Genomic DNA, 223,054 nt, shown 5'->3' on the forward strand with positions numbered 1-223,054 from the left:
AACGAGTTCCACCCGGAAGCCCCTGTCCTTCCGGGTAACTCCCAGTTACCCCCCACCCTGGGCATGACGTGCTGTGGTATGGAATACCTCCCCGGCTAGCCCGGGTCAGGCGCCCCATCTCTGCTTCCTCACAGCCTCCCCTCCTCCCTGGCAGAGCATGAGCCTCACAGAGTCCTTGGTCAGGGTAAACATCACTTAGCAACAACCGACAACATCGGCTTCACCAACACTGTTCTCAAACTAGAAGTCAAAACACAGCACTGCACCAGCTAACACAAAGGAAAAACATGACTGCTACTGCTGAACCCAGGACAAGGGGTAAGCATATGAAGACATCCTCCACCTTCAAAATTCAAAGGCAACCTTAAAAGACAAAGCCTGAATGTAATTACAAGCAATGTAAAGAAACATTACCACAAGCTTTATGGTATAAAGTGATTAAGTCTGGATCTGGATTATCAAATCATTCGGGTTTGATTTTGTAAGTGGTTAATTGCAATTGTTTAGAAAAGATATATAAAACCTAAAGGAAATACAGAATGTTTCATCCTCTGATATACTTCTACCCTTTGGTCATCAGAGTTTTAGAGTCTTCCTGAAAAACTGTTTGCACCTAGGCCATCTTGATCAATATACATCTTCAGAAAATTATTTCCAGCAATCCAAAGGGGTCTTTTTCCTAAGTGGTAATAAATAATATATACATTACTGCCTACAATAGCTCACATTATTTTTCCCAAAGGTATTACTTCTTGACTAGCAGATTGAATTTGTTTTCGTTTTCCTCAGCCAGTCATTTGCTACTGTAATATCCTCATGGGTTTACAGATTAAAATCTCCCTTTTGCTTATTCTTCTGCAAATACTGGTGACCAAGACTGTAAAAGAACAAAGCTCTTTCAAGCAAAAAGAGCTTTTGAAATAAGAGGTTTCTATAAACTATGTTAGCTATGCAGGTAAAACAGATGTTAGAACCAGCACAAATGGCAAGTTGCAGTTCCTAAGCAGCAGTACACAAAACTTGAATTTTTCATCACTTGCCTGCAGGCTAAAAAAAATGAGACTGATAAATTGTACAATTTGAAAGAATTATTGTGCTTTGGCTGTTTTTCAGGAGCACAGATATTATTTTGAGATTTTTAAGCTCACTGTGTGACAGAGATCATGTGCTGTTGGCTGAGTTAATATTTTGGAGCTACTTTGAAAATGTGGTGTCAGGTAGGAGAAAAATACTTAAGAAGTAGAATTAGCATCAGAACTTCTAAGACTATTACAAGCTTTTAGAAAAATCAAACTAAAAATGTTTTTCAGACTTTTGTGAAAAGTTGTTCTAAGATGATATCTTTATTTTTTCTAATGAAAGGTTTTGAGAGCTAATTCTAAATTGTGTTGCGTAAGGTATCAAAAAAGATAAACCTAAACCCAGGATATTAGTGACCATTAAACACTGGGAATAATGAACAAGTCAATTTTGATCCCTTTTGACACATAACTTTGATGAGAAGAAACCTCTGTATGTACTTTTATTCAGGAAGCAGTATGTGCTAGATTTCCTGTTCACTGCAAAAAAAACAAACATATCTGTATCATCATCTTTAAAGAGTCTCTTTCTTACTAATATTTTCATAGTGAACAACATTTGTATTAATCTTTTCCACATGATCTTCAGTAAGATAAACAAATATTTCCATAAAAACTGTATTTATATCACTACCATTGACAAAAAATAATGAAAACCATTTATATTAAACTAGGAACAAAAGCATTGCCATATAAAATGAAAGGTATGATCTGAATTTCCCAGAATCTTATTAAATACTAGGAGGTAATCGTGAACAGAAAAATAAAAAGAGAAAAAATATAAACAATATGTAGTACAAAGATACAACTCCAGGCAGCAAGGTCTTTTTTTTCTCTCAGGAAAATACAAACACCAAGGTGAACTGCAGTAAAGTACCTCTATACATTATCAGATGGATGGAGATGAAAACCAGATCACAGATAAATGCAAAACAGGTGAAGAAAACAGAAACAGCTTTGGCCAGACACAGGCACATCAATGCCCACACTGCCCTCCAAGAAAGGTCCAAGTCCTAGCCAAGTCCTTGGGAGCAGTTCTCATCACATTTCTAACACATTTGAGCAAACCTTTGTGCTGGACTGCAGTCTGTGAAAACCATCTCTTGATTCTGTACCAACCTAGCACATAGCTAAAGGATTTTTACTTACAGCTCAGGAAATCAGCAACCAGCTGCTCCTACATAGCCTTCTGCCATCCTCTACAGTCATCTGTATAGTGTGTGAATGTCTGACTGATGTCAAGCAGGCAAGCCAACACCTTAGTGTTGCCCAGAGAGACCTCAGCATCATTGTGCATGGACACCACCTGCACATGCCAGGGTGGACACACAGTTACCTCAGGGCATTAGCCTGCTCCCTGGCACTGAAATGTGGAGGTCAACTTGCTGCTTTTGCTGTGCATCTTGTTTCATGGATTGCAAGGATGATGTTGATGGTGAAGGAAAGTATCGGCATCTGGCCAATGCACTCCAGATGCTGCAAGAGTCATGTTTTTAATACCTGCTGAAAACATTGAAGAGTTACTTGACAGAGTCCTGCTCCTAAAACGAATGTTGTGGAAATAATTAACTGGTCGCCGAAGACAGTGAGTGAAAGGTTCACAAATGGTACAGAGGACTGACTCTATCTGACAGTCACTGCAGATAAAAGTGAAATAAACTATTTCTACTCATCTTGAGGACTTTTAACAACACAACTTCAGCACCCTAGAGAAATCCTTCTTGCAATTTATTGTGTTCCAGCTGTAGGATGGGAGCTTGTGTGTTTATGCATGCCCAGACACTAAGAAAGGTGGAGTCCTGAAATCAGCCAAAACCCACTTGTCCTCCATGGAGTAGCCAAGGTGCTATAGTTTTAAGCTGGTATGCCTGTATACCAGAATATTTTACTCTAGATATATTGCATCACCTCATTGCAAAAGTCTTAGCGTCCTTTAACGAGTAAAATCTTTTCAAACAGCATTTTGTTGGAAGGTTCACTTACACAGCCTTTTGAAATACCAGCTACAGGATGTACTAGTTGTTTCTGAACACTCATGGAAAAAGGAGGCTGAAAGAAAATCGAAACACACAGATTTGGTTAGCTTTATACAGGCCATGAATGGCATTGTGCTGTAAGTCAAAACAGCACACTGCAATCCTCAGAGGAATCTATAAAACAGGGCTGAAGAGGTTATCTAGGTTATCTCATCACCCTAAGGATCAACTGTCTTTCCTGACAAATATCCCTTCAGCCTGTTCTCAAAGGTAATCTGACGGATTCCAGCATTTCTCCTAGCAAGCAACTTCAGCACTTCACTGCTTTGTTAAAAGAATTTTCCTCATCCTAAAGTTAATTCCTCAATTTAGTATTCCCTGTCTTAAAAAAAAAAAAAAGAAAGAAAAAGAAAGAAAAGCAAATGTAGAAAAGAATTTCTTCTTTCTTGTAGTTACTTTCTTTTAAAACTTTCAGTTTTGAATTGGTGACCTGTGGGAAGAAGAAAAAAGTGGAGATTTTAGGAAAGGAGAAATATTCAGTAACTTTCATGTCTTTATCTGGTCAGTCTTAAATCTGTATGATTCTTCAGCTTATGAATATCCTTTTTAACTTGTTCATCATTCGTATTCTTATTATATTCAACACCCATACAAGCCATAGCTCTGCAGGAGAGGCTGTGCCAGAACACTACAGGGTGGTACTACTTCATATATCTTAAGGGTAGTGCATTAGTTCATATACATCATAATGTGCTGCTTGCTTTTTCACACCACCATGAGTCGTGTTCAGCTTGTGAGCCATTGTAACCGATAGCCTCCTCTGCAGTATTTCTCCATAGCCATCACTCTACATTCTGAATTTGTCCCTGATTATTTCTAGCTTTGTTTAGAACTCTCTTTCTTAAATTGCATTATATTTTTCTCTAAATCATTCCTCTAATCTGAAACAAAGCAAATCAAAACAAAACACTCTGAGCATATCCTTCAAAAGGTTTTAAATCCTTAGGAGCTCCAGACTTAGTAAGCTCCTACATTTATGGAGTACTCCTCCAAAGATAAACCTTTGCAGTCCTTTCAGATTTTACTCTCTTATTTTGAACACTCTTCCTTCAAAAGAGTCTGTGAAGGAGAAAAAATCCAAAACTGGTGATGTTCCATGTGCATATAATATGATATTTTAATAATATGAATAATATTATCACTATTATTGAAGTTCCCAACAACTGGAAAAAGGGAAATATAACTCCTATTTTCAAGAAAGGGAAAATGGATGACCCAGGGAAATACAGACCAGTCACTCTCACTTCTGTGACTGACAAAATCTTGGCGCGGATTATCCTGGAAGGCATGCTAAGGCACATGAAAAACAACAAGGTGCTTGGTGACAGCCAGCATGGCTTCACTAAGGGGAAATCCTGCCTGACCAATTTGGTGGCCTTCTATGATGGGGCTACAGAACTGATGGACAGGGGTAGAGCAGTTGATGTCATCTACCTGGACTTGTGCAAAGCGTTCGACACTGTCCCACACGACATCCTTGTCTCTAAATTGGAGAGACATCAATTTGATGGATGGACCACTCGGTGGATAAAGATCTGGCTGGATGGCCGCACAGAAAGAGTTGTGGTCAATGGCTCAGTGTCCAGCTGGAGTCCCATAACGAGTGGTGTCCGTCAGGGATCGGTGCTGGGACCGGTCTTGTTCAACATCTTTGTTGCTGACATGGACAGTGGGATTGAGTGCGCCCTCAGCAAGTTTGCCAATGACACCAAGCTGTGTGGTTTGGTTGATATGCTGGAGGGAAGGAATGTCATCCAGAGGGACCTGGACACGCCTGTGAGGTGGGATGATGCCAACCTCATGAAGTTTAACCATGTCAAGTGCAAGGTCCTACACCTGGGTCGGAGCAATCCCGGGCACAGCTACAGGTTGGGCAGAGAAGAGATTCAGAGCAGCCCTGCAGAGAAGGACTTGGGGGTGTTGGTTGATAAGAAAATGAACATGAGCCGGCTTCAGTGTGCGCTCACAGCCCAGAAATCCAACCATACCCTGGCTGCATCAAAAGGAGCGTGACCAGCAGGTCCAAGGAGGTGATCCTGCCCCTCTACTCTGCTCTTGTGAGACCTCACCTGGAGTATTGTGTGCAGTTCTGGTGTCCTCAACATAAAAAGGACATGGAACTGTTGGAACAAGTCCAGAGAAGGGCCACGAGGATGATCAGGGGACTGGAGCACCTCCTGTATGAAGACAGGCTGAGAAAGTTGGGGCTGTTCAGCCTGGAGAAGAGAAGGCTGCGTGGAGACCTCATAGCAGACTTCCAGTATCTGAAGTGGGGCTATAGGGATGCTGGGGAGGGACTCTTTGTTAGGGACTGTAGTGACAGAGCAAGGGATAACGGGTTCAAACTTAAACAGGGGAAGTTTAGATTGGAGATAAGGAGGAAATTCTTTCCTGTGAGGGTGGTGAGGCACTGGAATGGGTTGCCCAGGGAGGTTGTGAATGCTCCATCCCTGACAGTGTTCAATACCAGATTGGACGAGGCCTTGGGTGATATGGTTCAGCGTGAGGTGTCCTTGCCCACGGCAGGGGGGTTGGAACTAGATGATCTTAAGGTCCTTTCCAACCCTAACTATTCTATGATTCTACGTCTACCAAATTAAATATTCAGGCATGCTAGAACAGTACTTACTGATCCAGTTCCAAGAACTAATCTAAAACCAGAGCTATGTAGGCAAAAGCATATTTTGTTCCACCCCCAAATTATGTATAAAGAAAAACTTTTCCTTATATTTCTCAGTCAGACAGTCCCTTGAAGTCAATGAGAAAATAGTTATTTTTAAGTAGCATGTGCTGCCGCAGTAGCTGTTTGAAAGCTACGTTCAAAGAGTAGCTGTTTGAAAGGAAAAAAAAAAGCTCCCATAATAAAAACATGCCATTGTTTTTCTTTTCATTCACATGATAATTGGCCTTAGGTTGTAAAAGTTATCTTTTTCAGACACCTCTCATTCAATTTAAGAGTAATGCTTTCTCTTAGATGCCAAGAGGATTGTGAGTACTGAGGGTGACCTCACTTTCAAATGGAAAAGTCCAGTGCTAGACAAAGCACGATCTACTTATCATTAAATTCTGCATGAAAATGTCTTTTTTTTTTTTCATTGAAAGGCTTGCAAGGACAGATGGGCAAGGGCTTTTTTACCATTTAAAGTGGTCTCTTAGGTGTTTATAAGCAATGATACATGGATACTTGTCAGCAAATGGCCCAAGGCAGATCTCAGCAAGAGGGTAAAAAAGCTTGACAGTTATAGACACCCAAATATTATTTCAAACACTTTCAGGAATAAGCAGAATATTTTCTTAGACACACACGACGTGTAAAGAAAGCAAATGATGCACTGTATGGGTTTGGGTTTTTTTTTTTTATTTAAGTGTGTGGCTTCCTCCAGTGAAGGATAAATAAATTCTTCCTGGATCCTGTTTTTATTGCACAGTTGTACAGATAACTCACATTTGTTACTCTTCCACCCCCCCTTTTTCTGGTGTTAATAATATCAGTAGAAAGAAGAAGTACTGAGCTGAAATATTTGCTCCTCATGCTGCAAGTAAAGGAGCCTGCGTTCAGTGCAGAGAAAACACATGAGATCATGTGTGTGAACGGAGAACACTCCAGAATAGACAATAGTCTCAAAAAGTAACTACAGAAATAGCCTGGCCATGGTTAGTTTATTTGAAGTTACTACTCAAGATTTCTCTTTAGCACAGTCTAGCTCATCCAAACAAATAAAATTGTCCTGGTCACTAACAGTGGGATGACCTGTTCATGCAGGAGGCTTGTGTGTGTTGAGGGCAACTGGGCCGAAAAAAAGCCTAAAGACTGAAATATCTGGATATTCCTGCTTAATACAGGAGTAATGACAAATGTGAGATATGTGTGAATGTAATTCCTGTTCTCTCTCCATTGAAGAGGACAAAAGTCCTTCTCCTGGGAAAAAGTCTGGTTTTTCATTTGTACAGGATCATCAGGACTTCTGGTGAGGGCAGTGGTCATGATCAGAGCAGGTGCACATGCACCATATCCTGTCAGGCTGCAGTAAGGAATACACCAAAGATCAAATCTTTCCAGCAGGGATATCTAGAAGTCATAAGGATCACTGAATTCCATTGCTTTGTAAACTTCCCAGAAGCATCCCAAAAAACTGCTACCTTCAAGCTTAACTGAAAGTTACTGTATCAGCAATATCAATTTTGGGGAACACCTAGCAATCTTTCCAGCACTTTGCCTTCACTTAAAACTGTCACACTGCAAGTGAGAAACATATCTGTATAAAAGAATAGTAAAAAGTGATCACAGAAAGGATGGGAAAAAGAATATTCATGAGGCACACTGAAAGTTATCATTTGTTTAATGTATGCCCCTTCTTAAAGCTCCTTTTTTCTTTCATACTCAAAAAAAGAGCATACAGATGGTACCACATAGTCATGAATATATTTCAGTATTTTCAAGGGGTGTATGGAAGACAAAACAAAGCACCTGCAACTTTAAATCCTGATAATTTAAAAGATGTTGCTCTGTCATTATTATAACTCATAAAAAATGTATTGTTGCCATAACAACCACTTCATCACATGTGAGACTGCCTGAAAAACTCAAGCTTTCTTTAATCACTCAGATAGATGGGCCCAAACCTGAAAATAATATACCAATATATTCGTGACACTTCCCCTCTTTCTTGTAAAATAAAATTTAATGCACACAAAATCCTTTTTTACAATCATTATTTTTAAAAAATCCATAATTGAAAGACTCTAAGGGATTCTCTTTTTCCTCTTTGGCAATAGAATACTTGTATCTGGGAATGACAGCATTTCTTCAGATGGAATAGGGTCAAGGAATGCATTCAATGTACATTCTCTTCACTGCCGTTATTTTCCAAAGGCATTCCTGTGTATCATTTGAATAACACTCAACATAAATCTCAAATGGTGGCAGTATTTGCAAATGATCTAGTGTGGCAGCCCTTGCACGAATGCAAGGATTCATTGAAGAAAATTGCATTTTAATGGCAGTAGAAGGTATGCCACCTGGCTCCATGTGATAAAAAGCCTGCAGTAAGGCAACCATATTTCCCAGTCCTAAGGGCATGAGACAGATGGCTGAGCACAGGACCTGCCACTGAAGCTGTACAGTCCAAGCAGAAACACATAGTTCAGCTGATCCCATGGAAGGAAGGGCAGCATGTCCCCATACCCCATGGCAGGTCACCCCACATGCTGCACCAGGGCACAGTTGTCTGGTGAGACAGGGAGCAGTGCAACCACACTAGTTTGCTAGTTGGACTGTTATGCGAAAGGTCACTCAAAACATTCATTTGCTTTTGGTAATATTTTAGGTCATTCAAGAAGTACAAAGAATTTCTTCCTAATATCTATTCTAAACCTCCCCTCTTTCAGTTTACAGCCATTCCCCCTTGTCTTAGCAGCCCTATCACTACATGCCCTTATAAAAATAATGGTGCTCATCCCCCACCCTCAAATGAATCCCTCCTAGAAATTTTTTATGTTAAATGCCTAGATCCTTACAAAACTGTATTTCAAATTCACACACAGGCAAACTGTGCTTGCATATTTAACTATGCTTTCATATACAAAACATGCTTTATTTCTTACAGACTGAATCACTAGCTGAAATGTCCCTTCTGGCCACATTTAAAATCTTGATTATAATCCTTGATGAAACAGGGAAGTGAACGATCCTTGTATTTAATCAGAATAAATTAAACTAATGAGCTTTCCTGGAAGATTTATTACTTTTCTTATGGATGAAGTTTCACCAGCTGATGATATGCAAGCCAAAATAAAAAAAAAAAAAAAAATCTTATATAAGGGGTGGGGGCCATAATGTTTAAATTTCAACTAGTACCTTCCTCATATGTTCCTAAGAAAAACTGGGATTGTGCTTTTTCTTTACACTTACATAAAGACCAGATAGGAAGGGTCAAAAGCAAAGTTCAGATCTGAGACTCAGCAATGAGACATGCAGGAGAGTGCTAGGGGTGGTTTTAGCTAGTAGCAGTGCTGCTCAACACTAGGAGATAGGCTTTAGTTCTTTAGCATTGCATTCACATAGTGCCAGATGCTGACCCTTTTTGCATCACTGTAAAATACATACTCAGAGAAATGTCTAATTTTATGAATGCATTTAGGAGTATGCATGCAAAAAAGGTAATACTGTCCGCTTGAATCCAAGCAGCTGAAGAACCATCTTTCCTTTCTCACCCAGAGAAGCAGCTTAGGATGGAGCTCTGTCTTGCAAATGCAGAGCTGTTTTTCAGTGAGAGGGGGACAAAACCTGGTTTCTGAGCTGCAAGAGGAATCAGCTAAGAGAGCTATTCTCCCTGAGCTCCCTCTTTCAAGCTCTTTCTGAAAAAATGTGTCTGCTCTCTTCATGTTTGTCTCAGGGAAATATTAATGTTTGTAAAGTCTCTGACTGGAGCATCCTGTCCTGTTTCTCCTTTTTTCCTACCTCTACAACCCCAGCAACATCACCTACATATGTAAAACTAACTCCCAAGTAGATCCACAAGTGCCTACAGTTTGGGCAATGTTTTCAGTTTAATTTAATATTCTCTGTAACAATACCAGGAGGATTTTTGCTCTTGGGGAAAAGAATCTTTTCCATTGCACGCTGACACATTACTGGAGACACTTTTCAACAGCTGTCAATGTCCTTGATTCCTGGGTTGTAGATAAAAAGATGTGAAACTGCGGTTTTCTGTGCAATATGCACAGAAAACACCTATATTTGTCTTATGGACTCTGGAAGAAAACACAAATCTGCTGAAGAATGATCTTCAATAACAGTTCAGAATTGGCTGATAGTAGAACAGGAGAAGGCACTTCGCAGTGTGGGGTGATAGACAGTCCAAGATTGCTCTGACCAGGCATGTACTTTGATGGGCAGTAGTTAGCAACAGGATCACAGATGGTATAGCAATAAACAAAGTCCAAGACATGAAAGGACACAGAAATCTCAATATTTGAAAAATATTAATTTCCCCTTGCAATTGTCTCTCCTTTTTTCTTTTAATTCCACAACCAGATAAAGAGTGGGAGGCCACTTCTCTGCAGGGAGAAGGCAATCCCTGCTCTGCAGTCCCCTAAAGAGCTGACTCAGTCACTGCTTAAGGAGAATCACAGGTCTCAGCCAATTACTGCAGACTTTGTAGACATCACACACTTGCTCCTTTATCCTACTTAGATATGAAAGCATTTTGAAATGAAATTCTACAACTTTGTTTTCAGAACTCTTTCTGGTGTGCTTTTAACAAAACAGAAGGGAAATGCTTAATGTTTCTACTTCTGAAATTTTGGTCATTCATACTCTGTGACTTTAGACCAAATAATTCTGGTCCAAGGACATAGATAAACATAGATAAAGGTAGACATGCCTTTCACAGACCCTTTCTGTCGCAGGCACCTTGTTAAAAGGAGTGGTGTTGCCTTCTGTTGTAGACAGAAGGTGTTCCAGACTTTGTTATCCAGCAGCAAACTCAGGCATCAAAGAACATCTGATCCAGTGGAGCTCCCACAAGCCTGATCAATAAATCAACTAGATATTGCCTAGCAGGGCATTACTTCTGTTATCTTTTTCTTCTGTCTTTCTTCTCATCTCATGAAATAACAGGTGAGAAGAGTCTGCCATCCAAAAGCAAACCAAGGCACAGAGATACATAGCAAAAGTGAGAAAGCTGGGCAGCTGCTTCATTACAGAGTAAGGGGCTTTCAACATTTGACTGACATTGTCACAGAAAAAAGCCCAAACAAACTCTAGCTACAAACATTCACTTTAATTCCTCCTGTATGCCTCTTTTAGAAGCCATAATCCTTTGATAATTGTTGCTGGATTCTCCATAATAAAGAGGTAAAATGGGGTTCCGAGCATGTTGTGCAAAGGCAAGCCCAGTAGAAACAGAAGTGATATTAAATTCCACAGCATTCTTACTTTCCTTTGTTGCTCCTTTTGGGCGACTATGGTCTCAGTGTAGCATACATGCAGAATTTAATTAAGGAGGACCAATGGAAGCAAACCTTCCCCTGCTCAGCGCACATACCCTGATTTCAGTTTTAGAAGCTCTAGTGATTACTGCAGGAAGCAGTTATACAGAAAAGCAAATCTTGTTTGTTCTTCATTCTTAAACTCTGTTTGATTACATCTGGTAAATATTGTGCCCTTAAGTCTTTTAATAATTCAGCTTTTCCACTTTGAAATATTATTACTCCTATATGAAAAGTTACCTGGAGGACCAATTCCAATTGCTGAATACATACTGCATAAAAATATTCAAAATCATTTCCAAATGTTTACCAATCACAGCTTCAATAATATTCTTTTACAAGGCTAGCTTAATTGCAGTGTACTTACTTAACTTCATTCATTTTTTTCTAATTTAAAAGCTAGGTTACTTCAGTTGTGGATTTCTCATTTTTTTGGAAACAGGTGGCTGTTAAAGTAAGTTCTGGTTGAGAGGATAGTATTAATGAATATATTGCAATTTGCAAGACACTCAAGACTTGAATCCCCCATTAAATCCAAATCTATCCTCACAAGACACTAATTATGGAAATGCATTCATATATTTCAGTGATATTAGTTACACATCCACATCTGCCTCAGACAGACAAATGAAAAAATACTGCTGTAACTTAAACATGGAACTCTTAGGCACATGAGAAGGTAGATGCAGCACTGTAAGCTACCACCTATTACAACAGAATTTCATAACTATGCAGTTATAACTGTTCCATAGCCAGCGGATGATTTCCAAATACAGCCATGGAATAGATTTATGGAATTTATGGAATAGAAACCCATAAAAAACAGAAGCTAGTTGTAACTTTTCTGGATAAAAACCTCTGAGGTTTACATTCATTACACTCCCTGATTGAGCAAATATTCATTTAGAGTCACTAAAACATAGCCTCCATCATTTTACATGTTGTCAACTTGGTAATAAAATGTATAGCAAGCACAGCAATATCTGTTATTTGCAAAAATAAGGCACTCAATTTCAATAATTTTGTTAAATACATTATTAAAAAAAAATCCCATCACCATACCTATAACAAGTAATAATCTTTGCAAGGATTTGAAAAAAAAAGACATGACAATCATATGGGTTTATAATTCTTGGGGCATATCTAATTGGGGTAATAATATCTAAGACAAGCAAAGCCTTCTGAAGCCTTCCCTTACAAACTACAGTCATACATTAAAGACAGTACGAAGTTCAGCAAAGCCAGCTGGAAGGCTTCTGTGAGCTTCAGGGAGGATTGCTCAGGCCATGACAAACTCACTTCAGTCAAACACGAATAAAGCTCACATTCGTTCAATATTGGTACATCAATGGTTTAAAAGAAAAAGAGGTTTTCTGTATTGTAAAAAAGAATATCCATGGTCAAAGTGTGATGTTAAAACCCTCACAAGTAGACCAATCAATGGATTTTCACCAGGCTATTGGGTCATACACCTCTAACCCAAACCCTTTGGTTCCCACTAGATTTACAGTCTTTGTTCCAAATCACAGACCACTTTCCTTTTTAAATTGCTGTGGCTTTACTTTTCCACTGCAATAATATGGGTGGTTTAGGTGGAGGTAATTTTCTTCACAGAAAAGAAGATCTGCTAGAGCTCAAACCTCCTGACAAAAAAAAAATGTGACCTTGACTGACAATGGGCATGAAGTGTTTCAAAGCGAAAGGCAAATATTTGACAAGATTATAATAGACTCAAATAGACCTCTCCAAATGAATGCTGTGTGCAACCTTAACAGCAGGACTGCTATAATGGCTACATCTATCCATTTCTCCAGGCCTCACAAGCTTGGAAGACATGAGGAAGGTGTGATGGCCTCAAGCTGTGGTCTCACCTGTGATTAAGATCTGGTTTAAAACCAGGTCTGTGCATTTGCGCACCAAATAGGTGTCCCTGACAAAGACAAAGGGGGCTCTAACACAGACACAAGCACAGAATCTGACACTTCAACCTTACTTTTGTTACAATTTCTTAACAAAAGAGATTATACATGAGGACAGTGCACTGCTTTCTGCTGACCTTAACTGAACCAGTGCTATGAAAGGTTCAGTCCCTTTCTGTTAACATGCTGTTGGACTGCATAGCCCTTGGCCTATATGGTTGCTGGCCTTAAAATACCCTGTTAGAAAATACTTCATTTGTCTCCCATGGTTCACACTATGATGACCTCAGCAGCTGAGGCAGATTTAAGCTTTTATTTGAAAGAAATAAAGAGCAAAAAAACAACCAAAAAAAAACCAAACAAAACAACAAAAAAACCACAAACCCAACACACACAAAAACACCGCTACCATCAATAACAAGTAAAAACAACACACAAAAGGGAAATCTCTACATTTTCTGTCTCTGAAGTGAAATTCTCCAAAGTGTTTTGATGGTTTTGACCTTCCTGGTCAAAGAACAGACTTTCCCTGAGGTACCCCTAATGCTCATTCTCAGCACAAGAGATGCTATGGAGAAGAAAGTTCTTTAAATAAACATTTGCATAAAGCTCAAGTGACCAGAACACAACTTGAAATTATCATAGCCACTTCTTCCTCAGTACACCTTCTCATACGGTCCCTCTCCAAAGTAAGGGGTAGAGGAGGACAGTCCTTAGCCACCAGGAACTTCTTGGTGGAAAGCTCTCCTGTGGGTGACAGGGCAGAAATAGTTAACGAAATGGATCCAGCCGTTATCGTCCTGATCAGGCCTAAGCCTAGGGAACTGTAAAGAGAACAATGAAGCTTCAAGATCGGTTAGCAAAACAAAGCAGGTGGTTTGCAAGATAAAGCAGGATGCACAACTCAAAGACAGACCAAACGATGCAAATATTTGTAACTCTTAGTTGTTTTGCTGAATCAGGATGACAAGGATTAAGAGAGTGAAAAGTTACTGCTTTGCACTTAGTGGACTGTAAAAGAGATGGAGACACGCAGTAAAGGTCTTCAGATTTCACCAGAACTGGAGTTCGGTTTTGATACGCTACATACACTCTTCTGGTTTTGCAGGCATGAGAGAAACCAAAACTTGGGTCTTGTGAGGCCAATCATCATTTGACAAATGCACCCCAAAGTCTTCACTGCTGTACGACTCTGCCTAGGGAAATCAAAAGTAAATAGGAAAAGAGGGTGAATGGTGCACTTCACTGGCAGTTCCAAGCAGTCCTCCATAATTTTGAGGGTGCTGCTGGCACCAAAATATTATTTTATTCTGATGTTGCTTTGCACCTAGGGGTGTGAATGTTCAGCTTCAGGACAAATGTGATCTGACTTGCAAGGTTCTTTGTCTTCCAAACAAAGCTTTAGCTTTTTATTTTCTTGAAGAATTTCAGCCTGATGGATATTGGCAGTGGAAGGCATGCTAAATAATGCATGAGGAGAGCGATGGACACAAGAAATATCAGGTTTTCCTTTTTATACCCTTTTCCCCTGCAGCCTTTGAAACATATTTTACACAGTTGCTTTATAATTCATACAAATATATATGTAAAGGCTAACTCTGCACATTAGGCTCTGATGAATATACTGCGCAGATTCATATGCAAAGCAGATGTCACCCTCAGGCCATTGGCACATGCCCAGCTGCAAATAGGTACCACAATGTCATGCAGCATTTTGTTGTTTTTGGCAATCCCCCTGAATTTAAGTCAGGAATGAAAGTAAATGGAACAAATTACATAAATTTTACACTCCTTTACACCAAAACTACAAGCACAGATCAGCATCCTCTCTCAAAACTTGTGGGATTTTTAGCTGTCTCCAAAGTAAAGAAAGCTGTTGTTGCCATTGTTCCTTCTCTTCAAAAATATCCATAGTTCTGTCAAGGATATGAAAGTGATGGTGTAATAAGACATTATCTCAAAAATCTGAGATTCCATATATATGAAATTCCATATATGCAACAAACACCCTTTATTTAAAACACACACACATTGTATTGCTCGCTCAGAGCTATACAATGACTGAAGCAAATGGATAATCACATTCAGGAAATCACCTTTCTAGTCATACATGTTAGCATCATATACTTTGACAAAAAAAAATAGCTTATTAAGAACCTGCTGTAACACCAGTGTCAATATGGAACTGACGTATCTTAAAATATTTGCTCCTGCATGAACCAAAGCCAACTGAAATCTTTGGAAAGACTTTCACAGTGTTTCCTGGACTTAATCCTCTCCAGTGGTCACAGTCTACTATATATTAATACACCCACCTAAACAAATTTGAAATGTTTGTGCATCAGAGAACAACCAGTCTCAGAAAAGCAAGAACAAAAAAATACTTTCAAAGAACAGTTTCTACTAAAAGTTCAATATTAATATTTTACCACTAGGCTAAAACACCAGAGAAAACAACATATTATAACTCCGAATGGTGACATAAGAAATCCATTAAAGTCCTAAGTAAAGTGCATTCTGCAGAACAGCAAGTCTTGGCAGTGCAAGTCATCTACTAAACACTATGAAATGCATTTGAAATTTGGAAAGATCATGTGCAATTCTTTTTTAAAAAAGATATAATTTAGCTCAAGAGACAATGATGTTTAATAGCATTTGACTCTCCCAACATTTTAAGTTTGCCTGAAATTACATATTTATCATATAATCTGGTCCTTATAAATGTTATTATTTATCCTACCCAAAGCTATCAGGCTATCAAGCTTGGGGTCCCAGTAATCTGCTACTGTATAGGCAGAAAAGCCACAGCCTTGTTCAGGAAAACTTAACATTTTGTAGCTCTGATCCAGCAATTGCTCTCCACCATAATCTCTTTGGCATTAATAATTTATTATACTTAATGAGTTTTCTAACATGCAGAAAATTAGGCAAGTCATTACATTTTCAAAAGATCATTTCCTGACAGGTGAAAGTAAGAAAGCAGCAGACAACAAGGTAGAGGAACGATCAGTCTGGCTTAGACAAACAGTACACTAAGTCTCTTTTTAAGAGTATTAATTAATCTCCAGTTACCTCTTAGAAAACTATTGTTACATAGTTTTTATATATAACTGTGCATCTCAAATCTTTTTTTTTAAATGTTGCACATCTGCCAGTTACCATTACTGTACTAACAGGCTCTGTTAAGGTCTGTTTGTTTGATAAGCTTTTTAAAAGCTTAAAGTACTTAATTTCCTCTCAGGTAGCTTGCTCCTCAGCACCGAGCCTAATTTCAAGTCAGTAAAATCATTCTTCTCTCTCTTTAAACCCTTCATTTATCTCTTTGTCTGCAGCAGTTGTACTTCCTTTACACAAATATTGATATTTCTTGACACCGTGACAGCCAGTTCCCATGGCAGTAAAAACACGGTCCTTCCCCTCTCCAACTGCTTTTTCCCTTTCTTCTGATCTCACGTGCACCAGACTGGAGGTGGATTTAAAGGATCTTCACCAAAAGGGATTGCCCCAGGCATGACTGGTTCAGATTAAAACCTCAGATTCAGACATACTCAGAAAATTGCACTTGCTTGAGCCAGCTCATCTCAGTCACACCTACCCAGAAGAGGAAGTTGTTCTTGCCATGAAGGAGGGTTATTCCACCCTTGTGAAGAAATTTTAAGAACAAGGAGATTAAAATATCCTAACAGAGTCAACACCTGCTCCTAAACCTTGAGCCTCTGTGGATACAAGCACAAACATAAGTTTTCTTCTGGCTTCACAAACAGATGCTGCTAAAGGCTGGCAAAGCAATAAGCATGGGCACTGCAGAGCACTCAATCTTGACTTCAGATCTCTCTTCCTCTGAAAAACAGCAAACTGGAGACATTCAAAATCTCCTAGACACTGAGACACAAAAACTTCCGGAACATCTCTGAAAGCAGCAAATTACCCTTGTGGGAAAGATCTGAAAAAGACATCTGCAAAGGATGCTGCGGGTGCTAACTTTAATGGTTTTGTAAATATATTCCCATATTCATCTGCTCAGAGGCTAAACCGGCCTGTGCACTCATTGTGTTGTCTAGGTTTGGCTTCGGTTTTATTTTAGGGTGAAGCATACTCAATAAGCCAGATAAAAGGAATCCATGAGAAAAACAGGAAGATGCTAAACCAGGGTTGAGGTTAGCAAAGTACAGATGCCAACTTAACAAGGCAAGCCAGTTTTAGAAATAATAGGATATGGATTTACACTGAGAAAATTGGCTATGGTAGGATTAAACAATGCAGATGGATGCGAGATTCAAGTGCATGGAGCTTAGATTTTTAGCCCTTTCTTACCTCCAAAAGAAATTAATTTTCAGGTCTGATCTGCTTTTCATTTTTCCATTCAAATACCACAGATCCCGGTTACACTTCTTTAGGCTGTACTACAAATCTATGTGAAAGGACAAAAGTGGGAGATGAAAATGGTCTTCACTCATTGTAGAGACTAAATGCTGGCTCAGAACTGACCACTGTTTTCTCAAGGGATTTTGGAGGAAGAGACTGCAATCAAGATACAAGATTCATCTGATCTGTTTCAGCATCTTCCACTGCTCTAAGACAGCACAATTTATATCGTGTGCAGAATTAGGAAAGACCTATTGAGCCACCAATTCTTGCCATAATTCATGACCAGCACAAAATCAGTCTTCTTTTGGGGAGTTTTAGTTTGTTTGTTGGGTTTTTTTTTTCCTTTCAGGTGGGAAGGGGGATTTAGCATCTGGGATGTTTTTGTATTATGAACTTTTCATTACCACATTTCAAATGTATCAGAAAGAATGCAAGTCTCAATGCTTCTTGGTATTACTTCTGCATTTACCTTTTCTCATTAGAATTTATCCTAATAATCACATATTACTCCAGAGTAGCAAAAAAAGTGGCCTTGTCTCTGTCAGAAATATTGCATTTAGTATGCAAAGTTGTTTTTAATTTTCCAATTGGGCTGCATACATATAGATAACGCCTTACAGCATTGTTTTTGCAGCCTTAATTGGGAAAATACACGCACTGGAGCAAAGTAATTGGATTTCAGCTGAGAAGCAGTATTTGAATGATATCAATAAAGATTCTGTCATCTAATATTTTAAGTTTGGTACAACGTGTATACTGCAGGTCAGTGTAAATTCATTAAAAAGATCAATGTGATGGAATTTGTCTTGGGTGCCTTGAAATATCCTATGCTGACTTGAGAGGAAGTTGCCAAGGAAACAAGAGATGCAACTCAGAGAAACATTTAGGTGTTTTAAGTTGATGGCTGAATTCTACTCAGTTTGTAAGACAGTATAATATAGGAAGTTGTCATGGAAACAAAGTTCAACAAATGGCTAATGGATAGCCAAGCTGGGCAATTACAGCAGGTGGCTAGATTGGGCTACAACACCCTTAAAAATGTGAACACTCCACAGGTTCTTAGTTGTAGGTTTTTACACTATATAAAAAGAGCTAATGTTGCTTAGGCACTAAAATGGCAGATCCACTAGCAAAACTATTAACAGATAGATTTCTTCATAACTGGATTAATTTGGGCTGTTATAAATCACAACTCCTTAACTAGCATCTAGAAGCTTTGCTATAGGTAATAAAACTGCCTTGAATTTCAAATATACTTCTCTTGTGTTATTTTTCATATTAAATGAAACATTTTAATTAGAAATACTTTGGAAACTCAATTTGTGTCTTAATTGGTGTCTTTGCTGAAGGCATTTTGTTTGTGGTGATGTTTTGGCTTTTTTTTTTTCTGGGTTTTAGTCCCACATCTAATTTTCTTCAATAAAGCCTTGCTGAAGCTATTTTAATTTCTGTAACAGAACATAACAGTCATTTTCAAGGATCATTCGGGCATCAATGTTTTTCTTCTTTATTATTCCGTTTCAGCTTCTCAATTTCCTTTCTTATTAAATATGATGCATTTCTTAGCTTGTGTACAGAGCTTTAGGCTCTCAACACTAATGTGAAAACTTCTATAACTTTCTATCAAAATCAAAGAAGAAATCCAAGAGCATATAAAGTAACATTCAACAGATATTCTCTTTTTGTATTAGAGGAAACCATGACATTTGCACTCTCGGGAAGATTAGCTGATACAGACACTATAACTGAAGATGTAGAGGGCATGCTTTCACTCTCTTAGATACAGACAGACTACATCTAATGTATAGATAAAATACATAAGATAACACTTCTGCATGGAAATTCCTTTCCCAAAGCTACTCAGAATTTATAATAATTTCTACAATGAAACCTCATTTTTAGCCCTCAAATACTTTTTTCTGGGAAATTTTTTTATCTAATACTCATTCTAAGAGTATCATTCCATTTAATTTGCTAAAAAGCTCCTGGCCATTATGTTCTGGAATCAGCCTGTCACTTCTTAAAAATAACACTCTTTTGAGATTTTTCACAAACATTTTTGTCTGCCTTAAATAGCAAGGAGTTAAAATGCCAAATACTGTATAATAGCATTTGTATCTACCTCATCACTTTAAGTTATAGCTGCAGTTTTACATTTTAGATTATGTCATTTCCTCCATCTCCACAATCAAACACACACAAAATTGTACATTTTGAAATGTATCTGTGCTTACACATGAATGGAGGTAAAGAAAGCTTGTGCCATTCACGTGTCCAGTAGAAACGCAGTATGCCTTTAATGAGGTTTAGCTTCTTCCTGAACATACAAAAACCTTCACTTTGACCCTCTCACCCCCTCCTCACCATTGTACCCAAAAGGTGACATAGGTTGGTGAAGTATCCACATACTCTGGGTCCCATCTGCCCTCTGCCTGCTGTCCTGCTCCTCATCCAGTGCAGCACTGGCTGCAGCTACACTGACAGCCGACAGGATCGAAAAAGGAGATTCCATCCAAAAATGCAAAATTTTCTAGCACAGCAAGACCTCTCTGATTTCATGCATTTGGACGTAAAGAAAGGGAATGTAAGATGGAGTGTTACTTTCGCATTCATCTTTACATCAGCCTCACAGAGTCCAAATGGATTCTTGAGTAGAAGAAAAAGGAGACTCAACCTCTCACGATTTCATTAAAAGTCTTATTTCAGCACTTGTCCAGATCTTTAAATAATGACTTCCAGGAGAATCTCAATTTTTACGTATGTTTCTAGATTTCATGGTCATGCAAAAAGGGGTTTAAAAGGTTTAGAAAGAGAGGACAAAGAAACCAACCCTTATATAGGATTTTGGGATGGGCTTCTTTTATCATCTCCATATTTCTGAAAGGCTTAAATCATGAGTGGTTGGGACTGGTCAAGAATCAGGACTCTAAATGTAAACCATTTTTCACATGAATGCATGCCCTTGGAAACCACCCACGATTTCTTTCACCGTCATTCTTCCCAAAAGAAAAACTAAATAGAATGAGGATTTCACTGAGCAGTAGATGCTGTCTCTGAGCTATGAAGGGCACAGTAAGATACTAACAAGCAAAAAAGAATCCATTGTCATTTGCAACATTGTAGTTAAGCCTACCTTGCCCTTAAATGTATTTTGCAACCTGTATGATTTTGTAATTACACAGCTTTGTGTAAAGATAATAAAATAACCTTGAATTGTGCCTCATAGCAACACAATCAATTAACTACTTACATATGGACAAATACTTGAATATATTGTATTGCGCCTGGATGCTGTCACACTTCTCTCATAAACTGCATTCAATTAACTCAAGGCTGTTGCTAGTTCCTGAGCGTGCTGCAGAATAAAGGCCTTTAGAGAAATGGCATTTGCCTCTTGTGCCTGAAGACGTTCAAACTTTCAACTTGAATGAATCCTCTGAAAGTTTAATTTCAACACGATTAGTGCTAGAAAGTATCTTTTTAAGGCCTGTTGCAGTGTAAGGCAGCTGAGGAAGCAGATCAGACTCTGGCTCATTGCTCATAGCCCAAGGATGGTGCAGTCAGCTGGATAAAGGCAAAAATTGGCCTTTTTGTGCTCCAGGTTTGCTGTGAAGTTAAATGCCAGATGTTCTCTGCTTTATTATAGGACTTATTAGAAGTTATTAACTTTTTGAGACCTGAAGGGCATGGGAATAAGAAAACTTAAAATTATTTTTCCCTTTGTTTCTCAACTGTTTGCATTAACTAACAAGGAGAAAAAAAAAATATAGGAAAAGCTCAGTTGCCAGAGCAGTATTTGCCCAGCAACTGATTTTACTTGATGTTATACAAATACAAGCTGAAGCTCTGGGAATCCTGGGATACACATTTGTGCTACTTTAATAATTGTCTATCCGTCTTAAATGCTCATGGGGGTTAGCACTTACACAAAAATTACTGGCATCACTGGAGTTTCTTGCGTACTTTGTAATCATCAGTGCTACTAGATTCACTCAGGGATAACAAATTGTGCTTTACATAACTGATGTGACAAACATTTCAGACTGACTACTCACAAAAGGCTATCTGCATCCCTCAAAAATATTAATGCTGAAATATGCACAGAAATTGAATGTGAAATCTGTGAAATTGACCTGTGAAATCCGCAGCAGGCCTATAAAGGAAAATGCAAAACTTCTCAAATGATTCCTTATGAATGATTTTTCCAACTGTAAATGTGAAAATTGAACCTTATAAAAATCAACAGCCCTTTTTCCGTTAATGTAACTTTCAAAATTAAAAGGTTTGTGAGCTGTTTATTCTTGAAAAACGTTAAAAAAGCTCAACCAACTTGAAAGCCCAGAGCTGTCTTCCCAGGATAAAGTCTGTTGAATAATAAATATAAAACCCAATAACTTTCAGGCACTTCAAAGCAGGCACAAAATACAGAAAACTCACAGTAGTTTGTCAGTGTATCAGAACCAGGTATTCAAGTCGTTTTTATTCACTGGTGCAACTTGGAGCAGTTTGTTTCTCACTGAAGTGCTGTTCATACAAAGAATCCACAGCAGAGAAGCATTTTAAATATCTTATGTCTGGAACTTCCTATTAGGAAACACAGCTTGTGAAATGGCAATTAAACTAAACAGAAATGAAGTCTACACTTGACCTTCTGAAAGAATGAGCAAAGGAAGGATTGTGTCTTCCGGTGCTTTGGAGAAAATCCTCCCATTGCTTACATGCTTCTGCAGAAGATTTCACTTCTCTTCTAATCTGCATACCTCTGCATTTTCACAGTATAGACTCAGGCAAATTTAAGGTGTGGCTAAAAGACCTGGCAGGGATCAAGCAAGAAAAGGCTCATAAACAGTGGAGGTTGGGACAGAGAATCCAGTAAGTCCCTTGGTTAGCATCAAGACAATGCTCTTGTACTGCAGGAATGAGAGCATGCACAACTGTGAGCTAAGTCTGCAAAGTCAGTATGGTCTGTCCTCAATGAAGGGTGGTGGGGAAGGAGACAGAGGAGAGGCTGTTAAAGGCCAGTTGTCACTTGCTGGGGGGGCTGCAGCCCTCCAGGGTGGACACCTCCAGTGATGGCACCAGCTTCTCCTCCAGCTGAGAAACCGGACCACCTAGTCTCAAACTCATCTGGTGTGGGGCCTGCTGGCCCTGCCAGTGGCATCCTTCGACCCTGGGAGCAGAAACCCCAATGTCTTTCATTCTCTCCCAGTCATTGCAGCCATTCCCTGTACCAAACTGGGACTGCCAAATCAGGCATTCAGAGACTGCTTTTCAGGACATCTTGGCTTTTAGCCTGTGCTCCTTGCTGGGCCAGCAGACGTCTGTTCAGAGCTCAGAAAGCCCAGGTGAAAAGTTTAAGTGCCCTGCTGTCAGAGAGATTTGTACCAAAACATGGGTGGAAGCCTGAGTTAAGCCTGCAGTGAGGATATGCTCTCAGTCTAGATGATCAGTCACAAGAATGGCAGATCCAACCTGCACCAATGTGCATATACTGTCCTAAATCACACTGTTGCTAGTGTCAGGAAAGAAAAATGAGCAAAGCAGAGAGAAAATACCAGGTAAGGACAACACACAACTGAAAATATACGCATATGTCCACCCACCCATAAGTACATGCACACACCCCACATGTACACTGTGTAACGTAACTGCATTATCACCTAATAATGCCTTCAGGGAGATATCTCAGTTTCAGCCGTAAAATACAGCTTCAGTTTCTTGAGTATGTCATAGATTTCAAGTGCTGTAGTTTCTAACTAGTTTGAGGTTGAAATGATCACTTTCATTCATTTCACTGAGAGTAGTCATGGTGCACAAAGCCACTGGTTAAAATGATAACCTGAAAAAAAAAGGGCCAGAAGTGAGAGAGAACCTCTCCACTCCCTTCTGCCTCTACTCACTTCCCACTCCTCGGTGCTGGATTCCTTAACCTTTGCCACAACTTTCTGGTAAATAGTCTGGGCTAAAATTAGAGATATAGCAAAGGGTAGGTGTTGCCATCTGCTGCATGTTGTTAATTCTTGATGGCCTGATAACATCTATTTTTGATGTTCTTTATTAGCTTTCTGGGGAGGAGAACAGAGGGATAGGCCTCTAGTGCCACCATCAGTGGTTTTCAGTATTTGCTGCTTTCCTTCAGTTGACAACCAGTTTTAACACAACAGAGGGTTTTTAGAAGAACATGCCAAGTAAGACAGGAAACCATGGATACTTTTCTTGAGCACACAGTAAAAGAACTTGCAGTAATATCTGGATCTGCTTTCAGTTCATTTGATAACCAGCACATCTTCTTTCATGCAACTGTGGACTCTTTTCTCTCTTGGGATCTTTTTGTCATTGTTGTAAGCAATAGTCAGATTAGAACTGAGCATTAATAGTGTCCATCCATTTTGGCTGTCTGGCAAGACAAAACCTCTATCGGGTACTTAGCACACTTAGAAACCTTTGTACACTGCAAATACAAGCTTAGACTGGCAATGAGTGACTGATGAATATATTACCTGTTAAGCCAAATAAAGTTCTCAAGCAAAACTCTTATTATTTTGTTCTATTAATCAGCTGAGGAATTACCAACTGTACCTGATAAGCATTTGTATTGTTTAGAGCTAAAGAAATACAATACCCTTGTCTCAGCTGGATTTTCAAGAGTCAGATGACTATGTTCTGTGACATGAAAAGTCATGGGAAAGTATAAATGAATCCCAAGCAAATCTAGGTCTAGCACGACACAAGACCAACTGCGACGACCAGCACAACATACCACAACATTGCCTAATAGAACACCATTTAAATTACATTTTTTTAGACATTACATTTCACTGCATTGTTTTGAAACCATCACTTCTGCTTTTCTTGTCTCGTTCTGGACCTTCTGTTTTTATTCTTCACCTACAGTCATGCCCCCAAAGATGGAATAAACCAGAAAAGTGACTTTGCACGTATGCCTTTTACTTGGCAATGAACATGTGAAAGGTAGCTCTTGAAAAACAATTGAAGGCCTGAGTTGCCTTTCTGATCTTTTCTATTATAAATGGCTAAGCATTTTGCATCATGCATGGCTGAGCATACTGCCAACATAAACTGGGAGGAGAAAACAACCCATCAGTGAGTTCAGACCACACAAGATAACCAGAATCTTCATCATAGTTAAAATTTCCTAGAAATGAGTAAAAGTTTGCTAATTATGTTAAAGGTTAGTAGTGGAGACTTGCTTTTTTAACACCAGTTTGGCATTACAAGTTTTCATGAAAAATCCTAACCTTTATACTGACCCTTTATTTTGGAATTCAGTCTTTATATAGACTTCTTACTTTTCTCTTGGAGATCCTCATAAAAGCTCCCTCCCTGCATGCTACCTACAAGTCATCTCTTCCTAGAGGCTCTGTAGGTCCTACTCAACAATCCCTTTTCTTCTCCTACACAGAGATTCAGTTTAACACCACCTGTGATAGTTAAGTGCTTCCTCCTCTAATGAGCCAGCACCAGTCTAGCTCTCGCTGCCACTGAGCTGCCGTCCTGGCTGGGGTGCTTTGGCATCCTGACCCGTCTGCCCAAAGGCCTTCCTGAGAAGCCTTCCTTTTGTGCTTCCAACTGCATGAAACAGGCAACCAACCAAGCACTGCTACCAGGACTGGCAAGTATATTTGTTTTCAGCATCTCTGTGATGAGTCAGTGAGACAGATGTACTCCACAGAGCTACAAAGTCGCATTGCCTTTTTATGAATAGCTGAGGTATTTGAAACTGCAAAACAACTTCCCAGAGGAGGCAAGTGAACCTCAGCCTGAGACAGCTCAGGCCTTCCTGGAAGACACACTGCCTGGAAACGTTAGAAGGTAAAAAATGGCAACAGCAACTGTAAATGTCAAAGAAGAGACCTACTACTCACAAATGATACATTAAAGATCTCCATCCAGTGGGAGAACTGCATGATATTAAGCTCTCCCCAGACATAGAGGCCTCTTAGACAGAACTGGAATACTTGTAACCGAAGCAGATAAATGCTTTAGCTGCTTTTAGAAAGCCTCCTGAAATATTTGGTCTTTTTCAATCTAAGCAGTTTTGTATCAAAACATGAACAAGCTATACTAGGACAAGCAGATAAAAGGGAATGTCTGCAGGTGAAAGTGTTACCATGAATGAGAAAGCATAGCTCCAGCACACCATGTGACATAGAAGTGAGAATTGCTAGACACTTAGCTCAGTACTTCTAAAACTGTGGTCTGTGGTGTTTCTAATGATCAATAAAAGATATAAAAGAGGTTAAAAGTGTTAGGTAGCAAGAGCAGGCTGTAGCTCAGTTCTACAAGAGGTGGGATATGAATCCAGATCATAACACAAGGCTGCAACATTCACTAGTCAGGAAACTGCAAATACCCTTAACCGTTAGCAGCAGCTCAGCTCCTTCAAGGCAAAGGATTAAGCATAAACACATGCAGCCTGTAGTTATGGCTTGGTTTGATGCCCCTGCAAGACATGGAAGGATCTACTTCTGATGCAGAAAGTAAAATGGCTGTGGTCACATGGAAAAAAGATGAATCAAAAAATAGTCACAGATGGCTTAGAAAATACTATGCCCGCCTTATACCAAGATGTCTGTTGTTTTCTACAGGCCAAATAAGCTGAGAAATTCACAGAAGGGATCATCAATGATGGAGAAAGTGACACCAGGAGCTGTCAGGAAAAGGGCTATGGTTTTGCTCATGTAAACTAGCATTTCACCAACTTCAGTGAAACTGCCTATGTCCATACCAGCTAAGAACCATCACATGAACCTCCAAGTACTGTTATGCAGAGAGGTGAGAATGAATGTTTTGCGAAAATTAAGCCATCACCTACAGTACACCCTGAGAGAAAGAAAACTTAATACTTGCATCTGTAAACCTTACTCACACACTCGCTTCTCTCAAAACCACACAAATATATAGAGTATGAAAAAGGATAACAACTTTTTGCTAATCCCTTCCTATTACAAAGCAAGATAAGTAGTCCTCTATAATCAGATCTGTATGAAACTTCCATTTTTTCATAATAAAACATTCATGTTACAGATGCCCTGACAGATTTTACCATCTTGCCATTTTACTGATTCTTAAATAGGAAAGCTATCATACATCTGACTGCTTCTCATGAGGAGACTAATTAGATTATACCATCATCTGGTTCATCAAAGCAGGAAATACTTAAGTGTCACAGCTGGTCTCAGACTAAATATCTAGTATCAAGATTTTAAATGAAAACTATTACATCTTCACTGGATAAGCATTTCATAAATGGCTAGACAGTAAAAAATGACAACAGATATGATCTCACATCTCTGGGCTGCAAAGGGATTCTTAACTCTACGTTTGGATTTATTTTCACTTTCTTTTGCTACTACAGTCATCAAAGAGACTTTGCATTATAATCAGATCTGGAAAACTCAAGAGAGCTATTTAGATTTCTGGCAAAGATTTATGACTGAGAATTAAAAGCTCAGAGACAACACCTTCATTTTAAGTGAATCCCCTGGTATTGATGCAACCTTTCCAAGCAGAGTATTCACCACTATGGAGGGATTGACTACAAGGAAGCGCATCCCCCACAGAGAGGACCAATCCACTATCTGATCACTATTCACTGCCCATCATTCCTCTCCAAATTTATGGGATATCTTCTTTTGCACACACCACTTTATACAATAATCAAATCTTCCTGTAAAGAAACGTGTGATAGATATTCAGTTTATTGTTTTTCACCTTCTCATATGTGTATGCAGGGGACAATAACAGACAAGCTACACATTTAGAAGAAGTTTGTTGACCATAGTGATACAGAGTGAAACTGACAACTATCACCAGCAGGCAAAAGGCCTGGGCTTCAGAGGTATACCTAAGACCTCCAAAAGAGCAGTGTGATAATGGGCAAATCATTTCCTTTAAAGAGCATTCTCATAAAATCATATGTAAAAGCAGAGTCTTAGTATAATACCAAAACCTCAGTAACTTTGTTATGGAATAATATAATCCTGTTTCTCTTACAGACCTATAATGTCATTATGTAAATGGCTATCCAAAGCCATGATTATATCAAGAAAATGAAATTGTTGTGTAAGACAGTTCCCAGTCTCTGTAAATGAGGCTTTTCAGCACTACAAAACCAGAAAATTTCCTCCTGTAATGTTAGGAGGAACATTAACATTGTTGATTCCTGTTGCATTTTTTTACTTTGAGGGTTATGACAATTAACCTTGAAGTGCACAGGACTCAAAAAATTACGTATATGTGAGTTGCATCACACAGTGAAGATTGTAATAATGTTTGGATTCCTCTTATGTTCTGCACTTCCTTGACCTTATTAGAAATTTAGAAATCTTGTAACTTTGCCTGCCCTTTAGTTGGTCAGAAATAGCACTCTGTAATCTAAACTCTCTTGGGTTCTTTTAATGAGTTAGGCTGTAGGCCTCATAAAATTTTAGATGGAAGTTTTGACTGGGTCACTTTGATGCGGGAAAATGTGGTTTTTATGTCAGAACTGTCTCTTTGAAGTTATATGAACCAATAGATGAACCATGAACCTCAGAAAAGGACACATACTTTCTCTCTGAATTCAGCCTAACTTTTGGTGTGCGCATAGCAAGGAAAGATACAAAGGTCACATAGTTAAAACCACACACTGAACAGTTTGAGGGGAGTTAACAGAGTCATAAAAATATTTTCAACAAGCTGTCTCCTAAATTAATAGTATAAAAGACAATACTATTAAAAAAATAGTAAGATTTAGCTACAAACTTCAGTTAATGATCGTGCAAAATCATGACCCACATTGCTGACATTTTTAGCCTGTTACATTATTAGCAATTATTCCAATTTTAAGTTATAGATAATAATTTCTGCTTCCTTGGGCTGGCTTTGGCTGGGATAGAATTAATTTACTTCATAGCAGATAGTATGGGACTATGTTTTGGATTTGTGTTGAGAACAGTGTTGATACCACAGGGATGTTTTAGCTACTGCTGAGCAGTGTTTACGCAGAGCCAAGGCCTTTTCTGTGCCACCCCACCAGTGAGTGGGCTGGGGGCACACAAAGAAGTTGGTAGGGGCACAGCAGGGACAGGTGAGCCCAATTGACCACGGGGATATCCCATGCCATATGGCATCACGCTCAGCATATAGAGCTGGGAAAGAAGAAGGAAGGGGGAACATTTGGAGTGACAGCATTTGTCTTCCCAAGTACCCATCAGAATGATGGAGCCCTGCTCTCCTGGAGATGGCTGAACACCTGCCTGACCATTGGAAGTAGTAAACGAATTCCTTGTTTTGCTTTCCTTGGACATGCAGCTTTTACTTAAGTTATTAAACTGTCTTTAGCTTAACCTACCTGATTTCTTTTACTCTTCTGATTCTCTCCCCCACCCTACTTGGAGGGGAGTGAGCGAGCAGCCCAGTTGCCTGTTGGGGTTGAATCAGGACAGTCCTTTTTGGCATTCAGTATAAGGCTTGAAGGGTTCAAGATAACAACAGATTTGATTGGAAAGTGCTAGATTGCATTTATTGCTGTTAAAACTGTTTCTCTCTTAAGAAGCAGGCTCCTGTGCTTGCCTGCTCCTCTGTATATTAGAGTCTAGTGCTTGTTAGTGGATGCTTTTTGCTTTCGCTGCTTGCTGTAGTACTGTACTGCTGATCCTCTTACTCTCCTGTGCCTGGGAACACTTTTATAACAGCAATGGCCATGTGCCTGGGCTGGCTGATGGCCATGGCATCACTGTGTTTTGTGCCACTGTACTGGACAGGCTGGAGCTCCAATAGGGACTTGAGTCAAAGGGACAGTGACCTGTGGATGAATCCACATGGGGGCAAGACATGCAGAAGTATATGTGGCTGTAAATATGTCCATATCAAAGTAGGCACATCTCAAAGCATCTGTGCTGTTTCTGCCTGTTTCCCCATGCCACCAAGGGGGAGTGAGTGACCAGCTGTGTGGAACTTAGTTGCCAGCTGGGGTTACATCAGAATAATCCTTTGACAAGCAAACTACAATGTTTTTGTCTTTTTGACCCTCATCTTGCAATTTGCATGAATAACACAGTTGTTTAACTTGAATCCTTCTTTAAGCAAAATAGTTTTTAAAAATTAAAAATATGATAGGGGAAAAAAAGGTCAGAAATTAAATTCAGATTTTGTACTTTCTGCAATTGACCTGCAACCAGCTGTGTGCGATGTTCACTGTGCTAACAATGCCAACCAAGGGAAATGCACTCACTCTTTTGTGTTGAAAAATGCTACCATCTCCTAATAGGCTAAGAGATTTGGTGGATAAGGAATTGGCTGGATGGTCGAATTCAAAGAGTTGTGGCCAGCAGCTCAATGTCCAAGTAGAGAACAGCGGTCTTCTCCAGGGCCAGTATTGGGATCGGTGCTGCTTAATACCTTTATCAGCAGCATGGACAGTGGCACTGAGTGAACCCTCAGCAAGTTTGCTGAAAACACCAAACTGTGTGTTGTAGTCAACATGTTGGAGGGAAGAGATGGGATTCAGAGGGACGTGGACAGGCTTGAAAGGGGGACCAATGCCAACCTCATGAAGTTCAACAAGGCCAAGTGCAAGACCCCGCACCTGAGTTGGGGCAATCCCAAGCACAAATACAGATTGGGCGGAGAATATATTGACAGCAGCCCTGTGGAGGACTTGGGAGTGTTGGTTGATGAGAAACTGAATGTGAGCCAGCTTCAGTGTGTGCTCACAGCCCAGAAAGCCAACCGTACCCTGGGCTGCATCAAAAGGAGCATGACCAGCAAGTCGAAGGAGGTGATCCTGCCCCTCTACTCTCGTGAGACTCCACCTGCAGTTCCAACAAAAAGGGGGATGTGGACCTGCACAGGAGAGTCCAGAGGAGGCCATGAAGATGCTCCAAAGGATGGAGCACATCTGCTATGGAGACAGGCTGACAGTTGGGCTTGTTCAGCCTGGAGAAGGCTCCAGGGTGACCTTAGAGCAGCTTCCAGTACCTAAAGGACTAAAGGTGGAGGGGGACTTTTTGCAGGGGCATGTAGTGACAGGACAAGGGGAAATAGCTTTAAGCTGAAAGAGGAAGGTTTAGATCAGATAGAAGGAAGGAAGGAAGAGGTGAGGCACTGGAATAGGTTTCCCAGAGCAGCTGTGGCTGCCCCATCCCTGGCTGTGTTCAAGGCCAGGCTGGATGGGGCTTTGAGTAATCTGGTCTAGTGGAAGGTGTCCCTGCCCATGGAAGGGTGGTTGGACTAGAAGATCTTTAAGGTCCCTTCCAACCCAAACCATTCTGTGATTCTACTGAACTTTACAGATTGTAAAGTTTAAAATGTCTTTATGAGCTAGCCCACAGTAGAGGCTCAGAGAGCCATGAGCATTGCAGGGGCACCAGCTAGAGAATAGACTAGGAAAGCACACAATTCTCTTCTCATTATTCCATTGCATCTTGGGCATCAGTTTCCACTTTGTTATATCCTCTTTACAGTCCTTCATTTTCTCACACTGCTAAAAATGGCTGCTTAAGAAGGGAAACAGAATGGAAAAAAGAGGAGGTCTAAGACAGGCCAAGGTGTGTAATATCCCACAGGTTTGGGTTACTTACAGGACTGCCAGATCCACAAGGTTTAACCTGAGGCAAATAATGTTACAGCCAAAACAAGAATGTCTGACCTCCCCCTCCCTCAGCAGATGATGTTCATTTTTTACAAAATAAAAGGAGAACTGAGTGAGGATGCCCAATATTCCAACTAGCAATAAGCAATGCTTCTATTTTAAGATCATTTACTTACTGACAGGGGGAAAAAGAAGACATGGCACTGCATATTGAATGTCAGGGTGAAAAGATCTTACTAAAATATTTGCCTTCTTAGCATTTTATTAGCAGTACATGAATACTATCTCTCTAGCTGACCTGGAAAGTCACCTATATTCAGAAGCAGGACTATCATTTCCTTTATGGTCCTCAAATGAGGCTTCACTTCATTCTTTCATTATCAGACAGGAAGCATCAGAAAACTGGTAAATAAAATTGTGGAAAAAAATCCTGCTGCAATACTGTTTTCTGTTTATCTCATTTACTGCCGATTCTTTTTTATCTTCATTTCTACAAATTAAGCAACACAAGGATTAACGGAGAAATCACAACTTTCTCTCACATGGCTTGCACATTTTTATGTCCTTGTTACAGCAGCCAATTCATTATTGTTATGATTTCAAATTCTCAGCTCCCAGGGTGTGGTCTTGTACTTCAGATGCCTCAGGATGGTTGCAGTTGCACATCCTAGGATGCTGTCACTTGCAGGCCCTCTGTCCTTCTTCACCAGCAACTACTTGTTTCCAACCCCATGCTACACTCTGTTATGCACAGCTGTTTGTGAGAACAGGAGACAAATCAATTCAAATTGGGTTTTCCTAAACCACACTTCTATGGCCACTCTTTCCCAACAGTTACATGAAATCTAAGGCAATTCCAGTAACACCAATGAGACTCTTATGTAACAAAACAAAGTTACTGATGTATAAATGGATGCTTGATTGAAGCAAATCAATTGAGAAGCAGAAGATGGAAAAGGACAAATGAAGAACTAAACTGCAATAACCAGCGCTTATGGAAAGTCAGACTTATTTTGTCCTAAGTAAGTGGCAAAGTACTAACTGAAACAGGTAAATGTTCTGATATGGGTAATAGAAATTTCAAGTTTTCTCATCACAGGGAAAAGATTAAAAATGCCATATTTCTTAAGGAAAACAACACTGAGATTTCAGTGCCAAGACCCCAGTGTCAATGGCGCCTCCCAACCCCTCATCTCAGAGGACTGATAGGGAACTAAAAACTTAGAAAGCTGGAACAGAGAACCGCTGAGGAGGACCACCTGCAGTTTGGTGGTCTTTAATTCCAGGACAACCCACACAGCAGGCTCAGAGCCAAAGCTGAAAGCCAAGCTCTGCAGTATACCCCCCGAGTTCAACAAGTTTAATAAAAAATGCTTGCAGGTGAAAATGTCCAATCCACCAAAAAAACAACCCTGAGGAGGTATTAGCCTCACCTCCTTTATGTCAGCAATGAAAATCCTGAAAGCTAGGCTCAGCAAGGTGATCCAGCCTAGTTAGAGCTGGTCTGTCATTTGAGTGATGCTAAAGTAAACTGAAGCTGCCATAGGACCAGTGAAACCACCTCTCTGTCCAGCCCTCTGCATGCTTCCTGCGCTGTCAAGATGTGGCCAGAGCCACAGAAACCCACCTTGGCAGCTACTCTGCTGTTCATTTATCAGTGTCGATGTAGGCCTTTGAAAAAACACCAGCAAAAACATACTTATCATGCAGTCTCCAGGCAAGCTTTTAAACCATGCATGTTATCAGGGTATCTCTAACCAAATGAAAGTACCTTTTCCCATACATTAGTAGCATCAGGGCACTGACAAGTAAAAATACAAAGGTGATAAATTCCTAGTAATGCACAACTCTGATTGTTATTGAAAGGCCAGTATACCCCTGATTCACACTACTCCAACAGACCAGCTCTGCATGTACACACAAATACACACACACAACTCTACAGAATACTGGCAGAGCAGTCACCCCTCATTGCTGTCTGATCACAGCCTTACAAATGCTCTTCTCTCAAACCAGGCCATAGACTTAGCATCTGTAGTCATGCCCTCTCTTATCTGAGCACTGGGCCACAACGAGTATTATACCTGTTCTCTTCTCAGGTGACCACCATTTAGGCTGGAGTTACCAAGATGTCTTCTCCAGAAACAAAGACCATCTGTGATTGAGCCACAGAAAGCTTTCTGGGCAAGATTTCTAATGTACCACTCTGTATGAAGGTCTCTTCTTCCGTTGTGAACAACCTGTGAGCCCCATGTCTTGCAGAAGCATCCTCTGCCAAAGACCTCTAGTTAGACTGGTGCATGCAAGCTGCTTATGACAACCAAAATCTCCTCTCACCCCTCCCAGTACAATGATTTTTAACTGTTTAACAGCTGCAGACTCAAGCTTTGCCAATGCCACAAAGGCGAATTTGGCTGTAAGACAGACACAATCCTAACAAGACAAATGCCTGCCTTTGTTGCACGGGTAGCAGCTTACCGACACCTACCAGTTCCTCTTCCTGCTTTTCTCCAACTCCCCACTTTCCTGAAACAACATCAGCAATCAGTCACCATCACTAATGGAAAATACCTAGAAATTTTAAGCAACAGAATTTATCATGCTGCTTTCTGGAACAGCAGAGCCCTTGATTAATACTAGGTCACAGCACATATCTCTTCTGTAATGCCAGCCCTGACCAAAGTTCAGTGAGGCTCCTCCTGATCCTGAGAGTCATTTCTATGGAGCCAAGGGGTGTCCAGGGCACACAGCTAAACCAGAGAAGCATTTTTCAGGTCTTGCAGTTTAGACCTTGGCTCTGTGAGCAGCAGCTCCTTTCCATAGCCCTGTTCACTTGAAAAAGCAATCTCCACCCAGGTAAGGGCTGAAGATCACGGGACAGCAATGCGCTGCTGCACTAAGACACTCCTACTCATTACACCATAAGCATGTTACTATATCAAAAGTTAAGTCGAGCAAGATCTAGACTGTCAGACCATTCAGAAAATGTTTAGTAGTATTGTTTAATATCTTCATTAATGACATGGACAGCGGGATCAAGTGCACCCTCAGCAACTGTTGATGACACCAAGCTGTGTGGTACAACTGACATGCTGGAGGGAAGGGATGCCATCTCAAGGCACAGTAGCATTTTCCTCCTGTAATTTTATAGTTGTTTATGTGGTTTGGAAATTGATTTTCAAAGTCAACTCTTTACTGCTCTTTACAGACACCTACCTGAGCTGAGTCCTATAAAAAGGTAAGAGCTGCTCACTTCACTTTTTAGTAACGTTTAATCTTGCAAAAGAAACTTTGCTGTTTCCACAGGAGTTCATGCCTAGCAATCACTATTCCAAAAACATAACCTACTGGTATAATTCTTTTTACTTCATAGAAGTTTAAAAATACAAGTAAAGGTCATATGCTAATTCGACATTTCAAAAATCATACTCAAACCTGAAGCTTCATAAAAGTAAGTTTGATTATGACACTTGATGTACTCTACATATAGAAGCAGCTTAGAATTACTTCTTATTGCTTTATGAACTGAAGTCTTTTTGCAATCAGCCATAATTTTAAAAGGCCTAAAGTAGTAGAGAACACCCAGACACAGATTTTTAACATTGTCCTGCTAAAATAACAGCAGATGTACCAAATAAAGTATTTTCTGAAAATTACAGTTCTCAAATCATCAAAGTGCCACAAAAGGAATTTAGAACTGAAAAAAACTTCTTTTGTCAATGTTGTTAGTAAAATACTTTATTAACATATGCTTCACCTATTTTTTCCTTGGAATGTGTGTATTTTAACATACCAAAATAGAAAAGTAGAAAGAGATTTAAAAAATACCATTTCTTAGGAACACCTGAGATGTGCATAATACCTAGGACTGCTACTCATCATATTCACACCTCAACATCTCATTACTATCCTGTATTCCTCATCCTTATCTTCTCTCTTGTTCTTTAATTTTTTACCAAGTTTGTACTCTTCAGAGAAGGGTTTTTTTTTTTATACAAGGCTTGACACATGTTTCCACCACAAAATACAGAACAACTGATACAGATAATATTCTTTTTTAAAAGGAAACCAGATCTTAAACTGTCCTTTTACATTAGCTGGCTTCCCTTATCACTGGTTTTCTAATACACTTCAAATTCTGCTTTAGAGGAATCATCTGACTGACACTGAAAGATCTGATGGCTGGCTGGGGACAGCTGGGATTTTGGATAGCTAGAAAAGAGGCTATTTAGATTTTGAATTAAGCCTAAAAGACCAACAATTATGTTTAACAGATGACCCTGAAATTACCAACTGCTAATAGCACCATGAAACTTCTGAGTTGGCAATGAACAGAGATATACTGAACCTCCTCCTGAGAAAACCCAGCAGTTTCAGGTTGGTTAGCTGCATATGTACAACAGCACTTCCATAATATTCACAAGGTTTTCTTCATAGCCAGAGTGCTGGAAAAGCAGCTGAGCAAACAGCTGTCCAAAGCCCAATTTGTAACCATGTATGACAGGATCAAGTATTATTTATATGTCAATCTTCAACTTTTGATTTCCAGACTGAGAAGCTTATAACCTGCGTGTACATGCCCTCTACATATAAACCATACTCAGGGCCTGGAATTAGCTGCTGAAATTAGCTGCTCAGTTTCTCAGCACAGCAGGTCAGAAGGCGGAGGGAAGGCTAGAATGCCCTGACTTGCAAACAGGCCCCACAGAAAACACAGATTAAATAGTTCCTCAATCCTTAAACAGCTTGAAGAAGGTCATTCCCTTAGAAGGGTTCTGCTGCTTAGCTCAGAGGAGAAAGGTGGTTCCCTGAACTCCAAGACTGTTCATACCTTTCCATTTTTGCAACTAAAAGATAATCCAGAGCCACGCATATCGGCGAATGTGGAACAGGCATCATAATTTCTTGTGCAGTTTTTAAAGTACAAAGGGAAAACTAGATATGGGCAGCAGTTACAATTTATTCTATACTTGAGTCTCATACAGTCATTTAGTACTGAGACCACCTTGCGAGGATGATCTTGGCAGAAGAATTGTGGCTGGGAACACAGAAGCTCCAGGTAGTGAATATTTTGTAAAAATGAAAGCAAATAAAAAAACCCTCACAGAATCATGGAAAAGTTAGGGCTGGAAAGGATGTTTAAGATGATCTACTTCCAACCCCCTTGCCACAGGCAGGGATATCTTTCTTATCCCTTACAGTTCTAGGTAAGATTGCTTACGTCATGACAGTTTAAAATGTAGGCTGAATAAAATCATGCAGCAAGAAGTGTCCGGCTGGATAACAACTTTCAGTGTTATATTATTTACTGATTTTGAGTATACATTTAACTGTTAGTAAAAAAAGAAAAAAAAAAAGAGAAAAAAACAAAAGGGCATTTTTCTTGTTAACTCCCAAACAAAAAATTGGAACAGTGGGATAGAAACTGGTCTGCAAATAAAACACTGACAAGGTTTTATTATTTTTCTTTTTTTTTTTTTTTTTTACAAAATCATATAAATAAAAAGTCTTCTAACATTTAAAGATTAAAAACCTTCACATCTCAGGCTACCTAAAGGGAAAAATGAATGTAAAAAAGGTACGCAATGCATTTTGTTCCCCATTATAAGCAGTCAGAACTCAGGAGCTTCCATGAGGAAAATCAGCCTGTCCAGCAGCTCTGCCTCTACTGCTGCAAATGAGTAAGTGGCAAAGGCTTCATTAAGTCATCTAGGAAAGAGAATTTTTAAGATACTTACAATCATTTAAAGTTTCAGGTCAATCTAACAGCTTCACAGGCAGAATTTGTAAGATGTTGAGACTGATCATTTAGAAAGTGTTCAAAGAAATGGCACCATATACAGAAAGACAGAATTGCTGACTGTTTTAAAAGTGTAGTTTTACATAGAATACAGTCAATCAACAATTCATTTGCCAATTAACACCACCACTGCTCCTTTTATTTCCCTGAGATAGACGAACATGTAGGATACAGTGCCTTCATTTATTTCAGTTTCAAATCCATTGTTCTACAAAAACAATCTTCTTTAAGGAAGCATTATGTAATTCAGAACTTCTATTGCCAATGTTTAAAAATAATACATCATTCTTTAAAAATAATACAGGTGCAACACTGTAGTGCTTATGATGCTTAGATTTGATAGCTGCAGTAAGAACACCTCAAAATATCCTTCCTTTCTTAAGGTTCGAAAAAATCAGTGTTTAAATATCTCAAGATAATCAAAATAAAGGACCAGTTCATACAAATGGAGATAGCATTTAACAGATACCCTATCACTTCAAGAATTTTAACCAAAGTACAACTGGTTTTATTTCTGTTACCTTCTGAGGGCACCATCACTAACAGAGGCAAGTTTGGGAGCCTCCTGAGAAGGTGTGGAATTTCAGAACAAAGCTACAAGACCCAACTCAGTTTTCATTTCGCAGAACAGTGAAATAATCCATGTGCTGAAACTTCAAAACCTCGTTTCCCCAACTGGTCCAGCCAGGCTGTAGGTTGCGAGCAAACAACTCCAAGCATTCCACATCTGGCTTGAGAAACTCTGCCAGAACCCCTGTGCAAGATAAGAAACAGAAGAAGAAAACAACAGTGACAAAGGTACAAATAACAACAGCAAACAAAAACTTCTCTGTGCAGTCAGTGGATGAAAAACTGAGTGGTTTATTACAAAAGGAAGAGACAGCAAATTAATTTCAGGGGTTTCATCAAACAGCTAGACTATTTATAGTGAGAAAGTAATTTTAAGTAAGTGCCCTTGAGATTCTGAACAACACTGTCAAGGCCTTCAATAGCCTTGATTTATTTGCTTTCATTTAGGGAAAGGGAATGAGGATTTATTTCAGCCTCTACATTGATGAGTTCTGAATTTTTCACTAATATCAACCAAACACTTCCTAAAGACTCACTTTGCTCCTACAACACAGGGCAATGTTTATTAAAATAAATAAATAAAGCCTTTCCTTAATTAAGATCACTCTTTTCCTCCACATCTTGAAGGGGACAGAAGCATGTTTTTTTGTTTTTAATGACAACTGAAGAAACACCAGTTAAATAAGAATAGCAATAAAAGGACGATAAAAATGCAGGGACTTTGTTTTCCCCAACACCAGCCTGGCAATTGAAGAAATATTTATATAACTGTGTTCTTTTATTCAGTAACATAAATTTTAAATTTCTTCTACAGCTGGGCATTTTTACTGCTTAAATCCAAGTAATCCAGATGCCTGTCACCAATTGTGTCACTGATTATAACTACTATTCTTGGACTGACAGAAAAAGATCTTGCATTTTGCCAAAAAAATTATTACTGCAAACAGCTTACTGTTAAACATGTTATATGTCATAAAGAACCATTCAGGTTCGTGTCTGGGTCAAACAAATTTTCAACTAGGTTTCAGGAAACCTAGTATCTACAAAGATATTATGCATAAAAACATGCCTGGGAAAAGCAAAGGTTTAAGGAGTACCCAACACAGAGAGGGCAGAAAGGCCAAAAAACATAACTCTACTAAAAATTACATGTTAAGTTCTTATTTTTGTTCCTGAGGACAAAAGAAGAAAAACTAAATGAAAACATTTTCTATTCCAAAGGGTCTCTTGGTCATTTATCAGATCTCCCAGTGGTTTCTGAATTTCCACAGCTTAAAAATATGGTTCATAAATCCAACATTATGTTGCTTGACTCAGTCTCTTCAGATATGATCACTGCAGAAAGCAAAAACACTTCCAATCAGCATACATCAAAGCAGAAGATGGAATGCCTTTTTTTTTTTTTTTTTTTTTTTTTTTTGGTGCAATCCAAGCTGTGACTTTTTGTATCAAATCTGCCAGTCACAGATCCCCTGTGTGAAACCCAAGCTGATCTTGTCAAGGACTGCTCCTATTGCAGAAATACAAGCATCCACTTTATTTTATAGCCAACCCCAGATGTATTCCCTACCTACATGGTTACCTCTTCCAAGACTTCAATCCATTCAAAACTTTTTCTTTAAGTATTTTGTAATGGATGTTTCTGGACTTTCTTGTATTTTGGCATGGCACATACATGTAGTCTCCTTCCCCCCAGTCTTCAACAAATGTCAAACAAATGTGTCAGATGGGTTATCATTAAGGCAGCTTTTATTCTAAAAAATACTACTACCAACAGGAACCTTACTCTAAAAACCTGCTCCTTTTCAAGGCAAGCTAAAATATTTAAACAAATCTAACATTTGCAGAGAACAGTCTGGGAAATATAGAGGAAAATCTACATTTTGACAGAAAACTTGCTGCACTGAACATTGGTGTCACAGGAGTTCATCTAATTAGACACTACTTATGAGTAGCTGCTTTTATACCATTTTGGAAAACCACCACATATCTAAAAAAAAAAAAAAGGGGGGGGGTAAAATTTATTGTTCTTTTTCCATGCTCTGTTTAGTTAAGGATTTCTTGTGTACACTTTCCTGCCAACATGATCAGAGGGCTGGAGCACCTCTCCTATGAAGACAGGCTGAGAGAGTTGGGGTTGTTTAACCTGGAGAAGAGAAAGCTTCAGGAAGAACTTATTGAAGCCTTTCAATGTTTAAAGGGGGCTTATAAGAAAGATGGGGAGAGACTTCCTTGTAGGGCCTGTTGTGATAGGACAAGGGGTAATTGGTTTAAACTAAAAGAGGACAGAAGGACGTGGACCTCTTAGAGCAAGTCCAGAAGAAGGCCACAAAGATGATCAGAACCTCCACTATGAAGACAGGCTGAGAGAACTGTTCAGCCTAGAGAAGAGATGGCTCCGGGGACACAGCAAAGCAGCCTTCCAGTACCTGAAGGGGGCCTACAGGAAAGCTCAAGATGGACTTTTTACTAGGACATGTAGTGATAGGGGGATGGCTTTAAGCTGAAAGTCAGGAAATTTAGGTTACGTAGAAGGAATAAGAAATAGGTTGCCCAGAGAAGTTATGGCTGCCCCATCCCTGGAAGTGCTCAAGACCAGGTTGGATGGGGTTCTGAGCACCCTCATCTAGTTGAAGATGTCCCTGCTCACTGCAGGGGGGCTGGACTGAATGACCTGTAAAGGTTCCTTCCACCCCAAACCATTCTGTGATTCTGTGACTAACAAAGGTATTCCAAAAGTTTATTTTCTTGATTATTTAAGAAAGCCCATGTTGTAAGAGGTTGCACTTTTTCCACAAAAGATAAGGCAGAGACTGTGCAAAGCAAAGCTCCAAAGCTTTCAATAAGCTCTGTTTGCAGATCCTGACATCTGTAGAATATCTTCTTTTTATCCTAATGGGCATTAAGTCTTGCAGAGCTTACTGCAGTCCAGCTTTATGACCTTTTTCCCACTCCATACAAACCCAAAATAGAACCATTTTGCTTTTTACATAGGCTTCTAAGTAAAAGAAGCAATTAGGTGACATAATTTCATTAAGAGCACATTACTAATGTTGACACTTGTTCTTAAAACGTATAACTAAAAATATCATCACAGCACTAAGGCCAGTAATCAAAAGCAGTTTTACTAAGCACTAAAGACTAAGAGAACAAATTTTAAAAGCACACTTAAGAGATCCAACCAACCTCAAAGTTTGGTTTGCCATAAAGGAAAAAAGACGTAGCTAATAAATGGGTCAGTGCAGCAGAAGCAGGAAGGTTGTGCCAAACCATCAATTTGGTCGTAGAATTTAAAAAGGAAGTCCCAAGAATCTCCCCCTTTCTCTCTTGCTGTCAGAGGTTTTTTTTTAAGTCGGCGTTTTTTTTAAAAACAGACATTACATATAAAGCAAGATTACATTACAATATGATTTCTCATTGCTAGGTTGTAGGTATTTACATAATCACATCAGGCAGTAACTTGCACTGCAGTGGAAATTACCAGATCAAGAGGACAATAACATGGCTGTATTTGGTTGGAATAAAATCTCATTACGTTGGTTTCCTTAAGACAGGAAAAGTCAGCATTCAAGTTACAAATCACAGCTTCATTGTTAGGCTTGTCATGTATCTGACTTGCAGCCCTTAAGCAAACTGTGGAGTTTTTTTCCCCTGAAAACAGGTTAGAGGATCTACATCAGCAGAAAGATGAAATACTAAAATTTTTCTACCATAGGAATAGATCCACACAATTAATTCTATCCACTTACAGATATCACTGGCAATAAACAGCTTAAATAGACAATAAATAGATTATTTTATATCACTTGTAGGTGTCATAAACCCTATGACAGCGACTCAGGCAGCTATACTGGGCATCTAATGCCATCGGACACAAGAAGCTACCTCAAAGCTGACTGGCAGATGTAACACCGGTCTTTCAGAAAACCCACTTCCTTCTGAAGCACAATCTAGAGGTCAAGGCAGGATACCTGCCATACCTGCCTGCTCTTTATCCTAAATATGCATTGAAGATGCATGCTGCTTTTTTAAACATCTGAAATAAGAACAGTTTCCCCTTATCTTTGAATTACCTAAATAGCAAGTTCTTCATGGCAAATTGGATACATGAAGTGAAAACAACTGTCAGCTTTCCACTGTCTGATTTGTGAGTCATGCAAAGCACAAAGCACATGATTGAACTGATTTCACAGTAAGCCTTCAAAAGAGTTCGTAATGTATAGGTCTTTATTGCTCAGTTTGTCTAATCCGTGAACAGAGTAGGACAAGAAAAAGAGCTGAAACTCAGCACAAAAATGGTTATACATCTCAGCATCTTTCCTGAGCTTCAATTTAAAGCTAGATGTTGATGCACCTATCAACTGTAGTCTAACAGTAAGGCTTCACAAGGTACGTAAGCAAACAAAAAGCATTGACTTGGTTTTGCTTCCAAGAGCACTTTTATAATATGGCCTTACAAGCCAGGGTTTCTACAGCAGGAGGGAGTTCCCAAGATTTCCCATTGCACTCTTGTGCTGGAGATATGCAAAGTGACTAGAGCACAGCCAAGAATTAATTTGAATTTTAGGCATACATCTATATAACAGCATTAGTTTCTAACAATAAGCCTACATGCTTAAAAACTGGAGAAAAAAATAGCTATAATAAGAAGAATCTATAAAACAGGAAAAAGAAAAAAGGTGTTTGAAGCTTTACATTATTTCACATCATCTGGGTAACAGAATACCTTCTGTATCTTCAGTAACATTGTATTGAATTAGAAAGAAAACCTGCTGTTATTTGTATCAAAACCAGGAGTAATAAAATTTCATTTTAACACATTTGCATAAAGAAGCTTAAGTACATTTACAATGACATATTAAAGCCCTAAGCACTGAACTCAGCACATGTATCACCAAAAACCCCCACAGTCACAATTTCATGGTTAAATGCACTGTAGGAACCCAAGCATCTCTTTTTGATGGCTTACTTTAATTTACATCTTTCTCTTCCTCCAGAGAGATAGACTGTTATAATCAGTCATGAGTGGCTACATATGTACCAACATACAACCTTTAGAGTAGTAATAAGAAATAAAGTGCCAGACAGCATCAGTAAATACTAATTTTTTTGGCTTTGTTACTACTTAAACAAAGCATAAAGAATGTGTGTGACTCATCAAGTGTCCCTCTCCCCCACTGCCAAATCTCTGCTTCTGTTCAAATTGCTCCTGAACCACCCTAGGATGTAGCTCAGCTGCTCTCTACTGGCCACTTGAGAATACTGCCGGGTCCTGAAAATATTACCCCGTTGCAACGTTGAAGTCAAAGCATCAGCGATTAGTTTTTGCCTTACAGTCTACCTTTTCATTCCATAACCATGTTCTGAATGGCGCTGCCAAAACTGTAAAATACATGTGGGTTTTATAAAACATTTGTAAAAACCTTGATATTGCTCAATAGCAAATTCTTTTTTTCAAATAGAAACATAAATGCTGCATGATGGTATCGAATTTCAGCATTCAAGTAAAGACTGAAGACAAACATAAATTAGCACAATTTCTTTCAAAACCCATTAAGGATTATAATTTATAAAGGATACTCCCAATATGGTTTCTAGATTCTGCCCTATGAGAGAACTGCTCTGCTCTGGCACTAGAATTCTCTAAAATACATACAAGCTGCTGTTTTGCACCCCTGGATACCTTACAAGCTTCCTGTTTGTGTCCAAGAGGGCTGCTAAGCATTAGTTTTCTGAAGAAGCCCTAGATGGCTGCCTCACAAATCACTACCCAGCCATTCATTACCTTAAATCAACAAAGATACTTCCTGTTATAGCCCTAATGCTTAAAGATGTAACTTCAGAACTGCAAAAAGATCCTCCTAGAATTGCCTTTTATTATTTTATCTAATCAAAGTACGTCTTCTACTAGTTTGAACAGGTACATACGTATGTTAATTTAATAAATGTAAGTCCAAAATACAAATTCTAGAGCCTTCCCAAACATGTAACAACTGTCCAGATCAGCTTCCTAATTGAAGCTGCTCTGTTCCTTGAGAACAGAAAAAGGAAAGCATGTCAGTGAAACAAACTGTGATGCCTGCCCTATCAGTAGAATTATGCAGTTGTTCTACCTGCGTTTTCTGATGTGATTACATAGCACTATGTGCACCTGGAATATTTGCAGATTCGTCCCGAGTTCTCCTCTTACGGAAGGACAGAACCATTTTTGATGTATTTAATATCCTATGATGATGGAAGAAGTACTATTGCTATTGATGAAGTTAGTCAGAGTGTTCCAGAAAAATGTGCAAAACGTAATGTATCACACAAAAAACTTAAAATTCTTTGAACTAAACTCTGAAAAGTTGAATTCACACCCACACTAACTGGCTGGAATCACTGCATCAATTTCAGTAAATTAAATACAGCTCCTCAGAAATAAGCAGGGCATGCCTTATTTGCCATATATTGTTAACAGCTTTTAAATAATTAAGTTTTTGGATTTAAAGGCACAACTGTACTGCAGGGGTATAAGCAACTTGTGCAGGAATAAAAATATTTCTTTCAGTATGACATAATAAAGAAAGAGATTTCTGCTTTATTAACTAAGTAGAAGATATCCTATTTACATATACCCAAAGTCATTGTGTCTATCCCCCCACAATGTACTTTAGGTCATATGGCATAACTTCACACATAATCTATAAACTGTTCCTGCAGCATTTAAAGAAAAATATTTAAAAATGCTACTTTTTTTTGCATGTTTACCCAAAATATCCACACAACAATGTCTCAAGTTCTACTTTTCATATTAATCTTTAGAGACCAAGACTTAGGTGCCTGAACATTTCCAGAAATGTTGAGGAACCACAAGTCCTGTTGAGCAGAATTACTTGGCATATTAGAAATTAAGGCGCTTCGTATAAAAGGTACCTCATCCTAGGTACATCATTTCAGACATCCAATCCCAATGCTCTAGAAAAACATTACAAAACAAAACGTACCAGTAAGAGGGGGTTTATGTGAATGCAGACTGCAGGGTATGCTGACAATTAACTTATGTTCTGGAACTGGGAGTACATCTTCAGATTTCCTGTTGTATAAGTCAGAACAAGAAAAGAAGTGTGAGAATGAATATCACTGAATGTGATGCTCCAGCTTCAGATGGGAGCTAAGACACAGAATGTTCATTAGCAGTCAAACTTCAGATAAGTCTGAGGGAAATTAAATGTTGCTCTGCCACAATATACGTTTAGGACAGTTTATGAAATCACTGAGGCTTTATTCAAAACATGGTTAACAAAAAGCCAGCAAAGAGATTGAGAACAAACAATGCAGTTCTGTGTGCTTTCATGCGTAGAAAAACATCAGCATCTCCAAAATGGCATCAGCTTATGCCAAGGACTCACAGTCCAAGAGAACCTGTTAGCAAAGGAAGCCCTGTCCACAAGGCTTTTATCTCAGCCAACTCCCCAACACAGACTGATGAAAGGAACAAAAGGTTTCCAGCCTTCAGTATTACTAAAGCACTCTCTTACCCCAAAACTAATAATGCTATTTTTAGTTCCACAAAGATGATGCCAAAAGACTTTGGGACATTACACTGTATTATGAACAAGTGAGACAGAGATACATATATATATATTAGATATATATATATGTATTAAGAGAATCCTAGCAGCCTCAAAAATCACATTTACCATAAATATCCTGGCATACCTTGAGGTTTCTTTTGCGTCTCCTTGAACTCTCCCCAGTACAAGAACTTCATAGGGCTTTTTGTGTAAAGAATCCAAAGGAAATACAAATTCTCCAGCTCCAGTAATCTGTCACAAAGGAATTAAAAATAGACAGTGAAAGATTTTTGTATCAATTCCTTTGAGATATTTTTCTTTGATCATAAGGAAGATACTGATGATACCACACTTCTCAAATATGAAAGCACATGGAAGTAAACAGACAAATCATAATATAAAGTGTCACAGTGCAAGCCCTCTCAGTCTCCAAGAAAGCAACAAAACAAATTGAGAACTTACTTTTACCCAGTGCCACTCAGCAAGTGTTTTCACAGACCAATGAGGATAAAGTTCATCCTTAACAAAATGCAAGTGCTTCTGTCTATTAGTCACCCATGTGACTACAAGACAATTTGGAGCAGCTAATGCTGGTACAGGAATCTGCTTTATTTGACATGAAGACAAGTAGCTGTATCTGTGTGCCAATACAGTGAGAAAACAAGTTAGCATGTACCGAATACAAAAATTGCAAAGCAACACAAATGGATGAAGAAATTAGCCGAGGCATCTCAAGAACCATCTCCTGACAACGCATGATAAAATGGATCAAGGCTGACACCCAGTGGCCAAATTTGATACCGGGATTCTGATACAAAATAATTAGCACATATATTTACCTTTTACTGAGCAGAACCTTTAGCTACATTCTTCTACTATTCCCCAAAATAAAGTATTATGAGTTGTGACTCTGAAGATACCTAAAAACCCACGTTTAATAAATACCATATGTAATTCAATACTCTCATCTTCACACCAGTGAAAAGCAGCTCTTTAGTCAATGTAACATTACTCACTTTTCGTAGTAATTTCTCTTTTAACGAAAATGACAAGTGAGTCATTTACAAGTGCAAGGGCAACACTAATTTGACTGGCAAGTTAAAAGGTCAGAAAGAGTAATCACTTCTCCAATTATTTGCAGAAATTATTCATTATTTCTAAGTTACCATTAAAGATAAAAGTTGCCTAGGTTATTCAGAACAATTCTGCACATTTATGAGCTAACGATATGCTACATCAGTGTGCTATCCAGATCCTGTCTTGCTCTACCACTTTCATCATGATGCTATTCTACACTAATAGTGATGTTACAATTGTTGGAACCTACATGTTGAAGTATCAAAAACATGGGCACACTGCCTACTGAAATCAACACCCATCGTCTGGGTGCCCCAGATCCCCGTACAATGGAACAGTGAGAACAACAGCAAGAAACAGGTAACAAGGACAAAATCCAAAACAATTCAACTGCCCAGAAATCACAATATTCACAACAAATGCAAAATGCAAAACAAAGATTAGCTGTCAACAAGGTAGCTAACAGCAGTGATAGCTCTTTACAGCTTTTGCCAGAGTCTTGCTGACTAATTCATGCTTGTGAATAACCACAATTTTCCTCTGAGTAACTTACATAGTTAAGAAAAACACCTGGATGAGTTTAACTCCGAGTTACTGGAGGTTTCTATAGAGCTTTCCAAGTAAACCTACCAATCAGTCTCTGCATGTTCAAATTATGTCTTCATAACAAGCTTCAAAAGCTACAGTAGACATTCTTGTAAGGCTGTATTTCTTGCCTGCCCTTCCTTCACATAGATACAATTCTGCAGTAATCAAGAGAGCTCTACTGGCATAAGCCTGATGTTACTCAGTAGAAAAGGAAGGCTATAAAAATTTTAAGTTAATGACTTCATAAACTGCACTACTCAGAAAGTTCCTACTGCACTTGAGGATTTTACTGCTGCATTATCACTTTCTTCTACCCATCAGACTGAAGCTCAAACAACAACTCAAATTAACAAAAAAAAAAAAAAAAAGTAAGACTTCTAAATAGAACCTCAGTCCTGGAAATACACATTTATCTAGCTTTATGCCCGCTGAAGTAACCCTATTATTTTCACATGATCTGCATGATCAATCTGCATGATCTGGGCCTTAGAAAACAGTGGACCCAGACTTTCCTTGTAAATCTCAGGGGCTAACATTCTCCCACTAGTTAGGTAATTTAACATCTATACCCTTGCAAATACTTTGTATACAAAATATCCAAGCCATTTCAGTGAAGTCCCCAAGATGTTTCATAGACTTGAAGGTAGGCATACTCCAAAATATTTGCTAGTTTTAGCTATAGTCTCACAGTTATTAGTCTTGAATTGCATCAGCATATTAAAATGTTAATCACCCTTTGTAAGCTAAGATGACAAAGTTTTACTATAAAATTTACCTGCTGCTCCTTTTAACAGACTTGTTCTCCCATGGTGGATCAATCACGATTACATCATACTTCTTGTCTGGAAAGTAAAATAAAAATTAAAAGAAAAAAAAAGACAGTAAACTAGTTTTAAAACAGATCTACCAGTTAAAACTGATATGCAATAAAATTGCATGTTTCTTCTGATCCTTCCAAATAAGAAGTTTCTTATTTGGAACAAGCTTCTAGCATGCTTGTTTTAATTCTGATAATCATATACTTCAGAAATGTTTAGGCTGATTACCTAAGGAAAGGATGTTTATGTGATCTGTGTCAGATCCCTCCAAGAAATTTGGAGCATCTTGGGAACTCTTCTATCAGTTTTCATTCTGAGAGTGCAAGTCTCAAAGATTAAAATTTCTCAGTTTCCTCACAGAAGTTACGTAATAAGGCACCCAGCTGAGTGAAAGGCTGTATCCCTGAACGCAAGATTCCTGTCCTGTTTGATCTTTCAATAGGTCAACTAGGTCATGTAGAGCTTCAAACCAGCTCCAGAAAACTGTGTTTTGCACTGCTGGAGATCAAGAGAGACAGAGAGCTAGACCCAGTGTATGAAATGGAAATTAATGGACAAGAGGAAGAGAACTGAGGGAGTTTTCATGGGAGAAACTGTGTCTACTTTAGTTGGAGGACAGAAGATACAGGACACATCCATGAAAAAAAGGGACTCTCCAATTTTATTTTATCCACAGAACATATCAGTTCCTTCATTGAGTCTGATACTAATTATCTAAACAGCTAGTAAGAACAACAGTTTTATATTTCATGTCCAGTAAGTATGATTTCTACATCTTATCCCTTTATTAACATTGGAGATGCCATTTTGACAGTGCACTGACCAGAAATACTTTTGGTAGGTGAAAAGGAAGAAGAAAAATATTAATTAAAATGGACAGCAGATATCCTCAAAAAATAAAAAAATCTAAAGTCATGGCATTAGAGGGTAGAGCAGTAATCCCCTGGTCTTGCTCACAGGCAAGATCTTTCCTATGAGACAGTCTGATGAAGCTTAGCTACTGCTAATAATTATAAAGGCCAAACTGAAAGCTAGTGGAATGGTGATGTACAGCGAAGACTGCTGCACGTTGTTAGCTTAAGGCTTTCTGCACTGCCCATTAAGGCTGGGGATACTGGCTTGGATACCTCTGGATTTACTTTTACAAAGGAGTTTCTAATTCTAAAATCACACCATTTCCCCGTTACTGATTTGGCTTATGCCAAATTCATCTTTCAGTATTGTCAGCTGTGAAATGTAGCAGCTAAGAAGTCAACTCATGTTGGCTACTCACAGTCCAGCTGGATGCAGCAGCCTCTCAAACTGTTGTCTTCTCTGGGGGACACTGAGGCTGGTTTCAAAATCAGCTCATGCAAATCAATTTGGGTGACATGGTTTAGTGTGAGGTGTCCTTGACCATGGCAAGGGGGTTAGGACTAGATAGGGTTGGAAAGGACCTTAAGCCCAACTATTCTATGATTCTATGAGTCTAAATCTAAATAGCCCCTGCTGCTGAACAGGATGAATGTGTAAGGGAACCGTTGCTTTAAGGTGCACAGTCTCATCCCTCTCCCATGGTCTAATCTAGCTAAAATCAAAGACCCACCACAGCAGCAGCATCCATTTATCTATTAAATTTATCTGTTAAAGCCTCACCCTGGGGATACGGACCCAGTAGCACAGCTAGTCAATTTAATGCATCTACATGACTTCCGTATTGACAGTGGCTCAGAACATGCTCAAACTGTTGTAATTTGGCTGAGATTTTTTAAAGGAGGCTCCTGGAGATAGATAATCCTCCCATGTCATGAGCCCCTAACCACTTAAGATTCCTTTGAAAACCCTAACCTATTTGCACAAACCACTTTGAAAGTTTGCAGCGGCATTTCTTATCGGTATGATGCTGTATATTACAATTTGTTCATTGAGCCATTAGCCATCTTAACACTAACTGCCCTTCTCAGGCAGTTGGAAAGTTATAAATTCTAATGCCTAAAGATACTTACAGTTCAGCAGAGGCTGTAAACATGAAATGTCAGACAAAAGGAAACTGCTTTTTGGTGGCACCAAGTACTTCTGCCCCATTAGCTCAACTATCTTTGCACAGTTTGAGCTGTTTTCCGTAACACATGACAGCAGGTCCCACTCTGGAATGGAGGTTTCATCATCTAGCACATGTACAGCTTGATGGTCACTTTCATTCACAGCTGTAAGCTGCTTTGCCATTTCACATAATTCAGCCAACCCACAGCCAATGTGTCCAGGAACAGCATTCTTCCTGCAACTGGGTTCTGCAACAGTGCGGTGGAGAAAACCACTTTTGAGTCCTTCTTGGACTAAATGCAATGTGCCTTCCCAAATGAGCTTCCTGACCTGTGTGACCATAAAGAAAGAAGGGAAAATAAATTATCTTTCACGTATCTACTTGATCAGGGAATGTGATAGAAATCAAAACATTTCCAATCTGCAGAGTGGGAAAAGGATCTTTGCCAAATACTGAGATTACTAACTCAAAAGGTCCAATAGTAATGATAATAAGGCCATGCTAACTTTTGCTGTTGGTTTGAGGGTTGTTTTAACAAAGTTACAACAATTAAAAGTCTGGAGAAAGAAAGACTGAGATACTACAGAATAAAGTGTTTCACAGACAGAGGAGGAATATTATTGTTCAAAAAAAATATAACTTTCAATGCAATGATCTGAAGCAAGTTAAAATTCTCATTTAATTTGAAGTTACTGTGCTCATAAACACATTTTTGAGAGGTAAGTTGGGATCAAAAAGTCAGTATTTTTTCACATTTTAATTCACTTTGAAAAACAATAGTTTATGCATTTTAAAAGTAATACAGAAGTACAATCAGCAAATAAAATTATAATAACTTGGTTTTGCAAATTTTCTAAGTAACATACCTCTCAAATAATCCACCAGTGAGTCCAGCACAACAAAATTACTGGATCTATAAACAGTCTCATTCCCTTCATCACCTTCCCTTTCCAGAACCTTCCCTTAGAGACCTAGTTTATCCCCAACTCATTGAGCCTTTACGAGCTGTAATTATCAATGAGGCATTATTGTTCACTTAGAAAAGCAACAGTCCCAGGTACAAATACTTATGATTTCTAAAGCTCCTGATTATGGAATGCTCAGCTTCACAAGACACTTTTATAAAATACTCTTTATTACAATACCCAAATTAATGGTGAGGAAATTTTAATTATTTCTTTAATAGCACTACCATATAGGTATCTGATGGGACAAAGCAGTAGCTTTTTAGTACTTAGGTTTGTGACAGGAAAAGTTCATACTGCTTTAACAAAATAAATGTCTATTTATAAATGCTACAAGTTGTACAGCTGAATTAATGCAGATAGCTTTTCTTTTACACTCATGTTAATTCACAGGTGGACAAAGCCTCTTAACTATCAAGCAGTAGTTTTAACAAATGGCTGCTGAAGGAATTTAGCATCTTTTCTACTGTTTCCTATGTTGATTCTGACTAAAGTTCATAAATGGATTCAATGCGTACATACAGTGGCAGACACAAATTTGGGCTTTTTTTTTTTTTTTAATGATTCTGAAGATATGAGTCAGTGCCAAAATAATCTGAATGGACTTGCAGAGCTACAACCTTTAACACAAGTACAGTAAAAACCAATACATTCTAATCTGAGAATAGTATCAGAGGCTGACTGGGACCACAGATTTTTCAAAACAGTGTCTTCTTTGCATATTCACTCAAAATCATTTGAAGTTACACAGGCCTCCAAGACATCAAGCTTCTCTTCATTGTTCCCTTATTCCTACTGTTGAAGGACTTTATTTTAGCTTAAAGATTTTCATACTTATAAACCTGCTTTTGATGTTGAACTTCTGCTTGCTCCTTTAAGGCCATTCCTGCACATGCATGGCTATTCACAACAACTACAGGACCTCTACACTGTACTATAGCAAATTGTACATGTTTATTATAAAACTTTTGCCATGTAAAAGAAGAAAAATTTAGTCATTTAAATATACTCCAAGAGGAACAGAATTAAACAAGAGGCCCAATATGACTAACACCTTTGATGCATTCTTGCCGCTTTCTGAAATAGTGTGAACTTCCTTTCTGACAAACATCATCTACAGATTACACTTCCAGGATTTACTAACACAGCTCAGTTTAATTCAGTTGTAACTTCACCAGTACATCACAGACATAAGACTAAATAGAGACCTGAATTCTAATCCATTCATGATACTTTAGTATTACAATGTAAAATGCTGGGGGGGGGGGGGGAGGGGCAAGAGAGGGGGAAGGGAATAAAATTTTTTCTCATTAGCAGAATGAGACATCTAGGAGTACATTTGGTCAGAGAAGCTTTGAATAACTTCAGCACACTGTCCTGATACACTAAAGGTGCACCAATCTTCAAACACACTATGCTGTTTATTTCAAATTAGTCACTTTCCATTCAACTAATACACAACTTATCACTATCATATCATCGAATACTTATTCTATGGGTTGGAAAGCACCTTAAGATCACCTAGTTCCAATCCCCCTGCTATAACAGTAAAAGATACTTTGCGAATGCAGATTTCAGCTCTCTGAACTGTCTTAGCCGCAGCTAAGTCTAGTTCGTTTCACATACATCTACACAGAAGACAGTTTCTGTAAGCCCTTATTCATTTAAGGACTAGAGAGTTGACCTTACCATTAGTGGAATAAGCTACAAGAACAGAACTCGTTTGCAACCACATGTTGCACTCTGTACATGCCCAAAGTCAGATGTCATGTGTTTGCAAATTATACTTCAGTTCAGACTTACCTTTGAATGGTATTGTAAAGCATCCAGTTCACCTTGGTTGAATACACATTTCCTTTTACGTTTCTGCACAAAGAGCAAACAATGAAAAAAAAATATTACTCCACAATGAAAGGAAAAAAAATAATAAAATAGAAATGAATTACAGGCAGAAGAATTACATGTTTTTCTATCACAACTCCAATAAGCAAAAATACGATCTCAAAATACCTCATCCGCTGTAGGCGTTCTCAAGGTACATAAGCCTAAAGCTGTGCTATGTTACTCATGGCACTGGGATCTGAACATACCTAGCACATGCACAGCTCACGTTCATACCTTCTTTGGGTCCATACTTGAAGGTATGGGCTTCAAGTGCAGCTTACCAGTAACAGGAGAAAATTAGTTACATCTTCAGGATTACATTTGTTGGTTTAGACCTGCCACACTTTTTTGTCCATAAGGAACAGTACTGAGCAATCTACATACTTACAGTAAATTCATACTGTCCTTCCCTTCTTGTTAATCTGCACAATCTTGACACCTACCACAGTTTCAGCTCAAGTGCCTCACCACAGCCAACATCAGAAGATTTTGTGAGCAACACACTGCTTCTGCATCAAAGGATGCATATTACTGACATAAGGGACACAAGAATACCTTTGTGAGTGCTTGTGAGAGATGTTTTTCCATGCATATTGAAATCTATGGCGGAAAAGCTCCTTATCTCCTACATAATCTCAGGAAACTGAAGTGTGCAAGACAGTGTTAGTGGTATGTTATTTACCAAGGGGTTACTGTAGCTTACTGTATTATGGAGAACATACCTTCCTAGCACTGGCAACAGAATCTCTGACACCACTCTTGGTTTCTGCTTGGTGTTCCCCTCTGCTGGTGCTGGCCTTTAGTTCTGTGAGACTCGCCTCAGGGCACCCCTGCCACAGCTGCTCCTCAGGAGCTGCAGCTATATGGGGCTTAGAAACATCAAAGAATTCCTCCCGGAATGTGTATCTTGTTTTTGCTGGTTTACCTTCTGTTTCTATCACATCTCCAAGACCAGGAACAGGACCATCGCTTGAGGAAGTGGCAGCAAAGGCAGAAGTAGGATGACAATCTCTAGTAGATATGACAGAAGTATTGAGAGTGACACCATCAGGGTATGCAAAGGAGTCACAGATCTCATAGCCACACTGGTTGATAAAAGACAGATGATCCACAAGCCACCCAGCCGTCAGTCGATGTACCACGGACATCATGGCTCCCGTTTTCAAGAAGAAAACTCAACTCCTTGAAACTGTAGCTGGCAATCACACGTGCTTCCTGGCGCAAACTCCTCCTGTGGGAAGTTTTTACAGAGTTCACTTTTTAGAATTACCATTGTCTAATAATGCAGTACTTATCTCCTGACAGGCATTTCCATTTCAGCACATGGTGTAGGAACTTCTGCCTTCATCTAGTTTCCTAATTGTTGCTTCTGTTCTATCTTTATTCCACATTTTTATAGTTGACAAGTTTTTTAAGAAGTCCCTATGACTTTATACAGCACAATGAACTTGAAGATGACCCTCTTTTAACAAGTTAGAAAACAGCAATAAGGCACAGCAGCTGCACAGACCAGGAATTCACACGGCAGCGCTCAGAGCAATAACACAAGCCCGGGGACAGCCGCCGCCCCAGCGCGACAGAGGCCGGGCCACAGTGCCCGTACCCGCGCGTACACTAGAACCGGGAGCTCGGTTTTGCCGGAACCCCCTCCTCGCCGCCACATCCCACCGCAGTTCGGCAGGACGAGCAGCCTGACAGCGCAGTTACCCTCCTTACCGCCGCTGGGTTGATGAAGCCGCTAAAGGCTCATTACGGCGGTGAGTAGAAAAGGGACTACCCTCCATTCTTGCCCCTCGCTGTACAGGGAGAAAAACACCAGAACTTATCACCGCACAGCAGCACCTCAGCCGCTTACCTTCACTGCTCCGCCACACCTGAGCCCCTCCATCTTGTTGTACGGCCACGACCTTTCCCCTAGGAGCTTCCGAGGGAATCCGTCATTTGTGTGTGAGAGGCCAGTCAAACGGAAGTGACACACCACTCTCCATGTCTTTTCACCCGTCACCCTTCTTCGTCGCTCCTCTATGACATAGCGCTGCGGCGCTCTAAGTGACGTCGTCAGCGGGCACATTTGAAATCGAGGGGATGCCTTAGGCGCCGCTCGCCGTAACGGTCGGGTTGCTGTGACGGGATTCTCTGTGGCGCAGGCCTTCCTCACCGAGGAGAATAGGGCCGCGCCGCGCACTGGGAGAAAGCCGGGGCTTTGGGGAGGCTGGTCCCGGCTGCGGCGAGTGTCGGGGTGCTGGCGTGTAAACGCCGCTAGCTTCTCTGTTTGCCTTTGATCCGGATTTAACGCGCTGTTAATGCAAGTGGAAGCAGTTGGGTCCAGTTCTGCCGTGCTCCTTCCTTTTTGTCTGCTGACGTGTGGACTAGCAAACTGCTCTTAAACCAGCCATTTGGTATGTTTGTGAAGACAATTTACTGTCTGCTTTGCGTCCCTGGTAAAGGAATTGTAGATTCTTGTATGAGGTCGTGGGTAAGCCACCCTGTGAAGTGGGCCTAAGCTAAACTGTCATGGATTGAGAACTAGAAGTGGAACTAGAAATGTGATTGTGTAAACACAATTTATATTGATAATGTGTTCGGGTAATGTTTGTAATGAAGGCTTTTTTTTTTTATTACTTATAATTCAATCACTTGAGCCCATACCAAACTAGATACTCTGTAGAGGGCAAAAGTTGGCATTTTTTTTCAAAATTAACTCTACCTCAAAATTCCGCTTAATGCCACTCTGGGGACAGTTCAAGGCTTCCAGTTTGATTTCTATTTTGTGTGGGTAGTCTGAAGATAGCCATAATGCTCTATCCCTGGAAGTGTTCAAGGCCAGGTTGGACAGAGCCTTGAGCAACGTGGTCTAGTGGGAGGTGTCCCTGTTCATGGCAGGGGGGTTGGAACGGGATGATCTTAAGGTCCTTTCCAGCCCAACCCATTCTATGATTCTGTAATGTTATTTTAGAATAGGCTTTCTAGTCATTGTGCTATGATATCGTGAGATCATTTTGCAAAATCAGTAAGCAGGCTCAGAATTAGGGTCTAAGGAATAAATGACATGTTAGGAACAGTCGTCATTTTAACATGGCTTTCCTCCCAGCTGATTAGACTGAAAAACTTCTTAAGCCATTTTGCTTTTGGAACTTGTAGGCTAGAAGTTACTACAGATGAGTAAAGGCAAAAAAACAGTAGGTTTTCAACCAGCACTGGCACTTTTATCAATAAAATAGCTAATTTGAAAGGCTGTGGCTGCTGCTATGCAGTTCTGGAGAGAGATACACACTTTTTGTGTGTGCGTTAATTTATATTTTTTTTAGGAGAACCTAATATTTTTTTAAACTGTCAACACTAGTTGGTCCAAGGTACAGTTCTATTTGTTTGTTTTGCTCCTTTCTAAAGTCATTGTGATGATTAAAAAAGTAAATATTCTTGGATCCTGCATTTTCTATTACTGATAGGTTTTGATTTACAGTTTAATCACAATGAGACGAAGCTCAAGTATTGCTGGCAGTGCTGGTCGGCAGTCTATGATGGCACTGCGAGTGCAGGACAGCAACAAGATGGGTCTTCAAACACCTCAGATGTAAGTGTTGCTTATCTTGCTAAGAATAGGGATATAAAACTAAGTCTAAAGAGATTTACTGTAGTGTGTTTCGGTGTCGAAGTAGCAGCTGAAAAAAAACATGAACAGCAAAAAGAAAACTTTCTGCAGCTAAGGACATTTGCACAAGTGATCCAGTTCTGCAAAAAAAAAAAAAAACTTTAATCTATTTGTATACCCATGATACATCTCAAATTGTAACACTTTTCTATATATATTTCTTTAGAGGTACTGAGGGGGAGGGCATGTGTATGAAATGTGTACTTGCATATCTTGCAGAAGAAGTCATGATTTATTGACAAATAATGCATTACAATCAGTTGGCTTTTCTGAGATGCTGATATGCTGAAGATGCTTAGGCTTATATGCATGTGTTTATAGTTTTCTTACATGAGCAAAAGGTGAAATGGTAGAAATATTCACTTGACTCCTTCTCCCTATTCCTCAGGAAGGACAGAGGTATGTTTGGGAAGCTGAGCATGAGCAAACCTACACCTGGAACTTCGGAAAGGAAAGTCAGCTTTTTTGGCAAGAGGTATTAGGAGCTTTAGATCTCTGTAGTGTAAATTAAAACAATAACACTCCCACACCATTTTGTATTCTTTCTCTCTTGATTGCTTTTCATTACAGCGAGTAATGGACCTTAGGCCAGCAACTCTTCAGGTCTGCCATCCTCCATTCTTTGATCACTAAACAATGATGTTGTGGAGTAGGAATTGCTCTGAGAGCTGTTTTTCCTCTTGGGAATGATAAGCATTGGAGACCTTAAGAGATCATCCATACATTTGACTGTTTAAGGAAGAACAGTGTCTTCAGTACACTCTGCTTTAGGTTCTCCTAGTTTCTGAGATGCAAACCTTCCAAAGTCTATAATCTTTCAGCTTAGTTTATGGTTTTCTGTGTTCTGGTGTCTTGCAAGGATCTTCTTTCGTAGGACACTGCTGTTGCAGGGAACTACTCCTTTTAAATATTCCTTAAATGCTTTAGTCTTTATATTTTGTTCAATAAACTGAAGAAAATATTCACCTAGGATGCAGTAATACCTCTGTTGAATGTGTGCAGCATTGATTCCAGGTTCCTGTTGTTTTTCCAGTCATCACAGGGAGAAACTTTCAGGCATCCCTTTATATAACAGATGCAAAAGAAACATAAAAATAGCAATTGGAGTGACTTAAGTACTTAGGGAGTCCTTCTTTATTTGTATTGTCACAAGAACTGTATCTATTTTTTGTTCTTAGAACTAGTGGGGTTGGAGGCTCACGCAACAGTCAGTATGGTGTGTTTGGTACAGAAAAGATCAAGGATCCCAGGCCACTTCATGACAAGGCATTCATCCAACAATGTATCAAGCAGCTTTGTGAGGTAACTTTTAAACTTATTCTAAATGTATGTTGTTAGGCGTAAAAGATGCTAATCAGAATATTTATTTTTCATGGTTTCAACTTTAGTTTTTTAGTGACTAATATGCCATGTTTCTTTCAGTTTCTTGCTGAAAATGGTTATGCCCATAATGTTTCCATGAAATCATTACAGTCTCCATCCGTTAAGGACTTTTTAAAAATCTTCACTTTTGTCTATGGATTTCTTTGCCCTTCTTATGAATTGCCTGACTCCAAATTTGAAGAGGAGGTTCCCAAAGTTTTTAAAGAGCTTGGGTAAGATTATTATTATTAGTCTGTTATGCTGAATAGATATGACACAGCTAGAAAATTAAAAGCTAAGAATTCTGCATGATAGCTGGGGAGAATGCATAGGCCTCATTATTCTTCTGAAACTACAATGTTGTGATTACTTTGTTTAATTTTTGTTTAGCTCCAAATTTACTCTCTGGAGTAACTGATTCTCTGATTCTCACTTTACTATATGTTTTGTATTTGAACATGCAGAACTTCAGGTTGCTGGAAGCTTGCTTTGAAATGTAAAATCTAATTATTTGTCTTTATTTCTTTTAAACTTTGAAAGACAGACACAAATCTTCTACTCTCTTGAAGGGTTCAAGGCCAGGTTGTATGGGGCTTTGAGCAACCTGCTCTAGTGGAAAGTGTTCCTGCCTATTGCAAGGGGGTTGGAATTAGATGAGCCTCAAGGTCCTTTCCAACCCAAACCAGTCTATGATGCTATGAAAAGCTTTTTAACAGACTGTTCTGGTTAATTCTGTTAAAATCAAAGAACTAAAAAAAAAAAACAAAACAAACACTACCAGTTTCAGAATGTTTGATTAGTTAAAAATAACTTTTCCTGTAATTTCTCTGTACGCTTTTGAAGCAGAGAGTAGAAATAATAAAAATGACCACTGAGGTAAAAAAAACACTAAGTAGCTGGATGTTGTAATCTCATTCAATAAGTGTTTGGAATCAGTAATGCACCAACACTTTCCAAGAAAGAAAATCCTCTATTTGTTGATCATGGTGAATTTTTAGGTCTTATTAAAACAAGTGAAGTGTAATTTGCTAGTGTAAATTCAAGCCCATGATGGTGTCAAAGCACCAGGACTCCTTAGATATAGGTATAAATCTGTTCTGTTCACTTCTTGGTATTTTAATAAAATCTGGGTTTAACCTATAACATTTGAAACTGCTGACCTAGCTGAGATGTTGAAAAGGAGGTTCTCAAGAGGCTCCACTCTGCTGCGCCAAGAGTGTAATCCTCCATGAAAAGACTTGTTTTGAGACCTCACTTTAAGTTTTCTTTTGAAAGCTAGAAAACAGACTTAAGTAATTAATTTTTAAAGATTCTTAGCCTGAATGGCTTGTGAGCACTTATTTATAACTATCAGTTTATCGGTAGCTTCCTGTTCTATGTTCTTAAAACAATTTTGGGCAGCAGTCAGTCTAAAGACAGAATAAAGTCTGCACTTCTGTGCTCCTTAACAAACAGAAGATTGAGATCATCTCTGTAATTAGCATGTTGCATGTTTTTAGCATGTTAATACTTTGATATGCAACTGTTCTAAAATTTATTTCTGTAATTGCATGACATTAAGCTGATAAACAGCTGTTTTGTTTTCAAAGTGCCTTAGACCCCAGAAGCAAGAATCTTGCCCTCTAACAACAGGACTCCTGTGTATCAATTTGTTTTCATATGTTAATAAATCTTCCAGGCTTGCACACCTATTTTGGAAGTCTAAACATCATCTATTGACTATTACTTCCTCCCTCATGTTTGCCTTTCCTTTGAGGTCTTTGTCTCATCATGAATCACCTCATGCTTACAGGTTACCCACTCCTTCTTCCTTAGTACTGCAGTGTCCAGCCCTCCTCTGTAAGAGAGGCTAAGGAGTGTATGAAGGGACTAAGGACTGTGTGAAGGAATAGTTTACATTGCTTTTGTATGAGGCCTTAATTGTTCCTAATCTTTAAATATGCAAAAGTCCATTTTTTTTCAATCATTTCCTCGATAGTGAGCCAGTAGAGGGAGGTGATTGTCCCACACTGCCCTGCCTTTAATATTGTGTGCAGTTTTGGGTACCTCAATATAAGAAAGGCATCAAACTATTAAAGTGTGTCCAGAGGAGGGTGGCCAAGATGGTGAAAGACCTTGAGGGCAAGACTTATGAGGAGCAGCTGAGGTCACTTAGCCTGTTTAGCCTGGAGAAGAGAAGGCTGAGGGATGACCATTGCAGTCTACAGCTTCCCCAAGAAGGGCAGCAGAGGGTGAGGTGCTGATCTCCCTTCTGGTGACCAGCAGTAAAACACAAGGAAATGGAATGAAGCTGTGTCAGGGGAGGTTCAGATGGGAAATTAGAAATAGACTTTTCACCAAGGGGACTGTCACTTACTGGAACAGGCTCTCCAGGAAAGTGGTCACAACACCAACACTGTCAGATTTCAAGGAGCATCTGGAAAATGCTTAGTCATATGGTTTAGTTTTAGTAGTCCTGCAAGGAGCAGGGAGTTGGACTCAATTCTTATGGGTCACTTCCAACTTGAAATATTCTTTGAATTACAAAATAAACCCATGGTAATTGAATAAAATAGTGTTGTAAGAACTTGGCTTACCTCCTTTGATGTACAGTATAAAGTACAGTTGAGTTTGTTCTTCATCTGTGCATTGATCTACATGTAAGTTGTTGTTTTCATGTCTACTTGTTTATCACTGTTTGCCACAGCTATAAAAAATGTATTTTCTTTGGCCTTGTAGGTACCCCTTTGCTTTGTCAAAAAGCTCCATGTACACAGTGGGAGCACCGCACACGTGGCCTCAGATTGTGGCAGCTTTGGTGTGGTTAATTGATTGCGTCAAGGTAACATTTGTCCTTTTTAAGTCAAATGTTTCCACATTTGGGGCTGGAATGTTTGTTTCAATACAGATCTCTTAAATGCTTTCTAAATATTTCTTTGATATTTATATAAAGAAAAAAAAGTAGATGTTCTTACCTGCTGTCTGGGAGCTAGTCCTTAGCCTTACTTTTAGTATTGAGTTTTTAATGTTAAGTTACAGTGTTTTTTAACTGTGTGCAATGGATAAATTTGTGTATGAGAGAGGTGGAAGGAGTTGATAACTTACATATAAAAATGTGAAAACGTAGTGGGTGTATTCGTGCATCTTCAGTGCTTATCATCTTGTGAGATCTGCCATCTTCTCCTACATTTGAAATCTAAAGATGGAATTTTCAATAGCAATTATTCAAGTGTTGTGCGATCATTTTACAGAATGGGGTAGGTTTGTTTGGGAGCAGGTTTTTTGTTTTCTAAAGTGTTAACTCTGCTGCTGCCAGCTCAGGTCTGAGCAAAATTTGGAATCTGTGACAAGTTCACTGCTGAATTGGTCACACGTAAAAATACCATCTTTTATGCTGAAAAGATACATTTGGCTTAGTAAGGCAATTTGTCAGTGTTGAATTTGGAGTTAATGTCTCTTCGCCTTTTAAGTCAACTAAACACAGGTTTATACCCTGATGTGATTGGTCACATTCTGAAGCAGCATCTTTACACCCACTTGCTGAAATCCTAATCCAGTGTTACTCTGCTTCTTATCATGAACATGAAACTAATATGAAAACTAATGGAAATCTTCACACTTGCTCTTTGTATGCACCTGTGCCTTTCAGCTGTATGCTGCCGTGAGGGAAAATGCGCCATCATTTGATGACGGACAGAACAGGGGAGGGGAGACAGATGATGGAATTGTACATAGTAAGGTACCATGGTTATCAGAGCTGTTCAACTGAATTTTTCCATATGCTGTAACAACACAAATATGAGACAACAGTTTTATCTGAATTTATACATTCTGTTCTGATTTATATTCACAGAGTTCTCTAGGAAGTATACTATCGTCATATAAAAAGCCTGATCAAGTAGTTTAACAGTGTAAAGACAGTGACTTCATCATAAATTTGGTGGTTCTTGCAGATACCTACTCAGTTCACCATTTAAAAATCGGTTGTAATATTTAATTTTCGAGCCACAGAATAAGGTGGCAATGTAATTCAGGCACTTAAAAATCTATCAGCTTGCTTTCTGTCAGATTTATCATAGATTATTAGTACTACTCAGATTTAACTCTGGGTCAGCCCACAACAGATGTTTGGAAGGGATTATACGATGTGCCAAAAAATCAAATTGTAATTTTGGACTAAGGTTACAAATCTAAAAGTTGACAAGTAAAAATGATTTAAAACTAAATGTGTGCTTATACCCCGATACATATGCACATATGTTGAAACAAAATTTACAATACTGTTGTAATTGCTTCTGAAAGATCTGTAATTTAAAGTCTCAAGTAAATTCTCGCATAACCTTTCTTTAATTCTAGATCAGTACTCTTGACATCTGCATATCTCAAGTATAGTGGTCATATTTAGGTTTGTTAAACAGACCTACCATTTTCCTAAACGAGCATGAAAGCATCATGTGCTTCAAGATAATAAATTCTTAAATGTTGTATCTACTGTTATTGTTAGGTACTGCAGAAAAATGTATCGAGTATTTCCAGACCTTTCTTAATGTGAATTCTAGATGTTGCCTCCTGCCAGGATATAATCTGTTGACATTCTATGTTTTAAGGGAGGGAAAAATGTTGAGGTTTTGGGGGTTTTTTTGTTTTTTTGTTGGTTTTTTTTTTTTTTCCCTTAACGGAAGTGCAGTCAAACCAGTGAAAGGTATTTTTGATGTCAGTTCAGTCCCATTGGTTGAGTAGATTTAGACTACATAGATATTTTACAGCCCTCTGAATTGTTGAAATGAAAACTTTTTAAACTGTTTTCAGGTTTTTATGGATTATTGTGTGAAGTGCTACGAGCAATTCATGAAGGGGGGAGATACTTTTGAAGAATTGGATGCAGAAGTGCAGTCAAAATTAAGTAAGTTTTAATGAAGTGTTTGTGTTACTGGTTTCTTTCCTCCTTGTAAAGTGAGCAAAACTGCTGCAAGTGAAAATAATCTGAAGGAGGGGAAGCCAAAATTCCGAAGTACTCTGACTCAATTTTTTTTTAATGCGTTTTTACTATTTTGGACAGATGGGTCATGCTCTACTATCAGCTATACCTGTACAATCCTGTTGTTTTCATGGCTTTGTGACAGCAAAGCAGTATAGAGTTCTTCAGATACAAATACCATCTATGCAGATGTTCTTGTTTATCTGACAAAATTAACAGTTAAAAAAGAAAAATATTACCAGAAGGTGCACATTTGATGAGTAAGGAAGTTCAGCTTCTAAAAGCCTGAGAACAGCTTGTAAGTGTTCCAAACTCTGTTGTTAAGGTTCCCGTGTATGATCCACCATGCAGCCATGCTTATCTTCAGGGAGATGGAAAAGTATTAATTTTTTTTTACTTATTCATTTCATCACCTACAGAAATGAAAACAGAATATGAGAACAAGGAGGAAAAGTAGTTCTTGCTTTGTGGCCTACTATGAAAAGCCAGACTAAGGACACTTCTATTGCAAGCTGTAGTCATCAGTTGGAGAGATTACAAGCTACCAGATTGTTGCTAGATATTAGTAGGAAAAAGTAAACATGGCATTGTTTAGCAAACACTGAAAGAAGTAAGGGAAAAAGATGTCTCAAGAGGCAAGGAAGTATGTGAATGAGAAAGGAGTATACAAATCAGCCTACCTTCTAAACCTGGAATAGATGGAACTTGCCTAACAAACACTATCTTGTACTGTGGGCTATATGACAGTTTGGAAACTGATCTCACATGAGCGATTTTGACCTCTTAAGAAATAAGTTTTTCAGTCCTCACTTTGTATCTTGTTTTTTGGGGGTTTTTGCCTATTTGCTTTGTAATGGAAGCCTGTGTGGTTTTTCTGATGGCTTTGTTAGTTGCTTCGGTTGGGTTTGTTTGTTGGTGGTTTTGTTTCCTTAAAATAATTGTCCAGATAATAGGTATTTACTGAGCTGAAGCTAAAGCACAGATACTCAGGTGATGATTTTCAGTGACATTAACTTGTAACTTCCATCCTCTTTTCTAACTCCCCAGAGGATCTATTTAATATAGATGAATTCCAGATAGAAAGTTTAGCAGCTGACAACAAAAGGCTTCACGAAGAGATTGCAAGACTAGAAAAAGAAAAGGAAAATGAGCCGGTTAGTAAAATGTGTCTATACTTGTTTATATGGTGGAGTTGCATTTTCTGTTATTGACCACTGTTGATTGTTGTCAAGCAAAAATGCTGATGGTATATTAAAAAATGGAAAATTATTATCAGTGCTCTAAGAGATTTTAATTAGGCTGGGTTATTACAGACTCTATACCATTGTAGTACAAGGTATTTACTGTGGAATTTTCAGTCACTGATATTATGCAGGTATTTTCAGTTAACAAAATCTTACATTGATTGAAATGTTAATAAAATAGTTGAACCACCTTTTTTTTTTTTTTTTTCTGAACTTCAACATTGTTTCTTCAAAACATGTTGGTATGAGAGCTCCTTAGGGGTCAGAAGAACTTTTTATAAGAGCAAGTAGTAATACGACAAAAGGTAGTGGCCTCAGACTGAAAGAGGGTAGATTTAGATGAGATATTAGCAAGAAACTCTTCACTATGGGTTTGGAGAGGTACCGGAACAGGTACCCAGAGAAGCCATGGCTGCCCTGTCCCTGGCAGTGTTCAAGGCGAGGTTGGGCGGGGCTTTGAGCACCCTGTTCTAGTGGAAGGTGTTCCTGCTCATGGCAGGGGTTGGAACTGAGTGATCTTTAACAATTCCATTGACTCAACAGTAACAATATATTTTAGGGAAAATTTCTTGTTTGAAAAGTTGGATTCTGCTTTTTAATACATCAGGAGTTCAAAAATGCTGTAGTGGCTGTGCAGCTGGCTAATTGAGACTCCTGGCTACTGTGCAAAAAGTGCTGCTTGTGTTCCTAGCTTCCTGTGGATTTCTGCCCTTTGTGTATTATTATACTTAAGCTGTGAATTACCTGTAGTAAGAAATTTATTAATGCAATGCCTGATGCAAATCAAAGACTAAACATAGGAACTAAGGTACAAACCATATTTTCAAACCTTTTTATTGTTTAAAGATGCTTAACTTGACTCTGCTGTCACAGGTAAAATTTATTAAAGTTCTTTAATTTTATGTTTATACTATTGAAGTTGACCAATTAACTTATTGTCTTGTCTGGAAAGCAAGATCATTATTTTAGATTAAAATAATAATGGCTGTTCTTTCAATCCGTTTACTAGGATCGTAGAGTATCGCTACGAAATGTGAAAGCATCTCTTCAATCAGATGTCCAGAAATACCAGGCTTACTTAGCTAATCTGGAATCTCATATAGCCATCCTTGATCAAAAAAAGGAAGGTGTGAATGAGGAAGTTGAGACAGCAGGTAAGAAGGTTTTGGTCACAAATTCAATAGTGAAGCTAGAAATAGGTTTAAAATAATTCTAAATCTCAGTGTCAGAACAGAGAGATACTTAGTGTGTGAAGATGGCACAAATAACTTTGCAAAATGGATTGCTAGTAGAGACTGTTTTTTGGCTGATAGCTGCTTGTACATTGGAGTAATGACATACGGTTATTTACTAATAAAAATACACAGAGATGAAGTTTAACTATATAGGCTGGTATTTTACATACATTTAACAAATGTTTTGTAAACTTAGAAATGGAAGTAGAAGCAATGAAGCAGGAGAATGCCCGGCTCCAGCACATCTTTGATAACCAAAAGTACTCAGTTGCGGACATTGAGAGAATAAATCATGAGAGAAATGAGTTGCAGCAAACCATTAACAAGCTGACTAAGGAAGTAGAGGCAGAAGAACATCAGCTGTGGAATGAAGAGCTGAAATATGCTAGGAGTAAAGAGGCGGTATGTGAAAACCCTATTACACTGAGAGGTGGTTATCAGTTTTCATCATACAAGCTTAAACCTAGGACTTGGACTATTGCTAACATCTTTCCTAAGTAATCTTAACAGCAGCATAGATATGTCTTAATAGCCTAAAGTGACAAGAATGGCTTCTCTTTACAATCTTGCTGAAAAAACACGAAGTGTTTGTTTTGTTGTGTTCCCCCCGTTTCTGTTTTGAGCATAATGGAACTGTATTCTTTCCTTTTTTTTTTTTTTTTTTTGCCTGCATCGTAACGATGCTAGAATATGCACCACTGTCAGGTCTCACTGTTAAGGCATCAAGAACTTTTATAACATTAGCAGTTTCAGGCTAATATTAAAATTTCAGGCCAAGGAAGTAATGCAAAATTAGAGCTTTAAATCAGTATCCGCATGCATTTAGGACCAGATTGATCCCTTATATGGAAGGTCTAATAGATTTTAAGGGACAAATTCAGTTCCCTCAAACAGATGAAAAGATATGGGCCTGTAAGTGGTGGGATTTAAAAGCTTCTGCTTTGCTAGATGGAGAACTAAAGAACTTGCATTTGGCAGGGTTAACTTTTATCAAACACTTGCTCAGTATGAAGAATTTAACTTAGTGATACCAAGTATGAAGCACATAACTAAAAAATATTTGGGTTTTGGTGTTTTCATGTAAATGGTACTCATTAATCAGAACATAGAGCATTTAATAAGCTTTGGCTAGCGGTGTGCTCAAGTGTTATTAGGATATGTGGCCTTTCCTGTCAAAACTAACAAGGAAAGCATATCAACATGATGACTGATCAGTTTTAGTTATTTGTATTATTGTCAAGCATGGTTTTCCTTCCTTGTTAACTAATCCTCAAAGCTGAGGCAGGAAAAAAAACAGCAGATGAGTAGGGGAAAAAACACAGGTGAAACCATTCAGTCATACCCATATACACTGGAAACCTTCAAGAGCAAATTCTGAAACAATCATAAAACAGCACTTAATCCAAGCAGTGCAAACTGCTGGACTGTCAGTACATACAGCTTTTGCATACTGTGGCATGACATGGAGTCATGTTTCTACACAGCAGCTCAGACACCTGTTTAAAGCTCTATATGTATAATTTTTGCAAAGCTTTTCATTTATATTTTCTGTATTATTTTTGCCCTTTTCTCCTCTGAATAGATCGAAATGCAACTGGCAGAGTACCATAAACTGGCTCGAAAGCTGAAATTAATTCCAGTAAGTGCTGAGAATTCCAAAGGCCATGACTTTGAGATTCAGTTTAATCCTGATGCAGGACCAAGTTGCCTAGTCAAATACAGAACTCAGATCAAGGTGAGTAGACCCAACACTAAATGTTTCTGTTACAGCTCATAAAAAAAAAAATTTCTTTGGAAATGCTGGAAAGGTCTCTTAACCTCTCAATGAAACTTAATTGAAAAAGCTTGTGATGCATTGCCATTATTGCATTATAATATAGGAAGGAAAATTGCTGTTGAAGGGTGTAGCAGCCTAAATAAAAAAAGGAGAGGGAAGAGATATACTGAGGTACATCTTAGTTCAAACTAAAAAACTGCATTAACCATATCTTGTATGTGTATTACAGGGTCCCCTTATGGAGATCATAAACCAGACTGAGGAAGAAATTAGGAAAGCTACTCAGCAGAAAATGGCTTTGGAAGATACTTTGGAACAGGTCTGTTGGTTAATGAAGATTAGGACTAAGATACTGTAATGTCACCTGCTGTTCTCATTTGGCCTTTTGCATGGGTGAAGTGTGGTATGGTGGGCTGGTTTTTGTTTTGATTGGTTTTGTTGTTGTTGGGTAGGGGTGGATTTTTTGGGGGGATGGAAGGGGGGTGCTGTGAGAAGATTGCTTTAATTATAGTGGAACCTAAAAGTTTCTGTGAGACTTAGGGTCTCCTTCTGTTGCTTTAAATAATATATATTCCCTGCATTGAAGATTATGCAGTTTACATGTATTTGACCTTAAACATTGGAAAGATTTTGTTTTAATAAGTTGCCTGTTCCACTCTGTTGTGTGGCTTACCATCACTGACACGTTGTCATGAGGAAGATTTTTAGCAATAGTGGTTTCAGGATAGTTTAAATATTTCTTGGCTACCACGTGTTGCTTGTGATGGCATGGGTTTATATGCTGGAATTCTTTTTGAATTATATTTTATCAGTCATGTTTTCATTTTAGATGAACGTAATGGTAGCAGACAAGAAAAGCAGTGTGAAAATGCTAAAAGAAGAAGCTGAAAAGCTGGATGATCTTTACCGTCAGAAGCTTAAGGTAGAACTTTTTATCAGTTGATGACAATCTATCCTTGATGTCCTTAATCTTTATACATAACTTTTAGGTTTGCATTTTTGTTTGGACTTCTGGCCTTGCCTCGTTGCATTCCTCTTGCAGGGTTCTCTAATTCTTTTCAGAAATATTTCTGTGCTACCTTAAGTGAGTCAGTTTTCACTTTCTTGTAAGAGAATCTGGCATCATACTTCGGCAGATTCTGTAAGTCATGAGCTACTATGTCCAGTAATAAAACTAGTGGCAATCATCTCCTGACCTCAGGATTTCTCAAAGCATGTGCTTGAAGGAGATTTTAGAGTTAACAGAATCTGCCTTGTCTATTCAGAAGGAGATTTTAGAGTTAACAGAATCTGCCTTGTCTATTCAGCTCATATATAATAAATACAGGTTTTAGTAAACATGTTTAATCACATTAAAAAGTAAGGAAGAAATTATTTGACTAAAAGCACACTAAGTGTTGTAATAATATAAAACTGTTGCTTTCTTGATTTCTCCCCCCCCCCCCCCCCCCCCGGTGAGGGAGTGGGGGAGTGGACCCTGTCCTAAATGGCTGCTTCAGTAGCTCCCAACTATCAGTATGGCTTTGGTGAGGCTGTGGTGCCCAGGAGAAAAATGCTTTTTGAATTAATCTATTGTTTCACATAACTGCTCTTCTAAATCAAATTTGGGAGCGATAACCACAAAACAGGGTTATTTCATTGCTAATGTCTGCTTAGGTGGCTGAGGATGATCAATTTAGTTTATACCTGAAACTTTAGGTTTGGGGGATGTCCTTGTGTTCTTTTCTCAGTTCTGAGTTTGGAGTTACTTGTTTGAATTCTGAATTCAATTATCAGAATGTAATTGGGTAATAGAAATGAGGGAAAAAATCCTAATTATTCCTGATTTATGCAATTTATTTATTTTTTTCTCTTATGTTTACAGGAGGCAGAAGAGGAAGAGCAAAAATGTGCAAGTGAACTGGAATTGTTAGAGAAGCATAAGCAATTACTTGAGAGCGGTGTCAATGAAGGTCTCAGTGAAGCCACAGATGAATTGCATGATCTGCAACGAAAGTAAGGCCCATAACTTCTAGTTGTTTGTGTAGTTTATTTTGGGATTTATGTGTTCTAAGGATAAAGACATTTTCTTGAATCCTAGCATAAAATTCCTTGCTGAGCTGGTATCCATTTCAGTATATTAACTTCACAAATTCACAGTTGAAAGATTTTTCTCCTCCACATTTACTGTTTTGCTAGAATATTTCTCTGCTGTATCAGAACTCCTGATACCCATGTAATTTTTTTTTTTTCCATATATATGGTTGTAGTAAAGAAATCAGTTTGTTTCTAAACTTATGTGACAGCTACATCTTTACAGGCCTACAGTCTGGAAAAACTGTTCTGACTCTATTCTGACTCTAAGGCACTTTGTTTCTTACTGGTTAGCACAATATGGTCCTTTTTCTTCTAACTTGGGTATTAATAAATAAATCTATATCGGTTCAAGTTGAGACTAAAGAAAAAAGTTATGGCTAATGATGACAATATATCAGAGTTGAAGTGATTGTTTTAGATGTCAGGAATTTAATAATTATGGACGTGACTTCGAGTGTCTTTACTTTTCAGGTATCAAGTTGTTCTGCAGACAAAAACAGAAGAGAGAAGGAAAGCCGGTGATAACTTGCATCGTCTTTTGGAAATCATTGCTAGTCATGTACTATCTACAGAGGTAAGCTAAAACTTGGTATTCCTAATTAATTCTTTCTAGAAACATCTGCAACTGCAGCTAAATGCACAGAAATTGGAACTTACTCTTTCCAATAGAGTAACAGTTATTTTAGAGCTGCTCCACTGAGTCTGTGGATTCTAGTTAAATAAATTTGTTCACAAAACCTTTGGCACAAATAATCAAAACTGATCATTAAATTTCAGCAGTAACATCCTGTCATGTTTAATCTGCTTCTAGCAGACAACTTTCAGTTAAGTGTTTAACTGAAATCACTTAACCTGTGCAATGACTGCTTAAAATGCTTTAGCAGAACCAGTTCAATAGAGACCATGATCTAATAAACTTTCTATAACTCTTCTAGAAATATCTTGAGGAACAGAATGTGAAAATTGAGAAAGACCATAAGGAATTCATGTCTGAAGATCTGTTGTCAACCTTGACAGGAATTCTAGACAGTTATAAAAAGAAGGCTGAAAGTCTGTAATTGCCAAGAAGGTGAAGATGAAACTTTCTGAAGCTCTGGTATGGTGCCTTCTGAAAGAATGAGTCTTTCTTGTGTTCAGCAGCAGAACTTGTTTTAAGTGTAAAGAAATGTTTTTTATGAATTTCCTTTGTTATATGGGCACAAATACGTTAAAAAAATTAACCAATACATTTACATTTTCTTAGGAAAGGCTTTGCTTGCACTTCCTCCTTGCTATGTATTAAACATGATTACAAACATCTGTTACAAGACAACTGTGGAACAACTAAATTTTATTTTTCTTTATAATAAAATCATTTCTCTCCTGGGAACATTAGTAAGATGAGTACTGTTAACTTGTTACAGTAACAAATCAGAGTGGACTTAAAGATGGAACCGCAAGTAACAGCACAAATGCAGAGGGTAATGACAACTTGAAATACTGCTACTTAGAAATAACTACTGTTTTTTTGTAAATGTGTAATATTTCTAACTGATTAAAGTTATGCTTTCTCTTTTAGAGTATAGCTTGTGCATTTCCTAACACACATATATAGTTAGCATGCATGCATGACTGCATATCCATCCCTAAGCCTTCCTTTTAGTAGCAAGACCAAATGTGAGTGTATTTTAGCCTCTATCTTGTTCAGTTATCTATGAAACTGCCCCAAGACCCCTCTTATATATGATATTTTTTTTTAACCAAAACCTCTTTGAAAAGATCAGTAGTTACAGTCTTGTAAATAGTCTAGAGAAAGATAATCAGTTTGAAAACAAAGTTCTGTCTCTAACTGCTCGTAGTCCCAGATGAAACCTCACTGTACTACTTAAATCTATCTCTGGTTTACACATTCAAGTAGGGCAGCCTGTGAATTCTGGCAGTCCAGGTAGTCAGTTGTAGATTTTGCTAATGTTAGATACATCAAAATGGTCCAAAATGAGTCTGCAATCTTAGAACAGTAGGACAGGCTCTGTTGTTTGTTTGGTTTTGTTTGGGTTTTTTTTCCTTCCTCAGGAAAGTAGCAGTAAAATTAGTGCATGGGGAAATACATTGAAGAAAATGTAACCCATCTCTTGAACATGTACTTCTTGTCAGTGCTGTGTGGAAGTAGTATCTTATCTACTCGGTATATACTTTTGTGTTTAAAAAAAAATAATAAAAATTCAGCATTTATTAATAATAAATAAAATTATTATTAATGAAAAATAATAAAAATTCAGTCTTGGTTAGTTTAGTTTATGGTAGCATTTTCTAATAAAAATACTGAAGTATTCCAGTGTTTTTCGGAGTTCACTGATTTAAAAAGAAAAAGATAGAAACAACTTTGCAGTCTGAAAAAAAAGGGTTTAGCAGCCAATAGCTAAATGACGTTGTTCCTGAGATCTATAATGAGATACAATATTTGAATGAAACACAGATCCCTAGGATATACAGTAAAACTTAAGCTGGACCAAACCTTAATCTGAATGCAGGCTGCAAATTGAAACCAAATTGTCTTTAGTTCTAGGCTATTTTTGCAAAGGCTATACAAATCTCTAACATAGTGTGTGAATCTTCTGGCTCTGGTATAATTTGTTTCAGATATTATGATAATGATAGCATTATTTAAGCTTCTAACTTTCTGTTCTTTTGTTGTACTGCAGATTTAATTTGACAGCTATAAAAGTTTTCTGCCAGGTGGGTAGTGTTTCTGTTTCTTTCTATGATCCTCTTTCATTATACCTTTACAATTTTTTTTTCTGTAACACCCTAGTCCTTATCAAATCTCAATTCCTTCTCTTTAAAGGCTCTCTAAAGCAATATTCTTCTAATTGAGGAAAACTGTGAACAACACAAAAAAAATCATGTTCCTCTAAAATATGTGTTTACTTGGGGGCTATTGATAGCTGTTTGTCTGTGCTTCTGTAACTGACTGTGCTTCTGTTCATTAGTATCCACGGGTTCTTTGCCATGTGAGGTAGTCAGTAAACTGAGTAAATGAAAGCAAAATAAATGTCATTTACAAGGACCGATACCAACCCAATGGTAATAGATTAAAGAATCAAGGTCATGACAACTTTTTCATGTACTGGCAAATGTAATATTCTGAAATTGGCCTTCAGTAATAAAAAGTCCACATTTATAATGCTGGCAAAATGTTCTTGTTATTGGGCTGTACTGATCTGTGTGTCAGTTAAACTGAGTTGACTCTAGAACCAGCTCAGGCTTTGACCAAGGGTCTGTAAAATACTATGGGGATTTTTATGTCGTAGCACAGCACCAATTAATATTGGCCAGTGTGTACGAGTGTGTGTTCACATTTTGGAATGGAGGGAATTTTTCAATGCTTCTTGAACACAGAAATATAGACTAGTTAGGGTTGGAAAGGACCTTTAAGATCAGGTTCCAACCTCCCTGCCATGGGCAGGGACACTGCACACTACACCATGCCCCCCAAGGCTCTGTCCAACCTGGCCTTGAGCACTGTCAGGGATGGAGCATTCGCAGCTTCCTTGGGCAACCCATTCCAATGCCTCACCACCCTTAGAATAAAGAATTTCCTCCTTACATCCAATCTAAACTTCCCCTGTTTAATTTTTAACCCGTTACCCCTTGTCCTATCACTACAGTCCCTAACGATTAGTCCCTCCTTGGCATCCCTACTGCCCCCCCTCAGATACTGGAAGGCTACTATGAGGTCTCCATGCAGCCTTCTCCAGGCTGAACAGCCCCAACTTTCTCAGCCTATCTTCATACAGGAGGTGCTCCAGTCCCCTGATCATCCTTGTGGCCCTCCTCTGGACTTGTTCCAACAGCTCCATGTCCTTTTTTTATGTTGAGGACACCAGAACTGCACACAATACTCCAGGTGAAGTCTCACGAGAGCAGAGTAGAGGGGCAGGATCACCTCCTTCGACCTGCTGGTCACGCTCCTTTTGATGCAGCCCAGGATACGGTTGGCTTTCTGGGCTGCAAGCACACACTGAAGGTGGCTCATGTTCATTTTTCTCATCGACCAGCACCCCTAGGTTCTCTGCAGGGCTGCTCTGAATCTGTTCTCTGCCCAGCCTTTGCCTGGGATTGCTCTGACCCAGGTGTAGGACCTTGCACTTGGCATGGTTAAACTTCATGAGGTTGGCATCAGCCCACCTCACAAGCATGTCAAGGTCCCTCTGGATGGCATTCCTTCCCTCCAGCATGTCAACCGAACCACACAGCTTGGTGTCATCGGCAAACTTGCTGAGAGTACACTCAATCCCACTGTCCATGTCACTGACAAAGATGTTGAACAAGACCGGTCCCAACACCGATCCCTGAGGGACACCACTCATTACCAGTCTCCACCTGGACACGAACCATTGACCACAACTCTTTGCGTGCGGCCATCCAACCAGTTCTTTATCCACCGAGTGGTCCATCCATCAAATTGATGTCTCTCCAATTTAGAGAAAAGGGTGTCACACGGGACAGTGTTGATCGCATTGTACAAGTCCAGGTAGATGATGTCAGCTGCTCTGCCCCTGTCCATCAGTTCTGTAGCCCCATCATAGAAGGCCACCAAATTGGTCAGGCAGGATTTCCCCTTAGTGAAGCCATGCTGGCTGTCACCAAGCACCTTGTTGTTTTTTGTGTGCCTTAGCATGCCATCCAGGAGAATCTACCCCAAGATTTTGCCAGTCACAGAGGTGAGAGTGACTGGTCTGTAGTTCCCTGGGTCATCCATTTTCCCCTTCTTGAAAATGGGGTTATATTTCCCTTTTTCCAGTCTTCGGGAACTTCACCTGACTGCCATGATTTTTCAAATATGATGGACAGTGGCTTAGCAGCTTCATTCACCAGCTCCTTCAGGACCCGCGGATGGATTTCCTCTTGATCAGGCGGTCTGTAACAGATCCCCCCAGTAATTTCTCCCATCTCTGGTCTCCCTTTAACCTTGACCCACAAACTCTCTGTTGACTGATCACCTGTCCCCAGAATTCTATACTTTTCAGCCTATCCCTAACAGAAAGGGCAACTCCCCCTCCCTGTCTGCCAGGCCTGTCTTTTCTAAAGAGCCTGTAACCTTCCATTGCAACACTCCAGTCATAGGAGCCATTCCACCACGTTTCTGTGATGCCTGTTATATCACACCCTTGTAGACGTGCACGCATCTCTAATTCCTCTTGTTTATTCCCCATACTAAAGGCATTTATTTAGGGACATCTGAGATGAGCTCCAAATGAAGCCGGCTCATTTGCTGGAGCAGCTGAAATATATCTACATTGCTCTAAGCATTCATTATAGGTGCTGACAGCTGACTGGGTGTGTTGGGATGGAATGATGCCCCCCTCCCCAACACATCTAGTTTAAAGCATCCTTGACCAGCCTGGCAAGCCTCCTACCAAAACTGCTCTTCCCAGACCAGCTCCACCAGCTTCCAGTAGATCTGGCCTCCCAAGTTGCCTCCCATGTTCTAGATACCCAAAATCCTGACTATGGAACCACTGTTCTAGCCATTTATTAACCTGGCAAATCTGCCTAGCCTTTTTAAGGTCCTCCTTTTATTGGTATCCCAGGGAGGAGTTTGTTCAGTAATTAACAATAGCTGTTTTTCTTATGTAGATCAAAGAGGGAGAATTACTGCTGGTCTAAAAGAGATTTGGAAACAAGTTAAAGTGTTCTACAAGGTTGCTCAGGATGACACCTCATGGGGATTTGAAGAAATCTGGAAAAAAAATAACATCATGGCTACCCAATTTCTCCTGGTTAAAACAACTGCTCATAAGTGTGTTAATGATAATAGCTGTAGTCTTGATCACATGTATCTCTATTCAATGCTTCTTTTGGTGTTGTAAACAATCGATGAATTATGAAGAATGGAAGAGGAACAGATGAAACATCAAGTAGAAATGGGAAAATATGTTAGAAAGACTTTGAGTGGTAATGGAATTATATAAAATAGTTGCAAAAGAATTTGCAAAAGGAAGTAAAAACGGCAGGATTTAAGATGGACAAAGAACAGAATTAAGAGTAGCTCACTGTAAATAGAACAAACATTTTGCTTGTAACTAAGTGACCTGGACCCCAGGTAGACTCTATAACAATGATAAGGAAGAGAACTGTTCAGTTCATGTTTGGGGAAACCAGTTAGAACCAACTAAGGAGCTGGCAAATGGACAATAAGGCTGGCCAATTCCAAAGTTCAGCCAAAGGACGAACTGATGAAGAAGAAGATGGCGAAGAAACGACCACCAGGGGTCCCAAAGACCACTACCACATTATTATGTGCATGTGGGAGTGAGTATGTATGTTTGATGATTATATAATCATGGCTTGTTTGGTGCTCGAGTGAGACGCGCTAGGAGGAGCTATCCCTCATGTCTCCTGGCTCTGCAATGAAGAATACCTACTTGTCAACTTACACGTTGTTGGCGAGTTCTTAGAGTTTTTCTATGAATCAATCAGGAAGCAGTAAAGAATGCCAAGCAGAGAAAATGGTCTAGATTTATTGCTCACACTTGAGACTATCCATGGTAGTGGTCTGACCATGAGTACCACATAATGCGTGACAAATGCCAGGTCTGTTGTGCTCCACTTCCTGTTGGAGAGCAGACATTTTGTGAACCCCAGCTCATAAGAGTCTACCAGTCCCAGTATTTGCCTGAAATAGATGGGATCACTTGTCTGACTACAGGATAACTGTTGGTATTGTCTCTCCTGAAGTCCTTATCAACAGCTTTGTGACAACAAGACATCTTTGTGATGCATGGTCTCTGTGGTGTTTTCCCTAGTTCCTCATGCGTGAGATCACAGTTTTAATTGGCAGTGTCTTATCGGCATTTCAGTCTTAAGAACCCTTTGCACAGGGCTAAAAGGCATATGAAATCACCTGTTATTCCAGTTTCATCTCCAGAAATATTTACCAGTTTGGCAAGATTCCAAAGCAGAAGGAAAGACAAGTGGTGATGGGATGTGTATAAATATTTTGAAACAAGATGTATGGAAATGTTTTTCACTTTGCATAGCAAGGTTGAGAATAGTGAATGCCTTTGTATCAGTAGAAATCACGTGGCCCTTTTGAGAGCACTGAATACTAGAACAGTCTTGTGTGACTACTGGTGCACGCAGCTGAAAGGAAAAGCTTTCATTATTCTGCTTTGAAAAGAGCATCTGGAGTTACCAGTTCTAATTATCTGACAGGTTTTAATTAGCAAGGGGCAGTATGCTACATTTGAAGTGCAGAGAGGACACCAAAGCAGTGGGATCCACTTGACTACTATATATATATATATATATATGTACAGTCATATGTACAGGACATATATATATATATGTGTCCTCTCCTCCCAGCAGTTTGGCCATCAGTTGTAAGAGAGCCATAAGGAAAGCTGCAGAGTCAAGTCACACAGCATAAGAAAGGGAAAACTACAGCCAGAGGTTAAACTGTTCAGGCAAGCATAGTTTTTTTTAAGAGGAAAATCATCAATGTGGAAGATATAAAGTTGTAAAGGAATAAACAAGAAATCAGAGAAGGCAATTCAGCATCACAAAGGATCTCTTCCAGCAATGATGAACCCTTCCCACCTGCCTGTTTATTCAGAAAATATTTCTCAGGTATTTTATAATGGGTGCAGAGCACACAAATGCTTAGGCTAGAAGCTCCTTAAATCCAAACTCTTTTGTGTGTGCTGCAACAAAACCTCTGTGAGGCATGCTTACTGAATCTCTGCCTGGCAAGAAATGCCCTGCCTTGGGTTCAGCACGACTGCTACTGCTGAACCCAGGACATGCCCACAGTGAGAAAGGCAGGGTAATGGTTACTGTGTCACCATCCCAAAATCCAGAGCATGAGGCAGTGCCATACAGAGGCATTTAGATGACTAAGGCATCAACCAGTCTTGTCTGGCAGGTTGACTTAGACTCCATGGTGCCATGGCCTCTGGATCTGGTGCTGAAGGTATTCCTTGATGCTTCAAGAGAAAGCAGCCAGGGGAAGGGGAGGAGCGTGAAAAGAGTGGCAAAAGCCAAAGGTGAGAAGAAGAGTAAAAGGAGGAAGGAGACTTCCAGAGACAAAGCAAGTAGTGATGGTGTCCAGCTACAAAAAGGCTGGAAGATACTAAAATGAAGACCATGTAGCAGCAATATCAACTTGAAAAGCATGATGTCTCACACATGTAGTAGACTTTCATTCTGTGAAAATGTCATAATGAAGTTTTCCTATTTCTTGCTTTTACAGGAAAAAATTATGTATTGTCTAGGAAGCTAGGGACCAGGTTAGGAAAGCTAAGGCCCAGTTAGAATTAAACTTGACTAGGGATGTTAAAGAAAGATAACAGGAAGGGATTCTATAGGTGATCATCATGGCTTGGCTTCGTGAACAAAGATTTGGGAAGGGCTTTACCCATGCTTACTACAAGCATGCTGATGACTAAAAAGGCCAATGTAAAATAGGCAAATCCGGCTGTGAAAAGCACAGCGAAAGGTCTCCTTTGGTGGTATAGGCGGGGCTCGAGTCTTTCTACGTTGTCTTTTCTCCCCAAGACTAGTTCTGCGTGAGTTCTCAAAGGAGTCAACGGCATTATGTATGGTGTGTCTCCAAGTCTCCTGATTGGAGGCCAAGGTGGACCACTGATGGTAGTCAATATAGCCAAGGCTAAGGTATTGTTTCAGGGAGTCCATATATCTCTTCTTTCGGGCACTTCTCTTGCGGCAACCAGTGGCAAGTTCGCCGTAAAACACGATCTTAGGGAGGCGGTGATCCTTCATCCTAGAGACGTGCCCTGCCCAGCGTAGCTGCAATTTCAGCAATACGGCCTCGATACTGGTGACCCCTGCCTGCTCAAGGACAGTAACATTTGACACATAGTCAGTCCCATGGATGTTTAGAATTGTACAGAGGCAGCACTGATGAAAGTGTTTGAGGAGTAGCAGGTGATGGCAGTAGATGACCCATGACTCAGACCCATATAAAAGAGTAGACAGTACAATGGCTCTATAGACACTGATCTTTGTACTTTTCTTCAGGTGTTTATTGCACCAGACTCTTTTATGGAGTTTTCTGAAGGCTCTATATGCCTTGGCTATTCTGGTGTCTATCTCTTTGTCGATCGTGGCATCCAAGGAAATAATGCTTCCCAGATAGCTGAACTGCTGAACTGACTTAAGCTCTGACTCGCCAGTGGTAATGTGGGGATTGTCGTGGTTTAAACCCAGTCAGGCAATTCGTTCGCTCACTTCCCCCCCTCCTTTCTTGCCCTCCCCCTGCTCTCGGAGGGACGGAGAGGAGAATCAAAAGAATGCAACTCCCACGGGTTGAGAAAAGAACAGTTTAGTAACTAAGGTATAACACAAATCACTACTGCTACCACCAGTGATAATAATGATAAAGGAAATAACAAGGGAAGAGAATACAACATCTCAGCACCAGCCGACCGATCACTCGCCCCCCCAAGCCCGACCAAGCTCCGACCGATACCTCCTGCAACCCTGCAGTCTCCCCAGCCCTTCCGGCTAACTCCCCGTTACCTCCTGGGCATGACGTGCTGTGGTATGGAATACCTCTTTGGTCAGTTTGGGTCAGGTGTCCTGTCTCTGCTTCCTCCCGGCTTCCCCTCCTCCCTGGCAGAGCATGAGGCTCACAAAGTCCTTGGCCAAACCAAAACATCTCTATCAGTTCTGTTCCCAGGCCGAAAGTCAAAACACAGCACTGCATCAGCTACCAAGAAGAAGAAACATGACTGCTACTGCTGAACCCAGGACAGGGATGATGGTAATCTTCTTGTGGTGCAGGTTGGTAGAGAACTACTGTCTTCTTCAAGCTGACTTCCAGCCCAAAAAGTTCAGCTGCCTCCGCAAAGCAAGCTGTTAAACGCTGCAGAGCTGCTTCTGTGTGGGCAACAAGGGCAGCATCATCAGCAAAAAGCAGTTCATGGACAACATGATTTAGGGTCTTAGTGTGGGCCTTCAGTCGCCTTAGATTGAATAGGCTACCATCAGTACAATCTTGAATACAAATGCCGTTTTGTTTGTCGAGGTCTACCGTAGCCCTTTGGAGCATCATGCTGAAGAAGATTGTGAATAAAGCTGGTGCAAAAACACAACCTTGTTTCACACCATTGGTTATTGGGAAGGGCTCAGAGAGTGCATCACCATATCTGACTTGGCCTTGTTGATCCTCATGTAACAGAATAATCATTTTGAGGAACTTGGGGGGACAACCTAATTGTTCCAAGATCAGCCACAGGCCTTTTCTGCTCACAGTGTCAAAAGCTTTGGTGAGGTCAACAAAAGTTACATAGAGCCCCTTATTCTGTTCTCTACACTTTTCTTGCAGTCGTCTGAGAACAAATACCATGTCTGTGGTACTTCTATTATCTCTGAAATCACACTGACTTTCAGGTAGAAGTTCTTCTGCGATAGCGGTTACTAATCTGTTCAATAGTATTCTTGCATGAATTTTTCCAGCAATGGAGAGCAGAGTTATACCTTGGTAGCTTGAGCAGTCTGACTTTACACCTTTTTTCTTATACAGAGTGATGATGATTGCATCATGAAAATCTGATGGTAATTTACCTTGTTCCCAACAGCACACAACTAGCTCATGAAATTTAGCATGAAGTGCTTGGCCTCTGTGCTTCCAGATTTCAGGTGGGACTCTGTCAACCCCAGCTGCCTTGCCAGTTTTAACCTGCTGTATAGCCTTAAGAGTCTCTTCCATGGTAGGGGCTAAATCCAATTCATTTTTCACTGGATGTTGTAGAATGTGCTGGATTCCTTCACCTTGGACTACACGGTTAGCACTAAAGAATGTTTGAAAATATTCAGACCAACGATACAGGATGGAGGTTTTTATCTGTAAGAAGCGTTTGGCCATCTGCAGTAAGTAAGGGCTTTGAACCTGAAATGTGGGTCCATACACTGCCTTCAGAGCCTCATAGAATCCTCTGTGGTCACCCAGATCTGCACATAGTTGACTCTTTTCTGCTAGGTTGAGCCATCACTTGTTCTGGATGTCTCGAAGTTTCTGTTGGAGTTTGCTACATGCAAGATGAAAGGCTGCTTTTCTTACATGGCAAAGTGGCTGAGCGAGGTGTGCTTGATGAGCAGATCTCTTCTTTGTCAGCAATTCCTGGACCTCCTGGTTGCTATCGTCAAACCAGTCTTCGTTTTTCTTTAAGGAGAACCCAATGGATTCTACAGAGGACTGCAGGATGCTATTTTTAATATGTTGCCAAAGCGCTTCAGGAGAAGAATCTATAAGCTGGTCTTCAAGCCTAGTTTGAAGGTTAGCCTGAAAGCTGTCCCTCACTGCAGCTATCTATTTGGAGATCATTAACAGTGAGCCTCCTCCCCAGAATGCAGCACCTCTCAGGTTTGGACTTGAAGTGGAAATTAAGCTTGCAACGATCAAGGCAGTGGTCTGTTTGATATTCTGCGCTAGGCATCACTCGGGTGTGACAGACATCAAGAATATTTCTCTGGCACAGTAAGACATAATCAATAAGGTGCCAATGTTTAGATTGAGGATGCATCCAGGTTGTCTTCTGGCTGTTTTTCTGCTGGAAAATAGTGTTGGTGATGGTAAGCTGTTGCTCTGCACAGAACTCTAGTAAGAGGCGACTGTTATCATCGCAGCTGCCAACACCGTGCTTGCCTAGTACTCCTTTCCAGGCTTCAAATTTCTTACCTACTTGGGCATTGAAGTCACCAAGGATGATGATCTTATCTTCTATAGGAACCTTTTGAGTGAGCTGATGCAGGTCAGAGTAGAATTTTTCTTTTTCTGCAGGGTCAGCTTGCAGAGTTGGAACATATATGCTGAAAAGAACAACATGTTGCTTATTGTGTAGTGGAAGACGTAGGGAGATAATATGATCAGAATGACCTATCAGCAAATTTTCAAGTTTAGAGACTATGGAGTTTTTAATCATGAAGACAACTCCAGAAAGATGACTTTCAGTTTTGGATTTGCCTGACCAGTAGAGTGTATAGCCAGCACCATGTTCCTTAAGGCTACCTTCCTCATGAAGGCGAACTTCACTGAGAGCAGCAGTATCGATGTTAAGTCGTGACAATTCGTGGGCAATTAGCATAGAACGGCACTCAGGACGCCTGCTGTTTGCTGTATCAAGCATGGTTCTGATGTTCCAACATCCAAGTGTCAATCTGGACACACCTTTAGAGGCAGGTGTATGCCTTTGTCTCTTTGTCTTTAATCAACCGCAACAGAAGATGCCCATTGGCCTCGGCTAGCCAACCAGGTGGAGGGGGGAGATGAGCTTTGGTTAGGCCACCTTTTCTAGGCCTCTCTCCATATGGAGCAAGCGGTGCTCTCCTTGAAAAAAAGGCTGCTTGGTCATTCAGGATACTGCCGAACAAGACTGTCATCTCCTGGGTCAGTCTCAAGCGACCAATGTCCTGAACCGCCTCCATGCATGGTTGGGTCTGTGACTTCCAGTGCACCTTATCACCTGCCGTTTCATCCCTTGCCTGTCGCTACAGGGCTTTGCAAGTGTGGGTAAACCCTCTTGGCCTGCACAGTGGATTTTTTAGATGAGGCACAGCGTGCACAGAACTGGCCCCACCTTTTACACCTGAGGTTTATCTGCCAGGGCCTAGTGAGCTTGGACAGTGACAGCAAAGTCCTCAGGTCGTAGGTTTGATTAGAGTGTCTTTCTCTTAGATGGATGGCCTTACAGGGCTATACGAGCTCCATCTGCCTGGGTTTGAAGTTAGAGTTGTCCTTCTCCTAGGATGGTTGCCCGAAGGCTAGTGAACCCATCCTGCCCATGGGCACACTTTGTCTGACCCTTCAGTTGAGACCTGTCTGGCATGGGAGACCCTACCAGAGGCATGTGCCATCACCAGCATAGCTCCCAACCTCACAAGGGCATGCAAGCTCTTTCCCCACGACAAGGGGGTGTCCATGAAAGAGATCCTATAGGTATATTGCAAATAAAAGACAGACTAGGGACAACGTAAGCCTTCTCTGGAAGCTATCAGAACTGGCTACCCTTGATTTGGAAAAGGCTGAGGTTCTGAATGACTTCTTTGCCTCCGTCTTCACTGGCAAATGCTCTGACCACACCACCCAAGTCTTGGAAGGCAGATGCAGGGACTGTGAGAATGAAGACCTTGCGCCCACTGTAGAAGAGGATCTGGTTCGAGACCATCTTAAGAACCTGAACGTGCACAAGTCCATGGGACCTGATGAAATCCATCCACGGGTCCTGAAGGAGCTGGCTAATGAAGTTCCTAAGCTGCTGGCCATCATATTTGAAAATCATAGCAGTCAGGTGAAGTTCCTGAAGACTGGAAAAAGGGAAATATAACCCCATTTTCAAGAAGGGGAAAATGGATGACCCAGAGAACTACAGACCAGTCACTCTCACCTCTGTGCCTGGCAAAATCTTGGAGCAGATTCTCCTGGAAGGCATGCTAAGGCACATGAAAATCAACAAGGTGCTTGGTGACAGCCAGCATGGCTTCACTAAGGGGAAATCCTGCCTGACCAATTTGGTGGCCTTCTATGATGGGGCTACAGAACTGATGGACGCAGTAGAGCAGCTGATGTCATCTACCTGGACTTGTGCAAAGTTTTCGACACTGTTCCACATGACATCCTTGTCTCTAAATTGGAGAAACATCAATTTCATAGAGCAACCACTCGGTGATCAAAGAACTGGCTGGATGGCCGCACACAGAGAGTTGTGGTCAATGTCTCAGTGTCCAGCTGGAGTCCTATAATGAGTAGTGTCCTTCAGGGATTGGTGGTGGAACTGGTCTTGTTCAACATCTTTGTCAGTGAACATGGACAGTGGGATTGAGTGCGCCCCCAGCAAGTTTGCCGATGACACCAAGCTGTGTGGTTCGGTTGATACACTGGAGGGAAGGAATGCCATCCAGAGGGACCTTGACACACTTGTGAGGTGGGCTGATGCCAATCTCATGAAGTTTAACCCTGACAAGTGCAAGGCCCTACACCTGGGTCGGAGCAATCCCAGGTGCAGCTACAGGTTGGGCAGAGAAGAGATTCAGAGCAGCCCTGCAGAGAAGGACTTGGGGGTGTTGGTCGATGGGAAAATGAGCATGAGCCGGCTTCAGTGTGCGCTTGCAGCCCAGAAAGCCAACCATATCCTGGGCTGCATCAAAAGGAGCGTAACCAGCAGGTCAAAGGAGGTGATCCTGCCTCTCTGCTCTCGTGGGACCTCACCTGGAGTATTGTGTGCAGTTCTGGTGTCCTCAACATAAAAAGGACATGGAACTGTTGGAACAAGTCCAGAGGAGGCCCATGAGGATGATCAGGGTACTGGAGCACCTCCCATATGAAGACAGACTGAGAAAGTTGGGGCTGTTCAGCCTGGAGAAGAGAAGGCTGCGTGGAGACCTCTTAGCAGTCTTACAATATCTGAAGGGGTCTATAAGGATGCTGGGGAGGGACTATTCACTAGGGACTGTAATGATAGGACAAGGGGTAATGGGTTAAAACTTAAACAGGGGAAGTTTAGATTGGAGATAAGGAGGAAGTTCTTTACTCTATGGGTGGTGAGGCATTGCAATGGTTTGCCCAGGGAAGTTGTGAATGCTCCATCCCTGGCACTGTTCAAGACCAGGTTGGACAGAGCCTTGGGTGACATGGTTTAGTGTGAGGTGTCCCTGCCCATGGCAGGGGGGTTGGAACTGGGTGATCTTAAAGGTCCTTTCCAACCCTAAATATTGTATGATTCTATGATTCTATTTCATTGCAGCATCTGTAAATAAAGAGGCTAAACGCACATGCTGCTTTCACAACTAGTTCTACTTTATTCACTCAAGCATATATATAGCATAGATATGGGTCTGAGCCATGAAGCCAAACAGCAACTACATCATTCCTAGTGACGGTTTTCAGTCACTGTAAATTCCGTTCAATGAACAATCACTGCCCAGGCTGCTTCCCAGCCCGACCTTGCACTCAAACACTCCATGGCTTACTCAAGACCCAGATGCACTATCAGCAATTCTTCTTTTTCTTTAATTATCCACAGAGCAGGAAAAGGACAGCTCGCAGTTCCCACATTTCATCCCAGTCTTTATAACTTGTAAGAGTTGTGGTTGGAGTGGCTTCTTCAGACACGGTCTTAAAAAAATCTTTGCAAGCATAACACCAGGATCATTCTATTCAAATACTAATAATTGAAGACATTAATCTTATACTCCAACAGCCTTTATACAAATTAAGACCTGTCTTTCCTCCCAGTATGTATTTATCATATACGCATTTTCACATGCTTGTTCAAAAATAATTCACACTTCTTTGTCTCACAAAGGAAGAAAGGTTTTACGGTTTGATCCACCATGACTGTATTTATGGGTGCAGCCATTTATCCCTGGTGGCTAAATGGCAAGAGCTTTTTGCTAGTTTTCACAGAGGTTTCCTGGTATTACCACAGTTTCCCTCAGAGTTATGTGACAGTCCCAGGAGAGCTGCAAATATCCTTCTGTAGGCTTAAATTATAGGTTCAAACTAACAATAGTGTGTGTGGCTTTAAACTAACACAGTAAAATACAGCAAACTGTTCTAACTTGCTAACACATAGAGAGTAAGGAATGTCCAGCTGACGGGGGAAGGAACATCATGGGATTGATAACAACTAAGGAGACAGTAAATAAGACCAAGGATGCCAGCCTTCAAGATAGCAGAATGGTGCCCAGTGTGGAGCAAGACTGGAACAGAACAGAAGCAAGGATACACCACTGCTAACTCAGCACTAGGACCTTGAGAGCATGCACAAGCACTGAGGTCATTCAGTAAACACAGTGAGGAAGACTATCAGTAACCACCAGAAACCCTCTCTCAGCAAGAAAGCACATGAATAATTAGGATGCAACTATTATAATTAGTTTTGGAAAATCTCATGAATATGTAAAACATTTCCTGGGAAGACTTTGACTATCCATGAGTATGCTAAATATATAGCCACTGCCAGCAAGTAAGGGGTGCAATCACCTTTGCAAAACTATTCACACTGCAATAAAGTATGCCTGCTTTCTACAACTCCAAGTTGAGTTTTAGAGTTTCTCCAACCAACTTTTGTGGTAACACTTCTAGTCTGGTGTCCTTCCAAATACAGCTTTCAAAAATGGTGCAAAAAATTCTACAACGGTCAGATATGGGATGACTTGTTTTCAAACTTAAACTCTTCCTACTCAGTAATACTTGGATTTTATCCTAAGGGCAAAGTATATCATAGAATCTTAGAATCAGCTAGGTTGTAAAAAGCCTTTAAGGTCATCAAGAGCAACCATTACTCCAGGACTGCCAAGTCCACCACTAAACCATATCGCTGAGGACCTCACCTGCATGGTTTTTGAACACTTGCTTTACTGAAGTCCAGACAGACAATGTCCACAGCCTTTCCCTCATTAACCAGGCAGATCACCTTATCATAGAAGGAGATCAGGTTTGTCAAGCAGGACCTGCCCATGAACATATGCTGACTGGGCCTGATCCCCTAGTTTTCCTGCACGTGCTGTGTGATTTCAATGTCTCCTGGTAATAATTTCATTTTTTATTTTTCCTAGTTCTTCATCTCCTTTCTACTCATCTGAAGAAAAAAAAATGGTTTACATCTCACTAAATTATTAATTAGGTAAAAACATATTTCACAGTTGATTTTTTTTGATGAAAAGCATATCTTCCTATCAGTTCTGCATGTTTTTTAATATAACTCCATGTCCCTGCTTCTTGCTTTATAAGACTGGAAGCTCCTGATGATCTTTCATATTTTTATACTTTTAACTACAGTATCTCCTTAGTTCAGAAACCCCAGTTGTCTTAGACACACTTCCCACAACTAGTCATGCCTTATCTGTTCTCATCAGAGCCACTATTTCCACTGGATTTTAAATGAGCATGTCACGTTGTATTTTTGTTAATGAAGTACACAGTGACAGTGAGAATTTACATGAGTTTTGCTCACAAAGCCCAGCTGACAGAGTTAATTTGGACCACAGAAGACTGAATGAACAGTCCATTGTCCCTCTCCCACCGCCATCATCTTTCCCTGTGTTGCCTTCAATTTTTCAAAATATAATTTAATCTACTACATTGGTCAGATTTCTCAGAACCATGACTGTCAAGTCAGTCCTCTCAACTTGACTAGCTCGATTGTGTTTCACAAATTTTGTCACTTTAATTGCTCATTTGCTTTTTGCCAAGAGTAACTTTTGTCAAGATTGTCTTGACAAAAGCAAGTGAGCAACTGAAGTAGCAAAATTCGTGAAAAATTGGAAAAAAGCCCACAAACAAAACCAAAAATCAGGTAACACTTCAGTAACCCAGTTCTCACATCTATCTTAGCTTGCAGTGGATAACAATCCACTGTTTATTTCTATTCTTTGGTTTCTGTCTCTCAGATGGTTTTCTGAGTAATAAAGCTGTCCTTTAGCACTTCAGCAGTTCAAGTAATGATGCTGTTTTGTTTCACACCTCGGGGGTTCTCACTTAAGATACTTCTTGTGAGAGGCCACGTGGAGGGTTTATTGAGTTCTAAATGCATGATGCCACCAGTTCCTTTTGTTAGACATAAAACCTTTGTTACCTTGAGTAAGAGTAGTGCTTTTGCTAGAGAATTTGGTATTTGTAGTTTTGTACCTACAAAGCATATGTAGGCAGCAGCATCCCTCAGCAGACTGTGCCACTGCAACAAGCCCTACTAAAGGGGCTGTACACTTTATTCTAGTGAAGACACAGCAATTTTCATTACATGTATAGAAAATATTTACTATCTAAAACTGTCCAGTGCTGGAACTTATCTCATATTCTCCCTTAATACAAAGAAATAGATATTTAAGTTATTTTTTGAATGAAAAAAATTAGACACAGGTAGGACTTAATGATAAATACATTCTCATACACACCTAACGAACACATTCCTGAGCATCATCTGAAATACCAAATGGCAAGATGAACAAATTATTGCTTACTCTACTGCTACTAGTAATTCTGAAAAATATTATCACATCTGACTTTAAATCCAGTAGATCAGCATAGGCAATATTCCTTTTTCCAGCAAAAAAAGTTCTTGTCTATGAGGACTGAAAGTGATTACTCAGTTGTTAATAGAGCAAAATACTTCACACTGCAGAATCAAAACTTTGCAACTGCAGGCGTTCTTTCAACCATCTTGAAGATACGCTGAATAATGACGACCAGATTCTCATGCAAGTTAAGTGCCTGCATTTCAGGTGGAACTATCCTTCCCTCCTTGGCATATTAATTTTGAAACTAGATGAAGTAAATCACTTTTTCTTTTCCCCCAAATTAGTTAGCATTCTAAAATTGAAGTGCTCTCTCAGAAGTATAAATATGCTGAAAAACAAAGTTCTGTTTAACGAACTCATAAACTAATGAGGTTTGATGTGCCCTTCCAAATTTCATCAAGTCACTATTTAGAGGGGCTCTGAGTCAGAGACTATATACAAACTCTGAAAAGACTCTTTCTCTCTTAATCTCACGGCACAAACACTCTTTGTTCCCACAAAATGCCACAGTGCTCAGTTCCACCTTTTTTTGTGTGTTCTTAAAGAGTGTAACTGCATGAACCTCAGTTCTTTCATGGAGGCGTGTTTTTTTTCTGTTATTCATTTTCACTTTCACTATTTTACAGACCTCCTCTACATGCCAATACAATAATTTCCTTTTAAAGATAATTCCTTAAACCAGTCCCAGCTGCACTCTTCCCAGCATTCCCGTTTGTGGCTTTTCCAGACATACTGGACAGAGCACACAGAGCAAGGGCTGTCTTCTTTTGCACAGCTTTCTCTTTCATTTCACATTCATATCCTAAGAAGACAACATACACCTTATGTACAGCATACATCCCTTGAGCACTCCTAAAACAGAGATCAGTGAATATGCAATTTTGTGCCAACAAAGCTTGAAAGTAATTAATTACAACTGGGGATGTATACGTGTGTTTCATAAGCTTTTTAGAGGGCTAAAAGTCGGTGACTAGCTGTATATGTCTTCTAGATCTCAATCTGTACAAGCATTTGTACCAGACAATGAAAATGTCACCCTCAAAGGGTGACTACAGATAATGTTTCCACTTTCAGCATTGATGTATTCCTAGAGCAGAGACTTTTCCCAGAAGCAAGGAAATACTGAGGAAACTCTATAAGTGTTATGCTCAACTGACAGTACTAAAGGTTGTGCATAAGTTCAGCAGGTAAGAACACCCCGCAGCATGAAAGAACTGCAAGTACCACAAGAACACACAAAACTGAGAACACATTCAGTTTCTCTAAGTTAGCCCCATCAGAAGCTGCACTTTCTGGAAATCAAAATCCATAAATTGTAACTAGTGACTTTTTTTCTCCAAGTTAATTTATAAAGTGTATCCCAACTAGGTCCCTCTTGCTTATGATAGAAGGAAGAGCTACCAGTCTACCCTACAACAAATGAAACATAAAAAGATCTCGACAGCTTCCTGACAAGTACGTTTTGCTGAGTCCGTAAAGACCATGGAGACTATGTTTTTTAAAATACTTTAACTGCAGACTTGCAGCTACTCTGTTCCTACTGTTCTTCTATAATGGCACTAAGCAAAAGTCAGTAGGGGTTTGCATATACAAAATAGGAAAAGGGGGAATAGCTTTAAATGGAAAGAGGGTAGATTTAGATTAGACATTGGAAAGAAATTCTTTACTGTGAGGGTGGTGAGACACTGGCACTTCAAGCAACCTGCTCTAGTGGAAGGCTCCCTGGCCATGGCAAGGGGCTGGAACTAGATGACCTTTAAGGTCCCTTCCAACCCAAACCATTCTGTGACTCAATGACACACAAACCCCAAGAACTTTGTATAAAAGTCTGAATTAAGTTTTAATTGAAATTTGATTTTTAAGACTGAAGAGAACACACCAACTCATTCCCTCGGAGGAGGAAAGCGTTTCAAGCATTAAAACCAGCAAACAACAGCTTATGGACCACGACTGGCGGGGGACGAACTACCACTTCGCGCCTCAGACCGAAGCCTGACTCCACCTCAGGACCGGCCTCTCCGTTCCACCGCCACCGCTGGCGGCAGAGCGCGCTCACTGCCCGGGCCCGGCCGAGGCGCGAGGTGTCCGCCAGGGGGCCCTCGCCGCCCAGGTAGCACGCGGAACAGCCGCTAGGCGGCGGCCTCGGAACCGTTAAGCGCGGGCGCAGCGGCCAGGCGCAGTACGCTGCTCCACCGCCAGGGCGTCAGCACGCCGCCCGCTTCTGCCCCGCTATGGCGGAGAGCGTAGAGCGTGAACCCATTCCGGAGTAGCGGCGCTAAGTACCGCTTCCGGTTCCGTGTCGCTCCCCGGCCGCCTATCCGTATCGCTGCTCCTCCCCTTCCAGGCCTCTGCCCCGGCCTTTCGCCTGGCTTCTTCTGGTTCCCCAGCTGGGGCTTCCATGCGTGCGACGGTCGGCGCCAGGAGGGGGAGCTCGCGAGTCGATTGTTAGGTACCGCCGTTGCCGCCATCGCAGCCGGGCGGTTTCCGTCTCCTCGCCTTCCCCAACATGGCAGCGGCGGCGGGAGGCTGCCGCGGAACTCGCAGGCCGGTGCTGCTGACGCCCCGCGGCAACGGGGACCGCACCGTGTTTCTCTTCGACCGGCGCCAGGAGCAGGCGGACCCGGACGAGAAAGTGCTCAACTACGGCAAGGACAACTACCGGGGCTTTCGCAGCGCCGTCCGCCAGGTGCTGGGGACAGGCAGGGAGGGCGGGAGAGCGGCGGCGAGGGGCACAGCCGCCCCGTTAACGCTGCCCTGGCGGCGGGGTCAGGAGCGGACGAGCAGCGCGGGACGTGGGGAGTGAGGGCTGCCGGCATGTGCCGCAGCCCCACGTGTCGAGGGAAGACGCGAGGGGGGCCAGTCTCGGCGGCACGCTCCCATCCCGGGGTCGTTGCGCTGGCGGGGGGAGGAGGGAACGCGCCTCCGCCACCCGGCCTGGGGCGCTCGGGTCACCGCGCTGCTTTCTCCCATCAAACTTTCCTGCCGGGCCGGGCGGGCGGGCGGGCGTCGAGGGTGGACCGCGCCCGCGCTCCTGACGGCAGCGGGCACCGTCCCGGCCGGCTGTAGGGCGGCCGGCTGTGCGGTGCAGAGCTGCTCCGCGGGAGCAGCCCCTGGTGGCGGGCGGGAGGGGAGCGGCGGCGCAGGAGCTCCCCCACGCGGGGAAGCGGCGGCGGTGCGGGGCGGCGAGCCGGATGGCCGGGCTGTCGGAGCGCCGGAGCTTGTGCAGTTCAAGGTGCGGGCGGGAAGCGCCGGTCGTTTCCTGGTTTGAGCCCTGTAGCTGCCCCTCGGAAGCCCGAAGGGGTGGCTGTCGGTCGGACGGTTCACCTGGCTGGGTCTTGGCTGTCTCGATGTCCTTTCGGTTTCGTTTCATTATGCAAAGCGAGAACTTACGCTGTCTTCAGACCTCTGGGAGGTGGCGATTTCTGTCTGCCTACGAGCTGTTTACTTCAGTTTGCTAGTGATACCAGAAGGCGTCACCCACTTTCTGTCGTGGTTTCTTTTTCTGAAGGAGCAATAAATGCCATAAAACCTGTTAGCTGCCTGCACATGTTTTATGTTGAGGAAAATAAGCTGTAAATTGCACACTAATTTAGTCTGATAGCATATTCTGTTTTAGTTTCCTTATCCAGTTTTATTTGCACTTTGTTCTCCAGCATATAAACTCTTGGGGAATATTGCTTTGTTTGTCCTGTGTCTGGGTAATGTTTAATGTTTTCCTACTGAGATGGAAGCGCCGAGCTATCAAGGTTAGCAGGAGTAGCTGTTACGCATGACTATCTCCTCCTTGCACGGTCCTTCTGCCTCAGTGGTCTCTCACTTCAGTGTTCGAAATGGAATGTACTTTATTAGATGTACTGAATCTGTACTGCCGCTACTTCAGGTGCTGCAACTCAGCAGTAATTTGGCTGTGGAGTGTTAGCACATCCCTTGATCTCATCAGTGCCCCTAAAGTTCAGAAGGCTAGAAGAAACAAGCAAGTGAATGGACTACAGAAATGTGTAACATATCGTAACATTCAGAGAAGTTAGTGGGATGGGTTCATGGCCTTCTAATAGCCAACTTCCTCTTTAGCGAAGCATCATCATACCTCCTAGGAGTAATCTATGAACCAACTTCCTCTTTAATGGAGCATCATTATAGGGGTTCATACCTCATGTGAATAACAGTGAGTATTCTGTGATTTCCTTCAAGAGTTGTCTTAATGGATCCCATTTCAATTGTACCTACTGGATGGATCACAAGGATACTTCATATTTTCAGTATTCAGAGCAAATATGTTGATGATTAACCCATCTTTGTTTCTTAACTTTGGTAATTAATTGTTTGACAGAGGTTAACACTAATTTTCAATTTGTTACAGTCAAGGAAGTCTTAGTTTTCATGGCTTTTTATTATATATGTGCATGCTCCAGCGAATTCTGTTTCCATGTGTCCTCACAGTGCTCATTACTTCACAGAGCTTTTGGCATATTTGCAACGTAGTACAGAAATAAGCCATCATCACAAGATGTGATGTATGCTGAGTGCAAACAGCCTCAGGGGGTTCTTAAATGTATTGACATTATGAAGTTGCTACTTCAGCACCATTAGGCAGACTGCTCAGATATGCAACGTAGCATATGAAAAGTCTGGTGCTACACAGCAGAACTTGCTGTGTTTGGATTTGGTGCCTGTGAAAGTAAAATCATCAAGTATGGTTTCTTACCACATCTTACCACTTGCTGTGTTTGGATTTGGTGCCTGTGAAAGTAAAATCATCAAGTATGGTTTCTTACCACTTCAACACCATAATCCTTATCAGCAGTCTTGGTGGTTCTTTTGGGGTATTAAGGGTAATAGAGTTAGTGCTCTTAACAAACTTGTGTAGAAAGAACCTCAAATGATCCTTCTCTTACATAAAGGCCTTCTCCAATGCATTGACTGTCTGCAAGTTAGTCAGAGATGCCTCTGTCACAACTAATTTTAGTGTGATGACTCTTCACACCTTGGAGATTTCTTTATCTTACATATGGTATATCTAACTCTGAAAGCGGGCTAAAACAGATGGTTTGATGTGACCAGTAAATGCTGCTCCAGTGAAAGCTGCACAGGCTGGGGTCCAGGAAGTTTGATGTCACATGTCTTCTACACCAACAGTGTACAGATTCTCATTAGGCTTCTGGTAGAGATTTCTGGCATCTCAGTGCCTCTGGGAGCTTTGTGCATTGTTTGTGTTTCCATGAGTGTTGTACTCCAAAGTGCCAGATTTCTGGCATCTTGAAAGTTGTGACTACTTTCAGGAATAAGGTGAAGGACAGGCTTTCCCCAGTACATGGTGCTGAAAACATGTCAGGGAAGTAATGAAAGTTCTGAAAGATTTGTTTGATAAGCTAGTTTCGAATTGTTGAGACTAAGATGAGATGGAATTTTGCATTCAATTCTCTCCAGTTAAAGCTATTAGAGTGCGTGATTAGGTAAACATCACGTACCTAGCCGTGCTGTTTTCATGGGTATCCTGTACAGTGGCTCAATCTCAGCACAGGCTCAGCTTTAAAATGACTTCCATTGGCAGTTTGTTGTGTGAATGAATGATTCAAACTTAAACGAGTTCAAACTTAAAATGATTTGAACTTATATGGTTTAAAACTTAAACAGGGAAAATTTAGATTGGATATAAGGAAGAAGTTCTTTACTGAGTGTGGTGAGGCACTGGAATGGGTTGCCCAGGGAAGTTGTGAATGATCCATCCCTCATGGTATTCAAGGCCAGGTTGGACAGAGCCTTGGGTCACATGGTTTAGTATGAGATGTCCCTGCCCATGGCAAGGGGGCTAGAACTAGATGATCATAAGGTCCTTTACAACCCTAACTATTCTATGATTCTGTGATTCTGCTGTAGCAGCTAAGGCACACATACATTTCCCAGTCTGCCAGCTGGGCTGTGGGGGTGGTAATGTCTGACAAGGGTACCAGAAATATTAAGCCGTTGGAACTATTTCTGCTGTGCACATCTTCCTGTAGTAAAAGAGAATTCCTCTGGATATAACTGGGTACGTAGGAGTCAAAGGAGATTGTAAATTCTGAAACTGAAATTAAACCTGATTGTAGTATTTGCTGATTCAGAGTTGAAAATACTTGAATACCTGAAGGTCTGGTCTTGGGCTACTACTTCTGGGACTTATGTTTTTTTTTTCATAATGCAGAGTGAAGGTGAGCATCTTCCTCTTTGTGTAGCAAAACAACTGATTCTTGAGACAAGAGGTTTGGCTACTCAAGAGGTCAGTTTAGGAGAGGATCCATGTTTTCTCTATTAAAAAACAAAAAAAAAAATTGTCCATTATTATTAAAACTTTCTTAATTTTTGAAACTTTTGAGTTTTGAGTTTTTTGAAGCAAATATTTGATGACACTTTTTTTTTTTTTTACTGTCCCTTAGCAACAAGTTAACACCTGACAGTGTGGTTGGATGTGGCTTTATAAACTTACGAATCAGCTTCTAGTTCTGAATGTGTGTAAGGGAAAAGATTAAAAGATTTTAATTTTTATTTTAAAAGAAGCTGGAGCAGATATAGTCTTCATTTTCTTCCTTGCAGTGATCAATTATAAAGCAGAAGCATCTTAATTAAAAATTATCTGTCAGCTTGATTATTCCACTTGAGCGCTATGGAACATATGTGGAACAGTCATGTAATTTCAGTCCCCAGAACCATGAAATCATAAGGTGAATAAGTAAATTAAATACGGAATTTCATTTCTTCTTAGGTTAGGGATAGGCTTGACAGGTTTAACACCCATAAATCCATTGGCCTTGATGGGATGCACCCATGGGTGCTGAAGGAGTTGTCAGATGTTGTTGCTCTGCCACTCTCAATCTCCTTTGAAAAACTATGGAGAATGGGAGAGGTGCCCAGTGGTTGGAGGAAGACCAGTGTTACTTCCATCTTCAAAAAGGGCAAGGCAGAGGACTTGGGAAGCTACCAGTTAGTCTGCTTCACCTCCATCCCTGGAAAGGTGATGGAGCAGGTCATTCTGGAGGTCATCACCAAGCATGTAGAAGAGATGAAGGTCATCAGGATTAGTCAGCATGAGTTCACCAAAGGTAAATCTTATGTGATCAATCTGATAGCTTTCTATGATGACATGGCAGGATGGGTTGATGAGGAGAAAGCAGTGGATGTTATCTACCTTGACTTCAGCAAGGCTTTTAATACTATCTCCCTATATAACATCCTTGTGGGTAAGCTTAGGAAATGTGGGTTAGGTGAATGGACAGTGAGGTAGATCAAAAGCTGGATGAATGGCAGAGCTCAGAGGGTCATGATCTGCAGAGTAGTATCCAGTTTGAGGCCTTTAGTCAGTGATGTTCCCCAGAGATCAATACTGCATTCAGTCTTATTCAATTTCTTTATCAGTGACCTGGATGAAGGGCTTGAGTGTACCCTCAGCAAGTTTGCTGATGATGGGAAGCTGGGGGAGTGGCTGATACACCAGGAGGCTGCCCTGCCATTCAGTGGGACATTGATAGGCTGGGAAATCGGGCGGAGAGAATCCTAATGAGGTTCAACAAGGACAAGTGTAGGGTACTTCATCTGGGGAGGAAGCACCCCAAATACTAGTGCAGGTTGGAGTCTGAGCTACTGGAGAGCAGTTCAGCTGAGAAGGATCTGGGAGTCCCAGTGGATGAGAAGTTGACTATGAGCCAGGAGGGCCAATAGTATCCTGGGGTGCGTTGGGAGGAGTGTGGCCAGCACATCAAGTGAGGTGATCCTCCCTCTCTACTGACCCTGGTAAGTGAGGTTATCCTCCCTGGTACTGGCCTGACATCTGACTTCCTGACATCTGGAGTACTGTGTCCAGTTCCAGGCTCCTCAGTACAAGAAAGACAAGGAGCTACTGGAGAGGGTCCAGCAGAGGACCACAGGGATGATCAGGGGTCTGGAGCATCTCCTCTTATGAGGAGAGGTTGTGGGAGCTGGGCCTGTTAAGTCTAGAGAAGAGAAGACTGAGATTCTATTCATTAATGCATAGAAATATCTCAGAGGATGGTGCCAGACTCTTTTCAGTGGTGCCCAGCGACAGGGCAAGGAGCAATGGCTATAAACTAAAACACAGGAAGTTGCACCTCAACATAACGAAGAACTTCTCTATGTTGGCAGAGCACTGGAACAGGCTGCCCAGGGAGGTTGTGGAGCATCCCTCTCTGGAGACATCTAAAACCCACCTGGATGCATTCCTGTGTCACCTGCTCTAGGTGGCCCTGCCTTGGCAGGGAGGTTGAACTGGATGATCTCCAGAGGACTCTTCCAACCTGAACAATTCTGTGATTCTTGGGAGTACTATTGCATGTACACCTTCCTCTTGTCTTCTCTTAGCTATATGCCCCACTACTTGTCCTGATGTTTAGAGTATAATTGGAAAATACTTACCTGCAATGAGCATAATGGAGCTAAACTTTGTGGGCAGTAGTCATGGATACCTTGCTCATGTTGTCCCAGTACGCAGCGGAGCTGGAGCACTTCAGTTGGTGGCTAAGCTGGCAGGAATCCTTCCAGGCATTTACAGAGAGGTCATGCTGCTTTTAAAGCAGAAAAGTATCTGTGCTGAAAACTGCACAGAAGTTTTGTGATATGCATCAATAAGCTAAGGGACAAAAAGGGCATTCATTAAAAGGGAGTATGAAGAAGAAGCATAGACATGATGGAAACTAAAAAAAGTGTTTGTCTTTGGGAGGGTTTTTTGTGACTATTTACTTACCAAAGCCTAATAAATAACGTATAATGTAATTATTTGTGATTAGTGAACAAGTATTAGCAACTTCTGCTGTTTATATCATCAGAGGGTAACTCTTAAATGTATTTAAAACGTTTTAAGATGTTGTTCTAATAAATTTGCTCAATAAAAGTACTTCTTAATGATGACATCTATCCACCTTACAATAATTATATTTTTGTACTATAAAACCTATGTTCATTTTCTCATTTTTCAAGACCCTGTGTAATCAGAAACTAAAAATAGATGTATTTTAAAGGTAATAGGCACACACAAACCAGTTCTTCCTTCATTTTTAAAGAAACTGTTGATGCTGTTAAGATATATGAAAAATGCAACAGTGTTACGAGTTTTTTTTGAAAACTGTCATACTGTATTTCAGGCTTTCCTGAAATGCGTGTGCTTAGCAACTTTGCCACTGACATTTCAGTGGGAAGAAGGATGCAGTTTGCATACCTTTGTGCGCTTGGGTACTGCCTTACTGTGTGTTGACTTATTGGAAAGATGTGTGGCTTTTAAGTTTGTGCAGAAATTTGAGTGCTGTCACGTAGAGTGTATTTGCAGTACTTTACCTTTAGTTATCCAGGTGTAGCTTCTTAGATGTGACAAAGTATTTTTGCTTTTGAAGAGTGGCTTTTGAAGTCTTGTTACTTTAAAAAGTGGTGTCATACAAAGTATTTTCATCGTGGAAGCTGTATGAAGTCGATGTCCAAATTTTGGTTGATATCTGCACAAATATTTGCGATTTTGCTATTGGACACAAAGGCTTGTGAAGGTCTGATGAAAGTTACTATATTTGAGTAGACTCTGAGGGAGTCTAGTAATGACAGAATGCTCTTTGCATAAATTCTTTCCACTTGTTAAATCTTGTAAGTCTTGAAAATTTGTCTGAGTTAACTCATTGTTCTGGGCAAGATTTCATAAAATTGTATGTGTGGCTCCTGTAGAAAGCTTCTGTTGTGCAATTTTCCTCTCTTCTCTTTCTCTTTTTCTACCCAAACAATGATACAGCTTTAAGATACCGCATAAAATGTTCTATTACTGGATCTTGTGATAGGCAGTAATGTTCTTAGTGTTTCTGTTGAACCATTTGTTCACTTCTTAACACTTTTCACTGTAAATATTTAGAAGTGTATCGGCTGAACTTTTGAAAGTAGTGAAACTTCCAACTAGAACAGAGGACAAGGCACTTCAAGACAGCAAATGCTGTCTTCTGTAATTCACTCTTTAGATAAAGGTAACTTCATCAGTAAAGGATGGTTGGAAAATATTTCAGAACGCTATAGTTCACTGGTGATTCTGTCTGTAGGTTGCATCTAGTGATCATCTGCCCAGAAGACAGGGGCTACTGGGTGTTCTTGTATTTCCATAATATGCAACTCTGCTTTGAGCTCCAAGAACTGTTTAGAAATAATTTCTTTTTTTTTTTTTTGAATGCAACTGCTTTTCTAGAGACTTTTGGATGCCCTTTCTTTTGGTGTTAAAGGATAATACATGTTTGTGTTCTGATATTGCGAAAGCTCATTCAGATTATGATTAAAGATAATTTTTCTGCTACCATATGGGCTCAGTACCATATCCTCAGCAGCAGTCTGTTATCATGATGACAAGACTAGCTGACCCAATAGTGAACTGGAAAAGCTTATTTGATCGTGACTCTTCTAAGAGTTGCATACAGTTGTTCTCAGTTACTTCCAGCAAGGTCTTTGTCTCCACTTAATCTGTTTATATCTTAAATTTTGTATTTGCTAATTTGTACGAATGACCTTAATAATACCTAGTTGTGTGAATAATTGAAAGAGGTGATACAAATATCTCGGTATCCGTAAGTACTGCTGACACTTCTTGGTTTGAAAATATCTGATTTGAGAATAAAATAATTTTCTATAAATGTGTTTTATAGTTTTATGCATAAAATCATAGATCATAGAATCATAGATTAGTTTGGGTTGGAAAGGACCTTAAGGTCATTCAGTTCCAAGCACCTCCCATGGGTAGGGACACCTCACACTAGACTGTGTCACCCAAGGCTCTGTCTAACCTGGCCTTGAGCACCACCATGGATGGAGCATTCACAGCTTTCCAGGGCAAACCATTCCAGTGCCTTGCTGCCCTCGCAGTAAAGAACTTCTTCCTTACATCCAATCTAAACTTCCCCCATTTACATTTTAACCTCTTAACCTTTGTCCTACTACAGTCACTAGGACATTGCTACAGTCCCTAATGAATAGTCCCTCCCCAGTATCCTTGTAGGCCCCCTTCAGATACTGGAAGGCTGCTATGAGGTCTCCATGCAGCCTTCTCTTCTCCAGGCTGAACAGCCCCAACTTCCTCAGCCTATCTTCATACGGGAGGTGCTCCAATCCACTGATCATCCTCATGGCTCTCCTCTGGACTTGTTCCAACAGTTCCATGTCCTTTTTATGTTGAGGACACCAGAACTGCCCACAGTACTCCAAGTGAGGTCTCATGAGAGCAGAGTAGAGGGGCAGGATCACCTCCTTCGACCTGCTGGTCATGCTCCTTTTGATGAAGCCCAGGATACGGTTGGCTTTCTGGGCTGCAAGCGCACACTGGAGCCAGCTCATGTTCATTTTCTCATCAACCAGCACCCCGAAGTCCTTCTCTGCAGGGCTGCTCTGAATCTCTTCTCTGCCCAACCTGTAGCTGTGCCTGGGATTGCTCCGACCCAGGTGTAGGACCTCGCACTTGTTATGGTTAAACTTCATAAGGTTGGCATCATCCCACCTCACAAGCGTGTCAAGGTCCCTCTGGATGGCATTCCTTCCCTCCAGGGTATCAACCGAACCACACAGCTTGGTGTCATCAGCAAACTTGCTGAGGGCGCACTCAATCCCACTGTCCATGTCAGCGACAAAGATGTTGAACAAGATCAGTACCAATACCCATCCCTGAGGGACACCACTCGTTGCTGGTCTCCATGCGAGCATTGAGCTATCCAGCCAATTCTTTTTCCAGGTGGTGGTCCATCCATCAAGTATGTGTCTCTCCAATTTAGAGACAGTGATGTTGTGGGACATGACGTGAAAGTGGTATTTTCAAACTGAAACATTTTCTAAGTTTGCCAACATTTACAAAGGATGCAGCCTCTTAAATTCAGGCATAGACAAGAAAAAGAGTTTATCTGCAGTTAGGACTGCCATACTTGGTCCATGAACGTACTCAGGAACTTATCTCTAAATGACATGGAATGGACCTGCTGCCTGTAGATACCGTAATGATGAGCTCACAAGGGGAAAGGCAGGTGTAGTCTGTGAGGCTGTTGCAGTTGGCTTAGTTAAGGCTCACTCCTGGAATCCAGGATAGAGCTGGAAGGATGAGGCTGCCCCTGCTCAGTTAGCAGGCTGCAGTTGTGTGCAGGCATCCCAACCAAGTTCTTTCTGCCTTTAAAGTAAATGCTGCCCTGTACATAAGGTTTTGAGAGCAGAAGACCTTTCTTGGAGGTAGGGAAAACAGGGAAGCTGTAATTATAACTGGAGGGAAAAGATGCTTATCTGTGCTTTCAAAAGTAAAACTTGAATGGCACAGTAGAAGGTTAGGTTTATAGTATCCAGATTTTTTGCTGCTTATTTTCCTTGCGCTGAGTATTCATTATTTTTTTTTTCCTGCATGGGAATGCCATCCAGAGGGACCTTGACCCACTTGTGAGGTGGGCTGATGCCAACCTTATGAAGTTTAACCATAACAAGTGCAAGGTCCTACACTCTGGTCAGAACAATCCCAGGCACAGCTACAGGTTGGGCAAAGAAGAGATTCATCAAAAGGAGCGTGTCCAGCAGGTTGAAGGAGGTGATCCTGCCCCTCTACTCTGCTCTTGTGAGACCTCACCTGGAGTATTGTGTGCAGTTCTGGTGTCCTCAACATAAAAAGGACATGGAACCGTTGGAACAAGTCCAGAGGAGGGCCGTGAGGATGATCAGTGGATTGGAGCACCTCCCGTACAAAGACAGGCTGAGAAAGTTGGGGCTGTTCAGCCTGGAGAAGAGAAGGCTGCGTGGAGACCTCATAACAGCCTTCCAGTATCTGAAGGGGGCCTACAAGGATGCTGGGGAGGGACTCTTCCTCAGGGACTGTAGTGATAGGACAAGGGGTAACGTTTTAAAGCTTAAACAGGGGAAGTTTAGATTGGATATAAGGAAGAAATTCTTGCTGTTAGGGTAGTGAGGCACTGGAATGGGTTCCCCAGAGAAGTTGTGAATGCTCCATCCCTGGCATTGTTCATGACCAGGTTGGACGAGGCCTTGGGTGATATGGTTTAGTATGGGGTGTCCCTGCCCATGGCAGGGGGGTTGGAACTTGATGATCTTAAGGTCCTTTCCAACCCTAACTATTCTATGATTCTATATAGAAATGCGTGTAATGTGAAAGGCTAAGTTGAAGTGATATGACCGTAGAAGAGTTAAAAAGTAATAATTACTCCAGACCTCTAAGACTGGCCATCAATGTCTTAATGTCATCTTCATTTGTTTCACTTGTACCAGATGCTGTGAGAAACTTAATGATTTTGCTGATGGATACTAACTGTATCTTTAACATAGTTGCAACTAGGGAGAAGGGAACTGAAAGAACGAAAGGCTTCTAACAAAATCTTAAGCAGTGTTTTAAGAATAATTTTGTGAGTCTGAATGCAGGGGATGGAAAGAAAAGAGGTACAGGAAATGATGAGGGCAAGCTGCTCTGGGAATGCAAGAGCTTCAGGGAAGAATCTGACTGAATGTGCAGAAATCACCTGTAGGAGTCATGACTGCAGGACTGACGGGGTTGTTGGAGTCAAGCAGGATTTGAGTTGGCTTTTAATTAAGTTTCAAAGACCTGGAAGGGCAGGAGAAATACAGGTATTTAGGTTATCATTTTAAGAAAGAGATTAGTGAGGGTGGATGTAGAGGCATATGAGTCTATGTAGAAAACAGGATAGAAAGTCCAAAGCTACAAAAATATGTTCAAAAGTTGGAGGCAGCAATGCAGCCACGATCATTTAAGTTCAGAAGAGTACACTTCAGTGGTTTAATGGTAAAGAATTTTCTAAAAGAAATCTCAATTTTTTTTTTTTCATTTTTTTTTTGTTTGTTTGTTAATGTATGATATACTTGAAGAGCAGAAACATTAGTATGTATCCAACATTAAGAAATATTTGGTTGGTTTAATGTCTCAAAAGGGTGCAATTAAATATGGAACACCCTCTAGATCATAACTATTGCTGTTGTAGTTGCTGTTGTAGTTGCATAGTCTGTAATAGAGCTGTTCAGTCTTGTTTCTCAGCCTTCAAGGTGATTACCGGTAAGACAGTTCCTCCTGCTCAAAATTTTTGTTGCTCATTAGAACGTATTTTAGGGAGGTAAAAATCTGAACTACTTGAGCGCAAACAGTTTTGGCTAAGTTGAGAAAGCAAATGCAGTTAAGTTCTGGAATTAAACTATGTTGTGAATTAATATGGGAAAAATGTTTGGTCACTTCCCAGTAGCTTGTGGCAAAGACCACTAGTTTACTTTGTGGGTTCTATTTATTTGAGTATTTTACGGAGTCCTTAGTTATCATAACTGAATAACCTGCAAATTTTGTAGGCATTTGGCATAGCTGATGATGAAAACTTTGTTATCACCACAACGAGCAGGAAGGAAATTACAGAAGACAACTTCAGTAAGTATCTAAGATAGGAAGATAAATACAGCTATTCATTGCAAAGACTGCATGATGATTGTTTGTGACATGCAATAATTAATTGGAAGCGTAAATCCTATAGTAGTTTGCCAAGAATTGTTACAAAATTGAGTTTCACAAGCAAGATTTTAACAACTACTCATTAGTATGATGACAGTTATACAAGGTGATCTTCAATCTTCTGTCACAAGTTCTGTAAATGGTATGAAAAAATGTCATGTAAATAGCTATTGCCTGAGAAAAACTTGCATTAGTAAGCTTGGAAAAGTGAAAGGATTTTAAATTACATGCTGTTGCTAGGATGCTGAGCAGTCAATGCCTAAGAAAATACAGAGAACACCTGTGGCTAAGCCTGTACTGGCTTTGAGAGCAGAAGTTGCCTGGTGCAGTACTCTTCAATATACTTTGTATTTCATCTTCTCTGCAGGTGAACTTGTTGAAGATGGAATTACTTTATATTTGCTACAGTCAGTTGATCAAATGCTGCTTTTGGCAACCAAGGAGCGAATTGACTTCCTGCCCCACTACGATACCCTTGTCAAAAGTGGCATGTACGAGTACTATGCCAGTGAAGGGCAAAATCCTTTGCGTAAGTACTTGGCAAAATAATCTTGTGTAAATTATGTTTATATGTTGTATTACCCAGAGATTTTGTATCCAGGTCACATCAACCTTCCACAGATGAATATACTGCCTTTTACAATGTGGCTTGAATGTAAAATATAGTAGCATCTTTGATAGGTTTGTGTTCCAGAAGTATTGGAACAGGAGGAAAATAATTGAAACAGGAGAAGAAAAGATTTTGATTATGTCTGTCAATGTCTGTGAGCCTAGATAACAAAGTTTCTTGACAACTTGCTCTAGTTTTGAAGTATTTGAAACTTTTGCTTGGTTCCATCTGGCAGTATCATCAACATAGATTTTCTGTTTTCTCTCCCTGCAAACTCTTGCCCAAAAGCCGAAGCATATTTATTTATGAAACAGAAAAATGATTTAAATGTCAATGTATGTCAGTGTTGTTTTTTGAAGTCTGTTGATTTTTTTAGTATTAAAGCAAACTTTACTACTACTAAGGGAAAAGTAAACTTTCTTACATTTTCCTCTGTCATTACTGCTAAAGCAGCTTTGTTAGGGTGCTTTAAATGATCATTCTCTCTAAAAGAGAGTGAGCAAGTTTCAGGTGTTTGTGAGAAACTTTTTATATGCATTTAAGTCAGTTCTTGGTCTTACCTGTACTCTGAAATAGTTGACATAGGGAAAAGGGTGATTCCTGCTCCAAGTGTACTGCATGTGTTCATATTGCTACCCCAAAAACCTTTAAAATGTTCCAAAAGTTCTGGTACTACTTCTTGTCATAACTCTTCAATCCCAAAGACACACTACAGTGATCAAGATTATGAACAGAATAACCTTTAAATCTACTTCTGTAATGACATTACTGGCATATTTTTTCCTCATGTGCTACTAAATCTCACTCTGAGACCCTAGTAGAGTAATTGTGAAATTCTGCAACACATCCATAATTCACATTTGCAGAACAGCTATATTAGACTGCCTACTTTTGTTTATTATGTACTGGAATTGACTTATTAGAGCAAATAGCAATTTTTGAGCATGTGTAAGTGCACTGCGGCTGATGCTCCTTAGTTAGAACATCTCTTAAGGACATGCCTAACCGGTTTCAGGTGTTGATGAGGGGTCACTGTCCTTTGGTATGGAATAGTAAGGATAGATGACGGTAACTGGTGCTCAACTCTTGTTGTTAGCAGTGAAGAAATTTGCAAAGGATCTGAGAACTGTTTTTATACTTCAGAAACAGCTAAAGGGAAAATGCCAAATGCTTCAGTGTTGCTATATGATATTGGCAAGGGATGGCCAGCGTGATTTGCACTGTAGCATTCTGAGGAATGTTGCCAATGAAACTTTATCAGAGACTGAATGGAAATATCTGTTCACTAGGGCTGATCAGTTGGAGTAAATTACTCCAAAGAATGTATTTTTCTAGATTGATGCCATTGTCCTAAGTTAAATGCAATTTTTCATTAAAGTTAAGTAGTCCTAACTTAAATTAGATAAGGGCTCCAAGTATTTTTAATGTTTTAGAAACACAAACTTGTGTGAGTAGTCTGTCTGGCTATTTCTGGTGTGTATTGCCGTGTAACTGATAAAATTTGGGTTGTAGTTACGATTCACTAAATTGTTCAATCATTTTTACAGTTTTGTGTTCTTTTTGTAAACAAATAACTTTGTAATTTGGAAGTTGTACAACGTATCCATTTAGTTTTTTTCAATGAATACATTCTTCCTTAATATTTTTTACAAGTCAAAGTCAGGTTTTTATGTGCTTGATGCTTTCATATGAATCAAATTCACTCCTAATCATGGAAAAGAAGTTTGTCTTGTGGTAAGGAGCCTGTTAGTTCATCACTGTTCACACATACTTCCATAATTGTGTTCTTACATCAACAGGTTCAATGATGAAACAAATCATAATGGTATATGTGTGCATTGTTTTGGTTTGGTTGTTTCTTTTTTAAGTCAAGATGTGATATAATTTTGATAGTTCTGATAGTGCTTAGCTCTTGTCTGTATTTTGGGAATTGCTCAAAAGAAACTAAGAAACTGCTCTGTGTGTGCCTGTTTTCTGAGTGCTGTCTTTTGAGAACAAGATTTTCATAGGTTTATTTTTCTTCAATTTCTTTAGCATTTGCCCTTGCTGAGTTGATTGACAATTCTCTGTCAGCTACATCCCGAAATACTGGTATTCGGAGCATACAGATAAAATTGGTAAGATAGATATATGCTACTTTCTTCGGGTATAGTTTGCATTGTCTTTTCTTTCTGGTGCTCCTTGGTTTTTGTTTATTGTTTCTTTTCCCCTCAATACAGTTATTTGATGAATCCCAAGGAAAATCAGCTGTTGCTGTGATTGATAATGGAAGAGGAATGACTTCTAAACAGCTTAACAACTGGGCTGTGTATAGGTTGTCAAAGTTTACAAGGCAAGGTGACTTCGAAAGGTTAGAAAGTTTTGATCATTTTTACAGCAACTAGCAAACTGTGAAGGTTCACAGAATATAATTTTTAAGATGCATCTCTGTAACAACAGCTAAAATCTGTCATTCTGTGATTACAAATAAATAGACACTTTTTGTAGGTAGGAAATAGAGAAGCTTCATAACACAAAACCACTCTTATGATACTGCGAGAATGTTTGGGTTTTTTTTATTCTTGTCGCTTTTTCTACGCTGTCTTTGACTTGCCTACATACGCTTACGCATATTCTATGTTCTGCAGAGGTTTTTTATAGTGTATTCATTTATTACCTGAAAGCCTTTTAGTAGTTCATTAAGTAATGCATTCAATGTCTGTTATGCTACTAGACTAATGGATACAGAGATTTTGTTCAGGGTTTTTTTTGTTCATTTGGGGTTGTGGTTTTGGTGGTTTTTGTTTTGTTTTGTATCTTAGTTGTATATCGTTTAATGTAATATTATACCTGAAGATGACTAATTTTTGAAGGAGTTCTTTTGAAATGGTCTGCATTTAAAGAAGAAAGTGGAGGTTTATGGTGGGTTTTGCTACCTAGACGAATTAATTTTACAGTTTTGAATCTGTTCTCAAGAGATCTTCCATCTGCACAGCCAGGTTTAACCTTAGTGTACAAAATTCCAGAAAAGCAGTTCTGTACAGTTCTTGAGCTTTAGTCACTGTTTTAAATACTTTAAATCTAGGACAGTCAATGTCAAGATGAGGATCACAGCCTAGACACATATGCATGTAACTAATTTGTCTATGAGAAACTAGAGTAAAAAGTAATGGGGCAAAGGAACGTGGTAATATAGCTGAGGAGGGGCTTTTTGCGTTGGAAGCATCCTCAAATAGAATCACTAATAGCTATCAAACAACTGGAGATAATGGCATAAATAGTGATCCTGAGTCATCTAGTCATTTGTAAAAAAAAATCAGAGCTTTTTTAAATTGCTGTAGGTGAATTTAGTAACAGTAAAAATGTATAGTATTTTTAAGCTACAGGTTTAAACAGTGGGTTGATACCATTATTGGGAGCATAGCTGTAAGTTATACCAGGATACCATCTACACCTTGTTTTCATTTGGGACTGTTACAATTTAAAAACAGATGTTTTTCCTACTGTTTGCTTAAACTAGGTAAGACTGTTTGTCTGTCAAAGCTGACTTAAAAGACATGGGATTTAATTGCTGATGGCATATGTAGTCTTTCCAATAATGGTTGGCATTATTTCCCATTTTGGCTCAGAAGTATTTCTGTGAAAGGATGATGTTAGAAAGATGAGCTTTCTGTTTTGTAAACCATTTTCTTTTGCAGCAGCTTTGCATTATCTCATCATGGTCAAAGGGAGAGCATTGAGGGATTTGCCTTTTTACCTTCTACTATTAAAACTCTGCATAATTACTGTAGTTGTCACACAGACCTGTTGATTATGCCCCTGTTGCAGAGTTGTCACTGGAAAACAGTTTTCGTAGTAATAGTTTATTTTTCTGTCAAATTCTACCTGCCATATATTTTCCTCTCTTTCATCTGAACTTCAGTGTAAAAAGAGTGTACGTAGATAGTAATAAGCAAAAGAGTCAGATGAAAAAGTTGAACTTGTATGACTGAGTAAGATCTGGTTTGGTAGAAAGACAGAAGTGTCTCATAAGATAACTCGGGAAAAGAGTTTGTCAGTCACCATCCTTTTAAAAAGAACACATCAAGAATTTTAGGCACATATGTTTAAGTGTTGCAATTATAATAGGTCTAACATGAAGGTTTTTTTAACAAAGTGACTATAAGAAAAAAATTAATACAAGCTGTTTAAATCAGAAGTTTATTTTTTTTTTAATTACTTTTGTTTTGAGAAAATGTATTAAAGGCACTTTTACTCTCAGTGATCATTCAGGTTATGTGCGCCCTTTGCCAGTGCCTCGTAGTTTGAATAGTGACATCTCGTATTTTGGAGTTGGAGGAAAGCAAGCAGTGTTTTTCATTGGACAGTGTGCCAGAGTAAGTAAATGTCAATCTTCATTTTAAAACATTTTTACATGATCATACTATCCTAGCTTTTAATCACAGACTTAAACTATTTTATGTTAACTTTAAATCTTATTTTGATTTTAAATACTGTTTCTTTAATACAATCAGATGATAAGCAAACCTGCAGAGTCTCAGGATGTTCATGAACTTGTCCTTTCTAAAGAGGATTTTGAAAAGAAGGAGAAAAACAAAGAAGCTATATATAGCGGGTACATTCAAAACAGAAAGGTAAATAGCTTTCCTACTTTCTCTTTTTTAATTGAAAACATTTCCCAGGTTAACATGGTTTCATTTTGTAATATTCTTGTGCTACCTGTCTAGGGGTATCTTTGTCTTACTGAATCATTTTACATGCAAATGTAAAGTACAAAAGTAAGCAATAGGAAACTTGAGTAAACTATATCATAAGGCTTTATTTGTATGTGATTCTTTTTTCAGTTTGAAGGACAGAAATGCCGTATAATTTGATGTATCATTAAGGTTAAGAAAAATATTTTAAGATACATTCCTAACAACAGGAGCTGTTTTCTCATGTGTGAAACCTAAAGAAAAATGTCTGTTCTGTGAATTAGTAAAGAATAAATTAGAGAAACAAACTGTGCTTATGTAGAAGAACTAACTGGCATATTGGAGAAAGTCCAGCCAGATCAACAGAACCCAGTTGTTTCACAAAATTTCACTCACTTTATAAAAGAAATGAACTGTTTAGTTTAAACAAAAATGAACAGTCCTGGTTGTTTTCATGAAGAATAAAAGGTTAAGTGAAAAGCTGTAAGATCAGGAAGAAGACTGAAAAGAACTGTCCTTTGGACATTTTTGAGAAGGAGATAAAGGCAAAGGTACAGCAAAAAGTGCAGATGGGAACGTGAGTGGGTGTTGTGTATGATAAGGTAATCAGACCCTGATTATAGGGCATATCTTGTGGGTAATATCAGTGTTCGTGGCTTTTTGTATGGGTGAGAAAGGAACAGGTGGTAAAATAAGGTTTTTATCGTGCCAGTCTTAGGTCAGTGACTTGTGACAAAGAGTGAATCATCAGAAATATATGAGTTTTATTTTTAATAATTACAGAGATGGGAAGGTAGAGATGGTAAAGAAGGTAATAGAGATGGGCATAGAGATGGCAGAGAGGGTAACAGATGGGAATAGAGATGGTAGAGAAAGTAACAGAGATGGGAAGGTAGAGTCGCAGAAGTAGAAACTGAAAATAAAAGCAGACAAAATATTGGGTTTTATGTAGAGGGCACAAATGCTTTCCCTCCCCATTTGATATTATAAAAGGAGGATGGGAGATAGAAAAGTAGAAAATAAGCTAACACATTAGCCAGAGGAAACTAGCTGAATGAGGTGCGTAGCTATTACTAAAGAATTCAAGGAAGTGGTGCAATCAATTGTTTGAAAAGATGTGGTAATAATATAAAATGAAAGTTAAGATGACATAGTTTAAAAAGACCTAACCAATTGCATGCAAAGTTCTATTAGAGGTAAAAAATAACTTGTAAATATCCAGGAGGGAAGAGATGATGTGAAGTACTCAAGTAGTAAAATTGAAGTGGAGATAACAAATAGACAACTTGAGTCTAGGAAATTTTTACAAATCATGGAAATAGCCAGGCCATATCAATATGAAATTAAATGTGTGAATTTGTCTCTTTATTATATTGAAAAATGGCCTGCAGTGCACATGGGTATCACACGGTGGCACATTAAACATGATTAAACACATTTCTAGACTGAGCACTTCAAATGCAGTGATGAAAGTGACTTGAAAATGGACTTGATCAAGGGTGTCAGATTCTTAGTTTGTTGATTTTAATTTGTTAGCTTTTATTTCAAGCATTAATCCTTGTATACTTGGCATCATGTGTTCTATATTATTTTCGCTGGTGGGAATTCAGAAATTCAGTTTACATTCCTGCTCTTGTTATTTTACTTTTTGTAGCCATCTGACTCTACTCATATCACAAGTGATGATGAAAGATTTCTTCATAATCTAATATCAGAAGAAAGGGATAAAGAGAGTTTCACAGCGGTTGTCATTACAGGTGTACAGCCAGATCACATGCAGTACTTGAAAAACTACTTTCATCTTTGGACAAGGCAGCTGGCGTAAGTTGGTGATTTTAAAGATTTGATTTAAAAGTAGACTACTAACAAAGTCAGATAATGATGAATTATTTCCATTTCTTATTTGGCCATTGGATTTATTCCTGTTAAGGCTCTTGATATATATATATTTTGATGCCACAATTAGTCTTCCTAGCTAACTGGTTTTACAGAAACTGAATGGAGGCCCCCCCATCTAAACAGACGTCAGTTTCAATGTCACATTGTTGTTATAATCATATCCAATTTAATAATAATGTAAAAATTACATCTCTGATTATTAATAATGTGATGTTACTTTATTGATAGCTGCACTCCTACCCTTGATATCTAGTTTTGTTTGTATTTACTGGGCTTGAGTTGGGTTTAGTTTTGGTTTTAAACAACAAAAAAGCTGCTGCTTCATCTCAGTTTAAGACGGAGAACAATATATGATACTGTCCACTCAATACTAAAGTAGTATCATCCGCGGGCTTGCAGAGCCTGGAGATGTCTGTGGTATCTGTGAATTGTGTGGGATTATCTGTTAAGATCATCTGTCAATGTAAACTGAATTCTGAAGTCATAGCCTAATGTTAAAATCTGGCAAACCATAGACCTTTATTTTCAAGATCTAATTTTACTTTGCTGTTACCTGCAATCTAATAATAATAGATGAGAATTAATGTAAGAATTAGTAATACCTTATTACATGAAATTAATTCAGTGTTACATGTAAGAACTTGTGGCTGAAACCCTCTTTGACCTCATGAAAATACAGGGATACATCTACATTGATAGAGAACTTGGGTCCTTAGGTCTTAGTTATCTAAGATACCTTAGATAACACACACCTAAGAAGGTGGTGAACACCCTCTTAGGTGTGTGTTATTTCATTCCAGCGATCTCTTGAAGGGAAAGAAATGCCTCTATTTGAGATGAAACCCAGATGCAATTACACAAGTATATGCCTTGTAGCTATTACAGTAAAACCAATCAGGTTTAGCTTCCCAGTGATACACAGTCCTGCATCACTACTTCAGTGTAATGGCCTTTTTCTCCTCAAACACCTCCACATACCTTTCTGCCACACCTTGTGCCGTACTTGCATGCCAGTTTTATTCTGCTTTAATGGCCTACAGCACATCCCTCATATTGTTTCATATGCTTTGAAGTGGAGGGAAGGGAGATGAACCCCCAAAATAATTATGTTTTAAGGTCATGGGAGCACCATTTGAAGTCTAGAAGAAATGCAGACAAAGCGCTAAGCAGTTTGGACGTACCAGTCTGCTCTGCTCTGAAGTCCTGTGCCAACGAGACCACGAGGAGCTTTTGTCTGGGAACCAAGATTTCTCCTTGGGGTGCATTCTGTTCACTTCTGGATGTTAGAAGCAAAACAATTATAAACACTTGCTGATGCATGTAACGTCATTCATTTAGTCCTATTGACTTGTGTAATCTCCTTTATCTGAAAATCACCTGTGTTGGGTTTAAGGACTCGCTCTTTGACGTTGGAAGAACTAACTAGGCTGCTGAAAAGTTGAAGTGAATGGATTTAAACTCCTCAGTTTTCTCAAACTTCATATTTCTGTGAAAATAATTAATCTATCTGACCACATAGATTTGGGGAGTTTTTAAATAGGGTATCCTTATTTTTTATAAATTACTTGTTTGTTAAATGTTTCTGTTATGATTAAATGATCAATACAAAACTGATATTGGAAACAATATGTGGAAAGCTTTTTGGCTTTAGTTCCTTCTCATCTCCAGAGTGCAGAACAAATTGCAGTAGTTTTATTAGCTTGCCCTTTGAGGTAAAGGATCTGTAGCGGTGTAACAGTTATAATTTTTTTTCACTTACATACGTCTTTTTCCAATTTATAATGTTCATAAATTAAAAAAAAAATTATCCTAATATGATTCTGCATGAAAGAGATGAGAGTTGAAAGGAGCAAAAAGGGGTCATACCCTTTAGTAAATCTTCTGTACCAGATATACATGTTCTCATGGAGTTGATTTGTAACAATGCAGTGAAGCAGTTGTATTTTAATTAAAATATGGTTTATTTAGATTTTTGAAAGTAATAATGTGCAAATTTTTTAATTTTATTTCCTGAGATTTATTTTCCATTTTTATTTCAGACACATCTATCACTATTATATCCACGGACCAAAAGGAAACGAAACTTATGCTGCAACAAAAGACATAAGCCCTTTCAACAACATTGACATTCAGGTAAGAGCTTATAACGTTATTAGTCAAATTTTTTTTTGACGGCAACTTACTTTATATTGTGCCTGTTTGTCTTTAATCATGCATTTTGAACTACAGCATTTAAAGATATTTATGTAATATATTTTTTGAAAAGTAATACTATTTATCATTGCAGTATAGAAACTAAGTCATTTTGCTAACAATTAAGATAAATGTCACAAATGCTAATTACTGTAGGTTTTTTTGTCTAAGGAAGATCAACTTGTTTTGTATTTTTCCAGATTTCAATGTTTGAAAAAGGAAAAGTACCGAAGATTGTCAATCTTAGGGAGATCAAAGATGACATGCAGACATTGTATATAAATACTGCAGCAGACAGTTTTGAGTTTAAAGCACATTTTGAAGGAGAAGGTATAGTGGAAGGCATTATCCGATATCATCCCTTCCTGTATGATAAAGAAACATACCCTGATGATCCATGTTTTCCATCAAGTGAGTGATATATTTTGCTGCTCATCAATCCTATAATAGGCAATCCTACTGCTAACTGTTTTAATGAAATAAAAATAATAATATTCAATCCCTGTTTAAATTTCTTCCTTAACTTTCCTTAGTTTTTCTGCTTGACATTTCTTAAACAGGAAAAAAAATTAATCCTAATATTATATATATCTTAGCTTGATATCAAGTATACTGCTACTCTGCCTCTCTTAATAAGTGTAGATTATTGTTAACTTAGACTATGCTCAGTTTTGATGATAATATTAGGGGGATTAAGAGATTTATTCATGGGGACTGTCTTCTTTTTAATCAAGAATTAAATGATGATGATGATGATGATGAAGAAGATGACTGCATTATAGTAGAAAAGGGTGCCAGAGGAAAAAGGCCTATTTTTGAATGTTTTTGGAATGGAAGGTTAATACCATACACGACTGTGGAAGAGTAAGTGGTAATCTGTTTCTACAATGCAAACTGGTCTGTTTCTGTAATGTAAACCTCTTTATAAAGAAGGGTTTTAATGTCTGTTTTCTTGTGTTTTAAGTTTTGACTGGTGCGCTCCTCCAAAGAAGAGAGGATTGGCACCAATTGAATGCTATAACAGAATTTCTGGTGCATTATTTACGAATGATAAGTTCCAAGTCAGCACAAACAAACTCACTTTCATGGATCTGGAGCTGAAGCTAAAAGATAAGAATACTCTGTTCACAAGAATCTTCAATGGACAGGTAACCATTCTGTTAGGTATTTCTTATTGACAAATTTTAATGCGTATGATATAGCAACCTTTATACACTGGGCATTTGTTTGTGTCACTGATTACCTGGATTCTGAACAATTTTCACTTTGAGCACTTTTACAAGACTTTGTACCACATACTTCTGTTTTAGTGAGTTTTAGTGAAGACTGAAGTTTTAGTTTCAGTGAGTTTTAGTGAGTACTGAAGTTTAATTTTAGTGAGTACTAAAGCTGACTTACACCTGTAAGAAAAAATAGAATTCAGTCTGTTTCCTTTTGTTTCCTTAAACAGTGACTTCTGTTGTTACATAACAGTTTTTGTGGAAAGACTCTCTTCATATAAGAATCTGGGTGCTGGGGGAAACACTTTCTCTGAAATACAGCTTTCCTAGAATTTCGTAATGCTTCCAAGGAAAATCTGGTTTTGTTTGAGTGCAGTATCGCTGTATTTGTAATTGTTCACGCTTCTGGAGTTGACAGATTTAAATTTTGTAATACATTAACAATATATATTTATTTTGTAATCTATTTATAGGAGCAGCGAATGAAAATTGACAGAGAATTTGCTTTGTGGCTCAAAGACTGTCATGAAAAATATGACAAACAGATAAAATTCACAGTCTTTAAAGGAGTAACTACACGTACTGACTTACCGTCCAAAAGAATGCAGAGCCCTTGGACAACTTATGCTGCAATAGAGTGGGACGGAAAAACATACAAAACCGGACAGCTGGTAAGTTAGTTGTTTTGTAATAGAGCATTTGAACCCTATAAAAGGCAAATACTATGCATTTGATGCAGAAGCAATGTATTTATGTTAATTGTTGTCTTCTCAGGTGAAAACTGTTAAGACTCTTCCAATATTCTATGGAACTATTGAGAAATTTTTTTTGTATGGAGACCATGATGGGGACATATTTGCCACTGGAGGAGAGGTTCAAATTGCTTTGGTAAGACAAATATAAGAAGGATTCACACAGCTAGTGCGGATGGAATCTTTAAACATAATCCTGGGTCAGATGTATTTAAGTGATGGTGAAAATTACTGTGGGGGTTTCTTTTAAGAGTCAGCAGTCTAGAAATAATCAAACTACTCAATTCCATTAGTTTTAGTGTAAATATAGTAAGATTATTAGTCATTATCAATGACCTCTTTTACTTAAATTTGCATATGAAATAGAGTAGCACACTTGGTATCAGTCACAATGTGCTGAAATCACAATTCTTAACCCTTGTGATTTCAGCAAATTTTAGAAGTGTCTTGTGGTGTTACCAGGTAGTTATTTGTTATATTGCATTATGTCTATGCTGGCTTGTTTAGTCCTTTCATAGACAGGTATTTCTTATCTGACATACTATAATTTGGCTGTTTATAACTGTATACAATTTTTTGCTTCAGGAACCTCAGGCATTGTATGCTGAAATGAAGACTATTCCAATCTCAAAGCTTGACAGAACAGTGTCTGAAAAAGCTGTTAAAAAATACATAGAGGATGAAATGGCAAGGTAAGCTCTAAATTGTAATTACTTACTTGTAGTGATCCTAATAACAGTTTTAGTATTTCTTCAGGGAAATGGGAAAGCAGTCAGCTGTTTCAGTAGAAACAAAAAAAAAAAATGTGGAACTCAAAATCTGTAAGAAATAGTCTGGTGTCGTCCCCACAGGAAAATAGCTTCATGTGTATTCTACTAAAGATAAATTACCCTGTTTTTTTAACTCGTGGAAAAACTGTTCACTCTTTCACTAGACTTCCTGACAAATTATCAGTGACATGGCCTGAAGGAGATGAGTTATTACCAAATGAAACAAGATTTGCTGGTACACCAATAGGTATATTTTTTTCTTCCGCATACAAAAAAATAAAATATCCATTTAAAAATATATTATGCATTCTTGTTGAAAAAAAACAAGAATACAGAAATCTCTGATCACTTACAATACACAGCGTATTTTAACAGTGCAACATTTTTCCTTTTACATACAGGGGCATTAAGAATAGAAATTTTGAACAAAAAAGGCGAAGCGATGCAAAAACTTCCAGGTACAAGCCATGGAGGTTCAAAGAAACTTCTTGTTGAACTCAAGGTTATTTTACATTGTAAGTATTTCTGTATATTTAACTGATTCTTTACTATTTTAAAAATTGATAGTGGATAATGCATTTTTTTGTGTATATACGTATTATATGTTAGAATTTGATAGATGGATATAGCTGTTAATTTTAAGGACGATATCGCATCAGAGCATATAGGACTCCAGAGCCTCGTTTCGCTTCAATGGCAAGTGCTTGATGGTTTAATGCTGTATTATGATTACATCTTCTATCCCATGTAACAAGGGCCTGTCAGTTCCAAACTACTTAATATACACAAGAATATGGTTAAAATGAATACCATTTCTAACATCGAAATTCACACAAGTTGCATAAAAGTAGGGACTGCACTTGTTGAATGTCTAATGTAAAGTCACTTAGGAATTTTGCAAAATCGAGTTTGTGTGAGCTGCTGTTTCATGGTTTCTGTTGTATGGGCACTTCACTTAATATTTTTACACTGCGTTTGTTGAACTGTGTTCTTTCTGAGGCAGCTGAAATTGGTCAGTTGTGTGTTGAACACAGAATTAGAACGCTAAGTTCTCTGAAAACTCCAACTCTACATGTGTGAAATAAATCTAAAATTTACAGAAACTTAGTCTTGTTTGCCTTGTTGCTTCCTATATACAATAGGAAAATCCAATTCCTTTGTATGGTAAGAGTTGTAAAAATATCTTTCTGAAGCACTGAGGTTACTGTAGTGGTACATGTCAAAGGAAACTAAATGGAACTATCTTAGTTTCAGTTTAGTATTCTTGTCATAAGACAACACTTAGTGTTTCAGTGGCACTTGTTGTATGGGAATTGTCTGCTGTGCATGTCTGTTGTCCAAGCTTGTGTGCTGTGGCATTAAGAAATTGGAATTGAAAAAGAATGTTCACATAATACAGATTATCAGATTGTATTTGCCAACAGCCTCATTTAAATTGCAGGTACCTCTGTTAAAATACTCAAGTAGGTGCTGTGGCAATCTGTGGCAATACTAAGGCATCTTTTCGGGGGGGGTGAGCTAATAAGCAAACTTTTTATTGCTGAAGTATTTATTTTAGAACTTTGTTAACTGTTCTTTTGACCAAACAATTATCTTGCTAATTCCCTCTTGTAAGCCACAATCGGAAATGCAGTTGAGATGCATCTGTCTCACACATGCACCATTGAATTTTCCCAGATCATGAAGGCTATAGCTGTTGGCTATTAATATGTAATTTGAAACAAGATTACAGATGTTCTTCCTCTGTCTGTACTCCCCAAGGATTTATATTACACCATAGCAGGGATATTTAGTTATCCATTGTTTTCAGAATGTTCTACATGGAAACTTGTTTACATGAGAAGCAAACGTTGGCATTGTAATAATCCTGCAAGTATAAGATACCTTTTCCTCTTTAGAAAAACATTTGTTTCTGAAAGGTTTCAGACAATAAACAACTACATTACTGCATTTCTTTTTATCCTGTGTAATCTTACTGCATTTGCATTCTGTATTTATTACACTTAAAATATGAATAAATATTAAGATATATTGCAAATAAAATATATACATATTTTCTTTGTAAAATATTAATATCTTAAATATACTAAATTGTAATATATACTGAATATATTAATGCCTCTTGAATGTGTTCCTGTATTTATCTTAGGTTATAGAACCATTCACTAAAAATTGCTTTGAATTTTCAGTGTGTTCTTAATTTGGAGAAAAAAAGGAATGTTCTTCTTTCCTCGATTATACATTCAGTCAACTGCACATTTTTAACATGGCTCCCATTTAAGAAAGTTGATAGCTGACCAGTTGCCAGCATGGAGTGCACACCCTACAAGTGCTCGGACTTCACAGGGAGCATACAACCAAAGAACTAATAAAATTCAGCTTTACAAATTTGCTGCTTTCAGTTTAATATGTCTGAGCCTAGCAATTTTTAATTAAAATGGGGTTAGGTAGGGAGTTTATTTTTTTTTAATATGTAACCAACATGATTAAGTATGAAACTGAATTTATATTTATTAGATTTAGAGGTGATAGTGATACTTAACAATGAGTGATAAGTAATACATGAAGAAAATGAACAATTATGGTGTAGAATCTAATTACATGTAGCTAATTGTTTATTTTGCAGCACCTACTGGGAATAAAGAAATAATTTCCCATATCAGTCAGCATGGAGGCAAATGGCCATACTGGTTTAAAAAAATGGGTAAGTTCACATACGTAATATTTTCAGTTTGTTTATAATTTTTCTTGGTTTGCTTTCTAATTGTATTTGTATTTCTGTTTAGAAAATCTTCAGAAACTTGGGAGCTACACCTTGAAACTACAAGTAGTATTGAATGAAAGTAATGCAGACACTTATGCAGGAAGGCCTCTACCATCTAAAATCTTTAAATTTACTATTATAGGTAAGAAATCCAGTCATTCCAATTTTCTTTTAGTGTCTGTATTTCAGTCATTGTATATCAAAATTATTCGTGTTTTCATGGAGAGGTAATTTTCAGCACTTGAAAGCAGCATTTTCATGTCAAATAACGAAATTTGCAGGCAAATATGATTTTTGCCTAATAGATTTTGCTCTCACCTGTAACATGTTGGCTGTGCTATACAGTTAGTTTTTGCAAAAAAGTGTTAACAGAATCAGAAGCTTTTCCCTGATGTGAACTTTTCCAAATGTACTTAACAAAAATAAACTTTTACTTAATTAGAATTGCTCTTTTTCCGGATGCCACTGGCATAAATATTATTTCATAAAACTGCTATTTTTTAGGCCAACTTTCATGCATAAACCATGAAGAGAAACTCATTCAAAAACAGATTATACATTTAAAATGTGCATGTTGAGACTGAAGTTTTTTGTTGGCTTCTTTTTAATTGAAAGAAGAGTCCTATGCAAAAGTAAATTCTCATTCAGTTATAATGGGTGTATCTTTGGATTAACCACCATAAAATACTTACCGGAATACCAGAATAGAAATAATACTGTTAAATATGTCTGATGTTACTCTGTCTTGCCAGACACTCTTGTATGTATGTGGCCTAAAATAATATGTCTGATCATATCTTCCCAACAAAATTCACAGATTCTGATCTTAATGACACTACGGAAGCTTGTAAGCTATGTGGTTACCTTGTAATTCAGGTACAGCCTTGCTAGTAGGTTCTCTTAGGTTAACACTTGGAGACGACAATCTTAAAGATTCTTTCTCTAACCTAAATGATTCTGTGATTCCCTGAAGAAGTTTTATTTCTTTTGCTGGAAAGACTACATTTCCAGGGAAAATAGGCATCTATTTATGAAAAAGGGTAGAGCCTATAGGCTAGTTTGTAGTTGCTCTTTCTGTCCAGAAATATGGAATAGAATCCTAGAATCACAGAATAGTTAGAGTTGTAAAGGACCTTAAGATCATCTAGTTCCAGCCCCCCTGCCATGGGCAGGGACACCTCACACTACACCATGCCACCTAAGGCCCTGTCCAGCCTGGCCTTGAACACCACTGGGGATGGAGCATTCACAACCTCCCTGGGCAACCCATTCCAGTGCCTCACCACCCTTACAGTAAAGAGTGTCTTCCTTATATCCAATCTAAATTTCCCCTGTTTAAGTTTTAACCTGTTACCCCTTGTCCTATCCCTACAGTCCCTAATGAAGAGTCCATCCCCAGCATCCTTGGTAGGCCAGCTTCAGATACTGGAAGGCTGCTATGAGGTCTCCACGCAGCCTTCTCTTCTCCAGGCTGAACAGCCCCAACTTTCTCAGTCTGTCTTTGTACGGGAGGTGCTCCTGTCCCCCGACCATCCTCGTGGCCCTCCTCTGGACTTGTTCCAAAAGTTCCATGTCCTTTTTATGTTGAGGACAGTAGAACTGCACACAGTATTCCAAGTGGGGTCTCACGAGAGCAGAGTAGAGGGACAGGATCACCTCCTTTGACCTGCTGGTTACGCTCCTTTTGATGCAGCCCAGGATATGGTTGGCTTTCTGGGCTGCAAGCGCACACTGAAGCTGGCTCATGTTCATTTTCTCATCAGCCAACACCCCCAAGTCTTTCTCCACAGGGCTGCTCTGAATCTCTTCTCTGCCCAACCTGTAGCTGTGCCTGGGATTGCTCTGACCAGGGTGTAGGACCTTGCACTTGTTATGGTTAAACATAATAAGGTTGGCATCAGCCCACCTCACAAGCATGTCGAGGTCCCTCTGGATGGCATTCATTCCCTCCAGGGTATCAACCGAACCACACAGCTTGGTGTCATCGGCAAACTTGCTGAGGGCGCACTCAATCCCACTGTCCATGTCAGCGACAAAGATGTTGAACAAGACCAGTCCCAACACCAATCCCTGAAGGACACCACTTGTTACTGGTCTCCAGCTGGACACTGAGCCATTGACCACAACTCTTTGCGTGAGGCTATCCAGCCAGGTCTTTATCCACCGAGTGGTCCACCTATCAAATTGATGTCTCTCCAATTTAGAGGCAAGGATGTCGTGTGGGACAGTGTCGAATGTTTTACACAAGTCCAGGTAGATGACATCAACTGCTCTACCCCTGTCCATCAGTTCTGTAGCCCCATCATAGGCAGCCACCAAATTGGTCAGGCAGGATTTCCCCTTAGTGAAGCCATGCTGGCTGTCACCAAGCACCTTGTTGATTTTCATGTGCCTTAGCATGCCTTCCAGGGGAATCTGCTCCAAGATTTTGCCAGGCACGGAGGTGAGAGTGACTGGTCTGTAGTTCCCTGGGTCATCCATTTTCCCCTTCTTGAAAATGGGGGTTGTATTTCCCTTTTTCCAGTTGTTGGTTCTTTACCTGGCTGCCATGATTTTTCAAATATGATGAACAGTGGCTTAGTAACCCCGTTTGCCATCTCCTTCAGGACCTGTGGATGGATTTCGTCAAATACAATTAACTTCTTAAATTATAAAGGACTATTGTTAGCTGCAAATGAGATTTCATAGGATTAAAAACAAAACAGACTTTTGATTCCATATATCATAAGACAACTTAAAGAAAATCTATATCTATTTACTTAGAAAATGAATCTGCAAAAATACATGCTAACTACAGATTATATATCCCCTGCTCTATCTTATCACCAAGACTCACCCTTTTATGGAGATCTCTGAACTGCATGTGCACTAATGCATGTAGCGTGGGGAATAAACATGGTGGATTAGAGACAGCAGGACTACAACATTGCTAGTCATTGAGACGTGGTGGGATGGCTCACATAAGTGGAATGTTGCAATGGATACAAACTCGTTATGAAAGACAGACCAGGAAGACCATAAAGGTGCCTCTTATGTAAGTGAACAGCTGGAATGTATGGAGCTCTGCCTGGCAATGGATGATGAGCCAACTAAGATCTTCTGAGTGAGGATTAAAGAGCAAACCAGTATGGATGACACCATAATCAGTATTTGCTATATAGGCCACCTGACTAGGAAGCACAAGTGAATGAGGCCTTTTACAGACAGCTGTAAGCAACATCATGTTTGCAGACTCTGGCCTTTGTGGTGGACTTCAACTACCCTGATATCCGGTGGAGAGACAACACAGGAGGGTGTAAACAATTCAGGATGTTCCTGGAGTGCATCAATGACAACTTCCTAACTCAAGTGATAAAGGAACCAATAAGGAGGGGTGCTCTGGTGGACCTCATACTTATAAACAAGGAGGGGCTCGCTGGGGATGTGAAGGTTGAAGGCAACCTTGGCTGTTGTGACCATGAGATAGTAGCATTAAGAATCATGAAAGGAAAGGAGGGCAGAAAGGAAGCTCACAACTCTGGACTTTATGAAAGAAGACTGTAGCCTCCTTAAAGATCGGCCTGGTGGAGTTTCATGGAGTAAGGCCCTGGATGAAAAGGGGCCCAAGAAAGCTGGTTAATATTCACAGATCACCTCCTCCAAGCTTAAATCTAGTCTATTCCAATGAACAGGAATCAGGCAAAAATGCCAGGAGGACTGCATTGGATGAACCAGGAGCTCCTGGCAAAATTCAATGCAAAAAAGTAGTATGTAGAAGGTAAAAGTGTGGACAGGTAACCTGGGAGAAATACAGAGACACTATCCAGGCATGCAGGGACGGGGTTAAGGAAGCTGAAGTCCAATTGGAACTGAAACTGGAATCCCTGGCAAGGGATATTGAAGGTAACAAGATGAGCTTCTACAAATATGTATGCGTGACAAAAGAATGACTTGGGTGAACATGAGCCCACTGTTGAATGAGGCAGGGGACACAGGACATGGAAAAGGCTGAGGTACTGAGCACCTTCTTTGCCTCAGGATTTACTAGCAAGGTGGACCTTCAGGAATCCCAGGCTGCAGAGACCTGTGGAAGTTCTGGAGCAAGGAATATATACCCTTGGTGAAAGAGGATCAGGTCAGGGAATACCTAAGCAAACTGGTTGTACATAAGTCTGTGAGCCATGATGAGCTCCACTAGGAGGAGAGCTTGCCAGCAGGTTGAAGGAGGTGACCCTTCTTCTCTACTCAGTACTGGTGAAGCCACAGTTGTGGTACTGTGCCCAGTGCTGGGCACATTCCAACACAGAGACGTGGACATACTGCAGAGGGTCCGGAAAGGGCGATGAAGATGATGAAGGGACTGGCACAGATTGCCCAGAGAAGCTGTGGCTTTCCCATCCCTGGCAGTGTTGAAGGCCAGGTTGGATGGGCCTTTGAGCAACCTGGTCTAGTGGAAGATGTCCCTGCCTGTGGCAGGGGGGTTGGAACTGGATAATCTGTGATTCTATGATCTCTCATGTCAGGAAAGGCTGGGAGAGCTGGGGCTGCTCCACCTGGAGAAGATACACGGGTACCTTGTCAATATCTATAAAGGCATGAAGGAAGATTGAACACCAGGAAACACTTTTTCACTGTGAAGTTGACTGAGCACCTCACTCTAGAGGGTGACTAGGTGTAGGTTGCCCAAGACATTGTGGGTTCTCCATTCTTAGCAACATTCAGAAGCTGTCTGGACATGGCCTTGGCAGCTGACTTGACTTGAGTCAGAGGTGTTGGTTAAGATTATCTCCAGACAACCCTTCCAACCTCGTCTGGTCTGTGAGCTTTATCTACAAGGGGGGACAGGGAGAGAGGAAGACAGAAAATACCACTTCCTTTGCATGTAATATTAAATGAATATTTTTGCCACAGGTTCAAGAGGTAGAACGAGCATCTGTTTCCAAGAAGATCAAGAAAAAATAGATGCTTTCAATAGCCTTACATTTTTTCCACAAAACGAGAGGCTTTGAATGCAAACCGTTTAGGCAGAAAAGAGTTCTTTGTAGCATGTTCTTCTAAAAGCTTCTCAGAAGTATTATTGGCAGAATAGAGAGAAGTATTTTTGTATGATAATACAGAAAAAATTCTTGGTATTACTTTAAAAGACTAATTATTTAAGCATGTTTGAAAACCTGGCATTGAAGTATCAAGACACTTCTGTGAAGTTCTGGAGCTTCTGGGGGAAGCTCTTTCTCTGAATGAATGCATAAATGAGCCTTGTCTGCTCCTTCTTTATCTCTTTATCTAAGCAAAAAAGAGAACCTTAAAAGTTGCAAAGTTTCATTCTGTATTTTAAAAACATTTTCTCAATAGAACTGTGACTTTCCCCAGCATGGCAGCTTTCAATTAAAGGTTCCCTTGGCCATAACAATTGAAATGAACAAATCTCCTCTGAAAGGAATCGACACACTAAAAATCTAATGGGCTAACAGTTTGGAACTTCGGTAGTTACTCACTTCGACAGTGCTGAAGTTCTTTTACTGTTATTTTTGTCAGCTCATTTTACACTTTTATCACTCACTTGTAAACAAAATTGTGAACACTTCAAGGTTGAGGTATTTTTGTTATTGTAACCAAGAAATAATTTTGGCCAACAGAAGGTAACATTTTCCCTCCCTCCATGGTTTTCACATCTCTTGTGCAAAAGCAGCTCTCTGATAATCATACTAGTAGGTATTAAAAGTAGCTGTTGATTTGTGTCTGAAATAATTTGATAGGATATTTATCTACCATGTAGCTCAGCACTGCATTGCTTCTTTTTTCAAAGGCCAGTTGGTCAAGATAGTTTGATTACACAAAACATTATGCTGATTTACAAGCCCTCATTTGTACCACTCTGGTCTCATTTTTTTAGTACCTAATTGGAGGCAGCCTAACAGGGCCAGATTTCACAGGAAGGATTTTCTTACATTTCTTTTTTCAAATGCTCATCATTACTCATCTTTATCTCTCACATTTGGGATAGTTGTAGAACAAAAATATTTTGTTGCATGAATGAATTTATTTGAACAGAATTAAAGCAATTAAATGTAAGAAAAGCTATCCACAGGAACTTGTCTGCTCTCAGGTGCTGCATGGATGTTCTAAGTGTTTTGGAACTTTTAGCTGCCCTGTTTTGTTGTATATGTCCTGTTTTGTTGTATACTGCTGTTATGTTTTAACTATTGCTTTTATGTTACTGTAATTTCAAATAGAGGATCAATCAATAAGGCATGATTTTGGTTACAACAGTATTCTAAACAGCTTGTTTAATTTGAGGCTGAAAACTACTTGATTTAGTTGCCATCAGTAAGAGAAAGCCAGCAAATATGCATAATTCCTTCTAAAAATGTATTATTCTTTTCTCTTAGAGGGCAAACCAGAGAAATTTTCAGTGGGACTTTTGGAGCTTCCTTTCCGAATTGGAGTACCTTTTAATATTCCTTTGGAATTGCAGGATGAATTTGGTCATGCAACACAGTTGACAACTAACATTAAACCAATTCTTGAAGCTAGGTAATTCAGCCATCTTTTGGGGGTTCTTGGGGGAGAGAGTTTGTCCTTTTCTTCATGTGACATTGATACAGTAGTTCTTTGGGGATTGTCTGAGTAATATAGTGGATACTTTTCACATAAATTAACGGGCATTTTTTTCTTTTATTTCCATGAGAATATCTGAAAGTATCTTGTATATTAAAACACTGTGTTTATTTGTAAATTGATTCTGTTTTGTTTTCTATGTATTTTTCTAGTGGATTGACGTTGCAGTATGAAGGAATAACTACAGGCACGAAGTGCGTCATTAAGGGTGTCACTGCTAAAGGCTGTGTAAATAGTTGCCAGGGCAAGGTAGGCTAATGAAATTAAACTTGAAGTAATATATTTAAGGAAAAAACAAACCAAACAAATAAAGAAAAAACCACACACACACAGAGCAAATAATTTTTGTGTAAAACAGATTGTCACATAGTGTTAGCTAAGTTTGGCCTACACTAATGGCTGCTGGTATTTGTTAGGGTATTTTCAAATGATCTCTTATAGCTCTACCTGGAGCAATTTGTCTTTCCCATAGCTTCATGCTCTTAGCTCATGGGACTGGAGTGGGAGCAGCTGAGCAACACTTGGGTATGTGGTAGTGTACCCAGTATGCGAAATCACAGAAGACGGCATTAAGTAAAAAATTAGTATTGCAGAAAAGGGGTTGAAACTAAAAAAAAAAAAAAAAAAAGGGGGAGTGTTTAGTGCATAAATACAGTTTAATTGAATGGATTCCCGAAGAATTAAACTTAGTAACATTAAACGTCAGCTGTCAGTTATACTGGTTTCCTTGGTTTTTATTCCCTACCTTATTTTTCACTTCACTCATCCCCATCTCCAAGACTCCCTGCCTTCCCCAGTCCCTCAACATCTGACTTCAGTATATATTGCCTTCCCCTGTTCTGGTGATTCACCATTTGGTTTAACGGGGCCTTCAGCTGATATGTGCTGGTTGGCTTGCAGACAGACAAATGTAGTTAGTTGGCTGGCCAGTCAGAGCAGGAGAGTTTCAGGCACCTGTGTGACCAGCCATCATCTGATGAGATCGTGTGTTTGATGAGGCTGCAGATGTGATGCAGCAGCCCAGGCCTCATTGCACTATCTCCTTCTCTTACCCAGCAAACCAGAAGAATTGCCTGCTCATTTTCATCCAGTCTACAAGGCATTCATGTTGCACATACCCTGCCAGGCATGGGAAGGGCATAAGCTAGGAAACTAAACAGTCCCAGAGGCAGCATTTCTGAACATGTAAAAGTGACAGTTCATGAATTGCAACTAAATATTCTCAAATACATAAATGATGAAATTCATATATCTGCAGTGCAACTAGTTTTCTTAAAGCTGGAGCTTTTAAGATTATTGATTAGACTGCTTCATTCTCTGATTTTAATGTAATAATCGGTTTTAGTAATGCACTTCTTCAGCAGTTGTTTTTCTTATGGCCTTATTCAAACATGGGTTGGATAATAATTGTGATGCCTTACTTCAGGCAATTAGCTGAGGAATAATGAACACAGAACTTTAAGACCCTTTCTTTTTAGAACTATTTTTATAACTGATCTATTTTTTTTCACCACTGAAATAGCCTCTAAGCAGGAAACCGTAAGTTATGATAGCTGCTTTTAATGGTTTTAGAACCATATAGTTTAACATGCAGATCCTAGACTGAACATCTCTGGGAATAATAACATGAAAGGCAAGATTTTTAGTACAGGAAAAATACCTTGATTTATGTAGCAGCGTGAGACAATTTGGATAGTCTTCTGAAATTTACATATATATGAATTGACTATGTGAGTTAATTTGTGATCTGGTTTTGTTTAAAGTTAATATTTAAAATATTCTTTCCACTAGAACTTTAATTTGAAGGTTACTCTTCCTGGTTTGAAAGAAGACACACAAATCTTTAAAATAAGATTGCAGCCTGGTAAGTATTCTTAAAAAAATTAGTGAATTGCTGTTGAACTTTATTCTGACACTATTAATGAAATGCTGCTTCTCCCAAGAAGGTAGAATATTTAGCGAGACATAAAAAAGGATATTCTAGCTCATCCAAGTGATAACTGAAACTAAGTAAAGTGAAGGGCATGTCGTTGTTGGCAGGAGTAACATCAAAGTCACAGCTCAATCTTATCTATTATTTTAGCAGCTGGAGTTCTTCCGCTTGCTTGAGACTGATTTTTTAAATATTTTTCTAACATGAATGAATTTGTTTATCTTCTTGATTTTCTACAGCATTAAGCCCATTAACCTGTACTAATCTGCATTGACCTGTTCTCCCTGTGAAAAGCATGTTGTGAAAGCATTAGTGCTCATGCAGTTTCTTGCCCCAGCAAAGGGGGGATGCTTTGGCAGTTGGCATTGTGTCTGAAATTTTTAGTGTTACATGTTGACTATCATAATGAAAGAGAGACATATATACGTCTGTAAGTCCACAGCCATTTCTAGAATTTTATGTTTTGTGGATGTCTTCATGCTGAGGATTCCCTTGCATGATACCTATTATCCCTTGTTACCTGAGTTTTTCTGGATTTGGGAGATAAGGTATAGTTTGAAGGCTGACTTCTTGGCCTCCTAGATTAACAAACTTCAGGCTATAACATCTCATTTTGCAGAGAAATTGTGTACTTCAAGCTTTATTAGGCCAACAGTGTTTAATATATTCCATTATTATGTATCTTTTGAGGAGTTCGCCTTCATGTAGATGATGCAGTGGAACAATCTGACTTGAGACAGACTGTATTTTGTATTGCTTGCTTATTTACTTTGGACTAAAGGCAACTTCATCCTTCATTAGAATCTTTAGCTTTTGGCACTGCAGAGATGCTTCACTGCCTCTTTCTTCTCATTGGACTTATCTTTGGCTTTTAAAGCTGTTTTTTGAGGAAGGAATGAATAAAAGCTACTTTGGTCTGTCTTGTTCTTCAGCCAGTGAGTTTGAAATGCAAGTTTTAATGAATAATGCATAAAGGATGTTTCTGAAAAATGGCCTTCTTCATTCCTTCAGAACTTGTCTTTTAACAGTAATCTATTACATCCTTCTCTTTTTAAAGCTTACAAAATAATTATATGTTCCAGGAGGTAGCCTTACTTAAATAGTTCCACTTTAATATCCAAGTAATGTCAACACAACTCTTTGGCTTGTATTCACACACAAGTTGTAGCTGTGGTAGCTTTGGTAATTAACCTGCTGAACATGACCGTTGATCAGATATCTGAACATTGATATTTTTGGTTTTAACATATCAGGAGGAAGCTCCAAGTTTCTTGTTGATGAGCATGAATCCATATAGTATGTAAACACTAAATGGATTAAATAGCTATAAGTGATATATCATGCGTTTACACCTTGTATATGTTTGATGTTCATCATGTTTGCCTAACTAATATAATGGCTTGTTACCACAGATTTCTTGGTAGCCAGCTTTAAAAACTTTGTGAGATAGCCCAAACTGAAATCCAGTGTCTCACAAGTTATTTAAAATGCAACCTCTGTTCTTCAATTGTGCATTTTTACAGGCCCTCCTCATCAATTGAAAGTAAAACCAGATTCAGAAATTCTAAAGATTGAAAATGGTACAGCTTTCCCCTTCCAGGTTGAGGTACTGGATGAATCAGGAAATATAACAGCGCAGCCAAAGTTGGTAGTTCATTGTAAGGTAAACTGCATTTCATTCTGTCATAAGGATTTTGATATGTGCTTTTTAAAGGGCTGGGAAAAGAGCTTATTTTGGCATCTAGATAGACTATATTATCTTTAATAATGCTTTTGAAGTTTCTGTAATTCGGCTGCCATAATGGTGACTCTCTTGCCTCATCCTTTGTGAGTCATTCAGTAAATTTCAGAATCAGAGGAATCTAGCCTTAGAAATACAAGAGAAAAATATGTGAGAATATATAGCTAAAATTTTAAGGTTTTTTAGGTCATATACGTGTCATAAACAGTGCTAAAATTTGTTAAAGGGAAAAAAAGTCATACTGCATACTTTTGATTTTTTTATTTTTTTTTTTAACGTGAAAGTGCAAGTCTGCTGCCTAAAAATAGTATTAGATAAGACTTATCATAAGCACTTCACTAAGTTCAGAAGGGAATGCAGGTGTTATTGCGGCTTTTAATCCTATTTTGTAAAAGAAACCTGAAGTTTAATTTTACATTTTGAATAGTTTCTAGGTGCTTCAAACCTTCCTATGTATTCTGTGGACTGCAGTAATGCAGGAAAAAACATTCTGACTGGTCCAGTTATACATGTGCAGAATATCAAGAAAGATCAGGTCCTGAAAGCAAGGATAGAAATACTTGTAAGTGTTGATTTGGATGTTTTGAATGAATGAAATATTGAAAAACAGTTTGTTGTGCTGTCTTGCTAGTGTACTGAAGTCTTTTATGAATCAACCTCAAAAAGTTTCTGGTTTAGTTACCATAAGCCTGACAATCCAGTGGCTGATCCTTTTCATTTCCGGGAAATTATAAAGTGGCAAAAAGTTGGGGTATTTTTTGTTTGCTGGTTGTTTTTTGTGTTGTGGGGGGGTTTATTATTGTTGTTGTTTATGGAGGGGTTTGTTTGGTTTTTTTTGTTGTTGTTTTTTTTTTTCTTCTTCACTTCTTACTCTTTATTTCTGAAATCAGTGAAGTATTTCAGAAATATGCATTATTTTTGGATTTTTTTTCTTCCTGTTTTTACTCCCTAGATCCTTCTGACAAATTGCCTTTATTGCATAAATATTTAGAGCCACAATAAGTATAGTAACATGTTCCTCAAAACTTTAGTGAAGAAGGATAATTTCTCAGAGGTTTAAAATATTGTAGCTTTTTGTAGCATTTCTGCCTTAAATCTCTTGAGGTTTGATATTTTTAAATACTGTTGAACATCCAAGTTCCCAAGTACCCAGGAGAGCCATGCTGCTGGAGCAAATAAGACGTGGTATTTTAAACTGAAAAATGTATAAACAAATACTAATATGGCAAGATGACCAATATAAACCGGTACTTATGATTATTCTTAGGTATTTTGAAAATTGTATAGCATAGAACTTTTGGAATAGAAAACATTTTCTACATAGCTAGCTTAAATTCCGGTGTCTGATATAGAATCATAGCACAGTTAGAGTTGTAAAGGACCTTAACATCATCTAGGTCCAACCCCCCCTGCCATGGGCAGGGGAACCTCACTCTAAACCATTTCACCCAAGGCTTTGTTCAATCTGGCCTTGAACACCTCCAGGGATGGAGCATTCGGAGCTTCCGCAGGCAGCCCATTCCAGTGCCTCACCACCCTTACAGTGAAGAACTTCTTCCTTATATCCAGTTTAAGCTTCCCCTGTTTAAGTTTTAACCCGTTACCCCTTGTCCTGTCACTACAGTCCCTAATGAAGAGTCCCTCCCCAGCACCCTTGTAGGCCCCCTTCAGATACTGGAAGGCTGCTATGAGGTCTCCATGCAGCCTTCTCCGGGCTGAACAGCCCCAACTTTCTCAGCCTGTCTTCATACGGGAGGTGCTCCAGTGCCCTGATAATCCTCGTGGCCCTTCTCTGGACTTGTTCCAACAGTTCCATGTCCTTTTTGTGTTGAGGACACCAGAACTGCACACAATACTCCAGGTGAGGTCTCACGAGAGCAGAGGGGCAGGATCACCTCCTTTGACCTGCTGGTTACGCTCCTTTTGATGCAGCCCAGGATATGGTTGGCTTTCTGGGCTGCAAGCGCACACTGAAGCCGGCTTATGCTCATTTTCCCATTGACCAACACCCCCAAGTCCTTCTCTGCAGGGCTGCTCTGAATCTCTTCTCTGCCCAACCTGTAGCTGTGCCTGGGATTGCTCCGACCCAGGAGTAGGACCTTGCACTTGGCATGGTTAAACTTCATGAGGTTGGCATCAGCCCACCTCACAAGCATGTCGAGGTCCCTCTGGATGGCATTCCTTCCCTCCAGGGTATCAACCAAACCACACAGCTTGGTGTCATCGGCAAACTTGCTGAGGGCGCACTCAATCCCACTGTCCATGTCAGCGATGAAGATGTTGAACAAGACCAGTCCCAACACCAATCCCTGAAGGACACCACTCGTTACTGGTCTCCAGCTGGACATTGAGCCATTGACCACAACTCTTTGCATGCGGCCAGCCAGCCAGTTCTTTATCCACCAAGTGGTCCATCCATCAAATTGATGTCTCTTCAATTTAGAGACAAGGATGTCGTGTGGGACAGTGTCGAATGTTTTACACAAGTCCAGGTAGATGACATCAACTGCTCTACCCCGTCCATCAGTTCTGTAGCCCCATCACAGAAGTCCACCAAACTGGTCAGGCAGGATTTCCCCTTAGTGAAGCTATGATGGCCTTCACCAAGCACCTTGTTGATTTTCATGTGCCTTAGCATGCCTTCCAGGAGAATCTGCTCCAAGATTTTGCCAGTCACAGAGGTGAGACTGACTGGTCTGTAGTTCCCTGTGTCATCCATTTTCCCTTTCTTGAAAATGGGGGTTATATTTCCCTTTTTCCAGTCATTGGGAACTTCACCTGACTGCTGTGATTTTCAAATATAAGTTGTAGGTGTTCTGGCATATGTTTTTGATTTACTTTTTGGCAAGTCAGGCTGTTTTTATCTTTGAAAATGTGATCACACTTGGTAATCCAGAGTAGTGCCGTAGGCTATTATGGAGTGATATTTATGCATGCACATTTAATATATTAATCATGTATCTTTTTTTTTTTCTCCATGTATAGAATTGCAAAGATGTGCCACCAGTGGACAAGATTATTAAACTTCTTCCTAGCAGTCATGTTGCAAGACTACAGGTCCTAAGTATGGATGGACAAAAAGCTATTCAAATTAAACATCAGGATGAAATTAATTGGGTTGCTGGCGATGTCATGTGCAACCTTATATTTCAGATGTATGATGAAGGTGAAAGGGAGATACACGTGACCCCAGCTATAGCAGAAAAAATTAAGGCAAGTACTTTTGAGTAAACAGCGGCATAATATGGGAGAGAGGTACAGTGCCTGTTCTCTAAAATCCATTGACTTCAGACTGTGAAATAATATTACTCAGGACTGTATTATTAAACATGGGAACTTCAGTCTCTGCATAATAAATTTTTAAAAAGTATTTTATTAAAATTGTGTCCTTAATGAGATAAAGGCTTTTAATGTAATGTTAAATAATGCTTCAGGGTAGTATTATGAAATGCAAGTTATTTCAGGTTATATAGCCGTAATTCCCAGTGTTTCTCCTAAGTACAATAAAATAATTCCAGTATGGCTATGATTTTTCAGATCTGGGGTTTTCCCAACATATAGGAACCTTGAATAGGCAAGTTCCTTCATGAAGATTTGCTTACCTGTCTTATCCTTCTGTCTGTGTACATACATGGAGCCTAATACAAAGGTAGAGCTTCACCAATATGTGACAATTTTTTGGTGAGGTTTTTCAGAATCAGATCTTTCCTAACTGAAGATAAGTGAGAGAAACTGTAGTACATTTTGTTTTGTTTGGAGGGTTTTTTTTAGAGTAATTTCCTGTATTTGGGAAGATGGCATTGGGTACTGCTGGAAAATACACAGGTTTTCTACTGAAAGCTTCTATTGCCAGTATGTTACTTCAGCATAGTTAGAATGACCACAGATGTATTATGTAGCTAGTCATTAATAATTAACCTTTTGATTAAATTATTAAATCTTAATTTTAGGTTAACTGGACACCTAAAATTAACAAAGAACAGTTGATTCAGGGATTATTGCCTGATGTAAAGGTACCAACATCAGTAAAAGATGTACGTTACTGTCTCATTACTTACCTTGATGACCATGTGTCTTTGGAGAGTGCATTCACAGTCAGGTTTGTTCATTTGATATACTTTTTTATGATTTATTTTGTTGGCAAAGGGTTTTAGGTCTGTACTTTGCGGTAAAAAAGAAAATTTTACTGAAAAATGTGCTGAAATGATGCAGTTGGCAAATTAACAGGGGATGTAGGTTTGCTTGGGTGGGTGTGTTTATGCAGATTGCTTACAGATGATAACATTACGTATGTAAACAACTCCATCATGATCTGTTTGTACCCAGCCCTTTAATCACTTTTGTAAGTATACATGCACTGAATAAGATTGCTGCTATCTTTGAAAACTTGCAGTAAATATTAACTGAGTCAGGTCACTGGTTACCAAAGAGAAATGTTTATGAAGCTAATTGTTAGCCTTACAGAAGTTAGCACTTTGAAGCTAAAGATAGTATTTATCTAGCCAAATGCTGGGTGCCTGCATCTGGTGTCTCAGTCAAAGGTGATAGGATGTAAATTGAACTTGAAAATCGTCTATCACTTTCAGTGAGTCTAGGAAGTTAGCTGAACTTACTGTATCTATAAAGTTAAGATGAATATGATCCTAAATGACTTTAGTGTATTTCATGTGTTCGTAATAGGTTTAAATTAAGTAACTAGTTCAAGCAAACTGATGCCAGGGTAAATTTTCAGCAATATTAGACATTTCAGAGATCTGTAATAGGAAAAAAAAAAAAATGCATTAAGAGCATTATGAGCATAATGCTTGTAAAACACTGTTCATGATGCAGCACTGTCAGAAACAGAGAATTTTTCAGCTAAGTAGTATTTTCTGTTTTAAGAAGAACAGAAAAGCAGACTGAATTGATACCTCTCCTCTTGAAAGGAAGTAGAACAGTTGATTGATTTATTGAATATTTTTAATACATTTTACTTGTCATTGAAAAGCTGTCTCAGATTAGGGAATTTCTGTTTAGATGTTATTCTGTTGTAGTTGTCATAAAAATTAGCTGGAGGTTATTCTGGAGGTTCACTGGAGGTAATTCTAATGGGAGTTTTAAAGATTTTTTTTTTTTTTTAATTTGAGTAAGTTTTAGAACACACAAAAGGAGTAAAAAACATTATGTTGGATAACTGTTAAATAACTCAATGTCAGATAAGTCTTAAATGTTTGGGAAGCTAGCAATAATATATGTTAACCATCAGGTAAAGGGAAGGAAAGCCTGAGATTGTTTAAAAGCACCCCAGAAGATACGTTTAATAGACATAGTTTAGGCTGATGATTTCTGCTTTATCATAGTAAAAGAGGAAATGCAAATCTGTTTTTTCTTTTTTTTATGATTGTTCATCTTCTCTGTAATTTTTTGTAATGTGCTCTGGTTTTGTTTTGCTTTTAAGGAAAAACTGTATCACTAAGAATCTTGAGCTATGTTATTTGTAATCAGGTCCTTAAGAAGTCAGCAAATATTTTTTGTAGCATGGAAGACTGATACCTTTGAACATCAGGATTAATGTTGATATTTTAATCGCTTTTACAGTAATAGATTTAATAAAATTTTACTATTTAGACGATTGTATATTATGATTTCAATGATTATGTTTGTGGAATGGTTTTTAAGTCAATTTTCATGTGATGACTTAGACCACTTCCTGATGAACCCAAACACATTAAATGTAAATTAAAAGGACCGAATACTCTGCAGATGGGTGAGGAACTACAAAGTGAAATCGGTGAGTATTTACATATTCCTCAGTTTCTTGTAAGATCTGTTTCTTTGCAGTTTATTAGCCTTTTATGTATATAGATGTCATCAAGAGTGAATTATCTTCAACTACTTTTATATTAAAAACAGATTTACATTCTCATTCATTGAAGGATGATCAGACTTCTCTGATTGCCATCTTATATTTTTTATCATTCTGGAGTTCATAAATTTTTGTTTAGTTCATGTGTTATGAAATCCTACAGGCCATAACAGCATTCAGACTATTTTGAAGGCAAAAAATTCAAAGTGAAACATTTTAAGGTTAACTTTAATTTGAGAGGAAGGTATGTCAGGGATCACTCTTCTCATTTTTCAGTTTCTCTATGCAGTTCTACATGACATAATAGGAAATTTAAAATTCTTATAGTGTTCTGGGACATTAAAAGCTTGTGTGTGAGCAAAGAGAAGCTCATAATGGACAAACTAACAGGTTGAAACGGCTTTTTATTTTAAGACTTTTTTTTCTTTTTATAGCAAAAAATAGTCTTTTTAAGTAAAAAAGTGGGGAGCACAAATATGTGATATGACTCTTTATAAATCAAAAGCATATATATGTATCCTTTTGTTACCCACAAGAATGAGAAAGTCTTACCAATGTACATAAATCCTGAAGAGAGGTACTACGTAAAGACAATGGAGCCTCTTCCCAGTGGTGTTCTGTGACAGGAAAAGAGGCAGTGGGCACAACCTTCCTCCAAACATAAGTAAACACTTTTTCACTGAGAGGGTGACCGAGCATTGTTGCACTTGGCGATTGCAGAGCCTCCATTCTCAGAGTTACTCAAAAGCCATCTGGACATGATCCGGGGCAACCGGCCCTAGCTGAACCTGCTTGAGCAGAGAAGTTGAACAGGTGATCTCCAGAGGTCCTGTCAAGCTCAGCCACTCTCTCATTCAGTGATACTCATGTAAATTTTCTCTGAATTGTATGTTGTGTACATTATATTCCACATGTGTAACGTTTCATTTAAACAGCTGCTCAGGTAATCATCTTATTAATCATTTTAATCATCATCTTTTTTAACAGAGGTAATGCTTACAGATCAGTACGGAAATCAGGTTCAGTCAGCGACATCTGCGTGTGTGAATTCCCTAGGTGTTTCTGCACCTGAACTTGATAAATCGAATTTGAAAATAACTTGGCAGGTATTTATAAGATATCATAAAGTTTATTTCTCTGTGGTCTTTGTATGGTGATTGTCTTAATTCTTTCACACATAGTTAAACCAAAACTGTAGAAAGGTATTCAAATTAAACACTGGTTGATAGGCTGTGAGAAGGTAGAGAATTAAAGCATTAAAATCGTATAATCCTGTTCTATGGAATACAGCACCATCTGTTGAAAACCTTACCAATGCTGCAGCTATAGAATATGGGGAGCAATGCACTGCATGCTTGAGTTTCTAGTCCAGTGTTCTACATCTTTTCTTCTAACTTGTTTTTAGTCTTTTCGTCTGTGTTTATGGTGTTACAATTGATTTTATGATCTTTTGAAGAATCTTCTATAACAGACTAATGATACCATCTGTCATAGTTTAGTTTAAAATGCATTCTATACCTTTTCAAATATGTTGGATATAACTAAGTTGTGCAGAACTCTTGTACGTTGAAAAACTGGTTCCTGAGAAATGCTTGAGTTTGAAATTGATCTTTTCTTACACAAGGAGTCCATTTAAATCTAACAAAAGCCGTAGAACTAGTTTAATTTTTAGTCTACTGTCTCACAGTAAAGGTAGTAAGCATAAATATTAAAATACTATATTGCAAGAAATGAACAAATTATAGTTCCTTTTAATTGTTATTGATGAAATCTTCTTACTTCTCAATAGGAAAGTACTCTAACAATGAAAGTACAAGGTATTCGGTTTAAACCTTGTTTACCTGGAAGCAAAGAATTGTGCTTTGCTTGGCGTGAATTTTCTGACTTTCTCAGACTAAACTTAACTGCAGGATCCCCTGCCAAGTTGCAGTTTGTGGATTGGCCAGAGTTAGAAAAGGTAAGTTGAACAATTTTGGTTTGGAAAAAATAAGGTTACTATTCAGCAGGTCTTTTATTTCCAGAGATTTTTGGAGCACAAGATGCAAAGCTGAAAATCGTGATATCATAGTATTGATGTTTCTAAAAATTGTCTGAACATGACAGCTCTAGAGACAGTGTTTTCTTCTATACAGGACTACATAACACAAGCAAAATTAAGTATTTTGCCATGTAATTATATAAGTGTGTTTTAAATGGGACTGCAGATGTGAAACATTCTTCATAACAACAGCTGACTACATTATATCACATATTCTATTCATACAATAGCTTCCAACATTAATTTTGAAAAGTAACTTATTTTGCAGTAATCTAACTTACATGTGTTTACAACACTGTATTCCTTAATATCTCTTACTGTTTATTCTGTCTCACTTGCCCTTATACAGATGATGTAGTTTTCTTTAGTGCAGCTATTTTACTGTGGGCTGAATCCTAACACCCATCTCCCACTGTTGTTTGCCAAAGATACTGTCCTTAGTGGTAGTAATAGTTGGCAGCCCATCTCCTTTATCTGTTACTGGGTTTTTTTTATTTTTAGAGAAGGGAAGCACAGTACGTCTTGGTACAGAGCTTTTTGTTATCATTCATTTATTTGCTAGGGTTTTGTTTTATTTTTCAATGTTTACTTTGGGTATTCAAAAGATAGTTCTGGAGTTGCAGCAGAATGCAAAATAGGAGAGTGGAAGCAGGTAAAAGAAAACTGGATCTCTAAGTAGAGAATAGGAATAAAGGTTGGTGTGTTGGGAAAACAGAGAAGGAAGTTATTGAAGAAGAAGAGTGAAACAAAAGGTTCAAGGAGTATCATAACTACTTTTGCTCTCTAGAAAGCTGTGAAGGTATGTCAGAAGATAAAAGTTTGGGGCCATTTGCTCTTTCTACAACAGGGAAACTGCTAAGCCTCTTCTAGAAGTGTGTCCTTTGATGTGACTTTCAGTCACATCAACATGAGTAACACATGCAGTTCAGTTCAAGTAGTGCATTTTATAATGATAAGAGAATGTAAATGGGAGAACTCTAGAAATACATTCCTGGAGTTTTACAGTTCTGTCGTGGTCTGGCTGTTATAGAAGACAAATAGTATGGAAAAGGTGGGTATTATTGCTCTGGGGGTTCCTGACCTGCCATGAATGTCTGGTATATCTAGAACAGAATAGTATAATGTATTTGTATCTCCTTCAGCCTGTTGCAGTGATTAATGGTAGAGAATTGCAGAAGCCCCTTATTGTTCAGCTATGTGATCAGTGGGGAAATCCAACACCTGAACCCAGTGTCAAAATCAGCCTTATAAGAAGCAACAGCATAAAGGTAAGCATAGGCCTTATTTGCTGAGCTTTCTTTAACACATTTTGTTTTCATGTCTACATTATCTTCTTCATTTTCAAGAAATCTTTTTGAAAAGTGAATAAAATATTGTAAAGGCACAAAATAATTAATCTCATATAATGGTAGTGTCAGCGAGTAATGTAAACAGTTCCCAGGACAGATCTCTTTCATTATAACAATCACAAATATAACTAAATTCCTAAAGTATGATGTCCAAGTGTAATTAGTATTCATCCTGATGAACCTTTTTCCAAATTCTGCATGCACACAACCCCATCCTATCCCCCACTTTATCTGAGGTAATATACTGAATGACAATCACGGTGATGTGGCCTAAACTGGCCACCAAATTGTTTTTATCCGGTGGTTCTTGGATTGTGGTTCCTGAATATATGACTTGTGGTCTGTATGTAAAGCTAGTCAGGAGGTTTGATCCCTACTTGATTGTCTCCATGAAAAGCATTGGCAGTATGAACCAAATTAAAACAGTGAGGCTGCAAATCTAACCCAAATTTCAGTAGTTACTGTCCTTTCCATAAGTGAGATGTGTCAGATGGTCTGCACATTGGTCTGTACAAAGAAAGGAATTCAACAGAATACTCCATTCATTAAAATTCTTGTTCTTGAAGAAAAAAGGTCGAAGTATTAAATGTAACTGTTCATGCAGAGATTGTCATATTGAGTGGTACATTATCAAGGATATATTCATCCAGCTCTGGACATAACATTTTTTCATGTAGGGCTGGTCTTGTTCCCTTTTTGTTCCTGCTTGGCATGCATTTGTGTCTCTCGGTTACCTTGGAATGCATAGCAGCTAAGAACTTTCTTTTGTTCATCCTCTCAAGAGCTGCCACAATTTCACAATTAATTTCCCCAAATTTAAAATTATGCTACTATTACTTATTTTTATTGCCCTTTTTTTGTTTGCCCCAACTACTGCCTTTATGATGGCAACTGCAGCTTCTTGGGACTTTTAATTAGGTTGTTCTTGAGCAAGCATCCCACCTTGACAGTAATACTGAGTGGTCATTCTGCCTGATCAAAGACATGTTGTGGTGGCATGCTGTCTTTTGGGCTATTACGCCTTCTTCCATGGAAGACCAGCCGAATGTCTAAGAACTTAATGCCAGTATCATTTCTAAGAGTTACTTTTATACGTTAGCAGAGCAGCCAACTGCATATTTGCTGAATAGATATCAGATCAAAATTTATTATGATTTTGGAGAGCCTCTTTAGAGAGCTGTCTTGCCTTGTCAGTTGAAATAGCTTGTATGCACAGTCTTCCAAAGGAAATGGAAAGCTTTTGGGAACTGAAATTCTCAGATAAGCAGTCTGTCTATATTTCACATTCCCTTCTCTAAGTCTCCTAAGCCTGATATTCTGCAGTTGCAGCATGAATTTCATATACTCCATTCTTTAGCTTACAGGTCCAAAACTTAGATGAACATCAAGAAACCCTCAGAACGTTTATGTTCAATAAAAACAGCTCAGCAGTGGAAGTGCACAAAAGCACAGGTTCCTGTAAAAATTTAAACTTTCCATTCTGTAATGTGCAGTAATTTCAGTTATAAACATATTTTGTATATAATTTTCAATAGAATATACTCTTCAAGAGAGTGTGTGAAATGTCTGGAAACCTTCTTAATGTATGTTTACAAAGCTGCCTTCCGTTTGAACCATTAAGCACTTATTTTTTGCCATTGCTGTTGTCTGGTGACATGGTAAAATAAATTCATACTCCCATAGATGATCCATTATGAACCAACTTTCAAATTTTTTTTTTTTTTCCCTAAAATAGTTTTATTCTTGTAGCTTATTGACATGAGATTTGGGAAAGAAAATAATTTGGAAGAAGATTGCTCGCTTCAAATATTCCAAAAACATTGGTTTTGTGTAAGTGGACACTAGACACTTCAGTCTCCTGAAATCTGTCCTGAAATAGCACAGGGAAAGCAATTTAAAGCCAAACACTATTCAAATAATGACAGACATTTGCACCACATTGTTGAGTTATATCATCAATGAAAAAGTTGATTCCTCTCATTAGAGAGAAATTCATTACAGAGGAACTCAGAATGTGTCCGTGGCTTCCTTTGCTGTCTTCCAAACCTTAAAGCTACGTATTAATGAACAAAAATATCCTAGTTCAAAATGGACAGGGAGAGTTCTGAAACCTCTTAATATTGCATTCATAATTGTGTCTTTCCCTAATTTAGAGTGCAAAAATACAACGAAGCCATTGCTCACATGAAAGCAATATGCAGGCAAATGAGGTATGCATTTTATTCTAAGACTTGATACTACTTCTGTGTCATTGAAAGAATAAAATTTTTTTTTTTGACAGATTGTTTCTTCAAACCAGCAACATAAAACAGATGAAACTGGTAGGGCTAACCTGGGAGTTATTTGTATTCATGCACCTAGGTAAGTAGTGAAGACTTCATGGAAAAGAGATTGAATGCTGATATGTCGCTTGGCTAGATGTTTTTAAGGTGCATATTTCACAGAGGACTTACCAGAATTAGTCTAGAGCTAAGGTCAAACATTTTTTATTTATATGCTGGTGGAAGGCAAAATAATGAGATATAAGTAATTAAGTGCTTAACTAAATAAAGTTCAAATCCTGCTGCTTTTGGTTTTGTGAGAAGCTGCTGTTCTAATTTTCCAAATCCTATTTTTTCTGGTCATGGTACAACACAGCTTATAATTGTCAGACTGTACCTAATGTAGATGGTGTCATAAACTGCTTAAAATGCGTGAAATATACAGCCTTTGGGTGACCAGATCCAGACCTATACTTTCAAGATAGGAACCTATTTTAGGAGTGTTGAAACCACAGTCCTCTGGGTGCTAGCCATTGTTTTAGAGGTTTAGGTAAAGTGTCCAAAAGAGTTTTAAATATATATTATTTTTTTTTCTTATTTGCAGTAGAACTAATGAAGTCCCATTTCCTGCATATGTCTGTCCCATGACTCCTGTTTCATGTTAGCCACCTTGGCTTCCCTTTCATGTCCCATCTGACTTTTTGAATTCATTATTTCTATATTGTCTTCATGTTTATGGTTTTGCCATCCACTCCCTGTATCCCTGAGCTTTTCTTGCAAGACTAGGTTGGGTGTAGGTAGCTTAGGAGCTAGCAATAAGTGCCTGTTCTTAAACTTCTGAAGCAGTTAATGGTAGTTAATATCTTTGTGTGCTACTTCTATTTGGAAGAAAGTTTATTTGAAATGCTGTTGATGTTGCTTAGTGTATTTATAATGCCTGCATTTTCGTGGGAGAATGGTGAATATTAGCTGTCAGTGTATTACTGGAGAAACAGGCTTGCTCAGTGATAACATCATACTATTTATAGCATAGAATCATAGAAAGGTTTGGGTTGGAAGGGACCTTAAGATCATCCAGTTCCAACCCCCTGCCATGTGCAGGGACACCTTCCACTAGACAAAGTTGCTCAAAACCCTGTCCAGCCTGGCCTTAAAGACTGCCAGGGATGGGGCAGCCACAGCTTCTCTGGGCAGCCTGTGCAAGTGCCTCACCAGCCTCAAAGTAAAGAATTTTTTCCTAATATTTAATCTAAATATACCCTATGTCAGGTTAAAGCCATTCCTCCTTGTCCTGTCACTGCTTGCCATTGTCAAAAGCCCCTCTCCAGTTTTCTTGTCAGCTGCTTCAGGCCCTGGAAGCTGCTCTAAGGTCTCTCTGGAGCCTTCTCTCCTTCAGGCTGAACAAGCCCAGCTCTCTCAGCCTGTCTTCATAGGAGAGGTGCTCCAGCCCTCATGGCCTCTCTGGGCTCTTCAAGCAAGTAGACCTAATATAGACCTAGTAACTACCTGCTGATGTAGCCCTAATGACCCGTGTTCATTTTTAATCAGAGTATTAAGTGATAATTCAATCTGGGACAGTGATAAAAGTTTCCTCCTTAGATGGCTGGCAGAGTCATTGGTTTTAATCAAAAGCATAACCAAAACTGGGGAGTACAGCCCCTATGCAGTTAAGCACTATGTTCTCAGTTCTGTTTAAAACCTTAAATTTTACGTTTTTAATACAGTAAAGAAAATGAGTTTTTCTGTAGTGATGAAGTCACTGAACACTTGCAGTGCATTTTGCTAAATGTGAATTGTAAGTGCAGATTCACTGTCTGGAAACTTTCAAAGCAGAATGCTCATCAGGCAGCATTTTAATTAGCTATGCTTGCTTTCCACTTTACTGTCTTCTGCAACTTAAAGCTGTAGTTGCTAGATCAAGCTAATGAAATATTAAAGTAAAATTAAATTTAATAAGATAATATTTTAAACTTATGATTTTACTTGTGTAACTTACAGAATCATAGAATAGTAAGGGTTGCAAAGGACCTTAAGATCATCCACTTCTAACCTCCCCTGCCATGGGCAGGGACACCTCACACTAAACCATGCCACCCAAGGCTCTGTCCACCCTGGCCTTGAATACTGCCAGGGATGGAGCATTCACAACTTCCCTAGGCAACCCATTCCAGTGCCTCACCACCCTAACAGGAAAGAATTTCCTCTTTCTATCCAATCTAAACTTCCCCTGTTTAAGTTTTAAAACGTTACCCCTTGTCCTGTCACTACAGTCCCTAATGAAGAGTTCCTCCCCAGCACCCTTGTAGGCCCCCTTCAGATACTGGAAGGCTGCTATGAGGTCTCCACGCAGCCTTCTCTTCTCCAGGCTGAACAGCCCCAACTTCCTCAGCCTATCTTCATACGGGAGGTGCTCCAGCTCCCCTGATCATCCTCATAGCCCTCCTCTGGACTTGTTCCAACAGTTCCATGTCCTTTTTATGTTGAGGACACCAGAACTGCACACAATACTCCAAGTGAGGTCTCATGAGAGCAGAGTAGAGGGGCAGGATCACCTGCTTCAGCCTGCTGGTCACGCTCCTTTTGATGCAGCCCAGGATACGGTTGGCTTTCTGGGCTGCGAGCGCACACTGATGCTGACTCATGTTCATTTTCTCATCAACCAACACCCCCAAGTCCTTCTCCACAGGGCTGCTCTGAATCTCTTCTTCCCTTTACTACTGATAACTTTTAGTTATTTATCATGCTTTCATTTACATGATTCAGACCTAAAGTCTGTTGAAAATTGTCTTTTTGGAAAAGATTTTAAAACAGTTTTCACTATTTTTGGTATATTTCAGGGGAGAGCACACTTTACAGCTTAAAGCCACATACAACAAGACCATATTAGATTGTCCTATAATCACATTAAATGTCCTGCCTGATCCTGAGAAGCCTGTCTGTTTGAATGTTAAATATGACAGAAGTTCTTCTTTTCAAGCAGGAGGTACCTTTCCTGGTATGTATAAGGATACTTTGGTGGAAAGCAGTCACTCAAGAGCTTCCTAAACCTTTGAAAACCTATTTTGATGATTCTTCTCATGGTTTTGTTGGGTTTTTTTTTTTTAGTCTGTTTTGTCTCAGCTCTTTGTAACAGCTCTGTCTGAGGTGCCTCTGTAACACTTGGAGAAAAAAAGATATATACAACATATTTGGAAAGCATTTCAAATTGCCTCTTATTTATTTGGCCCAAATTATTGGCTTTATGTGTCCATAAATGGTAAAACTGCAGAATCTATTCTCTGTCCATAGTGAAATATCAAATTTCTGATTTTGTGATCTTCCAAGAAAATGATCTAGTTCATTCACGTTTTTCCTCACCTCATTTTCTGTGGAATAGTAACAGAAGAGGTAGCTAGGAAATTATAGGCAAACTGTGAGCCAAGAGGAACCAAAAAGTGATCAGAAGTAACCTGTGAACAGTAAAAAATATTCTCTCATTGTGTGTTCTCACAAAAGGTTGATCTTCACTTTCTAACTAACACTGCTGAGTCATAAAAGAAAAAACCCCTTATTATGTTTTCTATCACAGTAGTATTCACAATAAAGAAAACAAATAAAGAGCAGCAAGTTATGACCATGAGGAAACATCTTTTGTGAAAAGCAGAAGAGAATTTGAAATCTCTGCCTTTTTCCTATAGGGAAACTTTGGCGTGAATAAGAAACCTATGCTAACTAGTTACATTAATTCAGGAAATAAATAGCCCTTATGATATGGTTCTTGAATTTGCCAATGAAGTATATATTTTTCTTCCAGAAAATATATACAGTGAAGTATGCAGTTTTCTTCCAGAAAATTTTCCTTTTTAATTTGCAGTAACACAGTTTGCACTCTGAAACCATGATAAACAACATTCTTTAGAAAACTGAAGTCCTATCTAAACAAGTGAATTATAAAGCAAGTAGATTCTGTCACTTAAAAGACAATACTTCCTTAAGGAAGGCAAAAAAAAAAAATAAACGAACTTCAGTAACAATTTAGTGAAATGTAACTAAAAGGATTTCTAGACCTATTTGATGACACAAATACTAACAAATTTCCTATACTGGATCATATTCACTTAAGAATTATAAATTAGTTTACGCATGGAATTGTTAAGTTACTAACTGTTATGGTAATACTATTTAATTTGGGCTTTATTTGAAATAAATAAGATGGCAAATCTGATGCCATTTCAAAAAAGTTTCAGGAGGGCTTAGGGAAACTTCTCATCAGTATATACATTTTCAGTACTGGACGGTTATTGGACTGGAAGGAATATAAAGAATATAATTAAGTCAGGACATAGATAAATGTAGAAATTGGAGCAGGTTGGAAACTACATGATTTTTGTACAGGGAATTAGTGTCTTGCAAATGCCTTTGAAGGAGTTGACAGCTGTGTGAATGTGAGTGATCCTGCTGATGCAGAGTGCTTGGTTTCTTAGAGAGCTCTCGACAAGTTCTTAGAATCATCGAATGGTTTGGGTTGGAAGGGACGTTAAGGATCATCTAGTTCCAAGATGGCCAAGGACATCTTCCACTAGACCAGGTTGCCATTTCTCATTGTCCTGTCACTACAGGCTCTTGCAAGAAGTCCCTCTCCAGCTTTCTCACAGGCCCCTTTTAGGCACTGGAAGCTGCTCTAAGGTTCCCCCAGAGCCTTCTCTTCTCCAGGCTGAACAACCCCAACCTTCTCAGTCTGCCTTCACAGGTGAGGTGCTGCAGCCCTGTGATCATTCTCATAACTCTCCTCTAGACTTGTTCTAACAGGTCCACGTCTGAGCTGGACACAGTGGCTGACAGATGAGGAAAACAGTAGTTGTGGTGTTGTTGTTACAACTACTGCACCTTGCTAGCCAGCAGTTCAATGGCTAAAGCACTTGTGAAGGAAGACAGAGATCTGGATTTCCTGTCTTTGAAAAAAAGAGTAAGCTACTTAACTAGAAGCCTGGCTTGCTATTTTGTTAAGAATGATAATGTGGAAAAAGTAGACTTGAAATTTGAGAGGTTTTATTAAAGCACTCATTTGATAAAGTAGGTGGTTTCTCTTCTAAGGATGGTTACCTGGTCTAATTACAGGGCTGGAGAGAGAAGGTTTTCCATATCTGGTTTTAAACTTTTTGTTGCTTGAGTTGTGTTTGGAATGCGAGTTTTGTGTGGTTTTCCTTTAAGTATGAGGGAGACAACAGACATGCATGGAGTTTGATCTTTTTAATTCTGATTAAAAATAATCCTGAAAATCTTGGGTTTCATTCTACAGATTTTATGGTTAGTGTTCTTTCTGAAGATGACAACATTATCAGAAACATTAATCCAGCACGGATTTCAATGAAAATGTGGGAAGCACAGAGCATTGGAAATAGGATGCCAGTTGATGTAAGTCATCAAAGTGTGTTTTCAAAATGGGTATCAAAATGCCATCATAGGACAAACTAATAGTAGAAACTTCCCTTCATTTAATTTAGATCAATATCTTGTTCTAGATTTTAAATTACAAGTATTACGTATAAGTCGTATTTGTTTATCGGTATCTGTCCTGATAAAAGTTGGCAGATTTTTCAAATGTCAAGGCTATAATGAGGACACAAGTGTTAGCACTCTGCAGAAACTAATTAATAATAGGGAGACTGTTAAAATTCGACACCATGAATCTTGCAAAGAAAAGAGTCTGAGAATTAAGAACATGAAACTACTATCTAAATTATAAGTGATGTGATTTAATTACTGTGTGCTATCAGTGCTACAAATACAGTGATTGCAAGTAAGGTACTTGAACTTTCAGTATATGGCATTAATTTTTTTTTTCATCTTTTTAGGTTACAGTATTTAGCTGTAGTAAAGTGAAGAATGACAAGGAAGATGGTTTCTTCTACTTCAGGTATAGCAGTGTTCATTTTATAATTATTGACACAACTTACAAAACTCAGTTTGATATACAAACAAGGAGGTTTAGATTTTGATAATAAATTGTTACAGAATTAGTATGATACAGTGCTACAGAATGGTAGGAGATACTAGCAAGATGCATTGAACATGAGGATTGAGTTCTTCCCTAAATACATTTGACATCTGTTTAATCTGGGTGTAGAGAAGAGTCTAGTAGAGAAGAGTCTAATATATTATGATAAATGCTAGCAATGGAGAGACTACATAATCTACTTCTCACTTGTCTAGTAACATTCCTTTCAATGTTACATTCAACTGCTGTAGAATTGGAGGTTAGACAGAGTGGACTTAACCCTGATTTAACATCTTCTGTAGCTGGATGTTAATCCTGAACCAAGAACGCTGTCAGTTTAGTGGTCTTTTCTTGGAAGATGTTGGGCGACATAGTCTAGTGGGAGATGTCCCTGTCTATGGCAGGAGGGTCTAGATGGAGGGGGAACTACATGATCTTGAAGTCTTTTCAAGCCCAAACCATTCTGTGATTCTATGATATTAAGGTCCTTTCCAACCCTAAGCATTCCGTGATTATAGAGGAGTATTTAACAGGACTTTTTAACTAGTTCTGGCGGACTACCCAGAATTTAGATTGCTTGCATACTTATATACTTGTCACTTTAATATTGACTCACTTTTGCCTGGTTTTTGGTTTTGATTTATTTAGGGATAAAGTGGTTCCAGAGCGAGTTGGCATTTACAATATCCAGTTTGCCTTCGCAATGGATAAGACAAACATTCTCACCAGTGATCAGGTTTGAATTTATAATTAATTACATGTAGCCAACAGCATGTAATACAGAATCATTTGGGAAAAGTACGATACTTTGTCGGTTCAAAATACAAATACACTCACATGCAAGCTTTGCAAAAATGTGTTTTTATTTTTAATAGTTACTGATTTTAAGGTGCTGATTATGAAACTATATTTTCAGTAGCTTTTATAATTAAGCAGAAATTTTGTGGAATAAGAGAGCTGCATAATTTGCAACCTAATGTAACTGGTCATGCTAGTTTATTTCAAGATTCTCAGTAGATTTCACATGCATTTGTTTCCGTATTTTTTCAGCAACCTATGTGTGCAAGGTGAATTATATCAGTCTTTATTTTACTTTGTGTTATTTTATTCTTCCTCCTTTTTCTGCTAGATTACATTTGACGTTGTACCTAATGACCCTGTACGCTTGTTACCTGATTCTTTACCAGCTACTCCGGCAGTTTCAAATGTTCGAGCTCTTGCTAGCCGTACACTGGTTAAGGATTTATGCTTCCATGTAACGGTAACTATACTTAAATACAAAATCACAATTAGGGAAATGTGTAAGAGTGCTAAAAATATATTGAATTTTCCTGTAAGGCATTGCTGCTATCTTTCCGCAGATTAACTTCACAAAAATGATGTGCATCAAAAGATGGGCATCAAAGTTGGGGCTGTTCAGCCTGGAGAACAGAAGGCTGCGTGGAGACCTCATAGCAGCCTTCCAGTATCTGAAGGGGGCCTATAGGGATGCTGGGGAGGGACTCTTCGTTAGGGACTGTAGTGACAGGACAAGGGGTAATGGGTTAAAACTTAAACAAGGGAAGTTCAGATTAGATAGAAGGAGGAAGTTCTTTACTGTAAGGGTGTTGAGGCACTGGAGTGGGTTTCCCAAGGAAGCTGTGAATGCTCCATCCCTGGCAGTGTTCAAGGCCAGGTTGGACAGAGCCTTGGGTGGCATGGTTTAGTGTGAGGTGTCCCTGCCCATGGCAGGAGGTTGGAACTTGATGATCTTAAGGTCCTTTCCAACCCTAACTGTTCTATGATTCTATGATTTCCACTTTGACAGGTGTATCGTGTTTTGTTTACAAACAGATGACTGAAACCTGCAGTCCTTGCTGTCAGGCATCTTAGGCAATTGAAACCCATTTCTTGTTGCCACAGGAAAAAAAAAGATGTTTTAAGAATAAATTCTAGTGGGGAAAATGCATACGTATAGCAGATGATTCACTCCATGATTTTTCTTCCCAGAGGCAGTTTCTCTTAGGTATTTTCTATTACAAAAAAATAAGATTTCCTGAACCTTGAATGTTCACAGGGATACAGGGAGATCACTTGCCAGTTACCGCCATGGGCAAAGCAGACTTGACTTGTGGAAAATTAATTTAATTTATCACCAATTAAACTAGATTTGAGTAGCGAGAAACAAAGACAAAAAAAGTAAAGCAAAACCTTCCACCCTACCTTTTCCAGGCTCACTTTACTCCAGACTCCTGTACCTTTCCCCAAGTGGCACAGGGTGGGGAATGGGGGACATGGTCAGTCTGTAACAGCTCCTCTCTGCCGCTCCTTACAGTTTCCCAGCTCTAGTGTGGGTCCCTCCATGCAGTACTGCAGTAATGATCTGCTCAAATGTGAACTGTCCTCACAGGCTGCAGTCCTTTAGTAGATATTCACCTGCTCTAACATGGGGCTCTCCATTGGCTGCCGTATGAATATCTGCTCCACCATAGTCGTTCGTAGACTGCAGGGAAATACCTCCTCCACCGTGGTCTCCCCACAAGCTGAGGGGAATCTCTGCTCTGGCGCCTGGGGCACCTACTTCCCTATCCCCTGTTCCTCCTCTCACTTTGGTGTTCCCTCTTCTGTCTCTCATGGCTTTTTTCCACCTTCTCCTTGTCCAGTGCATTTTTGCCCTTTTTTAAAGCATATTTTCCCAGAGCAGCCACTATTTTGGCTGAAGAGCCGAGCTGTGCTTTGTGATGAGTGGGTTGGAGCCAGCACAGGCAGCCCTAGCCTCTCCTCACAGAGGCCACCCCTGCAGCACCCCCACACCCAGCACCTTGCCACATAAACCCAGTTGAGTACAAAAACTGATTACTTAATTCATGTTCCAGACTAACTTTTTTGGTTTTCTTACTTACAGGATGAATACAACAACCCCACTGGAACTGATCTAGTTGGCAGAATAATTACAAAAATTAAGAGCCCCAATGAAGATGATACGGAGATCCCACAGTTTCAGGGGAAAGTCAGTACAGTTGAGTTTCCATTTAACAGAGGAACAGCTGAAATTGTAAGTGTGAATAAAATACAGTTAGCTCCATGAACAATGGATCTAATGGGGCCTATTTTCCTACAGTTTCAAAGTTGATCTTGCACCTCGTCATGTTTTGTAGAGGGTTAGCATCCCCTCTTGTAGCCTTCCCCTGCAGATAAGTAGATAAATCATTTCTTTTTATGATTTGGTTTCTGATTTTCAGAAAATCTGAAGGAAGGACTTTCTTAAACTGTTTATCCTTGCCAAGCAAGGGAAGTTTACAAGTACATTCACTTAGGGAATGGAACATACAGGGGGATCCAGGATAAGTCTTTGAATTTCACATGTAAATAGCACTTCGCTAATTTGTAGTTAAACCATTAATATTAGTAGTATTTTACATTTTTATTTGTAATACTATCTGGCTGTTAAGATATGATCTTGAGATCATTTAGTCTGACATCCTCATATATATGTAATGAAATTTTTCCAGGTTCTGTTTACATTTTCTCAAGCTGACTAGGCTTATATATATGCATTGCAGAAAGGCATCCTATCCTCATTTGAAGAAGTAAAGATAAAGCTGCCCCTTCTCTACTTCTCCTTACGCTTTATTTCAGCTACTAGTACCCTTGACCATTAAAAATGCTTGACTTATTTCAGTTTAAATCTCTATCTGTAACATCATGCATACCTCTGAAAGTACTGTACGTTGGAGTTACGTCATCACAGTCACTTTTTCTTCAACAAATACAGATTGAATTTTTAAGACTTGTACCATTTGTAACTATTGTTACAAACCATAATATAAAAGTTACAAATTAAAACATGCCTATGCCCAAAACCAGAAGCTGTTCGAAACACACCAGAAAACCCAGCTGAGCATAGAGCTACACATCTGTTTGAGTGGAATGGTCACAACATCACTCTTAAAAGCCTACAGAGAACTTCAGTAAATAGCAGTATTTCGTGTGGTGAAATAGGTATATATCCTGAAGGCTATGGAAATCTTCAAGCATGTAGAAGGTGTACTGAAGAAGAATCCAACTTTTTAAAGAAATTTCCTCAGCCACGGTTTTTAACTTATTCATTGAAAGCAGCTTCCCAGCAGACCAGCATCAGTGTGTGCCAAGTGAAGGCAGACACTGCCTTAACAACAACTACAAAATCATGCAGTAAATCTTGGAAATCACAACAATAAAACCCCATTAGAATCACTAAAATCTTCATAATTTATTTTATTCAGTACATTAACTGCTTTTATGGAACTGCATAGATAAAACTTAATGACACAGCATAAATAATTCTCTGTTGATAACAACAAAGAACAGAAAAATCCAGTTAACACAGGCAAACATTTTTCGCTAAACAATCTGTCAAGCTCAGGTCTACTCTGATCCATAAGGAAAAGTGACAAAATATGTATGAAAAACAAGCTAGAAAAATAAAATGCATGGATGAAGGATCAGATAAAATTAATATACTAATTGATTTATTGCACGCTCTGAATTTCTCTTGTTCCCCAGCCATGTTTCAGGAGTACTTTACTAACTGGTTTCTGAGCACATTTTTCTTGGGCAGATGAGGTGGGAAAAAGTGCAAAAGCATAGCTAGGGGGTCATCTGTAATCAGTGGTTTGATGAACTAGCATTTTTCTCTGCAAATCTTGCATTTACACCTGTGGTAGAAATTTGAGCAGATGTTTATAACTTCATACTATTAAGGGATTAATAACCTCATAGCATGAAGTCTGACAGTTCAGACAAAGTTACTGGATAATTTCTCAGACTCCTCACTGATGAAGAAATAGCAATTTTTTTGTCTCCATGTGCTAATAACCCGCTGTTTAGCCATTGTGACCTAAATACTCCAGTCCTGCTACAGTGACTGACAACCCGGGGGGGGGGGGGGGGGGGGGGGGGGCAGTGCATATTTCAGATTTTTTTTTTTTTTTTTTTGGCTTTTTGGGGGCTTTACAAGATTTTTGTAATCAGATGCTTTTTATTTCTACTTAAATGTTGCTGGTTTAAGGTGGGAGGAGGTTGTCACATTCTTCTACTCTATTGTGATTTGATGAGTTTTTACTGCTTTTGACAGTAACTTGTGTTTCCTAGTCTTCCATTGGGAGTAATTCCATTTCAGTGAATCGTGTATTTCTTCTTCTCTTCAGGCAGTTTTCAGTTGTCTAATTTATACCAAGTTCTCTTACTTTAGACAACTCACAAAGCTCGTGGAAAGGATTTGTTGGTTGTGATGCAATGTACTTTTCATATGACTAATGGGGATGGGATGGGACACACCACTGTTTTTTTCACGTATCTTGAAATTGTTCCATCTTGTTTATAAATATAATTACGTACAATTACTATCATTGTAATGAAAATGATAATCTGACATGTTTACCCTTACACTGAGGTTCAGGAATACTAAACTGGTTTAATGAGGGAAAATGTTTAGATTTTCATTAGTATACATTTTCTTAAGGAAATTATATTTCCCATACCGACTTCTCCTAATTAAATATGTAGCTGCAATATTTTTGAAAGCCATAAAGACTTTCTTTGAAGGTTATATATCTATCTCTTCTTTTAGGCTGCAACTACCTCTCTCTTGATTTGGCCAGTTGAGTAGCAATTTCTACATGTTAAAGGTGGAAACAGTATGAGTTTTATTATAAGCATTATTCATTTTATGCATGATACCTTTCCCAAAGTAACAGCACATTTAGATATTACCTATACTAATTTTATTTCTATCTATCATTGTTTATAGTTTTATAATATTTCCTGTGTTTGTTAAGAAAGGCGAAGGATTTAGTTTGCCTTTTCAATAAGGAATTGATAAAAAATGGGATTGATGTTCATGGTAGTGTTTGGATATATATTCTTTATTCATTTGGGACCTGCTGTCTACTTCCATGGTAACAGCAGTAACTTCAACTGAGCACTGGGAATAGTTTGTTTTCCCTTCTCTGCGTTTATACATCAGGCCTTTCTTTTTAATGTTCTGTTTGCATTTGTTCACAAGCTGAATGAAGTACCTCTGAGGAGGTCTTGCGGGACATTGCAGGGAATATTTTTTTCTGAGCATGTCTCTTAAATATATAGCCAACAATAATAAGGCTCTTTAAACAGGTAAAATGACAATCTTAATTCTTAAATATTAAAACACTTACTGCTAAATATTTGTATTTAACTTCTCTTTAATAGTTGCAAAAGGCATTTCCAAGCCAATACTTAAAACTGTAGTAATATTGTGTAGGCATCATGCATTAGGTAACTTTAGCATTTGAAGAATGTTTTATTTTATTTTGTGTCACTGCAAGTGTGAATATAAAACTTATGTATGTTTGTTTGTTTGTTTTATTAGAGTCTAGTGCTGGCTGAAAATAGTCCTGGAAGAGATAGCACTGAATATATTCTTGTATTCGAGCCAGATCTTCCAGCTTTGAGAAGACCTTTGGAACCATACCGTCTGTCATTTATGTTTTACAATGGTATGTTTCAGTTACTTTAAAAAGCTTGCTTTTCCTTAGAAGCAATTATTTTTATGTCCATAATACTTCTTCAAAACTGTGTAATAGCAGAGGTTTTTGCTCATGTTTAAACCAACTATGTTACTGTTTTTTTCTTCTAAAAATACATATATTTCTGTAGATTTCAAGAAGCAGCAACAGATGGCAACACTTACAAAGGAGAGAGACCAATTATCTCAGTCCATTGGTGTTTACAGAAATTGGTTAGAAACTACTAATCAACTTGTAAATGCAATTAAATGTAAGTCAAATCAAATATATGAATAAATTTCCTGGGAATTACACTTTTTTCCTTTAACAATTTTAATATAAAGAGGGGGAGGTAAATAGGCATTGAAATCATGAGATACAGTAATTAGGGTTCATACCCTAATTAGAGCAGCAGGGGGGAGTATATCTTTGAATTAGCAGGGAAGCATCTAGTTATTTGGTTGACCTGCCTGTAAAGGGTCTTGATTTGCGGTAGAACGTCTTATGCCAAAACTGTCAAAAAGAGAAGTAAAACATTGAAGCATGTGGTCTGATTCTTCAGTTTTTCCATGACTGCCTTGCCTTCCCATCTTTGCAATGGATGTGTGAATGCTCATTGATCTGGAAATCTGACAGTTGCCTAAAAACAGGTTTAGGGAATGAAACATCAATAATCCTCTTTCAAAAAGTCTTACATTTTCAAAATCTTACTTTTTCCACCCACATTTTGACCCTGTGTACATTATTCAGAAGAATTGTGTAGCTATTAATTGTTTATCTCAATGTTCTTCAGCTAATTTAATCCTTTATATAGTCTGTTAAACAGCAGAGTGATGTAAGGGCAGTGGTTTATGGGAATGAGAGAGATGAAGAAAATGTTTTCTTTGCATTATTTTTTTGTTTGAATCATCCTGTCCATTGATCAGAAGCTTTGATTTAATAAATGCATTCTGAAATTTTATTTTAAGTAATCATTGAATGTAAGTAAAGCGTGCTAGAATTAAAAGATGCTGCTGTTTCTTGTAATTTTAGCACAGGGCTATGTTTCTGTTGCTTGCTTCATGTTTCCATTATGGATGCAAATTCCTGAATTCCAGTGTGAAAGGCAAAAGGTTTTGGTTTGTATTTGCAGATTTTTGCACATCTCTAGAGAGTAAGTTAGAGCACAACATTATACTTTATGCTTAAATAACATTTTCATATAGAAACCTATTTGAATAAATAGAGTGGAAAGCAACTCACCTATTTACTCATTTGTTTTCAAAATTACTTCAGTTGAGATATGAGACTTGAGGAAATAGTGTCCAGGAAGTGCTGTCCCACATAAGAGAGTAAAGAGGGTAGTGCCAGCCACCACTCTTCCCTTTCCTCTTGCCCTTTCACCTGTTGGAGAACCATTTGGAAAGATAATTAAGGATGAAAATTAAAAAAAGAGCTTAAATTCTCAGAATTATATAAGGACTGGGGTAACTGCTTGCTGAAGCTGAAGTAGATATCAGCTGCTGGAATAGATTAGAAGCTGGACAAATCACAAGATCTTTGTGGACAAATCTTGATATTCTGTGATGAAATTAAGAAGTAGATAGGATCAGCCGTGGGTGGCATAATTCTGTTGTAAGAAATTCTCTAAGAAGTGTTCCATTGCTTTCTAATATTTCCTTACTCTCTGTTGATTTTATCGGTTTCAGGTCAGGTTAAAGATGCTGAAACAAAAGAAAATCTCCTGAAGAGCCAGCTGAGGAAATACCAAATTGAATTACCAGAGAAAAACACAGTATGAGTTATTTCTTATTAACCTCCCTCGTATCTTAAGAATAAATCTAATCTTAGTATGAAATTGGTATCATATAACATTCTGGAATCATACTGGTATATACACAAGAACCTGTTTAGAAACCATGAAAATTTAAACCATGAGGAAAATTCGTGAACAATGCCAAACGTAATTTATTTCTTTTATTTACTTTTCTGCTAATGTGACTATCTCTTAAAGAAACTGCTGGAAAAATAAGAAAATCTTATTTCTGATCCACATTTGGATCATGTTTTTACCTTTCTGCTAAGGTTAACAATTATGTTACTGGTATTGATAGTTTTCATAATGGGGTTTTGCAGGCTGATCAATGTACCCTGGATGTATTCTGGAAAAAGTAGACCAAAGGAAAGCACTTCTTTTGCGAGAATTAGAGAATTTCATATGTTACTGACAAATTCAGTATAAAAGTACATTTGAAAGATTCAGGGCAATGGACCCCACTGATAATTTCCCATAAAGATCCAGTTATATAAAGATCCAGTTATATTATTAAAACTTTTTACAGAAAGCTACTAACATTTTAAGAAATATATAGGTAAACAATCATCTGTCTTCAGATCAAATAAAAACAAATGTGACAGTCATTATGCGCAGATCAGTAACATTAAATTATACACATTATGCAATCATGGTACCCATGTTCCCCTTGCTGGCTACACTTTTCAGGCCTGGATATAGTCCCCTTCTAAAACTGCTTCTTTTTGTACAGTCGTGCTTGTCTTTTCCTGCTGGTTTAAACTTTCTGCAGTTTTAGCTCTAATCAAGCTCCAGTAGCTCTTTGTGAAAAGCTCCCTGAAGTCTTTAAAACAAAAGATGTAGCAATAAAAAAGTTCACAGTCACAACTGCAGTGAGCCTCCTTTCTCTGTCCTCTGAGATTATATGCAGCAGTCCCTTACATATTAAGAGTCTGTTTCGGTTTATTGAAGGTTTTTTATTAAGAACTTGATTGAGAACAAGTAAATTAACTACTTCTGCAGCTCAGACCAATGATACATGCTTGCTAACTTTAAATTTTAATTCTCAGCTTCAGTATGTGGATTCTCTGATAAAACAAAAGATGTTGGATCAAGAAGCAGTAATGAAACAGCCAAGGCGAACTTGTACTCTCCCAAACTATCCAAAAGGCAACCAGGATATTTTAGGCAAGGTAAGTTTTCTCTCTGAAAGCCTTCAGATGACTTTGGTTATTAAATGGTAGTGATGAAATATTAGCCAACCAAATATGCAAGTAATTTTTGAGAAGTATTGAAAAGAAGACAGGATTCTCAACCCATCAGATGACTAGCTCTTCTAACAGACCCATCAACAGGGGAATTAGATGTCTGATTGAAGTTGCAGGATGGTTGTGATTAGTATGAAAAGGGGAAGTGGCCTTGGCTTCTGTGTTGATTGTTCTAACTTTTGTGGTACAGATTGCACATTTAGCACAAATTGAGGATGATGAAGCAGCAAAAGTTATCTCTTGGCATTTGGCAAGCGACATGGACTGTGTAGTCACATTGACTACTGAAGCCGCTCGTTCTATCTTTGATGAAACTCAAGGTCGACAGCAAGTGTTACCTCTTGACTCTATTTACAAGAAGACGCTCCCTGACTGGAACAAGTAGGGAAAAACAATGAAATTTCTGTATTTGTATTTCATATGAATTCAATTTCTTTTTTTTTATTTTGTCTAATTTGTTTTTTAAACTTCTATGAATGATTCAAAGAATAAGATTTCTAGCTTCATAATGATAACAACAGTAATGTCACTTGAAGTGTTAGCTGAAATCGTAGCTTTATCTCCTCTGCTGTGCATTGTTCTTTGTTCAGTAGGGTTTTTCTATTAAAGAGAAGACAGTCTACCTTTTCTCCACTTCTAAATAATTCTACTGCTTCAAATCAAATACTAACTTTTATAAAAATCCAGTTCCAGTGTACATTCGCTAAAATCATCTGTAGTTATAAAACTCAATTCTGCTGTTCTGGTTTCCTGGAAGGTAACGGAAAATACAATAATTCCATGCCTGAAAACAATTTGTGAATAATATCATGAAGAAATGCCTTTTAGAAAAGATTGAATGTGCAGATACATTTATAAGGTCCAAAATCTTAGCTTTTCATAAAATAGATTATTAAAACTTTCCCATAAAATTAGTCATATATACTTGTTGGATATACATCTCATTGCAAATTAGTGTTTTACCAAAGAATCTTTAATATCACTGGCATTTCGGATACTATTAGGATCATTTAGTACCTAATGTGGAAGTGTTAAGATGCATTCAATTCCATTTGAGATTTCTGCTGAGATTGTCAGAAACAATAATGAAATAAAGGCAAATTACTTTTTTTTTTCTTTTCCACCTCACTCTGCCCTTTCCTTAACCAGGCCTTTACCTCACTTAAGAAATGGAAAAACCTCCTTCAGACCTATTGGAAATCCTGTATTTGCCAGAGATCTGTTAACATTTCCGGATAATGTAGAGCATTGTCAAACAGGTAAATGATATCAAAGAAATTGTTCATAATTTCTTTCTTTGTAATAGATAAAATACAGAAACATCAAAAATCATCATTCATTTAGTAATCTTCATTGAGACATTTTCAAATACCACTGAGGACAGGAAAGCACTGGCACCCACAGGGAGGTGGCACTGGGGGACAGAGACCACATCCTTTTCCTACAGTTTTTTTCTTAGATTAAGGAGATCTAGTCCTTAATATGGAGCGTTGGAATTTGTAATTATTTCAGTAAGTTCTTCATTTAACTGCACAGCTTCTCAGTATTGAAATATTCATCTCTTCATAAAAACCAATTTTTAATCACTGTATTTTCAGAAAATTAGATACTGTCAGAGACTTTAACAATAAATTATTCTTCATGTCCCTCAGGGGAATTTAAAAACTGTTTTGCTTGACATATCTCATGCAAGGCTGCATCAAGCTAGGCTTTGTATAGAACAGCTTTTTCTGCAAAAGAAAAGTCTTAAACTCAGTTGATCATCAGCCTGTGAATGTTTGGGTTTTTTTCTTTGATAACCCACTGAATATTACATGTTAAGAAACTGAGAACACAATTCAGGAAGGAATTTAAAAAAATATCATGTATGTAATTTCCTAAGACTTGGGATTTTATTATGTGTGTCTTCATAAATGTAAAAGTAAGGTATCAAGTGAGTACTTTGGAAAATAATTGTCTTATGGCATAATTGATTGTAAACATAGTAAATTTTTTCTTTATGAATTCTTTGATGAAAACAAGAGATTGCTGTTTATCTCAATCTCAGAATAAAATTTCATTGAAAAACATGCAGATGCTGTTTTCCTGGTACTTATCTAAAAAGCTGTAGTAATGATGCCTCAGAACTGATTTTTTCAAAACTCAAGTTATTTTGTTTGCAAAAAAAATTAATGATTCAAAAAATTACATTTTTCAGTGTTTGGGATGCTCTTGGGTGACGCTATCATTATAGATAATTTGGATGCTGCCAACCATTACAGAAAAGAGGTATGTTTCAATTATTCTTTGTATTTTTTAAAACAAACATATTGGATAGTTATATATTTAATACATTACAAACTTAGATTAATTGCTGAGTTTAATGCTGCATTAGTTGTAAGTGTGCTTTCTGTCTGTGGGTCTCAATGCACTTAACGGTGAATGAAATCCTTCTTACTGGCAGTGGCAAAATTACCTCTATTCAGCAAATTCTATTCTGTGAATATTGCCATCAAGCAAGAGACCATGTTTTTAAATATAAACAGTTTTAGTTTTGCAGTTTAGTATTAAATGCAAGCGCATCAGTGCTTTCCAAGTACACAGGAACCTGAGGCAGATGATGAAATTTCAGATCCACAGAAATTGCATGTGAAACATACGAGACCTTTTTCTGACCCATTTTATTTAGGTTCAGTAGGACACATTTTAGCAGGCAAGAGGCTCTGAGGAAGTCCTCACGCTGGGCACTTTGTTTCACCTTACAAGTTGGCTAGAATTGAAATAATGATTCAGCAGAAGAATATGGAACTGTACAGATTAAACATTAAGCTCTTGGGGTTGGATTTTTTTTTTTCCTCTGCAGAAGTGTAAGAAATTGTGCTGTGGGGTTGTTCTTCAGAGAACAAGTTAATAAGGAATCTGGTGGCATCTAAAATTGGTTACCTGTTTTGCTCTTTCACAGTCAGTGCAGTTCTGTTCTCTGGGCCTGACCAGCTCGTTTATTGTGGGATTCTGTTCCCTGTTTATTGGCTACTACTAGCTGGTAACCTGGGAACAAGGAGTGTTTTAAATGCTTCCAAAGAGTGTCTCAGAAATGCAGATACAGTCATAGTAAAAAATCCAGATGATTGACACTAATATTTTAATTTTTATCATGTGTTATAACCATCTCTGTATCCATCAAGTGAACATTTTTCAACTGTGAAGACTGCATGCGCTTCTTTCATCAAAAAGTATATATTTTTACTGGAAAATCAAGCAGGAGAGTCTGTAGAATCAGATTTGGGTTGTTAATCAGTGTCAGGAGACTGACCATCTGTGTCTGTTCAGGAAAAGGAGTTAGTGCGTGTGGTCGTTTCTCAAAATTAGGTCTGGTTCATTTTACCATATTAGTCTGTCATGACATTTATTTCAGTCACCCACCACAGGTAAATTTCATCAACTATATGGAAGTTTTATTGAATATGTTATAAGAAGTAAATCCCTTGGAATTTAGATGCTTTAAATCTTGTGCATTTTGGGGAGGGGAAGAAAAAAAAAGCCATCTTCATCAAGTAGTTCAGTAAGTGCTCACATTTTTTATGACCACTGAAGTTTACTGACATTACTTCACAGTATATGTTGATAATTAGCATTACTTGAAAGCAAAAGTCATTAAATGTAATTTCATAAAATACATTCTCATTAGAGAACAAGGTGCATCATGACTGAAAGATACAAAGCTTCACAGCAGCACTGCTGAAAAGTTGGATTTTCCATGGGGTTACTAATTTAGTATCACTTTTTATACCTGTGTAGGTTGTAAAAATTGCACATTGCCCTACTTTGCTGACTAGGGCAGGCGACAGGATTCGTAGTAATGGAAAATTTGGAGGCCTTCAGAATAAAGCTCCTCCAATGGACAAACTCAGAGGAATGGTATTTGGAGCACCCATGCCAAAACTTTACTCTGCTTTCGCTGGACAGATAGGTGGGTTAATGAAGTCATGAAAATACAAAACTTCCAAAATTATATTGCTTGCCTATGTTTGTTATTCTCTTACGTAATGTAAAAAGGAAAACTTCAATTTAGCATACAGTTATTTTAAGAAATACGACGTGTATGTTGTCCTATTTATGAATTTCCCTTTCCTTTAAAGTTTACAGCTGTTAAATTTCCTGAAAGACAATATAATAGTCATGAGATATTCCCCCTTTATCTTAGTTTGTTAAAGCGTATAAGCAGTTGTAATCATTCAGACAGCAGGCATGAGAAGCTTGAGCTGATTGGATTCCAGCATCTTTGAAAAATAAGGTTTGGGTCTTTCTTCTTTAGAAATACCATACAGCAATTCAGAATTTCTTACTGTGCAAGTAAGTTCTATGAAGCAGTGCTAGGAAAATTCCTGTTCTTGTAAGAGTCGCGCACAACATCTTCTACATTATTTCCCTAACAGGAAAATACCTTCTATTTCCTGTGGGATCACTTACATTTCATTATGTCCGGAGTCTTCCTTTCAGAATAAAGGTTGTAAGTTAAAAGATGGTGGCTTCTGATACATAACAGCTGACCTGACTGATTTGTAAAACACCAAAAAGTCTTAATCACAAATAAAGTTGTTCTTAAATACTTAATTTTCAAAAGAAAGGAAATGAAGTTTCTTCATGACAGTCTTCCTAGAAACTTGCAATATAGAGGAGTGGGAGAGAACAAGAGAGAAAGAACACCTGTACTTATTGGAGTAACTTCGAATATGAGCAAACTACATAACATTAACCAGTTGAGGGAGAAAGAAGACTAAAAAGATCTTTCCTAAACATTTCAGTAAAAATACATTACATGTAGGGAAACCACAGTAAGCATTTCTGCTACAGACTGAAATATCCTGGGTTTAGCACACTGTATTTTTCTGTCAGCCCATTTTCAATTGTTGAACTCGGTTGCTACCCAATGTGAATTAAATTGGAATTGTCTATAATTCAGTACAGGGACAAACATAGCAGAAGAAAAGGAATGTTTTAATTTCACTTGGATAGTTACTAGTCACTTAAAGGAAAATAATAGTGAAATTCCATATAAAGGACAGCACCTCATTACAAAAGACTTGTTTTGCACTGGGTTTCAGCCTTAACATTAGTTTTGACTTGCTCTTCTTCTGTGTTTGTAGCATAAAAGTAAAATAGTTACTTACACTGTGATTACACTGACAAGGTACGTCTAAAATAAACATACTAAGAATTTACGATGCCTTTTGTCAGTTTTCAGTAACTATGTGAATGCTTTCACCCTGTGCCAAATGTAAGGTAATTTATTGTTCAGTTAAGCTTTGTGGTGCCTCATATTCACCACAAAGTAAAATGAATGAGTCTGGGCTAACATGCTCAAACCCTTTATTACCTGACATATTTATTCAATACCTAGACAAAGAAAAATTCTTTGTCTTATGTGTTAAAAGAGGAATAAAGTTTGTCAGCAAAATAGGCCCTTGTTTATCTGAGTCTGCTGCTATGTCCTTGTTTAAATATCTGTAGGTAAGACAAAGTGAAACTCAGTAAATATTCTCTTGTTCCACAAGGTGGACTAAAATTCAAGTCAGTAATATGAGCTTCAGCTTTGTAGCATTAAAAGCAAAGCATATTACGAGCACACTTAATGGCATCAAAGGTAGAGAATTCAGTTTGGAGCACACAAGCGACAAGATGCGTAAAGAAATGCCTGTTGGCCACGTCATGTTCAGAATTCACTGGTACTTCGTGATCTAAGGTACAGGCTCAAAAAGAAAGAGGAGTCAAAATACTCGTGGCTTTTACTCATTTTAACAATTGGTCCACTGTAAGTTTGGGTGGAGTTTTTTAAGCAGTGAGTTTGAAAGATGTTTTCTTGTGAATCTTCTACAGTGTGTGGATTGTGTTTGGTAGCCTTCCAAGTCAAAATGACCGCATAGTTACTGTTTTCTGTTTTATTATTTTACTCTTCAATTAGATCTTCTGCAGCAATACCGCACAGCAGTGTTGAAACTTGATAATGCGAATAAGGACCTTGATTTACATTTACAGTCACTTAACGCTCCAGAAATGCAAAAGAAAAGACAGGAACTTGCTGAACAAGAGAAAAGCCTCAAGCTAATAGAACAAAAATTGGGTAGGTTATTGTATTATATTTTTGGTGTCCTAGAGGAGGAGAACTGTTAATTCACGTATCCAGATGAATTCTCCTGTTGCAAACTAACATGTTCAAACTATGAAGGAAGATTGTTAAAATAAATCTAGAGTTTAGAGTTGTCTCATTTTAGGGAAAAAATAGAAAACCAGTATGTAGTATGATGCTGTGGATATTGCCTAGAACAGCACTGCCCTGTAGTGTCTTCAGATAATGAAAATGTGGTCAGTTAGTGTATTGTGAACATGAAACTATGATCTCCCTAATACAAGATTATATAACAGGCTGGCTGGCCCAGTGCTGGAGAACACTGACATTCTTTCTGAAATGTCTGCGTAATAAAGAGCTGAATTGCTTTTGCTAGGGAAACACAAACAAAACATTGTGCAAGAAAAAGAAATGCATCTAATTCTGCAAGGATAGGATTTCTGAGTTAGAAATTGGTTTTATGTTAATATTGAATCATTTGTGATATTTTAAAATATATCTAAGAAAACACACTCTGTGACAACTATAAAGCAGATGGTTCTACCTGTCATCTTTGAACTCAGTTTCAGACATGACGTAGCTATAAATTTTATGGCACGTCTAAAGCCTTACTTCAGAAGTTTAACACTACTGTTACAGGGACCATTTATTAGCAATAGGTTTCATAATTTTTTTTTAATTCATTCTTTCTTGCCATTTTTTCATAGGTATGACCCCATCAGATAAAGTCACTGAATCATTACTTCAGCCTGTAATGTTAGATATGCCTGACACCCCCATCCCTCCCAAAAGAATGCGAAGAGAAACAATGAAAAAATTGTATAGGTAAGTCTATTCTGAATCTAGTCATTATTTTCCCATCTCCTGAATTCAAAGCAAAAACTATTTTTATTTGGGGGGGGAAGGGTGTTTGTTTTTTGTGGGGTTTGCAGGGGGGGTTGATGAGTTTTTTTTGGTGTGGGTTTTTTTTTTTTGCATGGAATATATATATATTTTTTAAGGCATATTTGTATACAGCAGCCAATGAGTAGAGTTTTTGTAAGGCTGATTTTCAAGGTAATTTTTGATTCCTTTGAAGTGTCTGCTTTATTTAACGATACAAATACAAATCTTCAATACATATATTTGCTTGCTAACTCTGTTTCTCTGTATGAACTGATTGATTGGCATCTTTGTGCATTCACATTCCCCATGTATTCAACTCTGTTACACCCCAGAAATATTTGAGATGGTATGGTCTGTAAATTCTTTTAAGGTGTGATGTCAAATGTTCGGCAGATGAACAGAGAGAATCATTCTTGCATAACTTTTTCTAAGTAACTGTCTGAGGTCAGCTGATCTTAAAGTATTTAGGACAGTTATCTTTACCTGTGTATATATAGTTCTGTATTGCCTCTGTGGCTACTGAGCATTAGTACAGCCGAAAAAATATCAGGGAAGTCTATAAGTCTTTATCTTCTAGATGACATGGAACTGACTTTTCCATTTCTCATGTCTCTCCTCAGTAACAATATTGTTGCCAAGCTGTGGTCATATTTTTGAGATTATTTAAATCTTATTCACTTGTGTTCTGTAAATCTCAGAACTAGTTTTTACTATATTACTGTGTCTCTTTGTTGCTAATTTTTTTATCCACATGTGGAACTTAATTGGTTATATATTTAAAACACCTAGTATTAGCCTGATGCTATGCCTCATTTCAACAAAATAATTTCAAGAATAAGAAGCTGTGCACAAACATAGGGGTTTGTTATTTTTATACTAGTGGGAGCCCTGTGCTTTTGCATCAATTATATCAAATATATATAAAAAATATAGAAGGAAAACGCTTGCTTTATAAGGTACTGTGCTGTGTTTTTGTCTAGCTCAGAAGAATGGATTTCCTCTTCCGCAAAGAAGCAGCAGCAATTGCTGCAAATACCCACTTCAGAACTTAATGGAACTTCACGAAAGAGAAAGGTGTAGACTGATGGGACTTGCTGGAAATGGCTCTGTATTGAAAATGTGAATACCTTCAGTTAAAGAAAATATTCATGTTGTATTACCCATTACAATGAAGATTTTTATACTGATAGAAGATACAAATGTATTTCAGTTAGTAGTAAAAAAGATAAGCCTTTAGCATTGATAGCCTAATTTTTGTATAGTTAATTTTCATTTCTAAAGCTTTCAGAGTTTTTATGTTCATGTGTGAAAAAAGTTTAAAATATATCCTTTTTTATTTATGAAAAAAATCAATCTTTTCAATAAAACTGCTTCATACAAAGCACTGCCAATATAATCAATTGTAATACTTAAGTCAACGGATTGTGCCATTAAATGAAATTTTTAATTTAAAAAATATCGGGCTATCTCAGGTAAGAGAACTTTCTGGACTGCTCTTTTGTGATGGATGAGCTGTCAAGGTAGTATCAATTTAAAAGGGAGGGTTTGAGAAGAGATATAACTGAGATCTAACCACAGCTGTTTGTGGAGTCTTTCGATGGTTAACAACAAGCCAGTATCTAAGGCTAGACCCAAGGTGTTGACATGGGAATTCATATCTCCTGCAGACAGTGTCAGTGGGAAAAACAAAGTAGTAACTTCTCAGTATGAAGAGTCTTAACATGTTCACTAAGGGGCTATTCTAACAATTGGGAGAGTGGTGAGTAGGGATACTTCATGGGTGCAGATGAGACAGAATACTGAACCAATGCTAACCACTTTTCAAAATCTGTATTACCACAACCCCCATAAAAGAACCCTCTGCTTAAGCAGACCAAAAATTGGTCCTTGACATCAAAAGTTTAAATGACAGAAGGATTTGAGGAGGAAATGGTGATGTCACAAAGGAAAACCAAAAATCCTCACAGTTGAACTCTGTGTGTGCATATTAAAAATTGGAAGTGGGTACTTAAGCTGGAGGTAGAATAATTGTGTTGGGAAATTCTAGATACCTCGACAGAATTTATTAAGGAGAAATTAAGTAGTGGTGGAATGGTCTCCAAAACCTCATGTTTTAAAGGTAGTCTGAATTACTTCAGACATAATTTTGTCATGTCCTTAAAGAACATCAGTATATTCAAGTATGACATGTAATATCAGCCAAGTACTATGCTAGCCCTGCCTCAACCCTTTCTCCTGTTTTCCTGTTTTTTCAACTCAGAATTTAGACAGCAAGACTTAAAGCAGGCAGCCACAATGAAAGGTTTGCCATGTAAGAAATTGTCCCACCACGCCAAGTTACTTGGTTGTACTTCTTTTAAATTCATTTCTTTTAGTTCTGACATCTGCCCAGCCTCCAGTCTCTGGATGAGCTTGAATCTTATTTGATTAAATATATATTCTAGCACAAATGTTTCCTTTTGGAATTCACCTCTTTATGCTGGTAGTGCCGATGCTGACCACTGAAGGCATGTGGTGGATCTCCCTGCTAGAAGCAAGCAGGAAACTAAGGAGGTTTCCAGAGTTGTGCAATATTTACTAGAGATTTCAGGAAATTTCACCAGGGATTTTTCAGCGGATGACTTCAGGTTATTAGAGTGCAAGTTACTGCTTTGCATAGCTGTTTAGGGCAGCTGACCTGGTGAAGAGGTCACTGTCAGGGTTTTTATTTTACCCCTTCTTTACTGTGTAACAGAGCAAACCAGGGACCAGAAACTAGGGTGTGTATGTTGTCCTTGCTGATTCCGTGAGGGGGTGGTAGAGAGCGGTGCAGGGAAAGTGAGAAGTGGTTCTGGCTGGGGCTTGGGCCAGCTCAGGAGAACGAGGAGATGGTTTCTGATGGAGGCTGGGGAACGGCCGCTGCCTGACCCTCCAGCACAGGGAGATGGAGCAGCTGTGCAGCAGGGCTGGGTGGTGATGGGGAAACGGGCTGCAGGCACATCAGGTCAGGCCCTGGCTGTACTGCAGCTGCCAGTGGCACCAGCCACAGAGCGGACCTGGCTGGGAGTCCCCTTGATTCCCTTTGGGCTGCTGGCACCTCTCCCAGCCCAGGGAGAGAGGACCTCACCTTCTCCCGTTTTCTCCAACAGAGACCCCCAGACAGACTCGCACGGTGCTGTTGTCCCACTGTGAGGTGATGTCTGCAGTGGGCACTGGTGCGTAGGAGGGACTGATCACTGTTCCGTCAGGAAGCTGAGTAGGAGCCCCACTGTTGTGCCGGGTGACCCAGCTCTGCCCAGCGGGCCCTGTACTACCCACAGCAGTTTTCATGCTCAGCAGATAGAGAAGACTTACCCCACTGGAAGACCTGAGATCTTCTCTTCTAGCAAGCAGGGATGTAGACTGCCTGTGTCAGGCAAGTGGGATTACCCCGTGGTAGCCAGTGATGTGTGTCAGTGGCAAGTCGTTCCTTTCCAAACCACACTGTTGTGGTGTTACAGCCCCACCATCACCACCATGGCCCTGGTACCACCACTCTACCATCCCAGTATCACCGTCTTCTCCATTGCTTCTCTAGCTACATATATCCCATCCATTACTTCCTTCTGCCTCCTCCAAGGCCTTTCTGAGTCCCACTGTCAGTCAAGGGCTCCAGTTCAGGCAAAGCAGTGAGAGAGAAGGAGGAAAGGATGATGCCCAGGAGAACACAAGAAAGGCAGAGCAGTAGGCAAGGCAGAGAACCACTGAAGGGTGATGCTATGGTATCCCTACGTCAGATGGGCTGGGTGAAAAATGCACCCTTTCCGAATGTTCACTAAGACACCTTGTGAGACTCAAGCAGTTGCTCTGAGGACTCCGAAGTAGGTGCATATTTGATGAGGTCTATATTGTCACTCTGAACTCCATTTCGACTAAGCTGGTCAAGAGATTTGCCGTCACTGTTGATGAATGGTCCATACTGTCAGTGCTTACAATAAGAAGAGATGTAAGCTGTTGTATTTTTTCAGGGATGCAGTGTCTGCAGTTATTCCTTCATCCCTATTGCTTTGTGGTTCTGGGTAACTGGGTATCAGTAGTTGGGTTAGGAGGGAGAGGGAAGTAAAATAAAGTCCAATGTCCTTGGCAAATGAAGCACAGCTCAGGTTGTGAGCACCCAAAGCAGGTACAGCTTGCTAAGGCATGTCTGTTTGATGGTACAGGAACAGTAATCTGCCATGATATTTGAAAAGTCATGGCAGACAGGTGAAGTCCTGGTGACAGGAATGGGAAACATTGCACCCATTTTTAAGAAGGGTGTAAACGAGGACCCTGAGAACTACCAGTCTGTCAGCCTCACCTCTGTGCCTAGGAAGAACAGATCCTCCTAGGAGCTATGCTGAGGCACACAGAGGACAGGGAGGCAATTGGAGACAGCCAGCATGGCTTCACCGAGGGCAAGTCCTGCATGACCAACCTGACGGCCTTCTCTGATGGAGTGACTACATCACTGGACACGGGAAGAGCTATGGTTGTTTGTCTTGTCTTTTATAAGCCTTTGACAAGGCCCCCACAATATCCTTTTCTCTGAATTGGAGAGATGGATTTGGAGGATGGACTGTTTGGTGGATGAGGAATTGTTTGGATGATTATATCCAGAGGGAAGTGCTGAGTGGCTCCATGTCCAGACAGAGACTGGTGACAAGTGGTGCCCCTCAGGGGTACATACTGGGACTGGTACTGCTTCATATCTTCTTCAGTGACAAAGACAGTGGAATTGAGTACACACTCAGCAAGTTTGCAGATTAGTGATTCAGTTGATAATAATGGAGGGAAGTGATACCATCCAGAGGGACCTGGACAAGCTTGAGAGGTGGATATGTGTGAACATCATGAGGTGCAACAAGGCCAAGTGCAAGGTCCTGCACCTGGGTTAGAGCAACTGCTGCTGTCAGTAGAGCTGGGGGATGAGGGGTTGAGAGCAGCCCTGCAGAGGACTTGGGGGTAGTGGTCAATCAAAAATTGGATGTGAGGCAGCAAGAAAGCCAACCGTATCCTGGGCTGCATCAAAAGAAGCATGACCAGCAGGTTGAGGGAGGTGATCCTGCCCCTCTGCTCTGATGAGACTCCACCAGTACTGCATCCAGCTCTGGAGCCCCCAACATAAGGATGTGGACCTGTTAGAGTGAGTTCAGAGGAGAGCTATGAGAATGATCAGAGGGCTGGAGCACCTTCCCTATGAGGAATAGCTGACAGGACTAGGCTTGTTCAGCCTGGAGAAGAGAAGGCTCCAGGGAGACCTTAGAGTACTGAAAGGGGCCTACAAGAAAGAAGGGGACAAACTTTTAGTAAGGTGTGTTGCAACAGGACAAGGAGTGATAGTTTAAAAGTGTATAGATTTAGAACAGATATAAGGAAGAAAATGTTTACAATGAAGGTGGTGAGACACTGGCACAGAGAGGTGGTAGATGCCCCATCCTTGAAAACATTCAGTGTCAGGTTGGACGGGGCTCTGAGCAACCCGATCTAGTTGGTTGCATCCCTGCTTATTGCAGGGGTGTTAGACTAGATGACCTGCAAATGTTCCTTCCAACCCAAACTAATCCGTGATGCAATCAGGTAACTGTTTTCCTTAATGCTGCTCAGGTCTTTGAAGATTCATTAGAAAATAATATTAATTGTTCAGGCAACTATTACAGCATTCCATGAGTCAGGTTGCTTCAGACTTCATATTCTTTCTTTTTGTAGTTAATCCCAATAGCCATTTTCTACTGATACCTTTGTCTTCCTTTATTACAGTTTGTATTTTCTGACTCTTCAAGTGTACTTCTCTTTACTTTTTTCACCATGTGATAGCAGCAAAGGGGTCAGGATTGGTTTTAAAGGTCTTTATTTCATCTCTTTTCCTAGCCAGTGGAACAGAGGTTCTTAATCAAAGACTTTTATGATTATAGAATGTGGCTGGGGTTGTGGTGGTATCATTTTATGGACATTTAAAAAAGTGTTAGTAAGGAACTGTCATTAAAATGCCTTCATGCATCAACATTTTCACCTGATATATTCTGCTCCCAAGTGGGGTTTTGTTTTTGTATTTAGGAAACAAGGTCAGTTAAGATTGCATTTCATTAGCCCACAGCAAGTATGATTGTTTCCACTGAGGCAGTCATCACAAAGAGATGCGCAGTCGATTCCTTTTCACCTGCCAGGATGCAGCCCACCACAGAAGCCCAAATTAGTTCTAATATTTTCTTTTTTAAAAGTCTGTTTTCTTATTCTCTAGGAATTAAAAACATTTTACGAATAGTAGCAGTAACAATATCTTCCAGTATGCAGTAGCTGTTAGCCTCCCTCTCTGCCTATTGCTGGAAGGGTGTATCCAGTGATTTTGACATTCCTGCCACATCAGATCATCTCCCCAAGCTTCAGCAGCAGGGATCATTTCTGTTTCATAAAAAGTATAGACGTATATGTGCATACACACATAAAGATATCTATGTATACGCATACCTATAATTACTGTTCTGTATTTCCATAAACAGGTTCTTCCGCATCCACTGTGACTATGGAAATGCATAAAATTGTAACAGAGCTACTGTGTTGACCAGATGTACTTCAGCTGCGCAGATAATCTCTCTGTGCCTGTGTCGCTTGTCTTCTCTGGAACAACATGGTTCCAAGGAACAGCGTAGTCTCAGCTTTGGCAAAAAAACTTCCATTAAAACATGTGTGCACATAAAGTAAGCTCATTTAATTCTAAACCAAGCTGTTAATAAAAGTAAGGAAAATTTCCAGGTATTAGAGGCAAACAACAAGTACCTTTAATTTGCAAATATATTAATTCCACAGTTTTTACTGTATGTTTAATGTGCATTAATGGGTTCATGCAACTCTCACTAGTTTTAATAGGACTGAGCATGTATGAGTGCTCTAAAGAAATACCCACTCATTACTTCATGGGTAATTATAGTATGCAAGTAGTTAGCTGTTTATGACTACAATATTTAGGCTGTTTGTATGCACACAATCAGGCATACATGCCTATATTATAAAATATTCATTCTTTAGCAAAGGACTGTTATGTTCTAGTTGTTTGAAGGACATTTAGTGGGCTCTCATTTCCTATAATCCACTCCCTCTTTATCCCTCATCCTGTAACTTCGGCAAATCAACTAAGCTGCAGCATGCAAGAAATACACAAATTGTCTTTTTAACCATAAGGATCTCTTAGCACATAACGTGCATGTGTGTGCAGGTATAATATGAACTTAAATTAGCAACTGCTGTCTTGAAGGATACAGATCCCAGGTCCAGCTCTGCTCAAGCTGGAAGAGCTGGTTGTGCAAGAGGAAGATTCATGACAGCCTGAGGAATGCAGTGAAAAGAATTCTTCTGAAACAATAGAGAAGGCCATTCTGCAAGTTGCTCAAGAGCTTCTTAAGCAGAGTCCTGGGGCAACTCTAGGAGAGAGAATGTGCTGTGAAAAGTGAGAAGGGATGGTTAGAAGTACTTTCAATGTTAGAGACTTCTGGCAGAAGCAGTCATGAGAGTAGTTCTAGTAATGCATACCAGAGCTAACTCAGGGAGGGAAATCAAAGTGGAGCTGGTGTAGTGGGAGCACACTGAACACTGGTACACGTGAGAAGCCTCACATGTGAAATTGAGCCTGCTTCTGTTGCAAATGGTGATTTTGGCAGATAAACTGGCTTGAGAGAGCTGCCTTCAGTATAGCAACTCTTATCTTCCATTATCCATGCCTGAAGGTACACAACAAGGCTGGCTGAGTCAAAGAGCGCAACTGTGGTAAAAATGGGGATGGGTTAGGTCAATTACTAAGTTATGGTGCATTGCTGTTGCAGTGTGTTGTTAGACATGAGCAAGCTTGCAACTAATCATGTCCTTCATTGGCATTTTAACCACCATTTTGAAGTTTGGAATTACATTCTGAGTGGAGAGCCTTCAGATGCCAAAGGCAGTTCATTGTCATGCACAGCTTGAAAGGAAAAAAGTTCCTCTGAAAGTGGGTGGTCAGGCCAAGACTGACTTATTCCGCTGGACTCTGAATGGCGATTTTATCTACAGGCAGAACTGAGCCCATCAGGGAGTCAGCATCAGAGCATCCAACCTGTAAAAAATTTGACCATTCTTGTCTTCTTCCTTACTCTGCAAACACTGTGAAGCCAGCAGGAGAGCTGGCAGAAGGCTGCACATGTCTCACACAGCACAAAGCCAAAGGGTCTTTACTTTTGTTGTTGAGAGTAAGCTTGTGATGCTACTAGAATCTCTCTCTTCTACCAAACTTTGCCACCCACATGTGCTATGCTATTTCAAACGCAAATGAGTCCTCAGGGAAATCTGAATGGAGGAGTGTGTGGCAGGGAAGGGGAAAGCGTGGAAGCAATGGAGAAGGTGTAAGGAATTGGACAACACTGGCTTTGAAATTTAGGTCTGAAGTTTCACATTCAAAGAGACCTGACTGTTAGACCTCTGTTTTTGGATGCTTCCAAGTGTGTGAGGCAGCTTAGGGTTAGGTATGACCCAGCCATGGAAGCTACTGGCAGATGACTTCGAGAAGCCTACCTCTGTGGTAGGAGTTCTCTATAGTCAGATGCTGATGGCACAGAGAAGTCAAGCAGAAAACCAGAAACTGCTGTAGCTCCTGAAAATAAAATCCCAGGTAAGTATGCAAGAAGTAATGTAAAAGCTGAACCAGGAGATGGACACATCCATCAACGTGAAAAAGAGAGCTCTCCTGTGGTCAGCTAATGGATGACCTCACCAGCGAGACTCCAAAGCCTGCTCCTGTTCCCACAATGACAGGAGGGCATGGATTCAGGATTCTAGTGATTATACCTTGCACAATCTCTATGCAGCGGATTTTCAACTTAGGCCAAATACCCTGTCTCAAAAGACTTCTTATGGACCCCTTTTCTTCACCGCTGTGATCATGTAACTTCCCTGGTTTACAGAAAGGTTACGGATGCAGAATTAATTTTAAACAAGGTTTGGAGGTATAATAAGCTGGTTTTGTGATGGTGAAATGATGATGATTAAACAATATCTTTTTCAGATTTTGTATCTTCCTTGTGGGTTTTTGTATGGCTCCCAGAGCTGTCTAATCCCCAGTTACTCAACCGCCCACTGAATCACAGCATGGGAACATATGCTCTAGGCTATGCAAGTCCAGGTTATTTTCTATGTTAATATTTCAGAAATGAAGCAGTATTTTCTAGAAAATAAAGTGGACTTGGAGAAAGAGAAATAACTGCGGATATATGCCAGGTATGTGTTTTACATACCAAATGTCAGGTATTCTGAAGAAGAGTTGCTGGTTATATATTGATGCACCGATTCTTAAATCCCGTAATGATATGTTAAATGTTCGTGTTGAATATTTTCCTCCTGAAGCACTCTACTTCCTCTTATCTCAGAATAGCAATGTATATGACTTCTGCTGTAAAGAAAGACTGGATACATTTTAACCAAACATGTTGAAGTGCAAATAACAAATGAACTTCTGAACTCTTTTGCATTCTCTGAGGGTCTCAAGGGGTCTCTGCTGGGCTTGGGGAAAGAGCAGAACATGGAAGCTTTTGTTATAATTTTGGCAAATAGAAAAATAGAATTATCTGGAATTAACATGGTTTATTCATATTTGTTTATAGTCCAAGTTTTACACTTGGAATGCTACTAGGAAATTCAAACTGCATTCATGCTTCATGATGTTGAATCAAATGGAATATTTTCACACCTTTTTTTCTTTTTTTTTTTCATATGGATCTTGTCAATGGCAGAACTGTGTTTTCAAGTGATCTGTCAGAGTTGTTCCATACTTTGGATCCTCTTGTACTGCACAGATAAGAAAACTAGCATAGCCATAAAACAAAAGATCTTTGCAGTGTATTTGCTTTGGGGTCCAGCTTATCCCATCAAACTGGATCTCTCTTGAATAAGCGTTACCCATTTTCTCTTCTGAAAATTTCCTATATGTAAGAGAGTAACAGTGACCCTTTGTCAAATGCATGATAACGTTATCAAAATAGAGGAATTTGGGGTCAAAGTGTTTTCTGGATAGCTCTGTTGCCAAGACTGACTGTTCTAGGTCCTTATATAGACATGCTGACACATCTATGCAGTATGTCAAGGACCTGATGATATGGAACATTTTCCACAGCACCACTCAAACTGTGACCCTCTCCTTTGTTGAAAAACTCCCACATGTGCAGAGATTGCGTCTGAAAAATAACAGTGAACACTGTGCCATCTTCGGGGGGGGGGGGGGGGGGGGGGTAAGAACTGGGGAACTGGGAAGAAATCTGGGCTCTTTTTCTTGAGTCGGCAAAGCAGAAAAGAGTTCAGTGTTCTGCATTAAAATGCAATTTTGCAAAACATTTCCAATACAGTTAAAACTTTGGAAATTGTCAAGTTTATTCGTTGTTACCTCGTTCTTTTGTTCTCAGCTTTCAGAATGTTTCTGAATTTCTGAATCACAGCTATTGCTTTCACGACTGCTCTGTCTTCGCAACCTGTTTGTGATATTTTGCATGCACACTGACTGTATATATCTCCCTTCACTCCATCCAGCAGTGCTTCTGATTCCTAGGAAAGAAGGAAATTTGTGAGAACATTCCTTAGGTTTTAGGCAATGCCCATTATTGCTCTTGGAACAGTTTGACAAAGCAACTACACAAAGAGATACAAAAGTAGTCAAATCCTGCTGAAATTCACTTAGGTGAAAAATAAATAATGCCATCTCAGAATCCATAACATTTAGAGGTTTCATCTGCATAATTTTCCCTCTCAGCTTACTTTTTAAAAAAGAACTGTTTTCTAACTCCTTCATATATATATTTAGTAAAGACTGAGAAAGATTTGAGTGTTAAATGTAAATTTTCTCTCAAAAGAAAACAGGAAAACCAGAATATTTAGGATGGAAAAAAGAACACTCATATTATCTCTACCAAAGACTCCAAAAGACTTTGAAGATGAAGTGTTGGATGTCACTTCAGAAGATTAATTCTTTTCTGTCATAAATGTCAGGTTAAGTCTGCTGGTATAAATTCCTCCAGGATGGAAAATAAAGATGAATAAATAGGATTCATTCCGATAGGCAGTGATGCAGTCGACTTCAGTGGGACCTGCTGGCTATTCTGTACAACTGAAAATCAAGGCACTGGATTTCCACCTGCAGAACACGATACGATGGCTCTTTTGGTACCCATTTGTGTACATGATGGTGATACAAGTATACTTGATCTGCTCATCACTGACTGTTAGAACTGCAAAACGTGACTGTTTTGAATGATCTAACTGTCATTTAGTAACCTGCACTCAAGGTTTTAAAACCAAATGCTGTCTCTATTTTAATTTGTTTAAAATATCAGAAAAAGATCCAACATTCTAATACTGACAGGAGAGCAGCTGCATATGGGTCTTGTGTTTTTCAACAGTCCAGTCCTCTGCTACACTAGATAAATGCCTTGACCAGAGGTAGAAGTCATTACTCGCTTACACATGTACAGTTCTGAATGTTCCAAAAATCTGTATTTTCAGCATCAGCAGGTCCATGCAGCCACATCAGATTCTAATACCTTAAAGCACAGACACAGCGGGCCAGAATCTTCCCATCTGAAATAGCTCCCAGGGTGTACCAGCCAAGACACACTCCATACAAACTGATTCCCTGTATTGTATAATTGAATGCATTTTCCAGTAGGAAAAACAAATTCCATTTTTTTTTGTGGTATTTTGCCTGGTTTCACAGCAACTGCCCACTTTTCTCAATACTCCACAGACCAGTATGGTAGTGGTCTAAGAACCACAAACAGATATACTGTGCATTATCAACAATGTCAGCTACAGCACCAACTGCACATGCACTGGGCAACTTTGTACTAACTGCTTTTGCTCACTTTCACAGACGTGCATGCTTCACGCAGAGGCCCTTTGCCTTCAAAAGGCCCAAACCAACCTTGTCCTTAACAGCAGGGAGGTTGTGTTGTCAGTCCAGTATCTTTTATAACTATTTTTTGCCAATTGCAAAACAGGACCAGACCCTAGAGATAGTCTGTAGAAAAGGATTGTTTTGTTTCCACCCCTGGATGTGTGTCCAACCCATGTTGCAATGTTTGGCTGTGGACTTTTGTCTTTTTTATTTTTTTTGTTAACTTGCTAAAACTAAGAGTCTATCCATGCAAAGGATTTTGAATTTTAAGCTGAGATCCTCACACTTTGAAACACTAAAGCCTGGAAGCAATTACGAAGCCTGAACACTTAATCATTTCAGAAGAGTTTTGCAAGTCACCAAGAAGTGAGTCGGGCATTAAGAGCTGTCTGTAGATTTAAGGGGCAGCTGAAATATAAACACCCAGTTAGCACAGACTGAATTGAGGTAAAAGAAGGGAAAGTGTCTTTTACTCTAAGTTACAGTAAGTAGATAGAAGAGTGAATTACTCTGATTTCATAATTGGATAGAGAAGCTAATGAAAGTATTTGTTGCCTTTTAATATGCCACATAGCAAACAGTGCTTTAAAATAATCTGCATTGCCAACTCCAGAACAGCAGCCCAAGAGGACTGCTGAAAGTCAGAAGCAGTTGGATAAAGACAGCAAGTTACTGCAAAGTTCTAGCAATAAAAAATATCAGGAGGCTGGCTTAAAAGTCAGGAGATTTTAAAAGTATACAATTCTTTGTACTTGCCTTTCTGTTTCTGAGTCTGTAGGATGGTTTTGAGGCAGGTTTTCAAATTACTGTCCATGAAGGAATGCCAGAACTAACTTTTTCTTGCAATACAATCTGAAGTGCTCAAATCACACTGGAATTCCAGGAACTGGAGCTTGAATGGAAAAGCAAAGTGGATGAGATGCTGCAATACTATAAAAAGAAAAAACAAATATAAAGACAAATGAAGCACAATAGTTGCAGAGATTATTTTCGCTGTCTCATTTTTTAAAGACTGATGTAACAAAATACATCCCATTATCTGACAGTGATAAGACATTCCTGTGCCATCAGGATTTCACTGTTGCAACTCATAAAGTCCACTGAATTGATCAGACTTCTCTAGGAATAAGAGTCTTGGGAGCATTCCCACTTTTTCAGGGCAAAAAGAACAACTCATGCAAGAGGCAGTAAGTTTTGGCTGTCTCAGAATACAGTCAGTGAAGTGGCTCTTGTGAGTTATCTAAAACTAGTCTAAATCTCTTAAATTATACACATTTGATGTTTCTAGACATTTGGCTTACTGTATCTGCTCTGGATACAGATGTCGTTTTCTGTGAAAGACAACTGTCCCCAAAAGTTGTGCTAATCTTCCACAGTATGCTACTTGCAGTAAAATCACAGTGTAATTGTTTGCAGCGACTTCCTTAACTTCCAACTAGGAAACATCCTAATGTGCTTCAGACCATTTATTTTTCCTCTACTGCAGTTTAAAAATATATCTACAGCTACAGCTTCTGTGATGCTATTTCACTACTCATTACAAACTTCAGGGAAAGAATAGGAATGAGCTGGTGGGACTTACTAATTGAGTGTTTGCCTTCAAGTGGTAACCTATTGTCAGTAACGTTGGAAAACTGTTCAAACTGAATGTGGAGACTGACAGGAAGTAAGGCAGCACCTCATATCACAGATTGTCCTGTTTCTCTCCAATCAAATTTGGAAGCAGAGAAATGATAGCCAGTTTATTTTAAAGAACAAGGATGAATGTCAGCTTTTCATTTCTTTCAGAAAGAGCTACATAATGTAGAAAAGACCAAAACTCCCTACTCATCCTCCTCTGCTTTCTTCCCACTGCCTCCCCCTCCATCCCAGCCTCAGCTGGCCTACACCACTTAGTGTGAGTGCTGTTATTACCAGAATACAGGGACTTTCATCTGGCACAGTGTTTAACCACTTCCCAAACTAAAACAGGCTGTATTAGTTTATGTGTGATAACCACATCTGCATCTACAGATCTCTTCCTGGCTTTAACACTGTTAGTATAACAGAAGTGGCAAAACTCTCTGTAGAGACCAGGCCTTGGCACAAAACTTGCAGCTGTGTAACACTGAAGACAACAGAGCTTTGGTTTGTTCATATTCTCTAGCATCACTGATGGGTACCTATAAAACAGGATCCATTCCTTAATAATTGCTCATTCTGGAGCAGTAATGACCCCACCGTGTTGTTCTGCAAATGGGAATAAAAATAAAAGCCTAACACCAACAGGCACAGAGACTATTAACAGTCCCTGACAGAGTTCATCCTAACGTTTGGGTTCAATTTTGACTGTAAGAAAAATGTATTTTAAATAACACACTACAAGCCTGAAATTCTGTGCTCATAAAAGCAAAAGCGAATGCTATAAATAATGCCAGATGCCCTGAACTGAGTCCATGACTGAGTTCATTCTTGAGCACATGCTGCTGTACAGAAACTTTTCATATCTTATGTTCTCTTCAGTAAATTCTGAAACTATGAGTTCATTTCACCACTACTGCATATAGCTTTGTTGTTCAGTGAAAGTATTACAGTCATTTGAACCACTGTCTTTCAGTCCACCATACAGGAAACACACCAGCCACATTCACCATTTTTAACTACTTCTTCCTCAGACATCATCCCTGTAGCCATAGCTTTTCCAAAATGCCATAAAGACACACCCTCTTCTGGCAATGGATATTTCCTTTAAGCAATAAAAGACAAATTAAAAAGGATACAAGTCCGTGGCTGATCAAGAACACTCATCCGTACAGCCTGCAGCAGGAAGGATGCTGAAGTGTAGGACATGTCTGAAAGAATCGGAGGAAATGGTGTCACCAGGAGGTTTTGCTCTCAGGTGGGAAAAAGGAAATTCAAGACTGAGCTAGACTCATCTATTTCATAGATGCTGAAATCTCTGAGATGTTCTAGAATCTGAACATTTTTCAATATTTATAAATACTTAACTAAAGGATATAAAGGTGCAGAATGGAAATGGCAGTGGTGAGTTTAAAAATGTATTATATATATTCCTCACTGTCTACGAATTGCAATTAACTCCATGGCTATTGCTCATTAGGAGGCATTTATTAAAACCTACCTATTAATCTCTCCCAGTACTGAAAAGAAGCAATCAATAAGGAATATTGATTAGGAATAATGATAGGCTGAGAAAGATGGGGCTGTTCAGCCTGGAGAACAGAAGGCTGCGTGGAGACCTCATAGCAGCCTTCCAGTATCTGAAGGGGGCCTATAGGGATGCTGGGGAGGGACTCTTCATTAGGGACTGTAGTGATAGGACAAGGGGTAACAGGTTAAAACTTAACCAGGGGAAGTTTAGATTGGATATAAGGAAGAAGTTCTTTACTGTAAGGGTGGTGAGGCACTGGAATGGGTTGCCCAAGGAAGTGGTGAATGCTCCATCCCTGGTGGTGTTCAAGGCCAAGTTGGACAGAGCCTTGGGTGGCACGGTTTAGTGTGAGGTGTCCCTGCCCATGGCAGGGGGGTTGGAAGTGGATGATCTTAAGGTCCTTTCCAACCCTAACGATTCTATGATTCCATGATTCTATAAGGCCATTGTCTGTGGAAAACACTTCTGTACTTCCCCATTCTCCAAAGAATGTCTAAGACATGGAATGCCTTTAACCCAGGATGTCTCAAAAAATAGAATATTTGGTTTTATTTAATTAAACTATTGATTTTTGCCTGAGATTTTTGAGAAAAGGTGGCAGAATGAGGCACACAATGCACACAGGTGTTATCCAGCAGAGGTCTGATTGAAACAAACCTTGTGTGCTTAATGTGTAGTTGAGATGGACTGTTAAATCTATCAAACTCAGTGCTAGTGAAGTACTTACCTGCTTCAAGGATGTGGGCCTTGGCTCATTTAGATTGGCTAACTGATCAAATCAGAGCACTGTTATCACAGTTTATTTGATTGCAGCCCTGGGAAATTCAATACAAATGATAGTTCCCTCTACATTTCACATTATGACACAACAAGATATGATTTGTCACAATACAATAGTGGAGTTTACAGGTGTGATGAGAAACTGGCAGTATATCATTCGTTGCCTGAGTCTGAGTTGACTATGTACTCTTTTGAGTAGAAGCTATGTGTTCGTTTTTATGAATTAGATTGTGATAGCCTTACTATTTATATAGGAAATCTTGCTCCTCTGGTAGGTCTGTGCACATGAAAGTTCCTCATCCTGTATTTGTAGGAGGTTGCCAATGTCCTTCTACACAAAAGCACCTTTGGGACTCAGTAGGTGAGAAAAGTGCCTTGGAGCGGGGTGAAAACAGTGATCAGTTACAAAGGACTCTTCCCTCCCCCCCCTCCCCACAGTTTTGTATTTCTCATGAGCAATCTCGCTATCTGCAGGCCTAGAGCTGTCATTTCACTTTGTTCACCAGCATCTGCAGTCATACATTGTGAGTTGTAGTGTTTGAGATTAAGGACAGCCACATATCATCATCTTCTAGTGAAAATATAAGATTGGAAAAGGCAGATGAAAAAAGAGAATTTGGGTTTGTTCTTGTCTTTTATTTATGTTTGTGCACCTTCAAGCTGCTTAAGTAACCTTAATGAGAATTTAAGGGGCAAATAATGAGCAGTACATTCTACCAGGGAAAAAACAGGGAGAAACTAGAGAAATTTGCTCAGTGTCCAGATGGCTGAATTAGAAAAATAAATAAGTCTATATAAATCCTCTTCTAAAAACATGATGTGACTGCAGAGGGGCATGAAGTATTAGCAGCCATGCTCTTCACCTCATGAGGTCTTACTTAAAATTTCTTGGCCATTTTGTGTTTGATCAGCTCACTTTGAAGCACAAAACTTCTTCAAGAACCCTAAATCTTCTTCACAGTGTGCAAGGTGAGCAGAAGTTAAATTTAACCCGGCTTCTGAATGCAAAATAGGTAAGAATCAGAAGAAATGAACAGAAGGCTTCCTTAAAGCCAGCAATCTTTTTTTTTTTAATTTATTTTTTTAATTGGGAAATAATAAGGCCAGGAATTATTTTTTACAAGGGAGCAAGAACAATGTTACGAATACAGTTTTAGGTCTTACCAACACCGAGAATTTCCACCTCCTGTTTTCAGGAAGAGCTTCTTAAGTGGACTTGCTGCATTTTTAATCAATTTTTGAAATAACCCATCACCTCTTATGCCTAAACTGAAATGATAATGTCTGGACCTGTTGTGGTTAAACTCAGGTAACTCTTTTGCTCAGTTCAAACACCAGGAACTTCAGCAAGAGACTGGATAAAATGATGAAAAAAGAATTTAAGCTCCGGAACCATGTAATTTTCTATCAGGAACAATGTAACTGAAAATCTGTTGACAGCTTTGTCCCAGACACTGTAAAGTCATGTGCCACTCCCTTTCTCTCCTTTCCAGCTCATCCCTAAAAAATCTGGAAGCTGAAATCAGGCCCATTCAATCAGAAATAGGCACATTAAGAAGGGCAGCACACGCCATGGAACTCTGGAAGCTGCTGTGTACTGAAGGGAAAGACCATGCAATAATTAGTGCCCTCAGGTTTATTCTTTATCCTGAATTATTGCGTCAGAGGTGAGATATCAAAACCAATATGCCAATTCAATTTCATAACAGGCATGGAAGAAACTCTTTAGAGCAAGGGTAAACAATGTATACAGTTTCAGACTCAGTCTTTTAAGTATGTTTCAACAACTGCCTGCCGGTTTCTTGAAGGGTCGGTGCAGAGGTAGTAGATGCAGCTTTGTTTGAACCACCTTTGTGCTACTACTGTATGTGCAGGTTAGAGCAGCACTAGCTGTGGAAAGAACAAAAGAGCATTATGCATCTTCTCTGCTGAAGTCATTTGACAGTTCCACCAAATCAAAGACAAGCATACACAGACAAAACCTCTTCCCCGTACCTCCTCCACCCTTCTACCCTCAACCCATCTGCCAAGAAATGCAATGTTGTCTGATGTTATTGCCAGTATTCCAACTTCTTCCACCTTTGCTCATGTGTCAGCCAGCCTCAGACTCTTCACCGAAAGATTCTGCAGAGCACTAAAATGTTTTGTTCTGATTATCATCCTAAATTCCAATGTCTTCTTTCTGCACAGGCTCTACACTTGCTGTGCTAGGAAGTCCATGGTAACTCTGTGTAACAGTATGGCATCCAGTCCTGTCACATTATATAGTCAGTAACACAGCAGAGTGTTTATCTTTCCTATGGAAGCAGCATAGACCTTAATCACTATTTCTTTAGTTATCATGACCATTCAGTACAAAGTAGATAGGACATTCCACAAGTGTGGTACACTTAAGGTTTATGACGCTCCAACACTCAGGAGGATCATTCCTTCTGGTGGGGAATAATGTACATTTATCTCTGCTGTCTTGCCTTGAAGCCTTGAGCAGATTGTAATAGTGCACTCAGATAAGTGTTCCCAAGGACTAGCCTTTGCTTATTTTGTTCTCTAGCCAAAACCATAGCTATGACAATAAAGAGCATCAGTTTCAATACAAACGCTTCATGCATGCCACAACTGAGCAATGTTTGGGCTGTTTGTAATACACTGATTTGTTTTTCTGTTTAAGTAAGTAAGTAAACTTAGCACAAACATTTTCCTTCAAATGGGAAATAACACCAATAAAGAAAGGCTGGAGTTGCCAGGTTGCTCACCCATGCACTGAAACATCCCTGAGCCTGTTTCACAGAGCTCCTACGACACCACACCATAAGTGCCTAGATAGGCAAATATGGTACTTCAGCTAGGTGAATATGTGGCCTGAGCACTGGTCAGAAACACACGGACTCTGCATACTCCATAGCTGCTAGTGCGGATCTCATTTGTGGACTTAACAAAATCTTTAAAGTTATGGCCCTCCAAAGTGGCTTTCCAGTAAAAAGAAAGCCAAAATCTTCTGCTCTCCTTTCTCTCCTTTGCTTCTTTACTCACTCCTCACTAGGGCTTTTATTTTTTCTTTAACATGTTTATAAATAGTAATTTTATTAACATTTATTATTTACTTATAGTCTGGTCATTAATTATCATTAAACATTCACAGCTAGTATGTGTCTGGCTGCCTTCAGTGAGGTGATTACACATAAAATATCAAAATTGAAACCTGGCTTTTGCAGTGGGGAATTATTTTTGAAAAGATGTGGCAAAAAAAAAGCTCATGATCTGATGTGAGAGGGAGAAGTTGTCAGACTCCAGTCCTAGGCTTGAATTAGAAATTGTAGAATCATAGAATCATAGAATCGTTAGGGTTGGAAAGGACCTTAAGATCATCAAGTTCCAACCCTCCTGCCGTGGGCAGGGACACCTAACGCTAAATCATATCACCCAAGGCCTCGTCCAACCTGGCCTTGAACACTGCCAGGGATGGAGCATTCACAACCTCCCTGGGCAACCCATTCCAGTGCCTCACCACCCTAACAGGAAAGAATTTCCTTCTTATATCCAACCTAAACTTCCCCTGTTTAAGTTTTAACCCGTTACCCCTTGTCCTGTCACTACAGTCTCTAATGAAGAGTCCCTCTCCAAATGTTAACATTAATTCAAAGACTACTATGTAGTGACATATACATTAAGTGTGACAGAGCTGTATCATGTCCCTGAAAAATAGTTAACAGAGGAGCTTGAACTCCTCTTTCCCCACAGAGTGCTTTTCCTGGTATATCCAAACCAATATGCGTCATGCACCTCAGTTCAAGCCTTCCTCTGTTAGCATAGAGTTTTCTACAGCTTCCTTTCAAACTTTTCCTTGTTACCAGTTTCATCTTTCCAAAGGGACACTGTGACCTGCTTTGTCCTGCGGACAAGAGTTAATACAGTGCCAAATGTAAGCCAGACTATGCACTAGCTGTAGGCTGGCTTCTCACATCTGATGTTCGGGTTAGAAGCACCTGAAAGGCCCTCTGTGCAACAGACAATATTTCTAGACAAGAGAGCATTTTTATTAAAGAGAAGTGTCAAGAGAGTAGAAACACCTTTCTAAATCCACTCACCTCAGGTTATGTTGGCAATTTTTTGAGTCGGTGACCTTGAAGGAAAAGAACCCAGAATTCAAAAAGCAATTTACAGCTGAAATCTGAGCTTCTACATAAGAGGGGTAAACTGCAGGGAGAACATTTCCTCTCCAGGCACCACACCATTAAAGACACATTTCTCTTTTGCAGTTCTGCAGTAAATACTCTGATAATAGTATTTCTGTTTATCCTGCCTGCCTGTTCTGTGCACCTTTCTCTGGCTGACCCTTGCACATGGCCCTAGTTGTTTCCCCATCATTATCCTGCAGTGAAGTATGAAAGTGCAGTTGATCTTGGTGCTGAAAATACAGCCAGACTGCTTAGTAAAGAAACAAAACTTTAAAACAATTTAAAAGGATTTATGGACTCACATCTGTGATCTCTGTCTCCCAAGGATGTATGTACTGACCTCACCAGTCATTGAAGCCCTCCTCAGTGGAGGAGACTACATGCTCCATTTGGAGGGAGGGGTGGAGAGATGCTTTCCATGCACTGTAAGCATCATCTGTCCCGGGATTTCTGTGAATTTTAGAAATGAGAGAATATAGCACAGAAAAGGGAAGTGTGAGCATTGCTGTCTCCTTGAGAGCATGATTACCTTCAAACTTACACTCTGAAATAAAACCCGTTACACCCATAGAAAAAAATGCAGCCATGACCAGAGCTTGGACTGTATGTTGTGTGCACCTGAGCTGAAGATTCTCCCAGCACAGCCCTGTTTCTTTACTGGTTGTTGTTGAATCAGCTGATATCATAAGCCCAGTGTGAGTATCAGAGGAGCTGAGATCAGCCCTATGCATCTGCCCAAATTAATTTGTTTCTATTCAGCTCAATACTTCTCAGCACAAGTCATCCTCTGCTGTTACTCCTTACTGAGCCACCACACAACCACACATAAAAACTTCACTCCCTGCAGCAGTGCTTGCATTCCCACAGTTCCCACAGAGCTCTGGTTTCAGCAAGGAGAAGCGAATGGCCCTGGAGGATTTTGTTTTTCATTGTTATGGTTTATTCTAATTTAAACAAACTCAACAATACGCTGTGCTTTGCAGTGGAAGAAGTCTCACACACCCTTTTAAAGAAATGGCAGCAATTACTTCCAAAGTCCTTTTTCATAATATTTACAAAGTAGTCGATCCAGACAGTAAAGGCACAACTCCTGTATGTCAAAAATCAAGAGAGAGACTTTCTCACACAGCTCTTGAGTGAACAAACGTGCACAGAGTCCTTAAGTTCCAGGCAACTCCTGCTATATCCATGGGGCAAGCAAAGGCTGTAACCACTCTCCTTCCAACAGAGCTCCATGTTATGTTTGAGTCCGCGGCTCACAGGTGAGAAGGGTGCCCTCATGGCAAATCAGGTAACATCTGCTTTATCTTCCTTTACCACAATATAAGGTCAATGTTTTGCGTATGGAAACAGAATTGTTCATGCTCATTTTATTTACATCTGCCCATTAATTTTTGTACTATGCAGTCATTCTCAAGCCGGGCATGACCTCAGTCTTTCATTATTTAATGACTTTCCCTTTGTGGGACAACATACAGCTCTTCCATATAGCTCATCACTTTTGGAAAAGGACCAACTTCGTGAGTTCCTTAACTGTATGAGGAGGAGAAAAAGGAAGGGCGAGCCTTCTTTATTGCTTTTTAGGGACTGAACTGTAGACTTGCTTTCTTCAAGCTGGAGAAACTCCAAGTCATTTCTGCCGGCACTATTAACGATGCCTGACTGGCATGCTCTTGCAGATGTAAACAGTGGCACAGCAAATTGTTTAACCTTTCCCTGAAGCATAATTTCCTAGACAGCGAGGTGCTAACCTCTCCAAAGCAGCTGCAGAGGGTTAGGAGGGTACCATTTTTCCAGCTGAAACTGGACAGTTTGAAGTGACAATCTCGTATTTTCCCATTGCTACTTATCCCCACCAAAATGTTTCTACATATATGTAATGGGACACATGTCTCTTGGGGGCAGAAAGCTTTAGTGTGTGTTTCCAGTGAAACAGTTACTAAAAACCAGTCTGAAAGCATAATTTTGACACCAGCATTTAAACTTTAATTCCCTGTCAGACCTGGAGGTGAGCAAGGCCATTGGGCGAGACCAGCTGTAAACCCGGCAATGAAACCTGCCTGCTTCATCAGGTAGAGGCAGCTGATGAGGTCCAGGTTCAGCTCAGGCAGGCTGCTGCTGACAGCAGAGGAAAGGGCCCTGCAAGGCTGTCTGCTTTGCCCGCATGTGAGACATAGCCTGAGTGGCTCTGGGGCCATGGGAGGCCTGGGCAGGGTTGGGAGTGGTCAGACTCAGCAGCAGCAGCAGGCACTGCTCCCAGATCTCCCACCCCACCTCTTTGCCACCCAAGCACAGCTCTCTCCTTTCCCTTCCCTTCCTTCTGGTAGGAGCAGGCTGATATGGCCTGGCCTTGATGTTTTGTTCAGTTTTGAATCATAGAATCACAGAATCATTTGGGTTGAAAGGGACCTTAAGAATCATCCAGTTTCAACCCCCCTGCCACAGCCAGGGACATCTTCTGCTAGACTGGGCTGCTCAAAGCCCCATCCAACCTGGCCTTCAACACTGCCAGGGATGGGGCAGCCATGGCTTCTCTGGGTGCCCTGTGCCAGTGTCTCAAAGTCCTCACAGTGAAGATTTTTTTTCCTAATATCTAATCTAAATCTACTCTCTGTCAGTTTAAAGCCATTCCCCCTTTGCCTGACTCCAAAGCACCATCTTCAAAAGAGCTGGAGCTGAGGAGGACAGAGGGGCCTCCCCTGTGGTTCAGATCGTGGTAGGACTGACTGCAGACAGGCTCACGCAGGCAGGTCACTCAATCAAGGGGCTCAAGTTAGATTTGAACGCCCAAGTGAATCTGAATGCCCATTGCTCTCTCTGCCCAGTGAACGTTCTCTGTATGAATAATGGCCTACTGGACAAGGCTTGCAGAGATGGCCACCAGCAGTCCTTCCAGTCCAAAGGGCTGGGATGTGCCATGGGGCCCCACAAGGGAATGCTGACCATGTCAAGGTATGGTGACAAGCTCACCTAAACCTCCTCCATAGGAGTCCAACACCACTTGAAGGTGAACCCACTTGAAGGTGAACCCTGTGCCCCATTTGCCCAGGGTCTGTGGGCTGCCCTGCGCCCCAGGACCCTGGGGGGAGGGCACAGTACCCTGCATGCCCCGTTCTCAGCATGCCAGTGGGAAAACCAGGCTCGGGGGCAGTCGCCGGCCAGCTCGGTCAGCGGGCGGGGAGCGGGGTCTGCCCCTCGGGTACCACTCTCATGGCGGTTGGACGCCATGTGGGGCCGGCGGCTGTCCCTCCGCCGGCGCGCAGCGCCGCTCCTCCTCGGCCGGGGCACTACAGCGGGGCCGGGGCTGGGGTCGTGCGGTTGGGGGTGGAGGGGAGCGGCGCCTCGGCCGGAGGGGGTGCGGAGTCGCCGTGGAGGGCGGAAACGGGGTGGGGGGGATTTGCGTCAGTGAGGGAGCTGGGAGCGGGCGAGGGCGGGCGGGACGGACGGAGGGACGGAGCCAGCGGACAGGCACCCGCAGACCCCACTCGCCCGCTGCCGCTGCCTGTCGCCCCATGGAGCTGTGCCCGGGGCCCGCGGCGCCCTCGGGCTGGGCGCTGCCGCTCCTCCTCGCCCTGGGCGCCGGGCTCAGCCACGCCACGCCGCACCTGCGGTACACCCGGCCGGGCTCCCGCAGCAAGTGAGTACCGCCTGCCCCGGGAGGGCCTGCGGGAACCTCTGCCGGCGGCGGGGCGAGCCGAGGCGGGTTGGGGCAGCCGGAGTGCCGCGGCGGGCGGGCTGGGGCGGCGTGTGGTTGCCCTCACGCCGCCGCCCGACCGTGACGGCCGTTGTCTTTTCGCCCCAGGAACTGGTGCGCCTACATAGTGAACAAGAACGTGAGCTGCTCGGTGCTGGACGGGACGGAGAGCTACGTCCAGGCCCAATACAAGTGTGCCTGGAATCAGTTCCCCTGCCAGCCCACCCTGGTGTAAGTAGCCGAGAAGGCGACCTCGGGCGGGAAAGCGCTTGGCCATCCGCTGCCAAGCCCCGGAGGGGAGGTGATAGCTGCCGCTGCTTTTGGACTGTTCCCGGCACCCCAAAAAGCACCCGACCGAGGCGGGAGCGCATGTACCGCCTCCTGATCCCAGCACGCCCCAGACAAAGCGCTGGGTTTCATTGTGAACATAAGGCTGCCGGAGCTAATTAGAGCCAGGTTGAGCGCGTTGTTGGTCCGCGCAGGCAGTGCGCTGCGCGCAGCCGAAGGGGAGCAGCGCTGTCACAGCACCCTGCTGGGCGTCGTGGTGGGGTTGCAGGGTGGTAAACGCGCAGGCTGCCTTCCGTAGGCGGTGGGAGCGACAGCACCTGCTGGGGGCACACCTATGCACCCTGCTCCGGGTTTGGCAGGGTACGGCGGCGCTCAAACCCGGTTTTATAGTTGCTCTGCGTTGCTGGATCGGTGCGTAACAGCAAGGGAGAGCCAGGAATGCGAGCCAGCACATTTACAATCTGTGTACCCCTGTCAGTTGTCCAGCAAGGAGAGCGGCCACCGCAGAGATTTTTACAGGGGGTTATACAAAGTTACTGGTTTGATTTTAAGCTTCATGCTGTTCAGTGTGACCGTATGGCAGTCTGTAGAGTGACCACCTAGTGTGCTGTGTGAGCCCTGCAGGTACAGCAGGAGTCAGGGAATCGCTATATCTTGCTGTATCTTAAGATTAATCTCAGGTAAATCCCCTTTCCTCAGTTTCTCACTTGAAGAGCAGTAATATTTACATGCTTCTGTTTGAAAGCTGTAAGTGATAAGCACGCTCTGAAACCATTTCACTCAGAAGTTATTGGAAGGACACCCGTAGGTTTTTGTTGGTTAGGCTTGGAGTTGGGCTGAGGTGATGGTGAGGATTCTTTTACAACAAAGAATAACTAGCTTTTATTTTGACATGAAATGGTGAGGATGAGACTGATATTGCTAGGTCCTGGGTGCTACTGAAACAAGACTACAGGCATCAATGACACTGGGGCCTGTGACAATAGGTGTCAGGCATTTGGCATTCAAATGCGCTGCTCTCTGTTTGGGTTGTTATTTTTGTTAAAAACACAACTTTTTCTCTATTGAAATATATAAACACTGGAATTTGAGGGAAATAACAAAGGCAGCAGACAGCTGACTAACACGGTCTTGTGTAATTTCCCTTGTTTCTCTTTGGAGTGTTGAGCTGGCCATTTTGGACTTCTGACTGAGCTTATGGGCTGTGTAATGGGGTGTGCCCTCTGTCGTGCGGAGTCTCATGAAGGAGTGAGGAGTGGTTGAAACTGAGCTCTTTGAACACATAAATCACCAAGCATTAAGATAAGGAATCTCAGAGGCAATAAATTAGGATTTTCCTGGACTATCTGCTAGTAGATAATAAAGAAAGTGCAAAGGCATTGCTTCTAGCCCAGGAAATGCCTGATCAGAGAACTGCTTGAGCGGGTGAGACCTTTGGCATGAGCCAGATGGGGAAACCCAGCTTCAGCAGGGGCCTGGACTGGATGACCTCCAGAAGTCCCATCCCTTCCAGATGACTCTGTGGTTCTGTGAAATGGCATTGTCTGTCCTTGGTTTCTAAACATCTGGAGTTGGCTGCTGTCAGAGAGAGAATATGGGGCTGAACAGACATTTGGTCTCGCCTGCTGTGGCCAATCTCATGGGGGCTTTTTGTTCTTTTGAGAATGAAATTAGATATTTGTCATAAGTCTTTGTTTCCTCAGTTTGACTTTCTTTGGTGAACACTGCTGTTACTTCTTTCTTCATAGCTGTAATGGCAATTGTAAAATCATTCCTTGTTCTTCACATAAAATATTGTAAGTACCTACCACAGCACCAGCTGATTAATACTGAAAGCAGATGGAATATTAAAATCTTTACATTGTATTGTGTCCAAAACTCTATGTATAGGCTGTGACTTGCATTTTTCTGTCTGTTGCTGGTATATACCTTTTCTTAGTAGCAGAGCAGGAAAGGAACTAGTCCAAAGCATTTGAAATACACTGTTCAAATCCTGTAAACCCCCATCTTTAGTCCTGTGAAAAGTATTTAATTCAGTAGGAATAGTGGTCTGAGTAACAAAATGTGCTTATATATATTTATTAGCTAATGTTGACAAAAATAGGACAGGAAAGAGATACAAAAGCAACAAAGAAATAACTGTGAGGACTCTGAAATTATTCTCTTTTTCCTTTATACACTTACATAGACAAGTTAAAAATGAACTAAATAGTAGATATTCATCAGAATAAACTGCGGTCCCTGTGTAGTCTTCTTTTGATACCCGTGGTTCATCTAAGGGCTCATTCTGCTGCACACAGTGGAGACAGTGAGACCCAAATACAGAAAGAGCTTTTTAACTGTATCAGAGATGTATTGGTTTTATTAGTACTTAAGTACTACTAGGGCTTTTTTTATCAGTCACTGGATTTATTGTTGATCTGATATATTTGAAGACTCAGTTTAAAGAGCCCTTCTGATGTTTAGGTTCAGTCTAGGTTATGCATGACAAATTACTTAAATTAAAAAGCTCACTGCATTTTATAGGGCAGCATTTTGCTGCCTTAAACATAGAGTTGTACTCTTGACTTCCACATGTTCTTCATATACAAGGGAGTGTATATTGCAGATATGGATTATAGTCAGCACTGATTTTATTGTTTTTAGAAATAGAAACCTCTGGTGATCAAGCCTAAAAATCATATGCATGCATGAACCCTTTTTACCTACCCTTAGGGGCCATTAAAATATCATTTGTCTGAAGTAAAGCCCCACTGTTGGAATGACTGCACTTTTAGGAGTGTTAACTGTAATTTCAGTTTGGCTACAGGGTATATTTCCTGAAATGTTAAGTTGAAATTCAGGAAATTATTACACTTCATTGTTCAGTTGTTTTATAAGTATGTGGGCTTGATCGTGCATTTCCTTGCTGAGAAGTTCGTGAATGCTTTGGCTGATTAAGGTGTCAAGGATAAATGTGAGTTGAAGTGTGGCTGCTTAAGAGATAGTAAGAGAGGGAGTAGAAAGAAAAAGCAGAAAGGCCCTTTGAAGTATGTTCCCTTTGAAGTGGGGGGGGCTCCTGATTTATTTTTCTTAAAACTGTGACTAGCAAAGGAGGGAGGAACTTTTATTAGTGGGTCATTGGACAGAAGGTTACCTACACAAAAATACTGGTTTTTTTTTCCCACTAAAAAGGACCTATATGTTTTGAAATTTGAAAGATTGCTTCATAAATAAGTGATCCCTGCCCACTTCTTTTGTTGTGAATTTCCTTTCTTAGTCTTCTTATGGATGATTTACTAACAAAATTAGCATTATTAGCAATTTGTAACTAATAGTGCTGTCTGATGGTAAAAGTAAAATGTATTGCTCTTCTGGCTAGTTTATACACACTCTTTAGGGTTGTGGCTTCTCTTGAACATCCTCTGGTCAATGCTTCAGGGCAGGGTACTGTTACACCAGTTGCTTGTTTTGCTTCTAGTACTGTAGAGCATGTTGGGACTCCTGGCTGTACTGTAGATGCTCCAGTTTATGGCCCAGCATTTTTGGGCAAAGCTGCTTTCACTAGTAGGGTTTTGATTGTAAAGTTTGAAGTGAACTGAAGTGAGTGAAGCAGAGGGATGTTTTCTGGGTTTCCATCTTTGCAACTGCAAACGGGGCTTCCCTGTATGAGGCAGTAAATCAAATAGGAAAAGATTTAGACTGGGAGGAATCTCTGGAGGTCATCTAGTCCCCCTGTAGCCCCCAGCTAGCAATGGAGCCAGCTTCAAAGTTAGATCAGGTTGCTCAGGGACTTGAAGAAAGGATGTTTTGTCAGATCCCCTAAGTCAAGTACCAGCCCCCATTAATTCTGCTCATGTGGGTAAAGATACCTGTGTGCTCAAGTGTGTAACAAGTCAGGTCACCTGTCCTTAGCTTGTGGGATGTGAATTCATGATATAGTGTGAGCTTCTCATGTTAACATTAATGACCAGTGTGTAATAAGTGCATGCTTAGAAAATGGTCAAGAAAATGATGACTGAATCAATAGCTAAATTAGCAAGCCTCTCCAAATCTCTCATCGAGCAATAATTTCCAACTTCTTGTCATTTAATACTTTCAGATGACCGTAAATAAGCCCACTGCCAAACTAATCACAGTTTTAATCACTGCCAAGAGGAAGATTTAAATAAGACTGAAATAACTTTAGAGGCTCTTACAGCTAGTTTTCTGCAATCATAAATACGAGGATAGATGGCTATACGTATGAGTAACACACCACTCTTAGTAAGCAGTATTCAATGTTTATTAATAAAATAATATTGAGTAAAAGTGGAAATTTTATTACCGCAAAAGAATGTATCAGACTTCCAGTTAAATGGCTGCATCGATTTACCATTTTCTGGCAACCCCAGAACAAGCTGGGTGGAGTACATCAGCCCCAGTCTAGGAACATACAGGAAATCCACATGTAGTTTTCAGCCTTTCAACACTCCCAAGGTAGTTTTGTCTGAGGCTACTCAGTTGCTAGAAATTAAGCGTACAGGCCAGTGTCAGAATGCTCAGCACTGGGTAGGGTCAAACCTGAGATACTCAAGTTAGCACAGACCAGAGCCTATGCTTGCCACTGGCTTCTAGCAGTGCATATCTCATAAGAAAAACTTTCAGGATGCACAAAAACTTGAAGGGAGAGTGAGGACTGTTTTAATGTTCCCCTCCAAATATCTAGAAAGATCTTCAGGATTTTTTTTATTCCCTTACTGTATTTTGTGTGAAGCAGAATTTCTTTGTATAGGCTCCAGCTAGCTAACTGCACAGGGAGGCTAGCCTAAGGGGTTGTGCATTGAAAACAGTGAGGGAACTTGAAAACCTTCAGAGTGTACTTCAGTTTCCTGGAGTGCTTGTTTGAAAAGATTGGAGCTCCTGCTGGGTGTGGTAAACTTTCCTGGCTGTCTCCCTGAGCTTCAAATTGTGCATCTCTGCCTCCGGAGTCTTTCTTCTCTGTGAAGCAGAGAGGGACGTTTCATAGCACAAATCACTTGAGTTTGTTCCAGTAAGTAAAAAAAATAGAAAAATCACAAACTGCTCTTCAGTTCACATTAAGGCAAAGAATGAGAGCTTTTATGCTTTTCTGGTTTGAGAAACTAAGCATGGAAATGTTGCCAAAACAAGTTGTTATTTTTAGGGAGCTGCTGACCCGTTTAAAGCCTATTTTGTCATCAATCACCCAAATAGTCAAGGAACATTTTCACCCTTAGAAAGTGGGCAGTGCCAGGTTTACACATTGCAGATAATTGCTCCCGTTTGACTTCTTTGCATTCACATCTCACCTTTTCTCTCCTTTCTAGTTCATTTTTGACCTGGTGTCTTGAAAAGTATCAGCTCTCAAAACAATGCTTCAAGTTATTCTGAAATCTGGGGTGCCAGCTAATCCCACCGGTTAGCTCTTGCAATCATGAAAGTATTGCTTATCTATTCTATCTGTATGTTTTCAAATAATATGTCAGCAGTAGCTCTTTCTTGGAATGATCCAAGAAATAAACTTATTTAATGGGCAGAGAACCAGAAGAGATACTACTGGAGCTCCCTTTTTCAGGAAGCGTTATTAGGAGCTGCATCTGTGCTTGACCTTTCCACTGCTGTAAGGTGAGAAACTTGGTCCGTGCTGCTGGAAGAGGCAGGTGAGGTGTTGCTATGTGTTGCAGAGTTGCTGCCGTCCCATCACTGTTAGACTACATCATGGTGCTGCTCTTCAAAATTATTCTGAAATCCTATTGAATGGACTCTGTTTTCAAGGTTCTTCTATCCTGTTTTATTTAGTGGAGTTTTAGCAGCTTGCTGTTGGTCTGTCCACATGTGGATGACTGTCATAGGTTTATCTTGTGTGATAACCATCTATGATAATTTAAGACTGTAAATCCCAATGATGAAGCTGTGCTTTAAGCCTTGCCACAGGCTGGTTGTGCCTCCAAGTTACTTAAGTGCATCCCACGTCTTGGTTTCTCTCCTCATAAGAAGATGCTTACCTAGTGTTCAGGAGTGGTAGTTCATTAACACAGGAGTATTAAAATTTTAAACCTGAAAGATATTTTTGTAGTATTTCCTACTGGACTTCAGCTGTCAGCTTTTAAAAAATAAAGTCCTTGGCAGCTGAGAGAGAGGGAGGTGGAGAGAGAGAGAGAGAGAGAGATAGATAGGTGTGTGTGTATGTACATACAACAACTAGAAATAACTAGTATGAGACATGGGGAATGTTTCAGAGTTTCTTCTTTGCAGGAAGAAACGCTTCTCTCCCAAGAGAGAAAATTTGTGTTTTGAATCCCAATGTTTTTTTTTATGGAAGAATTCTGTCTGAGATGGGTGGCATCAAAATTCACTGTATAAATAATGAACAATGTCACTTCTGGAGATTTTGAATGGAGCTATAAGTGAAACCCTGTGGTGTTGTCTGAGGAAGAGTTGAACGTTTCTGTCTTCTCCGAGTTCCTGTAATCTTCTGCCCCTCTTACTGAAAAAAAATCACCAAACCAACCCAAAACCAAAACCAACCAAAGCAAACCAAACTAACAAAAAAACCCAAAAGCCAAACCCCAACATAAAACAAAAAATAACAAACTCTGCAGTAAAATTCAGCCAGATTCCCTCAGATATATTGAACTAATGTTCATCATCAAAGAGAGACCAAGCTGTACTGAGCTACTCTGGGCACTATGATTCTCTGCTCCGTCCCTGGCACTGATAGATGAGGGGACAGTGTTCTTCAGGGGTAGAGGAAAGCAACTTTTTTCCTGCTGTTCTGAGAGTTATATGCTGGGGATGTAGAAGGAGGGAGGAATACAATCACCTGTGCCAGGTCTCTGCCCCCTAGTAATTTCTTCCATACAATAGACAATATCTGCTCCCATTGTGCTTTGCAGGTGGTGTGCAGGCACAGAATAAACAGTGAACACTGGAAAAAGTCTCTAATGCTCATTCCTAAGTTATGACACATTTAGTAGAATTACAGTGCTGATAGTCTGATATTAAAGCACTCTTTGCACTGACCTGGATGGGTGATTTCTTGGTTGTGTACACAACAGGCGGTTGTGTTCCTACAGATGCATAGCGCTTTGTCTTGTTCTCTTGCTTTCCTTCAGTCCCTGTTAATGCTCTCGGCCAGTAGCAGGATTTAGCTCAGAATACATCTGGTGCAAATGCTGGCCATATTATACATTAGTGCAGACTTTACTAAAAGCACGCTTATGTGCCTATGAAAGCCCAGAAAAGCTGAGCCTTATTGGTAGTATGTGCTAATGGAGGTCATCATACCTTTATGTATGCCACAGGGGTGCCGCAGAATTGTGTTTTTCCCAGTGCAAACAATATTAAAACACTGTGCTTGGTTTTTGTAATGTGTATTAGAGCCTGATTATTATGTTATATAAAGACCTGACCATAGCCTTTTGGGAACTTCAGTTGAGATGTCTGTGGCTGGGCTAGCGGGTAAAGTCAGTGGCATTTTTTTGAAGAACAAGTATTTCCCAGACCCCAGTGCCTGCGAACACATGTACTGACATTCTTTATACAAATTTTGGAAAGCAAAAATGCCAGCTAGAGGAAGATTAGAAGTGGAAAGATGAGACTTTCTTAAAATCTATCTGTAGGAAGCAGCTTAGTGTCTCAAATGTCAGATCAAAATCAAAAACTATTTTGGGATTCACTAGGACTCTTTTTTTAGATAGATTTTTTGCTGCAGTATATAATTGGGATTTATTACTGATTCCACAGTTTGCTTTTACTGAACACCTATACTTCTGAAACACAACGCAGGGATGTCCTGCATCATGCTCTTCAGGTAACTGGGTAGATATAATGACTTTAGGATGAGATGTGGCCCTGTTTTGACTCTACTGGCTGTATTGACTATATATTTCTGTTGGCCATAATGGAAATGCAGACAACTAGTACCTGTCCATACCTACACAGTAGGCACCTGAAATTGAGGTGTCCTGAAACTCATTGCTAGAAACAATCAATAAAAGTCTTCCTGATTTCAGTAGAACTAGGATTTCTTCTGTCATTTATAGAGGTTGGAATTAGGCCTGTACTCTTGGGAAACAGAAAACTTGGGAACAACTGGTTCTAGTTTAGTAACTGTGTAGTATAAATGGTCAACAGGTATATTTTCAGTGCAAGCCTTTGCAGCCTACAGAATAAAAAGTGCTTGGTCAAAATATGACTGCATCTAATTACAGCTTCTAGGTAGTATTTTGTGGGGTGTCTGTGTGCTACTTCAGCACTCCCCTTGCAATATATTGAAGATTTAGGTGTCTGGGACATGCAAGAGCAGACTATGTAATTTACAAAGAATGGATCCAGAGTGGTTAGAGCAATAAACAGTGACAATCTGTTATCTCCTATTCAATAAGCCTGTGATTTGCAGGCTGCTGAAGTTATGGACCTGTTCCAGTGACTACAGAATTTTGGACCAACTCTGAAGTTTTGTGCTCAGAATAAGCATTTTATACACTACTTATGTAGAAACTATATGCTGATTGCAGTCCCTTGCTCACAGTGAGGATGTGGTGGCACTTATCTCCTTGCATTTCACAAAAGGTTGAATGTTAATATCTAGTTACAGAACTGAGCCATATGTTTTCCCACCAGTTTTGTCCAAATGTTTCCGATTTGTTTTATCGCTATTAGGTGACATTCCAAATATCACTGCTAACTGCTTCCTTCTGTGGTTTAGCACAAGAAATTTATAGCTCATTGCCTAGTCAAAATGTCTCGCATTTGCAGCAAACATATATTTTTAATCAAGCATTTTCCTAAGAAAATACTTTTCTTTCAAAAAGGAGAAATATTTCCACACTATACAACTTTATTTGAACTGTGAAATACTTGAATATTAAAAGTGGAGATTTGCATAGCGTTCTGAATGTGTTTTCTCATTTGATCGGCATGTTGAATTCATGGTGAAGGTAGTAGGTGTTGGTAGTTGTAGGCCTGTTGTGGAAAGATTCCTAAAACCCAGATGTTCTTATTTTCTCTGGTGCAAGGAAAGATTAGACTGTTAAAATCACCCTTTATTCATGCATTCTAAAATAATTATTTCATTTGTAGTATTTGTGAACCCTTTTGACCGAATTGTCTCACTAGGAAACTTTCACACCTACAAGGTAAAAAGATGTGAAACTTGGGCATGTTATGTTTTGTGTGTTTGTACTTGTATGTAACATGTTTGCTGTGACTGAGTGAGCAGTTGGATCCAGAATACTGCAAATATATATAAAGACATGTCTGGTTTGTATATTCTCGTAGCTCCCACTCCTATGTCATTAAAACATGTAGAATGACAAATTATTCTCAGGATGCGGTCCCTAGCAGAACTTTCTGGTTTGTTTTGTTAGAACTGTAACCAAGAATATAACTGCATTCACTGCTGATAGACTGTTACATCCTGGCAAGATCCTGGAGGTCTCCAGCTCCTCCACGGAAATCCACTGAGTGAGAGAAGTTCTGCCTTTAAAAAACTTGTATGATTGAGAAGCTGGATGCATGCTGGTGACTGCCATTTATGACTGCATCTGAGTCTTGCTGGCACAGTGACACCATTCCTTGTATGAGCAACATCCACAGCTGTGTGTGAAGCATATCATCAGCGCAGAAGCTATAGCTGTGAAGCTGTGATATTTAAGAAACTTTTATGTGACTGGATTCAAATTAGAAAAGTGTTAGGATAAGTTCCTTGTGCCCAGCATTACATGATTAGCTTTGCTGAAGTAAATGGGACTAGCTGTGTGATCCATTCAGCTGGACTGGGAGTAGAAAGGAGCAGTAGTTCTTGGTAAGTAAACCCCAGTTTAATTTATGAGCCATCCATGAGCATAGCTGTCCTGTGACCACAGTTCAAGATGTAAAATGTGAAAGCTGTTCTACATCCAGATTTTGAAGCATTTTGATTCTAACTTTATTTTTCTCCAGGAGAAATGTAGTTTAGGATTCAGGTTGGTCTGCATTTGATGTCCTGTAGCTGAAATCAAAACAGATCCAATTCATGTATTTGCTTGAGCTCTCAGACTTGAAAGAATTTGTAAGGAATAGACTGCTACAACATTTTTAAAGTTGTAGATGCACTCTGTTCATACTTTGTAACTTAGAAGGGGAGAATTCTTCTGCATTTCAAATAATTTTTGTATTAAATCATATGAAAACATTTTGTGCAAGGTGTCCCTGCCCATGGCAGGGGGGTTGGAACTAGATGATCTTAAGGTCCTTTCCAACCCTAACTATTCTATGATTCTATATTATGATTTTTAGGATCATGAAATTATGAAATAAAGAGTGAGAATGTCAAGCTTGCTTATTTTTTAAGATGGAGTTTGGAAAAGTTTTATAATTTGCCCATATGGAAAATACTAAGCTTAATTTCTTTTAATTTGTTGATAATTCTTCTTTTGCATTTGGTTATATCATCTGAAGGTGTCCACATTGATGAACATGACTATAGAGAAGGTATAAAAAGAATGGCAGAAACAGTACAAGGAAAACCCTCCTGCCATAATTTGAGTGTAGATGTGCACAATTTGCATAAAAGTATTTCTTGGTCCTTTTATAAAATGTTTCAGCTATATTCTTAAAACCTTGTTAAGAAAACATGGAAAAGCATAATGGTGTTTGAAGACAATTGAAATACTGTAATTTTGAGGAAGGAGTTTGGCCCTGAAAGTATAGAGAGGAACACACACAAAGTTAAGTATTTTATGGAAATCAGAGGAAAGTATGTACGACCATTTCCAGCATGTGAAAATTTATCTGGAAGTTCAAAGTTTGCATTTCAGTAATGTGGTGTTGTGAGAGAGCTTGTAATGACTCTCAAAACCACTTCCAAACACTAAAGCATCTAGCTAATCCTTTCCATCCTCTGACTCTGGCAGCTAGTTGGAAGGAAAGGGATCAAACCCAAATTACCTATACAAGATACAGTTTAATACTTTAGCTAAGGGAGAAGGAAGAGGAAGTTCCTGGGTGGCTGGGATGTTGTCCTTCCCAGTGGTGCCCTCTACGTTGCACTTCTCTACTTAATTTTTAAAGCACTTGACCTTGGGGATGTCTGTACTTCACATTTGCAGACAGAATCAGCAGATGTTTTAGTGAAAACTTTAAAAGAAATGATGAGCTGGAGTGCAGTTTACTGCTGTTTCATATATATGGTTTTGTGAAGGTAAAACAGGATTGGAAACCTGCTCTTGTGTTTACACGCTTCAAGTCAGAATCTGGAAAGCTTACAACCACAGCAAACTACAGCAGTCACAAGCAGCTAATCAACAGAGCTACAGCCTAGCCTGCCCCTGCCTCCTTGTAAAGATTCACAAGGAGAAGGGAATCCAGAGGGGTTTATTAGAATAAACTACACTTTGGCCCCCAAACAGTTGGAAAAAATATGACAGTCTCTAGTTAATTTTTTCTCCCTTAAATGAGAAATCGTAGATAAAGTGATAGTGGTAGCAAATGGCTATCAGATGTGAGATATTATATTAAAATTATGTCTCTGAAGGTGAAAGGTGAATAAAAGTATACAGAATTATTTCAGTAATTATTTACACGCATGGCAAGAGAAGCTTTGAAGAGTAGCGGTTTGACTTATAATATGAACTCTTTCACGGTCAGTGTAAGTCTACATTTGGTAGCTGATTGCTTATTATTTTCTCCAGTAAGGAATTTTGCATATTAATACAAGGCAGTGTTTAATGAAACGTGTGATTGATTTTGGTCTGGTTAGCATGCCTGCTTCTGGTGCCCATTCTGTTCTGTATTCTCTGTCTCAAAATACACTCCCTATGAGCCTGGCCAGGCTAGGAGTGAAATCTGTTGCAGAGCTGAGTCTTTTGCTGCTGTCCTGTATTTGTTCTGCTGATACCACTACTTCAGGGACACCTCAGCTGTGAAGTGAGCCTTTTGTTCATTAGTGCATGCAAACTGTTGTCTAATCTGAAATAACCTTAAGAAGATCTGAAAAGGCCATAGAAAAGTTAGTAGTATGATACTAATTTTATAAAAGAAAGGAGTTAATATGAGAAATTGAGATAACTTTTTTGTTTCTTACATATTCCAGGTATACCAATTTATAGAGCTCATGTGGCAAATTCCTATTTTACTTATATTCCTCCTCTCTCAACCCAAAATGGTACCTTAAATTGATTTAGTTTTTCTAAAACAGCACAGCCTCTGCTTACGGTCTGGTGGGATACCTTAGTGTGTGAATGCAGCTGAACATGGGGTACACGTGCTGGAGGAAAGTTATGGAGTAAGTCTGTGGTTAAAGAAAGTTGCACAACCAGAATCAGTTTGCCATTTATTAACTTTTGAGTGATTAGTTGGGGTAACTTAAGACTTATGTATGTAATGTGTGCATAGGTTTGTCTGCAAGACCATTTTCATCTTAACTAGTGAAGTAGGAAAGATTCCTTTGTTGGTTGTGGCATTTCATCTGACTCTTCATGTCCTTATCTGACTCATGCTTTCACCATTTTGTCCTTTCCTGTAATATTCCTCTTAGTTTTGACTGCTCCTTACATACGGATTCTGAGGAATGGCTTGTGTGGAGACTGTGGAAAGGCAGGTGGGACAAAGGCAGAAACAATTTTTGATGTCCAGAAGAGCTGCTGCCAGAGCAGCCCTGTGGGTGGGTTTGCAATGTAAAACAGAGGAAAAAGGTTTTTGAATTTATAGAGTAATACACTGGTGGTCACTGTTAGCAGTGTCTGATGAGTTGAAAATTCGCTTCCCACATCATATTACCCCTCTGCTCATACATGAAAGCCCTTGTTCTGTGGCCATATTTGCTCTCCCTGACATGACTGTGTTGAGGGCAAGTAACTTTAAAACCTAGGTAGAAACATTTGTTCATTTGATATTTGAAGGACAAAATAAATCATAGATGAAAAGAATTATTTTTAATAAAAAAAAGTTTTAATTTTTGTTTTAATCTAAATAGCAGATTAGGTTATGGATTGTTTAAAATGCTTTCTGTTTCGGCAGATACCGGACAAGTTTCAGACCTCGGTACACAGTTGCATATAAGACAGTAACAGAGCTGGAATGGAGATGTTGTCCTGGGTACAAAGGGGAGGACTGCAAAGAAGGCCCAGCAGAAAAGCCAAACACTGCTCGTCGTCCCACAACACCAGCAAAAGCTGTTGTGAAGAAAGGCTTAGGTAACTTTTTGTTTGAATTTTGGTATGCATGGTCATGTCTGGTTTCTTGTTTTGTCTTTTTAAGTATAAGAACCATTATGGTTTCTATTAAACTCAGCAACTGGCAGGTACAAAAGCCATATGGAAGACATGGTGTGGTGGGAAAATAATAGCCAGGCACTAGCAGCCTTGATAGAGAGAATTTCCTGAAGAATAATGGAGGGGTGGCTGTAGATCACTGGCCATAAATACCAACTGCCTACTCATGGTTCAGGAAAACCTTTGGGTTAAGGTTGGGGTTTTTGTAAGACTTTACAGGAGTTTTTTTGTGGTTTCTTCAGTATTCAGCACAGAAGATGTATTTGAGAGGGACTGTTACTAAATCAAAAAAGAACAGGTACTAATTTTAATGATATGTAATGCTCCAGAGCAGTTTTTCCTTTGTTCAAGAGCATGTGCAGATTTTACAGATTTATGTTAAATTACTTACCTTACCACTGAAGGGGAATGATAAACCTTGATTTCTGAAAAAATACCTTAAAGAGTGAATAATGTTTGTTTGTGTAAGATAGTGTCTTTTAAAGGAATAAGAAGGAATGCTGTTACTCAGTCCTGTGCTTTTTCTGTACTAACAAAAAATGACAAACAGATGTTTCCTTCTGAAGGACTTCTTTGAACATCATTGGAGGTTAGTGTCACGTATGGTGCTTAGTCAGATTTCCCCTTGTGGTTTTGTGTAGTGGGATGGATTGGGACTGAATACATTGTGTCGGACCACTCCTATAGATTATATATGTGCTTTAAAAATAAGCTTTTAAAATATTTTGTTAGCCCACCTAAAGTATTATTTCCAGAAGATAATAATAAACCACAATGATATCTTTACGAAAATTGCACACTGCTTATGTCTACAGATTTTCTTTCTGCTCTGACCCTAAGATACCCACAATTTAATGCAAAAATAGACCAGTGTGTATCTAGTAGCTACACTCCGCATACTTTTTTATTATTAAAGGAATCTGCCACCCTGCCAGTCTTGAGAGTACATCTGTGACTTCCCTCCTGCTTTGTAATGTCTTTAAGCTGAAATCCAGTTTAGAACTTAGGAAAAAATCCATCTGTATGTCCTTCAGACCCTATCTCAGTGATGCTGTCCACTATATAACTAGCTTGGAACCAGTACCAAAATTATTTTGTCTGAAGATTTAACTGTTAACCCCACTTGTCATTTGAAAGAGTTATTCTAATGATAACAATTTGTGTGTCTATTTTCTGTCATATTTTAAGAAGTGTATTTTCTTTTTAGCTTCTGCTTCTTAACTCCGTTTACTTTTTTGAGGAGAGTGCTGGTGTTATTTTATCTAGTCATTTTGGATGTGTGAAGCTTATGCTTTTATACAAATTTTCATTGCCTACTTAAATATGTATTGAATAATTATGTATTTTTGAAGCAATTTGATAACTGGAATATCTTCTTGAACCCCATCCAGTATGTGCATTTGGATTCCAGTTCAGCAGAACACTGAAGCATAAACCCACTTCAGGCACATAAATTGTTGCCACTTAAGTTTTCAGTGGGAATTCAGGAGCAATTATTGTTATAGGTGTTTGTACCTCCCGAATTATTGTTATAGGTGTTTGTGTTGTGATGTGTATGGCTCTATAATGGTCTCATGTATGCTATAGATTAGATTCATTGCTGAACAAGAAGGGGGATTCTGCTTTCTGATTTTTTGTTATCGCCATTTTGTCTTGGTAGGAGTTGGTCAGTGCGCTAAAATTTTTAGTTTGGAGTGTTCTGATAATGTTTTAAGTATAAACTACTGAAAACAGGAATAGAAAAGGGAACAAGAATTATGCAATTTAAACCATTCTTCAGTTTAAAGAAAAGTGAAATTAGCCTCAGCTGATTAAAACAGATACCACTGGGAATAATTACATCCAGGCTTTGTCTGTTATTTCCATGAAACAGATGCAGAACCAACAGAAGAGCCAGAACCTCCACCATATGAGAAGAAAATGCAGTTTCTTGAGGATGAATTGTTTAGGCTTACACGATCGGTGCTTGAACTTCAGTCCTCTGTGGCAGGTGTGAATGAAAATCTAAAGTTGACTGTCCAAGAAGATGCTAGTAAAATGTTGGTCACTTGGCTGAACAACCTTTATGACCGCCCAGAGCCTGATAGTGCGGTTGGTGGTGAAACAGACACTATTCATCTGCCTGGACTGCTCAACAATAAAGATCAGAAAGACCCTTTTATTGATTTTGAAATGGAAGATCTAAAGTCTGAGCTAGCTGATGTCAAAGAAGCCTTGAAGATGAGGAATGACAAGCTGGAAGAACTGAATGGAAAAGTTAAAGACTATGAAGGGCAATTAAAACAACTGCAGGAGGCAGCACAAGGACCTACAGTAACAATGCCCAGTGACAACATATATCAGGAGTATATAGACTCCAAATTTGAGTCCCTCAGACAGGAGCTACTGGAAGGATTTGAAAAGAAAATGGCAGATCTGAAGAGCTCCTGTGAATACAAATTACAGGATATCCAGCAGCAGTGTGATGACAATGACAGTAACTGTGTAGGAATAATTGATGTTATAAAGGGAAAAGAGAATGACTTGAGGAAAGAAATAAATACACTCCGAACTCAGATTCCATCAAACAAGTCCAGTTGTTGCAAGGAGGGTGAGAGGAATGACCTTGACCAACAGATACAGGATTTAGATAAAAAGATTGAGAGAGTTGCGGAAGCACACAGGATCTTGAATGTCCGAATAGATAATGAGATCAGTCGATTATCAACTCCAGATCTAGAAGACATGTTTGGTGAGAGGTTGGAGGAGCTGGATGCGAGGATGAATGTTACAGAACGAAATGCTGAAGAACATTGCTTTTACGTTGAGGAAACTCTCCGTGGTGCCATAGCTGCTGAAGTAGATGAATTGAGAGACTTGTTTGATCAAAAGCTGCGGGCACTAGAAGATAGGCTGGGTGGCACTATATTAGAGATTGCTAATACCACAGACCCAGATGGAATGTTTGTTAATCCTGGGCTCATCTTGCCCAGTGATGCAGGATTCACAAATAAACAATTTACAGAAGAAATAAATTTCCTGAAGAGCAAACTACTGTCACTTGAACACCTCTGCGGACAGAAATGTCAGTCTGCACCACAGGGTATGGAGGACATTCAGAAAGAGCTAGAAAACTGTAACAACAAATACAGTCATTTGCTTTCTAAAATAGGTAATAACTCTGTTCTCCTGCAGTCTCTAAATAGCTCTCTTAATGAGAAGCTCAACTTAATTAAGGGTAACCAACGTGACATCCAGAAAATGCAGAGAGATGTACGTGTATTCCGGTATAGTCTAAATGTCATGGATAAAGATATGAAAAATCTTCAGGATGGCTTGAGCAGCTGCAAAGAGCAGCTTCTGGGTGTCAATTCTACCTGTAGAAAAACACAACGAGGTGTCTTCCGGAAAATCGATCAAATGCAGAGGACATTTGCAAACCAGACTGCTCACCCCAGTGATAACTGCTGTGGTGAAGTAAAAGAGAGACTAGAACAGTTGAATGACCATGTCCTGAATGATCTTAGCAAGTGCAAAGAGAAGACCCAAGGTATCCAGGAGGGCGTTTCGGATGTTGAGAGCAGAGTCTCACATGTTGAAAAAGTCTGCAGCAAGCTGGACTCTGTCTCGGGTAACTTGCAGAAGATAAAAGAAGGTCTGAATAAGCATGTGAGCAGCTTATGGAACTGCATCCGTGAAATGAATGGGACTATAGTGTCTCATTCCACTGATATTTCTGGCCTCAAAAATTCTGTGCAACACTTTAATAGCCAGGTCTCCAAAATCACCATGGACATTGAAGGCATGCTGAAATCTCAGTCTGACCCAAGTAAGTTTTTTTCTCTTTTAAATGCTTTTTGCTGTTTGTTTTTCAGCTGCCTGTCTTTTCTGAATCATTTAGAAGGGAACTAAGGAGGGAGGAAAAATGTAATATTATACAACTTTTACTTTATTTTTACAGTGACTCTAATTTTGGCTCTTTGGTCTAGAACACTGTAGAGGGCTTTGGGTTCTTATAAAAGTATTCTCAAAAGAAAGAAGTCTTAAATGCTTTCTTGTTTACTTTGAGCCAGAATAAAGAGAGTAGGAAAACTAATATTACTGGATAGTGAGTTTAAAGTGTGTTTTAAGTAGTAATTATCTGTGGGTGTTATTCCAGGTAATTAGGTTAAATTTTGTTTTATTTTCTTGTATGATGTTATTCTTGATTCCTCAGGGGAAATTGAAAAGTAAGTAGAGAATATGGAAGTCAAAGGAATTCAGATTTTTGATAAGAAAGATTCTCTGGAAGCTGTATTCTTAGCATGAGTTAATGATTGTAATTTAACACCAACTCTTTGATTCAGGACTTTCACAAACAAGCTCCAGCCTATCTTGGTGTGGCAATGTAAGACTTCTCCTTCATAGTTCCCCCAGCAGTTTGCATTCGCACAATGTGGTTGGCAAGCTGGCAATAGGCGCACACCCCCGCTGGCAGTGTTCTTACACCTCAGCACTTCTGTTTGTAGTCCAACACGTTAGTGCAAATCTACCTCTACAGGTGGTTTAAAGTTTGCATTAGAGTGGCTGAGAAGCAAAGGCACATTCCCTTTGGCTCGAGATGCTGTGAAATGGTAACCTCAACATGTTGGTGAACCTTGCCATGAAGGTTTAGAGACCTTGCCAAATGCCACTCAGTACCCTCTGAAGGAGGGTGTAGTTCTTGCAAGAGCTCTGTAGTTCTTCCTCCAAATTTCAGCAAAGGGTTGTTTTTCTGAGAGTCAAAGTTTACAAAAGGAAGCTGAGTTCCTGTTTCTGTCAGCATGACACAAAAACACAGGAATTGGAGGCTATTTTGAAACCGCACTCTTCAGTTGGTTGATGTGTCTGGTTTTAATTTTGTGCACCTATGAGATAAATAAGAGGCCGATTTCTGCGACCTGCCTTAAATCAGAAGAAGAGGTGCTGAGGGAAGAGGCTGTGGGCTTTTGCAGCTGGTGGTGGTTGGGGGAGATCAGATGCAGGACTGTGAGTGCTCTTGCTTGAATGGATGAGTTGTGCTTCATGCAGTAGTTTCTTTGGTGAAGAATATCCTTCTTATTCTGAGGTGGAGTCTGGAAAGCCTCTGATAGATGTGTTTGAGTGTTTAATTGTTTAAAACCAAATGTATTGCAGTACTTTACATAAAAATCCCTCTGAGATGAGAAGCTTTTATGTGAGATTAAAACCATAAATATGTCTCTTCCTTTAAAGGAAGAAGTGAAGGGGAATGGAGGGAATCCATAATTCTCAGATAATTCACTTGGTGAAATCTTGACTTAAATTCAGCAGGGTTAGGACCTTCACCGCTAGATCTTGCAGAAGCAGACCTAGTCCCCATTAAAATGCAGCATGATGTACCTGTGTAATCCTATTTCTCATCCATCTTGCCCAGAATAAATTTGCAGTAGGGACCAACGTTGGAGAAAGGTCCAAGAAACACACAGTAATCTTTTGTGTGTTATTTAAAGCAGGTGTTTGAGCAGCCTCATGGGTGGTATTTATCTGCCCTCTTACAATGTTGTAATGCATTAACAAGCGTCAGCATGCCTGGGTTTCCATAAAATAATGCTGTTTCAGGGCAGAGCTCTCGATCCACCATTGGGTGTTGAGAGCCTGTGGAAGGATGCTGCTGCTGGATCTGAGGAATAGGCACTCTGAGCAAACCTCCCTATGATGGGGTGCGTCTGACCACTGAAGGATTGGTGAAGCACACACTTCAGTCCCTAAATGTTTCCAATTAAAATAACGCTGTCTGGCACAGCAGTCTAAGTAAGTTTTGATGGCTGGAGTTGCAGAAAGATTTTGGCAAAAGAGACTTTTTTTGACGTAGTTTGGGAACCCAGTTATGTGAGTTCGGGTATGACTTTAACTGTTTACATATCTGTGATCTGCAGCATCATCACCAATACCGACATTTGAAAGGAAGACTGTCAGTCCTGGCCTTAGATGAGTGTAGAATTTCTTATTCACCATTTGCCAGTGTATCGTAGCATTCAGATGATGTCATTTGACCTTAGAAGGGCCGAAACAGACACAAGCTGTTGCTAATAACAGTTTTAGAAAGCAGTAAGGCAAGGATATGTTGCAAGAAATACGATATAAAATCTTACCAAGCAGTGTAAGCCCAGCTCACTGTAAACCAGAGCAAAATCAAATGACCCTGATCTTATGAATATGCCTGTGTTTTTTTTCCCAAATCTTTAATTAATGGGTTTCAAGTGCCTCTATCCAAAGTGACAAGCCAGGTTAGTGACTGATTATGTGTCAGATATGGACCCAGGGGCCAGAAATTTATTTGTCATAATTTCTGATGAAGAATAGTACAGCATCCTGCCATACACAGGGTGATGGTGGCAGCAGGCAGTGATTTGCTCTAAGAGTGTAGGGAACCATGCGCGTGCTCACCAAGGTAATGTAGTCCAGCAGCTCTTTGTCCACATTAGATGGTGACCATCTCCAGCTTCATGTCTTGTAGGATTAGTTGTTCTCACTGCACTCTGTACCTCTCTGCAGGTACGTTTGCTCTTCAAATGGCAAGAAAGTGACAGCCATGTTAGTTAGTGGTCTCTTTTAACTTACTGCCTATTCATACAGATTCATTAAGTTTTCCAGGAATCCCAGCTGTGGTCATGCAGCCAGATACCATGCTGGGAGTGCAGTTTGCTTTGGTTACGGTTATTTGACCTGAACTGCAGTTCTTCTGGGAATTGTGTCTATATCTGGGCTTTGAAAGCAACAGCAAAATGTCATCTGCTGAAGTTATGGCCTAAGAAACCAAATGTGTGCTCTGCATTACAACACTGATGAAGGACAACGTAAAATCTTAGTGTTGTAGGGCACATAGCTATAGTAAATCCCCCATGGCTCCCTGTGAGCTTGTACTTTGTAACTTAATTGTCAAATCCTTTTGGTATCCATAAAAAAATTCCAGTAAGGTCTGTTTGGCTTATTCTGAGTGCAGTGACAGATTCTTTTACTTGCTAGTTTGTTCTTTGTGCTTTGTTTCTATGTGTTCTGGGGGCTCTGGAGAGCACGGTTGGGGCAGGATGATACTAGAAACAGACACATCCTGAAGACCCACCCACCTCATACATCCAGGTCACTGCTTGTAAATCATTCCTTCTTCTTTGAGTAAATTTTCAGCCGAGGAGGGAAACCTTTTGTTCTGTTTCACTTGCAGATGGGTATCTGAGAGCAGAAGCTGATGTGTGACATGGTAACCAAGTTGTCACACCAGTGATGATAACCAGAGCAGCCAGGATGCCACTGCTGAAGACAGTGTTACTGTTCTCAGCTGTGTAATGAGCTCAGCTATGCTCTTTGCCTTCCCAGATAGTTGGGAAGATGGCAGGGAAGATTTCCATTTTGCCTGTTGTTCCGCAAAGCTTAAGCAGGTCCAGCTAGATTCACTCCAGCCTTCGTCAGGGCTTCATTTTCTCACTGCCTTGTGAATTGAAAACATGTGTGAATGCAGCATCAGGATACGGTGGCTCCAGTGTTATCATCTTTGTCTAGTGATTTATCGGTGCTGTGTCTTGCTATGATGCATCCTCAGCAGAAGAGGCCAGAAAGGTTGGCAAAGATGGCAGACCAGATCCCCCTCAATCCACACATATCTGATTGCTGGTACTTTAAGTTGAGCTTTAGGCAGGTGATTTTGGATTTAATTTCATGGAGATGTAATTGGACAATTCTGAATATTATAGTATTGATGTTGCATACAAGAAAGCAGTTTGCACAGGATATGGGATTTAAGCAGTTGTTATTTGAAGGTTTAGAAAAGCAAGCAGAGCAATGTATTCATTTTCCCTGTGTCAGTCCAAGTCGTTGTCTTAACAAAGCTCAGCTTAATTGACTAGAGCAATGACAAGTACTTGCATCCCAAGGTGTAAAGTGCTTTGTCAATTTGTGTTTTGAATGAGGTTAATCTGAAGCTCTTAGTTGATGGTCTAAATCTATGCTGCTGTGGACAGAAGATGTCTCACCAAGTTAACAACTCTGTTAAATAATTCACTTCGATACTTTAAGCTTTTTATTTAATAAGATTTTTTTAATCCTTGGATTTTTATGAAGATAACTGTAATCTGTATGAAGTGAACATTTCACTCCTTAGTTCTCTGCCTTGTGGATAGAGTTATGAAGTAAGCTTCAGTGCAGTTTATCAGTGCATTGCTTGCGTTAGTTTCGACTCTCATGACAGTTAAAGTCAGCCAGCAAAGTTCAGGGAGATTTTTTTTCTAGCAGGCATATCTAGTAAATGAATGCAGGTGGTGTGAGGCTATGACTTCAGACAGCCTCTCTGGAAGGCTTATGTGGACTTATTATGAGATGAAAACAAGGAATGAGATTCACAAGGGTAAAATGCAGGTGTTGAGTAGTCACGGAACAGCATGTGGGTTGCCAGCAACAGTGTCTGGCCCCAGCCATGCGTCATGGACAATACCTGCATGACTTGGTTGTAGGCTCTTGCCCAAAGGTATGGGGTAAAGCACTCCTGGGTGTCCCCAGCTCTGCAGGAGGGCCAGGGGAAGCTTTGCACCCTGTCTGCTGCTAGACAGAGCCAGTCTGTTTAGTCCTAGCCAGTGGCAAATTTACCCAGGATGATTTTGGACTGTGATGAATGGAAGTGTTTATTTTGACCACTGAGTCCTCAGAGCGGTGGTCTCCAGTGTGGACCATCGCAAGCATCTCTGGTGTGATGAGTTGCATCAGATAGATTTGCAAGGGGATGTTTGTCCATTTCTGCAGAAACTCCTTTCTATCCCTGCACCTCAAGCTATAGTCTGAAAATGCAACCAAAATAACCAATGCTAGTGTTTAATTTAGAATAAAATTCTAATTATTCTGTGTAAAAGCTGACATAGCATCTGAAATGACACATTACTCTGTAAATGTGTGGATTGCTGAAATCTACACATTTGTGAATTCCTGTTCTTAGTGTAATTCAACTTCATTCTTGGGAGGACATTGCATCCTTATATGTCATATAAGACTTCAGTCTTATAAATAAGTTGTAATTCCTATAAAGAGCTTAGAACTGGAGCAGATACACAAAAGTAACCATGTCAGCAGTATTAAATCCTGATGTCATACGTGTTGGCTGCTCTACTGGAAAAGTCTTTTAATGGTATCTCTTTAAACAATAATGGCTTTTCTGGTGGATTATATTGTAGGGTTCTGCCTTTGTTGTCAGAAAATATTAGTAATGGGAATACTTGGAATTAGAAGTTTATTGCTTTTCAAAGTAGGGGAAAAAATCTGTTAAGTCCCTGTTCATTTACTCAATTTTTTTTTTTCTGTGGATATTTTTCGGTATGATAGTGCTAAAGGGTCAGCCTTATGCTAAGTGTTGTGTGAGTACAGAGTCAAAAGTAGGTGCGATGGGCAAGAGGGGTTCAGGAACACTGAAGTGAAGGTAGGGAGAGAACATGCAATGGAGATGAAGGCAGCAGAGGAAATAGGTAGGATACAAGGCCCGCTTGGTGCAGCAAGTCAAAGCTGGACCAGCAGGTGAATGTTCACGGTTGTTAGACTTAAGCCAGGTTGTTTTTCAAGGCCGGATTGGACTGAGCCTTGGGTGACGCAGTCTAGTGTGTGGTGTCCCTGCCAATGGCAGGGGATCTGGAACTAGATGATCTTAAGGTCCTTTCCAACCCTAACTATTCTGTGATTCTATGACTCTATGACTGCTGCTTGTCCTGTCTCCAGGCTGTCTTCATTCCTTTCCCTGTGTCACAGGCTGGGAAAGAGGGGAGTCTGTAGTACTGCACGTGTGGAAAGGAGTTTTATCTCTGCAGTCTTGGGTCTGCGGGAAAAGGTGGCCTCAAATTGAGTCCTGTTTTATTTTGAAGTTGTTTTTTGTTTGGTTTTTTTTTCCCGTGTTTGTTTGGGGTTGTTTTTTGTTTGTTTTTTTTTCCCCCAAAAAAAGCAATTTAAAATGCTATTTTAGGTGAATAATTCTGCATCTTCCTTTCTGCTTTCATCATTTCAAAGGGCAATCAGAAGTACCACGGCAGCCATTGCCACCAAGACCACCCCTGCAGCCCCAGCCTGGCATATCCTTGCTTCCATCAAGGCCAAGGATACAAATACAACCCCCACGACAGAGGACTCCCCTCCTGCCACCACAGCCGAGACCTGCTCCGCGCCCAGCACTACCAGGGTCAGGAGTTGTGCCATTTCTGCCTGGAACAACAGGGATCATCCTGGAGACTGGAGAGGCAGGGCCTCCTGGCACCGTTTTAATGTCAGGAAGAGGGCGCCTTAGAAGTGTAGATGGTCAGGCTGGTCAAAGTACTATGCCCATTGCTGAAGGGTACGCTGGAGCACCAGGTGAGAGAACCAAACTGACAGTGAATCATTCTCATTTAAGTGCAGTGGACAAGCCAGGTCTTGTTAAAAGGGTGGCACCGAGATCTGTTGTGGTTCTCCAGCCACCTTTCAGCTTTAGTGGATGTCCATTATAGCTGTTGCAGTTGGGAATGGGCTTATGGCAGAGACACTGTGAACAGGCCTTTGCAGCCTCCAGCTGGCTACAGAAGTAAGGAAAACAGATTCAGTGCCACTTCTGTTGCCTTTGCCAAGGCTGCATAAAGCATGAGGTCAACGGGACTAATGTAAAATCATTGGTAACAACAGCGGCTTCGCCACTAGGGGAACTTTAATGATTTTTTTTCTTGCCATAGCGCATAGTGATTTAGAGCACTGTAGTAGGAATTTGGTTTTCGTTACCACGACCACTCCCGTTTAATGATAATTGAGCATTTCATAAGAGATGCTGTTTAGTAGCTATTTCAGTAGGTTGCTGTTAGGTAACAAAGGATGCTTTTTAGAAGACTGCATTGGTATTTTGTAATAATGTATTCCATTACATTATATCCTGTGTCACACGCACTGCTTTTCATTTGTAGGATATCCAAAGTTATCTCCTGCTACCACGGAGTCACAAGGTAAGGCAGTTGTTTCCTAGAAATTCTTTACACAGGTACTTAATGTTTATTTCAGTCCCTAGGAGGTTATGGTTGAGACATTAATTTTTAGTATTTAAGTTTAGCATTGAGGAAAATCTGTCACATTTTTGCTGTACCTAAGCGTTTAAACATTCTGCATCCTTGCAAGATACAGAGGTTTTGGGAAATAATTAATTTGGGTTATTGTTACTTCAGTGTTTTTTTTTTTTAATTCAGAGGGTTTCTATGTCCTAGTAAAAGTTAGTGCTGACCTTTATTTTCCTTTTAAATGCTAAAATACATATTTCTTTCTGAAAAATTTAATATTTCTTTAATAAGATAGGAATAAAGCTGAGACTAAGATCTTGAACCACTGCTAGTATCTGAGCTAGTGCATGTGTTAGTTCTCCTTGTGGGACAGTTTCTGTCTTTGTTAGAATCATGAGGTCTCGTGTTCCTGACCTCTTGGAAAGCAAGAGTGCTGCTACAGACAACCACAGCTTAAAAACATTCAAAATGTAGTTTTCCTACTTTGATCTTTAATTTTTATTTTTTATAATTGTTAATTATAAATAAGCTCGTTTATGGATTTGTATGATAAACAGGTATAAATCTTGTATGGGACATGCTATTTGGCCTTGATAAATGTGTTGATTGGGTGCTGCCTGCCCCACAACCTCATACTCAAGATATTATCTGGTATTCTGGATCAGAGTGAATATTCCCACACCCTCTTCAAAAAGAATGATTTCATCTAAATTTGTTTGAGGAAATATGGGAAATAGATGAAAATAAAACATTAGGGCTTTATGGCATCCAAAATCCTACCCTTGGGACTTAGTTTGAGGGCACATCATAAAGAGTGGTCCGGGTACTGACAAAAAAGAGTAGTAAAAATTTGACACTGAAATCCTGATATTTATGCTTTCTAATTAAAAGTCTGTCATAGCCTTAAAGCAATCTTCTTTGCATTTGGTGGTAAGAACAAGCAGCAATAGGTGAGGCTTCTGGAAGAGGATAAGAAGTAAAGAAATGTTTATCTTGATGCCAGCATAGCCAATATAGATGTCTAGATTTCTGTGATAAATGGATTTCCTGGGGGTTTTCTTCCACTTTGTACAATCTGTGCCATTCATAGACAGCAGTATTTTAATCAGTTTATGTTAAAACTGTGTGAAACAGTAGGCGGATGTTAAGTGTTGAAAAGGCAGGGCTTGGCAGGCAGAGGGCCAGTTGCTGCTTGGTGGAACATGTTGTAAGTAATGTTACCATCTGGGATCCAGAGAGGGGTGGGCTTGACCAAGCTTTTCCTTTTTCTGATCTCTGCCCCAGAAGACCCATCTAAATATAAGATGTACCTTCTGATCTGTCCTTTAACTTCCCCCAGAATGCTTTGCAAACCCCACTGGTAGGTAGTCATAGAAAACAGGGAGGTAAGGATGATGCAGATAACTATTGGACTTCCTGTGGAGTTAGAGCATTTACATCCACTGTCCATAATGATCAGTGTTTGCTTGTAAGCAGCAAAGAAGGAGCATTCTGAGGTAGCATTCAGGAGTTAACAGTGTTGAGGTGGAAGTGAACAGCTGGGGAAGGCAAGATTTTTGGCTTATTGGAGGAAGAAATTAATGCTTAAATAAGGCATCAAGGAATCCTTAATATCTGATTTGTGCAGTTTATGATGTCTTTGTCAGTCTTCACCCAGTGCATTTTGTAGCACTGAAATTCAAATTTGAAAGATCAGACCTTCCTGTACGATAGTTCCTAAAATAAGCAGCTTGTACTATTAAATTGGCCTTCTGAGTACTTCCTTTCACTTCTGTTTCTGAGTAACTTCTGTTACATAAAAAGCTCTTCTCAGGAAGAAGCTGAGGGCTCCAACTCTCCTCTGGGATTAAACTGTCCCACTTCAGTGCTCTTCTTGAATGCTGAGGCACAATTTGCATACTTTAAATAGCATAGTATTTCTTGAGATTTTCAGATGCATTAGCTATCTCTTTGCACGCATCTCACAATACAGTGTGGTAGGTAAAGATTTTTGAGGACCTAACAAGTATTAGTGAGAGAGTATAAGGTACAGTATTACATACAAGCTCTATTTTTACAGGCAAGGAGTTTATGAAAAAGGTGAGTTAAGTGTCAGGACCTCAGTGCATCCAGCTAATCCCTTTTAATACAAAAAGAGTTGAACCACTTATTATTTAAAGAAACATCAGCAGGAAATGTTTTTGAAGCATGGCAGTTTTACAGTTATGAGAATTTTTGTTTGCTGAAGCAAAGAAAATTGCAGAAGCAAATTGGCTGATGAACTGGTGTAGGAACTGATGAGAAAATGCTTGTAAAATCCCAGGTCACACAACTAGGCAAGGACAGAGCCAAGAAGAGGATTTGGATTTTAGCATACAGAGGGTCACAGTGAAAAAAAATCACTGAAAGCACAAACTGCTTTTCTCACCCTCCCCCTTCATGCTGCCTTCAGTGTTGCTTGTGTCCTTAACCCTGCAGCTTCAGTGGAGGCTGTTGCACCTCTCTAAAAGAAAACAGCTGATCTAGTGAGTCCTATTGCTGTGTGAATGTTGCTGTATGGATATGTGCAGGAAAGGGCTGATTTAGTCTTTTTTAATACCTTTTACTTGTCTGATACTAAGCATCTTTACTTTTTCCATGTGACTCCAGGCAGCAAGCCTATAGGACGTTTCAAATATAAAGGCACAACCTTATTTTAATGTAAGATTTATATTGTTGTAGGTGGTCTTTGATTTGAAGAAAGAGTTTACTGAATACATAAATTACTTTGTTGTGCTTGTGGCAGGTTCTGCTCATGTTTAGCTCTTTCTTTTAATCACTGGACAGGAAGCACTATTCTCATTAGTAACATCAGTGCTCTAGCACAGGGGAAAGCATGTTTGCTGACTCTGAGGTAAAGAACATGTTGCACCAGTGTTTGTGTTTAGCTGCTACTTGCATGAAAGAACTGCACAATTCTGTGTGCTGAAGGATGGGGTAGAAGGTGGATGGTTGTGTAAGCAGCAGTAGATAAGTGCTGGGAAAAACCTCTTGCTGAAATCTGGGAGGTAGGAGCTGTTAGAGTCGAAAGAGCTGTTACCAACAGACTCAGGAGAAAAGTAGTTGTGTCTTGCTAATGCACTGAGTGAGTTACCATTGGCATCAAAACCACTGTGATTTAGCAGAGTAGAAGATAATGGGCCCAGCTTCATTGAGCACTGGCTAATGGAAATCAGTGTGGCACTGTGCTGCTCTGCATGGCCTTCCCATAAGCAGAGGGAATGTTCATGAAAATGGGATGTTATGTTAAAAATGAAGAGTTTAAAAAAAAACCACAAAACCCAAAAAACAAACAAACAAACAAAAAACAAACCCAAAAAATGGGAAAAGGGAGCAGGGAGGTGATAAATTGCTGATATTTTGTCCCCTTTAGCTTGACTGAAATGATGCACTTTGCCCTCATTTAGATTTAGGGGTATTGGCCAAGCAGAGGAAATCTGATGTATCGTCCCTACTCCTGCCGTATGCAAGGAGTCATAAGTGCATACTGACAAATGAATTATGTATTTATGGTCTCTCTGCTGTGTAGATTCTTGAAGAGTCCTCGTTCCAGTTGCTGTGCAGTTGTCAGCAGTACCATCACACTCTTATTTTTTTTTCTCCTTTCATCTTGATAGAAAATGTCTGTGCTGTGCACTGTTCTGTTTTGGTTGGGTTTTGTTTTTCTTCTTTTTCTCCTTCTGGCCCTTGGGCTCTGTGGGAAGCATGAACTGTGCTGGGAAGTTAAAAGGGAGGTAGAGAACCAGAAATACAGCTAGCAGATGGGTGAAAGTAGATGAAACCTAACAAAGGCCACCCATGTTATCTTCTCTCGTCTTTTGACCTCCCAGAATGCATTACACTAGCTTAGATTGCCGTGAACAGGCATACCTGTTCCTGCTGGCATATATGAAGTGTTTACAAGTGAGGACATGTAAGACAAGGTAGTTCACCTGTCTGTAAGGCTCTGCAAAAGCACTGCTGAGAGCTGGTGGTAGCACTTGTGAAAGCTTTAAACTGGCACAGTTCCAGCTGGGGGCAGAGAGGAGGGTAAGAGAACATAGACACACTGCATTGTTACTGTGCCTTCTTACATTGCCCATTGAACTGATCAGAATACTTGGACAGGTTTAAGATTTCTCCTTTGGACAAACCCAGTTGGTGTGCTAAACTAGGCTGCTGATCTGAAGCCATTTTGGCAGCAAACTCTAATAACTATGCTAGTAATTAGTGCAGGAAAATCTTGAAGGAAGCCAGGGCGAGCCAGGGGAGGAGTCGCTCCCTTGTTCAGATGACACCAAACCAGACAGAACTGGAGTTACTCCAAACAGAGAGGACAGTGTATTCTGGGCAGGCAGCAAATAGTATGTGTCATCTGTGCAGTACGACTGCAGGGGAGAGAAACCAACAAAAAGTTAGTTGAGTGCATTTTCAGTTGATTTGAATCTCAGGATAGGCAAAGAATACAAAGAGATGCTTTCTATAAGTAGTGTGGTGTTAAAATAACGGAGCGTTACAGAAGCTTCTTAAGTAGACTTCCTGCAATTAATTTTGGTCCTTTCAAATCACCTCATCTTAACCTACAAGAGCCCCTGCAGGCACACTTGCAGGTAGGAGTAATGAAAAAGGGCTTCTGTCTGTTTTCAGAGTGTGAGACAGAATACTGACTAAAGAGATTTCCAAAGATACGTGAGGCAGCTGGTTACCAGCCCCTCAGGGAAGTCAAGGTAGTTATTTGCCATTTCTGAAGTTGCAGGCATGTCTTCACCTTGCCTTACCCTCCCACCCCCAATGCCAAGTTATTCAGACAAAAAACGATAGCAGAGCATTTGCATATCCACATTTTAGTTGAAGTTTTGTCACTTTTTAACTTCAATTTTTACGGGATACAATCTTAAACATTGGTTGCTGATGGGCATCTCAGATTGAGAGCACAGAGAAGATACGGATCCTAACCTGAACAGCACAGAACAGAAGGAGCAACTGAGGGCAACTTTAAGTGCATTTGTGGTTTAGCTAATAGCCCGAACAAAGCAACCATAGTTGACTGCTTCTAGCAGTGTGTCCTACTTTAAGGGAAATGTTTAGAGCAAAAGGAACTAAAGTGGAACACGTAAGTTAAGTGATCGATCACTAAATGCCATTAAACCAGTCTGTTAAATGTAAAAATCTGTCTCAATTGTCCAAATAGTATTTCATCTAGCAGCAGTGCTTAGGTAGTAAGCAAGTAGCCACTATAAAATACTGGAGTGACTGATCTGCTGAGAAAATTAAAACTGGGATGAAAAGTCCTCCAAGAGAGAAGTGCTGGAGAGAGAGAAAAGCCCCAGTGATGATTCTCTTTGCTATAATGCCAAAGTGTTTCTTCTTGTAGCTATTTTCACTACGCTTCAGCAGAGAGGGTGAGAGATCTAAGCTGTGTGCAGCTTCTCAGCGTGACTAGGAAAGCTGACCTGTTGTCATTGTGATAGTGATGGAGAGTGGAGATGTCCAAGGGCAGCCTCGATCCTGAAGAAAGTCCATGGCAAAAGCATTGCTGAACTGAGAGGTGGCAGGATTTCCACTGCCAGCATTTACAAGCCATGTACCTTTTCCTCATAATAACCCAAAAAAATAACACAACCCAACCCAAACCCAGGGGTGCTGTGGTCAAGGCAGCAATTTTGTGGTGCTTAGTAAATTTTACAGTGAGATACATGGGACCTGGGCCAGCAGTTCGTATTCTGCTAATTCAAGAGACAGGATTTATCCAAGTGGAGTATGTGCAGGAACAGAGACGGTGGATTATAAACCATCACAGGGAGAGGCTGTGTTGTCATCCTGATGTGACTCTGACTCATGTTGTTACCCATTTTAGGACCTGCTGCCGCTGCGGCCTCTCTGGTGTCATTTTCTGCTGGGCTCACACAGAAGCCTTTCTCCAGTGATGTTGGCGTGGTTCACTTTAACAAAGTGCTTGTGAACGACGGGGACTATTACAACCCTAATACAGGTAACAGCCAAAGAATGGACCCACAGAGATGCCAGACAGGCAGTAGCGTGGGTTACCAGTGTTTGGTGCTATCTCAGGCCTTGCTGGTGCATTGAACAAACAAGTTAATCTAAACCTGCAATAAAAGCTTCCCATGGATGTGGACAGGCACACACTTTGCCACTACTGATTTTCTGCAGCTGTCTGGTAATTTTGAGGCCCACTCAGCACTGTGTCAGCTCTGCCAGCACAGCTGGTTTTGCTCCTCACCCACCTCAGGCTGGCTGAGCCCAGGTAGTAGAGGTGAGGTTCCTTGCTAACCCACTTCGCTGCAGCTCAGCCAGATGGGTCACCCGGGGAGAGGCAGTAGTAGTACCTGCGGGTTGCCCCCTCCTCAGGCAGAGTCCTGTCACTCAAGGGTGTTAGGTGTGCCTTAACCTACTGAGGACTAGCACAGCGTGTGGGTGCCTCTCACCTCATCACCCAGCTCTGAGTCATGGTGGTTGCTTAGGCCAGGAGGTTCCGAAGGACCTGTGGGCTGTAGTATAAAAGCAGTAACCCTTTGTCTTCATGACTGCTATCAGCTGGTCTGCTATCCAGGCTGACCATGTCACAGTTATCTGTACATAGCAAAGGGTAACCCATATCATTTTATGTTTGTCATTGTACTTGGAGCAATTAGGTCTCTCCATTCTGAATAACTCTGAGAACTCTTCTGCAGGCATTTTCACATCACCGTATGAAGGACGCTACCTGATCACTGCTGTGCTGGCCCCGGAGAGGGATGAGTATGTAGAAGCAGTGCTTTCTGTCTCCAATGCAAGCGTAGCTCAGCTCCACACGGCTGGATACAGAAGGGAACTGTTGGAGTATCACAAACCCTACTCAGGGAAACAGACCTGTGGTGGTCCTGGGACGTTCCACCTTGTTCTTCACCTCAAAGCGGGAGATGAAGTAAACGTCGTCGTAACAGGAGGCAAGCTGGCCTACACAGACTCTGACGAAATGTACTCCACGTTTAGTGGAGTTCTCCTTTATCCTTCCATTTCTCATGTTTAGGTTTACCTGGAACAGGAGAGAAGGGTAAGATATTCAGAAGAAATTAAGTGTAATAAAATCCAAAGCTTTAATATATTCAGTTTATATATTTGATTTCAGTGATGGGTTTATAGTCTATACTGAGACCTTTTCCTTGTCCTGTTTCCAGATGTAGCTACAAAAGACATGTTTCTGTAGCTAAACTATTTCCTTCCCAAGTTCTTGTTTACCTGCACAAACAGAACAACCGTTTAAACAACAAATACGTTCTTGATAGATACTTCTCCACTGTGCTCTAACGATTCTCTATTAAATTGTCTTTGCAGTGCTCTCCCTAGTTTTTCAAATTGTCCCTAGTTTATCAAAGTTTACATCTGAAGTTTACAATCTTGGTCAGCTATTTTTACGTTTTCAGTAAAGCAGGGCCAGGAAAGTGAAATTGTATTGGACGTGGTCAATAACTTTTTGTGTTAAGACTACATTGGGTCAACTGCTTTCTTACAAACAGTTTGTTCAATGCAGTTGCTAACCGTGATGGTGCAGAGCAAAAGGATACTCACCTGCATCAGGTTTCTTTTTCCTTTAAGGCCTAAACACAGTGTTTAGAGACAGGTGACTCATTCCAGTCAAGTGGAAGCAGCTGCGCAGGGAGAAAGTTACCTGGCCTCGGATTTCCACGTGCTTTTCTACAGCAGATGTGAGCGTAAGGTGCAGGTGCTACTACTGAAAGCTTCAGAACAGTTATTTTCAATAGATACAGTCAGAGAGACGATCAGTTAAGCATGGTGCTCTTGAGATTAAAGGTTGCTGCTTGAAATTAATAAAACAGGTCAGAAGAAAATGAATTGTGTCTGCTTTGCTAGAAAAATGAAAAGTTTAAAAACTTTGTTTCTGGCACTCTTACAGTATTTGCATTAAAAAGGAAGTTTTCTTCTTTGTAAAAGAGAAAAGATTGTTGAGAGAGGAAAATAAGTCTTATTGTCAAAGGCATAAACCAGCCATCTGCATCAAGTTTTTGCTCTAGCCTCCTGCATTATGCTTTTGACTGAGGTTTGTTTTAACACGCAGCATCTGTTTATATGGATGAAGCAACTTTCTTAGTTAAAGCAGTTAAATACGTTCGGGGCAACAGTATTTTACTTCTCATACTGGCCACTTCTCTGTGGAGATAACAGAAGTGATGGTTTGGCTCTTTTGAGTTAGATTTGATCTCTTGTGGCTGAAAAAGAAATCTGGCTGTGATTTACTGAGAGCAAGACTGTTCCTTTGTCACTTACATATTTATATAAACTGATGTTCTTAATAGTCTGTTCATGCTGCATAGAGTTGTATTTATCATAGAGGTTTGTGTAATATTTTTTACTTCTTACAAATGCAGAACAGCTTTTTATAGTATAGCCTCAGAACAAACAATTCTTTCAGGTGAAGGAAGAACTCCCTGTGCTGTAAAGCAGCACAGAATGTTTAGCTGGAGCCCTTCCCATCTGAGGAGGTCAGATGAAAACTTAGCCTTGGTTGCATAAGTTTGGAATTGATACTCCCTAATTACTCTGTTTCCAGGCGATGAGATGGGGCCTTCCCACAACAAACTGTCACATCCTGGAAGCTGAGCTGCTTTGGGGAAAAGCAGGCAGAAAAAGCTTTGTCTCCACAGAGGAACTCTGAATCAGTCCCTTACAGCTAGTATTGCACTGGGGGAGCTGTGAGCAGAGGGGGAAAACTGAGTGGGGTTTTAGTTTAGGATCTCTTGGCACCTGATTTTCAGAAATGACGGTGTTACTAAGAAGCAGAAGGTAGGACTGGCTGTATTTTGTTGCAGGAAGGCTGTTTCTATGAGAGTAGCCAAAGCTGTATGCCGAGATTGCACTTCACAGCATGATAAAGGGAGAAACGAGCCCCAGCTCATTTCCCTTCGCATTTGTCTTGACCTGCGCTGGAGCATGAGGCATTAGCATGCAGTTAGCAGCCGTGTGCTTGTTCAAGGGGGGCATGGGGGTTCTTTGTCTTAAATCAACAGCCCCTTTCTGTCCCATGCCTTTTTAGGTCTCAAATTTGAGGGGATATACAGGAAGTATTGTTTTCTGTGTTTTCAAAAGCCAGTTCCATCAACCACTTTTTTAAAAGCAGAACTTCTTGTAATGTACAAAAGCTAGAGAGGCACTTCTCCTTTTAGGCTGTTTTTCCACTCTCCTCAGGAAAGCTGTGTTCTCTAAGAAGTTGGCTCTGGAGTACGTATGACTCAAGTATTGTTAGATTATTGTTGCCTGTTCTAAAAATGACTCATGGAAACAAACAAAATGAGCTGAGCGCTTAGGGAGACCCAGCTGGCAAACACAACCCCTTTTTTCTTTTCCTTCCCCCCTCCCTCCAAATGAGGCATTTTTAAGAATGAATTTTTAATGCTGATGCTGAGATTGTTTCAGCCCTCATAATGCAGCGTAACTGGTATTTGTACACAGGTATAAGCTATGTTACAGCAGGGCCCAATCTCAGCCATGTATTTTGAGGACAACTTTTAGAGCTTTTAAGGGTAGTTTCCCATCTGCCATCTCTAGCAGCACAGTGGCTAATGCTATGACCTTCTACAAGGAAAATCTGTCTCAGATTCCTGCCTTTACTGAGGGAGACCTGACCCTTAATTTCCACTTCTTGGTAATTGCTGTAATCAGGGTTAGTGGCTCGGTTCTCCTGATGAGGTTATTTTTCCTGGGTCTTACAAGGTGGAATATTCACCCAGCTGGGAAGAGGGCAGTGCTGTGGCCCCTGAACAGCAAAGGGAGGGGGGAACCTGAGTTCTGGCCTCTGCTCCAGTGATTATTTAAATAAAACATCATTAAAGCAGCAACTGGAAGGGACTGAAGCACACACTGAAGCCTGCTGAAGGTTTGCTCCATACAGAACAGCCCAGCTTCAGAGGATGAAGCAAAGCCCTGCTCCAGGGCACCCAGAACCCACTGATGGAGCATTTACATCTTCAGTGAGAATCTGCAACAGAACAAGAAAATACGTGCACTGAAAGGAACATTTCACACTGGGCTAATGGTTTGACTGCCATATCCAAGAGCATACCCAAGGTCAAATATGCAGCATCTGTTAACTGAGAAAGCCTTAAAAAACCAAATAATCCTGCAGGTGGGAGCTGGAAGGCAGGTATGCTGCCTGGTTGTAAGTCATGGTGCTGCCTTTTAGATCAGCTTTGTAGGTACCTTTGTGGTGCAGTTTACGAGGACTGCAAGACTCCAAGGCAAAACAGTATCTGTTGTGCCAGGTGCTTCCCCCTTGACATTGAAATGGGAAGAAAACTGAACAATGCCAGTACCAAAACAAGCAGAGTCCCCAAGAAAGCATCACATGTGAGACAGGTAGATTGGTAAATGCCCATTGCCAGGTCTCTAGCAGCAGAACATCTTAAGACACACCAGCATGCTGACAAGCCTAAAAGGCTCTGCTCTGGCCAAAAGTGTCTCCTACAGCAGCCATAGGGAAATGCAACCATGCCAAAGATAGAACAGTCATCTCCCCAGCACAGTTTGGAGCAAAGCAGGAATGCCAAATGTGTAAAAAAAACTACCTCATTATTTTAATTTGCTGTTAAGCCTCCAAACACAGCACAAACATTTCCATACTGACCATGCCAAGCAATGGGGGTTTTCTGGGATATCCCACCATGTACCTTTTTGGAGCACACCAGGTTATCTGCAGCAGCTTTGTGCAGTTCTGCTGAGAGACTCTAGCCAGCGCAGTGAGGCTGATCAGCCAGTTGAGTGAAGTTGTAAGTACTCAAGGAAATAGAGTGAGCTGTATGTGGAAAGCACAGGAAGGCAACTTGAAACAAAATGCACATCACCACCCAAGGCGGTTTTAAAGTGCACTTGGAATGCATGGAAAAGGGCTCCCTGGCTGCAGCCCAGAGCTTCAAATCAGGATTGAACTGTCTCCTGAGGATACATTGAGCATTTGAAAGTGAGTTTTAGCTGCTGAATAAATAAATCAGTCTTTATATTATGGCCCAGTAGTGGATATGGATCAATTTCACCAAACCTACAAATGCAGTTACCACCTCGGGTTGAGTTGGTAGGACTGTGTGCTCCTCTGAGACTTGAGCAGAAACACAACTGCCAGTTGCTTCCAGGTATCAGCATAGAGTTTCAATAGTCAGGTTACCAGGAATACCTGGGGGATGTGTCCCCTGTCATCACAAGACAGGCTTGTGCTTGAGCCAGCACCAATCCTCCTGTGACTGACCCTGCAGATGAGACAAGATGTCGAACAAGAGCTCTGCAGATTCCTTGTATGCAGGAGACTTCAAAGAACATCTTGCAACGTGTTAGTACATAGATAGGCAGGTTTTGGTATTTATCCATTTTGCCATCTGGATTGTGAAAAAAAGGGAACAATTTTTCAGCAAAAAAGAATAGTGCATTTGAGAGTATGCTTTATATGTGCATGTGTATACATATATTCATGTATATATAAGAGAGAATATCCAGGAACATGAAGAAAACGGTGCGATGGAAAACTGCAGATATGTCCAAATAAAGACTGCCTCTTCTGTGATGTGCTGATGCTCTTTTGCTTTCCAGTGAACACAGCAGCACTGTAAGCCAAAATTTTTGCTCTCTCCTCCACCACCTTTAAAACTGCAGTTTCACAGTCAAGCTGGCTTCTGTCAAGCTTGCAAGTGTATTTTAAGTGTTTATTGAGTCTCAAGCACTGTTATTTAGGCTTTGTGGCACACACAAGTTCTGTCAACAGAGTTCTTGCCCATTTTAGTTGCTCATTCGGTGCCCCGATTCCCAACATGTAGAATAGATTGTTTCAGTTGGAAGGGCCCTACAATGACGATCTAGAAAACTGCCTGACCACCTCAGGGCCGACCACAAGTTAAAGCAAGCTGTTAAAGGGCGTTCTCCCAATGCCTCTTAAACACTGACAAGTTTGGACACAGACCACCTCTCCGTTTCATCACCCTCTACATAAAGAAATGCTTCCCAATGTCCAGTCTAAACCTTCCCTGGTGCAGCTTTGAACCATTCCCATATATTCTGTCACTGGGACAAGTGGAGGCTTTATTAAGGAGGGAGGGATCAGCACCTCCTCTCCACTTCCTCTCCTCAAGAACCCATAGAGAGAAGTGAGGTCTCCCTCAGCCTCCTTTTCCCCAGGCTAGACAAGCCCAAAGTCCTCAGCCACTCCTCACAGGACGTTCCCTCCAGCCCTTTCACCAGTTTTGTTGTCCTCCTCTGGACACATTTAAGGACTTTCACATCTGTAAACTGTGGGGCCCAGCACTGCACACAGCACTGGAGGTGAGGCCCCACCGAGTACAGTGGCAGTCACCTCTTTTGACTGGCTGGTGATGCTGTGGGTTCTGCTGCACCCCAGGGTGAGGTTTGACCTCTGGGCTGTCAGGGCTCACTGCTGACTCCTGTTGATCCTGCTGCCAACCAGCACCCCAAGGTCCCTTTCTGCAGGGCAGCTCCCCAGCCATTCCTCTCCCCATCTATACTTGTGGCCAGCATAATTCTGTACCAGGCACAGAAACCAGCATTTGGACTTGTTAAATATCATCCCATTAATCACTGCCCAATGCTCCAATCTACCTAGATTTCTCTGTGAGGCTTCCAGTCCCTCAGGAGAGTCAACTGCACCTCCTAGTTTGGTATCGTCAGTGAACTTGCTAGTGGTGCATTCAACTCCTGCATCCAGGTCACTGATTAAAATAGTGACCAGAACTGGCCCCAGGACTGTGCCCTGAGGAACACCACTGCTGCCCGCTCACCAGCCAAGTGTAGCCCCATTCACCACAACCCTTTGAGCTCTGGCCTTCTGAACAGCTTGGGCCATGTTGCTTATGCTGACCAGAACATGTACACATGAAGTACCACCAGGAGTGGGTAACAAGATTACAGAACAGCAACCTAGGAAAGAGAAGGAAAAGACGGCAGGGGAAGACTGGAGCAGAAGAAATTACTAGGAAGGAAGCACCATGTGTCCCAGGTCTCAGTGCTGGTTAAGAGAGACCGGTAACCACTCAGTCGTTAAAGCTGAATTCAGATTAATTCAGTCTAAATGTGAATGTTTAGCCAAAACTGTAACTACCTGGCATGCTTCCTTACAAGCCAAAGGCTTCTGCAGCACTCCCAAGGCAGTGGCTTACCATCACTTGTAATTCTCCCAGTGCACAGTTAATTGTGCCCTGTTCACACACTATACGCAAAAGCCATTAATGAAAGCCCTCAGTCTCATGTAGTTCAACATCTGTTCTCCCACCGAGCCCAGCTGCTGCCACAGCCATTTGGCAACCACTTCAGCTGTGAAGAAAAACACCACACAGGGTTACAGCGCTGGAGTCTTTGTGCTGTTCCCTGCTCCATCCCCCTGTGAGAGGTCTTGGGCATCTCTGGTGTGGGGCAGAAACATCAATGTGCTTTTGATTAACTTCTTTAAGGTGAGGGGAGAGGAGGAAAAGCAGTGGGTACAACACATTGCACAGAAGCAGCCCCCTGCCAGAAGACCTCGACAAACTTGCCCTGCCCAGCCATGAAACCTGCATAGCCCCTGAATTGTTCAGGTCCCTTCCCCTGTGTGGCACCCAGGGCTTCCACTGAGCAGCCAGTGACCCACTGCCCCGCTCAGCACTGGCCCCAGAGCTTGGCTGGCAGCTGCAGGAAGCGTGAGTGCGCACGTACCAAACCAAAATGGCTTCCCAACCACAAAGGTGCAGGGCTGCACATGAGGTCCTCCTGGAGCCCCTGCTGTACCGACTGCATGGCACAACTGCAGAAACACCGCCCTGCACACACAAAGTGCCTGTTCTTGGAAACACTGGTTCTGTCTTTGCGCATTTAAAAGACTGGTGCTCCATGACAGAAAATCCACCCACCAAGAACTCCACTGGACTAAGACAGAAACAACACCCACAGAGAAACCTTTTTGCAACAGACCGGAACACTTGGCATACATAGGACATGCCACCCTTGTATTGTGTGCACCCACAGTTTCCCACTGCATGAGACAAGCAAGTATGGAGACCTAGGAGTGAAAGATGAAGTGGCAGTGAAAAGAGCACAGTGTGAGGAATGAAGTGCCCTGGGTGTGAAGAAAAGGGCACAGACCCACAGGGGAAACCAAACAGAATTCAGATGATGAAACCCCAGCAGTAAGCTGTGTCTGGGTGCAAAGAGAGCGCATGGGTGCTGGGGGCAGCGACACAAGTGACACCCTGCAGAAGGGTCAGAAGCACAGCACAGCTCACACACTCGGGCAGATCTGTCATACCTGTATGTGTGACTGCAGGAGCTGGAATTTGTAAGGTAGGCTGCTGGCTGGTTGCATTTGCCACCAGCAGAGCATGTTTCAGCTGAAAGCTGAGGCCCCCTTCTCAGGATGGTCTCACAGTAATTGCCTCAAGCAATTTAGCAACTGTGGTGGAAGACAATACTTTCTGCCTTGAAAGGAAAAAGTTAACTTTGATGGAATTAGCATAAAACTCCAAATTAGGGCAGACGTACAAGGGCTCAAACTATGCAGTTGAAGGATTTTCCTCAAGGCAGCTTGTGCATTCCTGTCATGTATCTGTTACCTGATACTATA

The 223,054-nt window shown here is 39.8% G+C and overlaps 4 protein-coding genes across 4 annotated transcripts; 3 read left to right on the forward strand and 1 right to left on the reverse strand.

The window, feature by feature from the left end:
• Positions 1-37,187: 37,187 nt before the first annotated feature.
• Positions 37,188-53,573, reverse strand: METTL4 (methyltransferase 4, N6-adenosine). Its single transcript, XM_061448678.1, has 8 exons — positions 52,995-53,573; positions 52,192-52,254; positions 49,386-49,752; positions 47,358-47,424; positions 45,380-45,554; positions 45,063-45,169; positions 44,348-44,436; positions 37,188-37,545 (listed from the first exon to the last, which is right to left on the reverse strand). Exons 1-8 carry the CDS (start codon positions 53,421-53,423, stop codon positions 37,400-37,402), a joined length of 1,443 nt encoding a protein of 480 aa, XP_061304662.1. The 5' UTR covers positions 53,424-53,573; the 3' UTR covers positions 37,188-37,399.
• An 874-nt stretch (positions 53,574-54,447) lies between these two features.
• Positions 54,448-70,460, forward strand: NDC80 (NDC80 kinetochore complex component). Its single transcript, XM_061448679.1, has 17 exons — positions 54,448-54,671; positions 55,736-55,846; positions 56,313-56,399; positions 57,103-57,226; positions 57,347-57,519; positions 60,005-60,107; positions 60,915-61,004; positions 62,075-62,168; positions 63,291-63,397; positions 64,497-64,641; positions 64,919-65,124; positions 66,305-66,457; positions 66,729-66,818; positions 67,329-67,421; positions 68,364-68,494; positions 69,047-69,149; positions 69,511-70,460. Exons 2-17 carry the CDS (start codon positions 55,746-55,748, stop codon positions 69,631-69,633), a joined length of 1,923 nt encoding a protein of 640 aa, XP_061304663.1. The 5' UTR covers positions 54,448-54,671; positions 55,736-55,745; the 3' UTR covers positions 69,634-70,460.
• An 18,375-nt stretch (positions 70,461-88,835) lies between these two features.
• On the forward strand, positions 88,836-161,611 carry SMCHD1 (structural maintenance of chromosomes flexible hinge domain containing 1). The gene is made up of 48 exons (XM_061448680.1): positions 88,836-89,282; positions 100,925-101,000; positions 101,449-101,610; positions 103,726-103,808; positions 103,911-104,041; positions 105,932-106,046; positions 106,185-106,304; positions 108,019-108,185; positions 110,303-110,396; positions 110,657-110,867; positions 111,191-111,320; positions 111,421-111,604; positions 112,150-112,347; positions 112,451-112,564; positions 113,014-113,120; positions 113,363-113,445; positions 113,600-113,713; positions 115,825-115,902; positions 115,985-116,104; positions 122,331-122,475; positions 122,712-122,808; positions 124,351-124,423; positions 126,016-126,155; positions 126,661-126,795; positions 129,219-129,446; positions 130,184-130,332; positions 131,915-132,003; positions 133,066-133,184; positions 133,868-134,035; positions 135,259-135,384; positions 137,747-137,826; positions 140,564-140,721; positions 143,005-143,120; positions 143,561-143,622; positions 144,352-144,439; positions 144,833-144,964; positions 146,588-146,737; positions 150,071-150,197; positions 150,358-150,477; positions 151,895-151,980; positions 153,048-153,170; positions 153,436-153,626; positions 154,395-154,504; positions 155,443-155,513; positions 157,023-157,194; positions 159,187-159,345; positions 160,059-160,176; positions 161,217-161,611. Exons 1-48 carry the CDS (start codon positions 89,103-89,105, stop codon positions 161,314-161,316), a joined length of 6,099 nt encoding a protein of 2,032 aa, XP_061304664.1. The 5' UTR covers positions 88,836-89,102; the 3' UTR covers positions 161,317-161,611.
• Positions 161,612-183,660: 22,049 nt separating this feature from the next.
• On the forward strand, positions 183,661-215,554 carry EMILIN2 (elastin microfibril interfacer 2). The gene is made up of 8 exons (XM_061448682.1): positions 183,661-183,875; positions 184,041-184,163; positions 197,202-197,377; positions 199,329-201,263; positions 207,449-207,787; positions 208,366-208,404; positions 214,307-214,441; positions 215,142-215,554. The coding sequence occupies exons 1-8, from the start codon at positions 183,751-183,753 to the stop codon at positions 215,477-215,479; spliced, it is 3,210 nt and encodes a 1,069-aa protein (XP_061304666.1). The 5' UTR covers positions 183,661-183,750; the 3' UTR covers positions 215,480-215,554.
• The last annotated feature ends 7,500 nt before the right edge of the window (positions 215,555-223,054 follow it).

Source organism: Pezoporus flaviventris, unplaced genomic scaffold, assembly GCF_033815535.1.
Source record: "Pezoporus flaviventris isolate CSIRO_AGI_PZ_B2104156 unplaced genomic scaffold, CSIRO_AGI_Pfla_v1 ptg000007l, whole genome shotgun sequence".
NCBI classification, from domain to species: Eukaryota; Metazoa; Chordata; class Aves; order Psittaciformes; family Psittacidae; genus Pezoporus; species Pezoporus flaviventris.

Bases quoted from the DNA above. Each gene is read 5' to 3' on its own strand.
- EMILIN2 (XM_061448682.1), top strand. From the start codon at position 183,751: ATGGAGCTGTGCCCGGGGCCCGCGGCGCCCTCGGGCTGGGCGCTGCCG. The intron at 201,264-207,448 runs GTAAGTTTTTTT...ATCATTTCAAAG, and splicing joins GAAATCTCAGTCTGACCCAA to GGCAATCAGAAGTACCACGG. The intron at 208,405-214,306 runs GTAAGGCAGTTG...TACCCATTTTAG, and splicing joins TGCTACCACGGAGTCACAAG to GACCTGCTGCCGCTGCGGCC.
- SMCHD1 (XM_061448680.1), top strand. From the start codon at position 89,103: ATGGCAGCGGCGGCGGGAGGCTGCCGCGGAACTCGCAGGCCGGTGCTG. The intron at 151,981-153,047 runs GTATGAGTTATT...TTTAATTCTCAG, and splicing joins AATTACCAGAGAAAAACACA to CTTCAGTATGTGGATTCTCT. The intron at 153,627-154,394 runs GTAGGGAAAAAC...TTCCTTAACCAG, and splicing joins ACGCTCCCTGACTGGAACAA to GCCTTTACCTCACTTAAGAA.
- NDC80 (XM_061448679.1), top strand. From the start codon at position 55,746: ATGAGACGAAGCTCAAGTATTGCTGGCAGTGCTGGTCGGCAGTCTATG. The intron at 55,847-56,312 runs GTAAGTGTTGCT...CCTATTCCTCAG, and splicing joins GGTCTTCAAACACCTCAGAT to GAAGGACAGAGGTATGTTTG. The intron at 62,169-63,290 runs GTAAGTTTTAAT...CTAACTCCCCAG, and splicing joins AGAAGTGCAGTCAAAATTAA to AGGATCTATTTAATATAGAT.
- METTL4 (XM_061448678.1), bottom strand. From the start codon at position 53,423: ATGATGTCCGTGGTACATCGACTGACGGCTGGGTGGCTTGTGGATCAT. The intron at 45,170-45,379 runs GTAAGTTCTCAA...CCTTTGTGACAG, and splicing joins CTGAGTGGCACTGGGTAAAA to ATTACTGGAGCTGGAGAATT. The intron at 44,437-45,062 runs GTATGCCAGGAT...CTTATACAACAG, and splicing joins GACGCAAAAGAAACCTCAAG to GAAATCTGAAGATGTACTCC.